Raw genomic sequence first — 272808 nt, 5'->3', positions numbered from 1 at the left:
TCTCTGGAGAACTCTCCCACACCTCTCTGGGCATTTGGAGAAGTTGGTGTCTGTTATTTCTTATCCTGCTGTGGGGAACCTTGATTTGTAGAAAGTTTATAAGATGTTCCTGAGAAAAATAATTATTTCTCTCTCTGATGTTCCCTCCCTCCGAGAATCCCTGTTAAAAGAGACCCCCAGACCCCAAACCCTGGGTCTCTCTTTTGGAATCCTTTGGAATCTTTTGGAATCCTCTGGAATCCTCTGCAATCCTTTGGAATCCTTTGGAATCTTTTGGAATCCTTTGGAATCCTTTGGAATCCTCTGGAATCCTCTGCAATCCTTTGGAATCCTTTGGAATCCTTTGGAATCCTCTGGAGTCCTTTGGAATCCTTTGGAATCCTTTGGAATCTTTTGGAATCCTTTGGAATCCTCTGGAATCCCTTGGAATCCTTTGGAATCTTTTGGAATCCTCTGGAATCCTCTGCAATCCCTTGGAATCCTTTGGAATCCTTTGGAATCCCTGGGAATCCTTTGGAATCCTTTGGAATCCTTTGGAATCCTCTGGAATCCTCTGGAATCCTTTGGAATCTTTTGGAATCCTTTGGAATCCTTTGGAATCCTCTGGAATCCTTTGGAATCTTTTGGAATACTTTGGAATCCTTTGGAATCCTTTGGAATCCCTTGGAATCCTTTGGAATCCTCTGGAATACTTTGGAATCTTTTGGAATCCTTTGGAATCCTTTGGAATCCTCTGGAATCCTCTGGAATCCTTTGGAATCCTCTGGAATCCTTTGGAATCTTTTGGAATCCTTTGGAATCCTCTGGAATCCTTTGGAATCCTCTGGAATCATTTGGAATCTTTTGGAATCCTCTGGAATCCTTTGGAATCTTTTGGAATCCTTTGGAATCCTCTGGAATCCTTTGGAATCTTTTGGAATCCTTTGGAATCTTTTGGAATCCTTTGGATTCCTCTGGAATCCTTTGGAATCCTTTGGAATCCTTTGGAATCCTCTGGAATCCTTTGGAATCCTTTGGATTCCCCTTCACAGGAATAAACTGTGGGATGCAAACCAGGGAGAGAGAGAGTCCCCCCTGGTTTCTTCACTCTATAAACTGGGATTCCTGCAGACAATCAGTGAACCCCACAAACCCCTGCTGGCTCCAAACCCGAGAGAAGAGAAACCTCATCCCTGAGCCAGCCGGGCCACGCTCGAGGAGATCGAGCCAATGGGGGCGGGGGGGTCCCCACGACCCCCCAAACCCCCCCCGGAGCCCCCCGATGTCTCCACGACCCCCAAACCCCCCCAGAGCCCCCCAAACCCCCCCCTGGAGCCCCCCGATGTCCCCACGACCCCCCAAACCCCCCCAGAGCCTCCCAAACCCCCCCCCGGAGCCCCCCGATGTCCCCACGACCCCCCAAACCCCCCTGGAGCCCCCCAATGTCCCCAGACCCCCCAAACCCCCCCCCGGAGCCCCCTGATGTCCCCAGACCCCCCCGATGTCCCCAGATCCCCCCAAACTCCCCCGATGTCCCCAGACCCCCCCAATGTCCCCAGACCCCCCCAGACCCCCCCGATGTCCCCAGACCCCCCAAACCCCGCCAGACCCCCCAGACCCCCCCGATGTCCCCAGCCCCCCCAGCCCCCCGACCCCCCCAGCCCCCCCCGATGTCCCCAGCCCCCCCGATGTCCCCAGACCCCCCAGACCCCCCTGATGTCCCCAGACCCCCCAGACCCCCCAGATCCCCCAATGTCCCCAGACCCCCCCAAACCCCCCCAGCCCCCCTCCGATGTCCCCAAACCCCCCCAGACCCCCCAGACCCCCCCGATGTCCCCAGCCCCCCCCAAACCCCCCCAGCCCCCAGACCCCCCAGCCCCCCCCGATGTCCCCAGACCCCCCAGACCCCCCAGACCCCCCAGGACCCCCCTGATGTCCCCAGCCCCCCCGAGACCCCCCCAGCCCCCCGATGTCCCCAAACCCCCCCAGACCCCCCCAGCCCCCCGATGTCCCCAGACCCCCCAGCCCCCAGCCCCCCCCAGACCCCCCATCCCCCCAGCCCCCCGATGTCCCCAGCCCCCCCGATGTCCCCAGACCCCCCAAACCCCCCCCAATGTCCCCAGACCCCCCCAGCCCCCCCAGCCCCCCCATCCCCCCCAGACCCCCCCAGCCCCCCCAGCCCCCCCAAACCCCCCCAGCCCCCCAGCCCCCCGATGTCCCCAGACCCCCCAGCCCCTCCAGCCCCCCCAGCCCCCCCCATCCCCCCAGCCCCCCGATGTCCCCAGACCCCCCAGCCCCCAGCCCCCCCCAGACCCCCCATCCCCCCAGCCCCCCGATGTCCCCAGCCCCCCCGATGTCCCCAGACCCCCCAAACCCCCCCCAATGTCCCCAGACCCCCCCAGCCCCCCCAGACCCCCCATCCCCCCAGCCCCCCGATGTCCCCAGACCCCCCCAGCCCCCCCAAACCCCCCCAGCCCCCCCAAACCTTGCGGATGAAGGCCTGCCGGACGCTCTTGTCGTCCCAGTGCGCCGAGGGGAAGTCCTGGTTGTCATAGTAGGAGGGGGGCCCGTCCTCGTGGTAGGTGCTGTGCAGGGGGGCTGTGGGGAGGGGAGGGGGGCGCTGGGTATCGGGGGGGGGTCCCAGGAGCCGGGGGGAGTGGGGTTCTGTGCCCCCCAAAGCGGGTTCTGTGCCCCCCAAAGCCGGCCGGAGCAGCTCGGGGCGCTGTCACCCCCTCCCCAGGGGCACGGCAGGGTCACCCCAGCTGCCCCCCAGGAGCCACGGGGGGGGGTCCCTGCTGCCCCCCCCGAGCCCCCCCAATATCTGCACGGCCAAAATGGGGACCCCCCCCCTCCCAGGGAACCCCCCCAGGAGCCACGGGGGGGTCCTGAGCCCCCCCTGAGCCCCCCCTGAGCCCCCCAATATCTGCAGGGTGCCCCCCCCCCCTCCCAGGGAACCCCCCCAGGAGCCACAGGAGGGTCCTGAGCCCCCCCTGAGCCCCCCAATATCTGCAGGGGGACCCCCCCTCCCAGGGAACCCCCCCAGTGCCCCCAGCCAGGGGCTGCCCCCCAGCCCTGAAGCCCCCAGACTCAAACAGGAGCCCGGGGGGGGTGGGGGGTGGTCTGCACCCCCCAATCTGGCAGCCAGGAGGGTCCCACACTCCATCCGGAGCCCCCCAAGGATGGAGCCCCCCCCCAGGATGGAGCCCCTCCCAATGGAGCCCCCCCAGAATTGAACACCCCCACAATGGAGCCCCCCCAGAACTGAACACCCCCACAATGGAGGCCCCCCAGAACGGATCCCCCCCCAGAATGGATCCCCCCCCAATGGAGCCCCCCAGGACAGAGCCCCCCCCCAGAATAGATCCCCCCAGGACAGAGCCCCCCCCCCCCAATGGAGCCCCTCAGGACAGAGCCCCCCCCCAGAATAGATCCCCCCAGGACAGAGCCCCCCCCCAATGGATCCCCCCAGGACAGAGCCCCCCCAGTGAAGCCCCCCAGAATGGATCCCCCCAGGACAGAGCCCCCCCCAGGACAGAGCCCCCCCAGAATGGATCCCCCCAGGACAGAGCCCCCCAGGACAGAGCCCCCCCCCAGTGAAGCCCCCCAGGACAGAGCCCCCCAGGACAGAGCCCCCCCCCAGTGAAGCCCCCCAGGACAGAGCCCCCCCCCAGTGAAGCCCCCCAGGACAGAGCCCCCCCAGGACAGAGCCCCTCCCCAGTGAAGCCCCCCAGGACAGAGCCCCCCCAGAATGGAGCCCCCCAGGACAGAGCCCCCCCAGGACAGAGCCCCCCCCCCAGTGAAGCCCCCCAGGACAGAGCCCCCCCCCCAGTGAAGCCCCCCAGGACAGAGCCCCCCCAGGACAGAGCCCCCCCCCCCAGGACAGAGCCCCTCCCCAGTGAAGCCCCCCAGGACAGAGCCCCCCCAGAATGGACCCCCCCAGGACAGAGCCCCCCCCCCCAGGACAGAGCCCCCCCCCCAGTGAAGCCCCCCCAGGACAGAGCCCCCCCCCCAGTGAAGCCCCCCAGGACAGAGCCCCCCCCCCAGTGAAGCCCCCCGCTGCCGGTACTCACAGTCCTGGTCTCCGGGCACCATGGGCTGGGGCTGGGCGTAGGGGGGCTGCCCGTAGGGCCCCTGGGGGTACGGCCCGGGGGGGGGGTACGGCCCGGGGGGGTACGGCCCGCCCGGGGGGGGGTACGGCCCGCCCGGGGGGGGGTACGGCCCGCCAGGGGGGGGGTACGGCCCCGGCCCCGGCGCGAAGCCCGGCTGGGGGTAGGGGGCAAACTGGGGCTGGGGGTAGGGGGCCACGGGGTAGGGGGGCTGCGGGTAGGCCGGGGGGGCCGTGGGGGGCTGCTGCCCCCCGAAGCCGTCGCTCGTCACCAGGAAACTCTTCTCGTGGGACATGGCGACCCCCGGGCTGCGGCCGCTGTGGGGAGGGGGACACGGCTTAGAGAGGGCACTGTCACCCCCCTGCTGCTGTCACACCCCCACTGCAGCCCCCAGACCCCCCCAGCCACTGTCACCCCCCCCAGTGCAGCCCCCAGACCCACCCTGCACTGTCACCCCCCTGCTGCTGTCACACCCCCAGGGACCCCCCAGTGCAGCCCCCAGACCCCCACAGCCACTGTCACCCCCCCAGTGCAGCCCCCAGACCCACCCAGTGCAGCCCCCAGACCCACCCAGCACTGTCACCCCCCTGCTGATGTCACACCCCCAGGGACCCCCCAGTGCAGCCCCCAGACCCACCCAGTGCAGCCCCCAGACCCACCCTGCACTGTCACCCCCCCAGTGCTGCCCCAGACCCCCCCAGCCACTGTCACCCCCCAGTGCTGCCCCCAGACCCCTACAGCCACTGTCACCCCCCTGCTGCTGTCACACCCCCAGGGACCCCCCAGTGCAGCCCCCAGACCCCTACAGTGCAGCCCCCAGACCCACCCTGCACTGTCACCCCCCCCAGTGCAGCCCCCAGACCCCCACAGCCACTGTCACCCCCCAGTGCTGCCCCCAGACCCACCCAGCACTGTCACCCCCCCCAGTGCAGCCCCCAGACCCCTACAGCCACTGTCACCCCCCTGCTGCTGTCACACCCCCAGGGACCCCCCAGTGCAGCCCCCAGACCCCTACAGTGCAGCCCCCAGACCCACCCTGCACTGTCACCCCCCCCAGTGCAGCCCCCAGACCCCCCAGTGCAGCCCCCAGACCCCCCCAGTGCAGCCCCCAGACCCACCCTGCACTGTCACCCCCCTGCTGCTGTCACACCCCAGGGACGCCCCAGTGCAGCCCCCAGACCCCCCCAGTGCAGCCCCCAGACCCCCCCAGTGCAGCCCCCAGACCCCCCCAGTGCAGCCCCCAGACCCTCATGCCCGTTACCCCCCCACAGCCCCCAGCCTGTCCTCAGCAGCCCCCCAAGGCCGGGGGCTCTGCAGCCCCCGGGCAGCCCCGGGTTGGGGTCCCCTGTCCCGGTTTGGGGTCCCCTGTCCCGGTTTGGGGTCCCCCGTCCCGGTTTGGGGGTCCCTGTCCCGGTTTGGGGTCCCTGTCCCGGTTTGGGGGTCTCTGTCCCGGTTTGGGGTCCCTGTCCCGGTTTGGGGTCCCTGTCCCGGTTTGGGGTCCCCCTGTCCCGGTTTGGGGGTCCCCACCATCGGGGGTCCCCTGTCCCGGTTTGGGGTCCCCTGTCCCAGTTTGTGTTCCCCTGTCCCGGGTTGGGGTCCCCTGTCCCGGTTTGGGGGTCCCTGTCCCGGTTTGGGGGTCTCTGTCCCGGTTTGGGGTCCCCTGTCCCGGTTTGGGGTCCCCACCATCGGGGGTCCCCTGTCCCGGGTTGGGGTCCCTGTCCCGGTTTGGGGTCCCCTGTCCCGGTTTGGGGGTCTCTGTCCCGGTTTGGGGTCCCTGTCCCGGTTTGGGGTCCCCTGTCCCGGTTTGGGGTCCCCTGTCCCGGTTTGGGGTCCCTGTCCCGGTTTGGGGTCCCTGTCCCGGTTTGGGGTCCCCTGTCCCGGGTTGGGGTCCCCACCATCGGGGGTCCCGTCCCGCTCCCCCCGCGGCCGCACAAGATGGCGGCGGCCAGCCCGTTGCCATGGCAACAGCCCCGGGGCCGGGGGCGATGTTTGGGCCGGGGGCTCGGCCTGGGGCCGCTGTTTGGGCCGGGGGTCGCTGTACGGGGCCGGGGGTCGCTGTGAGGGACCGGGGGTCCCTGTACGGGGCCGGGGGCTCGGCCTGGGGTCGCTGTTTGGGCCGGGGGTCGCTGTTTGGGCCGGGGGTCCCTGCACGGGCCTGGGGTCGCCGTTTGGGCCGGGGGTCCCTGTACGGGGCCGGGGGTCCCTGCACGGGCCTGGGGTCGCCGTTTGGGCCGGGGGTCCCTGTACGGGGCCGGGGGTCCCTGTACGGGGCCGGGGGTCGCTGTTTGGGCCGGGGGTCGCTGTGAGGGACCGGGGGTCCCTGTACGGGGCCGGGGGTCCCTGTGAGGGACCGGGGGTCCGTGCACGGGCCTGGGGTCGCCGTTTGGGCCGGGGTCCCTGTTCGGGCCGGGGGTCCCTGTACGGGGCCGGGGGTCGCCGTTTGGGTCGGGGGTCGCTGTTTGGGTCGGGGGTCGCTGTTTGGGCCGGGGGTCCCTGTACGGGGCCGGGGGTCGCCGTTTGGGTCGGGGGTCCCTGTTCGGGCCCGCTCCCCGCCGCGATTCCCGGCAGCGCTGCGGGGGAAGCTCCGGCGCTGCCTCACGGCCCCCTCGGGCCGTCACCGGGAGCAGCGGGGTCCCGCCAGGCCCGGGCCCGGTCCCGCCTCATGGAACCGCCACACGGAACCGGGCCGGCTCCGCCGCAGCCCCAGGGCCGGTCCAGCCTCACGGAACCGGGCCGGCTCCGCCGCCTCACGGAACCGCCTCACGGAACCGGGCCGGCTCCGCCGCCTCACGGACCCGCCTCACGGAACCGGGCCGGCTCCGCCGCCTCACGGACCCGCCTCACGGAACCGGGCCGGCTCCGCCGCAGCCCCGGGGCCGGTCCAGCCTCACGGAACCGGGCCGGCTCCTCCGCAGCCCCGGGCCCGGTCCAGCCTCACGGAACCGGGCCGGCTCCGCCGCAGCCCCGGGGCCGGTCCAGCCTCACGGAACCGGGCCGGCTCCGCCGCCTCACGGACCCGCCTCACGGAACCGGGCCGGCTCCGCCGCAGCCCCGGGGCCGGTCCAGCCTCACGGAACCGGGCCGGCTCCGCCGCCTCACGGACCCGCCTCATGGAACCGGGCCGGCTCCGCCGCAGCCTCGGGGCCGCCCCCGCTGCCCGAGCCCGGTTACAAAACCGAGCGCTGCGGGAGCGGCGGCTGCGCCCTAAGCGGGGACCGCGCACCCGGCGCTGCGGTACCGGTGCGGTACCGGTGCGGTACCGGTGCGGTACCGGCAGCGGAACAGCGGTACCGGTCCGGTACTGCTGTGGCGGCGGAACCGGTGCGGTACCGGTGCGGTACCGGCAGCGGAACAGCGGTACCCGTGCGCTACCGGTGTGATACCGGTGCGGTACCACTGTGACGGCGGTACCGGCGCGGTACCGGTGTGGTACCGGTGCGGTACCGCTGTGGCGGCGGTAGCAGCGCTGTTCCGGTACCGGTGCGGTACCGCCGCTGTTCCGGTACCGCCGCTGTTCCGGTACCGCAGCGGGCCCGGCCCGGCCCACGGGCAGCTCCGGCCGGTGGCGCAGGCACCGCGGCCGCGTGACGGCCCCGGGCGAGCGGCGGAACCGGGGGGGGTTCGGCCCTGCGGGGGCGGCACCGACACCGGGCGGGGGGCGCGCGGAGCGGGGGGAGGCTTTACCGGGGGCACCGGGAGCGTGCGGTACCGGGGACACCCGAACGGGACCGGGGTACCGGGGACACCCGCACGGGACCGGGGTACCGGGGACACCCCGCAGCACAGGGTGGGGGGGGTCCCGGTGTGGGGGTCCCGGTGCGGGGGTCCCGGTGTGGGGGGGTCTCGGTGTGGGGGGGTCCCGGTGTGGGGGTCCCGGTGCGGGGGTCCCAGTGTTGGGGGGTCTCGGTGTGCGGGGGTCTCGGTGTGGGGGGGGGGGGTCCCGGTGCGGGGGGGTCCCGGTGTGGGGGTCCCGGTGTGCGGGGGTCTCTGTGTGGGGGTCCCGGTGTGGGGGTCCCGGTGTGGGGGTCCCGGTGCGGGGGTCCCGGTGCGGGGGGGTCCCGGTGCGGGGGTCCCGGTGCGGGGGTCTCCCGGTGTGCGGGGGTCCCGGTGCGGGGGTCTCCCGGTGCGGGGGTCCCGGTGTGCGGGGGTCTCTGTGCGGGGGTCCCGGTGTGTGGGGGTCCCGGTGCGGGGGTCCCGGTGCGGGGGTCCCGGTGTGCGGGGGTCCCGGTGCGGGGGTCTCCCGGTGCGGGGGTCCCGGTGTGCGGGGGTCTCTGTGTGGGGGTCCCGGTGTGGGGGTCCCGGTGCGGGGGTCCCGGTGCGGGGGGGGTCCCGGTGCGGGGGTCCCGGTGTGGGGGTCCCGGTGTGCGGGGGTCCCGGTATGCGGGGGTCTCCCGGTGTGGGGGTCCCGGTGTGGGGGTCCCGGTGCGGGGGGGTCTCGGTGCGGGGGTCTCCCGGTGCGGGGGTCTCCCGGTGCGGGGGTCTCCCGGTGCGGGGGTCCCGGTATGCGGGGGTCTCCCGGTGCGGGGGTCTCCCGGTGCGGGGGTCCCGGTGTGCGGGGGTCCCGGTGTGCGGGGGTCCCGGTGCGGGGGGGTCTCGGTGTGGGGGGGGGGGTCCCGGTGCGGGGGGGTCCCGGTGTGGGGGTCTCCCGGTGCGGGGGTCCCGGTGCGGGGGTCTCCCGGTGTGGGGGTCTCCCGGTGCGGGTGTCCCGGTGTGCGGGCGGTTCGGGGGGCGCAGGGGAGCCGCAGCCCGGCGTGCGGGGGGCGCAGGGATGCCCACGGGAGGCGCGGCCTTGCGGGGGTGCCGGTGTTCCCGCATCACGGGTTTGCGGGGGTGCCGCCCCCCCCCGCCGGTTCTCTCCGAGCCCCCTAAGCCGCTTTGCTCGGTAAAGCCCCGCCGCGGCCTATTTACGGCACCAGCCAGCCTAATCCCCGAGCGCTGCCTCCTCTGGGGAGGGGGGAGCGGCCGGGAGACCCCCGCCGTGCCCGGGGGGGGGGGGTGCGGGGTCCCGCTCGGCCCCGCCGCCCCCCCACTCCCCCCCGCCCGCACCGAGCCCCGCGCGCTGCGGAATGCGGCAGCGGGAAGCGGCGGAGGGAACCGCGCTCGGCGGCGGCTCCGGGGTTCCCGCACCCCCCGCTCATCCTCCCGCACCTCCCGTGCGAGCCCCGGAGCCCCCCGGGACCCCCCGAGCCCCCCCTGCCCCCGCTCACCGGCCGGGCCGAGCTGCGCGGGTCCGCTCGCTGCGCGGGGGTGGGCGGGGCCTGCAGGGGGCGGGGCTTAGGAGGGGGTGGGGTCAGCCCGTGAGCGCTGCGTATGCCTGCAGGGGGCGGGGCTTAGGGAGGGGGCGTGCCCATCCCACTGAGCACTGCGTAGGCCCCAGGGGGCGGGGTTTAGGGAGGGGGCGTGCCCATCCCACTGAGCACTGCGTAGGCCCCAGGGGGCGGGGTTTAGGGAGGGGGCGTGGCCAGGCGGCTGAGCACTGCGTAGGCCCGTGGGGGGCGGGGCTCGATGGGGGCGGGGCTTTGATGGGGCGGGGCCAGGGTTGTGCAGCACAGCGCCCCCTGGTGGCGGCAGCGCGCGCTCCCTGGGGTGGCCCCGCCGTGTCACGCGTGGGGACAGCCCGGTGTCCCCTGTCCCCCACCCGGTGTCCCCTGTCCCCCCCCCCGGTGTCCCCTGTCCCCCACCCGGTGTCCCCTGTCCCCTCCCCGGTGTCCCCTGTCCCCCACCCCCGGTGTCCCCTGTCCCCTCCCCGGTGTCCCCTGTCCCCACCCCGGTGTCCCCTGTCCCCCCCCTCCGGTGTCCCCTGTCCCCACCCTTGTGTCCCCTGTCCCCCCCCCCAGTGTCCCCTGTCCCCCCCCCGGTGTCCCCTGTCTTCCCCCCCGGTGTCCCTGTCCCCACCCCGGTGTCTCCTGTCCCCCCCCCCGGTGTCCCCTGTCCCCCTCCCCGGTGTCCCCTGCCCCCCCCCAGTGTCCCCTGTCCCCCTCCCCGGTGTCCCCTGTCCCCCCCCCGGTGTCCCCTGTCCCCCCACACAGTGTCCCCTGTCCCCCCCCGGTGTCCCCTGTCCCCACCCGTGGGGCTGGCCCCGTGTCCCCCACCCCCGGTGTCCCCTGTCCCCCCCCGGGGCTGGCCCCGTGTCCCCGTGCCATTCTCGGGGACGATCCCGTGTGCCCCGCTTGTCCCGTCTGGGGTCAGTTTTGTGTCCCCCGGTCACTCGTGGGGCCGCTGGCGCGGGAGGGACGGTCACTTGTCCCGCTGTCACCCGTGGGGCCGGTCCTGTGTCCCCTCCCCGTCCCTCCCCCCGCCCTTCCCCTTCCCGTTTTGGTCCCGTTTCGGTTTCGGTTCCCGGCCGGGGCGGAGCCGTGTCCGGTGCGCGGGGGGTGGGGGGTCCCTGCCGGGGGATTCGGGGGTCCCAAGGGGCGGGGAAAGGTCCGGAGCATGGGGGGGTCCTGCCCCAGGGCTTGGGGGTCCCTCCCGGGGGATTCGGGGGTCCCACCGGGGGGAAGGTCCGGAGCGATCGGGGGGTCCGGCCCCGGGCCGTGGGGGGTCCCACGGGGGGGGGGAAAGGTCCGGGGCCACCGGGGGGTCCCGCCCCGGGGCGATCGGGGGGTCCTGCCCCGGGCCGTGGGGTGGGGTGGGGGGTCCCTGCCGGGGGTGTGGGGATCCCACGGGGGGAAGGTCCGGGGTCACCGGGGGGTCCTGCCCCGGAGCGATCGGAGGGGTCCGGCCCCGGGCCGTGGGGGTCCCTGCCGGGGGTGGGGGGGGGTCCCATGGGGGGGGGAAAGGTCCGGTGTGTGGGGGGAGTCCTGCCCCGGGCCGTGGGGTGGGGTGGGGGGTCCCTGCCGGGGGTCTGGGGGTCCCACGGGGGGTGGAAGGTCCGGAGCGATCGCGGGGTCTGGCCCCAGGGCTTGGGGGTCCCTCCCGGGGGATTCGGGGGTCCCACGAGGGGGGAAGGTCCGGAGCGACCGGGGGGTCCTGCCCCAGGGCTTGGGGGTCCCTCCCGGGGGTGTGGGGGTCCCACGGAGGGGTGGAAGGTCCGGATCGATCGGGGGGTCCTGCCCCGGGCCGTGGGGTGGGGTGGGGGTCCCTCCCGGGGGATTCGGGGGTCCCACGGGGGGTGGAAGGTCCGGAGCGATCGGGGGGTCCTGCCCCGGGGCTTGGGGGTCCCTCCCGGGGGATTCGGGGGTCCCACGGGGGGTGGAAGGTCCGGATCGATCGGGGGGTCCCGCCCCGGGCCGTGGGGTGGGGTGGGGGGTCCCTCCCGGGGACGCAGGGCTGGGGGGGTCCCTTGGTACGGGAAGTGCGGGGGGGGGGGGGGGGCCCTGCCGGGGGGTTTGGGGAGGGGAGTTGGGGTCGCGGGGGGGGGTCCCTGGTCCGGGGGGGGGGGGTAAATTGGGGTTCCACTCCCAAATGCGTGCCCCAGGATGGCGGGGGGGGTGCTGGAGGTGCAGGGGGTCCCCCCCGACGCCCCCGAGGAGCTGCTGGTGCTGTACTTCGAGAGCCGGCGGCGCTCGGGCGGGGGGCCCGTGCAGAGCTGCCAGCGCCTTGGGGCCCTCCTCTTCCTCACCTTCGAGGACCCCCAGGGTAAGCGTGGAGGGAAGGGGGTGGAGTCCCAGTTCCGACTGGGGGCACTGGGATGGGGTTTGGGGGTCTCAGTCCCACTGGGATGGGGTGTGGGGGTCTCAGTCCCACTGGGATGGGGTTTGGGGGTCTCAGTCCCACTGGGATCACTGGGGTGGGGTTTGGGGGGTCCTGGCCCCACTGGGGGCACTGGGGTGGGGTTTGGGGGGTTCCCAGTCCCACTGGGGTGGGGTTTGGGGGTCTCAGTCCCACTGGGATGTGGTTTGGGGGTCTCAGTCCCACTGGGATGGGGTTTGGGGGTCTCAGTCCCACAGGGATGGGGTTTGGGGGTCTCAGTCCCACAGGGATGGGGTGTGGGGGTCTCAGTCCCACAGGGATGGGGTTTGGGGGTCTCAGTCCCACTGGGATCACTGGGGTGGGGTTTGGGGGTCTCAGTCCCACTGGGATGGGGTTTGGGGGTCTCAGTCCCACTGGGATCACTGGGGTGGGGTTTGGGGGGGTCTCAGTCCCACTGGGGTGGGGTTTGGGGGGGTCTCAGTCCCACTGGGAACACTGGGATGGGGTTTGGGGGGTCTCAGTCCCACTGGGAGCACTGGGGTGTGGGGGTCTCAGTCCCACTGGGATCACTGGGGTGGGGTTTGGGGGTCTCAGTCCCACTGGGATGGGGTTTGGGGGTCTCAGTCCCACTGGGATCACTGGGGTGGGGTTTGGGGGTCTCAGTCCCACTGGGATGGGGTGTGGGGGTCTCAGTCCCACTGGGATGGGGTGTGGGGGTCTCAGTCCCACTGGGAGCACTGGGGTGTGGGGGTCTCAGTCCCACTGGGATGGGGTGTGGGGGTCTCAGTCCCACTGGGATGGGGTGTGGGGGTCTCAGTCCCACTGGGGTGGGGTTTGGGGGTCTCAGTCCCACTGGGATCACTGGGGTGGGGTTTGGGGGTCTCAGTCCCACTGGGATGGGGTTTGGGGGTCTCAGTCCCACTGGGGTGGGGTTTGGGGGTCTCAGTCCCACTGGGGTGGGGTTTGGGGGTCTCAGTCCCACTGGGGTGGGGTTTGGGGGTCTCAGTCCCACTGGGATGGGGTTTGGGGGTCTCAGTCCCACAGGGATGGGGTTTGGGGGTCTCAGTCCCACAGGTATGGGGTGTGGGGGTCTCAGTCCCACTGGGGTGGGGTTTGGGGGTCTCAGTCCCACTGGGATCACTGGGATGGGGTTTGGGGGTCTCAGTCCTACTGGGATCACTGGGGTGGGGTGTGGGGGTCTCCGTCCCACTGGGATGGGGTTTGGGGGTCTCAGTCCCACTGGGATCACTGGGGTGGGGTTTGGGGGGGTCTCAGTCCCACTGGGGTGGGGTTTGGGGGGGTCTCAGTCCCACTGGGAACACTGGGATGGGGTTTGGGGGGTCTCAGTCCCACTGGGAGCACTGGGATGGGCTGGGGGGCTTCCCAGTCCCACCGGGATCACTGGGGTGGGGTTTGGGGGTCTCAGTCCCACTGGGGTGGGGTTTGGGGGTCTCAGTCCCACTGGGATGGGGTTTGGGGGGTCCCAGTCCCACTGGGAGCACTGGTGAGCAGTGCTGTACCCCCGGGGGGCACTGGGGGGTCCCCGGTGACCCCCGTTTCCCTCCTCAGATGCTCAGAACGTGCTGGCCCACGGCAGCCACAGGCTGGGGGGGGCCGAGCTGGGGGTGCGCGCAGCCCCCCCCTGGGACCCCCACCACCTGCTGCTGCACTGCCCGCACCCCAGGACGCCCCCCCAGCACCCGAAGTCAGCCCTGGAGACCCTGCTGGGGGTCCCCCGTGGCACCGTCACCCTGTGCCAGTGCTCCGTGCCCGGCTGGCACCCGCTGCGCCTGCGGGACCCCCTCAGCCCCCCAGGTGGGAGCGGGGAGCGCGGGGGGCACCCCAGGGTGGGTGGGGGGCAGAGGTGACGGGGTGGAGCCGCCAGGGGGTTGGGGGGCACTGGGGTGGGGGTACAGGGGTGACAGGGGCAGGCTGCTGAGGGTGGGGGGACAACGGGGCTGGGGGCAGTGAGGGGCAGGGGACACCTGGAGGGGGCACCGGGGTGGCGTTTGGGGGCCGGTGGCACGGGGACGGCGGTGCCAGTGCCCGTTGTGCCGGTGCCGGGTGTGCCAGTGCCGGGTGTGCCAGTGCCGGGTGTGCCAGCGCTGATTGTGCCAGTGCCGGGTGTGCCAGTGCCGGTTGTGCCAGCGCCGGTTGTGCCAGCGCTGGTTGTGCCGTGCCGGCTGTGCCAGCGCCTGTTGTGCCGCAGAGCTGGTTGTGCCAGTGCCGGGTGTGCCAGTGCCGGTTGTGCCAGCGCCGGTTGTGCCAGCGCTGATTGTGCCAGTGCCGGTTGTGCCGGCGCCGGTTGTGCCAGTGCTGGTTGTGCCAGTGCCGGGTGTGCCAGCGCTGGTTGTGCCAGCGCCGGTTGTGCCGGTGCCGGTTGTGCCAGCGCCAGGTGTGCCAGCGCTGATTGTGCCAGTGCCGGTTGTGCCAGTGCCGGTTGTGCCGGTGCCGGTTGTGCCAGCGCCGGTTGTGTCAGTGCCGGTTGTGTCAGTGCCGGTTGTGCCAGTGCCGGTTGTGCCGGTGCCGGTTGTGCCAGTGCTGGTTGTGCCAGCGCCGGGTGTGCCAGTGCCGGTTGTGCCGTGCTGGGTGTGCCAGCACCGGTTGTGCCAGTGCCGGTTGTGCCAGCACCGGTTGTGTCAGCGCCTGTTGTGCCGCAGAGCTGGCCTCAGCGGAGCAGCGTGCGCGGCAGCGGGGGCTGGCGCTGCTGCGGGCACCGCGGAGCCCCTCGGTGCTGGTGCGGGCGGCGGGGCCGGCGCTCGACCGGGACCTGCTCGAGCTCTACTTCGAGAACCGGCGCAGCGGCGGCGGCCGCGTGAGACACGTGCGGCCGCTGCCCGGCGGCCACGGGGCCATCGTCACCTTCCAGGATGCGGCAGGTGAGCCGGGAACCCCCGCCGGTGCCCCGGGAGCGCGGGGAGCCGCTCTGGGCCGCCGGCTGCCCGTCCGTTTGTCCTTCCCCAGCCGCCGAGCGGGTGCTGCGGAGGCAACACCGGCTGCAGGACGCGGTGCTGGAGCTCGCCCCTCACTACCCCTTCCTGGAGCTGCTGCAGGGGAGCACGGACCTGCCCCCGGACACTGTCCCCACGCTGGACAGGGCCGCTGCTCCTCACCCAGAGCTGGTCACGGAGCCCTTGCCGGACGGAGATTGCGCACCGGACACGGCCGTGTCCTTGGACAGAGACCCCGTGGTGTCACACGTGAGCCCCTCACCGGACACGGCCGTGTCCTCGGACAGAGACCCCACGGTGTCACACGTGAGCCCCTCACCGGACACGGCTCCATCCTCGGACAGAGACCCCACGGTGTCGGTCAGAGACCCCACGGTGTCAGACAGAGACCCCACGGTGTCACACGTGAGCCCCTCACCGGACACGGCTCCGTCCTCGGACAGAGACCCCACCGTGGCACACGTGAGCCCCTCACCGGACACGGCCATGTCCTCGGTCAGAGACCCCACGGTGTCAGTCAGAGACCCCACGGTGTCAGTCAGAGACCCCACGGTGTCACACGTGAGCCCCTCACCGGACACGGCCGTCGCAGTCCTGGCGCTGCCGGCAGCACCGACATCGCACCCGGCACCAGGACAGCCGCCAGCCGCCTGCCCCGGCCGGGACCGGGACACGGAGGCGTTCAGGGCCGTGCCGGGCCAGGCCCAGCGCCCGGGGCTGCTCCCAGAAGCAGAAGCAGCACCAGAAGCAGCACCAGCACCGGCAGCAGAACCGGCGGGGCTGCAGCAGGACGAGGCGCTGGTGCCGGCGGAGCCGGGAGCGCTGCGGTTCCTGCAGCAGCAGTACCAGGACGTGCTCGGCAGCGTCCCCGGGGTGACCCTGCTGCCGCTGGACGGGGGAGACGTCTCCGGGCTCCGGGTGAGCGCCGGGCAGGGCTGGGACAGGGGGACGGCAGGGCAGGGCAGGGCAGGACAGGTACAGGTACAGAAAGGTGAGGACAGGGCAGGACAGGTGAGGACAGGTACAGGCAGGTGAGGACAGGTACAGGCAGGTGAGGACAGGTACAGACAGGCGAGGACAGGTACAGACAGGCGAGGACAGGTACAGACAGGCGAGGACAGGTACAAATAGGTGAGGACAGGTAAGAACAGGTACAGGCGGATACAGACAGGTGAGGACAGGTAAGAACAGGTGCAGGTGGGTACAGACAGGTACAGGCGGGTGAGGACAGGTACAGGCGGGTGATGACAGGTACAGACAGGTACAGGCGGGTGAGGAGAGGTACAGGCGGGTGAGGACAGGTACAGACGGGTGACGACAGGTACAAACCGGTGTTGACAGGTACAGGTGGGTACAGACAGGTACAGACAGGTACAGGTGGGTGAGGACAGGTACAGACAGGTACCGATAGGTACCAACAGGTACAGGCAGGGGTGCGGGCAGGGCTCCGTGCCGTGCTCCCACCATCCCGTGCCCATGGCACATCCCGGTGCCAGAGGCCGCCCACGCCGCGGTGCTGCCCACACCTGCCCACACCCGCCCAGGTGAGTGCGCAGGTGCTGAGCCCTTTTCCCGTGCGCCGCCAGGTGAGCGGGGAGCCGGCCCGGTGCCGGGCGGTGGCGGAATTCCTGCAGAGCCTGCTGGACTCGGTGGCCTCGCACCCCACAACGCTGCGCTTCCCCGGCGTCGCCCGCTTCCTGCGGGAGCCGGCCGGGCAGAGCCTGCTGCGGCAGCTGGAGAGCCGCTTCGGCTGCATCATCCAGCTGCACGGGGAGCCCTGGAGCCCTCCGGATCCGCAGGTGAGCCTCGCCGCCGGCGCTCCGGCACCGTGCCGGTGCCCGCTGTGCCGCAGCAGCGCGCCCCATGCCGCCCGTCTGTGCCCGCAGCTGGAGCTGGAGGAGCTGCTGCACCCAGGAAACCACCGGGAGCTCTGCTCGCCCTCCTGGCACCGGGACCTGCCCGAGGACAGCGACACCGCCTATGAGGACACCGGGGATGGCGGCCACAGCGGCTTTCGCACCAGCGCAGGTGAGGGGCAGGTGAGCGGCAGGTGAGGGGCAGGTGAGGGACAGGTGAGCAGCAGGTGAGGGGCAGGCGAGGGGCAGGTGAGCGGCAGGTGAGCGGCAGGTGAGGGGCAGGTGAAGAGCAGGTGAGCGGCAGGTGAGGGGCAGGTGAGGGGCAGGGGAGCGGCAGGTGAGGGGCAGGGGAGGGGGAGGTGAGCGGCAGGTGAGCGGCAGGTGAGGGGCAGGTGAGGGGCAGGTGAGGGGCAGGTGAGCGGCAGGTGAGGGGCAGGTGAGGGGCAGGTGAGGGGCAGGTGAGCGGCAGGTGAGGGGCAGGTGAGCGGCAGGTGAGCGGCAGGTGAGGGTCAGGTGAGCGGCAGGTGAGCGGCAGGTGAGGGACAGGTGAGGGGCAGGTGAGCGGCAGGTGAGGGAAAGGTGAGGGGCAGGCGAGGGGCAGGTGAGGGGCAGGGGAGGGGGAGGTGAGGGGCAGGTGAGGAGCAGGTGAGGGGCAGGTGAGGGAAAGGTGAGCGGCAGGCGAGCGGCAGGTGAGGGGCAGGGGAGGGGCAGGGGAGGGGCAGGTGAGGGGCAGGTGAGGGGCAGGTGAGCAGCAGGTGAGGGGCAGGTGAGCAGCAGGTGAGGGGCAGGTGAGGGGCAGGTGAGCAGCAGGTGAGGGGCAGGTGAGGGGCAGGTGAGCAGCAGGTGAGGGGCAGGTGAGGGGCAGGTGAGGGGCAGGTGAGCGGCAGGTGAGCGGCAGGTGAGCGGCAGGCGAGGGGCAGGTGAGGGGCAGGCGAGGGGCAGGTGAGGGGCAGGTGAGGGGCAGGTGAGCGGCAGGTGAGGGGCAGGGGAGGGGGAGGTGAGGGGCAGGTGAGGGGCAGGTGAGCGGCAGGTGAGCAGCAGGTGAGGGGCAGGTGAGCGGCAGGTGATGGGTAGGTGAGCGACAGGTGAGCGGCAGGTGAGGGGCAGGTGATGGGTAGGTGAGCGACAGGTGAGCGGCAGGTGAGGGGCAGGGGAGCGGCAGGGGAGGGGCAGGTGAGGGGCAGGTGAAGAGCAGGTGAGCGGCAGGTGAGGGGCAGGTGAGTGGCAGGTGAGGGGCAGGCGAGGGGCAGGTGAGTGGCAGGCGAGGGGCAGGTGAGCAGCAGGTGAGGGGCAGGTGAGCGGCAGGTGAGCAGCAGGTGAGGGACAGGTGAGCGGCAGGTGAGCGGCAGGTGAGCGGCAGGGGAGGGGCAGGTGAGGGGCAGGTGAGGGGCAGGTGAGCAGCAGGTGAGGGGCAGGTGAGCGGCAGGTGAGCGGCAGGTGAGGGGCAGGTGAGGGGCAGGTGAGCGGCAGGTGAGGGGCAGGTGAGCAGCAGGTGAGGGGCAGGTGAGCAGCAGGTGAGGGGCAGGTGAGGGGCAGGTGAGCAGCAGGTGAGGGACAGGTGAGCAGCAGGTGAGGGACAGGTGAGCAGCAGGCGAGGGGCAGGTGAGCAGCAGGTGAGGGGCAGGTGAGGGGCAGGTGAGGGGCAGGTGAGCGGCAGGTGAGGCGCAGGTGAGCGGCAGGCGAGGGGCAGGTGAGCGGCAGGTGAGCGGCAGGTGAGGGGCAGGGGAGGGGCAGGTGAGCGGCAGGTGAGGGGCAGGTGAGGGGCAGGGGAGGGGCAGGTGAGGGGCAGGTGAGGGGCAGGTGAGGGGCAGGTGAGCGGCAGGTGAGGGGCAGGTGAGGGGCAGGTGAGGGGCAGGTGAGCGGCAGGTGAGGGGCAGGTGAGGGGCAGGTGAGCGGCAGGTGAGGGGCAGGTGAGGGGCAGGGGAGGGGCAGGTGAGCGGCAGGTGAGCGGCAGGTGAGGGGAAGGTGAGCGGCAGGTGAGGGGCAGGGGAGGGGCAGGCGAGGGGCAGGTGAGCGGCAGGTGAGCGGCAGGCGAGGGGCAGGTGAGCGGTGCCGCAGTGGGGTGAGGGGGCCGTGGGGCCGGGGCTGACACTGCGCTGCTCCCGCAGAGGAGATCAAGGAGGTGCTGGCAGCGCTGCAGCCGCGCGGCCCCGCCGGGCGTGGGGGCCCGAGCCCCGAGCCCGGCACCAGCGGCGAGTGGGACCTGGAGGCCGAGTTCCCCTGCGCGGCCGGCGGGGACGGTGCCAGGGAGCTGCTGTCGGACACGGGCGTGGAGGAGGAGGTGCAGGTGGCCCTGGCCATCCAGTACTCCATGGACCGCACGTGGTGCGAGGAGCAGGAGCTGGCCCGCGCCACCGCTCTGTCCCTGCGCTCCTACAGCCGCGAGCGCGAGCAGGAGCGGGCGGAGGAGGATGCCGGGCTGCTGGCCGCGCTGGAGGCCTCGCTGGAGGAGGCGCTGCGGGCGGCAGACGCGGTGAGGGTGACGGTGTTCGGCTCCTCGGAGCAGGACGCGCGGGCGGTGCGGCGGGAGCTGGAGCGGGCGCTGGCGGCGCGGCTGCGGGCGCGCGAGGTGGCGAGCGAGCGGCTGCGGGCGCTGCCAGCCGCCGGCCGCTGCGCGCTGGCCCTGCTGCGCCGCCGCCACGCCGTGCAGCTCGCCCTGCAAGGTGGCACCGCCACGCTGCGAGGCTTCGCCGACTTTGTGGAGCCTGCGGCGCAGGAGCTCGCGTGGCTGCTGCGGAACGTGCCACCGCCGCGGCACGGTGCCACCAACACCGCCACCGCCGCGCACTGGGTGCGCTGGGACGCGTCTGGCACCGCTGTCCCCTACGGCCCCGAGGCCGCGGCGCAGCTGGAGCAGGCCTGGCTGCGCCAGGAGCGCCGGCTGGATCTGGTGCTGGACGGGAGGCCCTTGACCGTGGATTTGGAGCGCATGGAGGAGTTCGACATCGGCAGCGCCCGCGCCGTGCCCGTGTGCCGCAGCCAGCCCCCGCTGGACAGCACCTTCTGCCTGCTCGGTGAGCCTGGGCGCCGTGGCACCGGCCCTGCCCCTCGCCGCGCCCGCGCTCACCGGGACCGTGTCCGGCAGGGCCGGAGCCGGCCGGGCTGGAGGAGGAGGTACGGCTGATGCCGCTGGCCAAGGACTCGGAGGAGTTCGCCGAGGTGGCGCAGCATTTCTGCGGGACGCTGGAGGAGCTGCAGGGCCAGATCAGCATCGTGCAGGTGGGCGCGGGCGCGCGTCCCCCCCGGCGCGTCCCCGTGGCTCGGCGCTGACGCGGCGGTGCCCGGCAGGTGCAGAAGCTGATCCACCCGCTGCTGTACAAGCAGTACCAGCTGAAGAAGGGCAGCGTCAAGCGGGCCTGCGCCCCCGGCACCGCCGTGGAGCGCGTCCTCTTCCACGGCACCACCAAGGCCTCCAGCCGCGAGATCTGCCTGCACGGCTTCAACCGCAGCTTCTGCGGGAGGAACGGTGAGCGCCGGGCAGCTCTGGGGCGAGCGCGGGGTGGAACGGGGTGGGAACGGGGTGGTGAGATGGGCACAGTGCCCTCTGGGTGGGATCAGGGTGCCAAGGTGGGCACGTTACCATCTGCACAGGAATGGGGCAACCATGGGTGCACGGGAAGGGGGTGGTGAGATGGGCACGGTGCCCTCGGGGTGGGAACGGGGTGCTGAGATGGGCACAGTGCCCTCGGGGTGGGAACGGGGTGCCGAGGTGGGCCCAATGCCATCAACACAGGAAAGGGGTGACCATGGGTACACGGGAAGGGGGTGCCGAGGTGGGCATGGTGCCCTTGGGGTGGGAATGGGGTGCTGAGGTGGGCACGGTGCCCTCGGTGTGTAACGGGGTGCCGATGTGGGCCCGGTGCCCTCGGTGTGTAACGGGGTGCCGATGTGGGCCCGGTGCCCTCGGTGTGTAACAGGGTGCCGAGGTGGGTACGGTGCCCTCGGTGTGTAACGGGGTGCCGATGTGGGCCCGGTGCCCTCGGTGTGTAACAGGGTGCCGAGGTGGGTACGGTGCCCTCGGTGTGTAACGGAGTGCCGATGTGGGCCCAATGCCCTCGGTGTGTAATGGGGTGCCGATGTGGGCACGGTGCAGTCAGTGTGGGAATGGGGTGCCGATGTGGGTACGGTGCCCTCGGTGTGTAACGGGGTGCCGATGTGGGCCCAATGCCCTCGGTGTGTAATGGGGTGCCGATGTGGATACGGTGCCCTCGGTGTGTAACGGGGTGCCGATGTGGGCCCGGTGCCCTCGGTGTGTAACGGGGTGCCGATGTGGGCACAGTGCCCTCAGTGTGGGAATGGGGTGCCGATGTGGGCCCAATGTCCTCGGTGTGTAACGGGGTGCCGATGTGGGTACGGTGCCCTCGGTGTGTAACGGGGTGCCGAAGTGGGCCCGGTGCCCCTGGCACCCCCCCGTGCCCCGGCTGACGCCCACCCCCACAGCCACGCTCTACGGGCTCGGCGTGTACTTCGCGGCGCGCGCGGCCGTCTCGGCGCGGGACCGCTACTCGCCGCCCAGCGCCAGCGGCACCAAGTTCATCTTCATGGCCAAGGTGCTGAGCGGGGAGTTCACGGCCGGGCGAGCGGGGCTGCGGGCGCCCCCGCTGCGGGAGGGCTGCGGCGTCCCCCGGCGCTACCACAGCGTGGTGGATGACCCCCGGCAGCCCGACATCTTCGTCATCTTCAACGACACCCAGGCCTACCCCCAGTACCTCATCACCTGCCGCAGCCGCCACGGGGGTCCCCTCTGAGCCCCCCGGCTTTGAGGACCCCCCCTTTATCCCCCCGGCGCGTCCCGGTGCCGTTGCGGGGGTTTCGGTGTCCGGGGGGCTCTGCCCTCGGGACTCGGGGTGTGGGAGGTTCCTGCCCTGCCCAGGAGCTCGGGGCGGGGGGATCCTCACCTGGGGACGCACCCTGGGCACCCCCGTGCCAGGGTGGGAGGGGGGCAGGAGGACTTGGGGTCACCTGTGTGACACCAGTGAAATTTTAAATGAAACTGGAAATAAAATTGGGAATAAATTGGGAGCTTTTGCGTGGCTGGGATTGAGGAGGGATTGGGGGGTGGGGGAGATGTTCCAGTCCCAAATGGGGTGGGTGGGATTGGTGTGGATGGGGGCCCAGGCCCAGCTGGGAGCACTGGGAGCTGCACACCTGTGTGAGGGTGCTGTGTCCCCGACAGGTGGCTGTGCTGGGCGGTGGCTCTGGGCCACCCCAGGGCTGGACCTGGCCACTCCTGCACCTCTGCCTGTTCCCTGCTCCTCACCTGTTCCCTGCTCCTCACCTGTTCCCTGCTCTTCACCTGTGTCCTGCTCCTCACCTGCATCCTGCTCCTCACCTGTTCCTTGCTCCTCACCTGCATCCTGCTCCTCACCTGTGTCCTGCACCTCTGCCTGTTCCCTGCTCCTCACCTGTTCCCTGCTCCTCACCTGTGTCCTGCTCCTCACCTGTTCCCTGCTCCTCACCTGTGTCCTGCTCCTCACCTGTTCCCTGCTCCTCACCTGTGTCCTGCTCCTCACCTGTGTCCTGCTCCTCACCTGCATCCTGCTCCTCACCTGCTCCTCACCTGTTCCCTGCTCCTCACCTGCTCCTCACCTGCTCCCCGAGCTGTTCCGGGGGTACCCGGGTGCCCCGTGGGTGGGAGCAGAGCCCCCTCCATGGGCAGTGCTGGTGGCGCCGCTGCCCAGCGGGTGGGACCCCAGGAGGGGTGCAGGGGGGGCAGGGAGGGGTGCAGGGGGTCCCCTCCGTGCCCGTGCTGCCCACGGAGCTGCCCCAGGTCACGGGTGGGCGAGCGTGGGGCCGGGGGTCTCGGGGAGCCCCCTGGGGAGCCCCACGGAGCGGGCAGGGCTGTGACCCAGTGGGACCGGGGGTCTTGGGGACCCCTTTGGGGACCCCCTTGGGGACCCATAGAGCGGGCAGGGGTGTGGCCCAATGGGACCGGGGGTCTCGGGGACCCCTTTGGGGACCCCCACGGAGCGGGCAGGGGTGTGGCACCAGCGGGACCGACCCGCGGGCACGGGCGGTGGCGGGGCAGGGTGCGGTGGCACCGGCCCGGCGTGTGCCAGCCCCGCCGCCGTGTGCCAGCCCCGGGATCCGCCCGGCCCCGGGATCCGCCCGGCCCCGGGATCCCTCCCGGCCCCGGGATCCGGCCCGGCCCCGGGATCCGCCCGGCCCCCGGATCCCTCCCGGCCCCGCCGCCGTGTGCCAGCCCCGGGATCCGCCCGGCCCCGGGATCCCTCCTGGCCCCGGGATCCCTCCTGGCCCCGGGATCCCTCCCAGCCCCCGGATCCGCCCGGCCCCCGGATCCCTCCCGGCCCCGGGATCCCTCCCGGCCCCAGGATCCGCCCGGCCCCGCCGCCGTGTGCCAGCCCCGGGATCCGCCCGGCCCCGGGATCCCTCCCGGCCCCGGGATCTCTCCCGGCCCCCGGATCCCTCCCAGCCCCGGGAACCCTCCCAGCCCCCGGATCTCTCCCGGCCCCGGGATCCCTCCCAGCCCCGGGATCCCTCCCAGCCCCGGGATCCCTCCCAGCCCCCGGATCCCTCCCGGCCCCCGGATCCCTCCCAGCCCCGGGATCCCTCCCAGCCCCCGGATCCCTCCCAGCCCCGGGATCCCTCCCAGCCCCGGGATCCCTCCCAGCCCCGTGCCATCCGTCCCAGCCCCGCTCCCCGGAGCGCCGGTGGGAGCCCCACGGAGCGGGGTGCGGCCGGGGGGGTTCTGGCCTCACGCCCACCCCGTGCAGAGGCCGCTGCCCCGCGGGTGCCCCGGGCAGGGAGTGCCCGGCGCTGGCGGTGCCAAGCGTGCCGGACCTTTGTCCCCTGACGCCGAGGGGCCCGCGGGGCCCAGCGCCGCTGAAAAGGGCTCTTTGTCCGGCTCTGCCCGGGGGATTCGCTCCCTGCGCCCGTGCCGGCACCGGCACCGGCACATGACCGCGGCCACAGCGGCTGCGCCAGCACCGGAGCCGCACGGACGGAGCGAGCGGCAGCGCCGGTAGGGCCGGGGCCAGAACGGGCGGGGGTCCGGGAGGGTGACACGGTGGGGACAGGGCGGGGGTCCGGGAGGGTGACACGGTGGGGACAGAATGGGGGGGTCTGGGATGGTGACACGGTGGGGACAGAATGGGGGGGTCTGAGCGGGTGACACGGTGGGGACAGAATGGGGGGGTCTGGGAGGGTGACACGGTGGGGACAGAATGGGGGGGTCTGAGCGGGTGACACGGTGGGGACAGAATAGGGGGGTCTGAGCGGGTGACACGGTGGGGGCAGAGTGGGGGGGTCTGAGCGGGTGACACGGTGGGGACAGAGTGGGGGGGTCTGAGCGGGTGACACGGTGGGGACAGAATGGGGGGGTCCGGGAGGGTGACACGGTGGGGGCAGAGTGGGGGGGTCTGGGAGGGTGACACGGTGGGGACAGAATGGGGGGGTCCGGGAGGGTGACACGGTGGGGGCAGAGTGGGGGGGTCTGAGCGGGTGACACGGTGGGGACAGAGTGGGGGGGTCTGAGCGGGTGACACGGTGGGGACCGGGTGTCCTGTGGAGCCGGGAGGGACCCCCGACCACACGGCGCCGCCCCGGGGTCGGGTCCCGGGGGTCCTCGCTGCTCTCCGCGCCCCGCGGGGTGGCTGCGGCTGTGCTGGGCTTGCCGCGGTCACTTTGGCCCCGATGAGGGGCCGGGGGTCGGGGGTCGGGGGGCAGGGCGAGCGAGTGGATGTGGCGGGGGGCACCGGGGGTCTCTGAAACCCCCGAGACCCCCCCGGTTGCGCATTCCGGTGCCGTGCACACGGGTGATGCTCCGGGCCAGGCCCGATCCCAGGTGTGCCCGCTCCCAGGTGTGCACAGACCCGGGTGTGCACAGACCCCGGTGTGCCCGCTCCCAGGTGTGCACAGACCCGGGTGTGCACAGACCCCGGTGTGCCCGCTCTCAGGTGTGCACAGACCCCGGTGTGCCCGCTCTCAGGTGTGCACAGACCCAGGTGTGCCGCTCCCGGGTGTGCCCGCTCTCAGGTGTGCCCGCTCCCAGGTGTGCACAGACCCAGGTGTGCCCGCTCTCAGGTGTGCCCGCTCTCAGGTGTGCACAGACCCAGGTGTGCCCGCTCCCAGGTGTGCACAGACCCTGGTGTGCCCGCTCCCAGGTGTGCCCGCTCTCAGGTGTGCCCGCTCCCAGGTGTGCCCGCTCCCAGGTGTGCCCGCTCTCAGGTGTGCCGCTCTCAGGTGTGCCCGCTCCCAGGTGTGCACAGACCCTGGTGTGCCCGCTCTCAGGTGTGCCCGCTCCCAGGTGTGCCCGCTCTCAGGTGTGCCCGCTCTCAGGTGTGCCCGCTCCCGGGTGTGCCCGCTCCCAGGTGTGCACAGACCCAGGTGTGCCCGCTCTCAGGTGTGCCCGCTCTCAGGTGTGCCCGCACTCAGGTGTGACCGCTCTCAGGTGTGCCCGCTCTCAGGTGTGCCCGCTCTCAGGTGTGACCGCTCTCAGGTGTGCCCGCTCCCAGGTGTGCCGCTCCCAGGTGTGCCGCTCCCAGGTGTGCCCGCACTCAGGTGTGCACAGACCCAGGTGTGCCCGCTCCCAGGTGTGCACAGACCCTGGTGTGCCCGCTCCCAGGTGTGCCCGCTCTCAGGTGTGCCCGCTCTCAGGCGTGCCCGCTCTCAGGTGTGCCCACTCCCAGGTGTGCCTGCTCTCAGGTGTGCCCGCTCTCAGGTGTGCCGCTCCCAGGTGTGCCCGCTCTCAGGTGTGCCCGCTCTCAGGTGTGCCCGCTCTCAGGTGTGCCCGCTCTCAGGTGTGCCCGCTCTCAGGTGTGCCCGCACTCAGGTGTGCCCGCTCCCAGGTGTGCCCGCTCTCAGGTGTGCCCGCTCTCAGGTGTGCCCGCTCTCAGGTGTGCCCGCTCCCAGGTGTGCCGCTCCCAGGTGTGCACACACGAACTGCGGCTGCACACACGCCTGTTCTCCCTCCAGTTCCTCTTCCTGGCACCAGCTCTGGGTCCCGCTGGCTCCAGTTCCTGTTACCAGTTCCTGTTTCTGTTACCAGTTCCTGTTCTTGGTACCGGCTCTGGGTCCCACTGGCTCCAGTTCCGGGTACCGGGCCCGGTTCCTGGCACCGGTTCCTGTTCCTGTCACCGGCTCTGGTTCCTGTCACCGGCTCCTGTTCCTGGCACCGGTTCCGGTTCCTGACACCGGTTCTGGTTCCTGTCACCGGCTCCTGTTCCTGGCACCGGTTCCGGTTCCTGGCACTGGTTCCTGTTCCTGGCACCGGTTCCTGTTCCCGGTACCGGCTCCTGTTCCTGGCACCGGTTCCTGTTCCCGGTACCGGTTCCTGTTCCTGGCACCGGCTCTGGTTCCTGTCACCGGTTCCGGTTCCTGACACCGGTTCTGGTTCCTGGTACCGGTTCCTGTTCCTGTCACCGGCTCTGGTTCCTGTCACCGGTTCCGGTTCCTGACACCGGTTCTGGTTCCTGTCACCGGCTCCTGTTCCTGGCACCGGTTCCGGTTCCTGGCACTGGTTCCTGTTCCTGGCACCGGTTCCGGTTCCTGGCACCGGCTCCAGTTCCTGGTACCGGTTCCGGTTCCTGGAGCAGCTCTCGGCACCAGCTGCGGGGCCCGGCAGCAGCTCTGGGTGGCAGCACCAGCTCTGGATCAAGGCACCGGTTCCGGTTCCCAGCCGCAGTTCCCGGATCCCGGATCTCCCCACCCGCCCGGGGGGATCTATCCATCCCCGGATCCCAGATCGCCCCACCTGCCCGGGGATCGATCGATCCCTCACTCCCAGATCTCCCCACCTGCCTGGGGGATCGATCGATCCCCGGCTCCCGGATCTCCCCACCTGCCCGGGGGATCCCCAGATCCCGGATCCCAGATCTCCCCACCCACCCGGGGATCGACCGATTCCCGGATCCCGGATCTCCCCACCCGCCCGGAGATCGATCGATCCCCGGATCCCGGATCTCCCCACCCGCCCGGGGGATCCATCGATCCCCGGATCCCAGATCGCCCCACCCACCCGGGGATCGACCGATTCCCGGATCCCGGATCTCCCCACCCGCCCGGAGATCGATCGATCCCCGGATCCCAGATCTCCCCACCCGCCCGGGGGATCGATCGATCCCTCACTCCCGGATCTCCCCACCCGCCCGGGGGATCGATCGATTCCCGGATCCCGGATCTCCCCACCTGCCCGGGGGATCCCCAGATCCCAGATCTCCCCACCCATCCGGGGATCGATCGATCCCCGGATCCCAGATCTCCCCACCCGCCCAGGGGATCGATCGATCCCCGGATCCCGGATCTGCCCACCCGCCCGGGGGATCGATCGATCCCCGGATCCCAGATCTCCCCACCCGCCCGGGGGATCCCTGGATCCCGAATCTCCCCACCTGCCCGGGGGATCGATCGATCCCCGGATCCCAGATCTCCCCACCCGCCCGGGGATCGATCGATTCCCGGATCCCGGATCTCCCCACCCGCCCGGGGGATCGATCGATCCCTCACTCCTGGATCTCCCCACCCGCCCGGGGATCGATCGATCCCTCACTCCCGGATCGCCCCACCCGCCCGGGGGATCCCCGGATCCCGGATCCCAAATCTCCCCACCCGCCCGGGGGATCCCCGGATCCCAGATCGCCCCACCCACCCGGGGATCGACCGATTCCCGGATCCCGGATCTCCCCACCCGCCCGGAGATCGATCGATCCCCGGATCCCAGATCTCCCCACCCGCCCGGGGGATCGATCGATCCCTCACTCCCGGATCTCCCCACCCGCCCGGGGGATCGATCGATTCCCGGATCCCGGATCTCCCCACCTGCCCGGGGGATCCCCAGATCCCAGATCTCCCCACCCATCCGGGGATCGATCGATCCCCGGATCCCAGATCTCCCCACCCGCCCAGGGGATCGATCGATCCCCGGATCCCGGATCTGCCCACCCGCCCGGGGGATCGATCGATCCCCGGATCCCAGATCTCCCCACCCGCCCGGGGGATCCCTGGATCCCGAATCTCCCCACCTGCCCGGGGGATCGATCGATCCCCGGATCCCAGATCTCCCCACCCACCCGGGGATCGATCGATTCCCGGATCCCGGATCTCCCCACCCGCCCGGGGGATCGATCGATCCCTCACTCCTGGATCTCCCCACCCGCCCGGGGATCGATCGATCCCTCACTCCCGGATCGCCCCACCCGCCCGGGGGATCCCCGGATCCCGGATCCCAAATCTCCCCACCCGCCCGGGGGATCCCTGGATCCCGGATCGCCCCACCCACCGGGGGATCGATCGATCCCCGGATCCCGGATCTCCCCACCCGCCCGGGGGATCGATCGATCCCTCACTCCTGGATCTCCCCACCCGCCCGGGGATCGATCGATCCCTCACTCCCGGATCTGCCCACCCCCCCGGGGGATCGATCGATCCCCGGATCCCGGATCTCCCCACCCTGGGGGATCGATCGATCCCCGGATCCCGGATCTCCCCATTGCCGGACCAGATGTTCTGCACCGCTGGCAGCTGGAGCCGCGCTCTGTTCTCCGGCCAGGGGAGGCTGCGGGGGCCGGCAGGGCGTGAGCGCTGGAGCCGTGCCAGGAACCGTGCCAGGAACCGTGCCAGGAACCGTGCCAGGATCTGTGCCAGAGCTGTGCCAGGAACTGTGCCAGGAACCGTGCCAGGAACCGTGCCAGGATCTGTGCCAGAGCTGTGCCAGGAACCGTGCCAGGAACTGAGCCAGGAACCGTGCCAGGATCTGTGCCAGGATCTGTGCCAGGATCTGTGCCAGGAACCGTGCCAGGAACTGTGCCAGAGCTGTGCCAGGATCTGTGCCAGGAACCGTGCCAGGATCCGTGCCAAGATCTGTGCCAGGAACCGTGCCAGGATCTGTGCTAGGATCTGTGCCAGGAACCGTGCCAGGATCTGTGCCAGGATCTGTGCCAGAGCTGTGCCAGGATCTGTGCCAGGAACCGTGCCAGGATCCGTGCCAGGATCTGTGCCAGGAACTGTGCCAGGAACAGTGCCAGGATCCGTGCCAGGGCCGTGCCAGGATCTGTGCCAGGGCTGTGCCAGGAACCGTGCCAGGAACCGTGCCAGAGCTGTGCCAGGATCTGTGCCAGGATCTGTGCCAGGAACCGTGCCAGGAACCGTGCCAGGATCTGTGCCAGGAACTGTGCCAGGAACTGTGCCAGGGCTGTGCCAGGATCTGTGCCAGGAACCGTGCCAGGAACTGTGCCAGGAACCGTGCCAGGAACTGTGCTAGGGCTGTGCCAGGATCTGTGCCAGGATCTGTGCCAGGATCTGTGCCAGGAACCGTGCCAGGATCTGTGCCAGGATCTGTTCCCGGATCTGTCCCGGTTCTGTCCCGGTTCTGTCCCGGTTCTATTCCGGTTCTGTTCCGGTCCTGTCCCGGTTCTGTCCCGATTCTATTCCGGTTCTGTTCCGGTTCTGAGCCGGTTCTGGTCAGGGTTAACCCTCTCCATGCTGGGTGCACTGGGAGCACTGGTGACAGTTAACCCTGTCCATACTGGGTGTACTGGGAGCACTGGGGACAGTTAACCCTGTCCATACTGGGTGTACTGGGAGCACTGGGGACAGTTAACCCTCTCCATGCTGGGTGTACTGGGAGCACTGGTCAGGGTTAACCCTCTCCATGCTGGGTGTACTGGGAGCACTGGTCAGGGTTAACCCTCTCCATGCCGGGTGTACTGGGAGCACTGGGGACAGTTAACCCTCTCCATGCTGGGTGTACTGGGAGCACTGGTCAGGGTTAACCCTCTCCATGCTGGGTGTACTGGGAGCACTGGGGACAGTTAACCCTCTCCATGCTGGATGTACTGGGAGCACTGGTCACGGTTAACCCTTTCCTCCCTGGCGGGGAGCTCCGGCTGCGGGGGGTGGGGCGCTGGGATGAGCCGCCCCCCGGTGCCCGCCCCCCGCCCCGCCCCTGCCGGGAAGCCGGAGCCGGTGCCGGTGCCGGTGCCGGTGCGGGCGGAGCCCCCGGGGCCATTTTCCCCCGGAGCCCCCGCGGTACCGGTGCCGGTGCTCCCCCCCCCGGTCATGCCCCCCCGTCGCGTCTTGGCGGACATCGTGGCGCTCGGTGAGTCCCCCGCGCCTGGGACCCCCGTTACCCCCTGCCCCGTGGAGCCGGGAGCGGCGGGGGGGGCTCGGAGGGTGCTGCGGGGCCGGGGGGGCTGCAGGAACCGGGGGGGCTGCAGGAACCGGGGGGGCTGCAGGAACCGGGGGGCTGCAGGAACCGGGGGGGCTGCAGGAACCGGGGGGGCTGCAGGAACCGGGGGCCTGCAGAAACCGGGGGGGCCGCAGGAGCGGTGGGGGCTGGGGGCTTCGGGAGCCCTCCCCTGGGGGTGCGAGAGCTGTTGGGGGGCTGAGACCCGAGTCTGGGGGTTTGGGGGTCCCCATGGGTGCCCCTGCGTCAGGCCTGGCCTGGAGGGGCTGTGGGGAGGGGGACGTGGGCGATGGAGCCGTGACTCAGGCTTGGCACGGCGCTCTCCCCACGCTCGCCCCCCTTCTCCTGCCCCCCACGCCCCCCGCCCGCTCCCCTCTCCTGCCCCCCCCGCCCGCCCCCCGCCCGCTCCCCGCGCCCACCCCCGCCCGCCGCCCCTCTGCCGGTGGCTCCGCGGTGCCGGCGGCGCCGGGGTCCCGGCGTGCCGGGCGCTGCGGTGTCGGTGCTGCCGGTGGGTCCGGGAGCCCGCCCGGTGATGCCGGGCCCGGTGGCTTTAGCGGGTTCGGAGCTTCTGCAAATGGCGCCGCGGCCGCGGAGAACGCCCGGTGCTGCCGGTTCCTGCGGGAACCAGCCCCGGAGAACGCCCGGTGCTGCCGGTTCCTGCGGGAACCAGCCCCGGAGAACGCCCGGTGCTGCCGGTTCCTGCGGGAACGAGCCGCGGAGAACGCCCGGTGCTGCCGGTTCCTGCGGGAACGAGCCGCGGAGAACGCCCGGTGCTGCCGGTTCCTGCGGGAACCAGCCCCGGGGAACGCCCGGTGCTGCCGGTTCCTGCGGGAACGAGCCGCGGGCAGCGCTGCGGTGGAGCCGGGGCGGGGGCGGCGCCGCGGGGGTCGCGGAGGTGTCGGGATGGCGGGGGCAGGATCACGGAGATGCCGGGAGAGCGGAGGCAGCGGCATGGCGGAGGTGCCGGGATGGCGGGGGCGGGAGGGCGGAGGTGCCGGGATGATGGGGGAGAGCAGGATCACGGAGATACCGGGATGATGATGGGGAAGGCAGGATCACGGAGATACCGGGATCACGGAGATACCGGGATGATGGGGAAGGCAGGATCACGGAGATACCGGGATCACGGAGATACCGGGATGATGGGGGAGGCAGGATCACGGAGGTACCGGGATCACGGAGATACCGGGATCACGGAGATACCGGGATGATGATGGGGAAGGCAGGATCACGGAGATACCGGGATGGCGGGGGCGGGAGGGCGGAGGTGTTGGGATGGAGAGCGCAGGATCACGGAGATACCGGGATGATGATGGGGGATACCGGGATCACGGAGGTACCGGGATGATGGGATAGCGCAGGATCACGGAGGTACCGGGATCACGGAGATACCGGGATGGCGGAGGTGCCGGGATGATGGGAGAGAGCAGGATCACGGAGATACCGGGATGATGGGAGAGAGCAGGATCACGGAGGTACCGGGATCACGGAGGTACCGGGATGATGATGGGATAGCGCAGGATCACGGAGGTACCGGGATCACGGAGGTACCGGGATCGCAGAGTCACCCCCGCCGCTACCGGCGCCATCCGTCCCGCTCCCCCGGGAGCGCTCCCGGAGCCGGGCTGCTGCATCCCCGGCAGCCGCTCTCAGGCCCGGAGCCTCCCGAGCGCTCTCGTCCCCCGGGGCTTCGCTCGGGCCGCTCGGCCCGGCTGCGGCGGCACCGGCGGGCGCTCCCACCGGCGAGCTCCCGGTGCCGGGCCGGCCATGGCCGCGGGGGCCCCGCGGGGATCGCGTCCCTGGCGACACCGCCCTGCTCGGTTCGGCACGGACCCCGCTTCCCCGGGGCTGTCCCGGGGGGTTCCGCCACCTCCGGCGCTCCGTGGTTCTGCCGTGCGCTCTCGGTGTCTGTCCGGTGTCTCCGGCGCCGTCTCTCTGCCGCAGGGGTCGGCGGTGCCGGGGGTCCCTGAAGCGAGAGGGGAGGAGGTGGCGATACCGGGGGTCCCTGGTGCTCCGGTACCGGGGGTCCCTGAAGCGAGAGGGAGGGCAGTGATGATACCGGGGGTCTCTGGTGCTCCGGTACCGGGGGTCCCTGAAGCGAGAGGGGAGGGGTGGCAATACCGGGGGTCCCTGGTGCTCCGGTACCGGGGGTCCCTGAAGCGAGAGGGGAGGGGTGGCAATACCGGGGGTCTCTGGTGCTCCGGTACCGGGGGTCCCTGAAGCGAGAGGGAGGGCAGTGACGATACCGGGGGTCCCTGGTGCTCCGGTACCGGGGGTCCCTGAAGCGAGAGGGGAGGAGGTGGCGATACCGGGGGTCCCTAGCGGGGGTCCCTAGCGTTGGAAGGCGATGGTCCCGGTACCGGGGGTCCCTAGCGTTGGAAGGCGATGGTCCCGGTACCGGGGGTCCCTAGCGTTGGAAGGCGATGGTCCCGGTACCGGGGGTCCCTGACGCCGCCCCTCTGTCGCAGGAGCCGGGGTCTGCGGGCAGCCGGGGGCCGGCGGCGATGGCGGAGGAGAGCTCGAGCGGCAGCAGCGGCTCGCCCGGCGCCGGGGACACGCTGCCCTGGAACCTGGGCAAGCACCAGCGCTCCCAGCGAGCCAAGGCGGCCGCGGGCAACGGGACGGTGCTGGACCCCGCCGAGAGAGCCGTCATCCGCATCGCAGGTACGGCCCGGGGGGCGAGAACGCGGCCGGGGGGTGGGGACGTGACACGGGAGCCGGGACCGGGGGGCTCGGCGAGAGTCGCTCTCCGGGGAGGGGACCGGGATGTGTCCGGGGACCGGGATGTGTCCGGGGGTCTGGATGTGTCCGGGGGTCTGGATGTGTCCGGAGGCCGGGATGTGTCCGGGGGTCTGGATGTGTCCGGAGGCCGGGATGTGTCCGGGGGTCTGGATGTGTCCGGGGGCCGGGATGTGTCCGGGGGTCTGGATGTGTCCGGGGGTCTGGATGTGTCCGGAGGCCGGGATGTGTCCGGGGGTCTGGATGTATCCGGGGGCCGGGATGTGTCCGGGGGTCTGGATGTGTCCGGGGGTCTGGATGTGTCCGGAGGCCGGGATGTGTCCGGGGGTCTGGATGTATCCGGGGGCCGGGATGTGTCCGGGGGTCTGGATGTGTCCGGGGGTCTGGATGTGTCCGGGGGTCTGGATGTGTCCGGAGGCCGGGATGTGTCCGGGGGTCTCGATGTGTCCGGGGGCCGGGATGTGTCCGGGGGCCGGGATGTGTCCGGGGGTCTGGATGTGTCCGGGGGTCTGGATGTGTCCGGGGGCCGGGATGTGTCCGGGGGTCTGGATGTGTCCGGGGGCCGGGATGGGTCCGGGGGTCTGGATGTGTCCGGAGGCCAGGATGTGTCCGGGGTTCGGGATGTGTCCGGGGGCCGGGATGTGTCCGGGGGTCTGGATGTGTCCGGGGGCCGGGATGTGTCCGGAGGCCAGGATGTGTCCGGAGGCCGGGATGTGTCCGGGGGCCGGGATGTGTCCGGGGGTCTGGATGTGTCCGGGGGCCGGGATGTGTCCGGGGGTCTGGATGTGTCCGGGGGTCTGGATGTGTCCGGGGGTCTGGATGTGTCCGGGGACCGGGATGTGTCCGGGGGCCGGGATGTGTCCGGGGGTCTGGATGTGTCCGGGGGTCTGGAACGCGACCCCGGGGGACTCCGCGTGCGCCGGGGGATGGAGGGGTCGGCGGTGTCCGGGGGCGATGCCGTGGGAGTCCCACGTGAGCCGGGGGACCGAGGGGTGACATCGCTCCGGGGGCTGTGCCGGGGTCGGGGCAGTGAAGCTGCCATGGGGGATGCCGAACCGGGCCGGGCCGGGCAGAACCGGGCCGTGCCGAACCGGGCCGGGCCGTGCCGAGCCGGGCCGGGCCTTGCCGAACCGGGCCGGGCCGTGCCGAACCGGGCCAGGCCGGGCCGAACCGGGCCGTGCCTAACCGGGCCGGGCCTTGCCGAACCGGGCCGTGCCGAACCGGGCCGGGCAGAACCGGGCCGTGCCGGGCAGAACCGGGCCTTGCCGAACCGGGCCGTGCCGATCCGGGCCGGGCAGAACCGGGCCGGGCCTTGCCGAACCGGGCCAGGCCGGGTCGAACCGGGCCAGGCCTTGCCGAACCGGGCCGTGCCGAACCGGGCCTTGCCGAACCGGGCCGGGCCGGGCAGAACCGGGCCGTGCCGATCCGGGCCTTGCCGGGCCGGGCCGGGCCGTGCCGCCCCCATCCGGCTTCCAGTGTGTCCCCAAAAAGCGCTCAGCCCGTCCCCCGCAGAGAGCGCTCACACCCCCGGCACAGAACCCTCCCCCCCGGCTATTTCCGTAACCCCTCCCTCCCTCCCTCCCTCCCCGCCCCCTCCCGCCGCTGTCCCCGCTCGCATTTCGGGGCATTGGTGTTTATTTTTAGGGATGACGATGTCCCATCCCATGGGGACGGTGTCCCCCCCGCACCCCCCCCCCAGCTCGCCCACGGCTGGGACTGGGCTCTGGTGGGGGAGGGGGTGTTGGGGGCCGCAGTGGGGTCCCCTCGGTGCCCCCCGGGTGGCGCTGGGACACACAGCTCTAAAAACCCCTCGGTGCTCGTGGGGCTGCTGCGGGAATCCCGGGGGGCGTCCCTGTCCCCCCCAGGCCGGGGGGGACGCGAGGGTCTCTGTGAGGGGGGGGAGGTCAGGCTGAGAACCGGGGGGTCCCTGCGCCAGGCACCCCCCAGCCCATCCCTCATCACCCGAGACCCCAGCCCCACCCCATCCCTCATCACCCGAGCCCCCAGCCCCACACGGTCCCCATCACCCGAGCCCCCCGTCCCTTACCACGCCCCCCTCGCCCCCCTCGCCCCCCTCAGGACACCGTGGGGTCCCCACGGACGGGCCGGCAGTATCGGGGTTCGGCCAGGGCCACTCCCCAGCCCCGTGTGACCCGTCTGGGGGGGCGTGGGGGATTTCCCGTGTGGGGTGTGTGGGGTGTCCGAACCCCACAGGCTGCCGTGGCCGCGGTTCCGTGGCCGTGGTTCGGTGTCCGTGGTTCCGTGTCCGTGGTTCCGTGGGTCGGGGCGGTGTCCGTGGTTCCGTGGGTTCCGTGGGTTCCGTGTCCGTGGTTCGGTGTCCGCGGTTCGGTGTCCGCGGTTCCGTGGGTTCCGTGGGTTCCGTGGGTTCCGTGGGTTCCGTGGGTTCCGTGTCCGCGGTTCCGTGGGTTCCGTGTCCGTGGTTCCGTGGGTTCCGTGGGTCGGGGCGGTGTCCGTGGGTTCGGTGTCCGTGGTTCCGTGGGTTCGGTGTCCGCGGTTCCGTGGGTTCCGTGTCCGTGGTTCCGTGTCCGTGGTTCCGTGGGTTCCGTGTCCGTGGTTCCGTGGTTCCGTGGGTCGGGGCGGTGTCCGGCGGTTCCTTTAAAGGGCTGGCCGGGGGCGCGTCCCGTCCCCTGTCCCGTCCCCTGTCCCGTCCCCGCTCCCGTCCCCGCTCCCGTCCCCGCTCCCGTCCCGTGCCCCTGCCCAGCCGCCGGACCCTCCGGACCCCCCGGACCCCCCGGACCCCCCGGACCCTCCGGACCCCCCGGACCCCCCGGACCCCGGCCCCGCCCTCGCCCCCCAAAACCTCGGTGTGCCGCCATGGCCGCCGCCGGTGCCCCTCCCGCGCCCGAGGAGCAGGACTTCATCCAGGCCTACGAGGACGTGCGGGAGCGCTACAAGGGTACGGGACCCCCGTTCCGGCCGGGGGGCGCGGGGGGCGCGGGGGGCGCGGGGGGCGCGGACGGCGGGGGGGGCGCGGGGAGCGCGGCCGCTCATTCCCATAATTGGGCACGACCGGCACCGCCAGCCCCGGCACGGCCGGGGGGGCCGGGGGGGCCGGGGGGCACGGCCGGCACCGCGGACCCCGCCGAGCCCCCCCGGGAACCCCCCGGGAACCCCCCGGGAACCCCCCCGGAGCCCCCCGGAGCCCCCCGGAGCCCCCCGGGCCGCCGCTCTCAGCGGGGCTCGGTGCCCGGGGAAGGGTGGGGGGCCGTGCCCGCGCCCCCCGGAGCGACCGGCGGGATCGGTGCTGGGGCAGGGGGGTCCCTCCGAGTGCCCCGGGCACAGAGCTGCTGCCGGGGGGCCGGGGGCGGCACGGAGGGGGCACGGGCGGCGGGGGGCGGCGGAGCTCCGGTGGCATCGGTGACACGGGTGGCACGGGTGACACCGGTGGCATCTCGGGCTCCGAGCCGAGATGGGGCGGGGGCCGGTGCTCCCCGCATTGCCCCCGGTGCTCCCCGCGGTGTCCCCGGTACTCTAGCAGTGTCCCCGGTGCTCCCCGCGGTGCCCCCGGTGTTCCCGGCGGTGCCCCCGGTGCTGCCCGCGGTGCCCCCGGTGCTGCCCGCGGTGCCCCCGGTGCTCCCCGCGGTGCCCCCGGTGCTGCCCGCGGTGCCCCCGGTGTTCCCGGCGGTGCCCCCGGTGCTCCCCGCGGTGTCCCCGGTGCTCCCCGCATTGTCCCCGGTGCTCCCCGCGGTGTCCCCGGTGCTCCCCGCATTGCCCCGGTGCTCCCCGCATTGTCCCGGTGCTCCCCGCGGTGTCCCCGGTGCTCCCCGCGGTGTCCCCGGTGCTCCCCGCGGTGCCCCCGGTGCTCCCCGCGGTGCCCCCGGTGCCCGCGCGTGGCCGAGGGCGCCCCGGTGTCGCGGCGCGGGGCCGGCAGCGGCTCGGCCATGTCCTTACATGGGAGCGGGCGCTGCCCGCGGGGGGAGCCCCCCCGGCCCCACACCGGGGGTCCCGGCCCCACACCGGGGGTCCCGGCCGTGGGGGGCTCCTGGCTGCTCCCACCGGAGCGGGACGGCGCTGGCAGGGTGCTGGGGACGGTGCCACCAGCGGCTGTGGCACAGTCCCGGTGTCCCCTGGCTGGGGGCCCCGGTGCGCTCGGTGCCGTCAGGAGCAGCTTGACACGGCCGGGCCTGGCACAGCTCGGCATGGCTGGGCCTGGCACAGCTCGGCACTGCCAGGCCTGGCACAGCTCGGCACCATCCGGGCCTGGCACAGCTCGGCACTGCTGGGCCTGGCACAGCTCGGCACTGCCAGGCCTGGCACAGCTCGGCACTGCCGGGCCTGGCACAGCTCGGCACTGCCAGGCCTGGCACAGCTCGGCACCGTCCGGGCCTGGCACAGCTCGGCACTGCCGGGCCTGGCACAGCTCGGCACCGTCCGGGCCTGGCACAGCTCGGCACTGCCGGGCCTGGCACAGCTCGGTACCATCCGGGCCTGGCACAGCTCAGCACGGCCGGGCCTGGCACAGCTCGGCACCATCCGGGCCTGGCACAGCTCGGCACTGCCGGGCCTGGCACAGCTCGGCACCATCCGGGCCTGGCACAGCTCGGCACCATCCAGGCCTGGCACAGCTCGGCACGGCCAGGCCTGGCACAGCTCGGCACTGCTGGGCCTGGCACAGCTCGGCACTGCCGGGCCTGGCACAGCTCGGCACCATCCGGGCCTGGCACAGCTCGGCACGGCCGGGCCTGGCACAGCTCGGCACCATCCGGTGCCACCAGCGGAGGTGGCAGCGCTTTGGCTGCTGCTGTCCCCTCCCCTGGGCCAGGGCACCGTGGCATGGCCTGGTGCTGGGCGGGTGGCAGCGGTTCAGTGTCACCGTGCTGTCCCACCCCTGGGAGCTGGCAGGGATTGTCACCGTGCTGTCCCACCTGGGTGCTGGCAGGGATTGTCACCGTGCTGTCCCACCCCTGGGTGCTGGCAGCGGTTCAGTGTCACCGTGCTGTCCCACCCCTGGGTGCTGGCAGGGGTTTGGTGTCACCGTGCTGTCCCACCCCTGGGAGCTGGCAGCGGTTCGGTGTCACCTCTGGGTGCTGGCAGGGGTTCATTGTCACCGTGCTGTCCCACCTGAGCGCTGGCAGGGGTTTGGTGTCACCGTGCTGTCCCACCCCTGGGTGCTGGCAGGGGTTTGGTGTCACCTCTGGGTGCTGGCAGGGATTGTCACCGTGCTGTCCCACCTGGGTGCTGGCAGGGATTGTCACCGTGCTGTCCCACCCCTGAGCGCTGGCAGGGGTTTGGTGTCACCGTGCTGTCCCACCCCTGGGTGCTGGCAGGGGTTTGGTGTCACCTCTGGGTGCTGGCAGGGGTTTGGTGTCACCGTGCTGTCCCACCTGGGAGCTGGCAGGGGTTCATTGTCACCGTGCTGTCCCACCTGGGTGCTGGCAGGGATTGTCACCGTGCTGTCCCACCCCTGAGCGCTGGCAGGGGTTTGGTGTCACCGTACTGTCCCACCCCTGGGTGCTGGCAGGGATTGTCACCGTGCTGTCCCACCCCTGGGTGCTGGCAGGGATTGTCACCGTGCTGTCCCACCCCTGGGTGCTGGCAGGGGTTTGGTGTCACCTCTGGGTGCTGGCAGGGATTGTCACCGTGCTGTCCCACCCCTGGGTGCTGGCAGGGGTTTGGTGTCACCGTGCTGTCCCACCCCCGGGAGCTGGCAGGGGTTTGGTGTCACCTCTGGGTGCTGGCAGCGGTTCAGTGTCACAGCGTGGTCCCACCTCTCCAGGTTCCGGAAGGTTCAGTGTCACATTCTGCTGTCACCTCTCCAGGTTCTGGAAGGTTCAGTGCTGTTGGTGCTGGGGCAGGTGTTTGGTGTCACCTGTGTCACCTGTGTCACCTCTCTGGGTGCCAGAGGGTTTGGTGTCACCTGTGTCACCTCTCTGTGTGCCAGAGGGTTTGGTGTCACCTGTGTCACCTCAATGGGTCCCAGAGGGTTTGGTGTCACCTGTGTCACCTCAATGGGTGCCAGAGGGTTTGGTGTCACCTGTTTGGTGTCACCTGTGCCACCTGTGTCACCTCAATGGGTGCCAGAGGGTTTGGTGTCACCTGTGTCACCTCAATGGGTGCCAGAGGGTTTGGTGTCACCTGTGCCACCTCAATGGGTGCCAGAGGGTTTGGTGTCATCTGTGTCACCTGTGCCATGTCTCTGAGTGCCAGAGGGTTTGGTGTCACCTGTGCCACCTCAATGGGTGCCAGAGGGTTTGGTGTCACCTGTGTCACCTCTCTGGGTGCCAGAGGGTTTGGTGTCACCTGTGTCACCTGTGTCACCTGTGCCACCTCTCTGGGTGCCAGAGGGTTTGGTGTCACCTGTGTCACCTCAATGGGTGCCAGAGGGTTTGGTGTCACCTGTGTCACCTCTCTGGGTGCCAGAGGGTTTGGTGTCACCTGTGCCACCTCAATGGGTGCCAGAGGGTTTGGTGTCACCTGTGTCACCTCTCTGGGTGCCAGAGGGTTTGGTGTCACCTGTGTCACCTGTGTCACCTGTGTCACCTCTCTGGGTGCCAGAGGGTTTGGTGTCACCTGTGTCACCTGTGCCACCTCAATGGGTGCCAGAGGGTTTGGTGTCACCTGTGTCACCTCTCTGGGTGCCAGAGGGTTTGGTGTCACCTGTGTCACCTCTGGGTCCCAGAGGGTTTGGTGTCACCTGTGTCACCTGTGCCACCTCTCTGGGTGCCAGAGCGTTTGGTGTCACCTGTGTCACCTCAATGGGTGCCAGAGGGTTTGGTGTCACCTGTGTCACCTGTGCCACCTCTCTGGGTGCCAGGGGGTTTGGTGTCACCTGTGTCACCTGTGTCACCTCAATGGGTGCCAGAGGGTTTGGTGTCACCTGTGCCACCTCAATGGGTGCCAGAGGGTTTGGTGTCACCTGTGTCACCTCTGGGTCCCAGAGGGTTTGGTGTCACCTGTGTCACCTCTCTGGGTGCCAGAGGGTTTGGTGTCACCTGTGTCACCTGTGTCACCTGTGCCACCTCTCTGGGTGCCAGAGGGTTTGGTGTCACCTGTGTCACCTCAATGGGTGCCAGAGGGTTTGGTGTCACCTGTGTCACCTGTGTCACCTCTCTGGGTGCCAGAGGGTTTGGTGTCACCTGTGTCACCTCAATGGGTGCCAGAGGGTTTGGTGTCACCTGTGTCACCTCTCTGGGTGCCAGAGGGTTTGGTGTCACCTGTGTCACCTGTGTCACCTCAATGGGTGCCAGAGGGTTTGGTGTCACCTGTGTCACCTGTGTCACCTGTGTCACCTCTCTGGGTGCCAGAGGGTTTGGTGTCACCTGTGTCACCTGTGCCACCTCAATGGGTGCCAGAGGGTTTGGTGTCACCTGTGTCACCTCTCTGGGTGCCAGAGGGTTTGGTGTCACCTGTGTCACCTCTGGGTCCCAGAGGGTTTGGTGTCACCTGTGTCACCTGTGCCACCTCTCTGGGTGCCAGAGCGTTTGGTGTCACCTGTGTCACCTCAATGGGTGCCAGAGGGTTTGGTGTCACCTGTGTCACCTGTGCCACCTCTCTGGGTGCCAGGGGGTTTGGTGTCACCTGTGTCACCTGTGTCACCTCAATGGGTGCCAGAGGGTTTGGTGTCACCTGTGCCACCTCAATGGGTGCCAGAGGGTTTGGTGTCACCTGTGTCACCTCTCTGGGTGCCAGAGGGTTTGGTGTCACCTGTGCCACCTCAATGGGTGCCAGAGGGTTTGGTGTCACCTGTGCCACCTCAATGGGTGCCAGAGGGTTTGGTGTCACCTGTGTCACCTGTGTCACCTCTCTGGGTGCCAGAGGGTTTGGTGTCACCTGTGCCACCTGTGTCACCTCTCTGAGTGCCAGGGGGTTTGGTGTCACCTGTGTCACCTCTCTGAGTGCCAGAGGGTTTGGTGTCACCTGTGTCACCTGTGCCATGTCTCTGTGTGTGGCACCCAGAGCTCCTGCCACCCCTGCCAGGTGTCGGTGGCTTTGGTGCCGTGGCCCGTGGGGGTGCCCGGTGTCCGGTGCCCGGTGCCCGGTGCCCGGTGTCTGTCTGTCTGTCTGTCTGTCTGGTGCTGATGTCAGGGCTGAGCCAGCACAGCCGGGCAGTGTCACAGGAAGGGTGACAGCGCCGCGGTGGGCACGGAGCCCACGGGAGGCGCTGAGCGCTGCCAGCGCGGCTGGCACGTGCCACCCCCGCGGCTCCGAGCCCGGGGGACACGGCGCCCGCCGTGCCAGGGGCTCTGCCCTGCGTGGGACAGGGGACCAGGAGCTGCTGGTGGCCCTGGCACGGGGCTGGGTGCTGGGGACCCCCGGGTGACACGGGGCACTGTCCTCCCTTAGAGCCACTGGTGTGGCACAGGGCCCGGTGGGCACCGAGGACAGGCTGGGGGACACTGTCCCCTCTGCCACCATCACCACTGTCACTGTCACTGGGCACTGAGGACAGGCTGGGGGACACTGTCCCCTCTGCCACCATCACCACTGTCACTGTCACTGGGCACTGAGGACAGGCTGGGGGACACTGTCCCCTCTGCCACCATCAGTGCTGTCACTGGGCACCGAGGACAGGCTGGGGGACACTGTCCCCTCTGCCACCATCGGCGCTGGCACTGTCACTGGGCACCGAGGACAGGCTGGGGGACACCGTCCCCTCTGCCACCATCAGTGCTGGCACTGTCACTGGGCACCGAGGACAGACTGGGGGACACTGTCCCCTCTGCCACCATCACCACTGGCACTGGGCACCGAGGACAGGCTGGGGGACACTGTCCCCTCTGCCACCATCGGCGCTGGCACTGTCACTGGGCACCGAGGACAGGCTGGGGGACACTGTCCCCTCTGCCACCATCAGCGCTGGCACTGTCACTGGGCACCGAGGACAGGCTGGGGGACACTGTCCCCTCTGCCACCATCACCACTGGCACTGGGCACCGAGGACAGGCTGGGGGACACTGTCCCCTCTGCCACCATCACCGCTGGCACTGGGCACCGAGGACAGGCTGGGGGACACTGTCCCCTCTGCCACCATCACCGCTGGCACTGGGCACCGAGGACAGGCTGGGGGACACTGTCCCCTCTGCCACCATCACCGCTGGCACTGGGCACCGAGGACAGGCTGGGGGACACTGTCCCCTCTGCCGCCATCACCACTGTCACTGGGCACCGAGGACAGGCTGGGGGACACTGTCCCCTCTGCCACCATCAGCGCTGGCACTGTCACTGGGCACCGAGGACAGGCTGGGGGACACTGTCCCCTCTGCCACCATCACCACTGTCACTGGGCACCGAGGACAGGCTGGGGGACACTGTCCCCTCTGCCACCATCAGTGCTGTCACTGGGCACCGAGGACAGGCTGGGGGACACTGTCCCCTCTGCCACCATCAGTGCTGTCACTGGGCACCGAGGACAGGCTGGGGGACACTGTCTCCTCTGCCACCATCACCGCTGGCACTGGGCACCGAGGACAGGCTGGGGGACACTGTCCCCTCTGCCGCCATCACCACTGTCACTGGGCACCGAGGACAGGCTGGGGGACACTGTCCCCTCTGCCACCATCACCACTGTCACTGGGCACCGAGGACAGGCTGGGGGACACTGTCCCCTCTGCCACCATCAGTGCTGTCACTGGGCACCGAGGACAGGCTGGGGGACACTGTCCCCTCTGCCACCATCACCACTGTCACTGTCACTGGGCACCGAGGACAGGCTGGGGGACACTGTCCCCTCTGCCACCATCACCTCTGGCACTGTCACTGGGCACTGAGGACAGGCTGGGGGTCACAGTGTCACTGTGGCTGTGTCACAGCCCTCACAGTGTCCCTGGGGGTCACAGTATCACTGGGGGTCACAGTGTCCCTGGGGGTCACAGTGTCCCGGGGGGTCACAGTGTCACTCTGGCTGTGTCACAGCCCTCACAGTGTCCCTGGGGTTCACAGTGTCACTCTGGCTGTGTCACAGCCCTCACAGTGTCCCTGGGGTTCACAGTGTCACTCTGGCTGTGTCACAGCCCTCACAGTGTCACTGGGGGTCACAGTGTCACTCTGGCTGTGTCACAGCCCTCACAGTGTCCCTGGGGGTCACAGTGTCACTGTGGCCGTGTCACAGCCCCTTCCCAGTGTCCCTGGGGGTCACAGTGTCCCTGGGGGTCACAGTGTCACTGTGGCCGTGTCACAGCCCCTTCCCAGTGTCCCTGGGGGTCACAGTGCCACTGGGGGTCACAGTGTCCCTGGGGGTCACAGTGTCACTGTGGCTGTGTCACAGCCCTCACAGTGTCCCTGGGGGTCACAGTGTCCCTGGGGGTCACAGTGTCACTCTGGCTGTGTCACAGCCCTCACAGTGTCCCTGGGGGTCACGGTGTCACTCTGGCTGTGTCACAGCCCTCACAGTGTCCCTGGGGGTCACAGTGTCCCTGGGGGTCACAGTGTCCCTGTGGCTGTGTCACAGCCCTCACAGTGTCCCTGGGGGTCACAGTGTCCCCGGGGGTCACAGTGTCCCTGTGGCTGTGTCACAGCCCTCACAGTGCCACTGGGGGTCACAGTGTCCCCGGGGGTCACAGTGTCCCCGGGGGTCACAGTGCCACTGTGGCCATGCCACAGCCCCTTCCCAGTGTCCCCAGGAGTGGACAGTGGCCCGGTGGCTCCATTATGGTGACCGTGCCACTGTCCCTCCTGCTATCCCTGCGTTGGGGACTGGCCGGTGTCCGTGCCGGGATCCCTCCTGGTGTCCCTGGCATCGGGGAGTGGCTGCTGGCCACAGTGGCCATGGTGGCCACAGTGCAGTGGCTGTGCTGGAGTCCCTCCTCATGTCCCTGCGGCTTGGAGGCTGGCCAGTGTCCTGAGTGTGGTGGCCAGTGGCTGTGGTGGCTACAGTGTGGTGGCCTCCTGGTCACCCTAGGGCTGGCTGGTGGCCACAGTGTGGTGGCCATGCCACAGTCCCTCCTGGTGTCCCCAGGGCTGGCTGGTGGCCAGGGTGTGGTGGCCATGGCACAGTCCCTCCCGGTGTCCCCAGGGCTGGCCAGTGGCCAGGGTGTGGTGGCCATGCCACAGTTCCTCACAGTGTCCCCAGGGCTGGGCAGTGGCTGCAGTGGCTGGTGGCCATGGCACAGTCCCTCCCGGTGTCCCCAGGGCTGGCCGGTGCCCAGGGTGTGGTGGCCATGGCACAGTCCCTCCCGGTGTCCCCAGGGCTGCCCGGTGGCCAGGGTGTGGTGGCTGTGCTGGGTCCCTCCCGGTGTCCCCAGGGCTGGCCAGTGGCTACAGTGGCTGGTGGCCATGGCACAGTCCCTCCCGGTGTCCCCAGGGCTGGCCGGTGCCCAGGGTGTGGTGGCCATGGCACAGTCCCTCCCGGTGTCCCCAGGGCTGCCCGGTGGCCAGGGTGTGGTGGCTGTGCTGGGTCCCTCCCGGTGTCCCCAGGGCTGGCCAGTGGCTACAGTGGCTGGTGGCCATGGCACAGTCCCTCCCGGTGTCCCCAGGGCTGGCCAGTGGCTGCAGTGGCTGGTGGCCATGGCACAGTCCCTCCCGGTGTCCCCAGGGCTGGCCGGTGGCCAGGGTGTGGTGGCTGTGGTTAAGGTGTGGTGGCAGTGTCAGGCTCCTTCTCAGTGTCCCCAGGGCTCTGGGAGTGGCTGTGGTGTGGTGACCAGTGGCTGCAGTGGCTGGTGGCCATGCTGGTGTCCCCAGGGCTGGCCAGTGGCTACAGTGGCTGGTGGCCATGGCACAGTCCCTGCCGGTGTCCCCAGGGCTGGCCAGTGGCTGCAGTGGCTGGTGGCCATGCCACAGTCCCTCCCGATGGCCGCAGTGTGGTGGCTGTGCTGGGTCCCTCCCGGTGTCCCCAGGGCTGGCCGGTGCCCAGGGTGTGGTGGCTGTGCTGGGTCCCTCCCGGTGTCCCCAGGGCTGGCCGCTGGCCGCGGTGGCCGCAGTGCAGTGGCCATTCCTGGCTGATTTGGGGCCGCTGTGGCCACCCGGAGCTGAGGCTGAGGCTGAGGCCTGGCACCACCGGCTGGCACCGTGCCAGGGGCTCCCCCCACCCCCGGACGGGGTCCCGGTGCCAGCGGGGGCAGCTGGGGGCTCCCCCCACCCCCGGACGGGGGTCCCGGTGCCAGCGGGGGCAGCTGGGGACTCCCCTGCCCCCCTCAGGGACAGACACCCCCCCAGCAGTGCTGGCAGGACTGGGGGACACCGGGGGACTGGGGGACACCGGGGGACTGGGGGACACCGGGGACGGGCCCCAGCCGGGGGGAGCTGGGCTGAGCGAGTTTGGGGGGCTGGACATGTGGGGCTGGGCGTGTGGGGCTGGACATGTGGGGGTGGACATGGGGGGCTGGACATGGGGGGCTGGACATGGGGGGCTGGACATGTGGGGCTGGACATGGGGGGCTGGACATGTGGGGCTGGACATGGGGGGCTGGACATGGGGGCTGGACATGGGGGGCTGGACATGGGGGCTGGACATGGGGGGCTGGACATGTGGGGCTGTACGTGGGGGCTGGACATGTGGGGCTGGACATGGGGGCTGGACATGGGGGGCTGGACATGTGGGGCTGGACATGGGGGGCTGGACATGGGGGGGTGGACATGTGGGGCTGGACATGTGGGGGTGGACATGGGGGCTGGACATGGGGGGCTGGACATGTGGGGGTGGACATGTGGGGCTGGACATGTGGGGGTGGACATGGGGGCTGGACATGGGGGGCTGGACATGGGGGGCTGGACATGGGGGGCTGGACATGGGGGCTGGACATGGGGGGCTGGACATGGGGGGCTGTAAGTGGGGGGCTGTAAGTGGGGGGCTGTAAGTGGGGGGCTGGACATGGGGGGCTGGGCGTGGGGGGCTGGACATGTGGGGCTGGACATGGGGGGCTGTACGTGGGGGGCTGTAAGTGGGGGGCTGTAAGTGGGGGGCTGGACATGGGGGGCTGGGCGTGGGGGGCTGGACATGGGGGGCTGGACATGTGGGGCTGGACATGGGGGCTGGACATGGGGGGCTGGACATGTGGGGCTGGACATGGGGGCTGGACATGGGGGGCTGGACATGGGGGCTGGACATGGGGGGCTGGACATGTGGGGCTGGACATGGGGGGCTGGACATGGGGGGCTGGACATGGGGGGCTGGACATGGGGGCTGGGCATGGGGGGCTGGACATGGGGGGCTGGACATGGGGGGCTGGACATGGGGGCTGGGCATGGGGGGCTGGACATGGGGGGCTGGACATGGGGGGCTGGACATGGGGGGCTGGACATGGGGGCTGGGCATGGGGGGCTGGACATGGGGGGCTGGGCGTGGGGGGCTGGACATGGGGGGCTGGACATGGGGGGCTGTACATGGGGGGCTGGACATGTGGGGCTGTACGTGGGGGGCTGGGCGTGGGGGGCGCTGTGTGTGCCGGTGGGAGGGGGGGGTCTGTGCTGGGGGGGTCCGGGCGCTGGGACCCCCCTGCCGGAGGGGCTGTGCTGCACTTGTGGGGACAGCGGGGCCGTGCTGGGGGGGTCCCCTGGTGTCGTTGCTGGGGAGGGGTCTCTGCTGTCCTGGGGGCCGGTCGCAGGCGCTGCCGGGGGGCGGTGTCGGTGCCGCAGGGGCGGGGGGCTGCGGCGGGGCGGGGCGGGCCGGGGGGGGCGGGCCGGAGCCGCCCCGGGGCTGCGGGACCGGCCGGCGGCGTGCGGGAGCGGCCATGGAGGGGGCGCGGGGCATCCACCACGAGATCGCGTCCCTCAAAGGTACCGGGGGAGGGGGCGCCGGGAGGGGTCCCGGGACCGGGCCCGCGGGGACCGGCAGCGTCCCGGGGCGGTTCCGCGTCCCGGGGAGGGGGGGGCGCGTCCCGGGGAGCTCCAGCCGCACCGCATCCCTCCCGTGCCGCTGTCGCAGCGCCGGCAGGAGGGCGGGGGTCACCGGGGACGCCCCGGCATCGCCCAGAGTGAGCCGGTGTCACCGGGAACCCGGCAGGCATCGCGCTGGCCGTGCCGCGGTACCGAGCCGTGCTGCAGAGCCGGTGCGCTGGGCCGTGAGGAACGGGCCCGGTCACGGGGCTCCCTGTGTCACCGCAGCGGGCACAGAGCCACCGCGGGGCCACCGCAGCGAGCCACCGGGCCGGGCCCGGCCTGGAACGGAGCCCGGAGAGGGTCGGCGTGTACCCGGCGAGAGATGGGATGCGCGCCGGGAACGGCGTGATCGACACCGGGAGCCTCGGGGTGGGGATGGAGCCGGGAGCCTCGGGGTGGGATGGACACCGGGAGCCTCGGGGTGGGGATGGACCCCGGCGGGGGTCGCGATGGACACCGGGAGCCTCGGGGTGGGGATGGACCCCGGCGGGGGTCGCGATGGCCTCGGGGTGGGGATGGACCCCGGCGGGGGTCGCGATGGCCTCGGGGTGGGGATGGACACCGGCGGGGGTCGCGATGGACCCCGGGAGCCTCGGGGTGGGGATGAGATGGATCTCGGGGGTCCGGGGGTGATCCCGGCGAGGTTCGGGATGGGCACCGGCAGGGTCAGCAGCTGTGGCGGTGCCGCAGGCCCCAGCGAGGGGATCCCGGCTCCCGGCGGAGCCCGGGCTCCGGAGGGGCTGATTTACCGTGAGAAGCGTCCCAGCGCCGGGACCCCCGCCGGCACCGGCCTCATTCTGAGCCTCTGGCCGCGGTGCCCTCCGCAAACAGCCGCGGCTTTGTTCCGCCGGGCACGGGGAGCCCCGCCAGACCCCAGCACTGGCACCGGCACCAGGACGGCGGCGCCGGGCCCGTGGCCAGAAGCCGCTGGCACATTTGGGGGGCTGCCCCCTCCCCCCCCGCCCGGCACAGGAGCGGGATCGGGGGGTGCCCCCAGCCCCCCGTGCTGGCAGCCGGTGCTCCCGGCCCCCCCCGAGGTGCGGGGCGGTGAGCGGAGCTGCGGGGCCGGTGCGGGGGGGTTCCTCCCCGGTGGGTGCGGGGCCCTGCCCGGCACGGGGCAGCTGCGGGGCGCTGGCGGCGGCCCCGCTGTCACATCGCGTTGGATCACGGCGGGCGGCGGGCGCTGACGCGGCATTTCCCGGAGGGAGCCGCCGGCGCGGCCGTGACCCCGCTGCGGGCTGGGGGTGCGGGGCCACGGCTGGGGGGGGGGGACGCGCTCCTGCTGCCCCCAGATTCCCTGGAGGTGCCCCCATCGCAGCCATCCACAGCCGCTCCCCATCGTTTCTCATCCCTGCTCCCCTTTGTCCCCCTCCTCGCCCCCCATTACTCCCCCCAGCGCTGCCCCCTCCCACCCCGCTGGGGTTCCGGGGTGCTCTGGGGGTGGAACGTGCCGAGGTGGGGCTGATGCTCTCCCCAGGCGTTCCCTTGGAGGGGGCCTGGGCACCCCAGTGCTCCCAGCTCCCCCGCACCAGCTGTGCCGGGGCCCCGGTCAGTGCTGGAGTAACGGGAGCCCCACTCCGCCACCCCTCTCTGCCCCCAGGGCTGAGGGATGCGGGCCTGGGGAAGTTGTGCAGGTCCTGCTGGGGCCCCCGGGGACGGCAGTGCGTGCACATCAGCCCCGCGGGTTTGGGATCCCCAGGGGTGGGCGCCCCACAGGCAGCAGCCCCCCATGGCTGGGTCACTGCTCCCCACCAGGAAATCCCAGTGAACCCCGCTGTCACTCGCAGCAGCGCCATCGGCAGGGGCGGCGGTGCCGGGGGGTGTCCCTCCATTCCCCCGAGGCTGCCGGGGGGTGTCCCCCCGTTCCCCGAGGCTGCCGGGGGGTGTCCCTCCGTCCCCAAGGTTGCCGGGGGTGTCCCTCCATTCCCCCCAGGCTGCCGGGGGGTGTCCCTCCGTCCCCCCAAGGCTGCCGGGGGGTGTCCCTCCGTTCCCCCCAAGCTACCGGGGGGTGTCCCTCCGTTCCCCGAGGCTGCCGGGGGGTGTCCCTCCATTCCCCCGAGGCTGCCGGGGGGTGTCCCTCCGTTCCCCCCAGGCTGCCAGGGGGTGTCCCTCCATTCCCCCAGGCTGCCGGGGGGTGTCCCTCCGTTCCCCCCAGGCTGCCGGGGGGTGTCCCTCCGTTCCCCGAGGCTGCCGGGGGGTGTCCCTCCGTTCCCCCAGGCTGCCAGGGGGTGTCCCTCCATTCCCCCAGGCTGCCGGGGGGTGTCCCTCCGTTCCCCGAGGCTGCCGGGGGGTGTCCCTCCGTTCCCCCCAGGCTGCCGGGGGGTCTCCCTCCGTTCCCCAAGGCTGCCGGGGGGTGTCCCTCCGTCCCCCCAAGGCTGCCGGGGGGTGTCCCTCCGTTCCCCCCCAAGGCTGCCGGGGGGTGTCCCTCCGTTCCCCCCCAAGGCTGCCGGGGGGTGTCCCTCCGTTCCCCCCAAGCTACCGGGGGGTGTCCCTCCGTTCCCCCAGGCTGCCGGGGGGTGTCCCTCCGTTCCCCCCAGGCTGCCGGGGGGTGTCCCTCCGTTCCCCCCAGGCTGCCGGGGGTGTCCCTCCGTTCCCCGAGGCTGCCGGGGGGTGTCCCTCGGTCCCCCAAGGCTGCCGGGGGGTGTCCCTCCGTCCCCCCCAGGCTGCCGGGGGGCTCCTGCTGCGGCCTTGCAGCATCCCAGTGCCCCGAGCTCCCTGCGCTCGGCCGGGGGTGCTGAGGGAGCCTTGGGGGGCTCCTCCCGTTTTGGGGTCTGTTCCCCCGGCATGAGCAGCCCCCAGCGTGGGGGACACCCTGGCACCCCGCTTGGTCCCAGGGTTGGTCCCAGAGGGGGCGTCCCCGCTGCCGGGGGTCCCGCTGCCGTGCCGGGGGTCCCGCTGCTGTGCCGGGGGTCCCGCTGCCGGGGGCTCTTCCCGCTGCTGTGCCGGGGGTCCCGCTGCCGTGCCGGGGGTCCCACTGCCGTGCCGGGGGTCCCGCTGCCCTGCCGGGGGTCCCGCTGCCCTGCCGGGGGTCCCGCTGCTGTGCCGGGGGCCGTGCTGGGGTCCCCGCCGTGCCGCTGGGGGTTGTTGGGCGGTTCTCGGTGGCGGGGGGCTCGGGGGAGCGGCAGCTGCCGTGTCCCCAGCTGCCGGCCGGCGGGCGTGGTGTGGCACAGCTGTGTCCCGGTGTCACTGGCGGGACTGTGCGGGGTCCCCCCGGGGGTGCCGGGATAAACTGGGCCAGGAGCAGAGCAAATATTGACGTGGCAGGATGTGGCTACCGGGCCCTGCCCGTGCCCATCCACCTGCTCGCCCCCCTGCCCGAGCCCTGCTCGCCCCCCTGCTCGCCCCCCTGCCCGAGCCCTGCCCGCGGCCCCGCGGTGCGCGATGCTCGGGGGAGCGTGGAGGAGCCGTGCCCGGCTCGGGGCCTCCCCGCTCTCGGGGACCCCGTGCTCACGGTCCTCTCCCGAGCTCAGGGACAGCCGCAGGGCTCAGGGTGCCTCCCCAGGCTCGGGGTGCCCCTCCCAAGCCCAGAGACCCCCGCGGCTCAGTGTCCCCCTGGGCTCCGGGATGGCCGCGGCTCGGGGTCCCCTCCAAGCCCAAGGACCCCCCCCGGCTCAGGGTCCCCCCGGGCGCTCCCAGGGGCCGGTCCCGGGGCGGGGGCGGGGCGGGACCCGCGGGGGTTCCCACGCAGGAACCGGCCGGGTGGGTCGGGGCAGGGGGGGAAGGGGGAGGCGGGTCCGGCCGTGCCCCCCCCGGGCGGGAGCCGGGGCCGGGGAGGGGCCGGTGGTGAGTCAGGGCAGGGCCTGGGGCCCCCCCTGACCCCCCCGAGCGGGGGTGGAGCTGCAGCCGCTCCCGCCGTGCCGGCAGCCGGCGCCGCGCCGTGTCGGATCGCGCCGGGACGTGCCGGGCCATACCGGGCTGTACCGGGCTGTACTGGGCTGTACTGGACTGCACTGACCGCGAGCCGGACCGGACCGTACTGGGCTGGGCTGGACCACACTGAGCCGCGTCGGACCGTGCTGGGCTGTACTGGACCGTGCTGGGCTGTACTGGACCGTGCTGAGCTGCTCTGGACCGTGCTGAGCTGCTCTGGACCGTGCTGAGCTGCTCTGGACCGTGCTGAGCTGCTCTGGACCGTGCTGAGCTGCTCTGGGCCGTGCTGGGCTGTGCTGGGCCGTGCTGGGCTGTGCTGGGCCGTGCTGGGCCGTGCTGGGCTGTGCCGTACGGAGCGGTTCTGGACTCTGTTGAGCTGTGCTGGGTGAGCCGTAACCGAGCGGGCCCGTGCCCGGAGCCGTGCCGCCATGGTGGCGGGGATGCTGATGCCGCTGGAGCGGCTCCGCTCCATCCTGGAGCTGCTGTTTCACGAGGGCGTTCTGGTCGGGGAGCGGGACGGCTGCCCCCGGCGCACCCACCCGCAGCTGCCCGGCGTGGCCAACGTGGAGGTCCGGCGTGCCATGGCCTCGCTGCGCTCCCGCGGCCTCGTGCGCCAGACGGCCGCCTGGAGACACCTCTACTGGTACCTGACGGACGCCGGCGTCGCCCACCTGCGCCAGTACCTGCGGCTGCCGCCGGACGTGGTCCCGCGCTCCCTGCAGCGCGTCCCCCGCCCCGCCGCCCCCCGGCCCCGCGCCGCCGCCGCCGCCGCCGCCGCTCCCCAGCGGGCGCGTCCCGCCGCCGGTGACCGGCTGTACCGCAGGAAGGACGAGGGCGTGGGGCACGTGGAGCCCAGCGCCGGCAGAGCAGCGCAGGGGGTGGCCCAGCCGCCCCCCCAGCCCGGCCCGGCCGCAGGTACCGATCAGCGCCCCCGGGCTGCTCCTGGTGCCATCGTGGGTGGGGGGCACTGGAGCCCCTCTGCTCCCAGGGGAGGGCTGGGACAAGTTCTTCATCTCCCCAAGTTCTCCAGCCCCCCAAGTCCTTCATCTCCCCAAGTCCTCCAGCCCCCCAAGTCCTCCAGCCCCCCAAGTCCTCCAGCTCCCCAAGTCCTTCATCTCCCCAAGTCCTCCAGCTCCCCAAGTCCTCCAGCTCCCCAAGTCCTTCATCTCCCCAAGTTCTCCAGCCCCCCAAGTCCTTCAGCCCCCCTGACTGCTCCCCACCTCTTCCTAGCCAAGGGGTTCCTGCAGGTCCCTGCCCTGTCTGGGGGGCTCCTCGTCCTGACCCCACGGGGACCCTCTGGGCTGGAGCGGCCCCTGGGGGATCCCGGGGGCCGGGGTGCACTGAGGTGGCTTCCCGGGGTCCCCGAGAGGCGCTGGGGTGACGGCACCGGGCGTGTGGCGGGCTGGTGCCGCCCTGCCGGGCTCCGCCGCGGTGCCGGGGGGAAGCTGGGCCTGGGGGCTGTGCTGCGGGGGGCTGTGCGGCGGGGGGCTGTGCGGCGGGGGGCTGTGCGGCGGGGGGATGTGCGGCGGGGTGCCCGCGCCCTGGGGAGCGCCGCTTCAGGGGGGCCATGGCGGGGAGGGGGCGCATTCCGTGGGGATTTTGCCCCCCCAGGTCCCCACTGGGCCTAGGGTGGGTCGGACAGACGGCGGCAGCTGGGGCGGGCAGCGCTGGTGGGGAGGGGGCTGCGGCTGCGGGGGGGTCCCCAACCCCGCCTCCCTGGCGACACGCGATCCCGACACACGATCGGCGGCAGCTGGACCCGGCGGGGGTGCGGGGCGCCCCGTGTCCCACCCCCCCGGGCGGGGCAGCTGCGGTGTCGCTCCCAGGCGGCGGCGAGGGCCCCCCCGATCCCCGCGGGCTGTGAGTCAGGCCGTGGCCGTGGGCAGCCGCCTCCGGTCCAAGTTTCCAGCCTGGAGGCGCCGAGCCCGGTCCCTGCCAGCGCCGTGAGTCACCGGCCGCCGGGGGGGCCGGGCCCGCGGCGCTGCTGTCCCGTGGCTGCGGCTGCTCGCGGGCAGCACCCACGTCCCGTGGGGACCGGAGGGGTTGTCCCGAGGCCCGGCCCGGGGGTCGCATCTCGCGCCGGGCTCCGGGGCTGCCGTGGCTGCCCGACCCTCGCGTGGGACGCGTGGGACTGGACCCCGTCCAGTGCTGGTGCCAGCCGATCCGGCTCCAGGCTTTCCCTCCGCCCGCCCCGGCAGCCGCTGCCGGAAAACCCGGCCTGGAATCCCGGCTTGCGGAGACGGGGTCGCGCCGGCGGCCGGGGGTTGCGGGGTCCCCGCGGGGGCGGAGGGGGTCCGGTACCCCCCCCGCGGCCCCACTACCCCCCTGCCCGGGGGGGCGGCGTCCTTCGGCGGCGGGGCCGTGCCGGGGCTCTCACTTCTGATGTCACGGCGGCCCCCGAGGTGACGGCCGGGTGACCCGCCCCGGTGCCGGGGGGTCCGGGGGTCCTGGGGCGCCGCCGCGGTCGCCCCGTCCCGCCCCCGCCCGTGTCATGTTCTAACTCGGGCTCGGTGACGGGCGCCGGTTATTTATATCGGCGCCCGCTCCCTGCCCGCCCCCCCCCAGCCCCCGCCGCCACCGGCGGAGCCGCGCTGCGCCCTCGCTCCGCACCTGTCCGCACCCTGCCCGCACCTGCCCGCACCTGCCTGCCCATGAAGGTCGTACCGGGTGGGTGAGACCGGTGGGGCTGCGGAAAGGACGGGGACGGGGGGGGGGCTGGCGCCGCCGGGGCGCGTTGTCCCAGGATATAAAAAGCCGGGATGAAGGGGACACTCGGGGGGGGGCGCGGGATCGGGGGGGACACGGGGGGGCCCTGCCGGTGTGGCGGGCAGGAGGCGTCTCCACGCCGCGGTTCGGGAGGGGTTAAGGCGGAGCGGGCGCTGCCCCGTGGGGGCGGGCGCTGGTTCGTCCCTGACCCGCCGAGCCCGGCCGGTGCCGAGCCCGTGCCGTGTCCCTCATGGAGGACACCGGGTCCCTGTTCCCGTCGCTGGTGGCGGCGGGACACGCAGCATCCCTCGCCCTGGTGTGGTACTGGCGGCGGCAGCGGGACGAGCCGGGGGGCACCGGTGAGTTGGGCTCCGCTCGGCCCCCCCGCGCCTGGCTCGGCTCGGCTCGGCCCCTCGCCCCGCCCACCCGGGGAGGGGGAGCCACCCGACACCTGCGGCCGCCGGGGCGGGGGTCCCGGGGGGGCTCAGGGGGACCCACCCACCCTGGGGAGGGGGGCGCGGGGAGAGGCGTGCGGCCCTGCGTTCTGGGGGGGCTTCAGCTGCCCTGGGGGAGCATCCCGGCGGGAGTGGTACCCAGGCGGGGGGAGTGATGCTACCCGAGGGTGACTCAGCACCGACAGAGTGTGGCCCCCCCCGTGCCGCCGCCCCCTGCCCACCCCGACGCTTTCACGAGTGGAGGTCCCGGCAGGAGCTCCCTGGCGCCGAGCCGGCTGCCCAAACCCTCCCGCAGCATCCCCGCGCCGAGGCACCGAGGTGCCAAATAGTTCTGGGGGCGGGTATCTGGTGACAGAGGGGGCCGGGGAGCGCCGGGAGGATGCCGGGGGTCCTATGAGACCCCCACCCGCAGCCCCGGCGCGGCCGCAGCCACCACCTGCATCCGAGCTGCCGGGGAGGCCCCGGCCCTCCCCCCGGGCACTTTCCAGGGCGTTGGCTGCGGTTTCCGTCGATCCGTGTGCGGCGCTGGGCACCGTCACGGGGCCGCCGCCGCTCCGGGATGGCCCCGCTCCCGCGGCCGCCGCCGCTCCGGGATGGCCCCGCTCCCGCGGCCGCCGCCGCTCCGGGATGGCCCCGCTCCCGCGGCCGCCGCCGCTCCGGGATGGCCCCGCGGCCGCTGCCGGTGCCGGTGCCAGATAAGGCGGGCAGGGCACCTTGGCCCGGCCGGAGCCCCCGCTGCTCCCGCCCGGGGGGGCCGCTGTCCCTGGCGCCGCTCCGGTCCGAAGGACACCCCCAAGGTCGCACCTGCCGGGGGCCATCATCCCTCAGCGCCGCGACCCCCCCGAGCTGGGAGCTCCCGGGGGGCTCCGGCAGCATCGGCTGCTCCCGGCGGTCCCTTGGGGGCTCCGGGGTGTCCCCCGGTGGTGCCCGTGCCCGGCTGCGCCACTCCGGGCCAGTGCGTTTGGTTTGGAGCGCTGCTCATGAAACCCTCCTGGGGGAAGGGGGGCTGCCCGGTGCCCGCCGTGCGCTCCCGGTGCCCACGGTGGGCTCCCGGTGCCCACGGGTGGGTTTCCCGGTGCCCGCCGTGCGCTCCCGGTGCCCATGAGGGGCTGCCCGGTGCCCGCGGGTGGGTTTCCCGGTGCCCGCGGGTGGGTTTCCCGGTGCCCATGAGGGGCTGCCCGGTGCCCGCCGTGCACTCCCGGTGCCCATGAGGAGCTGCCCGGTGCCCGCGGGTGGGTTTCCCGGTGCCCACGGGTGGGTTTCCCGGTGCCCGCTGTGCGCTCCCGGTGCCCACGGTGGGCTCCCGGTGCCCACGAGTGGGTTTCCCGGTGCCCATGAGGGGCTGCCCGGTGCCCGTGGGTGGGTTTCCCGGTGCCCGCGGGTGGGTTTCCCGGTGCCCGCTGTGCGCTCCCGGTGCCCACGGGTGGGTTTCCCGGTGCCCGCGGGTGGTTTTCCCGGTGCCCGCGGGTGGGTTTCCCGGTGCCCGCGGGTGGGTTTCCCGGTGCCCGTGGGTGGGTTTCCCGGTGCCCACGGGTGGGTTTCCCGGTGCCCGCGGGTGGGTTTCCCGGTGCCCACGGGTGGGTTTCCCGGTGCCCACGGTGGGCTCCCGGTGCCCGTGAGGGGCTGCTCCAGCTGCTGTCGGTGTCACTTGTGGCACAGTGTCAGGGCAGGTGTTCTCGGGGTGCACCACAGCTCAGCCGGAGCTGCATCCCCGTGCCCGCGGGGCTGGGGGACACAGGGCCGGGGGGCACAGGGCCGGTGGGCACAGGGCCGGGGGGCACAGGGCCGGGGGACACAGGGCCGGGGGGCACAGGGCCGGGGGACACAGAGCCGGGGGGCACAGAGCCGGGGGGCACAGAGCTGGGGACACAGGGCCGGGGGGCACAGGGCCGGGGGACAGAGAGCTGGGGGACACAGGGCCGGGGGGCACAGGGCCGGGGGACAGAGAGCTGGGGACACAGGGCCGGGGTGCACAGAGCCGGGGGACAGAGAGCTGGGGGGCACAGAGCCGGTGGGCACAGGGCCGGGGGACACAGGGCTGGGGGCACAGGGCTGGGGACACAGGGCCGGGGGACACAGGGCCGGGGGGCACAGGGCCGGGGGGCACAGGGCCGGGGGGCACAGGGCTGGGGAAGCTCGGGCGGCCGAGGCAGAGCCTGGCAGCCTGCTGGCGGCGCCGGCTGGTTTTGGCAGCAGGATGCCGCTGTTTGTTTGGCCCCGCTCCGGTTTCCAAGGCTGCCAGAGACGTGGCGGCAGTGGGCGGGTGGGGGCCCCAGAGGTTTGGGAAGCCCCCCCCGTGTCCCCCTTTCCGCTGCACTCAGCTTTTCCACCGCGCTGGCGGCTCCGGCTGTGCCAGGCCGGGAGGGTTGCTGGATGCCGCTTCTGGCCGCAGCAGTGACTCACCAGCCTCGAGGGGCCGTGGCTGGCAACCACCGGCATCCCCGGCGCGGCCCCCCCGGCACGGCCTCCGCCCCCCGGCGCTGCCTCTGGCGGCCGTGGGGAAACTCTTCCCGGCACTGTCCCACGTCCTCCGCGGTGCAGCCGTGGGAAGCGTCCTGGATCTGTGGGGAATGTCCCGGATCCATGGGGAATGTCCTGGATCTGTGGGGAGTGTCCTGGATCTGTGGGGAGCGTCCTGGATCTGTGGGGAATGTCCCGGATCCATGGGGAATGTCCTGGATCTGTGGGGAGTGTCCTGGATCCACTGGGAGCGTCCTGGATCTGTGGGGAGTGTCCTGGATCCGTGGGGAGTGTCCTGGATCCGTGGGGAGCGTCCTGGATCTGTGGGGAGTGTCCTGGATCCGTGGGGAGTGTCCTGGATCTGTGGGGAATGTCCCGGATCCATGGGGAGCGTGTGGAGCCGTGGGGAGCGTCCTGGATCCACTGGGAGCGTCCTGGATCTGTGGGGAGTGTCCCAGATCCATGGGGAATGTCCTGGATCTGTGGGGAGTGTCCTGGATCCGTGGGGAGCGTCCTGGATCCGTGGGGAATGTCCCAGATCCATGGGGAATGTCCCAGATCCATGGGAAATGTCCCGGATCCATGGGGAATGTCCCAGATCCATGGGAGCATCCCGGATCCATGGGGAATGTCCCGGATCCATGGGGAATGTCCCAGATCCATGGGAAATGTCCCGGATCCATGGGGAATGTCCCAGATCCATGGGAGCATCCCGGATCCATGGGAAATGTCCCAGATCCATGGGGAATGTCCCGGATCCATGTGAAATGTCCTGGATCCATGGGGAATGTCCCAGATCCATGGGAGCATCCCGGATCCATGGGGAATGTCCCGGATCCATGGGAAATGTCCCGGATCCATGGGGAATGTCCCGGATCCATGGGAAATGTCCCGGATCCATGGGAAATGTCCCGGATCCATGGGGAATGTCCCGGATCCACGGGGAGCGTGTGGATCCGTGGCAGCGTGCGGGAAGCGTGGCGGGCGGGGCAGGCGCACCCCACGGGACGCGTGTCCCGTTCCAGGCTCTGTTCCCCGCTGCTATCGCCGAGGCCCGGCCCGCCCGGCCCGCCCGGCCCCCCCCGGTCCCCCCGGTCCCCCCCGGCCCCCCCCGGCTCCCCCGGCTCCCCCGGCTCCTTATCTCGGCGGCGCAGATGCGGCGCTGCCGCTGCCCTGGGGCAGAGCCGTGGGTCGGCACCGGGCCGGGCCGTGCCGTGCCGTGCCCAGCCCCCACTCCTGCTGACCCGGTTCGCCCTGCCTGCCTCGTGCCGTGCTGGCTTTGAACATCCGAGCCCCCAAGATCCCCCAAAGCCACCCTGAGACCCCCGTGCTCCCCCCAGCAGGGAGGCGCCTTGCTCCAGCAGCCCCCTCAGTAGGCGGGGTGCTGACACGGGCTGGCCTCACAGCACCCCAGTGCCTCGCTGGCCGGGGATCCTGGGCCGTGCCAGGCCGTGCCAGGCTGTGCCATGGCTGTGCTGTGCCAGGCCGTGCCTGGCTGTGCCATAGCTGTGCCATAGCTGGCTGTGCCATGGCTGTGCTGTGCCAGGCCGTGCCTGGCTGTGTCTGGCTGTGCCATAGCTGGCTGTGCCTGGCTGTGCTGTGCCACGGCTGTGCCTGGTTGTGCCATAGCTGTGCCTGGCTGTGCTGTGCCAGGCCGTGCCTGGCTGTGCCTGGTTGTGCCTGGCTGTGCCATAGCTGGCTGTGCCATGGCTGTGCTGTGCTGTGCCAGGCCATGCGTGGCTGTGCCTGGCTGTGCCTGGCTGTGCCATGGCTGTGCCTGGCTGTGCCATAGCTAGCTGGGCCGTGCCATGCCATGCCTGGCTGTGTCTGGCTGTGCTCATGCCGCACTGTGCCATGCTGTGCCATACCGTGCCATGCCTGGCTGTGCCCATGCCGTGCCATGCCGTGCCATGCCTGGCTGTGCCCATGCCGTGCCATGCCGTGCCATGCCTGGCTGTGCCCATGCCATGCCATGCCATGCCGTGCCGCACCACACCATTCCTGCTGGTTCGAGCCCCTCCAGCTGTGTCCAGCTGCCCGCTGCGCTCTGCCCAGAGCCGTGCGGGTCTGGGGGTCCCAGCAGCGTGGCCGGGGTTGGGCTCCCCGCTGGCCGGGAGCAGGAGGAGCCGCGCTGGGTGAGGCCGTGGGCTGGGTGAGTCACCGGCCGCGCTCTGGCCGCGCTCCGGGCACGGATTCCGCCGCACTCCCACCCGGCCGCCGAGCGGGGCGGGGGGCGCCGGGCCGGGCCGGGCCGTGCCATGGGCTTCTCGCTCTGCTGCTGTTGCTGCTGCGGGCCGGGAGAAGGTGAGCGGCGGCCCGGGGGGTCGGGGGGATCGGGATGCCGTGGCACCCCCCAGGACCCCCGTTCCCCTTCCCAGCACGAACAGGTCCGGCCCCGCGTGTGCTGCCGGGCTGCTCCGACCGCGGCCGGGGGCAGCGGGACTCGGCGTTGGGCACAGGGGGTCCCGGCAGCTTGGGGGGCGTCCGTGGGGACCCCCCGGAGAACGCGCTGGGGGCTGCCCTTGGCACAGGGACCCCGGTGGGGACGGGAAGCCGGGAGGAACGGGCGCTGGAGCCAGCGGTTCGTGCGGGGGGACAGGAGCTGTCCCCACCCCGGGGGCTCTGTGTGTGCCGAGGGGCCGGGACGAGGCCGCGGGAGATTTCGGGGTGCCAGGAGTGCAGCGCTGGCTGGTCCAGGGGGCTCCGGGCGGAGGGGCGCGGGTGGGGGGCACAGGGGGCTGCTGCGTGCCGGCTTTGTGGGGTGCAGAGTCCCGGCACGGGGGTCCCGAGTGCCGGAGGGGGTGTCCCGTCCGGAGACCGCCCCGGGGTGCGGGATGGGGTTCCCCCTCGGATCCCTCGGGTTTCCCCGGGTGCTGCGGGCGGTGGCGCAGCCGGAGCCGCCGAGGGGAGGGCGGGGCGGAGCGGGGCGGGTCCCGCCCGTTTCCCCCCCCCGCCCGTCCCGTCCGCCCGGTGCCGCTGCTCGGTCCCGGCCGTGGCTCCGTCGGTCGCTCGGTGGATGGTGGGTCCCGTCCCGTCCCGGCGGCTGGAGCGGCGCGGCCATGTCGAGCCCCGGTGCCGGTGGGGACTGGCTGAGCGGCGGCTCCGGGCCCGAGCGGCGGCGGTACCTGAGCGCCCGGCTCTGCTGCACCGGTGACCGGGGGGGCGCGGGGGAGGGAGCGGGGGGCTGCCGGGGCGGGAGGGGAGCGCGGGGGGGGTTGGCGGTGGGGGCGCGGGAGCGGCGGGACGGGGGGGACCCGGGAGGGCGGGGGGTCACAGGGAAGGGCGGGGTTTGCGCCGTTCCCCCCCCCCCCGAGTGACGCCCCCTCTGTGACCCCACCCCCAGGGCAGGGCTGAGCCGCGCGGAGTTTGGGGCGGGCTCAGCAGGGAGGGGGTGATTGTGTAAATGTGTGCGTGTGTTTGTTTGTGTGTGCCCCTGGGGCTCGCCTGCGAGCGTGTGCGCCAGCGAGCGCTCGGCTGTGCCCAGCCCTGTGTGACTGTGTGTGTCCATGGGCTCGGGTGTGTCCCTGTGTGTGTCCGTGTGTCCGTGTCTGTGTGTGTCTGTGTGTCCATCTGTGTGTGTGTGTCTGTGTCCCGTGTGTGTGTCCCGTGTGTGTGTCCCGTGTGTGTGTCCCGTGTGTGTGTCCGTGTGTCCGTGTCCGTGTGTGTCTGTGTGTCCATCTGTGTGTCCATCTGTGTGTGTGTGTGTCCGTGTGTGTGTGTGTGTGACTGTGTGTGTCCATGGGCTCGGGTGTGTCCCTGTGTGTGTCCGTGTGTCTGTGTGTCCATCTGTGTGTGTGTGTGTCCGTGTGTCTGTGTCTGTGTGTCCATCTGTGTGTCCATCTGTGTGTGTGTGTGTCCGTGTCCGTGTGTGTGTGTCCGTGTGTGTATGTGTGTGTCCGTGTGTCTGTGTCCGTGTGTGTGTCCGTGTGTCTGCGTGTCCTGGTGTCTGTGTGTCCGTCTGTCTGTCTGTGTGTGTGTCTGTCCGTGTGTCCGTCTGTCTGTCTGTGTGTGTGTCTGTGTGTGTGTCTGCTCGTCTGTGCAGGCCGTATGTCCATGTGTCCGTCTGTCTGTCTGTGTGCAAGCCATGTGTCCGTCTGTCTGTCTCTGTGTGTGCAGGCCGTGTGTCCGTCTGTCTGTGTGTCTGTCCATCTGTCTGTTCGTCTGTGCAGGCCGTGTGTCTGTCTGTGTGTGTGTGTCCGTGTGTCTGTCTGTGCAGGCCGTGTGCCCATATGTCCGTCTGTCTGTCTGTGTGCAAGCCATGTGTCCGTCTGTCTGTGTGTGCAGGCTGTGTGTCCGTCTGTCTGTCTGTGTGTGCAGGCCGTGTGTACGTGTGTCTGTCTGTGTGTGTGTGTCTGTCCGTCTGTCTGTCTGTGTGTGCAGGCCGTGTGTCCGTCTGTCTGTCTGTCTGTGTGTGCAGGCCGTGTGTCTGTCTGTCTGTGTGTCTGTCCGTCTGTGTGTGTGTGCAGGCCGTGTGTCCGTGTGTCTGTCTGTCTGTGTGTGCAGGCCGTGTGTCTGTCTGTCTGTGTGTCTGTCCGTCTGTGTGTGTGTGCAGGCCGTGTGTCCGTGTGTCTGTCTGTCTGTGTGTGCAGGCCGTGTGTCTGTCTCAGCTCCCCGTGCCCACCCAGCCTGGCGTGCTCCCCCCGCACCTCAGGGAGCCCCTGCCCTCCGTGCCCTCTGTGCCCGTGTGTCCATGTGTCCGTGTGTCCGTGTGTCCGTGTGTCCGTGTGTCCCTGTGCCCGTGTGCCCCGTGTGCCCATGTGTCCCTGTGCCCGTGTGTCTGTGTGTCCGTGTGTCCCTGTGTCCGTGTGCCCGTGTGTCCGTGTGTCCGTGTGTCTGTGTGTCCCAGTGTCCGTGTGTCCGTGTGTCCCTGTGTCCGTGTGTCCCTGTGCCCGTGTGTCCGTGTGTCCCTGTGCCCGTGTGTCATTGTGTCCGTGTGTCATTGTGTCCGTGTGTCCGTGTGTCCGTGTGTCCCTGTGCCCAGGTGCCCGTGTGTCTGTGTGTCCATGTGTCCCTGTGCCCGTGTGTCCCTGTGCCCGTGTGTCCCTGTGTCCGTGTGTCCCTGTGTCCGTGTGTCCCTGTGCCCGTGTGCCCATGTGTCCCTGTGCCCGTGTGTCCCTGTGCCCCTGTGTCCGTGTGTCCGTGTGTCCCTGTGTCCGTGTGTCCGTGTGTCCGTGTGTCCCTGTGTCCCTGTGTCCGTGTGTCCCTGTGTCCCTGTGCCCGTGTGTCCGTGTGTCCATGTGTCCCTGTGCCCGTGTGTCCCTGTGTCCCTGTGTCCGTGTGTCCGTGTGTCCGTTTGTCCCCGTGCCCGTGTGTCCCTGTGTCCGTGTGTCCCTGTGTCCGTGTGTCCGTGTGTCCGTGTGTCCGTGTGTCCCTGTGCCCATCCTCCCTGCTCAGGTCCCCCTGGTGCTGTCCCTCTCCCCGCTGTTGTCCCCGTGCCCCCGGGCCCTGCCACCCCCCGCTGCCACCCCCCGCTCGCTGCCGGTGCCCGCAGACCCCGGCGCCTCCTGGCGCTCCGGGCACGGGGCTCGAGGTCTCCGTGGTGCTCCCGTGTCCTCGGGCCGGTGCCCGGAGCCCCCCGGGGCTTTGCTGGCCCGTTGTCCCGGCCCGGTGCGTGGCGGTGTCACCCGGCTGTCACCACGGCGCCGGTGCAGCCCCGGTGCCCGCTCCGTGCCTGGCGCAGCGTCCGGGCGGGGGCGGCCCGGCGGCTCCCGGGGGTTCCCTCGGAGCCCCGAGGGTGGGAGACGCCGTGGGAGGGAGCCGGGCCGGCCCGGTGGCGTCGGCACCCGCGGGCGAGGCTGAGGCGCTCCTGCCCGGCCGGCCCGGCTGGCCCGGGAGCCGCCGGAGCCGGGAGCCGCCGGAGCCGGGCGCCGCTGGAGCCGGGAGCTGCCGGAGCCGGGAGCCGCCAGGGCCGGGAACCGGGCGCCGCCTACCCCGGGAGCCGCCGGGGACGGTGCCAGGAGCCGCCCCGGCAGGTCTTCAAAGCGCCCGCTCTGACGCCGCCGCGTCCTCCCGGTCGGTACCTGCCGGTGCCGGAGGTGCCGGGGGTGCCGGTGCTGGGGTGCCGGGGGTGCCGGTGATGGGGGTGCCGGGGGTGCCGGGGGTGCCGGTGCCGGGGGTGCCGGGGGTGCCGGGGGTGCCGGGGGTGCCGGTGCTGGGGGTGCGATTCCGCCCCTCACCCCGGAGCCATCCCAGGCTCTCAGAACCCTCCGGCCCCGGCTCGGAACGTCGGGAGCGGTTCGGCCCGTGCGAGCGAGGTGCCAGACCACAGCGGTGCCACCCTTGTCACCGCCCTGGCAGTGTCACCTCCGTGTCCTTCCCTCGTCCGGTGGCACCTTCGGCCGTGTGGCGGTAGCCGCGGCCCCGGGGAGTCCCTGCCTCCCCCGACGTGCGTCAGCAGGGCTCCCACCGCGCTCCGGGCGCCAGATGTGCGTGTGCCAGATGCGCGTGTGCCAGATGTGCGTGTGCCAGATGCGCCTGTGCCAGATGCGCCTGTGCCAGATGCGCTCTCGGCGGAAAAATGTGCGTGCCGGGGCCGGGGCCGGGCCGGTGCCGCCCGCATTCCGCGGCGGCCGCGCTGGCTCTGTCCCAGCGGGCATCGGCCCGGCCGCGGCTGCCGCTCCCTGAGGGGCCCCCGCAGGCGCGGAGAGTCGCGGGTGGGTGCCGGGGCGGCTGTCGCGGGTGGGCGGGGGCCGGCGGGGCTCCCAGCGGCGCGCTTGGACCGTGAGTCACGGCAGGACGCGGCGCGGCCCCGCGGCCTTGGACTCCGCACTGAGGACGGGCACTGCCCGCCGCACGGCGGGTGTTGGGGTGCGGGCACGGATATTGGGGTGCGGGCACGGGTATTGGGGTGCAGACTCGAGTGTTGGGGTGAGGGCACGGATATTGGGGTGCGGGCACGGATATTGGGGTTCAGACTCGAGTGTTGGGGTGCGGGCACGGATATTGGGGTGCGGGCACGGATATTGGGGTGCAGACTCGAGTGTTGGGGTGAGGGCACGGATATTGGGATGCGGACACGGATATTGGGGTGCAAACATGGATGTTGGGGTGCGGGCACAGACATTGGGGTGCGGGCACGGATATTGGGGTGCAGACTCGAGTGTTGGGGTGCGGGCACGGATACTGGGGTGCGGACACGGATATTGGGGTGCAAACATGGATGTTGGGGTGCGGACAGGGGTGTTGGGGTGCGGACACGGATATTGGGGTGCAGACTCGAGTGTTGGGGTGCAGACAGGAGCGTTGGGGTGCAGACATGGATGTTAGAATGCAGGCTCGGATTTTGGGGCGCAGACTCAGGCATTGGGGTGCAGACAGGGGCGTTGGGGTGCAGGATGAGTGCCTTAGGGCACTGACGCGTGTGTTGGGGTGCAGACTCAGATGTTGGGGTGCAGAGCGAGGTGCTGGGGTGCAGACTCGGATTTTGGGGTGCAGACAGGGGCGTTGGGGTGCAGGATGAGTGCCTTAGGGCACTGACGCGTGTGTTGGGGTGCAGACTCAGATGTTGGGGTGCAGAGCGAGGTGCTGGGGTGTTGGCGATGCCAGGCTGGCAGCGCTCCGAGCACCCGCAGCTGCGCTTTCCCCAGCAGCTGCCGGGGGTGACGTGGGTGGCGTTGGTGACGTGGGTGCTGCTGCCATGGGCAGGACTGCCCGCTCCCTGTCACCCCAGGGGCTGTGCCAGCCCCCCCGGGGGTCCCCAGCCCCGAGTGCCCCTCGGGGGGATGTTCCAGGGGGATGCAGCACCCAGGGGGGCACAACCCCGGAATTCACCCCGTTGCCACCCTCTGGGGGAGGGCGGTGGGAGATGAATCCCTGGGAATTCCGTGGATTCCTGCAGCGCTGCCGGTGCTCGATTCGAGAGCCCGTGGGTGCTGTGGGGCACAGGGTGGGGTGTGGAGAGCTCTGCTGGGGTGCTCGTCCGGAGCGGAGCTGCTGGTGGGGCTGGGGCGTGCATGGGGACCCCCGGCGGAGTCTGTGGGGCTCGGACCCCCCTCCCGGGGATCCTGCAGCCCGGGGGGTTCTGACCTGAACCCCCCGAGAGGGGCCCTGGGGGTCTGAGCCCCTCAGATGTGCGAGCTGGGGCTGGTGACGCTGGGGGTTTGAGCCCCAGCTGGGGGGAGCAGGGGTCCTACAGCTCCAGGGCATTGCTGGGGGCTCTGGGGCGGTCCCTGGGCTGCGGGACCGGGTGGTGCCAAAACAGGCACTGAAGGTTCTGGGGACCCTCTGTGAGGGGCAAGGAGGGTCTTGACCTGGAAACCTGGGGGAGCTGAGCCTGTGGAGCTTGGAGAGCTGGTGGTCCTGAGGTGTGGTGACTGGGGGTCCGACAGCCCCAGGCTGTGGGTCCCACCCTCCCCGGACCCGTGGGCCTGAGGCGTGGGGCGGGGTCCGGCCGCCCCGGGTGAGGGGTGAGGGGTTTCTGAGCACCCCCATCTTCAGGAACGAGGGTCCCGCTCCCCGCGCTTGCAGATCCGGGGGTCCCCGCGTGTGGGGCTGGGGCTGCCGGCTCCTCGTGGAGTGCCCCGCGGCTGGTCCGTGCCTCCGTGTCCCGTGCCGCCTGCAGGCGCAGGGAGGGAAGGGTTAAAGCTGGGGAGTTTCCTGTGGGCAGGGTCGGGGCGTGGGGCGTGGGGCGGGGGGAGAGAGCCCCGTCTCCTCCCCGGGCCGCCCCACTCGCGGCGGGACCGGCGGCGGAGCGGGAGGGGAGAGCGGCGGTGTCGGGCTCAGCATGTCCCGGCCGCGGCGCAGCTCGGACGAGGCTCCGGCCCGAACGGGCTCCGAGGACAACCTGTACCTGGCCGTGCTGCGGGCGGCCGAGGGCCGCAAAGGTACGGCCCGGGGGGGCCTGGGAGGGGCCGCCCCACCGCCGCATCCCCCACCCGGGGCGGTGTCCCCAGGGCAGGCCGTGGGGCAGACCCCCAGAGCAGGGCGGGGTCCCCGGGGGACACCCCGGTGCTGGCTCCGTGTCCCCCAGGGCAGGCCGTGGGGCAGACCCCCAGAGCGGGGCGGGGTCCCCGGGGGACACCCCGGTGCTGGCTCCGTGTCCCCCAGGGCAGGCCGTGGGGCAGACCCCCAGAGCGGGGCGGGGTCCCCGGGGGACACCCCGGTGCTGGCTCCGTGTCCCCCAGGGCAGGCCGTGGGGCAGACCCCCAGAGCGGGGCGGGGTCCCCGGGGGACACCCCGGTGCTGGCTCCGTGTCCCCCAGGGCAGGCCGTGGGGCAGACCCCCAGAGCGGGGCGGGGTCCCCGGGGGACACCCCGGTGCTGGCTCCGTGTCCCCCGGGCAGGCCGTGGGGCAGCCCCCCGCAGCAGAGCGGAGTGCCTGGGGCACAGCCCCATGCCGGGGCGGTGTCCCCAGGTTGGTGTCCCCAGGGCGGGCTGGGGCTCCGACCCCCGCGCCGGGGAGATTTCTCGGGCCGGGCTGTGGGGCAGACCCCCGCGCTGGGGCGGGCTGTGGGGCAGACCCCCGCGCTGGGGCGGGCTGTGGGGCAGACCCCCGCGCTGGGGCGGGCTGTGGGGCGGGCTGTGGGGCAGACCCCCGCGCTGGGCCGGACGGCAGCAGACCCCTCGCCGCCGCCCAGCTCCATCCCCGGTGCCCGCGGTGGTTTCCTGCCACGCCCTGCCCGGCAGCCCCGGCCGCTCCGGTCCTTGTGCCTTCCCCGCGGGGCGGGCGCCGCGCTGGGGACCCCGGGGGTGTCAGAGCCGTGGGCGCGGCTGCCGGGGTCCGCTGTGGGTGCCCCCCGCTCGGGTGCCCCACATTTCCTTCCTCCCTCCCTTCCTCCCTCCCTTCCTTCCTCCCGGCCCGGCCCGGCCCGGCCCGGCGCGGCCCGGCCCGGCTGAGCGGCACCGCGGGGCGGACGGGGCTGCGTCCCCGGGGAGCCTCGGCTGTGGGCGCTGGGTGCCGCGTGGGCAGATCCCGGCACGCTCCGCCAGGGCAAGACCCGGCACGCAGCGCCCGACTCGCCACGGCGAGGGCAGGGGGGGCCCTGTGGCTGCCGCGGCACCGCTGGCATCGCCCCACGCGTGTGGGGTGTCGCTTCTGGCCTCCGAGCCCTCCCGGGCACTGGGGGTGGCTCTGGGGACCTGGGGGACGGCAGAACGGGTGCTGGCGGCGGGGCGCCGGGGGTTGGCGGGGTGCGGGGCAGAGGGTGCCGGTAGCGGGTGCCGTGGCGGGTGGATCCTGTGGGATCCCGGGTTCCCATCCCGATGTGTCATCGTTCCCATGCCATCCCCTAATGACAGGGCAGCGGGCAGGGAGCGCCGTGACTCACTGCAGCCCTGCTTGGCCCTGTGCCCACAGAGGAGGCTGTCCCGGGGGTGTCCTGGAGTGTCCCCAGACGCTGCGTGGGCTCGCCTCCATCCTGTACGTGTCCCACCAGGGCCCTGCCTGTGGGGCTGGAGCTGTGCCGGGGTGGTGCCAGGACAGACACCCCATGGCCTGTGTGCCACGGCCACCCCTCTCAGCCAGCGCCCACTGAGCCCAGGGCACTGCTGGGGCTCCTCACGGCACTGCCGGAGCGCTCAGGTGGGCACCTCCTGCCCTGAGCCGTCACAGGGGATATTCTGAGCCGAAAGGAATTCCACAAGGATCGCCAAGTCCAACTCTTAATTTGTCCGTACCGGGGTTGAACCTTCAACCTCGGTGCTATTAGCACCGTGCTCTGGCCAACTGATCTAATCTCGCTGCTGGGTGTTGAGGCGCTGCTGGGTGCTGGTGGGTGCTGGCACGCAGGGGCCGGTCCCCGTTAGCTGTTTCCTTTCCCCACACCCCGTGACTCACCGTGCTTCCCCAGAGCGGTTGGCTCATCATTTCCTGCGCCAGCCGTGCCCTGCGGTGCCACCGGCGGGGCCTGGTTTTTGCCGTGCCACCATCCCGCTGCCGCTGGCTCACCTGTCCTTCTCCTCTCTTGCAGATGAGCGAGATCGTGTCCAGAAGAAAACCTTCACCAAATGGGTCAACAAGCACCTTATCAAGGTACAGGCACCGCCAGTCCTCGGGCACCGCAGCCCCAGCAGTCCCCAGCAGTCCCCAGCAGTGCCCAGCAGTCCCCAGAAGTGCCCAGCAGTGCCCAGCAGTGCCCAGCAGTCCCTGGGCACCCACTGGCCAGTGGGCACCGCAGCCCCAGCAGTCCCTGGGCACCCCCAGTCCAGCAGGCACCGCTGCCCCAGCAGTGCCCAGCAGTCCCCAGCAGTGCCCAGCAGTGCCCAGCAGTCCCCAGCAGTGCCCAGCAGTCCCCAGCAGTGCCCAGCAGTCCCCAGCAGTCCCCAGCAGTGCCCAGCAGAGCCCAGCCGTCCCCAGCAGAGCCCAGCCGTCCCCAGCAGTCCCCAGCAGTCCCGAGCAGTGCCCAGCAGTCCCCAGCAGTCCCTGGGCACCCCCAGTCCAGCGGGCACCGCTGCCCCAGCAGTCCCTGGGCACCCACTGGCCAGTGGGCACCGCAGCCCCAGCAGTGCCCAGCCGTCCCAGGCCCCAAATCACCGCCAGCCTCAGCCCCGTGTGCTGGAACGGCCAAGGACGTGGCACTGGAGGGTCCCTGGTGCCAGCACCGCTGCCACACCCTGGTCGAGGCCCCTCAGCTGCCTCCGTGGTGGGGGTCTGCCCTCCCGGTGGGATCTGCCCTCCTGCTGCCCTCCCACCTATGCCATGGGAACGGTGCCCCTGGCACCTGGGGATGTGTCCTGTGCCTTGAGGCCCCCAGTCCCGTCCCACTCCTGCCAGTCCCCATTCCCAGGCAGCGTGCTGGCACGGGCAGAGCCCCACCGTGGCACCTGGCACACGCTGGGACACGGCCCAGCCCCGCCAGCGTGTGTCACATGTCCCTGAGCCCGCAGTGCCATCGCGGTGCCACCACACTTTGCCCCTCCTGGCTCCCCCCTCTGCTCTCTCCTAACCGCTCTCTTCTCTCTGCCCTGCGCAGCACTGGCGACCAGAGGTAGGTCCTTCCTCTCTCTCTGTCCCACTGCGCTCTTCCTCCCTGCACACCCCCTTCCCCTGCCCGGGGACGGACCCCTGCGGCTGCCGCTGTGCTGGGGGGGGGGTCTCACCCCTCCGTGGTGGGTGGGGGGCTCTGACCCCTTCCCGTGGGTCTCTGTGCATGCCAGAGCGATGCTGGAGCGATGCTGGAGCCGTCCTGGCACGGGGGGGAGCTGCCGTGTGTGTGTGTGGGGCCGTGGCACCGGGGACACCGTGGGGCTGTGTGTGAGCGCCCGTGCCCGGCTGTCCCCGGCCCCGCTGACACCCTAGCCGTCCCCACAGGCGCAGCGCCACGTCAACGACCTGTACGAGGACCTGCGGGACGGGCACAACCTCATCTCGCTGCTGGAGGTGCTGTCGGGTGACACGCTGGTAAGGTGCCGCGCCGCGCCCCGCTCCCCGCCACGCGCCGGCTCCTCTCCGCCGGCCTTCCTTGTCCTCATCCTCGCCCTCGCTGCCTGCCTCTGTTCCCTCTCTTCCTGCTTGGCCGTCGGTCTGTCCCGGTGACCCCGGAGTGCCCGCGCCCCCCGCCCCCGCCTCTAACCTCTCTTTGCTTTGGTGCCCTCTCTGCTTCCTGGCGCCGGCCCCCGGCCCACCGCCGCCTTTGCCTCCTCTTCCTCCTTCCTCTCTCTGCTCCTCTCCGCTCGGCTCGGCCGGGGCAGCCCCGGGAGCGCGACGTCCTGCGGACCTTGCGGTTGGTGAGTGGTTCTGCCGTCAGCTCTTGGCATGGCCCCGCACGGCGACCGGCGCTGTGGCACCGGCACGGAGCGGTGCCGAGCATGTCCCAGGACTCTCTGCATGCCGTGTGCCATCCGTGTGCCATCCGTGTGCCATCCATGTGCCGTGTGCCATGAGCCATGAGCCCTGTGCCGTGTGCCATGAGCCATGTGCCATGAGCCCTGTGCCGTGTGCCATGAGCCCTGTGCCGTGTGCCATGAGCCCTGTGCTGTGTGCCATGAGCCGTGTGCCATGAGCCATGAGCCGTGTGCCGTGTGCCATGAGCCCTGTGCCGTGTGCCATGAGCCATGTGCCGTGTGCCATGAGCCATGTGCCGTGTGCCATGAGCCATGTGCCATGTGCCATGAGCCATGTGCCATGAGCCCTGTGCCATGTGCCATGAGCCGTGTGCCATGAGCCCTGTGCCGTGTGCCATGAGCCATGTGCCATGTGCCATGAGCCCTGTGCCACCCGTGTGCCATGAGCCCTGTGCCGTGTGCCATGAGCCATGTGCCATGAGCCCTGTGCCATGAGCCCTGTGCCATGAGTCCTGTGCCATGTGCCCTGCCCGTCCCAGTGCCGTCCCGGTGCCCTGGCTGCATGCTCTGCCTGTCCTGGTGCCCCCTGATGCCGAGAGCTGTGGGGGTGGGTTTCCCTGGGCCGGGGCTCAGTGGCAGCAGCGAGAGAGGAGTCTCCTTCCACGAGCAGCATCGCTGGGAGCGATCCCACCGTGCTGGGCCTCGGCAGGCTGGAGCTGGACTGTGGCTCCCAGCACCACTGCAGGATGTGCTGCCGGCTCTGCGGGGTGGCTGGCAAGGGGTGGCACGTGGCCACCAACTCCCTGGGACTCGCAATAGGGCTGGCCCTGGCCCCGCGTGGCTGCGGGTCTGTGCTGGCCGCTTTCTGTGGGACAGGAGTGGCCCTGGTCTGTTCTGAGCAGTACCAGGGGTTGATGGAGTCCCCAGCTCTCCTGGCAGCCAAATCTGGGCTCAGCTGGTGGAATGTGGGCATTGCCGTGGGGCAGGAACGTGTGGGGGTCTGGGCAGGACCCAGGGGACCCTGGCTGGGACCCACAAGTTTGGGGGACTCACCCAGCTTGGCAATTCCTGGTCGTGCTGAGGGGACACGGAGCGTGCTGGGGACCTGCATGGCGAGGGACACATGGCGTGGCCATGATGGTGGCCACGCGTGGTGCATCGGCACCGGGGCCGGTCCCGGTCCTGGCGGGCAGCGGCTGCCGTGCCCACCCTCGGCTCCCCTCGGGACGGTGCCGGTGTCGGGTGCGGCGTGGGAACAGCCTGTGCCGGCGGGGGGAGCGCGGGGAGCGTCCCCACCCCTGCGGGGACAAAGTGCGAGGGCGGGTGCCATCGGCATGTGCTGGGAGGGGCCGGGCAGAGCCGGGGTGACAGCCGGGGTGACAGCCCGGTGCGGTGGCATCACGGCCGGGCCATGCGGGGGGCTGCGGTGGCCGGACGAGGCAGGGCCCGCACTCACCGCCCTCCTCTCCCCCAGCCCCGGGAGAAGGGCCGGATGCGCTTCCACAAGCTGCAGAATGTCCAGATTGCCCTCAACTACCTGAAGCACCGGCAGGTGAGGATGGATGGGGTGGGAGCCCCGGCGTGCCAGGAGCCCTGGGCTGTGCCGCGCTGCCCCAGCCCTGAGCCGCGCTGCCCCAGCCCTGAGCCGCGCGCGTCCTGTGCTGCAGGTGAAGCTGGTGAACATCCGCAACGATGACATCGCCGACGGCAACCCCAAGCTGACGCTGGGGCTCATCTGGACCATCATCCTCCACTTCCAGGTGAGCCCGGCGGGGAGGGACTGGGCGGAGGTGCCCAGGGGCCAGGGTGCCGTGGGGCCGGGGGTCTCCCCGGGCCGGTCTGGTCCCCTCCAGTGGGGCAGGAGCGGTGTCACTGCCCTGCAGCGAGGGTCGCCGTGCCGGTGCCGGTTTCCACAGTAACGGCCGTGTCCTGGCAGATCTCAGACATCCAGGTGACGGGGCAGTCGGAGGACATGACAGCCAAGGAGAAGCTGCTGCTCTGGTCACAGCGGATGGTGGAGGATTACCAGGGCCTCCGCTGTGACAACTTCACCACCAGCTGGCGGGACGGGCGCCTCTTCAATGCCATCATTCACCGGCACAGGTGGGTGTCGTGGTGGTACCGTGTGTCCGTGGGCAGCCGTGTGCTCACCGGGGCTGCCGTGCCCATCCCTGCTCACCGGGGCTGCCGTGCCAATCCCGCTCACCGGGGCTGCTGTGCTGATTGATCCCTGCTCACCGGGGCAGCCGTGCTGATCCCTGCTCACCGGGGCAGCCGTGCTGATCCCTGCTCACCGGGGAGCCGTGCCCATCCCTGCTCACCGGGGCTGCCGTGCCCATCCCTGCTCACCGGGGCAGCCATGCCCATCCCTGCTCACCGGGGCAGCCGTGCCCATCGCTGCTCACTGGGGCTGCCGTGCTGATTGATCCCTGCTCACCGGGGCAGCTGTGCCAATCCCGCTCACCAGGGCTACCGTTCCCATCCCTGCTCACCGGGGCTGCCGTGCTGATCCCTGCTCACCGGGGCTGCCGTGCTGATCCCCGCTCACCGGGGCTGCCGTGCCAATCCCTGCTCACCGGGGCAGCTGTGCCAATCCTGCTCACCGGGGCAGCCGTGCTGATCCCCACTCACCGGGGCTGCCGTGCCAATCCCGCTCACCGGGGCTGCCGTGCTGATCCCCGCTCACCGGGGCTGCCGTGCTGATCCCCGCTCACCGGGGCTGCCATGCTGATTGATCCCCGCTCACCGGGGCTGCCGTGCCCATCCCCGCTCACCGGGGCTGCTGTGCCCATCCCCGCTCACCGGGGCAGCTGTGCCGATCCCCTCGTGCTCCTGACGAGTCCCGGCCCATCGGCCGTGCCGGCAGAGCCGTGCCCGCCGCTGGCGTGCCGGGGCGGTGGCAGGCAGGTCCCCACGGGTCCTGCTGGGACTGCCGCGTGCTTTTGGGGAGAGCAAATATGCGCGGGCGGGTGCCAGACGGGGGGAGATGTCACAGCCGCGCCGTGCTCCGCTCCAAGGCGCTGCCACGCTGAGCTCGGTCCCAGCACGGAGCTCCAAGGGGTCCCAAGGTGTCAGCCCCACAGGGGATGGGGGTGTCAGCCCCACAGGGGACAATGGTGTCAGCCCCACAGGGGATGGGGGTGTCAGCCCCACAGGGGACAATGGTGTCAGCCCCACAGGGGACTGGGGTGTCAGCCCCACAGCGTGTCAGCCCCACAGGGGACTGGGGTGTCAGTCCCACAGGGTGTCAGCCCCACAAGGGATTGGGGTGTCAGCCCCACAGGGGACTGGGGTGTCAGCTCCACAGCGTGTCAGCCCCACAGGGGACTGGGGTGTCAGCCCCACAGCGTGTCAGCCCCACAGGGGATTGGGGTGTCAGCCCCACAGGGGACTGGGGTGTCAGCCCCACAGGGGACTGGGGTGTCAGCCCCACAAGGGACTGGGGTGTCAGCCCCACAGGGGATTGGGGTGTCAGCCCCACAGGGGACTGTGGTGTCAACCCCACAGGGGATTGGGGTGTCAGCCCCACAGCGTGTCAGCCCCACAGGAGATTGTGGTGTCAGTCCCACCGAGGATTGTGGTGTCAGCCCCACAGGGGACAATGGTGTCAGCCCCATGCATGGTTGGGGTGTCAGCCCCACAGGGGATTGGGGTGTCAGCCCCACAGGGTGTCAGCCCCATGCAGGGTTGAGGTTTCAGTCCCATGCAGGTTTGGGGTGTCAGCCCCATGCAGGGTTGGGGTGCCCTGTTCACAGGACATGGGGGCTCTGGCTGTGCCAGGGTTCCCACTGGGGACTGTGTGTACCCCCAGCTCCTCCTGTCCCAGTGCTGCCTCTGGGGGTCTCCCCTGCTGTGGGGTGTGGGGTGGCTGGGCAGGAGTCCAGGCAGAGGAGGCAGCCATGGCGGCCCCAGGAAGGGGGGGAACCTGCTCTCCTCGGGGTTTTGGGGTCCCCACAGCCCCGCTGACCCCTCCTGTCCCCCTCCCCACAGGCCAATGCTGATCGACATGAGCCGGGTGTACCGCCAGAGCAACCTGGAGAACCTGGACCAGGCCTTCACCGTGGCCGAGCGGGACCTGGGGGTGACGCGGCTGCTGGACCCCGAAGGTACGGGCTGGGGTCACCCGTGGGGTCCCTCTGCGGACCCCTCCCCAGTGCAGGGTCCCCCAGCTGACCCCGCTCCCTCCCCGCAGACGTGGACGTGGCGCAGCCGGACGAGAAGTCCATCATCACCTACGTGTCCTCCCTGTACGACGCCATGCCGCGCGTGCCCGAGGTGCAGGACGGCGTCAAGGCCAACGTGAGTTGGGGCGCCGGGGGTGACCGCTGCCGCCGCCCCCGCGGTGCCACCCCCAGCCCCACGCGTGTCCCCTCCCCAGGAGCTGCAGCTGCGCTGGCAGGAGTACTACGAGGTGGTGACGGGGCTGCTGCAGTGGAGCCGGCAGCACTCGGCGCTCTTCGAGGAGCGTCGCCTCCCTGCCAGCTACGAGGAGATCGAGGTGAGGCCGCCGGCACCTGGGGTCTCACCTCGGTCTCACCCCTGGGCTTGGGCTGAGGACAGGAGCAGTGCTGCTGGCCTGGCACGGGGACGGGCACAGGGACAGGCACGGTGCTGCCACAGCCATGACCAACCTCGGGAGCCGCTGGTAGCCGGGGCAGCGTGGGGCAGAGTCCCAGCTGGCCCCACTGTGGGTGGCTCATGCCCAGTGAGGGGTGGCTCATGCCCAGTGAGGGGTGCTAGCCAGCCTGTGGCCCCTCTGTTGGTGGCTCATGCCCAATGAGGGGTGGCTCATGCCCAGTGAGGGGTGCTAGCCAGCCTGTGGCCCCACTGTGGGTGTCTCATGCCCAGTGAGGGGTGGCTCATGCCCAGTGAGGGGTGCCAGCCAGCCTGTGGCCCCACTGTGGGTGTCTCATGCCCACTGTGGGTGGCTCATGCCCACTGAGGGGTGCCAGCCAGCCTGTGACCCCACTGTGGGTGGCTTATGCCCATTGAGGGGTGCTAGCCAGCCTGTGACCCCACCATGGGTGTCTCATGCCCACTGAGGGGTGCCAGCTGGCCTGTGGCCCCACTGTGGGTGTCTCATGCCCACTGAGGGGTGCCAGCCAGCCTGTGGCCCCACCGTGGGTTTCTCATGCCCACTGAGGGGTGCTAGCCAGCCTGTGGCCCCTCTGTCGGTGGCTCATGCCCAATGAGGGGTGGCTCATGCCCACTGAGGGGTGTCAGCCGGCCTGTGGCCCCTCTGTTGGTGGCTCATGCCCACTGAGGGGTGTCAGCCAGCCTGTGGCCCCACTGTGGGTGTCTCATGCCCAGTGAGGGGTGTCAGCCGGCCAGTGGCCACCCTGTGGGTGTCTCATGCCCAGCGTGGCAGCCTCCCCGGCAGCCCAGGGCCAGCCGTGCCGTGCCGTGCCGTGCCGTGCCGTGCCGTGCCGTGCCGTGGGTCACCGTGAGAGCCGGGTGCGGCTGTGGCACCGAGCCCCTGCCGGTGCCGGCGTGGGGTCTGCGGGGTTTGGGGGCTCAGAGCCGTGACGGAGCCGGGTGCCCCACGGGGGGGCCCCTCTGACTCAGCCTCCCTGGCCGTGCCGTGAGTCACCGCTGGCAGAGTCCAGCGCGGCCGCTTCCTTCCCCCCGGCCCTGCACGCGTGGAAAACGGGGCGGGGGAGGGCGGATACGTGGGGAGGGGGCAGCAGCGGCTGGGGGTCCCCGCTCAGCTGTGCCCCCCTCCCCGGGCAGATCCTCTGGCGCCAGTTCCTCAAGTTCAAGGAGACGGAGCTGCCGGCTCGGGAGGCCGACAAGAACCGCTCCAAAGCCATCTTCCAGGCGCTGGAGGTACCGAGGGCTGGGGTCCCGAGGGATGAGGGTCCGGGGTGTTTGGGATCTCCAGGGGTGGGGGGTCTGAGCAGCCAGGGGGCTCGAGAAACTGGGGGTGTGTCCCAAAGGGATGATAGTCCTGCGGGGCTGGGGGCTTCGGGGGGCTCTGGGTGGGTCCCAGGAGGATGATGGGGGCTGTGGGATGTCGGGGGTTTTGGGGGGCTCTGGGTGGGTCCCAGAGGGATGATGGGGGGCTGTGGGATGTCAGGGGTTTTGGGGGGCTCTGGGTGGGTCCCAGAGGGATGATGGGGGGCTGTGGGATGTCGGGGGTGCTGGGGGGCTCTGGGTGGGTCCCAGGAGGATGATGGGGGGCTGTGGGATGTCGGGGGTTTTGGGGGGCTCTGGGTGGGTCCCAGGAGGATGATGGTCCCCGGGTGCCGGGGGTCTTGGGGGGCTCTGGGTGGGTCCCAGGAGGATGATGGGGGGCTGTGGGATGCCGGGGGTTTTGGGGGGCTCTGGGTGGGTCCCAGGAGGATGATGGGAGCTGTGGGATGTCGGGGGTACTGGGGGGCTCTAGGTGGGTCCCAGGAGGATGATGGATGGTCCTGGGGGCTGTGGGATGCCGGGGGTTTTGGGGGGCTCTGGGTGGGTCCCAGGAGGATGATGGGGAGCTGTGGGATGTCGGGGGTACTGGGGGGCTCTAGGTGGGTCCCAGGAGGATGATGGGGGGCTGTGGGATGCCGGGGGTCTTGGGGGGCTCTGGGTGGGTCCCAGGAGGATGATGGGGGGCTGTGGGATGCCGGGGGTTTTGGGGGGCTCTGGGTGGGTCCCAGAGGGATGATGGATGGTCCTGGGGGCTGTGGGATGCCGGGGGTTTTGGGGGGCTCTGGGTGGGTCCCAGGAGGATGATGGGGGGCTGTGGGATGCCGGGGGTTTTGGGGGGCTCTGGGTGGGTCCCAGGAGGATGATGGGGGGCTGTGGGATGTCGGGGGTACTGGGGGGCTCTGGGTGGGTCCCAGAGGGATGATGGTCCCCGGGTGTCGGGGGTCTTGGGGGGCTCTGGGTGGGTCCCAGGAGGATGATGGGGGGCTGTGGGATGTCGAGGGTTTTGGGGGGCTCTGGTTGGGTCCCAGGAGGATGATGGGGGGCTGTGGGATGTCGGGGGTACTGGGGGGCTCTGGGTGGGTCCCAGGAGGATGATGGATGGTCCTGGGGGCTGTGGGATGTCGGGGGTTTTGGGGGGCTCTGGGTGGGTCCCAGGAGGATGATGGTCCCCGGGTGCCGGGGGTCCCACGGCAGTGCCCAGCACGCCCCTTTTGAGGCAGGGTGTGACATTTGGGGTGTGCAGGGCGCGGTGCAGTCGGGGCAGCTGAAGGTGCCCCCCGGGTACCACCCCCTGGACGTGGAGAAGGAGTGGGGGCGGCTGCACGTGGCTGTGCTGGAGCGGGAGAAGCTGCTGCGGGCAGAATTCGAGAGGCGAGTGAGGGGGGCCGGGGGGGCGGGCAGGGCTGAGCTGGCACCCACACCCCCCTGCCGCTGCCAAACCGCGGGGCTGGGCCGGGGTGGGGTGTCCCGGCCCCCCCGAGGGGGAACCACAGGGCTGTGAGTCACCGATCCTGCTGGGAAACCTCTGCGGCCGCCGGCCGGGAGCGCCGCACGGCAGGACAGGGATGGGGACAGGGGGTGGGATGGGGATTTGGGATGGGGATTTGGGATGGGGATTTGGGATTTGGGACAGGGATGGGGATGGGGGGTGGGACGGGGATTTGGGATGGGGATTGGGATGGGGGGGATTGGGATGGGGACAGGGGGGTGGGATGGGGATTGGGATAGGGATTGGGATGGGGATTGGGATGGGGATTTGGGATGGGGACAGGGGGGTGGGATGGGGATTGGGATGGGGATTGGGATGGGGGGGATTGGGATGGGGATTGGGATGGGGATTGGGATGGGGATTTGGGATGGGGATTGGGATGGGGATTGGGATGGGGACAGGGGGTGGGATGGGGATTGGGATGGGGATTGGGATGGGGGGGATTTGGGATGGGGATTGGGATGGGGATTGGGATGGGGGGGATTTGGGATGGGGATTGGGATGGGGATTGGGATGGGGACAGGGGGGTGGGATGGGGATTGGGATGGGGATTGGGATGGGGATTGGGATGGGGACAGCATCGGGGACACGGGGGTGGGACAGGGCCAGGGGGTGGGATGGGGATTGGGATGCGGGTTTGGGATGGGGACAGGATCAGGGACACGGGGGTTGGACGGGGATTGGGATGGGGACAGCATCGGGGACAGGGGACATGGGGGTGGGACAGGGCCAGGGGGTGGGATGGGGATTTGGGATGGGGATTGGGATGGGGACAGGATTGGGGACAGGGGACACAGGGGTGGGATGGGGATTGGGATGGGGGTTTGGGATGGGGATTTGGATGGGGGCAGGATGGGGGACAGGGGACAGGGGGGTGGCACAGGATCGGGGACAGGGGACACGGGGGTGGGACAGGGCCAGGGGGTGGGATGGGGATTTGGGATGGGGATTTGGACTGGGGGCAGGATCAGGGACACGGGGGTGGGACAGGGATTGGGATGGGGACAGCATCGGGGACACGGGGGTGGGACGGGGATTGGGATGGGGACAGAATTGGGGACAGGGGACACGGGGGTGGGACAGGGCCAGGGGGTGGGATGGGGATTTGGGTGGGGATTTGGACTGGGGGCAGGATTGGGGACAGGGGACACGGGGGTGGGACAGGGCCAGGGGGTGGGATGGGGATTTGGGATGGGGACAGCATCGGGGACAGGGGACACGGGGGTGGGATGGGGATTGGGATGGGGATTTGGGATGGGGATTGGGATGGGGACAGCATCGGGGACAGGGGACATGGGGGTGGGACAGGGCCAGGGGGTGGGATGGGGATTTGGGTGGGGATTTGGATGGGGTGGAGGGCATTGGGAACAGAAATGGGATGAGGAGCAGGATGGGGACTGAAATGGGATGGGACGTGGGGGATTGGGATTGAGGTTGAAAGTTGGGTGAGGGCCAGGATGGGAAAAACAAGATGGGGACGGGGGGGATTGGGACGAGGAGCAGGACAGGGAGCAGGCTGCAGCACGGGACAGGAGCCATGCATGGCCAGGACAGCTGTCCCCTCCCTGCGCTGAGCACGTCCCCCTGCGTGTCCCCGCAGGCTGGAGCGGCTGCAGCGTGTGGTCACCAAGCTGCAGATGGAGTCGGGGCTCTGTGAGGAGCAGCTGAACCAGGCGGACGCTCTGCTGCAGGCAGTGAGTGCCGGTGCCGCCGGGGCCCGCTGGGACCGTGCCCGTGGCCGTGGCCTCACTGTCCCTCCTGCGCAGGACGTGCGGCTGCTGGCGGCCGGGAAGGCGCCGCAGAAGGCGGCAGAGGTGGAGCGGGACCTGGACAAGGCGGACGCGATGATCCGGCTGCTCTTCAACGACGTCCAGAGCCTCAAGGACGGGCGGCACCCGCAGGGCGAGCAGATGTACCGTCGGTACGGGCCTGTCCCCGTGGCCCTGTGTCCCCAGAGCCCGCCTGTCCTCCTTGTCCGTCCTTCTGTGCCCCTAAAAGCCCTCCATTGCCCCCCAAAGCCCTTCACGTGTCCTCTGTCCCCCATGTCCCCTGTGCCCCCAAAGCTCTGCAAAGCCTCCTGTGACCCCTGAGTCCCCTGTTCTCCCCAAGCCCCCCATACTCTCTGTGGCCTTTGAGCCCCCAAAAGCCCCCTGTGACCCCTGTACACCCCAAAGCTCCTCGTGTCCCCAAAGCCTCCCATGTCCCCAAAGCTCCTCGTGTCCCCAAAACTCCTCGTGTCCCCAAACCCCCCCTGTTCACTGTACCCCATTGCAGCCCCTGTACACCCCAAAGCTCCTCGTGTCCCCAAAGCTCCTTGTGTCCCCAAAGCTCCTCGTGTCCCCAAAGCTCCTCATGTCCCCAAAGCCTCCCACATCCCAAGCCCCCCATTCGCTGTTCCCCGTCATAACCCCTGTACACCCCAAAGCTTCTCATGTCCCCAAACCCCCCCTGTTCACTGTACCCCATTGCAGCCCCTTTACACCCCAAAGCTCCTCGTGTCCCCAGAGCTCCTCGTGTCCCCGAAGCCTCCCACGTCCCCAAACCCCCCATTCGTTGTTCCCCGTCGTAACCCCTTTACCCCCCAAAGCTCCTCATGTCCCCGAAGCCTCCCACGTCCCCAAACCCCCCATTCGCTGTTCCCCATTGCATCCCCTTCACCCCCCAAAGCTCCTCGTGTCCCCGAAGTCCCCAAGCCCCCACTGACGCCTCCCCCCCGCAGCGTGTACCACCTGCACGAGCGCCTGGTGTCCATCCGCACCGAGTACAACCTGCGGCTCAAGTCGGGGGCGCCGGTGACAGCGGTGACAGCCGTGTCGGTGACATCGGCGCAGCGGCGGCCGGAGCCGGACGAGGCCCCGCTGCGGTACCTGCAGGAGCTGCTGGCCTGGGTGGAGGAGAACCAGCGGCGCGTGGCCACAGCCGAGTGGGGCGTGGACCTGCCCACCGTGGAGACCCACCTGGGCGCCCACCGCGGGCTGCACCGCGCCATCGAGGAGTTCCGCGCCAAGGTGGAGCGGGCACGGGCCGATGAGGTGAGACCCCCGGTGCTGGGGACCCCCTGGTCCTGGGGGTGATGAGGTGAGACCCTGCAGGGTCCCGGGGGTCCTCTGGGGCTGTTCCCACTCTGCTTCAAGGGGTCCCCCCCCAGTGCTGTCCCCTCCCCTGCTGCTGAGCATTTCCTGTGGGGCTGCTTTCGGCTGTGCCTCAGGGTCCCTGAAGCACCGCGGCCGCCCCTCTTTCTGCTCCTGGGGGTCCCCAAAGCCCTCTGGGCCCACCCACCTCTGCTCCTGGGGGTCCCCAAAGCCCCCCGGGCTCACCCACCTCTGCTCCTGGGGGTCCCCAAAGCCCCCCGGGCTCACCCACCTCTGCTCCTGGGGGTCTCCAAAGCCCCCCGGGCTCACCCACTTCCGCTCCTGGGGGTCTCCAAAGCCCCCCGGGCTCACCCATTTCTGCTCCTGGGGGTCCCCAAAGCCCCCCGGGCTCACCCACCTCTGCTCCTGGGGGTCCCCAAAGCCGCCCGGGCCCACCCACCTCTGCTCCTGGGGGTCCCCAAAGCCCCCCGGGCTCACCCACTTCTGCTCCTGGGGGTTCCCAAAGCCCCCTGGGCTCACCCATTTCTGCTCCTGGGGGTCCCCAAAGCCCCCCGGGCTCACCCACCTCTGCTCCTGGGGGTCTCCAAAGCCCCCCGGGCTCACCCACTTCTGCTCCTGGGGGTCCCCAAAGCCCCCCGGGCTCACCCACCTCTGCTCCTGGGGGTCCCCAAAGCCGCCCGGGCCCACCCACCTCTGCTCCTGGGGGTCCCCAAAGCCCCCCGGGCTCACCCACCTCTGCTCCTGGGGGTCCCCAAAGCCCCCCGGGCTCACCCACCTCTGCTCCTGGGGGTCCCCAAAGCCCCCCGGGCTCACCCATTTCTGCTCCTGGGGGTCCCCAAAGCCACCCGGGCTCACCCATTTCTGCTCCTGGGGGTCCCCAAAGCCCCCCGGGCTCACCCACCTCTGCTCCTGGGGGTCCCCAAAGACCCCCGGGCTCACCCACCTCTGCTCCTGGGGGTCCCCAAAGCCCCCCGGGCTCACCCACCTCTGCTCCTGGGGGTCCCCAAAGCCCCCCGGGCTCACCCACCTCTGCTCCTGGGGGTCCCCAAAGCCCCCTCTGGGGTCTGGGGTGCCCAGGGAGGGTGGGGGGCACCGTGCCCTGAGGGCCCCCGCAGCCCCTGCCCCCCGGTGTGACCCCTCCCCGCATGGCGGGGTGCGGGGGGCAGCTGGGGCGGGGGGCTGGCACTGACGCTGTGTCCCCCAGAGCCAGCTGTCCCCCGGCCCCAGCGGCGCCTACCGGGAGTGCCTGGGCAAGCTGGAGCTGCAGTACGCCAAGCTGCTGGTGAGGGCTGCAGCGGGGCTGCAGCGGGGCTGCAGTGGGGCTGCAGTGAGGCTGCAGTGGGGCTGCAGTGGGGGCTGCAGTGGGGGCTGCAGTGGGGCTGCAGTGGGGGTGCAGTGAGGGCTGCAGTGAGGGCTGCAGTGGGGGCTGCAGTGGGGCTGCAGTGGGGGGTGCAGTGGGGGCTGCAGTGGGGCTGCAGTGGGGGGTGCAGTGAGGCTGCAGTGAGGGCTGCAGTGGGGCTGCAGTGGGGGCTGCAGTGGGGGCTGCAGTGGGGGCTGCAGTGAGGGGTGCAGTGGGGGCTGCAGGAGGAGGAAGGGGAGATGTGTGGAGGATGCAGGACACAGGAGGAAGTGAGGAAGAGGAGGAAGGGGAGATGTGTGGAGGATGAAGGACACAGGAGGAAGTGAGGAGGGGGAGGAAGGGGAGATGTGTGGAGGATGAAGGACACGGAGGGCTGTGGGGAGGAGGAGGAGGAAGGGGAGATGTGTGGAGGATGAAGGACACAGGAGGAGGTGAGGAGGAGGAGGAAGGGGAGATGTGTGGAGGATGAAGGACACAGGAGAAAGTGAGGAGGAGGAGGAAGGGGAGATGTGTGGAGGATGCAGGACACGGAGGGGAGGTGAGGAGGAGGAGGAAGGGGAGATGTGTGGAGGATGAAGGACACAGGAGGAAGTGAGGAGGAGGAGGAAGGGGAGATGTGTGGAGGATGAAGGACACAGGAGGAGGTGAGGAGGAGGAGGAAGGGGAGATGTGTGGAGGATGAAGGACACAGGAGGAAGTGAGGAGGAGGAGGAAGGGGAGATGTGTGGAGGATGAAGGACACAGGAGGAAGTGAGGAGGAGGAGGAAGGGGAGATGTGTGGAGGATGCAGGACACGGGGGGCAGTGGGGAGGAGGAGGAAGGGGAGATGTGTGGAGGATGAAGGACGCAGGAGAAAGTGAGGAGGAGGAGGAAGGGGAGATGTGTGGAGGATGAAGGACACAGGAGGAAGTGAGGAGGAGGAGGAAGGGGAGATGTGTGGAGGATGCAGGACACGGGGGGCAGTGGGGAGGAGGAGGAAGGGGAGATGTGTGGAGGATGAAGGACGCAGGAGAAAGTGAGGAGGAGGAGGAAGGGGAGATGTGTGGAGGATGAAGGACGCAGGAGAAAGTGAGGAGGAGGAGGAAGGGGAGATGTGTGGAGGATGAAGGACATGGAGGGGAGGTGAGGAGGAGGAGGAAGGGGAGATGTGTGGAGGATGAAGGACACAGGAGGAAGTGAGGAGGAGGAGGAAGGGGAGATGTGTGGAGGATGAAGGACACAGGAGGAAGTGAGGAGGAGGAGGAAGGGGAGATGTGTGGAGGATGAAGGACACAGGAGGAAGTGAGGAGGAGGAGGAAGGGGAGATGTGTGGAGGATGAAGGACACAGGAGGAGGTGAGGAGGAGGAGGAAGGGGAGATGTGTGGAGGATGAAGGACACAGGAGGAAGTGAGGAGGAGGAGGAAGGGGAGATGTGTGGAGGATGAAGGACACAGGAGGAGGTGAGGAGGAGGAGGAAGGGGAGATGTGTGGAGGATGAAGGACACAGGAGGAGGTGAGGAGGAGGAGGAAGGGGAGATGTGTGGAGGATGCAGGACACGGGGGGCAGTGGGGAGGAGGAGGAAGGGGAGATGTGTGGAGGATGAAGGACACAGGAGGAAGTGAGGAGGAGGAGGAAGGGGAGATGTGTGGAGGATGAAGGGCACAGGAGAAAGTGAGGAGGAGGAGGAAGGGGAGATGTGTGGAGGATGAAGGACACAGGAGGAAGTGAGGAGGAGGAAGGGGAGATGTGTGGAGGATGCAGGACACGGAGGGCTGTGGGGAGGAGGAGGAGGAAGGGGAGGTGTGTGGAGGATGAAGGACACAGGAGGAGGTGAGGAGGAGGAGGAAGGGGAGATGTGTGGAGGATGAAGGACACAGGAGGAAGTGAGGAGGAGGAAGGGGGGACAGAGGGAGTGGAGGGGCAGCTCGGTGGCGATGAGCGTGCGGGGTGTGGCCGTGCAGGGCCAGGACACAGCTGCCACCCCCCTGTGCCTCCCCAGAACTCCTCCAAGTCCCGGCTGCGGCACCTGGAGAGCCTCCACGGCTTCGTCAGCGGCGCCACCAAAGAGCTGCTGTGGCTGAGCGAGCGCGAGGAGGAGGAGGTGGCCTTCGACTGGAGCCACAACAACCCCGCCATGGCTGCCAAGAAGGAGAGTTACTCGGTACGGAGATGGACACGGGGGTGGACACGGGGATGGACACGGGGATGGACACGGGGATGGACGTGGGGGTGGACACGGGGATGGACACGGGGGTGGACACGGGGATGGACACGGGGATGGACACGGGGATGGACACGGGGGTGGACATGGGGGTGGACGTGGGGGTGGACACAGGGATGGACACGGGGGTGGGTGTGGACATGGACACGGGGGTGGACACGGGGATGGACACGGGGGTGGGTGTGGACATGGACACGGGGATGGACACGGGGATGGACGCAGGGATGGACGCGGGGGTAGACATGGGGGTGGACACAGGGATGGACGCGGGGGTAGACATGGGGGTGGACGCGGGGATGGACGCGGGGGTGGACACGGGGATGGACACGGGGATGGACACGGGGGTGGACGCGGGGGTGGACACGGGGGTGGACGCAGGGGTGGACGCGGGGGTGGACATGGGGGTGGACACGGGGATGGACACGGGGGTGGACGCGGGGGTGGACGCGGGGGTGGACACGGGGGTGGACGCGGGGATGGACACGGGGATGGGTGTGGACACGGGGGTGGACACGGGGGTGGACACGGGGGTGGACACAGGGATGGGCACAGAAATGAGCACAGACAGGAGCCCAGGGATGGACACGGACGTGGACACAGGGATGGGTGTGGACATGGACACGGGAGTGGACACGGGGATGGACATGAGGATGGACATGGGAATGGGCACAGACACGGGCACAGGGATGGGAGTGGACACGGACACAGAGATGGGCATGGCCGTGGCGTGGCCACGCACGTGGGCACACAGGCATGGAGAACAGCTGCTCCAGGTGCACACAGCCACAGACACACACCTGCGTGCCATCCCCACACATGGACACGCACACGGCTGTGCACACCTGTGAGCTCTGACCCCGCCCCACCTGTGCACACCTGTGAGCTCTGACTCCTCCTCACCCTGGCTGTGCACACCTGTGAGCTCTGACCCCTCCTCACCCTGGCTGTGCACACCTGTGAGCTCTGACCCCACCTCACCCCCACTGTGCACACCTGTGAGCTCTGACCCCTCCTCACCTGTGCACACCTGTGAGCTCTGACCCCTGCTCACCCCCACTGTGCACACCTGTGAGCTCTGCCCCCGCCCCACCTGTGCACACCTGTGAGCTCTGCCCCCGCCCCACCTGTGCACACCTGTGAGCTCTGACCCCTCCTCACCCTGGCTGTGCACACCTGTGAGCCCTGACCCCGCCCCACCTGTGCACACCTGTGAGCTCTGACCCCTCCTCACCCCCACTGTGCACACCTGTGAGCTCTGACCCCTCCTTACCCTGGCTGTGCACACCTGTGAGCTCTGACCCCACCCCAGCTGTGCACACCTGTGAGCTCTGACCCCTCCTCACCTGTGCACACCTGTGAGCTCTGACCCCTCCTCACCTGTGCACACCTGTGAGCCCTGACCCCTCCTCACCCTGGCTGTGCACACCTGTGAGCTCTGACCCCTCCTCACCCCCACTGTGCACACCTGTGAGCCCTGCCCCCACCCCAGCTGTGCACACCTGTGAGCTCTGACCCCGCCCCACCTGTGCACACCTGTGAGCTCTGACCCCTCCTCACCCCCACTGTGCACACCTGTGAGCTCTGCCCCCGCCCCAGCTGTGCACACCTGTGAGCTCTGCCCCCGCCCCAGCTGTGCACACCTGTGAGCTCTGCCCCCGCCCCAGCTGTGCACACCTGTGAGCTCTGCCCCCGCCCCACCTGTGCACACCTGTGAGCTCTGACCCCTCCTCACCTGTGCACACCTGTGAGCTCTGCCCCCGCCCCACCTGTGCACACCTGTGAGCTCTGCCCCCGCCCCACCTGTGCACACCTGTGAGCCCTGCCCCCGCCCCGCCTGTGCACACCTGTGAGCTCTGCCCCCGCCCCACCTGTGCACACCTGTGAGCTCTGCCCCCGCCCCACCTGTGCACACCTGTGAGCTCTGCCCCCGCCCCACCTGTGCACACCTGTGAGCCCTGACCCCGCCCCGCCTGTGCACACCTGTGAGCTCTGCCCCCGCCCCACCTGTGCACACCTGTGAGCTCTGCCCCCGCCCCAGGCGCTGATGCGGGAGCTGGAGCTGCGGGAGCGGCGGATCCAGGAGCTGCGGACCTCGGGGGAGCGGCTGCTGCGGGAGGAGCACCCCGGGGCGCAGACGCTGGAGGTGGGCGTGGGGCTGGGGGCAGGTGGGGGGCACGCGGGAGGCTGGGGGGCAGCAGGGACTGGGGGGTCTGGGAGGGTGTGGGGAATCCAGAGGGAGCCTGGGGGTCTCAGCCATCTTGGGAACCGGAGGGGCTGGGAGAATCTGAGGGGCACCTTGGGGCCCTGGTGGGCTGGGGAGGGCGTTCAGGAGGGTCTGGGCACTGGGGGTCACTGGTGGGGCGCAGTGGGCACTGGGGGTCACTGGTGAGGAGTGCAGTGGGCACTGGGGGTCACTGGTGGGGCGCAGTGGGCACTGGGGGTCACTGGTGGGGCACAGTGGGCACTGGGGGTCACTGGTGGGGCACAGTGGGCACTGGGGGCCACTGGGGGTCACTGATGAGGTGCAGTGGGCACTGGGGGTCACTGGTGAGGTGCAGTGGACACTGGGGGTCACTGGTGGGGCACAGTGGGCACTGGGGGTCACTGGGGGGTCACTGGTGGGGCGCAGTGGGCACTGGGGGTCACTGGGGGTCACTGATGAGGTGCAGTGGACACTGGGGGTCACTGGTGGGGCGCAGTGGGCACTGGGGGTCACTGGGGGGTCACTGATGAGGTGCAGTGGACACTGGGGGTCACTGGTGGGGCACAGTGGACACTGGGGGTCACTGGTGGGGCACAGTGGGCACTGGGGGTCACTGGGGGTCACTGGTGGGGTGCAGTGGGCACTGGGGGTCACTGCTGTGGCTGCCTGTCGAGGTGCAGGTGAGGGTGCAGGTGAGGTGTGGGTGCAGGTCAGGTGAGGGTGCAGGTGAGGGTGCAGGTCAGGTGTGGGTGCAGGTGAGGTGAGGGTGCAGATGAGGTGTGGGTGCAGGTGAGGTGTGGGTGCAGGTCAGGTGAGGGTGCAGGTGAGGGTGCAGGTGAGGTGTGGGTGCAGGTGAGGGTGCAGGTGTGGGTGCAGATGAGGTGTGGGTGCAGGTGAGGTGAGGGTGCAGGTCAGGTGAGGGTGCAGGTGAGGGTGCAGATGAGGGTGCAGATGAGGTGTGGATACAGGTGTGAGTTCAGGTCAGGTGAGGGAGCGGGTGTGGGCACCTGTGCCAGCGCAGTGCCCTTGGTGCCAGCCCCGGTGTCCCCCCAATGTCCCCCCGATGTCCCCCCGATGTCCCCCCGATGTCCCCCCGATGTCCCCCCGTCCCCCCAGGCGTTCCTGGCAGCGCTGCAGACCCAGTGGAGCTGGATGCTCCAGCTCTGCTGCTGCATCGAGACCCACCTGAAGGAGAACACCAACTACTTCCAGGTACGGGGGCGCCAGGGAGGGGCTGGGAGGGAGGGAGGGAGGGAGGGAGGGAGGGAGGGAGGGAGGGAGGGAGGGAGGGAGGGAGGGAGGGAGGGTGAGACCCCAGAGCTGACCCCTGGCCCCCAGTTCTTCGCCGAGGTGCGGGAGGCCGAGGAGCTGCTGCGAAAGACGGAGGAGACGATGCGGCGCAAGTTCAGCTGCGACCGCGGCACCACGGCCACACGCCTGGAGGACCTGCTGCAGGACCTCGCGGTGAGGGCACCCCCACACCCCCAGGAAGACCCCCAGACCCCGAGGGGACCCCCGCAGTGACCCCCAGACCCCGGGGACCGTCCCAAGATCTCCAGGGTGACCGTGACCTTGTAGCGCGGACACGTGGGAGCCCAGGGGGGCTGCCCGAGTGGACCCCCCCAGACCTGCAGGGTGACACCTCCAGGGTGACCCCAGACCCGTGACAACCCCAGGCTGACCCCCAGATCTGCAGGGTGACACCTCCAGGGTGACCCCAGACCTGCAGGGTGACACCTCCAGGGTGACCCCAGACCCGTGACAACCCCAGGCTGACCCCCCCTGCAGGGTGACACCTCCAGGGTGACCCCAGTCCAGTGACAACCCCAGGCTGACCCCCAGATCTGCAGGGTGACGCCTCCAGGGTGACCCCAGACCCATGGCAACCCCAGGCTGACCCCCCCCTGCAGGGTGACACCTCTAGGGTGACCCCAGACCTGCAGGGTGACACCTCCAGGGTGACCCCAGACCCGTGACAACCCCAGGCTGACCCCCAGATCTGCAGGGTGACACCTCCAGGGTGACCCCAGACCCATGACAACCCCAGGCTGACCCCCCGTGCAGGGTGACACCTCCAGGGTGACCCCAGACCTGCAGGGTGACACCTCTAGGGTGACCCCAGACCCGTGACAACCCCAGGCTGACCCCCAGATCTGCAGGGTGACACCTCCAGGGTGACCCCAGACCCATGACAACCCCAGGCTGACCCCCCGTGCAGGGTGACACCTCCAGGGTGACCCCAGACCTGTGACAACCCCGGGCTGACCCCCCTGCAGGGTGACACCTCCAGGGTGACCCCAGCCCCTGGCAGCTCTGAGGTGTCAGCCCCCTGCAGCCCCAGGATGACCCCCAAAATCAGAGTCCCACAGCAGCCCCTCACCCCAGCACGTCCACTGCTGCAACAGACCGGGGTGACCTCCCCCCGCCTCATATTTACTGACCCCTCCCCAAACTCCTGGGACCTCCCCCCCCTCCAAAAATCCCAAGAGCTCCTGATATTTCTGAGCTCTCTCAAGAAAACTGCTACCTCCCTAAAATTCTGATGCCCCTCACACCGTGGGACACCCCCAAATGCTGAGGTGCCCCCAACCTGCCCCCACAGGAGCAGAAGGAGCAGCTGGCCGAGTTGGGGGCGCAGCTGGGGGGTCTCTCCCGCCGTGCCAGGACCATCGTGCAGCTGAAGCCGCGCAGCCCCGCGACGCCCCTGCCGGGCCGGCCCCCCATCCAGGCCGTCTGCGACTACAAGCAGATGGAGGTGAGGGGGGACACGCGGCTCAGATCAGGGTTGGTTCCCCTGGGGAGGCCGTGGGGGGATGTGGGGCAATGTGGGGAGACGTGGTGGGTCTGATGCTGCCCCAGCCCCATGGGGGGGACACAGGAGGGACCCCCCTCTGCTCTGACACCACCCTGGGGGACAAGGGGACACATGGGGGGATCTCCCACCCTTCTCTCACACAGCCCCAGCCCCAGGGGGGGACACAAGGGGCCCCCCACCCAGACTGAGACCACCCCAGACCCGTAGGGGAGTATGGGGCGACACTGGGGAACGCGGGAGAGGCACAGATGGGCACGAGGCACCCCCCCTGACCCCCTGCCCCGCAGGTGACGGTGCACAAGAACGACACCTGTGCCCTGCTGAACCACGCGCAGCCGCAGCAGTGGCGGGTGCTGAGCGCCGGCGGCAGCGAGGCCGTCGTCCCCTCGGTCTGCTTCCTCCTGCCGCCCCCCAACAAGGAGGCTCTGGACGCCGTGCACAGGTGGGGACGGTGACCCTGCGCCCCACCGGGGCTCCCCCGTGTCCCTGCTCTGACTCCACGTCCCCACAGGCTGGAGACCACCCACCAGCAGCTGCTGGGGCTGTGGCAGCAGCTGCACCAGGACCTGCGCAGCCTCCGCGCCTGGCAGTACCTGACCCGGGACATCCAGCAGATCCAGTCCTGGACGCACGTCACGGTGAGTTCCTGGGGGTCCCGGCGTGGCACAGGGGTCCCGGGGGTCCCAACGGGGGCTGACGTGGCCGTGTCCCCCCCCAGTTCCGCACGCTGCCGGCCGAGGAGGTGCGTCAGGTGCTGTGCAGCCTGGAGAACCACTACCAGGAGTTCCTGCGGGACAGCCAGGACGCCCAGAGCTTCCAGCCCGACGACCGGCTGCAGGTGGAGCGCGACTACAACGCCTGCACTCACAAATACGAGCTGCTGCTGCGTAGCCAGGAGAAAGGTGTGCGTCCCCTCTCTGCCTTCTCTGAAGAGTGGGTGTCCCCAGGGTGTCCCCAGGGTGTCCCCAGGTGCTGAGCATCCGCAGGTCCCCCGTGGTGTCCGGGGGTATCGCCGTGGTGCTGAGCTGTCCCAGTCTTCCTGCTCCTCACGCTGGTTCCAGGGGTGTCCCGGGGTGCTGAGTCATCCCTGCGTCCCCCCTCCCTGCCGTGGGTCCCCATGTTGTCCCCAGGGATTCCAAGGGTGTCATTCCCGTGTCCCCTCTCCCTGCTGTGGGTGCCCCAGGTGTGCCCAGGGTCATGCTGGTGTCACTGTGTGTCCCCATGTTGTCCCCAGGGATTCCAAGGGTGTCATTCCCGTGTCCCCTCTCCCTGCTGTGGGTGCCCCGGGTGTGCCCAGGGTGCTGAGCCATGCTGGTGTCCCTGAAGTGTCCCTGAAGTGTCCCTGCGGTGTCCCCATGGTGTCCCCATGGTGTCCCCGCGGTGTCCCCGTGGTGTCCCCGCGGTGTCCCCGCGGTGTCCCCGCGGTGTCCCCGCGGTGTCCCCATGGTGTCCCCATGGTGTCCCCGTGGTGTCCCTGTGGTGTCCCCGCGGTGTCCCCGTGGTGTCCCTGCAGTGTCCCCGCGGTGTCCCCGCGGTGTCCCCATGGTGTCCCCGTGGTGTCCCTGCGGTGTCCCCGCGGTGTCCCCGCGGTGTCCCCGCGGTGTCCCTGTGGTGTCCCTGTGGTGTCCCCGTGGTGTCCCTGTGGTGTCCCTGCGGTGTCCCCGTGGTGTCCCCGCGGTGTCCCCGCGGTGTCCCGGCGGTGTCCCCATGGTGTCCCCATGGTGTCCCTGCAGTGTCCCCGCGGTGTCCCCATGGTGTCCCCGTGGTGTCCCTGTGGTGTCCCCGCGGTGTCCCCGCGGTGTCCCCGTGGTGTCCCCGTGGTGTCCCTGTGGTGTCCCTGTGGTGTCCCCGTGGTGTCCCCGCGGTGTCCCCGCGGTGTCCCCATGGTGTCCCCGCGGTGTCCCCGGGCACTGAGCCGTCCCCGTGTCCCCGCAGGAGAGCAGGACGAGTCTCTGTGCAAGAGCTACATCTCGCAGCTGAAGGACATCCGGCTGCAGCTGGAGAGCTGCGAGAGCCGCACCGTGCATCGCCTGCGCCTGCCCCTGGAGGCCGACGCCCTGCGCGAGTGCGCCCAGCGCCAGGCTGAGCAGCAGGTGCGTGACACCTGTGCGGCGTGCCCGTCACAGGGCCAGCACGGGCCTGGGGCAGTGGTTTGGGTTGGAAAAGCCCTCAGAGCCCATGGAGTCCCCCCTGCCCCCCAGCACTGCCAGGGCCACCCCTAACCCTGTCCCCAAGTGCCGCATCCACACGGCTGCAGAACCTCCGCAGGGGTGGCACTCCAGCCCTGGCCTGGGCAGCTGCACCAGGGCTGGACAGCCCTGTCCAGGAGGAGCTTTCCCAAGATCCCTCCTGAACCTGCCCTGTCCACCTGCACCGAGGGGCTGCAGAGCCTTCCCCTGCCCCGCTCCTCCTGGGCTTTCGGTCGCGGGTCGTTCCTGACCTGCAGCCAGCAAGGGCTGAGGGACTCCTTCCCTGCAGCAAACACACCTGGAGCTGGAGGGCATCCAGAAGAACCTGGCCAAAGTCAGCGAGAAGACGGAGCAGGTGCTGGCGCAGCCGGAGCAGGCGGGCTCAGCCCCAGTGCTGCGCTCCGAGCTGGAGGTCACCCTGCGGAAGATGGAGCAGGTGTACAGCCTCTCCAGCATCTACCTGGAGAAGTGAGTGAGCCCTGGCACCGTCACAAAGAGGCTCCTCAGTGCCTGGGCAGCTGGGAGGCCGTGGGGAGTCTGGGGAGAGCCAGCATGCCATTCCCTTTCTTTTCCTTCCCTTTTCTTCCTCGTTTCTCTTTTCCCTTTTTTCCTCCCCCTTTTCCTTCCCTTTTCTCTTCTTTCTCCTGTTTCTCTCTTCCCTTTTATCCCTTCTCCCCTTTTCATTCCCTTTTCTCTTCTTCCTCTTGTTTTGCTTTTCCTTTTTTTCCTTTTCTCATTTTCTTTCTCTTTTCTCTTCTTCCTCTTGTTTTGCTTTTCCTTTTTTTCCTCTTCTCATTTTCTTTCTCTTTTCTCTTCTTCCTCTTGTTTCTCTTTTCCCCTTTTTTTCCCTTCCCCTTTTCCTTCCCTTTTCTCTTCTTCCTCTTGTTTCTCTTTTCTCTTCTTCCTTTTGTTTCTATTTTCCCTTTTTTTTCCCTTTCACTTTTCCTTCCCTTTTCTCTTCTTCCTCGTTTCGCTTTTCCCTTTTTTCCCTTTCCCCCTTTTCTTTCTCTTTTCTTCCTTTTGTTCCTTTTTTCCCTTTTTCCCTTTTCCCCTTTTCTTTCCCTTTTCTCTTCCTTTTGTTTCTCTTTTCCCCTTTTTTTCCCTTCCCCTTTTCCTTCCCTTTTCTCTTCTTCCTCTTGTTTCTCTTTTCCCTTTTTTCCCTTCCCTTTTTCTTTCTCTTTTCTCTTCTTCCTTTTGTTTCGCTTTTCCCTTTTCTTTCCCTTCCCCTTTTCCTTCCCTCCTGGGTCTGTGGTGCTGCCCTTGCTGAGCTGTCCCGCTCCCATCCTGATCCTGGCTAATCCGTCCTGATCCTGTCCCATCCTGCTCCTCCTCATCCCATCCCATTCCTGCTCCTGCTGATCCCGTCCCATCCTGCTGATCCCGTCCCATTCCTGCTCCTGCTGATCCCGTCCCATTCCTGCTGATCCCGTCCCATTCCTGCTGATCCCGTCCCATTCCTGCTGATCCCATCCCATCCTGCTCCTGCTGATCCCGTCCCATTCCTGCTGATCCCATCCCATCCTGCTCCTGCTGATCCCGTCCCATTCCTGCTCCTGCTGATCCCGTCCCATTCCTGCTGATCCCATCCCATCCTGCTCCTGCTGATCCCGTCCCATCCTGCTGATCCCGTCCCATCCTGCTGATCCCGTCCCATTCCTGCTCCTGCTGATCCCGTCCCATTCCTGCTGATCCCGTCCCATCCTGCTCCTGCTGATCCCGTCCCATTCCTGCTCCTGCTGATCCCGTCCCATCCTGCTGATCCCGTCCCATCCTGCTGATCCCGTCCCATTCCTGCTCCTGCTGATCCCATCCCATTCCTGCTGCTCCCGTCCCATTCCTGCTCCTGCTGATCCCGTCCCATCCTGCTGATCCCATCCCATTCCTGCTGATCCCATCCCATCCTGCTGATCCCGTCCCATTCCTGCTGATCCCGTCCCATCCTGCTGATCCCGTCCCATTCCTGCTCCTGCTGATCCCGTCCCATTCCTGCTCCTGCTGATCCCGTCCCATTCCTGCTGATCCCGTCCCATTCCTGCTCCTGCTGATCCCGTCCCATTCCTGCTCCTGCTGATCCCGTCCCATTCCTGCTGATCCCGTCCCATCCTGCTGATCCCATCCCATTCCTGCTCCTGCTGATCCCGTCCCATCCTGCTCCTGCTGATCCCGTCCCATCCTGCTCCTGCTGATCCCGTCCCATCCTGCTGATCCCGTCCCATCCTGCTCCTGCTGCTCCCGTCCCATTCCTGCTGATCCCATCCCATTCCTGCTCCTGCTGATCCCATCCCATTCCTGCTGATCCCGTCCCATTCCTGCTGATCCCGTCCCATTCCTGCTCCTGCTGATCCCGTCCCATCCTGCTGATCCCATCCCATCCTGCTCCTGCTGATCCCGTCCCATTCCTGCTCCTGCTGATCCCGTCCCATCCTGCTGATCCCGTCCCATCCTGCTCCTGCTGATCCCGTCCCATCCTGCTCCTGCTGATCCCGTCCCATTCCTGCTGATCCCGTCCCATTCCTGCTGATCCCATCCCATCCTGCTCCTGCTGATCCCGTCCCATTCCTGCTGATCCCGTCCCATTCCTGCTGCTCCCGTCCCATTCCTGCTGATCCCATCCCATTCCTGCTCCTGCTGATCCCGTCCCATCCTGCTCCTGCTGATCCCGTCCCATTCCTGCTGATCCCGTCCCATTCCTGCTCCTGCTGATCCCGTCCCATTCCTGCTCCTGCTGATCCCGTCCCATCCTGCTGATCCCATCCCATTCCTGCTGCTCCCGTCCCATTCCTGCTCCTGCTGATCCCATCCCATTCCTGCTCCTGCTGATCCCATCCCATCCTGCTGATCCCGTCCCATTCCTGCTCCTGCTGATCCCGTCCCGTTCCTGCTGATCCCGTCCCATCCTGCTCCTGCTGATCCCATCCCATCCTGCTCCTGCTGATCCCGTCCCATTCCTGCTGCTCCCGTCCCATTCCTGCTCCTGCTGATCCCGTCCCGTTCCTGCTGATCCCGTCCCATTCCTGCTCCTGCTGATCCCGTCCCATTCCTGCTGATCCCATCCCATTCCTGCTCCTGCTGATCCCGTCCCGTTCCTGCTGATCCCGTCCCATTCCTGCTCCTGCTGATCCCGTCCCATTCCTGCTGATCCCGTCCCATTCCTGCTCCTGCTGATCCCGTCCCGTTCCTGCTGATCCCGTCCCATCCTGCTCCTGCTGATCCCATCCCATCCTGCTCCTGCTGATCCCGTCCCATTCCTGCTGCTCCCGTCCCATTCCTGCTCCTGCTGATCCCGTCCCGTTCCTGCTGATCCCGTCCCATTCCTGCTCCTGCTGATCCCGTCCCATTCCTGCTGATCCCATCCCATTCCTGCTCCTGCTGATCCCATCCCATCCTGCTCCTGCTGATCCCATCCCATCCTGCTCCTGCTGATCCCGTCCCATCCTGCTGATCCCATCCCATTCCTGCTCCTGCTGATCCCATCCCATCCTGCTGATCCCGTCCCATCCTGCTCCTGCTGATCCCGTCCCATCCTGCTGATCCCGTCCCATTCCTGCTCCTGCTGATCCCGTCCCATCCTGCTGATCCCATCCCATCCTGCTCCTGCTGATCCCATCCCATCCTGCTCCTGCTGATCCCGTCCCATTCCTGCTCCTGCTGATCCCGTCCCATTCCTGCTGATCCCGTCCCATTCCTGCTCCTGCTGATCCCGTCCCATCCTGCTCCTGCTGATCCCATCCCATCCTGCTCCTGCTGATCCCGTCCCATCCTGCTGATCCCATCCCATCCTGCTCCTGCTGCTCCCGTCCCATTCCTGCTGATCCCATCCCATTCCTGCTCCTGCTGATCCCATCCCATTCCTGCTGATCCCGTCCCATTCCTGCTGATCCCGTCCCATTCCTGCTCCTGCTGATCCCGTCCCATCCTGCTGATCCCATCCCATCCTGCTCCTGCTGATCCCATCCCATCCTGCTCCTGCTGATCCCGTCCCATTCCTGCTCCTGCTGATCCCGTCCCATCCTGCTGATCCCGTCCCATCCTGCTCCTGCTGATCCCGTCCCATCCTGCTCCTGCTGATCCCGTCCCATTCCTGCTGATCCCGTCCCATTCCTGCTGATCCCATCCCATCCTGCTCCTGCTGATCCCGTCCCATTCCTGCTGATCCCGTCCCATTCCTGCTGCTCCCGTCCCATTCCTGCTGATCCCATCCCATTCCTGCTCCTGCTGATCCCGTCCCATCCTGCTCCTGCTGATCCCGTCCCATTCCTGCTGATCCCGTCCCATTCCTGCTCCTGCTGATCCCGTCCCATTCCTGCTCCTGCTGATCCCGTCCCATCCTGCTGATCCCATCCCATTCCTGCTGCTCCCGTCCCATTCCTGCTCCTGCTGATCCCATCCCATTCCTGCTCCTGCTGATCCCATCCCATCCTGCTGATCCCATCCCATTCCTGCTGATCCCGTCCCATTCCTGCTGATCCCATCCCATTCCTGCTCCTGCTGATCCCGTCCCGTTCCTGCTGATCCCGTCCCATTCCTGCTCCTGCTGATCCCGTCCCATTCCTGCTGATCCCGTCCCATTCCTGCTCCTGCTGATCCCGTCCCGTTCCTGCTGATCCCGTCCCATCCTGCTCCTGCTGATCCCATCCCATCCTGCTCCTGCTGATCCCGTCCCATTCCTGCTGCTCCCGTCCCATTCCTGCTCCTGCTGATCCCGTCCCGTTCCTGCTGATCCCGTCCCATTCCTGCTCCTGCTGATCCCGTCCCATTCCTGCTGATCCCATCCCATTCCTGCTCCTGCTGATCCCATCCCATCCTGCTCCTGCTGATCCCATCCCATCCTGCTCCTGCTGATCCCGTCCCATCCTGCTGATCCCATCCCATTCCTGCTCCTGCTGATCCCATCCCATCCTGCTGATCCCGTCCCATCCTGCTCCTGCTGATCCCGTCCCATCCTGCTGATCCCGTCCCATTCCTGCTCCTGCTGATCCCGTCCCATCCTGCTGATCCCATCCCATCCTGCTCCTGCTGATCCCATCCCATCCTGCTCCTGCTGATCCCGTCCCATTCCTGCTCCTGCTGATCCCATCCCATTCCTGCTCCTGCTGATCCCATCCCATCCTGCTGATCCCGTCCCGTTCCTGCTGATCCCATCCCATCCTGCTGATCCCGTCCCATTCCTGCTCCTGCTGATCCCGTCCCATTCCTGCTGATCCCGTCCCATTCTTGCTGATCCCGTCCCATTCCTGCTGCTCCCGTCCCATTCCTGCTGATCCCGTCCCATCCTGCTGATCCCGTCCCATTCCTGCTGATCCCGTCCCATTCCTGCTGATCCCATCCCATTCTGCTCCTGCTGATCCCGTCCCATTCCTGCTGATCCCATCCCATTCCTGCTGATCCCATCCCATTCCTGCTGATCCCGTCGCTGTGCCGCAGGCTGAAGACCATCGGGCTGGTGATCCGGAGCACGCAGGGGGCAGAGGAGCTGCTCCGCAAGTACGAGGAGCAGCTGAAGGACGTGCAGGCTGTGCCAGCTGACCTGGCTGAGCTGGAGGCCAGCAAGGCTGAGCTGAAGGTGCCGGGGGCTCTGGGGGTGCCGCGGGGAGCCGGGGGGTGGCTGGGGACACCGTGTGACCCTGACCGGTGTCTGTCTGCCGCAGCGGCTGCGGGCGCAGGCCGAGGGCCACCAGCCCTTCTTCAGCACGCTGGAGACCGACCTCGGCAAGGCCAAGGACGTCAACGAGCGGATGGTCCGCGGCCACAGCGAGCGGGACGTGGACCTGGAGCGGTACCGGGAGCGCGTGCAGCAGCTGCTGGAGCGCTGGCAGGCCGTGCTGGGCCAGGCTGACCTGCGCCAGCGCGAGCTGGACCAGCTGGGCCGCCAGCTGCGCTACTACCGGCAGAGCTGCGACGCGCTGCGCCAGTGGATCCGCGACGCCCGGCAGCGCCAGGAGGCCATCCAGGCCGTGCCCATCACCGACAGCCAGGCCGTGCGCGAGCAGCTGCTGCAGGAGAAGGTAGTGCTGGCAAGGGGGAGCTCCAGCAGGGCGAGGGGTGGGCCTGGCCATCCCCAGTGGGGCAAGGGGTGCTCCAGGGCATTCCCCAGCAGCACGAGGGGTTTCCCGTGGCTGTGGCATGGCAAGGGGTTCACCCGGCCGTCCCCAGCAGAGTGCAGGGTGCCCCTGCCCATCTCTGCCTGCGGCAGAGTGAGGGGAGTGCCCGGCTGTCTCCAGTCCTGGCATGCTGACTGCTGCTCTTGGGTGGCTGCAGGAGGGTGGGGACCATCCCTGGCCGTGGCACGTGGAGGGTGCCCTCAGCCATCCCCAGTGGGACGGGGGGTATCCTTCACCATTTTTGGCTGCAGCAGAGGGAGGGGTACTCCTGGCCATTCCCAGCCATGCCAGGGCACGTGGTGCTCCTGCCCATTCCCAGCCATGCCAGGGCACGTGGTGCTCCTGCCCATTCCCAGCCATGCCAGGGCACGTGGTGCTCCTGGCCATTCCCAGCCATGCCAGGGCACGTGGTGCTCCTGGCCATTCCCAGCCGTGGTGGGGCACGTGGTGCTCCTGGCCATTCCCAGCCGTGGTGGGGCACGTGGTGCTCCTGGCCATTCCCAGCCATGCCAGGGCACGTGGTGCTCCTGCCCATTCCCAGCCATGCCAGGGCACGTGGTGCTCCTGGCCATTCCCAGCCATGGCACGGCACGTGGTGCTCCTGGCCATTCCCAGCCATGGCACGGCACGTGGTGCTCCTGGCCATTCCCAGCCATGGCACGGCACGTGGTGCTCCTGGCCATTCCCAGCCGTGGTGGGGCACGTGGTGCTCCTGGCCATTCCCAGCCATGGCATGGCACGTGGTGCTCCTGGCCATTCCCAGCCACGGCACGGCACGTGGTGCTCCTGGCCATTCCCAGCCATGGCACGGCACGTGGTGCTCCTGGCCATTCCCAGCCGTGGCACGGCACGTGGTGCTCCTGGCCATTCCCAGCCGTGGTGGGGCACGTGGTGCTCCTGGCCATTCCCAGCCATGGCATGGCACGTGGTGCTCCTGGCCATTCCCAGCCATGGCACGGCACGTGGTGCTCCTGGCCATTCCCAGCCGTGGTGGGGCACGTGGTGCTCCTGGCCATTCCAGCCATGGCACGGCACGTGGTGCTCCTGGCCATTCCCAGCCATGGCAGGGCACGTGGTGCTCCTGGCCATTCCAGCCGTGGTGGGGCACGTGGTGCTCCTGGCCATTCCCAGCCATGCCAGGGCACGTGGTGCTCCTGGCCATTCCCAGCCATGCCAGGGCACGTGGTGCTCCTGGCCATTCCAGCCGTGGTGGGGCACGTGGTGCTCCTGGCCATTCCCAGCCATGCCAGGGCACGTGGTGCTCCTGCCCATTCCCAGCCATGCCAGGGCACGTGGTGCTCCTGGCCATTCCCAGCCATGCCAGGGCACGTGGTGCTCCTGGCCATTCCCAGCCGTGGTGGGGCACGTGGTGCTCCTGGCCATTCCCAGCCGTGGTGGGGCACGTGGTGCTCCTGGCCATTCCCAGCCATGGCAGGGCACGTGGTGCTCCTGGCCATTCCCAGCCATGGCAGGGCATGCTCCTGGCCATCCCTGGGGTGAGGTGTGCTCTGGGGTGGCCGTGGGGTGCCTGGGCTCACCCCCACATGTCTCCCCAGAAACTGCTGGAGGAGTGTGAGCAGCACAAGGAGAAGGTGGAGGAGTGCCAGCGCTACGCCAAGCAATACATCGACGCCATCAAGGTGTGCCCACTGCCTGGGGGGCTGAGGGGGCAGCACAGTGGGTGTGGGGTGCAGGGGTGGGCTCACAGCACCGTGGCTCGTCCCAGGTCACAGAGCTTTGATCACTCTCCTCACCAGGACTATGAGCTGCAGCTGGTGAGCTTCAAGGCGCAGGTGGAGCCGGTGGCATCGCCGGCCAAGAAGCCCAAAGTGCAGTCAGCATCTGACAGCATCATCCAGGAGGTGAGGGGGGGGTCTCGCTGCCCCTGGCCTGGGATGTCCTGCAGCTCCTGGGGCGTGGCTGCTCACTGCAGGGGTGGACTTGGGGGTGTGGCGCGTGGTTTTGCCTCCGTGCAGCCCCATCATTGCTGGGGTACCGGCGGGCCGCGGGCGAGCTCCCGTCTCTCCCACTGACCCACTGTCCCCACAGTACGTGGACCTGCGGACGCAGTACAGTGAGCTGACCACGCTCACCACCCAGTACATCAAGTTCATCACCGAGACCCTGCGGCGGCTGGAGGACGAGGAGGTAGGGAGCGGTGCAGGGTGGCATGGCCGGCTCTATAACCGAAAGGAATGCACTTCAGGGGGTCTCTGGTCCCATCACTAACGCCAGCCCACGGCCATGACTCCGGCCCTCTCACTGACCGTGGCTCATGGCCTGACTCTGGCCCCACCACTAACGCCAGCCCATGGCTGTGGCTGCAGCCCCATCACTAACAGTGGCCCATGGCTGTGGCTCCAGCCCCATCACTAACACTGGCCATGACTCTGGCCCTCTCAGTAACACTGGCCATGACTCTGGCCCTCTCAGTAACACTGGCCCACAGCCCCGAGCTCCTGCTCCCTGCTGGGCTCCTGGGAGCGAGGCTGCTGGCTCTGCGTACAGCGGGTCTCCGGGCCAAGCTGGCTCTGGGCACCGGGGCTCTGGGCACCGGGGCTCTGGTGTGACTGGTGGTAGGAGGCACTTCCCAGATACACGTCGTGCAGTCAGCACCTGCCTGCGCATGCTGCTGTGCCGGGCGCTGGCCCGCGGGGTCTGGCGCGGGGTAACCTCTCTAACTCTTGGTTTCTGCCCTTGGAGCCGCTTTGCCAGTGCTTTTTCTTGGGGAATATTTGTGTTGGTGGGGATCTAATGGAGGGTAAAAAACCAGGATGACTCTGGCAGCCGTGCACCAGGTACTCACTCTGCGCATGCCTTCTCCCCGCGGCACCCTCCGCCTCCCCCACGGCTCACCGCCCTCTCCTCGCCCTCCTCTACATCTGCGCCGGGACCAGGGGTCCGCTGTGGGTCTGGCTCCCCTGCATGCGCTGCCCGCCCCGCCGAGCGCGCGGCTGCCTCGCTCACGGTGCATGTGGTGCGCGTGCCGCGGCACGGCCCCGAGCCAGGCGCCAGCTGCGTTGGCCCTTTGGCAGAGCCCGCTCTGGGCTGTCTGGAGAGGGCTGGGACGGGTTTGAACCAGCTGAACTGCTCTCTCCTGTTGAGGCTTTCCCGGCAGGGAAGGCTCTGCCGGCACCGCCCTCGCACCGCTCCCCTCTGTTCTGCTCCCGGTGCTCCGGCCGTCTCTCTCGTTTCCCCACGGCAGGGGCTGTGTGTGCCAGCCCCCTCGCAGGGGCAGCCACGGTGGTGATGTGCACGCTGCTCGCATCGTCTTCATCGCTTGGGCTCCGCTCGCTCTCTGTCCCTTCTCTCTGGAACGTGGCTTCCCGTGCTGCTGTCTGGCTCCTGTTGCCTGTCTGGCTGTGCTGTCGTGTGTCCCCTGTCGTGCCACACATCTTCTGGAAGCTGGCGTCACCGGCTCGTGCGGTGGCCCGGGGGCCGAAGCCATTCCACGCACATCTGCCATCCCTCCGCTGTCTCGGCAGTGCGTGGCTGGGCCAGCATCGAATCCATGGCGCGATCGCATCCCTTGTGATTTGTCTCTCTCTCCCCTCTCTGTCCCCTGCACCCTCTTTCCCCTCCAGAAAGCCGCCGAGAAGCTGAAAGAGGAGGAGAGGAAGCGGCTGGCGGAGGTGGAGGCGCAGCTGGAGAAGCAGCGGCAGCTGGCCGAGGCCCACGCCAAAGCCAAGGCACAGGCGGAGGCGGAGGCGCGGGAGCTGCAGCTCCGCATGCAGGAGGAGGTCACCCGGCGGGAGGTGGTGGCCGTGGATGCCGAGCAGCAGAAGCAGAACATCCAGCAGGAGCTGATGCAGCTGCGGCAGAACTCGGACCACCAGATCAAGTCCAAGGTGAAGCTGATCGAGGAGGCCGAGTACAACCGCAAGAAAGTGGAGGAGGAGATCCGCCTCATCCGCCTGCAGCTGGAGAGCACCGAGAAGCAGCGGGAGAGCGCGGAGACGGAGCTGCAGGAGCTGCGGGCACGTGCCGAAGAGGCCGAGCGGCAGAAGCGGCAGGCACAGGAGGAAGCCGAGCGCCTGCGCCGGCAGGTGAAGGAGGAGAGCCAGAAGAAGCGGGAGGCGGAGGAGGAGCTGAAGCGCAAGGTGCAAGCCGAGCGTGAAGCGGCGCGGGAGAAGCAGAAGGCAGTGGCGGACCTGGAGCAGCTGCGGCTGCAGGCGGAGGAGGCTGAGCGACGCATGCGGCAGGCAGAGGCTGAGAAGGACCGGCAGATCCAGGTGGCCCAGGAGGTGGCCCAGCGCAGCGCTGAGGCCGAGCTGCAGAGCAAGAGGCTTTCTTTCGCCGAGAAGACAGCGCAGCTGGAGCTGTCGCTGCAGCAGGAGCATGACGTGGTAGCCCAGCTGCAGGAGGAGGCTGAGCGGCTGAAGAGGCAGCAGCTGGAGGCCGAGCACTCGCGGGAGGAGGCTGAGAAGGAGCTGGAGCGCTGGCGGCAGAAGGCCAACGAGGCGCTGCGCCTGCGGTTGCAGGCCGAAGAGGTGGCCCACAAGAAGTCGCTGGCACAGGAGGAGGCCGAGAAGCAGAAGGAGGATGCAGAGCGCGAGGCCCGCAAGCGCGCCAAGGCAGAGGAGGCCGCCCTGCGGCAGAAGGAGCTCGCGGAGGAAGAGCTGGAAAAGCAGCGGGAGCTGGCAGAGGGCACGGCCCAGCAGAAGCTGGTGGCCGAGCAGGAGCTGATCCGGCTGAAGGCGGAGATGGAGAACGGGGAGCAGCAGCGCCTGCTCCTGGAGGAAGAGCTCTCACGGCTGAAGGGGGAGGTAAACGAGGCCATCCAGAGGAGGAAAGAGCTGGAGGAGGAACTGGCCAAGCTGCGGGCAGAAATGGAGGTCCTGCTGGAGAGCAAGGCCAAGACGGAGGAGGAATCGCGCTCCAGCAGTGAGAAGTCCAAGCAGCGGCTGGAGGCGGAGGCCAACAAGCTGCGGGAGCTGGCCGAGGAGGCCGCCCGCCTGCGCGCCCTCTCCGAGGAGGCCAAGCGGCAGCGGCAGCTGGCAGAGGATGAGGCCAGCCGGCAACGGGCCGAGGCCGAGCGCATCTTGAAGGAGAAGCTGGCGGCCATCAACGAGGCCTCACGGCTGAAGGCAGAGGCGGAGATCGCGCTGAAGGAGAAGGAGGCCGAGAACGAGCGGCTGCGGCGGCTGGCGGAGGATGAGGCCTACCAGCGCAAGCTGCTGGAGGAGCAGGCGGCCCAACACAAGCAGGACATTGAGGAGAAGATTGCCCTGCTGAAGCGCTCCTCGGAGAGCGAGCTGGAGAGGCAGAAGGGGCTCGTGGAGGATACGCTGCGGCAGCGGCGGCAGGTGGAGGAGGAGATCCGTGCCCTCAAAGCCAGCTTCGAGAAGGCCTCAGCTGGCAAGAGCGAGCTGGAGCGGGAGCTGAACCGCATCCGTGGGGAGGCGGAGGAGGTGCAGCGCAGCCGGGAGCAGGCAGAGCGGGAGGCTGAGCGGCAGCGGGCGCTGGCGCTGGAGGAGGAGGGCCGGCGGCGCGAGGCCGAAGAGAAGGTGCAGGCCATCCTGGCGGCCGAGGAGGAGGCCGGGCGGCAGCGGCGGCTGGCCCTGGAGGAGGTGGAGCGGCTGCGGGCCATGGTGGAGGAGGCGCGGCGACAGAAGGAACTGGCGGAGAAGGAGTCAGAGCGGCAGATCCAGCTGGCACGGGAGGCGGCGCAGAAGCGGATTGCGGCGGAGGAGAAGGCGCACCTGGCTGCCGTGCAGCAGAAGGAGCAGGAGCTGCTGCAGACGCGCCAGCAGGAGCAGAGCCTCCTGGACCGGCTGCGCGAGGAGGCCGAGCGGGCCCGGCGGGCGGCTGAGGAGGCCGAGTTTGCCCGTGGCAAGGCCGAGCAGGACGCCAGCTTGTCCCGGCAGCGCGTGGAGGAGGCTGAGCGGCTGAAGCAGCGGGCAGAGGAGGAGGCGCAGGCCAAGGCACAGGCACAGGCGGATGCGGAGAAGCTGCGCAAGGAGGCCGAGCTGGAGGCCGCGAAACGGGCGCAGGCAGAGCAGGCGGCCCTGCGGCAGAAGCAACTGGCCGATGCCGAGATGGAGAAGCACAAGAAGTTTGCTGAGCAGACGCTACGGCAGAAGGCACAGGTGGAGCAGGAGCTGACCAAGGTGAAGTTGCAGCTGGATGAGACAGACCACCAGAAGGGCATCCTGGACGAGGAGCTGCAGCGGCTGAAGGAGGAGGTGACGGACGCCGTCCGGCAGAAGGCCCAAGTGGAGGAGGAGCTCTTCAAGGTCCGGGTGCAGATGGAGGAGCTGGCCAAGCTGAAAAGCCGCATTGAGGAGGAGAACAAGGCGCTGATCCTCAAGGACAAGGACAACACGCAGAAGTTCCTGGCGGAGGAGGCAGAGAAGATGAAGCAGGTGGCAGAGGAGGTGGCCCGGCTGAGCGTGGAGGCGCAGGAGGCCGCCCGCATGCGGCAGCTGGCTGAGGACGACCTGGCGCAGCAGCGGGCGCTGGCGGAGAAGATGTTGAAGGAGAAGATGCAGGCGGTGCAGGAGGCCACGCGGCTGCGGGCTGAGGCTGAAATGCTGCAGAAGCAGAAGGATCTGGCGCAGGAACACGCCAAGAAGCTGCAGGAGGACAAGGAGCAAATGCAGCAGCGCCTGGCTGAGGAGACCGAAGGCTTCCAGAAGACACTGGAGGCCGAGCGCCGGCGGCAGCTGGACATCACAGCTGAGGCTGAGCGCCTCAAGCTGCAAGTGGCCGAGATGAGCATGGCCCAGGCCAAGGCTGAGGAGGAAGCCAAGCGGTTCAAGAAGCAGGCGGAGGAGATCAGTGAGAGGCTGCATGAGACGGAGCTGGCCACACAGGAGAAGATGACGATGGTGCACACCCTGGAGATCCAGCGGCACCAGAGCGATGAGGACGCAGAAAAGCTGCGGAGGGCCATCGCTGACCTGGAGAAGGAGAAGGAGAAGCTGAAGCAGGAGGCAGCGCTGCTGCAGCAGAAGGCAGAGGAGGTACTGGGCTGTGGGTCTCCCGTAGTGGTGGCGGTACACAGGGAGGCTGTCCCTCTTCCCAGCCAGCCCACACCATCCCTGGGCAGGTGCCCGAGGACTGTCACTGGGGATGGTGGGGCAGGATCCCCTGTGCAGGTCAGGGATGCGCGTAGAGTTGGGGGCAGTGGAACAAACCCCTCAGGCAGCGTCGGAGCAGGACCCCGAACCCCTGGAGCTGTGGAGGTGGGATCCCCATCGCCTGGGCCGGCTCTTCCACCCCGTGGCGTGTCCTGCCGTGTTCTTCTCTGTGCCCGGCTCCCAGCCTTAGTGTCGGGGCTTCCCTTGTGTCCTTCCCCTGCTCATCCTGCCCCATGCTGTGTGTGGCTCCCTAACCCGGCTCTGCTCCTTAACTCCTACCTGTTGTAGGGAGTGTGTGGGTGACTCTGTGCCTCCCCTGCCTCCCGTCCCCCTGCCTCAAACCACCCTCAGTCCCCCACTGCCTTCCTGGGTGTCTGACCACGCTGTTCTCTCTCCCACCCCAGATGCAGGTGGCCCAGCAGGCTCAGCTCCGTCAGGAGACGCAGCTCCTGCAGCAGAGCTTCCTGACGGAGAAAGATGCCCTGCTGCAGAAGGAGAAGTTCATTGAGGAGGAGAAAGCAAAGCTGGAGAAGCTCTTTAAGGATGAGGTGAACAAAGCCCAGAACCTGAAGGCAGAGCAGGAGCGGCAGCAGCAGGAGATGGAGCAGGAGAAGCAGCAGTTGAAAGCTATGTTAGATGAAGCTAAGAAGCATCAGAAGGAAGCTGAGGAAAACGTCAGGCACAAGCAGGAGGAGCTACAGCAGCTGGAGAGGCAGCGACAGCAGCAGGAGAAGCTTCTGGAAGAAGAGAACAAGAAGCTGAGGGAGAGGCTCGAGCAGATGCAGGAGGAGTACAAGGCTGCCCTGGCCCAGCGACGGGAGATCATGATCCAGACAGATGACCTGCCTGGGGAGGTGGTTACCACAACGCAGCTGCTGGACATCAAGGCTGTGCCCAATGGCCGGGATGCAGTGGATGGCTTAGCCCAGAATGGGGAGCCGGAGTTCGCCTTTGACGGCATCAGGCAGAAGGTGTCGGCAGAGAAGCTGGCTGATGCTGGCATTCTGAGCAGGGAGAGCTTGGACAAGTTGGCGAAGGGAGTTGTGAGTGTGGGCGAGCTCTCTCAGAGGGAGGATGTCAAGAAGTACCTGCAGGGCAAGAGCAGCATTGCTGGTTTGCTGATCAAACCCTCCAACCAGAAGATGAGCATCTACGAAGCCATGAAGAAGAAGCTGCTGAGCCCAGGCACAGCCCTGGTGCTCCTGGAGGCACAGGCCGCTTCTGGCTTCATCATTGACCCCGTGCGGAACGCGAGGCTCTCGGTGAACGAGGCGGTGCGGGAGGGAGTGATCGGGCCAGAGCTGCACAACAAGATGCTGTCGGCCGAGCGGGCCGTCACCGGCTATAAGGATCCGTACACAGGTGACAAGATCTCCCTGTTCCAGGCCATGCAGAAGGATCTCATTGTCAGGGATCACGGCATCCGCCTGCTCGAGGCCCAGATCGCCACCGGCGGCATCATCGATCCTGTCAACAGCCACCGCCTGCCCGTGGAAGCCGCCTACAAGCGCGGCTACTTCGATGAGGAGATGAATCAGGTCCTGTCTGACCCCACTGACGACACCAAGGGCTTCTTCGACCCCAACACTCAGGAGAACCTCACCTACCTGCAGCTCATGGAGCGGTGCGTGACTGACCCGGACACGGGGCTGTGCCTCCTGCCCCTCACCGACCAAGCAGCCAAAGCTGGAGAGCTGGTCTATACTGACAAGGAAGCCAAGGATGTCTTCAAGAAGGCCACAGTGACAGCACCGTTTGGCAAGTTCCAAGGGAAGACGATGACCATCTGGGAGCTCATCAACTCTGAATACTTCACTGAGGACCAAAGGCGGGACCTGATCCAGCAGTACAGGACTGGCAAGATCACGGTGGAGAAGATCATCAAGATCGTCATCACGGTTGTGGAGGAAAGTGAGAAAAAGAGCCAGATGTGCTTTGAGGGCCTGCGGGGCCCCGTGCCCGCTGCCGAGCTGCTCGAGAGCAAGATCATCAACAAGGACCTCTACAACCAGCTGCACCAGGGCAAGAAGTCCATAAAGGATGTGGCAGAGATGGAGTCCGTACGGCAGTACCTGAAGGGCACGGATGCCATCGCTGGTGTCCTGGTGGAGTCTACGGGCCAGAAGCTCACCTTCTACGAGGCCCTGAAGAGGAACTTGCTGAAGCCAGAAGTTGCCCTGTCCCTGCTGGAGGCACAAGCTGCCACCGGCTACATCATCGACCCTGTGGGTAACAAGCTCTTCTCTGTGGACGAGGCGGTGAAGGCTGAGGTGGTGGGGCCAGAGTTCCACGAGAAGCTGCTGTCGGCAGAGAAGGCAGTGACTGGCTACAAGGATCCCTACACAGGTCAGACGGTTTCCCTCTACCAAGCGCTCCAGAAGGGCCTCATCCCCAGCGACACTGGGCTCCGGCTGCTGGACGTCCAGCTTGCCACCGGTGGCATCATCGACCCCGTCAACAGCCACCGGCTCCCGCTTGAGGTCGCCTACAAGCGCGGCTACTTTGACGCGGAGATAAACAAGGCTCTGTCTGAGCTCCGAGACGATGCCAGGGCTTTCTACTGTCCCAACACCCAGGAACACCTCACCTACGCCCAGCTGCAGAAGAGCTGCCACCGCGACAAGCAGACCGGCCTGTGTCTGCTGCCCCTGTCCGACAAGGCGATCCAGTCGCAGCAGGAGGAGGTCTACACCGACAGCCAGGCCAAGGAGTGCTTCGACAAAGCAACCATAGAGGTCCCGGTGGGCAGCATGAAGGGCCAGACAATGACCATCTGGGAGTTGATCCACTCCGAATACTTCACAGAGGAGCACAGGCGGGAGCTGCTCCGACAGTACAAGACTGGCAAAGTGACAATCGAGAAGATCATCAAGATTGTGATCACCATCATCGAGGAGGCAGAGACCAAAAAGCAGGAGAAACTGACATTCAGCGGTCTGCGTGCACCGGTGCCAGCCAGCGAGCTGCTGGAGTCCCGCATCATCAGCAAAACCCAGTACGAGCAGCTGAAGGAAGGCAAGAAATCAGTGAAGGACCTCTCTGAGACAGACGCGGTGAGGAGATTCCTGCACGGCAGTGACTGCATTGCCGGTGTCTATGTGGAAGCCACCAAGGAGAAGCTGAACATCTACGAGGCCATGAAGAGGAACCTGCTGAGGCCCAGCACTGCCGTGGTCCTCCTGGAGGCCCAGGCAGCCACTGGGTTCTTGATTGACCCTGTGAAGAACCGTAAGCTGTACGTCAACGAGGCGGTGAAGGCTGGCATCGTCGGGCCTGAGCTGCACGAGAAGCTGCTGTCGGCTGAGAAGGCTGTCACGGGGTACAAGGATCCCTACTCGGGCGATACCATCTCCCTGTTCCAGGCCATGAAGAAAGGGCTTATTGTCAAGGAACACGGCATCCGCCTGCTGGAGGCCCAGATCGCCACCGGCGGCATCATCGACCCCGTGCACAGCCACCGCCTGCCCGTGGAGGTGGCCTACAAGCGTGGCTACTTCGACGAGGAGATGAACCGGACCCTCTCCGACCCCACCGACGACACCAAGGGCTTCTTCGACCCCAACACTCAGGAGAACCTGACGTACCTGCAGCTGAAGGAGAGGTGCATCGAGGACCCCGAGACGGGGCTATACCTGCTGCCTCTGCGGGAGCCTGAGAAACCAAAAGTGGTGGAAACCACTCACATGTACACAGAAGCGGAGACACGGAAGGTGTTTGAGGAGACACAGGTGGACATCCCTGTGGGCAGCCGGGCAGGCTCCTCCATGTCGCTGTGGGAGATCATGCACTCGGACCTGCTCCCTGAGGAGCAGCGTAAACATCTCATGGAGGAGTTCCAGTCGGGCCGCGTGTCCAAGGAGCGCATGATCATCATTATCATCGAGATCATCGAGAAGACTGAGATCATCCGGCAGCAGAACCTCACATCCTATGACTACGTCCGGCGCCGCATCACAGCCGAGGACCTCTACGAGGCCAAGATTATCTCACAGGACATCTACAACCTGCTGAAACAAGGCTCCAAAACCTTCCGGGAGCTCCTGGACGTGGAGACTGTCTGGAAGTACCTTTACGGGTCGGGCTGCGTGGCTGGCATCTACATCCCCTCCTCCAAGCAGACACTCAGTGTCTACCAGGCGCTGAAGAAGGGGCTGATTAACCCCGAAGTGGCCCGCTCCCTCCTGGAGGCCCAGGCAGCCACCGGCTTCATTATTGACCCCACGAAGAATGAAATGCTGACTGTGGATGAGGCAGTGAGGAAGGGCGTGGTGGGGCCAGAGATCCACGACCGGCTCCTGTCTGCTGAGAGGGCTGTGACCGGCTACAGAGACCCATACAGCGAACAGAAGATTTCCCTCTTCCAGGCCATGAAGAAAGATCTCATTCCCAGCGAAGAGGCCCTCAAGCTCCTGGACGCCCAGATCGCCACCGGCGGCGTAATTGACCCTCACTTGGGCTTCCACCTGCCCCTGGAGGTGGCCTACCAGCGGGGCTTCATCAACAGGGAGACGTACGACATGCTGTCGGAGCCCAGCGAGGTGCGCAGCTACGTGGACCCCTCCACAGACGAGAAGCTCAGCTATACCCAGCTGCTGAAGCGGTGCCGGAAGGACGAGAACTCCAGGCTCCTCCTGCTCCCGCTCTGCGACACACGGAAGCTCACCTTCCGGGGGCTGCGGAAACAGATCACCGTGGAGGAGCTGGTCCTCTCGCAGGTGATGGATGAGGCCACAGCCCAGCGCCTCCAGGAGGGTCTCACCTCTGTTGAGGAGGTCTCTAAGAACCTGAAGAAGTTCCTGGAGGGCACCAGCTGCATCGCTGGCGTCTTTGTGGACTCCACAAAGGAGCGTCTGTCCATCTACCAGGCCATGAAGAAGGGGATCATCCGGCCCGGCACTGCCTTCGAGCTCCTGGAGGCGCAGGCGGCCACGGGCTACGTGATTGACCCCATCAAGGGCCTCAAGCTGACAGTGGAGGAAGCTGTGCGCATGGGCATTGTGGGCCCCGAGTTCAAGGACAAGCTGCTCTCCGCTGAGAGGGCCGTCACTGGCTACCGGGACCCCTACACCGGAAAGCTCATCTCCCTCTTCCAGGCTATGAAGAAGGGTCTGATCCTGAAGGACCACGGGATCCGCTTGCTGGAGGCACAGATCGCCACGGGAGGCATCATTGACCCTGAGGAGAGCCACCGCCTGCCCGTGGAGGTGGCCTACAAGCGGGGCCTCTTCGATGAGGAGATGAACGAGATCCTGCTGGACCCCAGTGACGACACCAAGGGCTTCTTCGACCCCAACACAGAGGAGAACCTCACCTACCTGCAGCTCATGGAGCGGTGCATCACAGACCCAGAGACTGGCCTCTGCCTCCTGCCTCTGAAGGAGAAAAAGCGGGAGAGGAAGACCTCCTCCAAGTCCTCCGTCCGCAAGCGCCGGGTGGTGATCGTTGACCCGGAGACGGGCAAGGAGATGTCCGTGTACGAAGCTTATCGCAAGGGCCTCATAGACCACCAGACTTACCTGGAGCTGTCAGAGCAGGAGTGCGAGTGGGAGGAGATCACCACCTCCTCCTCTGATGGCGTGGTGAAGTCAATGATCATCGACAGGCGCTCGGGCCGCCAGTATGACATCGATGATGCCATTGGCAAGGGTCTGATTGACCAGTCAGCCCTGGACCAGTACCGCTCGGGCACCCTCTCCATCACCGAGTTTGCTGACATGCTCTCTGGCAACATGGGTGGCTTCCGGTCACGGTCGTCCTCAGTTGGATCCTCCTCCTCCTACACCGTCAGCCCAGCCCTGTCACGGACCCAGATCTCCATGTGGACTGACCCAACCGAAGAGACTGGGCCAGTGGCAGGCATCCTGGACACGGACACTCTGGAGAAGGTGTCCATCACCGAGGCGATGCGCCGCAACCTGGTGGACAACATCACAGGGCAGCGGCTGCTGGAAGCCCAGGCCTGCACCGGGGGCATCATCGACCCCAACACTGGTGACAAATGCACCGTCGCTGACGCGGTCACCAAGGGCCTGGTGGACAAGATCATGGTGGACCGCATCAACCTGGCGCAGAAGGCCTTCTACGGCTTTGAGGACCCGCGGACCAAGACAAAGATGTCGGCGGCGCAGGCACTGAAGAAGGGCTGGCTGTACTACGAGGCCGGGCAGCGGTTCCTGGAGGTGCAGTACTTGACAGGGGGCCTGATCGAGCCCGATGCCCCGGGCCGCGTCTCCCTGGACGAGGCGCTGCAGAAGGGCACCATTGACGCGAGGACTGCCCAGAAGCTGCGGGATGTCAACACCTATTCCAAGTACCTCACCTGCCCCAAGACCAAGCTCAAGATCTCCTACAAGGACGCCATGGACCGGAGTATGATCGAGGATGGGACCGGCCTGCGGCTGCTGGAGGCTTCCTCCCAATCCAGCAAGGGCTACTACAGTCCCTACAACATCAGCAGCGCCGGCTCCACCTCCGGCTCGCGCTCGGGCTCTCGCACCGGCTCCCGCTCAGGCTCCCGGCGTGGCAGTTTCGACGCCACCGGCTCCGGCTTCTCCATGACCTTCTCTTCCTCCTCCTACTCCTCCTCGAGTTTCGGGCGCAGATACGCGGGGGGCACCCAGGGCGCCGTGGAGGTGGCTGCCCTTGCCCTCGCCCTGGCCTCATCCAGAAGCTGTGGGTGGGAGGCGAGCAGGGAGAGCTCCGGGGCGTGTGAGCCCCTGCTCCACGTGGCCTGAGACCTGCCAGCCCCCCGAGGCGCTGCCTCACCCGCTCCGCATGTGGCAACGCTGCTGGCTAATCACTAGTATTTTTTTTTTAATTTTGAACCTCCACTCTTCTCCCAAAGCAGTGCCTCAAGTTTAACCAAAAAGACAAGACTAATAAATTAATATATGAGAATGTGCTGACAGTGTTTGTATATTAAGAGACAAGAGACAACACACACTACCCTCCCCACCCTGTGCCCCAGGAGCCGGACACTGTTCCTGCTCCTGGCTGCGCCAATCCCGCCGCTGCTCGCACACGGCGCAGCCGAGCCGGACACCAGGAAAACAGTTCCCTGTTTGGATCTAACCACTTAGCACTCTTTTGTAATTAACCTGCCGGCTTCAGCCCCTGCACCCCAAAGGAGGAGACTGCCTTGGCCCCGTGGTGCACCCCACCGCAGCTGATGTGCCAGAGGAGGACATTGCAGGCTCCTCGGCACTGGACAGCCAGACACACCACACCAGCCCTGAAGCTGCTGCCTGGACCCCTTCCACATGTCCTCACTGCAGCGAGGAGGGGGCTCTGCACCCCAGCCCCCGAGCTGCCCCATCTCCCTGCCTTGGCCTCCCGGCACGTCCCCACCACCACGCCGCGGAACCGGTGCCCCAACCGTAAGTGCCGCGCTGGCGCTGCCCGGTGCTTCCGCGCCACGCGGGGGGACCTGCCTCCGCTCGCCGCTTCGCCCGCCGAGGGGCTTCGCTGCGTGCCTGCCTCCGCCAGCCCACCCGCTCACCCGGGACGCGCCTGCCGCGGTCTGTCTGTCTGTCTCTCCGTGTATCTGGGAAGTGCTTCTGCTCGAGGTCGATTTCCTCACACTCACGTGGCTCCATCACCTGTTGGCAGGTGTCTGCCAGAGCCCGTGCCCCAGCCTGGCTCTGCGCAGCTCCTGCACGCAGACCCCCCCAGAGCCGTGGGGGTTTTCCTGGCCCTCACAAAGGCTGTGAGGGCCGTGGGACTCCTGCAGCACAGGGTGGGCCACGGGGTGCTGTAGCAGCCTGACACACATTCTTGTTAGAAATAGGCAGATTTCTGTAAAACCGGCCTCCTTCTCCTCCTTCGCGGTAATTCCATGGCCCTGGCTCCCCCTGTGCCGGCGCTAACGCGCTCTCTCTCTGGCAGACGTCTTTTTCCAGTCCCAACAAAGACCTCCCAGTGCCGCTGGGCGAGCTCCTGAGCTGGGTCTCCGACATCAGCAGGTCGTGGATGGGCTCGAGGGAGGCGGCAGCTGCTCGGCCGTGCTCACCAGCACAGGTAACACCGCCCTCCCCGCTCTGTCCCGGTCCCACAGAAGGTGCGCGGCACTGACGGCCGGGCTCGGTGCCTTCATTTCATGGATTGTTCTCCCCGTCTCATCCCATCTTTTCTGTTCGCTTTGTTGTAGTGTGGCTGGATGTCCATACCACCTCCCCTCATCGCCGCCGTGGAGCCCGTCCCCCGCCCTGAGGCCGGTGGGACCGCGCCTGAGGACACAGGGACCTTCTCCCTCACCCTTTGCACTTGCCAGAGTCCCCGGCCAGAGACTGGGGCCACAGTGCCCGAGCAGCCAATGGCCCGAGAAACACCCACAGGGTCACCACAGGGCCCCCACTCGCCCCACACAGTCCCTCCTCCCCAGGGATGGCCTCGTGGTGTGGTGTCGGGCTCACTGCGGATCTCCAAAACATCTCCTCCTTCCCACCTGCTCTCATCTGCCTCCTGTAAATCCAGTCATGTTACCCTCCGCCTCTGGTGTCATTATTGCTCTCATTACCCCGTTTGGCTTTGCATGAGGTGCCTCTGTGCGCAGCTCCAGGACAGTCCTCGCTCCCGGGGCCCCCCGCACCCCGACCATCACTCACCGGGACAGGGGGGCTCCATCGATGACACAATCACATCTCTTTTTGGGGACAAAACACTAAACTTGTACATACCACGAAGTGTCTGTAAAAGAGCAGTGTGGACCCAGGGCTCCCCTGCAAGGGCAGTAAAGGAGAATCCTCTGAAACCAGCCGGCAGCTCTGCGTGATCTGTTCGCCCCCTGGCCTTGCCACCGTGGCCGTGGGCTCCCGTTGCCTCCTGCAGCTTCAGGCCATGGGCTGCCACAGGTGGTGGTGAAGTGTGCTGGGGTGCCAAGGCCTGACCAACACCTGCTGCAGGTGCTGCACCTGAGCGCTGGGCCTGGGGGGACCCGTGGTGCTGCCAGGGTCAGAGCAGGGCCACAGGGTTGTCCCCAGAGCTGCCCCGTGCTGGCGGCACAGCTGACACTGCTGGGAGTCATTGTGGGTGCAGCACCGGGCCAGTGGACCCCTGGTTTTGGGGAGTGGGTGCTGCTGCTGCTGCTGTGGGGGCTTCTGAGCATCGCTTGTACGAGGACAGACTTGTCCCTTCATCAGTGGGGCTGGGCGGGGGCACTGTCCTCCATGGTCCTGTTCCCATGTGTGCTGCTGCCACTGCCGGCCCGGGGCCATGCCGGCCGCTGCCATGGGCACTGCCCGGTGTGGGCTGAGCCGTGGGCACTGCCCGGTGTGGGCTGAGCCGTGGGCACTGCCCGGTGTGGGCTGAGCCATGGGCACTGCCTGGTGTGGGCTGAGCCATGGCCACTGCCCGCTGTGGGCTGCACTGCCCAGTGTGGGCTGCACCGTGGGCACTGCCCGGTGTGGGCTGAGCCGTGGGCACTGCCCGATGTGGGCTGAGCCATGGGCACTGCCTGGTGTGGGCTGCACCGTGGGCACTGCCCGCTGTGGGCTGCACTGCCCGGTGTGGGCTGAGCCGTGGCCACTGCCCCCTGTGGGCTGAGCCGTGGCCACTGCCCGGTGTGGGCTGAGCCATGGGCACTGCCCAGTGTGGGCTGAGCCGTGGCCACTGCCCGCTGTGGGCTGAGCCGTGGCCACTGCCCGGTGTGGGCTGAGCCATGGGCACTGCCTGGTGTGGGCTGCACCGTGGGCACTGCCCAGCGTGGGCTGAGCCATGGGCTCTCCCTTTCTGGGCAGCGAGGGGCTGTTGTGGGTGGATGGCAGCAGTTGCTGAGGGGCTGAGGGGGGTTCAGGATGGGTTCAGGGGTTCAGGATGGGTTCGGGGTTCAGCCTGGCACCCACTGCTAGGGCAGCAGCATGCAGAAGGGAAGGCCTGGCAAACCTGGAGACATCAGTGCAGCCACTGGCACCGGAGGCTCAAGGGGTCTGTCCAGCGCAGTGAGACTGGAACCCCTGCACAGCCGGGACTCCCTGAGCAGAAAGGTCCCAGCAGTGCTGGGAGCCCCAGGCGCTGTGCCAGGAGCTGCCAGGACCTTGTGGGACCCCGGCAGTGTCCAGGGGCTGGTGGGGTCTCAAGCGTGCCGGGACCTGCCAAGCATGTCAGCAGCGCCGGGTGGGGCAGCCGGGCTGGCCGGGACAGATGGCGGTGCCTGGGTAGGACGTTAATTGCATTGTCCATCAGCAATTAACCGCAGCGTCCGTCTGTCCCCACCAGCAGCGGGATGTGGCCGTTAGGCGCAGCCGGGCCAGGGGGACCCGGGGGGGGTGGCAGGCTGCTGCAGCCATTGGGGGGCTCAGGAGAGGTCCCAGAGCAGCAAGATGCTCCGCCAGGGTGACACAAGATGCTCCCCCAGGTGACACAAGCTGCTTGGGGCCCCACCCCACCTCACTGGCCCCCCAGATATTTCCTTGTGTCCCCCAGATGTTCCCTGCTCCCCCGGATATTCCTTGTTTACCCTCCAGCTTCCTCACTCCTCCCCAGCCCCAGTAACCTCTCCTAAAGCTCACGGGGCCACCAAGAGCCCTCTGACCCATGACCCAGTCCCTTGTCATGGGCTGGTAGCCCCTCGCACCCCCTCCCCAACACTGGTGGGGTCCAGCTCTGTTTCCTGGTGAGAAACGCCCCTGCTCCCAGGCCCAGCCACAGGACTCACATCCATGTGCCAGGGGGGACCCTATTCCCCACTCCCCTTCGGCCCCTGGGACCCTGCCTGCTGTGCCCGGGGCCCTGGCATCCCCCCGCGGTGTCTGGCAAAGGGGCGAGGGAGGGTGGGCAGGGGGATGCCCTGAGGTCCAGGCTGACTGCTCCTGGCGTGAGCCGGCCTCTTCCCGCAGTGTCCCTTGTCCACGGACACCCTTCATCATCTTGTGTTGCTCCACATCACCCTCCCGCCCCACTGATACCCCCTGTCCTTCAGCACCGTGAGTGACCGGGCCAGACTCATTACCAGCAGAACTCCATGATTTCCCCATTTTCATGCCCTGCATGTCATGCTGCCCTGCTGCTGCGGAGGCTGGAGCTAACCCTCCCCACCCCCGCGGCTTAACCCACCCCTCAGCGTTGCGGGATCCCACATGAGGCAGCGAGAGCCCAGCGCCCTGGCGGGGTCCCTCGCTCCCCTGGAGGGGTGAGCGGCAGCACCGCCCCGTCCTGGCTGTGCTCCGTGGCGTGGGAGCCGTGGCCGCTGTGCCAGGCGTGGCTCGGTCCTGCTGGCACGGAGCAGCCGCCAGCTCCCTGTGCCCACCGCCCCGGGCGCTGCTGGCTCGGCCCCCGCCGCGCCGGGAACGCTCTGTACCGCCGCTCCACAAAGACGGGCCGGCCTCTCCCACGCCCCCCCCTCGCTGGGGAGCCCAACCTCCTCACGGCCAGGGACCCCGAGACCCCCCCGGCCCTGCCGCTGCGGCTCGGAGCCCGGCCAAGGGCGGCTGTGCCGAGAGAAGCGCCGCGCTCCCTGCCCGGCCGGGGCTCTGTTGGCCGGAGCGGTGAATCCCCCCCCGGCCACGGCTCGGGCTGCGGGGCTGCGAGCGGGGATGGAGCAGCCGCCAGGTCCTGCCGGGCACCCGCAGCCCCCAGAGCTCAGGGCCAGGCGGTGGCGGTGCTGCCGTGCGGGCAGCGCGGTGCGGGGACCCTCAGCCTCCCGGAGCGGCACCGCGGAGCTGCTGTCAGGCAGCTCCGGGGCTGTTTGCTCCGGCTGTCACGTCCCCGGGGCAGCCCGCGGTGGCCGGTGCCCCAGCCGGAGCTGGGGGTTGCTCTGAGCCGCTCCCCGCGGTGTGCCGGGGCAGGCGGCGGCCGTGGGACCCGCACAGAGCCGCTGCTGCACCCAGCGCGTCCCAGCGCCCGTCTGGGGCTCGCTGCTTCTCCTGATCTCGGGTCTCTGGGCACGTCCCGGCTGGAGCAGCAGCGCTGGCAGCCTGTGTGGGACAGGCTGGCAGCGATCGGCGGAGCTCCATCCCCTGCCCCAGCCCCACAGCCCAGGCTGAGCTTGAGCTGAGCTTGAGATGAGTTTGAGCTGAGTTTGAGCTGAGTTTGACCTGAGTCTGAGCTGAGTTTGAGCTGAGTTTGAGCTGAGTTTGAGCTGAATTTGAGCCGAGTTTGAGCTGAGTTTCAGCTGAGCTTGAGCTGAGTTTGACCTGAGTCTGAGCTGAGTTTGAGCTGAGCTTGAGCCGAGTTTGAGCTGAGCTTGAGCTGAGTTTGAGCTGAGTTTGAGCTGAGCTTGAGCTGAGCTTGAGCTGAGTTTGAGCTGAGTTTCAGCTGAGCTTGAGCTGAGCTTGAGCTGAGCTTGAGCTGAGTCTGAGCTGAGCTTGAGCTGAGTCTGAGCTGAGTTTGAGCTGAGTTTGAGCTGAGCTTGAGCTGAGTTTGAGCCGAGCTTGAGCTGAGTTTGAGCTGAGCTTGAGCTGAGTTTAAGCTGAGCTTGAGCTGAGTCTGAGCTGAGTTTGAGCTGAGTTTGAGCTGAGTTTGAGCCGAGTTTGAGCCGAGTTTGAGACGAGTTTGAGCCGAGTTTGAGAAGAGTTTGAGCTGAGTTTGAGCCGAGTTTGAGCTGAGTTTGAGCTGAGTTTGAGCTGGAAGAGCGTTTCCCAGTGCAGGCGCTGTTACCGTCTGCCCACCCGCGGTAGCTTCCTCCACCTGCCTGGTTCCCTGTGCCCAGCCTCTGGCAGCAGGGTGACACTGCAGTCCTGCCCTGGGATCAGGGCTCGCCGTGGGGCACAGGGCCAGGGACCAGCGGTGTGGGGCACGAGGGCTGTGGGACCACCTGTGACTGCACCGGAGCTGCCACAACCCCGCGAGCCTCGGTGGCCACAGCTGTGCCATCCTGGACGCTGGCCTGGCCCTGGGCAGGAGGAAGCAAGGCGCTGCTGGTGGCTTTTCCAGCTGGTGGGTGGCCCTGGTGCCAGTGCTGGGGCAGGTGGCCACGCTGAGGGTGGGGCCCTGCTGATGGCATCGTGGCAGCAGTGTCTGCCGTGAGCGCACGTCCCCAGGTGTCTCTGACAGGACTGAGCCCTCCTGGCACTCCAAACACGGAACTGCTGCGGCACCTGCACCCAGCACCTGCCTGGTGCCTCTTCCCCTCATCCAGGGAATTCACAGCTGCTCCTGGTGGGGTTCCTGAGCAGACCCTGGCTGAGGTTCCTTCTGCAGCAGACGTACCCCAGGCACTCCCTGGTGCTGCAGCTCCTGCTCAGCTGCCTTATGTCACCTTCCCCGGGTCCATCACGGCAGCAGTGCCTCGTCATTCCTGCACCACGGGGGTTTTATCTCCTCTTTATCCAGCCCACATTCCCCGGCTCTTTCCCCTGGTACAACATCTTGGAGATGTGCTCGTGTCTTTAGGTCTTGGGCCCGTCATCAGCTTTGTGGCACCGCTGTGGCAGTGCCCATTTCCCTCACGGGATGCGCAGTGCTGTTTCCCCCTCCTTGCGCTCAGCCAGGTGATCTGGCTTAATTAATCACCAGGCTTAGCGACCAGTTAATTGCAGGGCTCCTGTGGGAGCAGGATCACCCTCAGCCTTTGGGTGCAGGTTTGGTGTGATCCCTCCTGCCAGTCCCGCTCTCCACCGGGGCACCGAGTAACTGCTGCTGCCTGTTCATGTCCCGTGTCCAGGCCATTGCTGGTTTGTAGATCTTGGTGTTTCCCTGGCATCTTCTCCCATGTGCTGAGGCGAAGTGGCTGCTCTTGCAGCACCTGGGGAGGATCTGGTGTGAGACATCATTGCTCCATGCCACTGCAGGGGGTTTTCCATGGGTCAGTTTGTTGTTGGTCATTTTTTGCTGGGGGTCAGTTTGCCACGGCTTGGTTTGGGCTCAGCCAGGGGCTGGAGCGTGGCTCTGCAGTGCACAGAGCGGGTGTAGGGACACCAGGGACCGAGAGGCAGCAGGGTGAGATCTGGGAGAAATCCCAGCTGAAAAAGGCTGAGGAATTGGGGTGTCCCACAGGAATGCAGAGGAGCCGGAGCCAAGCCAAAAGCCGCAGGTCCTGGTGATGGCCGGAGCACAGGACAGATGTGGGGGATCCTGGCCAGGGGAGCTCTGTCCCTGGGGAGACACAGGGACACATTCCTCCACACCGGAATGCCAGGGGCGAGGCTGTCCCCTGCCCCTGTGCCAGGTGCGGTGTCCCGTTCCCACCGTCCCTCTGCTCTACTTGCAGATGCCCCGCGCTGCAGGAGACCCTGGGCTGCCCGGGGACAGCGTGGAGGGGTCGCCATGGGACAGGGAGGAGATGGAGAGGTACGGGCACCGCCAGACGCGCCGTGCCGGGAGCGCCGGGTGTGCCGGGCACCCTCATGGGGAGCTGCTGAACCCTACACCGTTCAGGGGTCTGGGCCAGCTCTGGGGTGGGGAGGGCGAGGGTTGGCTGTGGGAGGGAGTGAGCACAGGTGTGAGCACAGGTGTGAGCACAGGTGTGAGCACAGGTGTGAGCGCAGCCGTGAGCACAGGTGTGAGCACAGGTGTGAGCACAGGTGTGAGCACAGGTGTGAGCTCAGCCGTGAGCACAGGTGTGAGCACAGGTGTGAGCACAGCCGTGAGCACAGGTGTGAGCATAGCCATGAGCACAGCCGTGAGCACAGCCGTGAGCACAGCCGTGAGCACAGGTGTGAGCACAGGTGTGAGCACAGGTGTGAGCACAGGTGTGAGCACAGGTGTGAGCGCAGGTGTGAGCACAGCCGTGAGCACAGCCGTGAGCACAGGTGTGAGCACAGGTGTGAGCGCAGGTGTGAGTGCAGCCGTGAGCACAGCCGTGAGCACAGGTGTGAGCACAGGTGTGAGCGCAGGTGTGAGCGCAGGTGTGAGCACAGCCGTGAGCACGGCCGTGAGCACAGCCGTGAGCACAGGTGTGAGCACAGGTGTGAGCGCAGGTGTGAGCGCAGCCGTGAGCACAGCCGTGAGCACAGGTGTGAGCACAGGTGTGAGCGCAGGTGTGAGCACAGGTGTGAGCGCAGCCATGAGCACAGGTGTGAGCGCAGGTGTGAGCACAGGTGTGAGCGCAGCCGTGAGCACAGGTGTGAGCGCAGGTGTGAGCACAGGTGTGAGCACAGCCGTGAGCACAGGTGTGAGCACAGGTGTGAGCATAACCATGAGCACAGCCGTGAGCACAGGTGTGAGCACAGGTGTGAGCACAGGTGTGAGCGCAGCCGTGAGCACAGGTGTGAGCACAGGTGTGAGCACAGCTGTGAGCACAGGTGTGAGCACAGGTGTGAGCGCAGCCATGAGCACAGGTGTGAGCACAGGTGTGAGCACAGGTGTGAGCACAGGTGTGAGCACAGGTGTGAGCGCAGGTGTGAGCACAGGTGTGAGTGCAGCCGTGAGCACAGCCATGAGCACAGCCGTGAGCACAGCTGTGAGCGCAGGTGTGCGCGCAGGTGTGAGCACAGCTGTGAGCACAGGTGTGAGCACAGGTGTGGCTGTGACGCGCTCGGTACAGGTGGGCAGCAAACCTGGAGCTGGCGGGGGACAGAGGCCGTGTCCCCCACAGCCTGGTGTGTCTCTGCTCTCTCCCCAGAGCCCGTCTGCGGTCAGAGCAGAGACTGGAGGTGCAAGAGCAGCTGCTTGCCCTGCGGCACTGGCTGGACGCCGTGGAGAAGCGGCTGCTGGTGCTGCCAGAGCCCGGCACGGCCCTGCAGGTAACGTCTGGCCCTGGCTTGTGACTGAGCCTGCAGAGCCTGGCAGGACCAGCCCACGACTGCACCGAGGCTGGTGAGGGCTTGGTCCTCGGAAGGGAGGAAGGCATCCGGCCTCAGCTGTCTGGGAGACCCTTCAGCACAGCCCTGCAACCATCCGCTGCCAGGTGTGCGGCCTGCGGCTGCTGCTCCCCAGCCCGACAGCGCTGCTGGCTCGGAGCCCCGCGGAACTCGTGGTGTCACTGCCTTGGAGCCCTGCTGACCACAGGGCCACCACCCGCACCAGCTTCGGCCACAGCTCATGGCGCTGCTGCCTGGGCACGGAGAGAGCGGCCGAACAACAGGGGTGTGCGGCTGTGCCAGGGGTGTGCGGCTGTGCCAGGGGTGTGCGGCTGTGTGAGGGGAGTGCGGCTGTGCCAGGGGTGTGCGGCTGTGCCAGGGGTGTGCAGCTGTGCCAGGGGTGTGCGGCTGTGCGAGGGGTGTGCGGCTGTGCCAGGGGTGTGCGGCTGTGCCACGGGTGTGCGGCTGTGCCAGGGGTGTGCGGCTGTGCCAGGGGTGTGCGGCTGTGCGAGGGGTGTGCGGCTGTGCCAGGGGTGTGCGGCTGTGCCAGGGGTGTGCGGCTGTGCGATGGGTGTGCGGCTGTGCCAGGGGTGTGCGGCTGTGCCAGGGGTGTGCGGCTGTGCGAGGGGAGTGCGGCTGTGTGAGGGGTGTGCGGCTGTGTGAGGGGTGTGCAGCTGTGCCAGGGGTGTGCGGCTGTGCCAGGGGTGTGCAGCTGTGCCAGGGGGGTGCGGCTGTGCCAGGGGTGTGCTGTTGTGCCAGGGGTGTGCGGCTGTGTGAGGGGTGTGCGGCTGTGTGAGGGGTGTGCGGCTGTGTGAGGGGTGTGCGGCTGTGCCAGGGGTGTGCGGTTGTGCCAGGGGTGTGCGGCTGTGCCAGGGGTGTGCGGCTGTGCGAGGGGTGTGCGGCTGTGTGAGGGGTGTGCGGCTGTGCCAGGGGAGTGCGGCTGTGCCAGGGGTGTGCGGCTGTGCCAGGGGTGTGCGGCTGTGCGATGGGTGTGCGGCTGTGTGAGGGGTGTGCGGCTGTGCCAGGGGTGTGCGGCTGTGCCAGGGGTGTGCGGCTGTGTGAGGGGTGTGCGGCTGTGCCAGGGGAGTGCGGCTGTGCCAGGGGTGTGCGGCTGTGCCAGGGGTGTGCGGCTGTGTGAGGGGTGTGCGGTTGTGCCAGGGGTGTGCGGCTGTGTGAGGGGTGTGCGGCTGTGCCAGGGGTGTGCGGCTGTGCCAGGGGTGTGCGGCTGTGTGAGGGGTGTGCGGCTGTGCCAGGGGTGTGCGGCTGTGTGAGGGGTGTGCGGCTGTGCCAGGGGAGTGCGGCTGTGCCAGGGGAGTGCGGCTGTGCCAGGGGTGTGCGGCTGTGCCAGGGGTGTGCGGCTGTGCCAGGGGTGTGCGGTTGTGCCAGGGGTGTGCGGCTGTGTGAGGGGTGTGCGGCTGTGTGAGGGGTGTGCGGCTGTGTGAGGGGTGTGCAGCTGTGCCAGGGGTGTGCGGCTGTGCCAGGGGTGTGCAGCTGTGCCAGGGGGGTGCGGCTGTGCCAGGGGTGTGCGGCTGTGCCAGGGGTGTGCGGCTGTGTGAGGGGTGTGCGGCTGTGCGAGGGGTGTGCGGCTGTGTGAGGGGTGTGCGGCTGTGCCAGGGGAGTGCGGCTGTGCCAGGGGTGTGCGGTTGTGCCAGGGGTGTGCGGCTGTGTGAGGGGTGTGCGGCTGTGCGAGGGGTGTGCGGCTGTGTGAGGGGTGTGCGGCTGTGCGAGGGGTGTGCGGCTGTGCCAGGGGTGTGCGGCTGTGCCAGGGGTGTGCGGCTGTGTGAGGGGTGTGCGGCTGTGTGAGGGGTGTGCGGCTGTGCGAGGGGTGTGCGGCTGTGCCAGGGGTGTGCGGCTGTGCGAGGGGTGTGCGGCTGTGTGAGGGGTGTGCAGCTGTGCCAGGGGAGTGCGGCTGTGTGAGGGGTGTGCGGCTGTGCGATGGGTGTGCGGCTGTGCCAGGGGGGTGCGGCTGTGCCAGGGGTGTGCGGCTGTGTGAGGGGTGTGCGGCTGTGCCAGGGGTGTGCGGCTGTGCCAGGGGTGTGTGGCTGTGTGAGGGGAGTGCGGCTGTGCCAGGGGTGTGCGGCTGTGCCAGGGGAGTGCGGCTGTGCCAGGGGAGTGCGGCTGTGCCAGGGGTGTGCGGCTGTGCCAGGGGAGTGCGGCTGTGCCAGGGGAGTGCGGCTGTGCCAGGGGTGTGCGGCTGTGCCAGGGGTGTGCTGCTGTGCCGGGGTGTGCGGCTGTGCCAGGGGTGTGCGGCTGTGCCAGGGGTGTGCGGCTGTGCGAGGGGAGTGCGGCTGTGCCAGGGGAGTGCGGCTGTGCCAGGGGTGTGCGGCTGTGCCAGGGGAGTGCGGCTGTGCCAGGGGAGTGCGGCTGTGCCAGGGGTGTGCGGCTGTGCCAGGGGAGTGCGGCTGTGCCAGGGGAGTGCGGCTGTGCCAGGGGTGTGCGGCTGTGCCAGGGGTGTGCTGCTGTGCCGGGGTGTGCGGCTGTGCCAGGGGTGTGCGGCTGTGTGAGGGGTGTGCGGGAGTGCGAGGGGTGTGCGGCTGTGCCTGGGGTGTGCGGCTGTGCCAGGGGTGTGCGGCTGTGTGAGGGGTGTGCGGCTGTGCCAGGGGTGTGCGGCTGTGCCAGGGGTGTGTGGCTGTGCCAGGGGTGTGCGGCTGTGCCAGGGGTGTGCGGCTGTGCCAGGGGAGTGCGGCTGTGCGAGGGGAGTGCGGCTGTGCCAGGGGTGTGCGGCTGTGCCAGGGGTGTGCGGCTGTGTGAGGGGTGTGTGGCTGTGTGAGGGGTGTGCGGCTGTGCCAGGGGTGTGCGGCTGTGCCAGGGGTGTGCGGCTGTGTGAGGGGTGTGCGGCTGTGTAAGGGGTGTGCGGCTGTGCCAGGGGTGTGCGGCTGTGCCAGGGGAGTGCGGCTGTGCCAGGCTGTGTGGCTGTGCCAGGGGGGTACAGCCAGGCACAGGGGGTGTGGAACCCAGCACACGAGGTGTACAGAGGACACAGGGAGTGTTTGGCTGTACACATGGAGTGTTCAGCCGGGCACAGGGGGTGTTAGGCTGTACATGGAGTGTACAGCCAGGCCCAGAGGGTGTACAGCCAGGCCCAGGGTGTACAGAGGGCACAGGGGGTGTCCAGCCGGGCACACGGGGTGTCCAGCCGGGCACACGGGGTGTCCAGCCCATCACACGGGGTGTCCAGCCCATCACACGGGGTGTCCAGCTGGGCACACGGGGTGTCCAGCCGGGCACATGGGGTGTCCAGCCGGGCACACGGGGTGTCCAGCCCATCACACGGGGTGTCCAGCCCATCACACGGGGTGTCCAGCTGGGCACACGGGGTGTCCAGCCGGGCACATGGGGTGTCCAGCTGGGCACACGGGGTGTCCAGCCATGCACATGGGGTGTCCAGCAGGGCACATGGGGTGTCCAGCCCATCACACGGGGTGTCCAGCTGGGCACACAGGGTGTCCAGCCGGGCACATGGGGTGTCCAGCCCATCACACGGGGTGTCCAGCCCATCACACGGGGTGTCCAGCCCATCACACAGGGTGTCCAGCCGGGCACACGGGGTGTCCAGCCCATCACACGAGGTGTCCAGCCCATCACACGGGGTGTCCAGCCCATCACACGGGGTGTCCAGCTGGGCACACAGGGTGTCCAGCCGGGCACATGGGGTGTCCAGCCCATCACACGGGGTGTCCAGCCCATCACACGGGGTGTCCAGCCCATCACACGGGGTGTCCTGCCCATCACATGGGGTGTCCAGCCCATCACACGGGGTGTCCAGCCGGGCACACGGGGTGTCCAGCCCATCACATGGGGTGTCCAGCCCATCACATGGGGTGTCCAGCCGGGCACACGGGGTGTCCAGCCCATCACATGGGGTGTCCAGCTGGGCACACGGGGTGTCCAGCCCATCACATGGGGTGTCCAGCCCATCACACGGGGTGTCCAGCCCATCACATGGGGTGTCCAGCTGGTCACACGGGGTGTGCCCGTGCCAGGCCAGGACGGGTGTGTGCCCACGCCCTGGCTGTGCAGCCAGTGCTGCTGTGCCCCCCGGGCAGGCGCGGAGCCGCGGCGGGAGCGGTGCAGTGGGGGCTGCCGGCAGCCCCCTCCTCGCCGCCCCGTGCGCAGCCCCTCGCCGGCTCCTTTTGTTCCAGGCCTGGCCGGCACACGGGCTCCCTCGGCACACATGACGGCACAAACTGAATGGGCCATTCATCCCGGCCCCGGCACAGACAAAGCCGAGGCCGCACAGAAACCCACCCGGCTCCCGGGATCTGAGGCTGTGGATTCCAGCCGACCGCTCCCGCCCGGTGCCCCGCGCCGGGCTCCCCTGCCCGGGGCGCCCGTGCCACCCCGAGCCCGGTACCTGGGGCTGCGGAGCGTGCCGGGCGAGCTGCCGGCGGGCGCGGGGGACCGAGGTGGCGAGTGGCTCTGATGAAAGAGCTGGATCCTCACCCCCTGGCCCAGCTTCTGCCTGGCAGGTCGCGGCTGGGCTCTGTGGGTGCTGTGGGGTGCCTGGAGTGCCGCGGGGCTCAGACCCGTGCTGGGTGCCGAGCACTCGGTGCCAGCGGTGGAAAGCTCCAGAGGCGTGCGGGGAGGAGGATGCAGAGCTGCTGCAGGACGGTGTGGAGCCACCGAGGCCCTGGCAGATGCTAATTCCCGGCAGCGTCTCTGGCAGCAGACAAAGCCCCCGGCCCCGCCGCCCGCCGCTCCCAGGAGACCCCAGGGAGCCCCATCCATCAGCGTGGCCGACGCGCCTGCAGCGGCCCCCCGGCTCCCGGGGCCCAGCAAGGGGCACCCATGCGGCTCTGTGGGGCAGGACCCCCGTCCTGGGGGGGCTCTCAGGATCAGGTGGGGATGGGGCTCACACCACGGGCAGGAGCAGCCCCCGGCTGGGCACCTCCGGCCGCCCCCTGCTCCCTCCAGCACCCAGGGCGGCAGCGAGGGGGGTCTGGAGACCCAGGCCCGCAGCACCCTGGCTCTCAGGGTGGGCTTCAATTTAGCATCTTAACAGCCCGGCCCGGCCCCCCCAGCCCAGCCCTGCTCCACTGAGCCCCCCCGGGCCCCTGGCTGAGGGGCCCCCGCACCCAAAGGGCCCCCGGGAACGGCGCCAAGCCCCTCAGTGACCACCGCATCCACTGCCTGGGGGGCCAGAGCCAGGGCGGGGGTGCAAGCCCCGAGCTGGAGGGGCTTTGGGGCTGTGAACCGTGGGGCTGTGACACCGTGGAGCTGTGCTGTCCTGGGGCTCACTGTAAGGCAGCAGAGCCTGGGCTGGTACCGGTGCAGGTGTCGGTGCTGGTGTCGGTGCTGGTGTCGGTGCAGGTGCAGGGGCAGCAGCAGGTGCCGGTGGGAGCACGGAGCAGCTGCCGGTGTCGGTGCCGGTGTCGGCACAGGTGCCGGTGCCAGTGCGGGGCGCGGGCTGTCGCCCCCCCGGGCGGCGCGGGGCGGGCGGTGGGCCGGCGCCGCCCCTCCCCCGCGGGATGGCTGCGGGGCCCCGGGGGTTTCCCCGGTAACGGCGGCGATCGGCTCCCGGAGGGTTAACGGGGGCGGCGGTGTGTCCGGGGTCAGACCAGCCGAGCCGGGCCGGTGCCGGTGCCAGGGTCTCCGCCCGGTGCCCCCCGCGCTCCCCCCGTGCCGCGGGCGCGGCGCACAAAGGCGGCGGGGCCGGGGCGGCGGTAACGGGGACCGAGTCTCCCCCCGCTGCCTCCGCCCCGCTCCCCCGCACAGGCCGGGCCCCCCCGGAACGGTAACGGCGGCGGCGGCGCCCCCGGGCCGGCCCCATGGACGCCCGAAGTCGCCGAGGGGTGAGTGCGGGGCGGGGGCTCCGCGCGGGGCCGGGACCGCGCTGTGCGCGGGGCCGGGCGGGGTCCGTGTCCCGCAGCCCCCCCGGGGCGGGCGGCGCGGTTCGGGGTCTCCCCGGGTCACCCACCCAGCCGTGCAGCCCCGCGGGACCCCGACAGGCGGGGGGCGCGGTGGGGTGGGAGCGCCCACGGCGCTGCGCGTGTGGGGACCCTCCGTGGATGCGTGTGCGGGGACGCGCACGAGGCGCGCTCCCGCTGCTCGGCCGAGCCGGGGGGCTCGCGGTACGGTCCCCACGGCAGGGGCACGGCCGCGGTGGGGGCGGGTGGGTGCCCCACGCGTGTGCGGGGCCGTTTCACGTCACGGCTGATACAGGTGTGGGGGTCCTGTCGCTGATCCCCCCCCCCAGCAGGGGTGCGAGCGGGGGCTGCGAGCGGGGGGTCCGCCTGTCGGGGGGTCCGCCTGTCGGGGGGTCCGCCTGTCGGGGGGTCCGCCTGTCGGGGGGTCCGCCTGTCGGGGGGTGTGTGCGCACGGCTGGGAGCGAGCGTGCGGTGTGTGCGTGTGCGGGGTGCGTGTGCGTGTTTGCACACGTGTGTTTGTGTGTACACACGTGCGCAGGGGCGTGTGCCCGGGGCCGTGCCGGAGGCCCGGGGGTGAGGCCGGGGCCGGGGGCAGCAGCGCTGCGGCTGCGGCGGGGGGGCTGCCGGGGGAGGGTCCTGCCGGGTCACGCCGGGATTTATGGCTGCGGCAGGGCTTGCGGGCTGGGGTGGCCACCTGCCCGTCCCCTGCCCGCCCCCCGCTTGGTGCCCCCGCCGCCCCCAGCCCCCCGTCCCCCCGGGCAGATGCTCCGCTCTCCCGGCTCCCCGTTAATCCAACGGCACAAGGCGGTGCCGGGCGGGAGCATCTGCCTCTCCCCAGTGCCTGGCGCTGCCGCCACTGCCGCGTCTTCTGCCCAGACGCGTGGGACAGGCACCCGGGCACTGCCGGGGGGTCCCTCGGGGTCCCCTCCCTCCGCCAGGCCCCGGTGACGGCCAGTGTCCCATCTCCCTGTCCCGGTACCCGGGGCTTTGCCAGTCCTTTGCTGGGGGGCCGGGACCCCCAGCGCCCGGGTGCGAGGTCAGGGTTAGGGTCAGCGCAGTGAGGAGTGAGGGGCCCAGCCGAGCCCCGCGGTGGTCCCGGTAACGCGCATCCCCTGCCTCATTGCAGGCCGGGATTTGAGGCGGGGGCCCGGCGCCCGCGCCATGGGGAACTCGGTGAGTCGGCCCAGCTGCCTGGGCGAGAAGAGCCGGCGGCCGGAGGAGCTCCTGCGGGAGCCGGGGCTGGACGCGGGGCAGCCATCCGCTGCAGGCGGCACGGAGGCCTGGCCGGGGCTGCTGGAGAAGGCGCCGGTGCCGGTGGAGAATGGCTGGAGCCCGGTGCCCGCTGCCATCCGGAGCCGGCCGGGCAGCCCGGTGCTGAGGCGCAGCCAGTCCGAGGTGGCGGTGCAGAACGGGGGTGCGGCTGGAGTTGCGGTGAGGGGGCAGGTGGGGGGCGCAGCCTGGACCCCCCCCCGAGCCAGCGTTCCCCGCAGCACCTGGTCCTGGAAACCCGTCACCACCCGGGAGGTGACAGAGGTGACGGAGGTGACCGAGACCATCGTGACGGAGATCGTGGAGGTGACCGAGTACCCGGCGGGTGAGAAGGGTGGCGAGCCCGTGGTCACCCGGACGGTCACCGTGCTGACGGAGTGCGTGGGGGAGCTCACTGCTGCTGCCTGCGCCGGACACACGGATGGCGCTGAGGTGACCGACGGACAGAGATCCTTGCTGGGAGGACGCTGTGCCAAACCCCGGGCCGCAGGGCTGCCCTCCAGCTCGGTGTTCTCCACAGCGAGTCTCGACCTTCACGGGCCTTGGCCAGGGCTCGTGTGGAGTCACTGTCTGTGGCCCGCTGTGGGCTGGGCCAGTGGCACCCCTGGTGCCGGGCACCCAGCCTGGCGCTGTGGGACAGGGAGCTCCCCTCCCTCAGCTTGGGCTGCTGGGGGTCTGGAGTGATCCAAACGGCTCGGGGTGGGCGGCCTCTGCTTTGGGGAGCCCTGTGACGGGTGCCAGGCGGGACCCCGGGGGCTGGACGTGCTCCCGGTGTCACCTCGGGGAGGGGGCACGGTGTGGGGGCTGCTGGCCAGCCCCATGGCTGCACGGGCGGCTCAGCCACCTCTCCCCACAGGTGTCCTCACGGGCTGTCCCCGTCCCGGAGGAGGCGGCGGACCGGGGCCAGGAGACGCTGGAGCGGCTGCTGGCCTGGGTGGCCGACATGGAGGAGCTGGTGAGCAACCAGAAGCCGCCGTCGGCGGAGGCGAAGGTGGTGAAGGCGCAGCTGGAGGAGCAGAAGGTCAGCAGGGCCGGCCGGCGGGTCCTGCCCACGCGTGCCCTGGCCGGGATTAGGGGCCCGGGGTTGGAGCGGCCGTGCCGAGGTGGGAGGGGTGCACGGGAGCCCCCGGCACAGCGCGGTGTCCCCGCAGCTCCTGAAGCGCCTGCTGGAGGAACGGAGGCCGCGCGTGGAGCTCGTCCTGCAGGACAGACTGACGGCACAGGGCTCTGGCACCGCCGCGCCCGAGGGCAGCGCCGGCCGCCTCAGCCTCGGCGAGAGGTGGGACAAGCTGATGCAGGAGGCTGAAGCCAGGTGGGTCAGGGCCAAGCCCTCATCACTGCACCGGCCTCCCCGGCCCGCTGGCACAGGCTCTGCCCGCTGTGACACCCCGGTGTCCCCGTGCTCTGCCCCACCGGCCCTGGGGCACCGCCGTGGGGGGAGCGTCCCCATGGCTGCACAGGAGGGTCCGGGGCTGCAGGGACAGTCCCTCGCACGGGCTGTCCCCACGGGTCCCGCTGTGGGGACACCGGCCCGGCCGTGTCCCTCACGTCAGGGCAGCACCTGCTGTGGGGACAGGGGGCTTTGCTGGCTGGGACCTCGGGCCGGGGGCTGCCCGCTCACCCAGCCCTCCCGGCACAGGCACGGCTGCCTGGAGCGGATCCTGCCCGCAGCCCAGGGCTTCCAGGAGGCCGTAGACGCCTTCCAGGAGTGGCTCGGTGCCACAGAGCGGCAGCTGGCCCAGCTCTGGCGTGCTGACGGCTGCGTCGGCCGCGTGCAGGACGCCCACCAGCAGACCCAGGTGGGCACAGGGTGGGCGCGGGGTGGGCGCAGGGCGGACACGGGCACCTGTCTCATCACTGGTCACTGCTGCAGGCCCTCTGTGAGGAGATCCGCGGGCGGCTGGGAGAGCTGGACGGTGCCCTGGAGAGCGGGCAGCGGGTCCTGGAGATGGTGACAGGCGAGTGGCGATGGCTGGGAGTGGTGGCCACAGGGTCAGGACCGTGGGACTGGGGATGGGATGAGCACAGACAGCGGCAGCCGAGGCCAGCAAGGGGACCCCCGGGCACTGGGGGTCCCTGGGGCGTGCTGCTCCCCACCGGGAGCCGTGGTGTGGTGTGAGGGGGCAGACAGCGCCCCATGGGATGCAGAGGGGCCAGGACAGAGCCTGTGGGTCAGGGCCATGGGGGGACAGGGCTCAGAGGTGGCAGCTGGGGAGGTGAACCTTGCTGGCCGTGGGATGAGAGGCCAGAGCTGGGTCTGGGAGGAGCAGGGGTGGGAGAGGGGAAAGGTCAGGACAGAGTGATCATCACATCAGTGGTTGGAAGCTCTCAGTGTGGCCAGTTCCATGCCCAGGGGTGCCGGTGCGGTGGCCCTGATGCCGGTGTCACACTGCCACAGGGGAGGAGGCCCAGCTGACGCAGGAGAAGATGGAATCGCTGAGGATGAGGTATCTCATCGTGGGCCAGAGCAGTGCTGACACCGCACACCGGCTGGGGCAGACACTGGAGGCCTCGTCTCGCCTGGGCACGGCCCCTGAGGACCTGGCACTGTGGCTGAGCCGCATGGAGAAGGAGCTGGGCGAGCAGGAGGGCCAGCAGGATGGCCAGGAGCCCTCAGTCACTGCCAGTGACAGGGAGAAGGTGTGGGACACTGGGCTCCCCGAGCCCCTCACCATTGCCAGCATCGCTGTCTGCAGGGGGAGTTGGGTCTGGATGGGACGTGCTGGGTTGTGGCACAGCCCCGTGCGATGCGCTGGGCATCCGTGACCGAAGCAGCTGTCCCGGTGCATTCACACCCTCCCTGGCTGAGGTGTTGTCCCTCTGCTGCAGTTTGAGCAGGTCCTGGAGTCCCAGCTCAGCCGTGTGGCTGGGCTGGGCGAGCGACTGGAGGAGATCGGCCGCGTGCAGCTGGATGCTGAGGCTCTGCGCTCGCAGCTCTCCGAGCAGAAGGTGGGTCTGCAGCAGTGCCCAGGGGTGCCGGGGGCACCGCCTTGCTGTCCCCATCCCGCCGGCTCCTGCCGGGACCCGGCACCCACCTGCGGCTCCGTTGCAGCTGCTCTCCGCCGAGATCCTGCACTGCCGGGGCCTGGTTGAGCGTCTGCTGGGCTTCTCGGAGCCGCTGCTGCGCTGCTGCCCCGAGCCCCTGCGGCAGCGCCTTCAGGTGAGCCGGGAGGGCGCCGGGGAGACGCGGCCAGCGCCCAGGGACGGCTGTGCCCCGTGTCCCCGGCCACGCCGTGACCTCTATCTCCTCAGCCGTCCGTGCAGGCGCTGCGGGAGCGCACGGAGCAGCTCTCCCTGCGCAGCGGCGCCTGTGCCGTGCAGCTGGAGCACGCCCAGTCCCTGCTCGCACAGTTCTCCGAGGCCCTCGAGGAGCTGCTGCCCTGGCTGGAGGAGACGCAGGCTCTGGGCGTGCAGCTCTCCCCCAACGCCATCAGCTACGAGGCCTTCAAGGAGCAGCAGGCGCTGCTGCAGGTGCGGGCAGGGCAGGGGCAAAAGGGACAAAAGGGACTCGCTCGGCCGCCCCCAGGCTGGGAGAGGTGACGGGACGGGGGAGGCATCGCCGTGGGCACCATGGGGCTGGAGCGAACAGGAGTCCTGTGGGGGCAGCACCCAGCACACGTCCCTGTGGGGCACAGCCCGAGGGGCAGCACCCGTGGGGCACATCCCGTGGGGCACATCCCGTGGGGCTCATCCCTGTGGGGCACATCCCATGGGGTCCAGCCCGTGGGGCACATCCCTGTGGGGCACATCCCATGGGGCACAGCCCGTGGGGCACATCCCATGGGGCACAGCCCGTGGGGCACAGCCCGTGGGGCACATCCCATGGGGCACATCCTGTGGGGCACACCCGTGGGGCACATCCTGTGGGGCACATCCCTGCAGGGCACATCCCATGGGGCACACCTGTGGGGCACATCCCATGGGGCACATCCCATGGGGCACACCCGTGGGGCACAGCCCTGCAGGGCACATCCTGTGGGGCACATCCCGTGGGGCACAGCCCGTGGGGCTCATCCCATAGGGCACATCCCATGGGGCTCATCCCTGTGGGGCACATCCCATGGGGCACATCCCGTGGCGCACATCCCGTTGGGCACAGCCCATGGGGCACAGCCCGTGGGGCACAGCTCGTGGGGCACATCCCATGGGGCACACCTGTGGGGCACACCCGTGGGGCACATCCCGTGGGGCACATCCCGTGGGGCACAGCCCATGGGGCACAGCCCATGGCACACAGCCCTTCCCCACGCGCCCCACGGCTCTTCCTCGCCGCCAGAGCCTGCGGGAGGCCATCGCCGAGCACCGGCCGCTGGTGGGGAAGCTGCAGCGCGTGTCGGCGCAGCTGCTGGAGCTGAGCCCCGAGCAGGGAGCCCCGTTCCAGCGGCGCTGGCAGGAGCTGGAGGAGCAGTACGGCCACATCCGCGAGCGTGTGCGCCAGGCAGCGGCTCTGCTGGAGGATGCCCTGCCGCGATACAGCCAGGTACGGGGCTGGCACGGCCCCCGGGAGAGGTGAGGGGACGGGGGAGGCATCGCCGTGGGCACCATGGGGCTGGAACGAACAGGAGTCCTGTGGGAGCAGCACCCAGCACACGTCCCTGTGGGGCACAGCCCGTGGGGCACAGCCCTGTGGGGCACATCCCATGGGGCACAGCTCTGCAGGGCACAGCCCTGTGGGGCACAGCTCTGTGGGGCACATCCTCTGGGGCACATCCTGTGGGGCACAGCTCTGTGGGGCACATCCCGTGGGGCACATCCCGTAGGGCACATCCTCTGGGGCACAGCCCGTGGGGCACATCCCTGTGGGGCACATCCCATGGGGCACATCCCTGTGGGGCACATCCCATGGGGCACATCCCGTGGGGCACAGCCCTGCAGGGCACATCCCATGGGGCACATCCCGTGGGGCACACCCGTGGGGCACATCCCATGGGGCACATCCCTGTGGGGCACAGCCCGTGGGGCACATCCCGTTGGGCACATCCCGTGGGGCACATCCCGTGGGGCACATCCCTGTGGGGCACATCCCTGTGGGGCACATCCCGTGGGGCACATCCCTGTGGGGCACATCCCGTGGGGCACATCCCGGTGGGCACATCCCCTGGGGCTCATCCCATGGGGCACAGCCCTGTGGGGCACACCCGTGGGGCACACCCGTGGGGCACATCCCGTGGGGCACAGTCGGTCCCCAGGGCCCCACATTGGAGTCCCCGGGCTGCTCCCCAGCTGTCGGAGCGCATGGATCTGCTGCTGGAGTGCCTGGAGCGGCTGCAGAGCCGGCTGCAGAGCCAGCCCCCTGTCCGCGGCGACGCGGCCCACCTGCGCGAGCAGATCCGGGAGAACAGCCTGGCCCTGGGCGAGCTGGAGAAGCTCGGGGTGGCCCTGGAGGGCATCCGGGCGCAGGGCGAGGAGCTGCTGGCCACCATGCAGGCGGTCAGCTCCGACGCCGCCGCCAGAGGTACCGGAGCGGAGGGGTGGGCACGGCCCGGCCGGCAGGCGATCCGTGTCGCGGTCGGGGCTGCGTGCGGGGGCTCGGCACCCCGGTCCCTGACCCGCTGCGCCCCGCAGGGATCCAGGAGCGCACGGCACAGCTGCTGGCACAGTGGGGCTGCCTGCGCGGCCGCTGCCAGGAGCGGGAGCGCTGGCTGCGGGAGCTGCTGGCGCTGGCCGAGCGCTTCTGGCACGGCCTGTCTGAGCTGGCCGTGGCGCTCAGTGACACCCAGCAGCTGGTGCTGGGGCTGGAGGAGGCCGGTGGCGAGCCCGAGGCCATCCGCACGCGGCTGCGCACCATGCAGGTAGGGCTGGGCGGGGGGCTCAGTGGGCAGCCCCCGGCGAGGGCAGCCCTGAGCGCCGCGCCCCGCGCAGGCACTGCGGGAGGAGATCGACGCGCTGCAGGGTGAGCTGGACACGCTGGGCAGCCTGGGCGTGGAGCTGATGGCCTCCTGCGGGGACCCCGACAAGCCCGACGTCACCAAGAGCCTGGACGATGTGAGTGTCCTCGGCTTCAGAGAGGGGCAGGGCCCTGGCGGGCTGTGGATGCTGCTTTGTGGGGCTGGCGTGTCCCCGACCCCCGGCAGCGCCGCGGACCCCCGCACCCCAGAGCCCCCCTCGGTGCCGCTGACCCCCACGCAGCTCCACTGACCCTGTGCCCGGGCACTGACCCCCACCCAGCTCCACTGACCCTGTGCCCAGGCACTGACCCCCACGCAGCTCCACTGACCCTGTGCCCAGGCACTGACCCCCACGCAGCTCCACTGACCCTGTGCCCAGGCACTGACCCCCACGCAGCTCCACTGACCCTGTGCCCAGGCACTGACCCCCACGCAGCTCCACTGACCCTGTGCCCGGGCACTGACCCCCACGCAGCTCCACTGACCCTGTGCCCGGGCACTGACCCCCACGCAGCTCCAATGACCCTGTGCCCGGGCACTGACCCCCACGCAGCTCCAATGACCCTGTGCCCGGGCACTGACCCCCACGCAGCTCCAATGACCCTGTGCCCGGGCACTCCGTGGGGGCTCTGGTCCCCAGGCCTGGATGTCCGTGCGCTGGCACCCCTATGCCCTGGCCACCTCCCTGACACTGCTGACCCCCACACCCTGTCCCCCTGTGCCCCTGGGGCACTGCTGACCTCTGACCCCCACGCCCTGTCCCATCGGGTCACTGATGACCCCTGACCCCCACGCCCTGTCCCCCCGGGGCATTGCTGACCCCTGACCCCCACGCCCTGTCCCCCTGGGTCACTGCTGACCCCTGACCCCCACACCCTGCGCCCCCTGGTCACTGCTGACCCCTGACCCCCACACCCTGTCCCCCTGTGTCCCTGCTGACCCCTGACCCCCACACCCTGTGTCCCTGTGTCCCTGCTGACCGCTGACCCCCACACCCTGTCCCCCTGTGTCCCTGCTGACCCCTGACCCCCACACCCTGTCCCCCTGTGCCCCTGTGTCCCTGCTGACCCCTGACCCCCACACCCTGTCCCCCTGTGCCCCTGTGTCCCTGCTGACCCCTGACCCCCACGCCCTGTCCCCCTGGGTCACTACTGACCCCTGACCCCCACACCCTGTCCCCCTGTGCCCCTGTGTCCCTGCTGATCCCTGACCCCCACACCCTGTGTCCCTGCTGACCCCTGACCCCCACGCCCTGTGTCCCTGTGTCCCTGCTGACCCCTGACCCCCACGCCCTGTCCCCCTGTGCCCCTGTGTCCCTGCTGACCCCTGACCCCCACGCCCTGTCCCCCTGGGTCACTACTGACCCCTGACCCCCACGCCCTGTCCCCCTGTGTCCCCCTGCCCTGCTGTGGCACCACTGACCCCCGTGCCCGGCCGCAGCTCTACTCCTCCTGGCACGGCCTGAGCCGGGTGTGGACGGAGCGGAACGGGCGCCTCGAGGAGCAGCTCCAGGCCGCCCTCAGCTACCAGGACACCATGCAGGTGGGCTGCCCTCAGGCAGGGAGGGGGCTGAGTCACCCTCCTGTCCCCACTCAGGTGTGTGAGGGACCCTGGGGCCACCATGGGGTGCCCCCAATGCCCGTTTTCCCTATGCCAGCGGCTGCTGGAGTGGCTGGACGCAGCCGAGCTGCGCATCGCCGAGGAGTTCCTGGTCGGCGGGGACCTGGACATGGTGCAGCAGCAGCTGGCGGAGCTCAAGGTGCCACCCTGGCCACGCGGGGCCGTGGGGGCCGGGAGGGCACGGGTGGGATGGGGGGATGGCAGGTGGGACAGTGGCGGTGCCCCAGCGGCGGGCGCTCGGTAGCCAAGTCCTGCCTGGGGTAGCCAAATCCTGTCCCCCACAAGTCCCTGAGGTGGCCGGGCACCCCCGCAGGAGCAGCCCCGGTGCCTGTGCTGTGCCGTGGGGTGCCGGGGGTCAGACAGACCCTGCCCCGCTGTGTGGGGCCGGGTCACCGAGCAGTGCCACCCCCCAGGAGTTCAAGCGGGAGCTCTACCAGTGCAAGGTGGATGTGGAGAGCCTGCGGCACCAGGGGGGCTCGGGGCAGGGGGACCCCCCGGCCACCCTCAGCGACTTCCGCCAGCGCTGGGACCACCTGGAGGAGGAGATCGTCAGCCGACAGGTGGGGAGGGGGCACGGGGGGCTCGGGGCAGGGCTGGCAGGACAGGTGGGGTGCCAGGAATGGGCTGGGTGGGCACGTGGGTGTGTGGTGCTGGGTCAGCGGGGGTGGCTGCAAATGGGCACTGGGTGGGTGCCCAGGGCTGGATGGGCTCTGGGTGGGCAATGGGTGAGTGCCCAGGGCCGGGTGGGCACTGGGTGGGCACTGGGGGGGTGCTGGGTGGGTGCCCAGGGCTGGGTGGGCACTGGGTGGGCACTGGGTGGGTGCTGGGTGGGCACTGGGTGGGCACTGGGTGAGTGCCCAGGGTCAGGTGGGCACTGGGTGGGCACTGGGTGGGCACTGGGTGAGTGCCCAGGGCCGGGTGGGCACTGGGTGGGCACTGGGGGTTGCTGGGTGGGTGCCCAGGGTCGGGTGGGCACTGGGTGGGCACTGGGTGGGCAATGGGTGGGCAATGGGTGAGTGCCAAGGGTCAGGTGGGCATTGGGTGGGCACTGGGTGGGCAATGGGTGGGTGTCCAGGGCTGGGTGGGCACTGGGTGGGTGCTGGATGGGTGCCCAGGGCTGGGTGGGCACTGGGTGGGCGCCCAGGGTCAGGTGGGCACTGGGGGGGTGCTGGGTGGGTGTCCAGGGTCAGGTGGGCACTGGGGGGGTGCTGGGTGGGCACTGGGTGGGTGTCCAGGGTCAGGTGGGCACTGGGTGGGCACTGGGTGGGCACTGGGTGGGCGCTGGGCGCTCTGTGGGTGCCCAGGGCTGGGTGGGCACTGGGTGGGCACTGGGTGGGTACTGGGTGGGCGCTCTGTGGGTGCCCAGGGCTGGGTGGGCACTGGGTGGGCACTGGGTGGGTACTGGGTGGGCGCTCTGTGGGTGCCCAGGGCTGGGTGGGCACTGGGGATTGCTGGGTGGGTGCCCAGGGTCAGGTGGGCACTGGGTGGGTGTCCAGGGCTGGGTGGGCACTGGGGATTGCTGGGTGGGTGCCCAGGGTCAGGTGGGCACTGGGTGGGCACTGGGTGGGTGTCCAGGGCTGGGTGGGCACTGGGTGGGCACTGGGTGGGCGCTGGGCGCTCTGTGGGTGCCCAGGGCCGGGGCTGCCCTTGCTTCCCCCGACATCGCGGCTCCCTCCTGGCAGCACCAGCTGGAGGCAGCGCTGCTGGGGCTGGGGCAGTTCCAGCACCAGCTGGCCGAGCTGCTGCAGTGGCTGAGCAGCACCGGGGAGCAGCTGCGCGGCCCCGCACCCCTGCGCCCCGACCTGCAGAGCTGCGAGATCGAGCTGGCCAAGCACAAGGTGAGGCTGCACAGGGGCCCGAGGGACGTGTGGCCACAGTCACAATACCGGGGTGTGCGTCCTGGGCGTCCTGGCCGCGGTGGCACCCCAAGGGTGGGGGTCCTGGCCGCGGTGGCACCCCAGGGTGGGTGTCCTGATGGTGGTGTCACCCCAGGGTGGTCTCCTGGCCGTGGTGGCACCCCAGGGTGGGGGTCCCGGCCCCAGTGGCAGCCCCAGGGTGGGGGTCCTGGCTGTGGTGTCACCTCAGGGTGGTCTCCTGGCCACGGTGTCACTTCAGGGTGGTCTCCTGGCCGTGGTGGCAGCCCAGGGTGGGTGTGCTGGCCGCGGTGGCAGCCCAGGGTGGTCTCCTGGCCGCGGTGGCACCCCAGGGTGGGTGTGCTGGCCGCGGTGGCACCCCAGGGTGGGTGTGCTGGCCACAGGGCGCTGCCCGGCCCCTCCTCGGCTGCTGCGTTAGCAGGGCTGGGCAGGCTGCGGCGCGGGGCCGCGTCCCCTCCCGCGGTGACAGCACGGAAGGAATGAGCTGTCTCCCAGCCCCTTGCCCGGGCACGCTCCTGACGTGCCTGGAGCAGGCGAGGCTGCGAGGCTCGGGCTGTCCCCGCGCCTCGGGGGCCGTGCAAGGGGTCCCTGTCCCCTCTGCGCCCGGCCCGGCCACCGCGCTGCCCCGAATGCCCCGCACCCTGCTGAGATCAGCGGCCCTGAGCGCGGCCTGGGGGCACCCGTGGGTGCCGTCCCTGCCCGGTGTGACCCCTCAGCCAGTCCCCAGGGCCGCGGTGACAGCGGTGCTGCCTCGGGGCTTCGCTCTGTGCAGAGGGACGTGGGGTGACCCCGGCGCTCCGTCCCCAGGTGCTGCGGACAGACGTGATGTCCCACGCGCGCACGGTGCAGTCGGTGACCGAGGCGGGGCAGGGGCTGCTGCTCTCCAGCCTGGGGGAGAGCGTGGAGGGGCTGCAGCGCAGCCTCCAGCAGCTGGGGCAGCGCTGGGACCTGGTGCGCAGCGAGACCGAGAGCCGGCAGCTGGAGCTGGAGAACAACCTGAGCCAGGTACGGCCGCGGGCCCGCGGCGCTGCCGGGCGGAGGGGCCGGCGCTGAGCCTCGCCTCGCCCCCAGGTGCAGGACATCACCCTGGAGATCACCGAGCTGCTGCAGTGGCTGGAGCAGGTGGAGCTGCAGCTCTTCTGCTCCAAGCCGGCCTGGGGCCACCCGGATGCCACCAAAGAGAAGCTCAACGCGCACCTGGTGAGAAGCAGCGCCAGCCGGCCGCAGGGCCGGCCCCTGGCGTCTGTGGGGCGGATGTGTGCCCCAGATCCACCCCTCTGCACGCTGCTGGGCCAGGATCCTTCCCTCTGCCTCCTCTTCCCAACCGGGCATAGCCTGGTACCCCTCCCTCAGCCACTCCAGCTCCGTAAGACCAGAGCAGGAGCCATCCTTGCCCTTGTCCCTTGCCCTGAACCTGTTCTTGTCCCCATCCACATCCCTGTCTTCATCCCTTCTCCCTGTTCACTATGGCTGTCTCCCTTGTCCCCATCCCTGTCCCCATCCCTGTCCTCTGTCTTCTTTATCTGACCCCTCCACATTCCCATCCCCATCCCTGTTCCCATCCCTGTCCCCATCCCTGTTCCCATCTCTGTTCCCATCCCCCTGTCCCCATCCCTGTCCCCGTCTACTTTACCTGACCCCTCCACATCCCCATCCCTGTTCCCATCCTTGTTTCCATCCCCATCCCCGTCCCCGTTCCCGTTCCCATCCCCGTTCCCATCCCCATCCCCATCCCCGTTCCCATCCCCGTTCCCGTCCCCGTCCCCGTTCCCATCCCCGTTCCCATCCCCGTTCCCATCCCCGTTCCCATCCCCATCCCTGTTCCCATCCCCGTTCCCATCCCCGTTCCCGTCCCCGTCCCCGTTCCCATCCCTGTTCCCATCCCTGTTCCCATCCCCGTTCCCATCCCCATCCCTGTTCCCATCCCCGTTCCCATCCCCGTTCCCGTCCCCGTCCCCGTTCCCATCCCCATCCCCATCCCCGTTCCCATCCCCATCCCCATCCCCGTTCCATCCCCGTTCCCATCCCCATCCTTGTTCCCATCTCCATCCCATCCCCGTTCCCATCCCTGTTCCCATCCCCGTTCCCATCCCCGTTCCCATCCCCATCCCCGTTCCCATCCCCGTTCCCGTTCCCATCCTCATCCCTGTTCCCATCCCCGTTCCCATTCCCGTTCCCGTCCCCGTTCCCATCCCCATCTCCGTTCCCATCCCCGTTCCCATCCCCATCCCCATCCCCGTTCCCATCCCCGTTCCCATCCCCGTTCCCATCCCCGTTCCCATCCCCGTTCCCGTCCCCGTTCCCGTCCCCGTTCCCATCCCTGTACCTGTCCCTGCCTTGCCATGCCCGTCCCTGTCCGTTTCCTGGCCGTGCCGCCCGTGCCGGTCCTGAGGGCGGTCCCGCGGCGGGCGCTGTCCCGGCAGGAGCTGTGCCGGGAGCTGGAGGCGCGGGCCGTGTCCTACCGGGGGCTGCGGGAGCGGCTGCAGCGGCTGCTGGACTCGTGCCGCGCGGGCCGGCCCTGCAGCACCGAGCACAGCCTGCGGCTCCTGGAGCAGAAGTGGGAGAGCGTCCAGGCCGAGGCCCAGGAGAGGAAGGTGCGCGGGGTGCGGGGCTGGGACCCCCGGGGGGCTCACGCTGACCGCAGCAGGTCAGGAGCGGCGGGATCCCACCTCCACCGGTGCCTGCCCCTGCCCGCAGGAGCGCCTGGCCGAGGGGCTGACCGTCACCACCGAGTTCCACGGCTCCGCGCAGGAGCTGCTGCGCTGGGTGGCCCACGCCGAGGAGCTGCTGGGGTCCCCCGCGCCCCCCAGCTTCGTCCTGGACACCGTCACCGCCCAGATCCAGGAGCACAAGGCAAGAGCGCTCGGGGCCGGTTCGTGGAGCTGGGTCTGCCCGAGGGCACCTGCGTGGCCCCTGCAGGGATCTGCAGCAAGTGGGATGTCCAGTGCTCCGTGCCCAGCCCAGCGTGTGCCTGGTGCTCCGTGTCCTGTCCTGGCTGTGTCCGGGGGCTCCATGTCCTGTCCTGTCCTGGCTGTGTCCAGTGCTCCATGTCCTGTCCTGGCTGTGTCCAGTGCTCCATGTCCTGTCCTGGCTGTGTCCAGTGCTCCATGTCCTGTCCTGTCCTGTCCTGGCTGTGTCCAGTGCTCCATGTCCTGTCCTGGCTGTGTCCAGTGCTCCGTGTCCTGTCCTGTCCTGGCTGTGTCCGGGAGCTCCATGTCCTGTCCTGGCTGTGTCCAGTGCTCCATGTCCTGTCCTGTCCTGTCCTGGCTGTGTCCAGTGCTCCATGTCCTGTCCTGGCTGTGTCCAGTGCTCCATGTCCTGTCCTGTCCTGGCTGTGTCCGGGGGCTCCATGTCCTGTCCTGTCCATTCCTGGCTGTGTCCAGTGCTCCGTGTCCTGTCCTGGCTGTGTCCAGTGCTCCATGTCCTGTCCTGGCTGTGTCCAGTGCTCCGTGTCCTGTCCTGTCCTGGCTGTGTCCAGTGCTCCATGTCCTGTCCTGTCCTGGGCTGTGTCCAGTGCTCCATGTCCTGTCCTGTCCTGTCCTGGCTGTGTCCAGTGCTCCATGTCCTGTCCTGGCACGGGCTGTGTCCAGTGCTCCGTGTCCTGTCCTGTCCTGGGCTGTGTCCAGTGCTCCATGTCCTGTCCTGTCCTGTCCTGGCTGTGTCCAGTGCTCCATGTCCTGTCCTGGCTGTGTCCAGTGCTCCATGTCCTGTCCTGTCCTGGCTGTGTCCAGTGCTCCATGTCCTGTCCTGGCTGTGTCCAGTGCTCCGTGTCCTGTCCTGTCCTGTCCTGGCTGTGTCCAGTGCTCCATGTCCTGTCCTGGCTGTGTCCGGGGGCTCCATGTCCTGTCCTGGCACGGGCTGTGTCCAGTGCTCCATGTCCTGTCCTGTCCTGGCTGTGTCCAGTGCTCCATGTCCTGTCCTGTCCTGGGCTGTGTCCAGTGCTCCATGTCCTGTCCTGTCCTGTCCTGGCTGTGTCCAGTGCTCCATGTCCTGTCCTGGCACGGGCTGTGTCCAGTGCTCCATGTCCTGTCCTGTCCTGTCCTGGCTGTGTCCAGTGCTCCATGTCCTGTCCTGGCTGTGTCCAGTGCTCCATGTCCTGTCCTGTCCTGGCTGTGTCCAGTGCTCCATGTCCTGTCCTGTCCTGGCTGTGTCCAGTGCTCCATGCCCTGTCCTGGCTGTGTCCAGTGCTCCATGTCCTGTCCTGGGCTGTGTCCAGTGCTCCATGTCCTGTCCTGGCTGTGTCCAGTGCTCCATGTCCTGTCCTGGGCTGTGTCCAGTGCTCCATGTCCTGTCCTGGCTGTGTCCTGGTGGCTCCATGTCCTGTCCTGGCTGTGTCCAGTGCTCCATGTCCTGTCCTGTCCTGTCCTGGCTGTGTCCAGTGCTCCATGTCCTGTCCTGTCCTGGCTGTGTCCAGTGCTCCATGTCCTGTCCTGTCCTGTCCTGGCTGTGTCCAGTGCTCCATGTCCTGTCCTGTCCTTGCCCTGGCTGTGTCCAGTGCTCCATGTCCTGTCCTGTCCTGTCCTGGCTGTGTCCAGTGCTCCGTGTCCTGTCCTGTTCTGTCCTGGCTGTGTCCAGTGCTCCATGTCCTGTCCTGTCCTGGCTGTGTCCAATGCTCCATGTCCTGTCCTGTCCTGGCTGTGTCCAGTGCTCCATGTCCTGTCCTGGCACGGGCTGTGTCCGGTGCTCCATGTCCTGTCCTGGCTGTGTCCAGTGCTCCATGTCCTGTCCTGGCTGTGTCCAGTGCTCCATGTCCTGTCCTGGCTGTGTCCAGTGCTCCATGTCCTGTCCTGTCCTGGCTGTGTCCAGTGCTCCATGTCCTGTCCTGGCACGGGCTGTGTCCGGTGCTCCATGTCCTGTCCTGGCTGTGTCCAGTGCTCCATGTCCTGTCCTGGCTGTGTCCAGTGCTCCATGTCCTGTCCTGGCTGTGTCCAGTGCTCCATGTCCTGTCCTGGCTGTGTCCAGTGCTCCATGTCCTGTCCTGTCCTGGGCTGTGTCCAGTGCTCCATGTCCTGTCCTGGCTGTGTCCGGGGGCTCCTCACCTGCCCCAGGACCACCCGCACTCAGCTGCCCCTGCCCGCAGGCCCTGGTGAAGGAGGCGAATGTCCACGGGGAGAAGCTGGGCAGCCTGGAGGCCGTGGCCGCTCGCCTGAAGGATTTCAGTCGGAAGCAGGACGGGGCCGTCATCCAGAACCTGGTGCTGGCGGCCCGGGAGCGGCTGGGCAAGGTCCTGCAGCGGGCGGCCGAGCGGGGGGCGATGCTGGAGGAGGCCCGAAAACGCAGCAAGCAGGTACCGGGACACAGCCCGGCCGCTCCCATGGGCTGGGGAGGGGGCTCTGCCCCTTGCTTTGCTTTGGACACGGGCCTGGAGGGACAGGAGAGCGGGGAATGGCTTCCCACTGCCAGAGGACACGGCTGGATGGGATCCTGGGAAGAAATTCTTCCCTGTGAGGGCGGTTTCCCCGAAAAGCTGAGTCTGCCCCATCCTCAGACGTGTCCAGGACGAGGTTGGATGGGGTTTGGAGCTCTCTGCTCTAGTGGAAGCTGTCCCTGGCCATGGCAGGCGGGTGGAACTGAGGGGCTTTAAGGTCCTTCCAACCCAAAGCAGCCCAGGACTCGATTCCCTGCCGTGGGTCCTGCCAGCAGGGAGGGACCGCAGGGCTCCAGCGCTGTCACCGTCCTGTCCTGGCCCTGGGGCTCCCTGGCTCCTGTTCGGGTCGCCCCAGATCCGCTTTGCCCCTGCGTCCCCCCTCAGCCCCCTCAGCCCCCTCAGCCCCCCCAGCCCCCACAGCCCCCACAGCCCCCTCAGCCCCACAGCCCCCTCAGCCCCCAGAGAGCCCCCACAGCCCCCTCAGCCCCCACAGCCCCCTCAGCCCCACAGCCCCCACAGCCCCCACAGCCCCCTCAGCCCCCACAGCCCCCACAGCCCCCACAGCCCCCTCAGCCCCCACAGCCCCCACAGCCCCCACAGCCCCCACAGCCCCCGCAGCCCCACAGCCCCCTCAGCCCCACAGCCCCCTCAGCCCCTCAGCCCCCTCAGCCCCCTCAGCCCCCACAGCCCCCACAGCCCCCGCAGCCCCACAGCCCCCTCAGCCCCACAGCCCCCTCAGCCCCCTCAGCCCCTCAGCCCCACAGCCCCACAGAGCCCCCACAGCCCCCTCAGCCCCCACAGCCCCTCAGCCCCACAGCCCCCACAGCCCCACAGCCCCTCAGCCCCCACAGCCCCCACAGCCCCCTCAGCCCCCACAGCCCCCTCAGCCCCCTCAGCCCCCACAGCCCCCTCAGCCCCCTCAGCCCCACAGCCCCCACAGCCCCACAGCCCCCTCAGCCCCCTCAGCCCCACAGCCCCCTCAGCCCCACAGCCCCCTCAGCCCCCTCAGCCCCTCAGCCCCACAGCCCCACAGAGCCCCCACAGCCCCCACAGCCCCCACAGCCCCCTCAGCCCCACAGCCCCCTCAGCCCCCTCAGCCCCACAGCCCCCACAGCCCCCACAGCCCCCACAGCCCCCTCAGCCCCCTCAGCCCCACAGCCCCCTCAGCCCCACAGCCCCACAGAGCCCCCACAGCCCCCACAGCCCCCACAGCCCCCTCAGCCCCACAGCCCCCTCAGCCCCCTCAGCCCCCTCAGCCCCCTCAGCCCCACAGCCCCCACAGCCCCCACAGCCCCCACAGCCCCCACAGCCCCCTCAGCCCCACAGCCCCCACAGCCCCCTCAGCCCCACAGCCCCACAGCCCCCACAGCCCCCTCAGCCCCACAGCCCTCCCCTCTCCCCTCCACCGCAGTTCAGCGAGTCCCGGCGGCTGCTCCTGGACTGGATGGACGAGGTGGAGCAGAGCCTGGAGGTGCCGCAGGACGCTGCCACCAGCCAGGAGGAGATCAAGTGCCAGCTGGCTGAGCACAAGGTGGGGCTGCCCCGCTCCCTGGCACACGGGAGGGTCCGGGCGGTGCAGAACCGGGGTTCTGGGGGCTGCCGAGGGGGGGATCCCCAGCTCCCGGGGGGGACACCCAGCACCAGAGAGGCTGGACAACACCCCAGGGCCATCCTGTAGAGTTGGGACACCTTGGGGGTGTCGTTCCGATTGGGAACGGCTTTAAAGAACGACACTGACTCTCAAGGGAGTCACAACAGGAGAATTCTTTAGTTTATTGCTTCAGCTCTGTCTTATAGACAGATACGTGGAAAGTACAGAAAGGAAACTCTTATTGGTTAACAAAGTACTACATCACCATCATTGGTCAGGGTGGCCCATCACCCCCCCTGGCCTTCTCCTGCAAGAGAAAACAAGACTGCAAAACAACACCTGCAAGGCTGTTTAGTATCTCTGAGAATTGTTTTAATTCCTTCTCATGAATTTCTCAGGCTAGCCCTCAGTCAGGCCTGAGAGCTATGTGGCCTGTAATAACTACAGGCACTCTGATTCAGATTTAGCATCCATAGTGGGGGAGTGCTGGGTGTTGGAATCCCAAGTGGCCCAGGGGTCTTGGGGGAGGAGGGAGTCTCCCCCCGCCCCGGCTGGGGGACCCAACACCCACCTGTGGGGTGCGGGGTCCCCTGCAGGCGTTCCAGAAGGTGCTGCGGGCAAAGCGTCCGGTGTACGAGGCGACGCTGCGGAGCGGGCGGGCACTGCGGGAGGGGGCCCGGCTCCCCCAGGACCTGCAGCCGCTGGAGGAGCTGCTGGGGGAGCTGAAGGAGCGCTGGGACGCGCTGTGCAGCCACGCCGCAGAGAGGTGGGAACGGGGCGAGAGGGATGGGATGGGATCCATGGGATGGGATCCATGGGATGGGATCCATGAGATGGGATGGGATGGGATCCATGGGATGGGATGGGATCCATGGGATGGGATGGGATGGGATGGGATGGGATGGGATGGGATGGGATGGGATGGGATCCATGGGATGGGATGGGATGGGATGGGATCCATGGGATGGGATGGGGATGGGATGGGATGGGATGGGATGGGATGGGATGGGATGGGATGGGATCCATGGGATGGGATGGGATCCATGGGATCCATGGGATGGGATGGGATGGGATGGGATGGGATGGGATGGGATGGGATGGGATGGGATGGGATGGGATGGGATGGGATCCATGGGATGGGATGGGATGGGATGGGATGGGATGGGATCCATGGGATGGGATGGGATGGGATGGGATGGGATGGGATGGGATGGGATGGGATTGGATGGGATGGGATGGGATGGGATGGGATGGGATGGGATGGGATTGGATGGGATGGGATGGGATGGGATGGGATCCATGGGATGGGATGGGATCCATGGGATCCATGGGATGGGATGGGATGGGATGGGATGGGATGGGATGGGATCCATGGGATGGGATGGGATCCATGGGATCCATGGGATGGGATGGGATGGGATGGGATGGGATGGGATCCATGGGATGGGATGGGATGGGATGGGATGGGATGGGATGGGATGGGATGGGATCCATGGGATGGGATGGGATGGGATGGGATGGGATGGGATGGGATGGGATGGGATGGGATGGGATGGGATGGGATGGGATCCATGGGATGGGATGGGATGGGATGGGATGGGATGGGATGGGATGGGATGGGATCAGTGGGATGGGATGGGATGGGATGGGATGGGATGGGATGGGGAAGGGACAGAGAAGGGGTTGGGATGGGAATAGGGATGGGAATAGGGATGGAAATGGGGATGGGATGGCATCAGCTGCTCTCTGCTCGCTGTGTGAGCCCCAGGCAGGCACAAGGAACTGCTCTTCCTCCCTGAGCATCCTGCTCCAGGAGCTCATTCCCAGCATTGCTGGGTTCTGCCTTGGGGTGCAGCTGGGCCCCATCCCCGTCCATAAAGACACTGCCAGGACCTGTCCCTGTCCATAATGGCACTGCCAGGACCTGTCCCTGTCCCTGTGGGCACTGCCAGGACCTGTCCCAGTCCATAATGCCACTGCTAGGACCTGTCCTAGTCCATAAAGACACTGCCAGGACCTGTCCCTGTCCATAACGGCACTACCAGGTCCTGTCCCAGTCCATAATGCCACTGCCAGGACCTGTCCCTGTCCATAACGGCACTGCCAGGACCTGTCCCTGTCCATAATAACGCTGCCAGGACCTGTCCCTGTCCCTGAGGGCGCTGCCAGGACCTGTCCCCGTCCCTGAGGGCACTGCCAGGACCAGTCCCCGTCCCTGAGGGCGCTGCCAGGACCTGTCCCCGTCCCTGTGGGCACTGCCAGGACCTGTCCCTGTCCCTGTGGGCACTGCCAGGACCTGTCCCTGTCCATAATAACGCTGCCAGGACCTGTCTCTGTCCCTGAGGGCACTGCCAGGACCTGTCCCTGTCCCTGAGGGCACTGCCAGGACCTGTCCCCGTCCCTGAGGGCACTGCCAGGACCTGTCCCCGTCCCTGAGGGCGCTGCCAGGACCTGTCCCCGTCCCTGTGGGCACTGCCAGGACCTGTCCCTGTCCCTGTGGGCACTGCCAGGACCTGTCCCTGTCCATAATAACGCTGCCAGGACCTGTCCCCGTCCCTGTGGGCACTGCCAGGACCTGTCCCCGTCCCTGTGGGCACTGCCAGGACCTGTCCCTGTCCATAATAACGCTGCCAGGACCTGTCCCCGTCCCTGTGGGCGCTGCCAGGACCTGTCCCCGTCCCTGAGGGCACTGCCAGGACCTGTCCCCGTCCCTGAGGGCACTGCCAGGACCTGTCCCTGTCCCTGAGGGCACTGCCAGGACCTGTCCCTGTCCCTGAGGGCACTGCCAGGACCTGTCCCCGTCCCTGAGGGCACTGCCAGGACCTGTCCCCGTCCCTGAGGGCGCTGCCAGGACCTGTCCCCGTCCCTGTGGGCACTGCCAGGACCTGTCCCTGTCCCTGTGGGCACTGCCAGGACCTGTCCCTGTCCATAATAACGCTGCCAGGACCTGTCCCCGTCCCTGTGGGCACTGCCAGGACCTGTCCCCGTCCCTGTGGGCACTGCCAGGACCTGTCCCTGTCCATAATAACGCTGCCAGGACCTGTCCCCGTCCCTGTGGGCGCTGCCAGGACCTGTCCCCGTCCCTGAGGGCACTGCCAGGACCTGTCCCCGTCCCTGTGGGCACTGCCAGGACCTGTCCCTGTCTGTTATGGCACTGCCAGGACCTGTCCCTGTCCCTGTGGGCGCTGCCAGGACCTGTCCCTGTCCATAACGGCACTGCCAGGACCTGTCCCAGTCCATAATGCCACTGCCAGGACCTGTCCCTGTCCATAATAACGCTGCCAGGACCTGTCCCCGTCCCTGCGGACACTGCAGCTCTGCGGGGCGGCTCCATGGGGTGCCCCCCAGCAGCCGGGTGCCCCCGCAGCATGTCCCGTGCCCCCGGCAGGCAGCACAAGCTGGAGGAGAACCTGCTCTTCTCGGGGAAGTTCACGGACGCGCTGCAGGCGCTGATGGACTGGCTGTACCGCGCCGAGCCGCAGCTCAGCGAGGACGCGCCCGTCGGGGGCGACCGCGACCTGGTCGGGGACCTCATGGACAAGCACAAGGTGAGTGGCCCCGGGGCGAGAGGGGACCCAGGAGCGCCGGGCTGAGCCCGGCCTCCCTCTGGGCCAGGAGCGGAGCCGGGCACAGGACGGGCACTGCCCGCTGCCTCCAGCTTGGCTTGAGCCCGGCTTGAGCCCGGCTTGTGCCCAGATTGAGCAGTTTGAGCCCAGATTGAGCCCGGCTTGAGCCCAGCTTGAACAGTTTGTGCCCGGCTTGAGCCCAGATTGAGCCCAGCTTGAGCCCGGTTTGAGCCCAGCTTGTGCCCAGATTGAGCCCGGCTTGAGCAGCTTGTGCCCGGCTTGAGCCCAGATTGAGCCCGGTTTGTGCCCGGCTTGAGCCCAGATTGAGCCCGGCTTGTGCCCGGCTTGAGCCCAGATTGAGCCCAGTTTGAGCCCGGCCTGTGCCCAGATTGAGCCCGGTTTGTGCCCAGATTGAGCCCGGTTTGTACCCGGTTTGAGCCCAGATTGAGCCTGGCTTGTGCCCGGCTTGAGCCCAGATTGAGCCCAGCTTGTGCCCAGTTTGAGCCCGGCTTGTGCCCAGTTTGAGCCCAGCTTGTGCCCAGTTTGTGCCCAGATTGAGCCCGGCTTGAGCCCAGATTGAGCCCGGCTTGAGCCCAGCTTGTACCCAGCTTCAGCCCGGCTTGAGCTCAGCTCGAGCCCCTCGCCCTGTGTCAGCGCTGGGGGGCCCCACGTACCCCAGAGCTGTGAGGTTTTGGGGTTCAGCAGAGCCCTGTGCCCGGTCCTGTGAAGGTTTGGGGTTCAGGAGAGCCCCGTGCCGACTCCTGTGAGGTTTTGGGGTGCAGGAGAGCCCCGTGCCTGTTCCTGTGAGGGTTTGGGGTTCAGGGGAGCCCTGTGCCCGGTCCTGTGAGGTTTTGGGGTTCAGGAGAGCCCCGTGCCGACTCCTGTGAGGTTTTGGGGTGCAGGAGAGCCCTGTGCCCGCTGCTGTGAGGGTTTGGGGTTCAGCAGAGCCCTGTGCCCACTCCTGTGAAGGTTTGGGGTTCAGAGGAGCCCTGTGCCCACTCCTGTGAGGTTTTGGGGTTCAGGAGAGCCCCGTGCCGACTCCTGTGAGGGTTTGGGGTTCAGGAGAGCCCTATGCCCACTCCTGTGAGGTTTTGGGGTTCAGCAGAGCCCTGTGCCCGCTCCTGTGAGGGTTTGGGGTGCACAGGAACCCTGTGCCCATTGCTGTGAGGGTTTGGGGTTCAGGAGAGCCCTATGCCCACTCCTGTGAAGGTTTGGGGTTCAGGAGAGCCCCGTGCCGACTCCTGTGAGGTTTTGGGGTGCAGGAGAGCCCTGTGCCCGCTGCTGTGAGGGTTTGGGGGGCACAAGAGCCCTCTGCCTGTTCCTGTGAGGGTTTGGGGTTCAGGGGAGCCCTGTGCCTGTTCCTGTGAGGTTTTGGGGTTCAGCAGAGTTCCGTGCCTGCTCCTGTGAGGTTTTGGGGTTCAGCAGAGTTCCGTGCCCGCTCCTGTGAGGGTTTGGGGTTCAGGTGAGACCCTGTGCCCGCTCCTGTGAGGTTTTGGGGTTCAGCAGAGTTCCGTGCCCGCTCCTGTGAGGGTTTGGGGTGCAGGAGAGCCCTGTGCCCGCTCCGGTGAAGGTTTGGGGTTCAGAGGAGCCAGGTCCTGTGAGGTTTTGGGGTTCAGGGGAGCCCCATGCCTGTTCCTGTGAGGTTTTGGGGTTCAGCAGAGCCCCGTGCCCGCCCCTGTGAGGTTTTGGGGTTCAGCAGAGCTCCGTGCCCGCTCCTGTGAGGGTTTGGGGTGCAGGAGAGCCCTGTGCCTGTTCCTGTGAGGTTTTGGGGTGCACAGGAACCCTGTGCCCGGTCCTGTGAGGTTTGGGGGTTCAGGAGAGCCCTGTGCCTGTTCCTGTGAGGATTTGGGGTGCACAGGAACCCTGTGCCTGTTCCTGTGAGGTTTTGGGGTTCAGGGGAGCCCCGTGCCCGCTGCTGTGAGGGTTTGGGGTTCAGCAGAGCCCTGTGCCTGTTCCTGTGAGGTTTTGGGGTTCAGCAGAGCCCTGTGCCTGTTCCTGTGAGGTTTTGGGGTTCAGGAGAGCCCTGTGCCTGTTCCTGTGAGGGTTTGGGGTTCAGCAGAGCTCCGTGCCCGCTCCTGTGAGGGTTTGGGGTTCAGGGGAGCCCTGTGCCTGTTCCTGTGAGGTTTTGGGGTTCAGCAGAGCTCCGTGCCTGCTCCTGTGAGGTTTTGGGGGTTCAGGGGAGCCCTGTGCCTGTTCCTGTGAGGGTTTTGGGGGTTCAGCAGAGCTCCGTGCCCACTCCTGTGAGGTTTTGGGGTTCAGGGGAGCCCTGCACAGCAGTGGGGTTCAGGTGAGACCCTGTGCCTGTTCCTGTGAGGGTTTGGGGTTCAGCAGAGCTCCGTGCCCGCTCCTGTGAGGTTTTGGGGTTCAGCAGAGCCCTGTGCCCGCTCCTGTGAGGGTTTGGGGTTCAGGGGAGCCCTGTGCCTGTTCCTGTGATGTTTTGGGGTTCAGCAGAGTTCCGTGCCCGCTCCTGTGAGGTTTTGGGGTTCGGGGGAGCCCTGCACAGCAGTGGGGTTCAGGTGAGACCCTGTGCCTGTTCCTGTGAGGGTTTTGGGGGTTCAGCAGAGCTCCGTGCCCGCTCCTGTGAGGGTTTGGGGTTCAGGGGAGCCCTGCACAGCAGTGGGGTTCAGGTGAGACCCTGTCCCACGCCCTGCCCTCCCTCCAGGTGTTCCAGAAGGAGCTGGGCAAACGCGCCAGCTGCATCAAGACGCTGAAGCGCTCGGTGCGGGACCTGACGCGCGGCAGCAGCAGCGTGGACTCGCAGTGGCTGCAGCGGCAGGTGGAGGAGCTCAGCACCCGCTGGGACCTGGTTTGCAAACTCTCCCTGTCCAAGCAGGCCCGGCTGGAGGCGGCGCTGCGGCAGGTGAGGGCGGGGGGCAGCGGGGACCCCGGCTGGGGGGGCTGGGGCAGCAGGGGGACCCCAGCTGGGGGCTGGGGGCAGCAGGGGGACCCCGCCTGGGGGGGCTGGGGGGCAGCAGGGGGACAGCAGGGGAACCCCTCCTGGGGGCGGGGGGCAGCGGGGACCCCACCTTGGGGCTGGGGGGCAGCAGGGGGACCCCTCCTGGGGCTGGGGGCAGCGGGGGAACCCCGCCTGGGGGCTGGGGGCAGCAGGGGGACAGCAGGGGAACCTCCCCTGGAGGCAGGGGGGCAGCAGGGGGACCCCGCCTTGGGGCTGGGGGCAGCAGGGGGACCCCACCTGGGGGCTGGGGGCAGCAGGGGGACCCCCCCCCGGGGGACTGCGGCCGAGTGGGAAGGCTGAGATGGCTGTGGGGGTGTGGAGTGCTTGGGTGGCCGTGGGGTGTGTGGGTGGCCTTGTTCTGGGGGTGTCCAGGTGAGGGATGGCCGGGATCTGGGGGTGTCCAGGTGAGGGATGGCCGGGATCTGGGGGTGTCCAGGTGAGGGATGGCCGGGATCTGGGGGTGTCCTGGTGGGGAATGGCCGTGCTTGGGGTTACCCAGGTGAGGGATGGCCGTGCTCTGGGTGTGTCCAGGTGGGGGAAAGCTGTGATTTGGGGGTGTCCGTGCTCTGGGGGTGTCCAGGTGGGGGAAAGCCGTGATTTGGGGGTGTCCGTGCTCTGGGGGTGTCCAGGTGGGGGAAAGCTGTGATTTGGGGGTGTCCGTACTCTGGGGGTGTCCAGGTGGGTATGGCCGTGCTCTGGGGGTTGCTCTGTGGGGTGCTCAGGTGGGTGGCTGTGCGTTTGGGGGTGTTCTGGGCTCCGTGGGTGGTGTGGGGGCCGTGCCTTTTGGGGTTGTCTGTGGGGTGCCTGGGCTCGGTGTGTGGCGCTGCGTGAGGTTCTGTGCCACGGCCAGGTGCCAGGCCGGCTGCTGCTACAGGTGTGAACGTGCACAGAACACCTGGGGCAGGGGGCTGGGCAGCACAGGGAGGTCCTGGAGGCTCAGAAGAAACTGTGTCCATGTGCAGAGCTGGCTGGTGGCGTCCCCTCGATCCCAGCGAGGGCTTGGAGCGAGGAGGGCAGCAGCTCTCCCCCAGCTGCCAGCGCCTGCGCCGGGGGCTTGTCCACCCAGCAGTGCAGGGCTCGGGGTGTGCCCGGGGGATTCGGGGGGCTCAGGGGCTGCGAGCTGGGCACTGAGCGGGTCCCCGCTGTCGTGGCAGGCGGAGGAGTTCCACACCCTGGTGCACTCCTTCCTGGGGCGCCTGACCGAGTCGGAGAAGACCCTCAAGTACGGAGTCTTCCCCGAGGAGGAGGCGGCCGTGCAGGAGTGCCAGGCCCAGCTGCAGGTGAGTGCCAGTCCCCACCTGTCCCCACCTGTCCCCACCTGTCCCCACCTGTCCCCACCACCCTCACCAGTCCCCACCTGTCCCCATTACCCCCACCAGTCCCCATCAGTCAACTCCAGCCCCCACCAGTCCCCGCCAGTCCCCACCAGTCCCCACCTGTCCCCACCACCCCCACCAGTTCCCACCTGTCCCCACCTGTCCCCACCTGTCCCCACCTGTCCCCACCTGTCCCCACCAATCCCCTCCAGTCCCCACCACCTCCACCAGTCCCCACCAGTCAACTCCAGCCCCCTCCAGCCCCCACCAGTCCCCACCAGCCCCCACCTGTCCCCTCCAGCCCCCACCAGTCCCCTCCAGCCCCCGCCCGTCCCCACCTGTCCCCACCAGCCCCCACCACCCCCACCACCTCCACCAGTCCCCACCAGTCCCCACCAGTCCCCTCCAGCCCCCACCAGTCCCCACCAGTCCCCACCAGCCCCCACCAGTCCCCACCAGCCCCCACCAGTCCCCACCAGCCCCCACCAGCCCCCACCTGTCCCCACCTGTCCCCGCCTCAGATCGGCTCCAGCTTTGCCCAGGACCTCCATCACTGGGGTCAGCCGGCCCCAGGCAGCCCCTGCTGGGCTGTGGGATCCCCACAGAAGGGCACGGGATGTTGGGTGCCACCACTGAGAGATGGGGGATGTTGAGTCCCACCACACCAAGAACACGGGGTTTGGGGCTCCAAATGCCCTGAGGTGGCACCCCCACCCCAATCCAGCGACCCCTGTGCTGCGGGGGGGTCTGGAGGGCTGAGACCTGACAGTACCGTGGTCCATGTCCCCCCAGGAGCTGATGCAGTCCCTGCAGTGCCAGCAGCTGGAGCTGGAGTGCATCACCTCGCTGGGGGAGGAGATCCTCACCACCTGCCATCCCGACTCCGTCATCACCATCAAATCCTGGGTCACGGTCGCCAAGAGCCGCTTCCAGGAGGTGAGACAGGTGCCCTGTTCCCATCCCTGCCCGGGGGAGCAGAGTGGCACCCACACCAGGGGAAAGCAGGGCCCCAAAGCTGTCCCACCGCCCCAAACCTGTCCCACCACCCCACACATCTCCCACCGCCCCACACATCTCCCCCCACCAGGGACTGCCTGCTGCAGCCCCCCGGCCAGTGCATTGCAGGGATCTGGGGGTGCTCAGCCCCAGAGGGTCTTGGCCTTGCCAGTGTCACTCCTTGCTCCCCCATCCTGTGGCCTCTTGGGGTCACCTGGGGCCTCCGCAGCCCCCTTGGACAGTGGTGGCTCCTGTGCCATGGCAGCCACCACGCAGCTGAGGCAAGGAAACCTCAGCAGGGTCCTAGAGACCCTCACACCCAGACCATGCTCCCACAGTGGCCCAGAGCCGCCCTGGGTTGTGGATTTGCAGGTAAGAGGCTCCTGGCACTCCTGGGACTGGTCTGGCAAGTTCAGCCGATCCCACACAAAGCCCTCATTGAGCAGAGACCTGCAGGATCTGCTCTAGATCTGCCCTGGGTGCCACACACCCCAAAACGGGAGAGCAGCTGCCATGTCCGCTCAACACAGACCTGGGGACCCTCAGCACGTGGGGGGCAGCACCCCCAGCCCTGTCCCAGCTGCCCTGGAGGAGCCTGGTCCTGCCCCACGTCCCTGCCCCACAGTCCTGGTGGGCTGGGGGCTCCCCACGTCCCTGCCCCACAGTCCTGGTGGGCTGGGGGCTCCCCACGTCCCTGGTGGGCTGGGCGTTCCCCACATCCCTGCCCCACGTCCCTGGTGGGCTGGGGGCTCCCCACGTCCCTGCCCCACAGTCCTGGTGGGCTGGGGGCCCCCCACGTCCCTGCCCTGTGGTCCTGGTGGGCTGGGGGCTCCCCACGTCCCTGGTGGGCTGGGGGCTCCCCACGTCCCTGCCCCACAGTCCTGGTGGGCTGGGGGCCCCCCACGTCCCTGCCCTGTGGTCCTGGTGGGCTGGGGGCTCCCCACGTCCCTGGTGGGCTGGGGGCTCCCCACGTCCCTGCCCCACAGTCCTGGTGGGCTGGGGGCCCCCCACGTCCCTGCCCTGTGGTCCTGGTGGGCTGGGGGCTCCCCACGTCCCTGGTGGGCTGGGGGCTCCCCACATCCCTGCCCCACAGTCCTGGTGGGCTGGGGGCTCCCCACATCCCTGCCCCACAGTCCTGGTGGGCTGGGGGCTCCCCGTGTCCCTGCCCCGCGGTCCTGGTGGGCTGGGGGCTCCCCACAGTCGCCAGGGCTGCTGCCGGGGGTCCGTGAGCCTGTCCCGTGGCCGGAGTGGCCGCGGCTCCCGGTGATGTTCCCCGGGTGATGTTCTCCGGGTGCTGTTCTCCCGGTGCTGTTCTCCGGGTGCTGTTCTCCCGGTGCTGTTCTCCCGGTGATGTTCTCCCGGTGCTGTTCTCCGGGTGATGTTCTCCCGGTGCTGTTCTCCGGGTGCTGTTCCCCGGGTGATGTTCTCCCGGTGATGTTCTCCCGGTGATGTTCTCCCGGTGATGTTCCCCGGGTGATGTTCTCCGGGTGCTGTTCTCCCGGTGCTGTTCCCCGGGTGCTGTTCTCCCGGTGCTGTTCCCCGGGTGCTGTTCTCCCGGTGCTGTTCTCCGGGTGATGTTCTCCCGGTGCTGTTCTCCGGGTGCTGTTCCCCGGGTGATGTTCTCCCGGTGATGTTCTCCCGGTGATGTTCTCCCGGTGATGTTCTCCGGGTGATGTTCTCCCGGTGCTGTTCTCCCGGTGATGTTCTCCCGGTGATGTTCCCCGGGTGATGTTCTCCGGGTGCTGTTCTCCCGGTGCTGTTCCCCGGGTGCTGTTCTCCCGGTGATGTTCCCCGGGTGCTGTTCTCCCGGTGCTGTTCTCCCGGTGCTGTTCTCCCGGTGCTGTTCCCCGTGGCACCTGCCCCAGCCGGGAGACCTCGGGGTGGGCAGCGGGGCGCGCGTGTTGCCCCGAGCCGCAGCGGCCCCGGCTGCCCCGCAGGTGCTGGGCTGGGCGCAGCAGCAGGGCGAGCGGCTGCGGGCGCAGGCGGCAGCGCTGGCGGCCGAGCGGGAGGAGACGGCGCAGCTGCTGGACTGGATCACGGCGGCCGAGGAGGCGCTGGGGCTGCGGGACCAGGAGCCGCTGCCGGAGGAGGTGGAGCAGCTGGAGGAGCTCAGTGCCCAGCACGCGGTGAGGGAGCCCAAACCCGGCTCTGCCTGGGGATCCTCACGCACCCAGCCCTGGCCCGAGCGAGGGCTTTGGGGAGCGCTGGGCTGGGCTCCTGGTGGTGCTGCTCGATTTTGCATCGTGCGGTCCGAGCCCAGCACGTCCACACAGCACAGACCTGGGGACCCTCAACACGTGGGGGGCAGCTCCCCCAGCCCTGTCCCGGCTGCCCTGGAGGAGCCTGGTCGCACTGCTGGCTCGGGAGGGCCCAGGGAGGGGGGCACTGAGGGGGGGTCTGCGGAGCACGGGGGGGCTGTGCCGGCGAGCGCTCAGCGCCTCGCGTTCATGGGCAGGTGTTCATGGAGGAGCTGAACCGCAAGCAGCCTGACGTGGAGAAGGTCACCAAGAGCTGCAAGCGGAAGCTGGAGGTGGATCTGGGCCCCCCGGCCAGCCGCCGACTGGCCACACGTAAGGACCCCCCATCACCGCCCCCGGCACCCCCCGGGCCCCGGCCGCCCCCTCACCCCGCTCTCCGCAGGTCGCCGCAGCAGCGGGAAGGCGCAGGGCGCGGCGGCGGTGCCGCTCGGGGGGCTGGAGCCCCAGACCCCCCTGATGGCCCAGCTCCTGCACCGCTGGCAGCAGCTCTGGCTGCTGGCCCTGGACCGGCAGTACCGGCTGGAGACGGCCCTGCAGCGCCTGCGGGAGGTACGGGCAGCCCGGGGGTCCCACTGCCCCGGGGGTCCCACTGCCCCGGGGGTCCCACTGCCCCGGGGGTCCTGAGTACTTCCTCTCCTGCCCATGGGACCCCCAGGTCAGATGCAGAATGGGGTCAGCAGTCCCAGCCCCTGTCCCTGCAGCTGGGGGTCCCAGCACACCCCATGGGTGCACCTCGACATCCCAGGCTCGGGGGTCCTGGGCAGAGACCCCCCACCATTGCCAGGGCTGGGAGCGGCAGTGGGCACAGCGTGGTCAGCCGGGCTGAGGGGGGGCATGGGGGGTCCCGGTGTTGTGTTAATCCTTGTGTGCCCCCCGAGCTGAGGGGGCCATGGGGGTCCCGGTGTTGTGTTAATCCGTGTGTGTGCCCCCCGAGCTGAGGGGTCCCGGTGTTGTGTTAATCCCTGTGTGTGCCCCCCGGAGCTGAGGGGGGCATGGGGGGTCCCGGTGTTGTGTTAATCCGTGTGTGTGCCCCCCGAGCTGAGGGGGCCATGGGGGTCCCGGTGTTGTGTTAATCCGTGTGTGTGCCCCCCGAGCTGAGGGGTCCCGGTGTTGTGTTAATCCCTGTGTGTGCCCCCCGGAGCTGAGGGGGGCATGGGGGGTCCCGGTGTTGTGTTAATCCGTGTGTGTGCCCCCCGAGCTGAGGGGGCCATGGGGGTCCCGGTGTTGTGTTAATCCGTGTGTGTGCCCCCCGAGCTGAGGGGTCCCGGTGTTGTGTTAATCCGTGTGTGCCCCCCGAGCTGAGGGGAGGATGGGGGTCCCGGTGTTGTGTTAATCCCCGTGTACCCCCCCGAGCTGAGGGGGGCATGGGGGTCCCGGTGTTGTGTTAATCCCTGTGTGTGCCCCCCGGAGCTGAGGGGAGAATGGGGGTCCCGGTGTTGTGTTAATCCCCGTGTGTGCCCCCCCAAACTGAGGGGAGGATGGGGGTCCCGCGGTTGTGTTAATCCCCGTGTGTGCCCCCCCGAGCTGAGGGGAGGATGGGGGTCCCGGTGTTGTGTTAATCCCTGTGTGTGCCCCCCGAGCTGAGGGGAGGATGGGGGTCCCGGTGTTGTGTTAATCCCCGTGTTTGCCCCCCGAGCTGAGGGGTCCCGGTGTTGTGTTAATCCCCGTGTTTGCCCCCCGAGCTGAGGGGGCCATGGGGGTCCCGCGGTTGTGTTAATCCCCGTGTGTGCCCCCCCGAGCTGGAGGAGTTCGCGCACTTTGACTTCGGGGTCTGGAGGAAGCGCTACATGCAGTGGATCAGCCAGATGAAGTCCCGCGTCCTGGACGTTTTCCGCGGCATCGACAGGGACCAGGACGGGCGCATCAGCCAGCGGGAATTCATCGAGAGCGTCCTTGCCTCCAGTGGGTGCCGGGGGGGGCTGGAGGAGGCTGAGGGGGCTGGCACTGGGGGGCTGAGGGTCCCCGTCCCCCCACAGAGTTCCCCACCAACGTCCTGGAGATGAATGCCGTGGCCACCATCTTCGACATGAACGGCGACGGCTTCATCGACTACTACGAGTTCGTCAGTGCCCTGCACCCCAACCGCGACCCGCTGCGCCGCTCCGCCGACGCCGACCAGATCCAGGACGAGGTGCGGGGCTGGGCAGCGGCGGGGGGCGGCTGGGAGGGTGGGGGTCCCGCCTGGGGCTGAGCTGAGCGTCCCCCGCAGGTGAACAGGCAGGTGGCCCAGTGCAACTGCGCCAAGCGCTTCCAGGTGGAGCAGATCAGCGCCAACAGGTACCGGGTAAGCGCCAGCCCGGGGCTCCGGCCCGCTCCGACAGCCGCGCACAGCCTGCCCCGTGCGGGGCCCGTGGGCCGGGGCAGGGAGGGGACGCATCCCCGTGCCCTCGGGAGCCCTGGCCCGTGTGGGAGGGCAGGGCAGGGCTGGGGGGGCCGCAGGGAGGGGCAGGTCCGGGTGCTGCCGCCTGCTCTGGCAGCGCTTCCCGATGCCCGGCCCAAGCCCCAGCGTCCCTTCCCCTGCAGTTCGGGGAGTCCCAGCAGCTGCGGATGGTGCGGATCCTGCGCAGCACCCTCATGGTGCGGGTGGGTGGGGGCTGGATCGCCCTGGACGAGTTCCTGGTGAAGAACGACCCCTGCAGAGGTGGGTGCGGGGGTCCCACACTGCGGGGCCGTGCGGGTCACTGGGGGGCACGGCTTACCTCGCTCCTCAGGGTCTCGCACTGCTGCGACCCCATCGCTCGCCCCCTCACCGCCTCCGCTGTCCCCAGTGAAGGGAAGGACCAACCTGAAGATCAACGAGAAGTACCTGTCCTCAGACGTCTTCGGAGCCGCCGCCAGCCGGTGTGCAGGGAACCAGTCGGCCGCCTCCTCCAAAGTGCTGTCCCCGAGCCGCTCCAACTCCAGCCTCAGCCTCTACAGCAGCGCCTCGGCCCCCAGCAGCCCCCTGGCCAGGAAGGTAAGGGCCGCGAAGCCCCCTAGAAGTCCCGACCCCCCCCAAGCCCTGTGCCCGGGCACTGAGTCTCTCCCTCCGCAGTCGGTGCTGCGGAGGACGCGCTCGGGGGATCGGTGTCCGCGCTCCCGGGGCTCGGGACTGCCCGACGGAGCCGAGCTGCAGTTCAGTGCGGCTGAGGAGAGCCTGGCCGTGGCCCCCCCAGGTGAGCACCGGGCCCCTGCGGGCTTCCTGCCCTCCCCGTGGGGCTGGGGGGCGCAGGGGAGCCGGGATGTGCCCCCGGCCCTCGGAGCGCTGGGGCCGGGAGAGCTCCCCGCTCCAGCCCCCCGTGCCCTCGCAGAGCCGCCCGAAGGGTCCTCTCCGGAGCGCTGCAGCCCCTGCCGCTGACCCCCGCGCCCGCCCTGCGCCCAGCACCCCCGGCCGGCCCCACTCAGGACCCTCCTCCGCCAGGCTGGAGGACGGCGAAGCCGCGGCCGCGCCCCCCGCGGGTCTCCGGCCCGGCGCTGCGGCCCCCCGAGCGGGGCTGAGCTGTCTGTCCGTCTCCGATCCCGCCGGGGCCCGCTCCAGAGGATATGCAACTATCTCCCGACACACAGCGAGCCCCCTCCCCGGGCTCTGCTCTCCCGCCCCACGGCTCCAGCGGCCAGCGCGGGGGGTTCTGAGCCCCGGGGCCCCGCTCCGAGTGCCCGGGGCTGTGGGACCAGCCGGGCACCCCCCGCCGGACCCTGCCCTCCTCCCGTGCCGTCAGCTCAGGGCGGCTGCGGTACCCCCGGCATCCGGCGTCTCTGACGGGGGTCCCCACGCCGCCTCCCGTGCCCCGGCGGGAGCCGGCCGGGCTCGGTAACCGGGCACCGGGACCCCTGGCCGGACCGAGCCCCGTTTCTGGTGCTAACCCTCACCCCTCGGCCTTCGGTGTGCGCGCACGGGCCCCCGGCTCCGGCCGCCCCCTGCCACGGGCGGGGGTCCCTGGCGCCCGCGCTCCGTCCAGCGGCGGGCGGCGGGACCCCCGCCCTGCTGCCGCATGCTCGTGTCACCCCGCTAACCGGCCAGCAGTAGAGCTGAATGTAACCCGGGCCCACCGCCGCCACAATAAACTGTAGTGAGGTTCCTTTTTCTATCAGCACCCGGTCTGTCCGTCCGTCTGTCTGCTCGGGGAGGGGCCCCGCTCCACCCATCCGCCTGCCCGCCCCTCTGCCGAAGCAGGGCTCCATCGGTCTGTCTGTCTGTCTGTCTGTCTGCTCGGGGCAGGAGGCTGCACTCTGACTTGTGTGCTCACCCCAATGTCAGGATGGGGAGCTGCGGTCTGTCCGTCTGTCTGTGTCCTCAGGATGTCTGTCAGTCTGTCCATCTGCTCAGAACAAGGGGCTGCAGTCTGTCTGTCTGTCTGCTCAGGACAAGGGCTGCAGTCTGTCCGTCTGTCTGTGTGCTCAGGACAAGGGCTGCAGTCTGTCTGTCTGTGTGCTCAGGACAAGGGGCTGCAGTCTGTCTGTCTGTCTGTCTGCTCAGGACAAGGGCTGCAGTCTGTCAGTCTGTCCATCTGCTCAGGATGAGGGGCTGCAGTCTGTCTGTCTATCTGTCTGTCTGTGTGCTCAGGACAAGGGCTGCAGTCTGTCAGTCTGTCCATCTGCTCAGGACGAGGGGAGCTGCGGTCTGTCTGTCTGTCTGTGTCCTCAGGATGTCTGTCAGTCTGTCCATCTGCTCAGAACAAGGGGCTGCAGTCTGTCTGTCTGTCTGTCTGCTCAGGACAAGGGCTGCAGTCTGTCCGTCTGTCTGTGTGCTCAGGACAAGGGGCTGCAGTCTGTCTGTCTGTCTGTCTGCTCAGGACAAGGGCTGCAGTCTGTCCGTCTGTTTGTGTGCTCAGGACGAGGGGCTGCAGTCTGTCCGTCTGTCTGTGTGCTCAGGACAAGGGCTGCAGTCTGTCTGTCTGTCTGTCTGTCTGTGTGCTCAGGACAAGGGCTGCAGTCTGTCAGTCTGTCCATCTGCTCAGGACGAGGGGCTGCAGTCTGTCTGTCTGTCTGTCTGTGTGTGTGCTCAGGACGAGGGGCTGCAGTCTGTCCGTCTGTCCATCTGTCTGTGTGCTCAGGACGAGGGGCTGCAGTCTGTCAGTCTGTCCATCTGTCTGTGTGCTCAGGACAAGCACACAGACAGTCTGTCCGTCTGTCCGTCCCCTCACCGCTCTCGGGGCAGGGGTGTCACCCACCACAGCAGGTGCCACCAGCGCGGTGGCTCGCGGTGGCCGGGCACAGCCGGGTGTGCCCCAGCCGGTGCCACCGGCAGAGCCGCCCGGCGCCGGAGCCGCGGCTGGCGAGCCCCGGGCGCTGCAGCGGTGCCAGCGGGCACGGCGCCGCAGCTCCTCCTTGCCGTGCCATCGCTGCCCTGCCCAGCACCGGCGCCCACGGTGGCAGCAGGGGGACGGGCCAGGCCCCGCTCCCTGGCTGCTCTCTGGACACGGCCCGAGGGCAGCGGGGATGTCCAGCACGGTCCTGGCAGCTGTGCATCCATCACCTGCCCGCCCTGACAGGGAAGGGACGGGGGGTTGGAGGCACTGACCGTGTCCCCACTGCAAGAGCCGGAGCGCACCTTGAGCATGGAGACTCCTCAGGCATTGCAGCACCACGACCCTTGCCTGGCACCCTGGGGGCGTCCCAGACCCCGCACACGAGGGCTGGGGCTGTTCTCTTTGGTCCCCCACCGGCCCTGCCTGGCTGTCCCCTCCCAGTCCCGGCCCTCTCGGTCACCTGGCCACGTCCTCATGGCTTCCAGTTCTGCTTTTGCACTGTTTCACCCTAAAACCTTCTCTCCACTCATTTCTTTCCTGAATAAGCACAGAGCCAAAGGGTCCAGGACTGGAACTGTGCCTGTGCTGGGCACATCCCTTTGCTGGAGGAGCCCCACGAATGCCCTGGCACAGAGCAGGACCCCTTGCCCAGGGCACTGCCGCAGCCCCCCAGGAGCCGGGCTGAGCCCCCGGCTCTCGGTGCCACATCTGCCAACACATCCCAGGACGTTCCCGCAGCGCTGCGGGCGCGGCTGGAACCGCCGGAGTTGCGTTGCACATTCCTGTGCCTCTGGAAATCTCACCCACCACTCCCAGCCGGGGCAACGTGCCTGGCACCACCGGCACCACCGGCACCGCGGCTTGTGTCAGCCGCATCCTGAGCCCCAGGCAACGGCGCTGGCTTGGGAGGAGAAGACAACAGGCACGGCGTGGCTGGGCCCACACCAAAGTGTTTTGTGTTTTCACTGCAGCCCCTGCAGGGCTGGCACCGATGCAATGGACAGACACAGGAATGGGCACACGGGAACCTCACCCACGGGAACTTCACCGTCCTCAGGGAGATGAGGTGGGGAGCAGGGGAGCCCTGGGAGAGCCCCCGTGGCTCTCTGTGGCTGCTGGCCGCAGCGTGTGCTGAGTCTGAGGGATCGCAGTGCCAGGGTGACAGCTGGAGTGGGTGGCAGCAGTGGGGAGAGGGGCTGGAGACCATCAGCCCCAGCTGGGACCATCGTGGCCGGGTGGGACCATCATGGCCAGGTGAGACCATCATGGCCAGGTGGGACCAGCAGCCCCAGGTGAGACCATCATGGCCAGGTGGGAGCAGCAGCCCCAGGTGGGACCATCATGGCCAGGTGGGACCAGCAGCCCCGGGTGGGACCATCATGGCCGGGTGCTCAGCCGTGAGCCCCTGAGCCAGCCCCGAGTCCCACAGCCCCACTCATGGGTCGGAGCTGCTGTCCTGGAGCTGGCTGACCCCTCCATGGGGAGCCAGGGGCAGGTGCTGCCCTGCTGCCCAACTGCCCCAGCACTCACCCTGGCTGGGGGAACCCTGGGAGGGGGACATGGCCTGCCAGACATTTGTCCCATCCCACGCATCCCACTCAGCTGGAGCTCCTCGCTTCCTCCCACCCAGCGGAGCCTGGGTGCACCGTGGGGCCGTGCCCCGGGGCTGGGGACTGGCAAAGGGGAGAGCACTCGGGTCCCCCCAGACACCTCCTATCCTCTGGGGCGTGAAGAGAACCGGTGCCAGGGCAGCTCTCCCAGCCCCGGGAAGCACAGCCCAGCTTGTGCCGCTCCGTCCTGGCTTTCCTGCCTCAGCACAGCCGTGTCCCAGGCTGCTCCATCTCCCACCCGCAGGCACCGGGCTCTCCTGCCTGCCCCTTGCACCCACGTCCCGGGCCAAGCCTTTGCCCAGCACCTCGGTGTGGTGCGGCTGGGGAAGGGACAAGAGCCACAGCCTGGAGCCCCCCATCCTGCCCCACGGAGAGCAGCAGCCAGGCCCAGGGCTGGGACACCGGCGGGGCTGGAGGTAGTGGCACGCTGGCAGCCGAGGCTGGCAGGGCTGGAGGCCTCGGTGCAGCGTGGGCTGGCGCTGGTGGCAGCTCTGGTCCAGCTCTGGGACCAGCCCAGCACGTGCTGAGTGTGCCGAGCCATTTGCACGGCCAATGTGTGTGAGCACCTGGGCTCACCTGTGTGTGAGCACCTGAGCTCACCTGTGCGTGAGCACCTGAGGCTCACCTGTGCGTGAGCACCTGGGCTCACCTGTGTGTGAGCACCTGAGGCTCACCTGTGCGTGAGCACCTGAGCTCACCTGTGCGTGAGCACCTGGGCTCACCTGTGCGTGAGCACCTGAGCTCACCTGTGCGTGAGCACCTGAGGCTCACCTGTGCGTGAGCACCTGGGCTCACCTGTGCGTGAGCACCTGAGCTCACCTGTGTGTGAGCACCTGGGCTCACCTGTGCGTGAGCACCTGAGCTCACCTGTGTGTGAGCACCTGGGCTCACCTGTGTGTGAGCACCTGAGCTCACCTGTGTGTGAGCACCTGGGCTCACCTGTGCGTGAGCACCTGGGCTCACCTGTGTGTGAGCACCTGAGCTCACCTGTGCGTGAGCACCTGAGCTCACCTGTGTGTGAGCACCTGGGCTCACCTGTGCGTGAGCACCTGGGCTCACCTGTGCGTGAGGCTGCGGGCACGGGTCCCGGGCAGCAGAGCCCCAGCGGGCACCTCCCAGCGCTGAGCTCAGCGTCTGACCCCAGCCCCGGTGACGGCTCCGCTCCTGCTCTGCCCCGGCCCCTCCCCAGCATCCGCCCCGGAGGATGGCGAGTGTGGCTACTGACAGCCGGCCCGGCCTCCCCGTGCTGCTCCACCGCTGCCACCAGCAGCACACTGAGCCCCCCCCCCGCCGGGGCCTTTGGGCTGTCCGTGAGGCTGGACTGACAGACGGACACGGCACAGGGCTGTCTGTGAGGCTGGACTGACAGACGGACACGGCACAGGGCTGTCCGTGAGGCTGGACTGACAGCAGCTGGGACAGACGGACACGGCACAGGGCTGTCCGTGAGGCTGGACTGACAGCAGCTGGGACAGACGGACACGGCACAGGGCTGTCCGTGAGGCTGGACTGACAGCAGCTGGGACAGACGGACACGGCACAGGGCTGTCCGTGAGGCTGGACTGACAGCAGCTGGGACAGACGGACACGGCACAGGGCTGTCCGTGAGGCTGGACTGACAGACGGACACGGCACAGGGCTGTCCGTGAGGCTGGACTGACAGACGAACACGGCGCAGGGCTGTCCGTGAGGCTGGACTGACAGCAGCTGGGACAGACGGACACGGCGCAGGGCACTGGGGCTGCACTGGGTGGGATGTGCCTGTGTGTGGGAGCCCGGCCAGTGGCAGCAGTTGGTGCTGGCTGCTGCTGGGACCCCTCCCTGGCTCTGCCGGCTCAGCCCAAGCTCCGGCCGCTCCTGTCGGGCCCCAGCGGCCGGGCACGGCCACTCTGCCAGCGCCCCCGTGACACCCGGCCTGGGTGGCCACCAAGCCACCCGCGTGGGGTTTCTGCTGCAGGACAACTCCTCCAGCACAGAGTGACCTGTCCAGCTCCTCTGGACTCCCCTTCCCCACGGCACGGCCCCACAGCTGGGCTGGCACTGCAGGGGTGGCACCCAGGCTCCGGGAGCCGCAGCTGCCCACGGGCAGGGGAGAGGAGTCCAGGCTGCTCGCTCCTCATCCTTGTCGGCAGCTGAGGAGCTTTGATGAAGCCGCGCGTGCTTTGGTTGGATTTGTCCAAATGGCAGCTGCTCATTACGGCTAATTAACACCACAGCCCCTTCCCATCCCGCGGGCAGCAACAGCCGCCCTGCACTGGCAGGGCTCGGCACGGCCCAGTATGGCCCAGAACAGCCCAGAACAGCCCAGAACAGCCCAGAACAGTGCACTGGGTCCGGTGTGCCCAGCCGTGCTGCCCTGACAGGGAGCTGAGACCTCTCCTGGCTGTCCCTGCAGAAGAAGGGGCCATGCCCCCATCGGCCAGGCCCATCTGTCCGGTCACTGGCCACCGTGTCCATCCATGCCTGGTGCCGCTGCAGCCCTGGGGCTCTCTGAACTTCCAGGGTGGGTCACAGGGCCTCAGGGAAGCTGCAGAGAGGTTCTGCTGGCCCCCACCCTGCTGGAGGATGAGCAGGTCAGCGCCTCGGCAGCAGGAAGTTCTGTGGTGCCGGCGCCGAGCCCTCTGGTGTCGCCGAACACTCATCTCTGTTTGCCGAGGGATTAAGGCTCCTCAGCCTTAATCCACCTCAGCCAACGCCTGGGCAGCCGTCAGAAGCTTGTGCCGGTTTCTGGGACGCAGCTGCCTCTCCGTGAGCCACAGGAGCAGGGATGGGTTTGGTGGCAGCCACCGCCCCACCAGGGAGGATGCAGCCCCTGCCCCTCTCACCGGCCCTGCTCAGACATCGCCCCACGAGTCAGGGCATTGTGCCAGCCAGCGCCTCTCTTGGTTCTCTGGGTGCCCCAGGTGACCCTGCCCAGGTTCCTCTGCCCTTCTGGACCACCAGCTTGGCCCTGCCCAGGTTCCTCTGCCCTTCTGGACCACCAGCTTGGCCCTGCCCAGGTTCCTCTGCCCTTCTGGACCACCAGCTTGGCCCTGCCCAGGTTTCTCTGCCCTTCTGGACCACCAGCTTGGCCCTGCCCAAGCAGCAGGCACGGGGGACCACCCTGCCCAGGCGTTTGGCAGCGCCATTCCAATGGGAATGCCCTTCCACCTGGGCTGCACCACCAGGACTGCCTGCACCCACAGCAGGCACCAGGGCTTTGTGCCCACTGGCCCGTGGCGCGCCGCATCGTGGGCTCAGCCCCGTGCCTGGATACCGGCACCTGTCCAGACAACACACTCCCACACACCATAAACATCTTGCCCAAGTGCCGCATCCCTCCCGCAGCACCTCGCCCTGCAGGGTGGCGGGGAGGAGGCTGTGGCACGACCCCCCTGCCCCGGTGGCCCCAAAGGCCTCTTTGCCCTGTGTGGTACCCGCTGCTCTTGCAGGGCCCAGGTACCTGTGGCACTGGGGAGAGAGCTCAAGGTGCCCGGGGGGGAGCAGGCGCTGGCTGCAGGGTCTGGAGAGAGGGTGTGGAGCTGGTGACGGAAACAGGGCAGGGGTGTTTGGGTGACTCAAGCAGCAACGGGATGGTTTGGGCATGTTTTGGGCAATTCAGGCTTCATGCACATCCAGGGGCGTGGGCAAGACTGGGGGGAGCAGCGAAGGGTCCCCCTCTCTACCCCAGCTGCCGTGGTGCCAGGGTTAGCCCTGCACCTGCAGCCCGGGGTCCGACCACTGCAGAGAGACACCGGGGCCCTGCTGGATGTGGGGAGGGCTTGGGGGGTGATGGAGAGAAGGATGAGGAGCTGCTGGGGACGAAGGCAGTGCTGACCCCAGGCGGGAAGGTCTCTGCCCTTCGCCCTCACCTCCTCTGCGGAGGGCACAGCCCACGGGGACAGGGCCACCTCCTGCAGCACAGCCACCTGGGGACCAGGGAACCCCTGCAAGGAGGGACCCCAGCTCCCGGAGGGAGCCGTGGGGAGGGCTGGCCCGCGAGTTTCTGCAAGGGCTGGGCCGTTGTGTCATCCCCAGGGGCGGGGAAGGGCCAGGTTTTAAAGGTGCGCTGGTCGCGGGCAGGAAGCAGCGGAGAGCTCCGGGCACCTGCCAGGGCAGCCCGTTGTGCGAGCGCCGTGCGCAGGTAGGAGAGCTCGGGCGGAGCGCAGCTGGCCGGGCACTCCGGCCGTGCCGGGAGCTGCAGGCGACAGGAGCGCACTCGCGATCCCCGGTATGGCAGGAATGCGGCAGCGCTCCCGGTGCCGGGGTGGGACCGCGGGCGTAGGGCAGCAGCCGCTCGGGGCTGGGGCACCCCCGGCCGTGCCGGGGCGGTGGGAGGATGGCGGTCCCTGAGCCCGGCACGTCCCAGGAGCAGGACAGGAAGGCACGGCCGCCCGGGCAGGATGGCTCCCGGGAAGAGCCGGTGATGCCTCCGATGGCACGGGCGGGCTCGGCTGAGGAAGGGGCGGGCGGTGGGACAGGGCAGGCGGAGGACTGGCAGCACCCTCGCCCAACACCCGCTGAGGTGGGTCCACGGTGCGGTGGGGTTGTCCCCGTGGACAGGGTGCGACTCCATCCTACAGCAGCCCCCTTCGGGCACCGGGCAGGACCCCGGCACTGCGGGCCCTGGGGCGGCCGGGCAGGCAGCACTGCCTGGGAAGGGGTGCTGAGCTGCCCCCAGCCCGCTCAGAGCAGGGCCCCCCAAAGCGCGCCCCAGCTGCTCTCCCTGTTCCCGTCACCCTCCGTCACTGCCCCAGAAAACTTCCCTACTGCTCTCCCTCCCCAAAACAGCGCCGGCCTCAGCCTGTCCCACGAGACACCACCCTGCAGACGCTCCCCGGCCCCGCCAAGCTCCCACCCCCAGCCCCAGCCTCTCCCAGCTCTCTGCAGTCCCTGTCCCAGCAGACACACAACTCCTCCGCCACCCTCTCCCGACACCGTGTCCCGCACCCTGCCAGTAAAACCAGTCCTTTCTGCCGGGCGCTCCCTGGGGCCCCCGGCAGCCGCTCCCTCCGCAGCCGGTGCCGCTCTCCGGGCGCTCCCTGCGGGTGCAGACGTGCGGATTGTCCCGCGGGCCGCGGGGCAGCGGCGCCGCCGAGTGTGCGGGGAATGGCCCCGTGCGGGGGCTCCCGTGGCTGAGTGGGGGCTCCCGTGGCTGAGTGGGGGTTCCCGTGGCTGAGTGGGGGTTCCCGTGGCTGAGTGGGGGCTCCCGTGGGTGGCCGTGGCTGTGCCGGGGCTCCCGTGGCTGAGTGGGGGTTCCCGTGGCTGAGTGGGGGTTCCCGTGGCTGTGCCGGGGCTCCCGTGGGTGGCCGTGGTTGTGCCGGGGTGACCGTGGGTGGCCGTGGCTGTGCCGGGGCTCCCGTGGGTCCCCGTGGCTGTGCGGTGCCGTGGCTGTGCCGGGGCCCCCGTGGCTGTGCCGGGGCCCCCGTGGCTGAGTGGGGGTTCCCGTGGCTGAGTGGGGGTTCCCGTGGCTGTGCCGGGGCTCCCGTGGGTGGCCGTGGTTGTGCCGGGGTGACCGTGGGTGGCCGTGGCTGTGCCGGGGCTCCCGTGGGTCCCCGTGGCTGTGCCGGGGTGACCATGGGTGGCCGTGGCTATGCGGGGACTCCCGTGGCTGTGCCGGGGCTCCCGTGGGTGGCCGTGGCTGTGCGGGGCCGTGGCTGTGCCAGGGCTCCCGTGGGTGGCCGTGGCTGTGCCAGGGTGACCGTGGGTGGCCGTGGCTGTGCCAGGGCTCCCGTGGGTGGCAGTGGCTGTGCCAAGGGTTCCCGTGGCTGCGCCGGGGCTCCCGTGGGTGGCCGTGGCTGTGCCAGGGTGACCGTGGCTGTGCCAGGGCTCCCGTGGGTGGCAGTGGCTGTGCCGGGGCTCCCGTGGGTGGCTGTGGCTGTGCCGGGGTTCCCGTGGCTGTGCCGGGGCTCCCGTGGGTGGCCGTGGCTGTGCCAGGGTGACCGTGGGTGGCCGTGGCTGTGCCGGGGCTCCCGGGGGTTCCCGTGGCTGTGCCGGGGTGACCATGGGTGGCCGTGGCTGTGCCAGGGTGACCGTGGGTGGCCGTGGCTGTGCCGGGGTTCCCGTGGCTGTGCCGGGGCTCCCGTGGGTGGCCGTGGCTGTGCGGGGCCGTGGCTCACACCGCTGCCAGCGCCTTCCCTGACGCAGCCGGGAGCGAAAGCCGCGGAGCAGCGGCTGCGGCTGCCAGGGAGCGCTGCCCGCGTCGGGGAGAGACCGTGGCCCCGGGGAGGGTGGCAGGTGCCAACACCTCTGCCAGGAATCTTCCTGCCTTCGTCGGCAAAGTCGGTTACTCAAAGTTTCCGATGAGGCTGACGCCTTCTGAGGAAAGGGAGTGGAGCCCTTTCCCTGCTGCACGCCCACCTCCTACCCCCGCCCGGGGAGGGGAGGGGGGCAACACCTCGACCCTTTGAGTCCTCAGCCGCCCAGGCTTTCAAACTTCCACATTTATGGGCCGGATTCCATTTGCACTCCGGTGCCGGCGGCCAGTTCGGTTTTGGGAACGTGTGGGGACCTGCCTGGGGCCGTCCGGACACGGGAACCACACCGGCGCTGGTGTCCGCGGCCGTCTCTGGGACATGCAGGGACCTGCCTGGGGCTCTCCAGACACCGGAGCCACACCGGAGCCACACCGGAGCCACACCGGAGCCACACCGGAGCCGCACCGGAGCCACACCGGAGCCGCACCGGAGCCACACCGGAGCCGCACCGGAGCCACACCGGAGCCACACCGGAGCCACACCGGAGCCACACCGGCGCTGCCACCGCTGCCGTGGCCGCGTCACGGCCGGGCTGAGCCCGGCTCCTCCCGAGGGCAGCACGGCCGGTGCCTCCAGCCCGGCATCTCTGCCAGGAACGGGCTGCGGGGCCGGCAGCGGCTTTCCCGGCCGCAGGAGCGGGGCGGACTGAGCTGCTGGCAGGTGCCGCCAGCCCCGCAGGTGTTTCGCATGTGCATGGCCCAGGATGCACGCGTGGGCAGCAGCTGTGGGCCCGTGGGGCACAGGAGGCAGCGGAGCCCCTCGCTGCCGGCCCAGAGCGCAGGACGGAGCAGCTGTCCCGGCTCTCAGGCAGCAGCTGGACCCCCCTTCCCCCGGGCAGGGACCCCCGAGTCCCCCTCCCCTCTCCCAGTCCTTCCCGGGGGCGGGCGCAGCCCCGGGGCCTCCCGCCCGTCCGCAGCTCCTGGCACGGGAGCGATCCTGATCCTGCGAACACAAACAGCTCTGCCTGGGCAGATCCGAGCCGCGCTGACATCACCGGGTGGAGGGAGCCGGCTCCTGCCGAGACCTTTCCCCGGGCCGGGCAGCGAGCCCGGGGCACGGCTGGGACAGGGGAGCAAGAGAAAGGAAAAGCTGCTGGCGTGGCCGGGGGGCACGGAACGAGCTAGAGGGACACGAGCGGAGGAAGCCGGGTGCGCGGAGCCCCGCTGGAGAGGCGGCTCCCGGGGTGGGCACAGCACCCACCGGCACCGGCAGGCTGCTGCCCGCTGCCAGCGCTTGTTCGCACGCGTGGAGCCGGGGAGGAGCCGGGTCTGTGAGCTCTGGGCAACGAGACACAGCCGCTCCGCACTGTCCCCCCTCGATGTGACCCCTGCGGGAGGCTCGGTGTGGCACCGGCTCTCCCTGGCGTTCTGCGTGCTGGATACCTCGAGGCAGCCGAGCCCAGAGATCCCGGTGGGCAGCACCGTGCCCCCCCTGCCCGGCTGCAGGAGCTTGGGCTGGGGCATCTCCTGGGTCCTCTTGGCGCTTGGCCCGTGCCTCGCCCGCCCCTGAGGGCCAGTGCAAGCCCTGACAGACCCCGCTCGCCCCGGGGCTGGCGCTCTGCCCTCGGGGATGGAGCTCACGAGGGAACGAGCCACCGGAGCTGCCCCTCGCTGCTGAAGCCCCCCGCTGCAGGAGGAGCTGCAGCGCTGCGGGAGGAGCTGCAGCGCTGCAGGAGCGGGGCGCTGGCACAGGCGCTGCCGGGGCTGCGGGCAGGGAGGCTCCGCTGCCCGGGGGCACTGGCTGACCGCAGCTCCCGGAGCCCGGCACGCCCGTGCTCGATGGTGAGCACCCTCCAGCCTCCCGGTGCTCACGGCCCGGTGCCGCGGCTGTGGCGGGTCCAAGTTATCGGGATCCAGTTTTTAGAGTTATTAGGAATGCCTCTGCCTGATCGAGGTGCAAACCAGACCATATGCCAAAGTCAATAGTGTGAGTTTTATTTGACGGTAAACATGCGAGAGAGAGGGAGAAAGAAATAGAAAATAGGTGGGTGGACAGAAAGCGAGTGACAGAGACGAGAATAAAGAAAATATCACCATTCGTGGATCCAAACCATTGATCCCCTCTCCAGCTGATCTTCTTGGTGGTGAAGGTCCCCCTGGGAAGCAGAATCCCATGGGTTTGTATACACTCAGGCCAGGGAGGAAATCCCCCTGGGATTGCCGTGGTCTCTTAAACAGACTCTGGATTTGTCACGTGCAGTCCTGTGGTGCGTCAGGAATGACTCTGGGGGTCTCTGATGGGTGAAGGCACCTCCTCAGCTGCCCCTCACATAAATGTCCCGTGGATGTGGCCTTCCCAGGGCTCCCACAGCCAGTTTGGGTAAGGGGAGAGCGGTTCACCGCCCCTGAGCGGAGATTACAACACACCGAAACTTCCTCCACCCACCTGGGCTGAGGGGGAAATCTGTGCAAAGCTGCTCCCAGCAGATGGGTCTGTGGGCTATGGCCAAAGCAAGCCAGAGATGATTCTTAGCACGGCTGCTGGGTTTGGCCCGCATACTTTTCCTTGTTTACTTGTTTACTTCTCCCCTGAAGAATGGGTTTCCCTTTATCTAATCTCAGAAGCTTGAGTTTCAGTCCAAAGTTCCATTCCTTAGGGAGGGGTGGGCTTCAATGGGCAAAATTTTATGTCAGTGTTTGAGGCATTAACTATTTCAGTCTCTGACACAAGTGCATCCTGCAGCTTTGCCAGCAGGAGGGCAGGTGTGGATCAGGTGCAATCTCACCCTGAGGTAGCCCTGGCTCTTTTCCTGGTGGCCACTGCTCACTGGGATGGGGCCTCTGCCTTCCTTGGACAGGGTGAGAAGGGGGAACGGTGGAAGGACAGGGGGGCTCGTGCAGCAGCCCTGTGGGAGCACATGGACCTGCGTGCCAGCAACCCGAGAATCACAAAATCACAGAATGGTTTGGCTGGAAAGGGACCTTAAAGCCCATCCAGTCCCACCCTGTGCCATGAGCAGGGACACCTTCCACTGTCCCAGGCTGCTCCAGCCCCAGTGTCCAACCTGGCCTGGAAAACTTCCAGGGATCCAGGGACAGCCCCAGCTGCTCTGGGCACCCTGTGCCAGGGCCTGCCCACCCTGCCAGGGAACAATTCCTGCCCAAGATCCCATCCAGCCCTGCCCTCTGCCACTGGGAGCCATTCCCTGGCTCCTGTCCCTCCAGGCCTTGTCCCCAGTCCCTCTGCAGCTCTCCTGGAGCCCCTTCAGGCCCTGCAAGGGCTCTGAGCTCTCCCCAGAGCTTCTCTTCTCCAGGTGAGCACCCCCAGCTCTCCCAGCCTGGCTCCAGAGGGGCTCCAGCCCTGGAGCAGCTCCGGGGCCTCCTCTGGGCTCTCTCCAGCAGCTCCAGGTCCTTGTGCTGCTGTTCCCCAGGGCTGGGGCAGCTCTGCAGGTGGGGTCTCAGCTGGGCACAGGGGCAGAATCCCCCTCCCCTGCTGCCCACGCTGGGGGATCAGCCCAGGGCACAGGGGGTTTGGGAGTTCCTGTGCACTTGGGCAGGGCACCTGGAGCTTCTCATCCACCACTCCTTGAGTTTGGCCGGATCCCTCAGGCTGGCACATCAGGTTTGGACATGCTCAGCCTTTGGCTGTCGCTTCCTCCTGCCTGAGAATATTTATGTATGATTTCCCCGTATTTGACATGCAAACCACGAAGAAGTTGATTTCTCACTGAGCTTTCCCTCTCTATCCTCTCTCTCCAGAGTCCTGAGCGCTGTGGAAGGCGTGCAGCAGGAGGATGGAGAGCAAGCCGGCAGTGAATGGCCACGCTGTTCCCAGCTCTCCCGGGGAAGACGTGTCAGGGACAAACCGCTTGTGCCAGGACACGATGCTGTGCAAACAGCAAAAAGCAGCTGGCAGGGACGTGGCGGGTCTGGAGGCTCCCAGGGAGCCCCCGGAGACAGCTGGCAGCATTGCAGGCGTCTACGTAGAGGCTTCAAAGAGGATAATGAGCTTTTATGAGGCCACCAGAGAGCATCTGCTGAGCCTGGATTCGGCTCTCTGCCTCCTCGAGGCCCAGGCAGCCACGGGCTCCATCTCCGACCCGCTGAGGAGCCGCCGTGTCCCCGTGGCAGAAGCCGTGCGGACCGGGCTGGTGGGGCTGGAGCTGAAGGAGAGGCTGCTGTCGGCAGACAGAGCTGCCACTGGCTTTGTGGACCCCTACACAGAAGAGAAAATCTCCCTCTACCAGGCCATCCAGAAGGAGCTGGTGGGGAGGGAGCAGGGCATTCGCCTGCTCCAGGCCCAGATGGCAACTGGAGGCGTCATCGACCCAGCCAGCGGCGGCCGGCTGCCGGCAGATGTGGCCTGTGAGAGGGGATATCTGGATGAAGAGATGAGCCAGCTCGGCTCTGACCCCAGCCACGAGGACAGCAGAGTGTTCCTTGACCCCAGCACTATGGAGAAGGTCACTTACTCAGAGCTGAGGAAGAGGTGTGTTGTGGATCCAGCCTCGGGCTTCCTCCTCTTGCCGCTGCAGATCACATTCCCAGGGCTGGGAGGGAGGGTGAGCAGCAGGGACCTGATGGACTCCGGCATCATCAGCTCCGATGTGTTCCGAGGCCTCGAGGAGGGAAGAGTCTCTGCCCAGGAGGTGGCAGAGAATGACATTGTTCAGCACTTCCTGCGCGGGACGAGGAGCGTGGCTGGTGTTGTGCTGCCCTCCGGGGAGCAGAAAAGCCTTTACCAGGCACTGAGGGAGCATCTCCTCGTGCCCGGGGCTGCTCTCATGCTCCTGCAAGTCCAGGCCTCCACCGGTAGCCTGACAGACCCCCTGAAGAACAAAAGCTACTCAGTGGATGAGGCTGTCAGGGTCGGTCTCATCGGCCCAGAGCTCTATGAGAAACTGTCTTCAGCTGAGAAATCCATCACTGGATACAGGGACCCCTCCACCGGAGAAATGCTCTCCCTGTTCCAAGCCATCAGGAAGGGCTTTGTTCCCAGGGATCATGGCCTTTGCCTTCTGGAGGCTCAGGTGGCCACGGGGGGTGTCATCGCTCCGGGCAGGCACCTCCGTGTCCCCATGGAGACAGCCTGCGAGTGGGGGTACCTGGACGAGGCCACCGCACAGCTCCTCTCCAGCCCTCCTGACGACGTCAAGGGGTTCTTCCACCCTGGCTCCAAGGAGAAGCTGAGCTACGCAGAGCTGCTCCAGCGCTGCGTCACCGATCCCAGCACAGGGCTCCTGCTGCTGCCGCTCGGAGGGGACGGCAGTGAAGGATCCCAGGGAACACTCGGCTTCCTTGACCACAGGACCCAGACAGCTCTGGAAAACACACAGGTACCCATCGCTGTCGGGAAATTCAAGGGCAAGTCGGTGTCTCTCTGGAAACTTCTCTTCTCTGACTACATCCAGGGCGAGCAAAGAGCTTTGCTCGCTCGGCAGCTCCTGGCAGGAACGCTCTCCCTTCAAGGACTGGGAGAGGCCATCAGAGCCGCCGTTGAGGAAAAGGCTGCCACTGCCAACGTCACCTTCACGGGCCTGAGGGAGCAGGTGACGGCTGACCAGCTCCTGAGCTCAGAAATTATCAACAAAGACTTGTTTAAAAAACTCAAGGAGGGAGAAACATCGGCCAAAGAAGTCACCAGCCTGGACACTGTCAGGAAGTACCTGCAGGGCACGGGAAGCATCGGTGGGCTGCTGCTCCCCGACTCCCAGGAGAAGATCAGCATCTACCAGGCAAAGCGGAAGGGACTTCTGAGGCCAGGAACGTCCCTGATCCTCCTGGAGGCACAGGCTGCCACGGGGTTTGTCATTGACCCCGCTGCCAACAAGAGGTATTCCGTGGATGAGGCTTTACGAGCGAACGTCATTGGCCCAGACGTTTACGACAAGCTGCTGGCTGCGGAGAAATCTGTCACTGGCTACAGAGATCCGTACACAGGTGACAAAATCTCCCTCTTCCAGGCCATGCAGAAGGAGCTGATCGTCAGGGACCACGGCATCCGCCTGCTGGAGGCTCAGATCGCCACGGGTGGCATCATCGACCCCGTGCACAGCCACCGCATCCCCGTGGAGGTGGCCTACAAGCGTGGCTACTTCGACAAGAAGATGAATTTGATCCTCTCTGACCCCGGCGATGACACCAAGGGCTTCTTCGACCCAAACACCCACGAGAACCTGACGTACCTGCAGCTGAAGGAGAAATGCATCACCGAGCCCTCCACCGGGCTCTGCCTGCTCCCCCTGAACAGCAGGAAGCGGCAGTTCATCGATGAGGCCACCAGGCAGGTGTTCAGGAGCTCCTGGCTGCCCGTCAGGTTCGGGCGCTTACGGGGGGAGAAGGTCTCCGTGTGGGACCTGCTGAACTCCGAGTACTTCAGCGAGGGGAGGCGCCGGGAGATTTTCAACCACTTCCAGCTGAGGAAGCTCAGCCTGGAGCAAATCCGACTCATGTTGGAGGAGGAAATGAAGAAATGGGCCCCCATCAAGTTCCCAGCCATGAGAGGCAATGTCAGCGCTTATCACCTGATGGAAACCGGCGTCATCGACAGGGCCCTGTTTGAGCAGGTGCTGGAGGGATCCGTCACCCCAGAACAAGTCCTGCGCATGGACTCCGTCAGGAAGTACCTCTACGGCTCGGGCAGCATTGGCGGGATTGTGCTCCAGCCATCCAACCAGAGAATGAGCATTTATGAGGCCATGAAGCAGAACATCGTGGTGCCAGGAGTAGCCCTGCCCCTGCTGGAGGCCCAGGCTGCCACAGGCTTCATTATTGACCCTGTGAACAACCAGAAGCTCCGCGTGGATGAGGCCGTCAAGGAGGGAGTCATCGGGCCAGACGTCCACGAGAAGCTGCAGCACGCGGAAGGGGCCGTGACGGGCTACAAGGACCCTTTCACGGGCAAGAAGATCCCCCTTTTCCAGGCGATGAAGAAGGGCCTGATCGCGGACAAGCAGGCCATGCAGCTCATGGAGGTGCAGATGGCCACGGGAGGCATCATCGACCCGACGTGTGGCCACTACATCCCCCTCGAGTCGGCCCAGCAGCGGGGCTGCCTGGATGAGGACACAAGCAAGGCCCTTTCCAAGCCCAGCGATGACCACAGAGTCTTCTGCCTCCCGGACAGCAAAGAGAGCGTGACCTACGCTGAGCTCATCCAGCACTGCCAGAAGGACGACGTCTCCGGCTTCCACTTGCTGCCTCTGGCACAAACAGCTGCTCCTGCCTACACCGACGAGCAAATCCAACGGATTTTCAAGGAAACCATGGTGAAGGAGAAAGGAGTCTCCCTCTGGGAGCTCATGCACTCAGGGTACTTCACCCAGGAGCAGAGGAGAGACTTCATGGAGAGGTTCCGGTCAGAGGAGCTGTCGCTGGAGCAGCTGGTTGCTCTTGTGATCAGGCTGGTGGGGGAGATGGAGATGAAAGCCAGGACCCAGATCTCCCTGGAAGGCCTGAGGGGCAGTGTCCCTGTGGTCTGGCTGCTGGACACCGGCATCATTTCTCAGAAGACGTTTGAAGAACTGGCTCAGGGCGTAAGAACTCCTGAAGAAGTGGCTGCAATGGAGAGTGTAAAGAGGTACTTGAAGGGCACAGGCAGCATTGCTGGGGTCTTCATAGAGGAATCCAAACAAAAGATGAGCTTCTATGATGCCATGAAAAACAATCTCCTCCTCCCTGGGGCTGCTCTGAGGCTGCTGGAGGCTCAGGCAGCCACAGGATACCTGACTGACCCTGCAACAAAGCGGAGGCTCAGCGTGAGGGACGCCGTGAGAGCGGCTGTGGTTGGAGAAGAGCTTACAGAAAAACTCCTTCTGGCCGAGAGGGCGGTGACGGGCTACACAGACCCCTACACCGGGAGCTCCATCTCCCTGTGCCAAGCGCTCAGGAAAGAGCTCATCCCCCTGGCAGAGGCCGTGCCCTTGCTGGAGGCCCAGCTGGCCACGGGAGGGGTCATTGATCCCATCCACCACCTCCACCTGCCGCTCCAGGCTGCCTGCAGCCATGGCTTCTATGACGAGGACCTCAACCAAACCCTGTCTCAGCTGGATGACAGCACCAAGGTCTTTTTTGACCCAAACACCAAGGAGAACGTGACCTACCAGCAGCTGAAGGACCGGTGCATTCGTGAGGCTGAGTCGGGTCTGTGGCTCCTCCCTCTGTCAGAAAACGCAATGTTCTGTGTGGATGAGCAGACCATGAAGGTGCTGAAATCTGTGACCGTTTGTGTCAACGTGGGGCGGTTCAAAGGACAGACTGTGTCTGTCTGGGACCTCCTCAACTCCGAATACTTCTCTGACAGCCAGAGAAGAGAGCTGGTGCAGAAGTACAAAGATGAGAAGGCTGAAGTGCTACAGGAAATCACAACGATTATCACCACAATCATCCAAGAGACTGAGGCACAAGGCAAGAAGTTCGCATTCAAAGGCCTGCGGAAAAGAGTCTCCGCCAGTGACCTCTTCCAGTCCCAACTGATAGACAAAAAAACCCTCGATGAGCTCAACCAGGGGAAGAAAACTGTCAAAGAAGTCACTGAAATGGAGTCTGTCCGCAGGTACCTGGAGGGCAGCAATTTCATAGCAGGGGTCCTTATCCAGCCAAGCAACGAGAAGATGAGCATCTACCAGGCCATGTGGAAGGGCATCCTGAGGCCAGGGACCGCCCTGGTGCTGCTGGAGGCACAGGCGGCCACCGGATACATCATCGACCCTGAGAAAAACAAGAAGTTCTCAGTGGAAGAAGCGTTAGAGGTGGGTCTGATTGGGGGGGAGATTTTTGAAAAGCTGCTCTCTGCGGAGAGAGCCGTGACAGGCTACACTGACCCCTACACCAAAGCCCCGATGTCCCTGTTTGAAGCCATGAACCAAGGGCTGATTGTGAAGAGCCACGGCATCCGCTTGCTGGAGGCTCAGATCGCCACCGGCGGCATCATCGACCCCGTGCACAGCCACCGTGTCCCCGTGGAGGTGGCCTACAAGCGTGGCTACTTCAACCAGGAGATGAACCAGATCCTCTCTGACCCCAGTGATGACACCAAGGGCTTCTTCGACCCCAACACCCACGAGAACCTGACATATATGCAGCTCCTGGAGAGATGTGTCCAAGACCCAGAGACTGGGTTGTACATGCTGCAAGTTGTAAAGGAGGGAGGAAAGTACTTTTACATTGATGAGTCCACGAAACAGGCTTTGCGCTCAAAGCCCCTTCAGGTGAAAGTTGGAAAGTTTAAGGACCAAACCGTTTCTGTCTGGGAAGTCCTCTGCTCTCACTACATCTCAGAGCAGAAAAGGAAAGAGCTGGTGATGCAGTACAAAAGCAAAACCCTAATGCTGGAAGACCTGATATCCCTCATCTTAAAAATCATCGAGGACACAGAGCGAAGAGGAGAAGCCCTCAAGGTCAAAGGACTGCGGGGGGAGGTGTCGGTATCAGAATTGTTCAACTCTGAGATAATTGACAAGAAAACTCTGGATCAGCTGCAGGATGGGAGTCTCACGCTTGCCAGCCTCACAAAGAGGGACACCATCCAAAGGTACCTGGACGGCACTGGGTGCATAGCTGGGGTTCTCCTCCCACTGAGGAAAGAGATGATGAGCATCTACCAGGCGCTGAAGAAAGGCCTCCTCACAGAGCAATGTGCACTGGGGCTGCTGGAGGCACAGGCGGCCACCGGCTTCCTCCTGGACCCCAGGAACAACCAGAAGCTCTCGGTGGACGAGGCCATCTCGTCCGGGCTGGTGGGCAGCGAGCTGCGTGAGCAGCTGCTGTCGGCAGAGAAAGCCGTGACGGGATACACAGATCCTCAAACTGGAGGTAAAATATCTCTCTTCCAGGCTGTAAGACAGAAGGTAATAGTCAGAGATCACGGCATCCGCCTGCTCGAGGCCCAGCTTGCCACTGGTGGCATCATTGACCCCTGGCATGGCCACCGCCTGCCCGTGGAGGTGGCCTACAAGCGCGGACACCTGGACGAGGACATGTTCCTCCTGCTCTCAGATCCAGATCACGGCAGCAAAGGCTTTATAGATCCAAACACTCACGAGAAGATCAGTTACAGCCAGCTCCTGCAGAGGTGTGCCAAGGACAGGGAGAGCGGCCTGTACCTGCTGCAGGTCCTGGAAAAGGAGGGCGACTATTTCTACATTGATGAGCAAACCAAAAACGCCCTGCTGTGTACAAAGGTCCAGATGACTGTGGGAAAATACAAGGGACAGGTGTTATCGCTGTGGGAACTTCTCTGCTCCGAGTACATCACTGAGGAGAAAAGAAAAGAGCTGGTGAAAAAATACAAAGCGGAATCCCAACACATCGTGCAAGGAATCATTGAGACAATACTGAAGATCATTAGAGAAAAAGAAGAGGACAGAAGTGATGTGTGGTTCCAGGGAATCCGACAGCAAATTACAGCATCAGAACTGCTCAGTGCAAAAATAATTACAGAGGAAACAATAGAAAAACTCCATAAAGGAAAAGAGACGGCACAAGAAATAGCACAAACAGAGAGTGTGAGGAGGTACCTTGAGGGAACTGGGAGCATCGCCGGCGTGCTGGTGCCCTGCAAGGCCGAGCCTGGCAAGGTGGAGAAGATGAGCATCTACCAGGCCATGTGGAAGGGCATCCTGAGGCAGGGCACGGCGCTGGTGCTGCTGGAGGCACAGGCGGCCACCGGCTTCATCATCGACCCAGTCAAGAACCAGAAGCTGTCGGTGGACGAGGCCGTGTCCTCTGGGCTGGTGGGCAGCGAGCTGAAAAACAAACTACTCAGTGCCGAGAGAGCAGTGACAGGCTACACCCACCCCTACACGGGACAAAAGATGTCCCTCTTCCAGGCCATGAAGCAGGAGCTGATCGTCAGGGACCACGGCATCCGCCTGCTGGAGGCCCAGATCGCCACGGGCGGCATCATCGACCCCGTGCACAGCCACCGCCTGCCCGTGGAGGTGGCCTACAAGCGTGGCTACTTTGACCAGGAGATGAACCAGATCCTCTCCGACCCCGGCGATGACACCAAGGGCTTCTTCGACCCCAACACCCACGAGAACCTGACGTACCTGCAGCTGCTGCGCCGCTGCGTGCCCGACCCGGACACGGGGCTGCTGATGCTGCAGCTGATGGACAAGGGCTCCGTGCTCTACCAGCTGACCGAGGATGCCCGCAAAGCCCTGCAGGCCGCGCGCACCACGCTGGCTGTGGGGCTCTTCCAGGGCCAGAGCGTCACCCTCTGGGAGCTCCTCTTCTCCCGCTACGTCCCCGACCACCGGCGCCAGGACCTCCTGCGCCGCTACAAGGCGGGGACGGTCACCATTGCGGAGATGATCGACCTCCTCACGGCCATTGTCACCAGGGCTGAGGCCCAGGGCCACAGCGCCGAGGTGGCCCCCAAGTCCCCAGAAAGGGAGGTCCTGCCCCAGCCCAGCCAGAACGGCAGTGCCTCAAACTCCCAGAAGGAACGGGACCAGGAGCGGGAGCTGGAGCGGTCCCTCAAGTCCCACACCGTCGAGGTGTCGGCAGGCGGATTCCACGGCAGGAAGGTGTCCCTGTGGGAGCTCCTCTTCTCCAAGTTTGTGTCAGAGGCGAAGCGAGGGGAGCTGCTGGGCCAGGTGCGGGCTGGGAGCCTGGCGCTGGCCGAGCTGGCCACGCTCCTCACCCGCCTGGTGGAGGAGGCGGCGCAGCGCAGCAGCAGCGTGAAATTCACGGGCCTCAGGAGGCAGGTGAGCGCCTCGGACCTGCTGGACTCGGGCATCATCGACACGGGCACGCTGGCCGACCTGGTGCAGGGCACCAGGACGGTGCAGGAGGTGACGCAAATGACCTCGGTCAAGCGCTACCTGGACGGCACGGGCGTCATCGCCGGCGTGCTGGTGCCCTGCAAGGCCGAGCCTGGCAAGGTGGAGAAGATGAGCATCTACCAGGCCATGTGGAAGGGCATCCTGAGGCAGGGCACGGCGCTGGTGCTGCTGGAGGCACAGGCGGCCACCGGCTTCCTCGTCGACCCAGTCAAGAACCAGAAGCTGTCGGTGGACGAGGCCGTGTCCTCTGGGCTGGTGGGCAGCGAGCTGCACGAGAAGCTGCTGTCGGCCGAGCGGGCCGTGACGGGCTACTCTGACCCCTACACGGGCGACAAAATCTCCCTCTTCCAGGCCATGAAGAAGGAGCTGATCGTCCGGGACCACGGCATCCGCCTGCTGGAGGCCCAGATCGCCACGGGCGGCATCATCGACCCCGTGCACAGCCACCGCCTGCCCGTGGAGGTGGCCTACAAGCGCGGCTACTTTGACCAGGAGATGAACCAGATCCTCTCCGACCCCGGCGACGACACCAAGGGCTTCTTCGACCCCAACACCCACGAGAACCTGACGTACCTGCAGCTGCTGCGCCGCTGCGTGCCCGACCCGGACACGGGGCTGCTGATGCTGCAGCTGATGGACAAGGGCTCCGTGCTCTACCAGCTGACCGAGGATGCCCGCAAAGCCCTGCAGGCCGCCCGCACCACGCTGGCTGTGGGGCTCTTCCAGGGCCAGAGCGTCACCCTCTGGGAGCTCCTCTTCTCCCGCTACGTCCCCGACCACCGGCGCCAGGACCTCCTGCGCCGCTACAAGGCGGGGACGGTCACCATTGCGGAGATGATCGACCTCCTCACGGCCATTGTCACCAGGGCTGAGGCCCAGGGCCACAGCGCCGAGGTGGCCCCCAAGTCCCCAGAAAGGGAGGTCCTGCCCCAGCCCAGCCAGAACGGCAGTGCCTCAAACTCCCAGAAGGAACGGGAGCAGGAGCGGGACCAGAAACGGGACCAGGAGCGGGAGCTGGAGCGGTCCCTCAAGTCCCACACCGTCGAGGTGTCGGCAGGCGGCTTCCACGGCAGGAAGGTGTCCCTGTGGGAGCTCCTCTTCTCCAAGTTTGTGTCGGAGGCGAAGCGAGGGGAGCTGCTGGGCCAGGTGCGGGCCGGGAGCCTGGCGCTGGCCAAGCTGGCCACGCTCCTCACCCGCCTGGTGGAGGAGGCGGCGCAGCGCAGCAGCAGCGTGAAATTCACGGGCCTCAGGAGGCAGGTGAGCGCCTCGGACCTGCTGGACTCGGGCATCATCGACACGGGCACGCTGGCCGACCTGGTGCAGGGCACCAGGACGGTGCAGGAGGTGACGCAAATGACCTCGGTCAAGCGCTACCTGGACGGCACGGGCGTCATCGCCGGCGTGCTGGTGCCCTGCAAGGCCGAGCCTGGCAAGGTGGAGAAGATGAGCATCTACCAGGCCATGTGGAAGGGCATCCTGAGGCAGGGCACGGCGCTGGTGCTGCTGGAGGCACAGGCGGCCACCGGCTTCCTCGTCGACCCAGTCAAGAACCAGAAGCTGTCGGTGGACGAGGCCGTGTCCTCTGGGCTGGTGGGCAGCGAGCTGCACGAGAAGCTGCTGTCGGCCGAGCGGGCCGTGACGGGCTACTCTGACCCCTACACGGGCGACAAAATCTCCCTCTTCCAGGCCATGAAGAAGGAGCTGATCGTCAGGGACCACGGCATCCGCCTGCTGGAGGCCCAGATCGCCACGGGCGGCATCATCGACCCCGTGCACAGCCACCGCCTGCCCGTGGAGGTGGCCTACAAGCGTGGCTACTTTGACCAGGAGATGAACCAGATCCTCTCTGACCCCGGCGACGACACCAAGGGCTTCTTCGACCCCAACACCCACGAGAACCTGACGTACCTGCAGCTGCTGCGCCGCTGCGTGCCCGACCCGGACACGGGGCTGCTGATGCTGCAGCTGATGGACAAGGGCTCCGTGCTCTACCAGCTGACCGAGGATGCCCGCAAAGCCCTGCAGGCCGCCCGCACCACGCTGGCTGTGGGGCTCTTCCAGGGCCAGAGCGTCACCCTCTGGGAGCTCCTCTTCTCCCGCTACGTCCCCGACCACCGGCGCCAGGACCTCCTGCGCCGCTACAAGGCGGGGACGGTCACCATTGCGGAGATGATCGACCTCCTCACGGCCATTGTCACCAGGGCTGAGGCTCAGGGCCACAGCACGGAGGTGGCCCCCAAGTCCCCAGAAAGGGAGGTCCTGCCCCAGCCCAGCCAGAACGGCAGTGCCTCAAACTCCCAGAAGGAACGGGAGCAGGAGCGGGAACAGAAACGGGAGCAGGAGCGGGAGCTGGAGCGGTCCCTCAAGTCCCACACCGTCGAGGTGTCGGCAGGCGGCTTCCACGGCAGGAAGGTGTCCCTGTGGGAGCTCCTCTTCTCCAAGTTTGTGTCAGAGGCTAAGCGAGGGGAGCTGCTGGGCCAGGTGCGGGCCGGGAGCCTGGCGCTGGCCGAGCTGGCCACGCTCCTCACCCGCCTGGTGGAGGAGGCGGCGCAGCGCAGCAGCAGCGTGAAATTCACGGGCCTCAGGAGGCAGGTGAGCGCCTCGGACCTGCTGGACTCGGGCATCATCGACACGGGCACGCTGGCCGACCTGGTGCAGGGCACCAGGACGGTGCAGGAGGTGACGCAAATGACCTCGGTCAAGCGCTACCTGGACGGCACGGGCGTCATCGCCGGCGTGCTGGTGCCCTGCAAGGCCGAGCCTGGCAAGGTGGAGAAGATGAGCATCTACCAGGCCATGTGGAAGGGCATCCTGAGGCAGGGCACGGCGCTGGTGCTGCTGGAGGCACAGGCGGCCACCGGCTTCCTCGTCGACCCAGTCAAGAACCAGAAGCTGTCGGTGGACGAGGCCGTGTCCTCTGGGCTGGTGGGCAGCGAGCTGCACGAGAAGCTGCTGTCGGCCGAGCGGGCCGTGACGGGCTACTCTGACCCCTACACGGGCGACAAAATCTCCCTCTTCCAGGCCATGAAGAAGGAGCTGATCGTCAGGGACCACGGCATCCGCCTGCTGGAGGCTCAGATCGCCACCGGCGGCATCATCGACCCCGTGCACAGCCACCGCCTGCCCGTGGAGGTGGCCTACAAGCGTGGCTACTTTGACCAGGAGATGAACCAGATCCTCTCTGACCCCACCGACGACACCAAGGGCTTCTTCGACCCCAACACCCACGAGAACCTGACGTACTTGCAGCTGCTGCGCCGCTGCGTGCCTGACCCGGACACGGGGCTTTATTTCCTTAATATTTTTAGAAAATAGTTATAAAACCTTTTGATTTTTTTCCTTGCGGAAGAATGTTGCTATTGTGAATATTTCTTTTCCTGCTGGTGTTTGTCTTTCTTTTTCTAAATTTTTTTACCATTTATGATCCCGGTGAAGGAATTTCCTTCGTGATCTCTTTTCTTTACCACCACCCACCCACATCAGATGTAGCTTTGAAGTGCCTCCCCCCCAAGCAGTGTTATTGCATTGCGTTGTGCTTCTTTCTTTGGTTGCCTTTCAGGAACAGCAGAACCAGCCTGGGTTATCTCAGGCCATTTTGGTGAAGTGTGTCATCCTCATTTTCCTCACACAGGTTTAAGTGCAGGTCTTTGTTCCATATGGGTGTTGCTGTGGGTGGTATTTTTATTCTCTGCCTCTCTTTTCTTGCCTGTGCCAGATATCCTCAGTAGCTTTGAGGAGGGTATTTGGGTTGCGGCTTTTCAAGCTAGGACAGCGTGGAGAGCAGATTTCCGCATGGGCAGGACGCCCGGCCTGCGCTGTGTGTCACTGGCACTGGTGGGACACATCATCTGTGTTTGCTCTCCGTGCCTCAGCCCGTCCTGCTTTTCCGGGAGTGTTTGGAGTACAAAGAGCCTCAGCCCAGAGCGGTCTGGTTTCTTGCTGTGCTTTCCCTCCCTCCTCGCAGCCTCCGTGGGGATGGATCCCCACAAGAGCTGAGAGCGGACACAGCTGTGCCGTATTTTAGTCTGTCCATCCACAGTGGAGCCTCCGCTCCCTCCTGCTCCTTTTGCCCTCCTGTGTCCCGAGCTGGCTCAGCCCACGTGCAGCGCTCCCGCGGCGGAACAGCCCTGCAGCCACTCTTCCGTGCAGCTCAGGGATAAATAATTCTACCGCTGTTTAATGGAAGGAAACTTACCCTCCTTAAATGTGCTGCCTTGGGCTGTTTGCCTTAATTAACCTGCTAATGTCCTGGAAAATGGACTTTTGGCCACAGCTTGTACAGCTGGTGCCTGGGAACGAGTGTAGGGGAGCTGTGGGACACCTCGCCGTGACCTGCTGTGGAGCCCAGAGAATTGCACGGGCTCAGAAAGGGACGGGACAAATGAATGGGAGAGAAGTCACAGAATCATGGGACAGTTTGGATGGGAAGGGGCCTTCTTGTCCCACCCCCTGCCATGGGCAGGGACACCTCCCAATAGACCAGGCTGTTCCAAGCTCCATCCAACCTGGCCTTGGACACTTCTGGGGATCCAGGGGCAGCCACAGCTGCTCTGGGCACCTGTGCCAGGGCCTGCCCACCCTCACAGGGAACAATTCCTTCCAATATCTGATCTACACCTACATTCTTCCAATCTGAAGCCATTCCACCTCACGCTGTCACTCCAGGCCTTTGTCCCAAGTCCCTCTCCAGCTCCCTCGTAGCTCCCTGTAGTTACTGGAAAGCCACAATAATGTCTCCCAGGAGTCTTCTCATCCTGGAAATCCAATCCTCCCTTCCACAGAGGCCATCAGGAACAGCCTGTGTTGGGTCACCGGCCTGCATCGGTAACGCCCGACTGTGCCGGTGCCAGCGCGGTGCCCCCGTGGCTGCTGCACTGTGGCACAACTTGGGACACTCAAGGACCTCAAGGACACTCAAGGACCAGGGTGGCACAAGCCACCCTGGGCTCTGGCAGAACCCAGAGCGGGCGGGAGCTGAGCAGAGGCCCCCAGGATATTAAACACTGGCCACAGACGGAGGGCCAGCCCCTGCCTGGGGACCTTGTCCTCCCTCCCTCCCTCCCTCCCTCCCTCCCTCCCTCCCTCCCTCCCTCCCTCCCTCCCTCCCTCCCTCCCTCCCTCCCTCCCTCCCTCCCTCCCTCCCTCCCTCCCTCCCTCCCTCCCTCCCCTCCCTCCCCTCCCTCCCCTCCCTCCCTCCCTCCCCTCCCTCCCTCCCTCCCTCCCTCCCCACCTTCTGCCCATGGAATCGTTTGGGTTAGGACCACGGGATCCAAACGCTCCCCCAGCACAAGCAAGGCAGTTTCTAGCCCATGTCCCCTGATGTCACATCCACGTGTTTATTGAGCTCTTCCAGGGATGGGGACTCCACCACTGCCAGGGCAGCTGGGCCAGGGCTGGGCAGCCCTTTCCAGGAGGAATTTTCCAAATATCCCTCCTAAACCTGCCCTGGCCCAGCCTGAGGCCGTTCCCTCTCCTCCTGTCCCTGTTCCCTGGGAGCAGAGCCTGATCCCCCTGGCTGTCCCCTCCTGCCAGGGACTTGTGCAGAGCCAGAAATTCCCCCTGAGCCTCCTTTGCTCCAGGCTGAGCTTTCCCAGCTCCCTCAGCAATTCTCCAGCCCCTTCCCAGCTCCCTCAGGAATTCTCCAGCCCCTTCCCAGCTCCCTCAGCCCCTCCTGGGGCTCCAGCCCCTTCCCAGCTCCATTCCCATCTCTGGCTGGGGAGATGAGGACTGGGGCATCTCTGAGGGATGGGCTGATGGAGCTGGCCAGCCCTGAGGAGACACAGCTGAGAGGGGACCTGTGCAATGGAGGGAGGTGTCAAACCGGGCTTTGCTCTGTGGTGCCAACCACTGGGACATGAGGCAATGGCAGGGACTGACGCCCAGCAAGCTCCACCTGAAGATGAGGAAGAACTTTGTTCCTGTGCAGTGACGGGGCACTGGAACCGAGACCAGAGAGGGTGTGGAGTGTCCCTCTCCAGAGATATTCCAACGCCCTCTGGACACGATCTGTGCCGAGTGGTCTGTGATGACCCTTCCTGAGGACCTCCACTATGGGTCCTTCCAGCCTGAGCCATCCTGGGATTCTGTGAGTCTGGGATTTTGTAACCCCACGCAATCCAACCCACAGCGCCTCTGTGCCCACAGTCACATTTGAGGATCAGCTGCTGGCAAAGCTGAAAGTGGAAAACACAAGAACCGAAGGCTGAGCTGAGGTGGGGACTCAGCTCCCCCCTCCCTGCGGCCCAAAGCTGACCTGCTGGGGAAGCTCTGGGTCCCTTCTGGAATACCCTGTGCCCCAGCTCTCCACAGCACAGCAAACCCCACGTTCCAGAGCACCTCCCGGATCCCTGGGTATTGGGAAGAGATTCCTCCCCGTGAGGGTGGGCAGGCCCTGGCACAGGTACCCAGAGCAGCTGTGGCTGCCCCTGGATCCCTGGCAGTGCCCAAGGCCAGGCTGAATGGGGCTTGGGGCAACCTGGGATAGCAGAAAATGTCCCTGCCCTCGGCACTGTAGGTTGGAACTGGATGTTCTTTGAATTCCCTTCCCACCCAACCATTCCACGATCCCATGACTCCTTCACTCCTGGCAGAGGCACATCTGCCTTTGCTCTGTGTGCAGTCCCCTGGGCACATTTTGGGAGTGCTTGGCCAAGCACCACGATCTGCCACAATTGGCACAGGTCTGCAGGTCCCCAGAGGCCACATCTGCTCTGGCCACAGTGGCCACGCGTGTGGCACTGTCCTGCTGAAGGTGCTGGTGGCCGGACATCCCACGGGCTGAGCAGGCTCAGCTGGGGAGCACAGGCTCAGCCACCCCAGGCAGAGCAGCCACGTCACAGGGGGCAGTTACCAAGTGATGGTCTCTGGGGCACAGATCACCTGTCACCTGCGTCCTGGGAGTGGGGATGGGGATGGTCTCTGGGGCACAGATCACCTGTCACCTGCGTCCTGGGAGTGGGGATGGTCTCTGGGGCACAGATCACCTGTCACCTGCGTCCTGGGAGTGGGGATGGTCTCTGGGGCACAGATCACCTGTCACCTGCGTCCTGGGAGTGGGGATGGTCTCTGGGGCACAGATCACCTGTCACCTGCGTCCTGGGAGTGGGGATGGTGATGGTCTCTGGGGCACAGATCACCTGTCACCTGCGTCCTGGGAGTGGGGATGGCGCAGATGGCTGACCCTGACCCTCAGAGAATGGCAGTGGAGCTCCATCTTTGGCCAGCTGGGCAAAAGGGCAGAGCCCACCAGCCCCAGTTAGATCTGCACGCCCTCCAGCACCCGAGGAGAGCTCTGGAGATGCTCCACAGCTGTGGCTGTGGGAGGTTCAGGGGCTTGGGGTGCCCTGGGAGCAGGCTCTGACCAAGCAGAGCTCTGTCCACACCTGTGCCCTGTCCCAATGTGCCTCGGGGGACAACAGGAGTGTGGCTGGAGGCAACCTGGGCCAGATCTTGAACGTGATCCTTCCCCTGGCTGTGCTCCAGAGCTGCCGAGGGAAACTCGGCTCCCAGGAAGCCAAATGATAAAGAAGTTCCCTGGGAAAGGCGCGGGAAGCAGCTGCCGCTGTGGCGCACCCCTGGCACCACCCCAGTGACCCTGACACCATCCCTGCAGCCCTGCACCACCCCAGCACCCCCAGATTACCTCCCTCCCTGACTCTGCCACAGGCCAGGTGCCCCGAACATCAGGAAAAGCCCGGCGGATCCGTTTTTCTCAGGAATCATGAGTCAGAGAGAGGATACTCGATAGTCCCTTTCCCACAGAGATCATATTTGTGCAATCCCTCCCAGCCAGAATAAAGAGCATTTTTGTTTGTGGCCGTGTCTGCCCGTGCCCGTCCCCTGGGCGCGGGGATGGGCTGGCTCCTTGTGGCTTTTGAAAGGGAACATTTTTGTAATTCTTTCCTCCGGAGGCGCCTGCCCCGCGCGGGGCGGCCGGCTGGGAAGAGGCGGAGCAGGGGCGGCGGCCGGGGGTACCTGCGGGCAGGTGACAGCAGCGGCGCGGGGGGTCCCGCCCTGCCCAGGGTCCCGCCCTGCCCAGGGTCCCATCCCGCTCAGGGTCCCACATTTCCGAGGCTCCCACATTTCCGAGGCTCCCACATTTCCGAGGGTTTCACATTTCCGAGGGTCCCACATTTCCGAGGGTCTCACAATTCCGAGGGTCTCACACTTCCGAGGCTCCCACATTTCAGAGGCTCCCACATTTCTGAGGGTCTCACAATTCCGAGGGTCTCGCCCTGCCCAGGGTCTCACATTTCCGAGGGTTTCACATTTCCGAGGGTCCCACATTTCCGAGGGTCTCACACTTCTGAGGGTCTCATGTTTCCGAGGGTCTCACATTTCCCAGGGTCCCACATTTCCGAGGCTCCCACATTTCAGAGGCTCCCACATTTCAGAGGCTCCCACACCCCTCGGGTCCAGCTCTGGCCTTCCTGGCCCCCGCAGCCCCGCAGGTCCCGAGTCCCTCCGGGCATCCCGGGACCCCTCGGCGGCTCCGGGCCCCGGGAAGCGCCGGGAACGCCGGAGCTCCGCGGCTCGGGCCAGGCACTGATCTCTCTGGTTCCCGGTGTCCCCCGTGCGACAGAGCGAACTCTGGCTGAGCCCTGCGCTCCTCGTGTCCCTGATCCCCTGGGACCGATGCCTTAAACCGGCTGATTTCTGCCCAGACAAGGGAAAGCGCTGGGCAGAAGCAGATCCGCTGAGAAAGGATTCCTTCTGATAAGGCACCGCTGACTCGGCTCCTCCAGCACGAGGAGCAGGGACAAACAGCACCACGGCATTAGGCGAGGTCAGAAACCTCCCCCTCTCCCCTCTCCTCTCCTCTCCTCTCCTCTCCTCTCCTCTCCTCTCCTCTCCTCTCCTCTCCTCTCCTCTCCTCTCCTCTCCTCTCCTCTCCTCTCCTCTCCTCTCCTCTCCTCTCCTCTCCTCTCCTCTCCTCTCCTCTCCTCTCCTCTCCTCTCTCCTCTCCTCTCCTCTCCTCTCCTCTCCTCTCCTCTCCTCTCCTCTCCTCTCCTCTCCTCCCCTCTCCTCCCCTCCCCTCCCCTCCCCTCCCCTCCCCTCCCCTCCCCTCCCCTCCCCTCCCCTCCCCTCCCCTCCCCTCCCCTCCCCTCCCCTCCCCTCCCCTCCCCTCCCCTCCCCTCCCCTCCCCTCCCCTCCCCTCCCCTCCCCTCCCCTCCCCTCCCCTCCCCTCCCCTCCCCTCCCCTCCCCTCCCCTCCCCTCCCCTCCCCTCCCCTCCCCTCCCCTCCCCTCCCCTCCCCTCCCCTCCCCTCCCCTCCCCTCCCCTCCCCTCCCCTCCCCTCCCTTCCCTTCCTTCCCTTCCCTTCCCTTCCCTTCCCTTCCCTTCCCTTCCCTTCCCTTCCCTTCCCTTCCCTTCCCTTCCCTTCCCTTCCCTTCCCTTCCCTTCCCTTCCCTTCCCTTCCCTTCCCTTCCCTTCCCTTCCCTTCCCTTCCCTTCCCTCCCTTCCCTTCCCTTCCCTTCCCTTCCCTTCCCTTCCCTTCCCTTCCCTTCCCTTCCCTTCCCTTCCCTTCCCTTCCCTTCCCTTCCCTTCCCTTCCTTCCCTTCCCTTCCCTTCCCTTCCCTTCCCTTCCCTTCCCTTCCCTTCCCTTCCCTTCCCTTCCCTTCCCTTCCCTTCCCTTCCCTTCCCTTCCCTTCCCTTCCCTCCCCTTCCCTCCCCTCCCCTCCCCTCCCCTCCCCTCCCCTCCCCTCCCCTCCCCTCCCCTCCCCTTCCCTCCCCTTCCCTTCCCTTCCCGCACCTTCCCTTCCCGCACCTTCCCTTCCCGCACCTTCCCGCACCTTCCCGCACCTTCCCGCACCTTCCCGCACCTTCCCTTCCCTTCCCTTCCCTTCCCTTCCCTTCCCTTCCCTTCCCTTCCCTTCCCTTCCCTTCCCTTCCCTTCCCTTCCCTTCCCTTCCCTTCCCTTCCCTTCTTTTCATTTTTCTTTATCTCTTTTTCCTAATATATTTTCTTAATCAATATATTTAGACTTCTACATTTTTATAGACAATATTGAAAATGGCCACATCCTTCCTTTCCACTCAAAGGACTTGGAGCAATCAGATAGTTTTAAAATAACCCTGGTCATGTACACGGGTGTCACTGCGTGTCATTTCACTCTGATGCACTCGCAGGGGTGGATTAATGAGATTAATCGCAAGGATTAATGAGAACTCAGCCTGTGCACAGATGTTTCCAGGGGCTGCCATCCCCACCTCAGGCACGGGCTCTGAGCATCACTCTCCACAGGAAACCGTCCTCGGCAGCCACAGGCCCGGGGGCTGAGGGACCAGCGCTCCCAGGAGCAGCTGGAAGGGAGCCGGGAGCGGTGTCAGCACTTGAGCTCTGCCACCGGAGCTTTCCCAAATCAATCACCCAAGGAAAACACTCCCCAGACACCCCAGTGCTGAAACATCCTTGGGAAAGGCATCTCCCAGCCCTCTGATGTGGTTCTGCTCCAGCCAAGCCTCCCACACCTTCCGGCAGGTGAGGCCGCGGGGCTGGGGATGCCCGAGCCCTGGCGTGTCCGTGCCAGGCTTCCCGCTGTGAAAAACGAGGTTCACATAGCTTTTATAGAATTTAAACGTTTAATAAAGAAAACAATTAGGAGAAAAAAATAAAGTATACAGATATGGCCAGGTGTCTCTGCATTCAGCCAAGAGAGCACACCTCACTAACAAAGGATTGCCCCTTAAAAACAGAACCCTACTACATATCCATAAATTCTCACACATATCCATAAATTCTTACACATATCCATAAATTCTCACACACATCCATAAATTCTCACACATATCCATAAATTCTCATACATATTCAGACATTCTTCTTAGGATCTTTGGTGTTCTTCTGTTTAGTTTTCTCTTGCCCCCTTCCCAATAGATCAATCTTCTTGGTGCCATCGAGATTTACATTCTCTGATACCAGAAATGCAATAAATTCCTCCCCCCAGAGTTCTGGGCACTGCTATCTTCATCTGGATAAGAGAGTTCACAAATGCAGGAGTTCTCCAGCTATTTTTTTTTTTTTCTCAGTCTTTGGGTTATACAAACAAAAGCAGTTTTTATTTTAATACTATGCCATACCCTAACATATACACATTATACAACTATTTCTAAATTTCATCAATAACAGAAATAAAGAAAACTATATTAATACAACAAAATTTCCCATTCTTATACACATAACATTCATTTTAATATTTGCAAAAAGCCAACAATATAAAATGTATCTGTAACACCGGGAAGCTGCAGGACCAGCAAGTGCGGGGCGTCCTGGGGGTCTGCGCCCCTCTCTGTGCCCGTGGAGCTGAAGGGGATCCACACCATCCACCCACGGACAGATCTGCAGGGATCCACACCATCCACCCATCCACCGATGGATCTGCAGGGATCCACACCATCCACCCATGGACAGACCTGCAGGGATCCACATCATCCACCCACGGACAGATCTGTGGGGATCCACACCACCCACCCACCCACCCACGGACAGATCTGTGTGGATCCATCCACCCACCCACGGACAGACCTGCAGGGATCCACACCATCCACCCACGGACAGACCTGCAGGGATCCACACCATCCACCCATGGACAGATCTGCAGGGATCCACACCATCCACCCACCCACAGACAGACCTGCAGGGATCCACACCATCCACCCACGGACAGATCTGCAGGGATCCACACCACCCACCCACGGACAGATCTGTGGGGATCCACACCATCCACCCACGGACAGATCTGCAGGGATCCACACCATCCACCCACGGACAGACCTGCAGGGATCCACACCATCCACCCACGGACAGACCTGCAGGGATCCACACCACCCACCCACCCACCGATGGATCTGCAGGGATCCACACCATCCACCCACGGACAGATCTGCAGGGATCCACACCATCCATCCACCCACCCACGGACAGATCTGCAGGGATCCACACCATCCATCCACCCACGGACAGACCTGCAGGGATCCACACCATCCACCCACCCACCCACGGACAGACCTGCAGGGATCCACACCATCCACCCACGGACAGATCTGTGGGGATCCACACCATCCACCCACAGACAGATCTGTGGGGATCCACACCATCCACCCACGGACAGACCTGCAGGGATCCACACCATCCATCCACCCACCCACGGACAGACCTGCAGGGATCCACACCATCCACCCACGGACAGATCTGTGGGGATCCACACCATCCACCCACCCACCGATGGATCTGCACAGCCTGGCCGGGCACCCCTGCACCTGCAGGAGGCCTCCAGGGTTCGGTCCGGACTGGGAGCAGCGGGAGGAGCAGCTTCCCCGTGGGGTGGGCAGCTGCTAGCCCGTCCTCCTGCAGCTATTTCCACAATTAATTAATTAGTCCAGGATTAATCCCTCACTCCTCTGGGAAGGGCCTGGTTGGTTCTGCCCTGAAGAGGGGATGTTCTTGGAGGAGCACCAGCATTTCCAGGTGTCACGGCTCTGTCAGAGGCTCTGCTGCCTGTGAGGGAGGTGAGGCTCAGAGCGGCTCCCTGCGGGTGATGCTGGCTGTCCCGGGCAGCCAGGGGACAGCAGGTCCATGTGGCTGCTCTGGGGACACATCCCACACACGCAGGTGGTCAGAGGAGCCGTGCCCCGGGCTCTGGAGAGGGTGGCAGTGTGTTCTGCACAGCTGGAACGGGACCAGCTCCGCAGGACGCGTCCTGTGCGGGGAGATAAACCACAGCCCGTCTGGCAGGGGCAAAGAAACCTCCCGGGAAGCTGCCAAATGCTGGCACTTCATCTAAACGAGCTGTGCCAGCTCCAGAGAGGGCTCCAGGGCCGCTGGCACACTTTGGAGGAGTTTCCTGCATGGCCGTGGCCATGCCCAAGGAGAAGGGGGCACCAATGTGGAGTAACTCGGTGATGCTGCTCCCTCCGGGCCCGGGCTGTGCACGGAGCCTGGGCTGAGCTGGGCTGAGCTGAGCGAACAGAGAGGTGGGATCCTTCTGCCAGCAAGGCCGGGTGACCCCTGCACCCCTCGTACTCTCTCCTGCTAAGGATGCAGCCCAGGAGGAAGCATTGCTGCAGCCCAGCCAGGATGGCTGAAATCACAAAATCACCGTGGAATCGCAGACTGGTTTGGGCTGAACTGTCCCCAAAGCTCCAGTCCCATCCCTTCCATGGGCAGGGACACCTCCCACTACCCCAGGCTGCTCCGAGCCCAGTCCAGCCTGGCCTTGGACAGTTCCAGGGATCCAAGGGCAGCCACAGCTCCTCTGGGCAACCTGTGCCAGGGCCAAACCACCCTCACAGGGAAGGATTTCTTCCCAATACCTCCTCTAAATAAATCCCCCCTTTTTCAGTTAAAAACTGTCCCCCCCTTGTCCCGTCACTCTCAGTCCATGATAAGAGAAATGCAATTAGTGAAGTTCCAGTTCTGCTGCAGTTCCCAAGCTCAGCATCCGGAAGGCTGAGAGCAGATGTCGGGCAGGGAAGGGCTTCAGGGCAGGGAGCGAAGCCACCGGTGTTGCCATTTGATTCAATAAACTGTATTATTAAGATAGTAGCAAACGTTAATAGTTAGCATTAGTTGACATTAGTAGTAGTCATGCTAAGGCTTGGTAGGCCGCATGTAACCTGCAGATGAGCTGTATAGCAGATATTGCAATGTAAGCAGTGTAACTAGGAGATAGTCTAAGGAATGCCCCTTTTGGCAAAACTTAAAGGTCAAAGAGATAATCGTACCAAGTAGCGAAAGAAAGTAAGAAATTGTGATGATGAAGAAATCATGTAGAAAACATATAAAAACCCTGTAATTTTTCTGTGAAAGGGGGCTCTGTCTTTGGACGCTAGTCCACAGGCTCCCGGGCCCTCAATAAAGCACCGCATAAACGACTTCGGTTGTTTGTGTTTTCTCTGGATCGGGCAACAGTTTTCTGGCAACCGTGGCAGGACTCCGAAGGTGGCCGGGGCGGTTCGCGTTCTGATCCACTCCACGCCGGCACCGAGTGATTCTCGGGGAGTCATCGGTTCGTGCCCGACCCCCGCACCTGCCGGACGACTGCGAGAGGTAAGCCCGAAGGTGCTTTATTTTCTGGTTCTGGTTTGGGTGCCTGCTCACAAGACGAGGCGGCGATCCTCGCAGGGTTGGGCTAAGACGTCTGGGTGGTCTGGTCTAGGCGCCGGCTGTCAGACGCGGCGAAAGCTGCACAGGTCCGCCACTTGCCCCTCGCGGCGTCGAGAAGTGGCAAGTTGGATTGGTCTGGTATTTATTCTATTTATTCTTGTTGTGTGAGTGTGTGGTATGATTGATTCTGTTGGACTGTCGATATTGATTGTGGTTATTATTGTTTTGTATATTGCTGCATATTGGTTGTTGCAATCGGTTACCGAGTTTTTGTACAGCTGTAAGTAAGGTTCAAAATGCCATTCAAGGTGCTTAAGTCTATGGTTCAGTCTAATAAAGGTATCCCAGAAAATACCCCGCTGGGATGTTTACTGAAGAGGTGGAAAAGTGAAGGGTTTTTCCAGGAGATGAGTCAGGATAAAATGATTGATTATTGTAATCATTGGTGGCCCGAATATAAGCGAGAAGGGCCGTCATGGCCAAAGAATGGTACTGTGGATTATGACACCATAAATTCATTAATGCATTATCTGGAGGAAAATGAAAAATGGGATGAAATACAGTATTTAGACTTGTTTCATTTACTGCGTCGTAAAAAGGAATGGCAAACTGAATGTGGAATAATGGTGCTGGAAATGAAAGAATCTGAGTGCGGGGGTTGTAAAAAGAAATCTAAATGTGTTCAGTGTTTAGCCTTAAACTCCCGGCCAGAAGAAGATTTGTCTTTAATGGTGTCACCAGGCACGCCTTCTGCTTCACCCCTTCCTGCCGTTCCACCCCTCCCCTCTGCCTCACTCCATCCCTCGTTGTATCCACCGTTAGCTGAAAGCAGTACTGAGGAGGAGGATGAGGATGAAGAGGAGGAGGCGACAAACATAACAGTGGTACCAAGGAATGCTAAAAAGGTTGCTGTGCGTCTTCCAATCCGTCCCCCTACTTCTGCCCAAAATCAGCGAAACACTCCGCTCGCGGCACGAACTAGACAGGGACGTAAAAATCATGGGGACCCCCAGCTTATCGACCCTTTAAGGGAAGCTATGGGACCCCAAAGGGACAAAGTGCTTGTGAAAGTACCCTTCTCCCCAGGAGATTTGTTGATTTGGAAGCAGTCAGCAGGTAATTACTGTGAGAACCCTGAAAGAGTGGCACGGGTGGTTAAGATAATTATTAGGACCCAGAACCCAGACTGGAATGACATGCAGGTTTTATTAGATATCTTAATGAATTCCACTGAGAAAAGGATGGTGTTGCGGGCAATGAAAGAGCGTGCTCGGGAAATGATTAGACTGCACCTAGCTGGGGGAACTGTGAATGACTTGGTTCCGAGTGATGATCCGGGATGGGACCCGAACAAGACTGAAGGAATGGAATCTATCAGGAAGTACCAGGAGTTGTTAGTAGAAGGAATCAGGACTGGGATGCCTAAAACACAAAATTGGTCAAAAATGTATTCAAATTGGTCAAAATTGTATTCAGTCAGGCAGGATAAGAACGAATCTCCTTCGGCGTTTTTAGAACAACTTAAGGAAACTGCTAGATGCTTCACTGATTTAGAGATCGACAGTGAAGCAGGAAAATTGCAGCTTGCTTTAATCTTTTTAGGTCAGACACAGGAAGATATACATAGAAAACTGCAGAAATTAGAAGGACATGATACTCGGGATTTGGATAAAATGCTGGAAGTGGCTTGGAAAGTTTATAATAACAGAGAAAAAGAAACGGCCAGGAAACAGCAGGCGAATATATCAGCTATGATGCAGCAAGCTGGTAACGGAGGAGGAAGCAGAGGTGGTTTTGGGCGCGGTCGTGGCTTTGGACGTGGCAGGGCAGGATTCCAGAATGTTAAATTTGGAGGACGGGGAATGGCCCCTCCTGGTCCCCAGCAAGGAGGGATTGCTCCCAATCAATGCGCGTTCTGTCGTCAGATAGGACACTGGAAGAATGAGTGCCCAGTGAAAGCTGGACTGGGAGGAATGCCAGTGAATGGACCAACAGGTTACCCCATGAATCCAGAAGGTGGCAACCAAGCATTAGTATTGGGGAATTATCAGAATCAGAGCTGACTAGAACAGGACTTGAAGGTCAGGATTGATATTGATGGGAAAGAACAAGAGTTTATCGTGGATACGGGGGCAACGCATTCAGTTTTAAACAAAAGGTTAGGACCTATTAACGATACTACCATACAGGTAGTAGGGGCAATGGGACAATTAGAAGAAAGACCCTTTTTACAACCATTAAATTTGAGATTTGGAGGAAAAGAATTAGACCATCGGTTTTTGTACATGCCTAATTGCCCCAAGCCATTGCTTGGCAGAGATTTGTTGTCATCATTAAATGTCAAAATTATATTCAAAAATGGGAGAGTAAAATTAGAGGTTCTGGGAGAAGAAATTGCTAAACTGTTTGTAATAAAAGAAATTGATTCCTCTCCTATTCCTATTGAAGTAGATCAAGCTGTAGTACCTTGGGTATGGGAGACGGGGAACCCAGGAAAATCAAAAGCTGCTCAGCCAGTGGTAGTAGAATTAAAAGAAGGAGCTCAGGCAGTGAGAATAAGACAATACCCAATTAAATTAGAAGCTAAACAGGGCGTTGCTCCTTTGATAACTCAGTTTTTAGCACAAGGAATTTTGCAGGAATGTGAATCAGACTTTAACACTCCTATTTTTCCAGTTAGAAACTTACCAAATGGTAAGTATCGATTAGTGCAGGATTTAAGGGCAATTAATAATATTGTTAAAGACATTCACCCAGTGGTTGCCAATCCGTATACTCTATTAACATCTGTGTCGGAAAAATTTAAATGGCTCTCTGTTATTGATTTGAAAGATGCTTTCTTCTGCATCCCTCTGGCATTGGAAAGCAGGAAATATTTGCATTTGAATGGGAGAGTCCTGATACTGGAAGAAAGAGACAGCTCACCTGGTCTCGATTGCCACAAGGTTTCAAAAACAGTCCTACAATATTTGGAAATCAATTGGCAAAAGAATTAGAAGAGTGGAAGACTGCTGAGGTAAGAGAGTTACCTTTCTCTTATGTTATTCTCCAGTAGTGGATGATATCTTTTTGGCAACAGCAGAAAAAGAAATGTGTCTGAAATTGACTATTGCTCTGCTGAATATGCTGGGCCAGGCTGGCTACCAAGTGTCAAAAGAAAAAGCACAGCTAATAAAAGAAAGTGTAATATATTTGGGATGTGAAATCACCCAAGGCCAGAGACGGTTGGGAGTCAATCGAGTGGAAGCTATTTGTGCTATTCCCCTTCCCAGGAACCATCAAGAACTAAGGTCTTTTCTGGGAATGGTGGGGTGGTGCAGGCTGTGGATTCTGAATTTTGGACTTCTAGCTAAACCATTACATGAAGCTCTGAAAGAACCGCAGTTGAGCTGGAATCGACAGAGGAAAAAGGCCTTTGAAGACTTGAAACAGGCATTGAGGGAAGCTCCGGCATCAGGCCTTCCAGATTTAAACAAAGACTTTCAGTTATATGTGAATGAGAGACAGAAATTGGCACTGGGAGTGCTGGCTCAGAGACTTGGTTCATGGAAACGCCCGGTAGGGTATTTCTCGAAACAACTAGATACAGTAAGTGCGGGTTGGCCATCATGCTTGCAGGCAGTTACGGCCACAGTGATCCTCATCCAGGAAGCCAGGAAACTGACTTTGGGAAGGAAAATAGAGGTATTTGTGCCTCACATGGTACTGGCAGTCTTGGAACAAAAGGGGGGTCGCTGGCTTTCATCCAGCAGGATGCTGCAATACCAAGCAATTCTGAGAGAGCAGGATGATGTGGATCTAAAGATGACTAATCATGTTAACCCAGCAGAATTTCTCCGCAGTGAGCAGGAAGAAGGAGAATGACTGCATGGAGGTGATTGAACAAGTGTATGCCAGCCGAATGGATTTGAAAGATGTTCCAATGGAAAATCCAGATTGGGAGCTGTTTACCGACGGGTCCAGCTTTGAAGAAAATGGCACCAGGTATGCGGGATATGCAGCAGTAACAGTTACCACTACAGTGGAAGCAAAGGCCTTGGTCCCTGGAACATCAGCTCAGCGAGCTGAGATCATTGGACTCACTAGAGCCCTAATGTTAAGTTCCAGAAAGAAAGTGAATATATGGACTGATTATAAATATGCTTTTGGGGTGGTGCACGTTCATGGCGCCTTGTGGAAAGAACGAGGGTTATTGAACTCTCAAGGAACTACTATCAAATATAGAGCTGAAATTCTAGCCTTGCTAGATGCAGTACACCAACCTGAAAAAGTTGCAATAATGCATGTGAGAGGCCACCAGAAGGAAGAAGGAAAAATATATCAAGGAAACAAACTGGCTAATGTCACAGTACAAGAAGTGGCCAGAGAAGTGTGGACCCAAATGGCCCTGATACCCACTAAGGTGAGTCCTGTAACTCCACATTTGATTCAGGAACCGAAGTATTCCCCGGATGATGAAAAACTAGCATCACTGCTGAAAGCACAAAAGAATGCAACTGGATGGTATGTAACAGCTATGGGGCAAGTTGTAGTTCCCACCCGAATTATGAGAGCCATCTTAGAGACTGAACATAATAAATGCCATTGGGGAGCAGAGGCATTGGTAAAATTTCTAAAAAGAGAAGTAATTTCTAACCAGATGTTAACATTGGCAAAACAGGTGAATGCCATGTGTCCAACTTGTTTGAAGAATAACCCAATAGTTAGGAAACAGATTCAGCTGGGGAAATTACAAGTGGGACCAGAACCAGGAGATTACTGGCAAGTAGATTTTTCAGAATTACCGAAGGCACAAAACTTTAAGTATCTTTTAGTGTATGTATGCACTTTTTCAGGATGGCCTGAAGCCTTTCCTTGTCGAACCAATCAGGCAAAGGAAGTAGTCAAAACGCTGTTGAAGGAAATTTTTCCAAGATTTGGGGTACCGTTAGGACTGTCATCAGATAGAGGCCCACACTTTACAGCAGGAATAGTGCAAGAGGTGGCCAGGATGTTAGACATATCTTGGGACTTACACACCCCTTGGCGACCTCAATCGAGTGGTCAAGTAGAGCGGATGAATCAAACAATTAAGGGACAAATTAAGAAAATTTGCCAAGAGGCAAAAATACAGTGGCCATAGGCACTGCCATTAGCATTGCTCAGAATCAGAATCAAACCCAGGGAGTGAGTGGGAGTTAGTCCATATGAAATTCTATATGGAAAACCATACCATGCTAATGTGTTGAAAGGAGATTTGCACATGCAGGGTGATCAGACAATATTTGGTTACATCATGTCACTAAACAAAACTCTTAGAGTACTACTTAAGTGGAGATGTGAATGTAGGAAATTTAATCATACAATTACAGGAAAAGCATCCACATTGAACAGAAACGGTGGAATCAGAAGGGCTGTAAGTTGTAAAGATACTACTATTAAAAGTCCAGGAAATTTAGTTTGGGTAATGGGACATGGACAATGGACTACGCATATTCCTATAGATGGGCCTGTGACACAAATCACTCTAGGAGTCCCAACCCTCTGCCCCCTGTGGAAACAATCAGAAATAAAATCTAATCGAAAGAAAAGAGAAGTGGATGAATTCACTGAACTAGAAAATGAATGGCACGAACCTGATGGTGGAGTTAAATTTGGGTGGGCTTTAGAATCACTATTTGCACCTGTAGCCTCCTACAGGAACAGAGAAATGCTGTACAAATTGCTAGGGCAAACCGAGAGATTAGCAGCAGCCACTAAGAAAGGATTTAGAGATATGAATTTGCAATTACAAGCTACATCCCGAATGACTTTACAGAACAGGATGGCACTGGACGTGTTATTGTTAAAAGAGCATGGTGTGTGTCAGTATCTAAGAAGGAAAATTGACCATTGCTGCATCCATATTCCAAATATGACCATTGAAATAGAAAAAGATATTTCTCAATTGGAAACGATTGGATCCAAAACAAAAGAAATTGAAAAAGAAGCACAACATAATTGGATCGGAGCGATATTTGAGTCTTTAGGACTTCAGGTTTCTGGATGGGTTTCGTCAGTAATACAGTACATTCTGTTGTTTGCAGTTTTGTTATTAATCATTTGGTTAGCGTATAAGTGTGTTTTAGGAAACATTGAAATTATTGAATTGAAAATATTGAATTATTGAAAAGGAAACAAAACGTACCAGAAGAGTAATGAAAGCCTTGGCAAGAACCAACAAGATACGCCGACCTCCTCCGAAGTATGAAGATGTCATTGGGCAAGAAAATCCAGCATTTGAAAGAACCAACGATAACTAAGAGTTGAGCATTCTTGCAGAAGATTGAAGAATGCTCAAAAGGGGGGAATTGTTGCCATTTGATTCAATAAACTGTATTATAAAGATAGTAGCAAGCGTTAATAGTTAGCATTAGTTGACATTAGTAGTAGTTATGCTAAGGCTTGGTAGGCCGCATGTAACCTGCAGATGAACTGTATAGCAGATATTGCAATGTAAGCAGTGTAACTAGGAGATAGTCTAAGGAATGCACCTTATGGCAAAACTTAAAGGTCAAAGAGATAATCGTACCAAGTAGTGAAAGAAAGTAAGAAATTGTGATGATGAAGAAATCATGTAGAAAACATATAAAAACCCTGTAATTTTTCTGTGAAAGGGGGCTCTGTCTTTGGACGCTAGTCCACAGGCTCCCGGGCCCTCAATAAAGCACCGCATAAACGACTTCGGTTGTTTGTGTTTTCTTTGGATCGGGCAACACCGGGACCGGGTCCTGCATCCACCTCTCCCCCGAGGACAGGGACCTCCTGGCCAGGTGTGTTCCCTGGAGCCAAACCCCGCCGTGAGTCAGAGCCAAAAGCTCTCGGCGTGCTGATCAGCCAGTCTGGCGAGCGCCCACGCCAGCAGGAATGTGCTCCCGGAGCAGGACACCCAGGAAAGGCAGGGCCGGGGCCGCAGCCCCTCCCGCACACGGGGCACCGAGTCACCCACGGCCACGCGGGACACGGTCACACGCCGGGCTGTGACACACAGTGTCCCCACTCACGGGTGTCCGGGCTCCCAGGGAATCACCCCAGAGCCCTGCAGGATCCCGCAGAGCCCCGCAGGGCTCCGGGCACGGGGGGTCCCAGGGAGCCCACGCAGTCACACCGAGGCACAGACACATGTGTGTGTGGCACAGACACCTGTGCAGGCTGACGGGAGCACGGCCACTGTCACCAGTGTTCCCACGCACACCCGTGGCCAGCGCTGTCCCGTCTCTGTCAGCCCAGGCATGGCCACAGGGACCGGCTTGCTCTCTGTCCCGGCCGGGGGACAGGGACAGCTGCAGGATGCTGGCTGCAGCTCCCAGACACAGATCCAGCAATCCCAGGTCCGTGGAGACCCCCGTGGCAGCCGGGAGCGTGGGCAGCTGAGCTGTCCAGGAGCAGCTGAGCTGTCAGAGAAAGCGGAGTCCAGAAGCCTCACGGAAAGAAAGGTGTCCCACGTCTTGTCCTTGGGCTGCTGCCGGCCCCCAGCCCCCGCCAGCCGGGGGTCCTGTGCTCAGTCCGGGTCCGGCTCCCAGCTCTGCTCCCGTGTGTCAGCACAGGGCAGCGCCTCCCTGCCGGCCCCAGGGGCGGGGGAGGGAAGGGTTTAAATTGGGCACTTGCCTCCTCTGCTCACCTGGCTGCGAGTCGGCGGCAGGAGGAGGAGGAAGAGGAGGAGGAAGAGGAGGAGAAGCGGAGCCTGCCGGCGATCCAGCCGCTCTGGATACACGTCCAGGAGGTAGGACAGAGCCCACCTGGGGGTCACCGAGGCCACCACAGGGAACCTGCGCGGGAAGCGGGGACCTCACCTCAATCCCAAACTCCAGCGCGGGGAAGGGATGGCTGCTGAAACTCCGGGCACCGGAGAGCAGGAGCTCTCCAGGCAGAACTTAGTCCTTCTTGGGAAGGGACAAAGTGACCGAGCAGCAGCAGCCCCGACCGGAGCTGCTGCTCTGTGGGATGTTTTGTGTCGCTTCAGCCGAACCGGGATGCGGGAGGGAAACAGCCGGAGCTGCGGGACCCGCCGGACCCCGCCGGACCCCGCCGGACCCCGCCGGACCCCGGGGCTGGAGCGGTGGGGTCGGAGCGGTGGGGATCGCTGGGATCCAGGGAATGGAGCGATGGGGCCGGAGCGGTGGGGCCGGAGCGGTGGGGCCGGAGCGATGGGGCTGGAGCGATGGGGCCGGAGCGGTGGGGCCGGAGCGGTGGGGCCGGAGCGGTGGGGCCGGAGCGATGGGGATCGCTGGGATCCAGGGAATGGGGCGATGGGGCCGGAGCGATGGGGATCGCTGGGATCCAGGGGATGGAGCGGTGGGGATCGCTGGGATCCAGGGGATGGAGCGATGGGGCCGGAGCGATGGGGATCGCTGGGATCCAGGGAATGGAGCAGTGGGGATCTCTGGGATCCAGGGGCCGGAGGGACTGGTGGGATTTCCCTCCCCGGGGCGCGGGCAGGCCTGGGGACCCCCGCCCTGTGGGGCCACCTCGGCTCGCTCCGGCTGGAAAACCGCTTCCACTGGAGCCTCCTGGGCTGGGCTGCCGCAACAGCTCGCAGAGCCAGCCAGCCCCTGCCCCGGGAGCTGCAGCCCAGCCCCGGCATCAGGAGGCTGATTAGAGAGCAGCTAATGACAGGCTGCAGCTGACTTTGCAGCGCAGGGTGTTCACACGACATCCGTGTCCTACAAAGGTGTCGCCGGCTCCAGGGTGTGACACCGCGCTCCGGGACCCAGCGCCGCCCCAGCAGGCAGCACACCCAGCCCGGCACCTCCCGGCTGCATCCTCGGGGTCGGGCGGGGGGGAGAGGAGGTGCTGCCAGGGGCTGCAGGCACAAGGTGGGACAGAGCCACGGGCAGGGTCCCCGCAGAGCGAGGGCTGGGACTGCCGGGGTAAATCTCTGCCCCATCGTGGTGCAGCTGCCCCAGCATCCATCCAATGTTTAAATGGATCAAAAGCAATGACTCAGAGACTTTCTGACTGTTAAGTAAACAGTCGGAGACTTAAGCTGTGACCCTGATAGTGAGCTAAACGTGTCATTAATGTCAGTCAGCACAGTTTACGGGAGATGGGTGTTCCCAAAGAGATGCTTTGGGTTTCGATTCTGCTGTTTTCACAAGACCGTGGCCTCATCACTGCACAATGCTGCAGATGCTGAAAGTTTGTTTACAAGGCTTCCCAAGGGGACCAGGTGACAACGTGAGACATCCTGGGAGTGGGTGGCATCCCTGCCTGTGGCAGGGGTTGGAACGAGATGAGTTTGAAGGTCTCTTCCCACCCAAACTATCCTGGGATTCCATGATGCATCTGTGACTCCTACATTCAATAATACGGAGTTTTGCAGGACGGGGTTTGGGGTCTCTGCCCACCCAGAGGCCTTAGAACAAGCAGAGACTCAGAGACCCCAGAGACCCACCCCAGCTGCAGCAGCAGCAGCAGCACAGCCGGGGGAAAGGCCTCTCTCAGCTGAGACCCACTGCTGCCCCCGGATCTGAACAGCCACTCCTCCATCCCTGAGGCTATTCCCGTGTCCCACGGACTGCCAGGGTGGTGTGGGACCAGGAGATCCACACTGACAGCCGTGTGCTGGGCTCTGCCTGTCACCCTGTGTCCCACCACGCTCACGGCCAGCCTGTGACCAGCACAGGGCGATGCTCTCACGAGGGCAGGGAATTACTGCAGCACCAGCCAGCACCTCTCTGAGGCTGTGCCATCATGCCAGGAAGCCACTGCTGTCTCTTGGCATGAGCTGAGCTTGGGAAGAGACCAGCAGGGAAATGTGGCTGTCCCAGGGCAGCTCCAGGGGCAGGGAGCGATGCCTTGAGAGGCTCCCTGGAACAGAGGCTGGACAGTGCTGAAGGAATAAAGCAGGTATTTGATAAAAAGGCCTTGGGCAGTACCAGAGCTGGCTGTGGCTCTGCCCAAGATGCACAGTGGGTCACAGGTTTTCACACTTTTATAAGTTTTGGTGCATTTACATGTCGGGGTTAATTGTCCAGTTACAGCTGGAAGTCCCATCCTCCCAGTAACTGCCCCCAGTCCACTGCTGTTTGTACTTTTGGGGGCCTGAGTCTGTGACGGTGACCTTGGTTCTTGGGCTGCAAAAGGATTGTTTTGTCTGACTGAACTATGAGGAGAACTCGCTAACACTCTGTGAAGTTCAGAGTTACATCCTGATGCAGCAGAGAATCTGAAAATTACAAAAGCTGAAACTTGAGGTGTCAGGAGCTCCGGTCCCAGTGGCATCAGCCCAAAAGTGGTGGTTGTGTCACCCAGGAACAGAAGAGGAAAGTGGTTGAGGCCACAGGCTGGAGGCAGTGTCAGGCTCTGAGAGAGCAGGTGGGGAGCTGCAGGGTGTCCATGCTGCTGGGATGATGCTCCTTTTTATGGTGCTGTCACTCACCTGGGATGTGCCCTCGGAGCTCTCTGGCCAGCCCAGCTGCACCCTGGCCCTAGGATTGCTCTGAGGGAGCAGCAAAGCCCCAGAGGCCACTCCCTGCTTCTCCCCGGGCTCCTGTGGTCACCTCCAGGGAGAGGCTTCCCCCACACCCACTGTGAAAACCACACACGGACTTGTGTCTGACCACAGGCTCTGTTTGTTTCTGCCTCCCCAGCCACTCTCTGTGCCCCACAGGAGCAGGATTCCTCCCAGAGATGATGCAGAAGACGAGTGGATGTTCCCAGAACAAGTCGAGCAGCACAGGGAGTGACCCTGCTGCAGGTGAACACAGAGAGATGGGTGGGGGTGGGAGTAACTTCATCGCTGGAGTCTTCATCCAGACCAAGAACAAGAAGTTGAGCATCTACGAAGCCATGATGAGGGGGCTGCTGACCCCGGGCACGGCGCTGGTGCTGCTGGAGGCGCAGGCGGCTTCGGGGCTGCTCACGGACCCCGTGAGGAACGAGCAGCTCTCGGTGAAAGAGGCGCTGGCTCAGGGACTCATCGGCCGGGACTTCTACGAGAAGCTGCTCTCAGCAGAGGGAGCAGTGACAGGGTACACAGAGCCCTACACAGGACACAGGATCTCCCTGTTCCAGGCCATGAAGCAGGAATTCATCGTCAGGGAACACGCCATCCGCCTGCTCCAGGCCCAGATGGCCACGGGCGGCATCATCGACCCCGTGCACGGCCACCGTGTCCCCGTGGAGGTGGCCTACAAGCGTGGCTACTTCGACCAGGAGATGAGCCAGTTCCTTTCTAACCCCGAGAATCAAACAAGAACTTGCTTCGACCCCAACACCCACGAGAACCTGACGTACCTGCAGCTGCTGCGCCGCTGCGTGCCCGACCCGGACACGGGGCTGCTGATGCTGCAGCTGATGGACAAGGGCTCCGTGCTCTACCAGCTGACCGAGGATGCCCGCAAAGCCCTGCAGGCCGCCCGCACCACGCTGGCTGTGGGGCTCTTCCAGGGCCAGAGCGTCACCCTCTGGGAGCTCCTCTTCTCCCGCTACGTCCCCGACCACCAGAGAGAGGAGCTGCTGAGGAAATACAAGGCGGGGACAGTGACCATCCTGCAGATGATGACCATCCTCACCGCCACCATCACCGGGGCAGAAAGGGAGAACGGGGCTCTGGGCTCAGCCAAAGCCAACGAGAAGGTGAAGGCGTCACCCCCAGCTCAGGACACGCAGGCCCAGGAGCAACAGCTGAGAAAGTCCTTGAAGTCCGCAACCGTCCGTGTCACTGCTGGGGAGTTCCGCGGGCAGAACGTTTCCGTGCTGGACCTGCTCTTTTCCAGATACGTCCCTCAGGGGAAGCGGCAGGAGCTGCTGGAGCTGTACAGGGCAGGGATACTGACCACGGAGCAGGTGGCCACTGTGGTCACCACCATCGTGGACCGAACAGAAGCTGCAAACGCCGCGCTCGTGGCAAATGCCAGGAGCCCACACAGGGCAGCAGCAGCGGAGGATGGAGAGGATTGTTCAGCACTCCTGGATGATGCCTTGAAGTCCACCACCATCAATGTGCTGGCTGGGGAGCTGCAGGGAAAGCAGGTGTCCCTGTGGGACCTGCTCTTCTCCGACTGTATCCCCGAGGAGAAGAGGCAGGAGCTGCTGGAGCTGTACCATGAACGGTTATTAACTCTGGAGCAGATGACAACTGTTGTCACCACTCTCATTAGGAAAAAAGAATCTGCAGGCAGGAAATTCCACATTACAGTCAAGGGTTCCAACAAGGACCCTGTGACAGCAGCAGGAGGAGAGGGTGACAACACCCCCAGAGAAGAGCCATGGGAAACAACCTTGAAAACCACAACGGTTGACATCGAGGCTGGGGAGTTTCGGGGCCACAGGGTCTCGCTGTGGGACCTGCTCCACTCCCGGTACATCCCTGAGGAGAACAGGAAGGAGGTCCTGGAGCTCTACGAGGCAGGGGAGCTGAGCCTGGAGCAGGTGAAGACCATTGCCACCACCATTGTGACCAGAGCAGCAGCAGCGAGGGCAGAGCCAGAGGCAGAGCCAGTGGCCACCGAGGCTGAACCCTCCTCCCTGCACGGGGACAGGGCCTGGGAGGAGACCCTGAAGGCCACCACAGCCGAGGTGTCCGTGGGGGAGTTCCAGGGCAGGCAGACGTCCCTGTGGGACCTGCTCTTCTCCCACTACATCCCCGAGGAGAAGAGGCAGGAGCTGCTGGAGCTGTACCGTGGGGGGACATTGGCCTTGGAGCAGATGACAACTGCTGTCACCACTCTCATTAAGAAAAAAGAATCTGCAGGCAGGAAATTCCACATTACAGTCAAGGGTTCCAACAAGGACCCTGTGACAGCAGCAGGAGGAGAGGGTGACAACACCCCCAGAGAAGAGCCATGGGAAACAACCTTGAAAACCACAATGGTTGACATCGAGGCTGGGGAGTTTCGGGGCCACAGGGTCTCGCTGTGGGACCTGCTCCACTCCCGGTACATCCCTGAGGAGAACAGGAAGGAGGTCCTGGAGCTCTACGAGGCAGGGGAGCTGAGCCTGGAGCAGGTGAAGACCATTGCCACCACCATTGTGACCAGAGCAGCAGCAGCGAGGGCAGAGCCAGAGGCAGAGCCAGTGGCCACCGAGGCTGAACCCTCCTCCCTGCACGGGGACAGGGCCTGGGAGGAGACCCTGAAGGCCACCACAGCCGAGGTGTCCGTGGGGGAGTTCCAGGGCAGGCAGACCTCCCTGTGGGACCTGCTCTTCTCCCACTACATCCCTGAGGAGAAGAGGCAGGAGCTGCTGGAGCTGTACCGTGGGGGGACATTGGCCTTGGAGCAGATGACAACTGCTGTCACCACTCTCATTAAGAAAAAAGAATCTGCAGGCAGGAAATTCCACATTACAGTCAAGGGTTCCAACAAGGACCCTGTGACAGCAGCAGCAGGAGAGGGTGACGACACCCCCAGAGAAGAGCCATGGGAAACAACCTTGAAAACCACAATGGTTGACATCGAGGCTGGGGAGTTTCAGGGCCACAGGGTCTCGCTGTGGGACCTGCTCCACTCCCGGTACATCCCCGAGGAGAACAGGAAGGAGGTCCTGGAGCTCTACGAGGCAGGGGAGCTGACCCTGGAGCAGGTGAAGACCATTGCCACCACCATCGTGACCAGAGCAGCAGCAGCGAGGGCAGAGCCAGAGGCACCTGTGAATGGCCCCAGGGTAGAGCCAGTGGCCACCGAGGCTGAACCCACCCCCTTGCACGGGGACAGGGCCTGGGAGGAGACCCTGAAGGCCACCACAGCCGAGGTGTCCGTGGGGGAGTTCCAGGGCAGACAGACGTCCCTGTGGGACCTGCTCTTCTCCCACTACATCCCCGAGGAGAAGAGGCAGGAGCTGCTGGAGCTGTACCGTGGGGGGACACTGCCCATCCAGGAGCTGCTGAGCACCACCAGCAGCCTCGCCAGTGACAGCCTCGAGAAGCACTTCAGGGCCCTTCCAGCACACACCATGGATCTTCTGCGCTCGGAGGGCTCCTACATCACGTTTGACCCGTCCCAGGAGCGCAGGGTGTCGGTGTGGGAGCTCCTGTCCTCCAAGCAGGTCTCCGAGTACAGGCGGGAGGCGTGTCTCGACACCTACCCCTCGGGAGGGCTGACGGTGAACAGGATCACCATCACCACCACCATCACCACCGGCCCCCGGCTCGACAAGAGCCACCCCCGGCACCACTAACGCCGACCCCGGCAGAGGAGGGTCCTGGGCACCTGTGGGACTTTGCTCTTCGCGTCCCTCCGTGTGTCACGGCGGTGACAAAGCCATGTGTGGAGGGGGTGGGCGCTTGGTTAAACTCCTGCTGGCTCAACTCTGACTGTGTTGGGATTTCTTTGGCCCGGCAGAGCTTTCCCAGAGGGGCTCTGGGGGTGTCCAGGAGCCCTGGGACAGCACGGTGCAGGGGCACTGAGTGAGGACAGGGACATGTGGAGCCAGCACCCAGCTCAGGTGGGCTGCAGACTGCCCTGAGGGGGAGCAGGCAGAGACCCCAGGGCGGGGGCTGTGGGCAGCAACACCCGGCCCCAGGGGAGCCACAGAGGGACAGACACCTCCTGTCCAGGACAGCCGGGACCCTGAGGCACAGCAGGGGCAGTGGTGACCTGTGGGACACTGGGACCTGACCTGTCCCTCAGCTCTGCTGCAGAACGGGGTCCCTGGGCTGGAGGATGGGGCTGCAAGCGCCCCTGGGCTGCTGGAGCTCGTGGCACATGAGCACCGAAAGAGAGGGACACTGGAGCCAGGGCTGTGACCTCTGTGACAGTGAGAGGTGACCAGGGGCACCCACGGGAACAGCAGTGCCTGGGGCACGAGGGCACTGCCCACAGGGCATGGGGTGCTGCCCCGCAGAGGGAACGGAGAGACTGGAAATTCCTCAGAAGGGAGCAGGGAAAAGGATGAGCTGAGCTGTTTATTGCCCCATCTCATTATCCCACCCCACTGTCCCATCCCATCTCATTGTCCTACCCTATTGTCCCACCCCATTGTCCCACCCCACTGTCCCATCCCATCCCTTTGTCCCACCCCACTGTCCCATCCCATTGTCCCATCCCATCTCATTGTCCTACCCCATTGTCCCACCCCACTGTCCCATCCCTTTGTCCCACCCCACTGTCCCACCCCACTGTCCCATCCCATCCCTTTGTCCCACCCCACTGTCCCGCTCTGTGAGGTCTCAGAGAAGCGCAGGAACAATGAAGTGCAGGAACGATGAAGCACAGGAATGATGAGGCACAGGAATGATGAAGTGCAGGAACGATGAAGTGCAGGAACGATGAAGCTCAGGAACGATGAAGCTCAGGAACGATGAAGCGCAGGAACGATGAAGCACAGGAACGATGAAGCACAGGAACGATGAAGCGCAGGAACGATGAAGCGCAGGAACGATGAAGCGCAGGAATGATGAAGCACAGGAATGATGAAGCACAGGAATGATGAAGCACAGGAATGCTGAGGCACAGGGAAGGAGAGGGAGGATGACTGGACTGCTGGGATGGGAAATGCAGCCGTGTGCTCCGTGTCTTCTCAAGCCCTAGGATTGTCGCGGGTCATTGCCGATCCAGCACGAGGCCAGGAGAGGCCCTGGCAGGAATTCTGCCCACCCGGGGTGGCCGGGCTGGGGAGCTCCCCGTGCGGGGTGTCCCGGGAGCTAAAAGCTCCAGTGGGCTCACAAAGCGCTCGGAGTAAGCCATGGAGGAGAACCCATCAGGGCTACCAAACGAGGAGACAGGGCTGTTTCGGTGGCTCCCAGAGCCACCAGCACCGTGGGGACCCTGGCGCGGTGCTGCCGTGCCCTTTTCCCCGCAGTGCCGCAGCCAGCGGCCGGTGACACCGCAGCGCTCCGTGTCGCTGCTCCTGGCACGGCCGGGGCACCAGCCCGTGCCGCTGGCACCGGGACACGCCGAGGGCTGGGCTGGGGTCTGCGGGGACGGAGGACAGCATGGTGGGGAAGGGGCTGCGGGGACCCGGGGGCAGATCCAGCCTGCCCGGGGAGCCGAGCCGGGCGGCTCCGGATGGCTCCAGGGACTCGGCTTGCACTCCCACAGGAAGCGCTGGCTTTCCAAAAACGCAGCTGAAAGAAAACAGGAGGTTGTGCGAGGGGAGAGCTGAATACATTTGCATGGCTAAGAGCTCGTTGCATAACGGGACGGACCGGAGCGGTCTCGGGACGCTGCCGGGGGCACGGGGGAAGGGAAGGCTCGGACAGGGTCCCCCATCCCTGCGGGAATGTCGCACCACAGCGGATGCTCCGGGAAGCGCCTCGGTCTTGTGGGAGAAGAGGGGGGACAGAAAAAGCTCCAGGACGGGATCTGAGCTGCTGGGGAAGGAACAGGAAAGCAGCAGATGCCTCGCTGTGCCCACGGGAGTGCCCGCAGCGGCTTTCCCTGCAGCGTGAGCACAGAACCGTGCGCTCCTGGAGCGGTTTGGTGGGAAGGGACATTGAAGCTCATCCTCTTCCACCCCCTGCCATGGGCAGCGACACCTCCCACTACCCCAGGCTGCTCCGAGCCCCGTCCAGCCTGGCCTTGGGCACTGCCAGGGATCCAGGGGCAGCCACAGCTTCTCTGAGCAGCCTCTGCCATGGCCTCACCACGCTCACGGGGAAGAGTTCCATACTGATACCCAATCTAAATCTACTCTCCTTCAGCACAAAGCCGTCCTGCCCTGTCCCCTGTCACTGCCTGCTCTTGTGCAAAGTCCCTCTGCAGGGACCCATTGGGGCCACAGAGCTCTGCAGCGGTGCCCTGGAGGGTGGAACGTGGTGCCAGCCTGGCCCGTGACCCCCCTGGAACCCCCAGCCCACCCAGACACAGCCAAGGGGGCCGGCAGGGCGCTCCCAGGCCAGCTCTGCCCTTCCTTTTCCAGCAGCCACAAACGTTCTCTGGGTGTCCAGCCCGGTCTCCTCACGTGCCAATCCCTCCATCAGCCGGAGCAGACCCACTCCTGGCCCCGTCTGTCCCTGATAAGGCTGCCCTGGGCAATTTTATCTCCCAGCACATCTGTCCTGCCAGAGCTGCTCCTGCTCTGCGTTCCTCCCTCAGTTGTGTCTGCCCCTTTTCCACGGTGAATCCAGGGGTTTGGGGCATGGCTGGAGCTCAGGCTGCACACAGAGCCCTTCCTGGCCCCTGGCACCTTCTGCCCCTCTGGAAACACCTCCTGGGGCAGCTGAGAACACTCCAGGGCCTCATTACCTGAAGCCCCATCCCTGCTGAGGCTGCTGAAGCCACACAGGCCTTTTCCTCTTAATCACATCCATGCCATAACAGCGTAACTGTTTGTTCAGTGACTGCGGGGCATGACTGTGCATTCGGGCCCCTTCCTGACGGTCCCATGACTGCTCCTTCAGCCTCAAAGTCACCTGTGCCAGCCCTCTGCACCACCCAGCTCAGCTCACTCACCCTACCTTTGTTTATTTATTTATTTATTCTTTATACCCTTTGTTTATTGGCAAGGCTGTTGATAAAAATACAGAATGGATCTGACTGTGAGAGCCCGCAGTCTCCCCTTCCAGCACACCCCAGTGTGACCCTGAGGCCGACAGGGCACGTGTCCCTGTGTCCCTGTGTCCCTGTGCAGCAGCCAGGCTGTCACAGGGACAGAAATTTCCTTTTTGGCTTCTGGCACTGGGATCTGCTGGGGAGTGCAAACTGTCCTGGTTTGTCCCAACAGCACAAAGGGGGTTCAGCAATGGAGCCCTGGGGTCTGCAGCACCTTTTCCCCAGCTCGAGGTCACACCTGACACCAGCTCTGTTACGTTTCTCTCCATGAAAGGTTTGACCTGGCAGATAAAAAGGGAACAAACCAGAGTGTTATGATGAACCTTATCCTATTTTCCACTGAACTGGTTCCATGTCTTTGTCGTTATCAAAGCTGAGAAAGATGTTAAAGGTTGTTGGGACAGGGAACTCCCCAGCTGTGATGTGACAGCCCAAACTCCTCTCTCTGTGACAGCCAAGAGAGGTCCTGCAGCCCAAAGTCCTCAGGCTGGGCTCATGATGTCCTTCCTGCTCGTCCTCCCCGGATGGGAGAGGTTGTGCCAAGTGTGGCAGGGACTGTGCCCTGCTCAGCTCCCCAGGACCTGCCCGTCCTGTGTCCCCTCAGGGGGAGCGGGACAGGGCCCTCGGCCAGCTCTGCCTGGGGACGGGCTCCTCCGGGGGTCCTGGGGAGCAGTGGGGTCACAGAGGGCCAGGGCTGAAGGAGCCAGCAGAGATTTCAAAGTGAAACCACAGTCTGAAGAAGAAGGGAATGCCCTCTCAGCCAAACACAGGATCCAGGGCAGGGACATTCCCATGGGATCAGGGTCTCAGCTGTGCCCATCCCCACCAAGAGCTCCACCAGCCCAGCTGCCACCCCTGGGAGAGGGGCCAGGAGTCAGGAGACCCTGAGCAGGGCCTTGTGGAGCAGCAGTGAATCCCCTGGGAGCTGCTGAGGGCTCCAGTGGCAGCAGGGGCTGACACAAACCAGGTGTCCCCTGTGCGTGACCAGCTCCAGACAACGGGCAAAGTGTGACAGCTGTGCCCAAAACCCCACCAGCCTGCTCCAAAATCAATCCCTCTGCCCAAAACCCCACCAGCCTGCTCCAAAATCAATCCCTCTGCCCAAAACCCCACCAGCCTGCTCCAAAATCAATCCCTCTGCCCAAAACCCCACCAGCCTGCTCCAAAATCAATCCCTCTGCCCAAAACCCCACCAGCCTGCTCCAAAATCAATCCCTCTGCCCAAAACCCCACCAGCCTGCTCCAAAATCAATCCCTCTGCCCAAAACCCCACCAGCCTGCTCCAAAATCAATCCTTCTGCTCCAAAATCAATCCCTCTGCTCCAGAATCAATCCCTCTAATCCAAAATCAATCCCCCTGCTCCCAAATCAATCCCTCTGTTCCAAAACCCAACCAGCCTGTTCCAAAATCAATCCTTCTAATCCAAAATCAATCCCTCTAATCCAAACCCCAACCAGCCTGCTCCAAAATCAATCCTTCTGCTCCCAAATCAATCCCTCTGCTCCAAAATCAATCCTTCTGCCCAAAACCCAACCAGCCTGCTCCCAAATCAATCCCTCTGTTCCAAAATAAATCCCTCTAATCCAAAATCAATCCCTCTGCTCCAGAACCCAACCAGCCTGCTCCCAAATCAATCCCTCTGCTCCCAAATCAATCCCCCTGCTCCCAAACCAATCCCCCTGCTCCAGAACCCATCCAGCCTGCTCCCAACCACAGCTGTCCTCCAACACACAGCTCTGGTGGGAGCAGCTGCTGAGAGCGCTCTCAGGGCCCCGACCCCCCCTCCCTTTGTTATCTCTGCCCTCAGAACCACAGAATGATGGAATTGCTGAGGTTGGAAAAGCGCTGTGAGCCCACTCCTGCCGTCCCCAGCACGGCCAAGGGCAGCCCTGACTCCTGTCCCCAAGTGCCACATCCCCGGGGACTCGCCCCGGCTGTGCCAGGGCTTCACTGCCCTCTCCAGGGATTTCCCTGAGCTCTGCCCTGTCCCGGGGTCTGTGGCTGCGCCCTCCCCTCACCCCCTGCCCATCCTGTGCCTCCCCCTGCTGCTGTCCCCTGCCCGGGGATGTCCCCTCCAGGTCCCGAGCCCTCCCCAGGGGTTTGTGGCTACCCCGCTGTCAGCCCTGGCCAGCTCCAGCCCACGGGCTCATCCAAGGCTCCGTGGTCAGCCTCAGCTCCTGGCACAGCTGGCTCCCTCCCCGCTGCTGGAAGCGCTTCGGGAAGAGCTGGAGAGGAGTTTCCTGGCCAGCAGGAGCAGGGGCAGGGCCGGGAGGAACAGAAGGAGCCGCTCCAGAGGCTGCAGCCCCTCTCCCGGCTCTCGGGCTCGCCCCGTGCCCGGGGATGTTTCCAGCAGCGATGGCTGCAGTGGGAACAGCTCCAGAACACTGCCCTGCCTGCTCCAGTCTGCCAGGACCTCTCTGACCCCGCGTCCTGGGGGTCCTGCTGGCCTGCACCCCTTTAATCCACACACCTGAACTACCTGTACCCCAGTAATGCACACACCTGAGTTACCTGTACCCCACTAATGCACACACCTGAACTACCTGTACCCCACTAATGGACACACCTGAACTACCTGCACCCCCAATGCACACACCTGAGTTACCTGCACCCCCTAATCCACACACCTGAACTACCCGAACCCCCTGATCCACACACCTGAGCTCCCTGCTGGCACCTGCGGGGCCCACAGCTGCGCACTGTGGATGTGTGCAGTGGTGCTGTTGCAGGTGAGGAGCTGCAGGGCAGGCTGAGGCCACACTGGTGACGGTGACACACCGGGTCCCACGGTGACACACCGGTGGCGGTGACACACCGTGTCCCGCGGTGACACACCGGTGGCGGTGACACACAGGGTCCCACGGTGACACACCGGTGGCAGTGACACACCGTGTCCCGCGGTGACACACCGGTGGCGGTGACACACCGGGTCCCGCGGTGACACACCGGTGGCGGTGACACACAGGGTCCCACGGTGACACACAGGGTCCCGCGGTGACACACCGGTGGCGGTGACACACCGGGTCCCACGGTGACACACCGGGTCCCGCGGTGACACACCAGTCACAGTGACACACTGGTGGCGGTGACACACTGGGTCCCGCGGTGACACACCGGGTCCCGCGGTGACACACCAGTCACAGTGACACACCGGTGGCGGTGACACACCGTGTCCCGTGGTGACACACTGGTGGCGGTGACACACCAGGTCCCACGGTGACACACCAGGTCCCGTGGTGACACACTGGTGGCAGTGACACACCGGTGGCGGTGACACACAGGGTCCTGCGGTGACACACCGGTGGCGGTGACACACCAGGTCCCGCGGTGACACACCGTGTCCCACGGTGACACTCCGGTCACAGTGACACACTGGTGGCGGTGACACGCCAGTGGCGGTGACACACCGGTCACAGTGACACACTGGTGGCGGTGACACACCGGGTCCCACGGTGACACACCGGTCACAGTGACACACTGGTGGCGGTGACACACCGGGTCCCGCGGTGACACACTGGTCACAGTGACACACCAGGTCCCGCGGTGACACACCGGGTCCCGCGGTGACACACCGGTCACAGTGACACACTGGTGGCGGTGACACGCCAGTGGTGGTGACACACCGGTCACAGTGACACACTGGTGGCAGTGACACACCGGGTCCCGCGGTGACACACCGGTCACAGTGACACACTGGTGGCGGTGACACACCGGTGGCGGTGTCACACCGGTCACGGGGACACACTGGTGGCGGTGACACACTGGTCACAGTGACACACCAGGTCCCGCGGTGACACACCGGGTCCCGCAGTGACACACCGGTCACAGTGACACACTGGTGGCAGTGACACACCGGTGGCGGTGACACACCAGGTCCCTGGTGTCGTGCGTGGCCGCGCTGGCTCTCAGGAGCAGCAGGAAGATGTTTGCCAGATCCACGGAGCCGGTTTGGCACCCAAACCTCGACACAGCGCGAGCTGTGCAATAACACAATATCACCACAGCCCGTCCACCCCGCGTGGATAAAAACAGACCCACGCCAAGAGGGGAAGGGAGGCAGGAGCTGCTGAGCCCCGGTACCCCCGGCCCCAGGGGAGCAGCACGGGGGCTGTGCTGGGGCTGCCCTGCTCCTCGGGGGGTGATGGTGACACTGCACAGTGCCGGGCCCTTCCCCGAGCCCCAGGGCCTGCACAGCTTCCAGAAAGGGATAAAAACAAACTGACCTGAGAGGGGCCCCACGCTTCTGTCAGCTCACGCTTGGAGCAGGTTCCGGGGGATCCATACCTGGGACCTGCACTGAATAACGCACGGAGCTCCAGGCTGGCTGCAGATCCATGGGGGATACCATACCATACCCACAGCCCCCCACCCTGGGAAGCAGCTTCAGAGCCCCTGCACCCGCCAGCCCTGCCAGGCTCAGCAGCACCCTGGGGTCTGCAGGTCCTGGTCCAAGCCCCGGCCCCGGAGGGAGCCGTGCCCAGGGCACTGGGGACAGGGGTGACAGGAGCCCCAGGGCACTGGGGACAGGGGTGACAGGAGCCCCCGGGCACTGGGGACAGGGGTGACAGGAGCCCCCGGGCACTGGGGACAGGGGTGACAGGAGCCCCCGGGCACTGGGGACAGGGGTGACAAGAGCCCCAGGGCACTGGGGACAGGGGTGACAAGAGCCCCAGGGCACTGGGGACAGGGGTGACAAGAGCCCCAGGGCACTGGGGACAGGGGTGACAGGAGCCCCCGGGCACTGGGGACAGGGGTGACAGGAGCCCCTGGGCACTGGGGACAGGGGTGACAAGAGCCCCAGGGCACTGGGGACAGGGGTGACAGGAGCCCCCGGGCACTGGGGACAGGGGTGACAAGAGCCCCAGGGCACTGGGGACAGGGGTGACAGGAGCCCCAGGGCACTGGGGACAGGGGTGACAGGAGCCCCTGGGCACTGGGGACAGGGGTGACAAGAGCCCCAGGGCACTGGGGACAGGGGTGACAGGAGCCCCCGGGCACTGGGGACAGGGGTGACAGGAGCCCCAGGACATTGGGGACAGGGGTGACAGGAGCCCCAGGGCACTGGGGACAGGGGTGACAGGAGCCCCAGGGCACTGGGGACAGGGGTGACAAGAGCCCCAGGACATTGGGGACAGGGGTGACAGGAGCCCCAGGGCACTGGGGACAGGGGTGACAGGAGCCCCAGCTGCACCTGCCCAGGGCGCTGGGGACAGAACTCACCCCCAGCAGCAATCCTGCCTGCCTGGCCTCCCACACACCACAGTCCTGGATGGAAACCAAAACCTGAGCCTTTAGACCCATAATCTGACTGCTGAGATCCCCAGAGTGCTCAGCCAGGAGCTCTGGCCTGCTCCTGTGCTCAGGGCAGCCAGGAAGGAGCTGGGGAAGGACAGGCTGATGGCAGCACAGCCAGGGGAGCTCCCCTGCCAGCAGCAATTCCTCCTGGAGCCCTGATGCCAGAGGCATCGGACCCTCCCAAGGTTCCTGACCCAGCTGTGGCAGGAGAAGGTGACACTGAGCAGAGGGACAGCCTGAGAGGGGCTGGCAGAGGGAAAGGGCAGAGTCTGGGACAAAAGGTCTCTGCAGCTGCCCCACAGCAGGGGATTCCCAATGGAAATGGCCTGGTAGGGGCTGGTGGAGGAAATGCAGGCAGCTCCTGGGCATGAGAATCATGGAATCGTTTGGGTTGGAAAAGCTCCCTGAGCCCATCAGGCCAAACTCTTCCCCAGCACAGCCAAGGCCACCACTGACCGTGTCCCCAAGTGCCACCTTCACACGGCTGTTAAACCCCTCCAGGGATGGGGACCCCACCTCTTCCCTGGGCCGCTGTGCCAGGGCTGGACAGCCCTTTCCAGGAAGGAATATTCCTAGTATTCCACTTAAACCTCCCCTGACACAGCTTGAGGCCATTTCCCCTTGTCCTGTTCCTGTTCCCTGGGGGCAGAGCCCGAGCCCCACCTGGCTGCCCCCTCCTGGCAGGGATCTCCTGGGAGTGAGAAGGTCTCACCCCCTCCGAGCCTCCTTTTCTCCAGGGTGAGCACCCCCAGCCCCTCCTGGGGCTCCAGACCTTTCCCAGCTCCATTCCTGTCTCTGGATATGCTCAGCCCTTCAATGTCCTTCTTTTCATGAGGGAGAGGCACAAAACTGCCCCAGGGCTGGAGGTGCCTCAGCAGTGCCAGCTCGGGCAGTTATTGCCCTGGGCACGTAGCCACAGTAGCCACGCTGTGGCTGGAACAAGCCAGGGGCTGTTGCCCACCTGGACACTCTGGCAGGGTTGTGGAGAGCCCAGCTCCAGGCAGGCAGAGCCTGGGGCTCTGGGTGTGGGTGTGGAGCATCCTCTGGGTCCCAAATCCTCTGGGTCCCACATCCTCTGTGTCCCACATCCTCAGCAGCAGTCACGGGCAGAGGTCAAGCACAGGCCCCCTGCACTTCCCGGCCCCTGCTCCCCCTGAGAATTCCCAGCTGGAACCCTGGGAGCAGTCAGGGGCAGGTAGATGCTGCAGGAGGTCACACATGAGAGTGTGGAGGCCACCAGGATGGAACCTGTTTCTCCTGTCTCTGGTGATCTGATGGCTGGGACAGCCAGAGGAGGAAGGACCGTGTGACCCCTGCCTGGAAAGGAACAGCAGGACAGGTATGGCTGCTGTGCATCCTCCAGCAAAAACAGGTCCATGGATGGGACACTGAGGATGAGGAGGTGACGCTGTCTGGACAGGGGTGATGGGTAACACAGGAGATGGTCACTGCTGAGGGAACACCACTGCCCCTGCTCCCGTCCCAGGAAGCTGAGGGTTCCCACAGCAGGAATGCTGCGCTCAGAGTGACCAGCCTTGAACAAGGAGATCCAGGGCAGCCCCAGGGGGATTGATGTGCCCCAAAGGACTTGAAGGACTCCTGTAGGAGCTGCTGGGCCGGGCCAGGCCAGGGACACGGGAATCTCCAGCCGTGGATGTGTCCTGCATGAGGGTGACAACACGTGGGAGATCCACGGGAACCTCAGGACCAAACGCTTCCCCCCACGAAGCTGGAAGTGGCTCCCCAGCTCAGACCCTGTGTCCCTGCATCCCTGCACCCCACTGCCAGCAGGCAAAGCACAAGGAGCCGAGCACGGGCCAAGCTGTGTTTCATCAGCTGCAGCTCCTGGCAATCCACAGCACGGAGCCTCTGGAGCCAGGAGCTGCATCTGCGTCTCTGGTTAATAGCCCTCAATCAATTTTTCTCCCACAAATTTGCCTAATGGCTTTTAAAATCCCTTTAAAATCTACTTGGGCTGCTGCAAACACCCTGTGGCAACGAATTCCGCTGTGTATCACACTGAACACTCACCCCCAGGAACAGTAAAAGATTTCCCTCCTCTGTGAATTCCACAGCTCCATCGGGATTCCCGTGTGGAATGTCGCGCCTGGAGCGAGCAGGCAGGACAGAAGTGCTCTGCTGGGACACCCCAGTGAGCGAGAAGGGATCTGGAGAAGGCAGGTGAGGTGTGCAAGGGTGAGGAGCCTCTCCCCGTGCCCCACAGCTCAGCTGTTCTCCCAGCTCAGGGACTGCTCTTGTGTGAAAGCTTGTCCACACCTCTGCCACTCCTCCCTGTGCCACCAGAGCCAGCGCTGTAGCCAAACCACCCAGAAGCTCCAGTGGCATCAGCAAACTCTGCCAACCCATTGTTCATCGCTTTTTGGGGGGAGCTGGAGGCGATGAAAGGCAGCTCCACAGAGAATCACAGACAGGGGATGGTCACAGGGGAACCGGAGCCAGCCGAGCTGGGAAGTGGTCACGGAAGTGCTACAGGGGCTGTGAAGATGCGGCAGATGGGAAAGGTGCCTGGGTGTGGTGCGTGGCTTGTGTTTGGTTGCAACATTTTTATTCCTTGTCCTTGAGCGTATTCGCAGACTTCGCTGTGATAAGAGCCAGGGGTTGACTTCCCTTCCAGCCGTGTCTGGCAGGTAGGGGACAAGGTCACCCCCGTGGGAGCTCCTGGCACCTGGCACAGAGCACAGCGGGGCAGGATGGGTGATGGGAGGTGGCCCGGGCGGGGATGGTGGGGGGACCTTTGCCAGGGCCAGCTCGGGGCCACACTGACAGCGGGGACTCACCCAGGGGGGCTCAGGCATGGGGCCACCACAGGGCCCTGTCAGTGCCCACGGCGGTGCCACAGGGCTGTTCCTGGGGGCACCCTTTACCCTGGTACCACCGTCAGAGCAGCCCAGCTGGTGGCCCAGCAGGACCTGGTGGTGGCCCACACCAGGAAACAGCTCCTGCTCCCTTCTCCTCTGCCGGGGTGTTGTGGGCCATACCTGGTGTGCACGTCCTTTGTCACCTCGCCCAGAGCCACCCTGGCCGTGCCCCTCTCGGTTAACCACGGCGGCCAGAGCAGCCACAGGCTGGAGGAGGAGGACGTGCCAAAGCCAGCCAGGCGCCAGTACCGTACGGAAGAAGGGTGGGACAAGGAATGGTCGGGCTAAAAGTAACTGGAGACGGCCAGAAAAAGAAAAAAGAAAAAAAAAAAAAACAAACACAAAAAACCCAACAAAAAAACCCCCAACCATCTAACGAGCCAGAGACTAGAATGAAAACATCTGTTTTCAGATCTTTCGGGGTGCCCAGGGCCCGGCGAGGGGGTCCCGCAGAGGTGCAGCCCCCGGCACTCGCGGGGGGCTGTGGCTGCTCGGGAAGATGCCGCGGTGGTCCTGGCACGTCCAGGGAGGGCTGCGGGGAGCGGGCAGGACGGAGCCCCCCGAGATGGGGCTGGAGGGGGCACGGCCGGGGGGAGGCTGGGCAAGGCAGCTCCGCTGGGATGGGACGGGCCCGGGGCTCCGAGGGGTGGGACAAGCCCCGGGGCCCCTGGCGGGGGCAAGCGGCGGGTGCGGGGCCCGGGGGGTTGGACACGGACCCTGCACGGCCCCGGGGCGGGTGGAGCCCGGCGGCGCATCCCGGTACGGGGGGTGCGGGGTTGTTAGGGGTACGGGGGTGCTGGGGGTGCGGGGGGTGCCGAGGGGTACCGGGGGGTGTCGGGGGGTGCGGGGGGTGCCGGGGGTGCCGGAGCCCCTCCCGGCGGGGCGGGGCGTGCGCGGCCGCACGTCCGGAGCGGGGCGGGACGAGCCCGGGCCGGCCCCGCGCGGCACCGGCAGAGCGCGGTGGGGCTCGGGGCGGTGCGGAGCCGTGCGGTGCCGCTGCGATCGGCCCGGCTCGGCTCGGCCCGGCTCCGCTCCGTTTCGCTCCCTTCGGCTCGGTTCCGTTCGCTTCGCTTCGGCGCGCATCAGCTCGGCTGGACGTGGTTCAGAGCGGATCGGGTCGGAGCGGATCGGGTCGGATCGAAGCGGATCGGGTCGGATCGAAGCGGATCGGGTCGGACTAGAGCTCGGCACAGCTGAGCTCGGCACAGCCCCGCAGGTTTGGGCACAGCCCGCAGGGCGCGCTTGGCGGCGGGGATGGCGGTGCCGGAGCCGGACGCGCGGCTGGCGCAGGAGAAGGAGGAGGAGAGCGAGGAGGAGAGCGAGGTGCTGGAGGAGAGTCCCTGCGGCCGCTGGCAGAAGCGCCGCGAGCAGGTGGGAGCCGGGCGCGGCGGGATGGGAATGCCGGAGGGCGGCCATGGGAATGCGGGCAGGGGGACGCCGGGAGATGGGATGTGGATGCCGGGGAATCGGGATGGAGCCGCCGCCGCCGGGCCCTGCGGGGCTCCGGGCTCTGCGGGGCGCCCAGCGCGACCCTTCGCCCTTCGCGGCGGCCGGAGCTCCCGCAGGTGCCCAGGGCATGGAGGGGACCGCGGCTGGAGGGCGATGCAGGGAGCGGTTCCGCGGGGAGAGAGTCCCCGGAGAGCCCGGTGCGGGGAGCCCCGGAGAGCCCGGTGCGGGGAGCCCGGTGCGGGGAGCGAGTCCCCGGAGAGCCCGGTGCGGGGAGCCCGGTGCGGGGAGCCCGGTGTGGGGAGCCCGGTGCGGAGAGCCGGGAGCCCGGTGTGGGGAGCCCCGGGGAGCCCGGTGTGGGGAGCCCGGTGCGGGCAGCGAGTCCCCGGAGAGCCCGGTGTGGGGAGCTCAGTGTGGGGAGCTCGGTGTGGGGAGCCCGGTGTGGGGAGCCCGGTGCGGGGAGCCCGGTGCGGGGAACCCGGTGCGGAGAGCCCCGGAGAGCCCGGTGTGGGGAGCCCGGTGCGGGGAGCCCGGTGTGGGGAGCCCGGTGCGGAGAGCCCGGTGTGAGGAGCCCGGTGTGGGGAGCCCGGTGTGGGGAGCCCGGTGCGGGGAGCCCGGTGCGGGGAGCCCGGTGCGGGAAGCCCGGTGCGGGAAGCCCGGTGCGGGGAGCCCCGGGGAGCCCGGTGCGGGGAACCCCGGGGAGCCAGGCTCGCCATGCCACAGCGCTTGGTGTGCCGGTGCGGAAAGCCAGGCTCGCCTTGTCTCGGTGCGGGCTGTGCCGGTGCGGGAGCCTGTGCGGGGACCGGGCTCACCGTGCCCGTGTGCGGGGACCGGGATCACCGTGCCCGTGTGCGGGGAGCCGATCTCACCGTGCCCCGGTGTGCGGGGAGCCGATCTCACCGTGCCCCGGTGTGCGGGGACCGGGCTCACCGTGCCCCGGTGTGCGGGGACCGGGATCACCGTGCCCCGGTGTGCGGGGACCGGGCTCACCGTGCCCCGGTGTGCGGGGACCGGGATCACCGTGCCCCGGTGTGCGGGGACCGGGCTCACCGTGCCCCGGTGTGCGGGGACCGGGATCACCGTGCCCCGGTGTGCGGGGAGCCGATCTCACCGTGCCCCGGTGTGCGGGGAGCCGATCTCACCGTGCCCCTGCTGGTTCGGGAGTCTCACCGTGCCCTGCTCGGGGGCGTCTGGAGCAGCGGGTCGGGCTCATCGTGTCCCGGTGCAGGGTGCCAGGAGCCGGAGCCCGGGCTCGTTGTGCCCCGTTGGGAGGGCCCGGGAGCGGGGTTCGCCGTGCCCCGGGGTGGGAAGCCCAGGTGTGGAGAGCCGGGCCGTGCCCCGGGGCTCAGTCCCGGGCCCGTCCCAAGGGCAGGGCTCCGATGCCCGTGGGACCAGCCGTGCTGCGGCTGCCGGGGGCTCCTGGAGGGTTTTGCTGCTCTGGATCCCTGAGCTGTGCCCGGTGACAGCGACACGGGTCGCAGAAAGGTGACCCCGGGGCTCTGGCCCGGAGCTCCTGCGGGAGCGGGGTCAATGTTGGGGTGTCGGGGCTGCCCTCACAGGGCACCCCCAGCGCTGGAGAGCCGGTTCCTCCCCTCCAGAGAACGGGGTTAGTTCACTTCAGCTCATCTTCCTGTGCCAGAGCGCAGCATCAGGACTGTCTCCCCCAAAATGGGGCTGGAGTCACCCCGTGTCTGTCAGGGCGCCCAGGAACAGGGAGCAGAGCCGGAGGCTGAATCCTGACGGAGGGAGAGACGCCACAGGCGCTGCCGGAGCCTGAAGGGGAAAAGGCCCATCCAAGGCCAAATGTTTATGTGGCCCTTATCTCTCCCCTCTCCCGGTGAGGAACCCGGCCCCTGCCTTCAGCTCTGCCTGCGGCTGCATCTCCCAGTCTGAATTCCCGGCTCTGCTGAGATCTTGATAACCTGCTCCTGACTGATACCGTGCCCCTGGCTGATCATCTGCTCCTGCCAGGCCGTCAGCACCTGCCCTTCTGTCCCTCGGTGCTTCCACACATCCCCTTCCCCCAGTCCTGCTCCCTCCCCCTCTCTGGAAGGTTCGTGCCCCACACTAGACCTGACCCTGACCCTCATGGAGAGGGGGACATTGAGGAGCTGGAGCATTTCCGGACAGGAATGGAGCTGGGAAGGGGCTGGAGCCCCAGGAGGGGCTGAGGGAGCTGGGAAGGGGCTCAGCCTGGAGCAAAGGGGGCTCAGGGGGCCCTTGTGGCTCTGCACAAGTCCCTGGCAGGAGGGGACAGCCGGGGGGTCGGGCTCTGCCTCCAGGGAGCAGGGACAGGAGGAGAGAGGGTTGGTTCTCTTTCTCAGGCTGGGCCAGGGGAGATTTAGGTGGGAGATTTGGAAAATTCCTTCCGTCTGTTCTGGCCAAACAGCAATGTTTAGTCATGAGGATTTCAATGCTAATTTTGTGCAGGAGCTTTCTGGAGCCTGAATCTGGCCCAGGGGGTTCATTCTCCTGTGCAGGGCTGGGGGAAGTGGAAACCCTTCGGTGCCATCTCCACGCGAGCGCTCTGGGTCACCGTCCCTGTGCCGTGCGCTCCCTCCACAGGGATTTTCTAGCTGGAGCAGTGGGAAGGGTGGGATGGCCTTTCCAAGGGCAGGACAGCTGTTCCAGGAGAGCCGGAGCAGCAGGAAGGCTCCTTGATTGCCAAGTGGAGGAAGTTTTGTGGAGGAGCTGTGTTTGTGCGAATTCACAGATGCTTCATGACGTGCAGGAAGGAGCCGGGCGCTGGCGATCCGCTCTCCTCTGCCCTCAGCACTCCTGGCATCTGTGCCCGCAGGGAGCTTCCCTCACTCCCCTGAAGGTTGATTGTAATTATTTCTTTCCCTAAAGTGGTTTTGTCAGGAGTCAGGCCCTGTGTGGGACCTGCAGAGCTGTGCCCGGTCTCTGGTTTGGAGAGCAGGGCCAGCAGGGTGGCGGAGCTGGGAGCCCGGAATGCTGATGGAGCACAGGCAGCTCTCCTGCCTGGCCCGGGGTGCTCAGCAGCGGCTCAGCCTGCAGAAAAGGAGGCTCAGGAGGGACCTTCTCACTCGTCACAGCTCCCTGACAGGAGGGGGCAGCCAGCGGGGGCTCTGCTCCCAGGGAACAGGGACAGGGACAAACTGCCTCGAGGTGTGCCAGGGGAGCTTTAGGTGGGATATTGGGAAAATTCCTCCTGGAAAGGGCTGCAGGGCAGTGGAGGAACCGCACCCTGGGGGAGATTTAACATCCCTGTGGGTGTGGTGCCTGGGGACATGGGCTAGTGGTGGCCTTGGCAGCGCTGGGGATGCACTGAGGGGGCTCAGAGGCTTTTCCAGCCCAAACCATCCCGTGCTTCCATGGTTCTGTAGACTGAAAGGCACTGCGAGATGTTAGGGTGAATTAATGATGTGGACACAAGGACTGCACCTTGTTTTCACACCCAGGGCTGTGCTGGGCCTGCCCTGCCCCCCGGGAATAATCTCCCTTCCCAGCCTCCTCGGCCTATTTATGATCCCTTATTCCTCAGGGTGTGGAGGGTGCCACGAGCAGTTCAGGGAACAGAAGCAGTTCAGGGAACAGAAGCAGTTCAGGGAATAGAAGCAGTTCAGGGAACAGAAGCACTCGGACAAGGCGTGAGGAGCAGCAGCTCCGTGGCCCTGCAGTGTCACAGTCCCAGCCCTGCCCTGCCCCTCTCAGAGCTCTCCTGTTGTTTGTGAACTTCTGCTGGCACAGAATTTTCCACGTGGGAACACCGGGGCTCTTTCAGCCTTGCTTTGATGACCTCATTTGCTTTTCCCACCCACCCAGGGGAGTATGAGCAGAAGGGAGAAGAAACTTGGTTTTCTGCTTTTGTGGAAAGTTTTGCACCTTTGCTGTGGGTGAGCCCCAGCACCCGGTGCTGGGATCAATCTGGTTTATCCCTGCTGGTTTGCGTTCCCAAACCCTCAGTCTGCCCAGAAAGGGGGGCTGTGACCTGCAGGGATTTGCTGCTCACGAGTGCTGGTCCCACCACGTTCATCTGTCACATTTCCTGGCTTCAGGTTGTGATTTCCACATGCTCCTCCTCACCTCTCCCACCCGTCCTGCCCATTGTGCTCCCTGGGGAATGCTGTGCTCTGGGTTCCTGAAGGCCTTCCCTTGGGATGAGAGTGGTGAGTGCTGGGGCAGAGCTCAGCTCCAGTTCAAGGATGGAACTTTGGAGCTGTTCCTATAATTTATTCCTCTAAGCCACCCTGGAGCTGTCCCTTGCTCGTAATTCTGCTGCTGCTCCCAATGTGGGATTTGCTTTAGAGCACCCTGGGAGTTCAGTGAGGGAAGGGATGGGGCATCCAGAGGGACCTGGACAGGCTGGGGAGGTGGGACAAAGCTGAACCTTGTGCTCAGGCTCCAGCACAAACACAGGATGGGGGCTCTGCCTGGAGGAATCCTTGGGGAGAAGGACCTGGGGGTGCTGGGAAAGGCTGGACATGCCCAGGCCACGTGCCCTGGGCTGATCCCCCAGCGTGGCCAGCAGGGGAGGGGGATTCTGCCCCTGTGCCCAGCTGAGACCCCACCTGCAGAGCTGCCCCAGCCCTGGGGAACAGCAGCACAAGGAGCTGGAGCTGCTGGAGAGAGCCCAGAGGAGGCCCCGGAGCTGCTCCAGGGCTGGAGCCCCTCTGGAGCCAGGCTGGGAGAGCTGGGGGTGCTCACCTGGAGAAGAGAAGCTCTGGGGAGAGCTCAGAGCCCCTTGCAGGGCCTGAAGGGGCTCCAGGAGAGCTGGAGAGGGACAGGGGACAAGGCACGGAGGGACAGGACACAGGGAATGGCTCTCAGTGCCAGAGGGCAGGGCTGGATGGGATCTTGGGCAGGAATTGTTCCCTGGGAGGGTGGGCAGGCCCCGGCACAGGTGCCCAGAGCAGCTGGGGCTGCCCCTGGATCCCTGGAAGTTTTCCAGGCCAGGTTGGACACTGGGGCTGGAGCAGCCTGGGACAGTGGGAGGTGTCCCTGCCCATGGCACAGGGTGGGACTGGGGATCTTGTAGATCCCTTCCCACCCACACCATCCTGGGATTCTACAACTCCAACCATGAGCTTTAACTCACCCAGCAGGATGAAAGAAGGGAAAGAGGGAAACAACGGTAGAAATGCAGAGAAGAAGTGCTGAAGCAGCATTTAAGGAAAATAAAATGATGTTAAAAAATCAGCAAGAGGGGGAGGCTTTGGGGTGTTGCTGTAGGTTCCCACAGATCAGAAAATGAAAACAAAACATGGAAAAACAGTGTAAGCGCTGGAATCCCGTGAGGTGCAGGGGGTTCCCATTTTTAGGCATTAATGAGGTTTGCAGTTGGCAGCGGGATCGCCGGTTCCGTGGTGGATGATTTGGGAAGGCTCCAACTATGCAATATCTGCCACAGGGTTATTTTTAAAAGCCGCTTTGTTGCCAGCCATCCCCAGGGATCCGGGCTCGGAGCGTGCGGAGCTGTGAGGAGCTTTTCCAGCGCAGGGGGATCAGCTGGAGGACTTGGCTCCTTCCTTTCCTGCCATCTCTTTTGTTCCTGCCTCTTTCTGCTTCTTTTGTTTGCCGCGGGTGAACTTTGCAGGGTGAGCTTGGGGTGACTCTGCCGAGCTCAGCTGATCTCTGAACTTCCAAGACTTTTGGGTTAATATCCGAGAATTTTGGCCGATATCCAAGTCTTTAGGGTTAATAGACAAAAATTTAGGGCTAATACCCAGCACTTTAGGACAGTGAAGGGTTCACCCTGGCTGTGCTCTGAGCAGGGGTTTTGGGGCACCCCAGGGGCTTCTAGACAAGGATAAACCGAAAGGAAATTGAATTCCAGTGGAAAACTCAGCAGCAGATAAATGTTGCTGGAAGCAGACAGTGGAGTTCTGTCCCCAGCACGTGCTCCAGGGGTCTGGCAAGGAACAAACCTTGGCTGTGCCAGATTTAGAGTCCTCCCCATCACCCTCCAAGCTGGTGTGGGCGGAGCGGGCCTGTTCTGGATGGTGCCTCGGGGCTGCTCTCCCCGTGCCACGTTCTCCATTTCACGGAGCTTTTAATCCTTCGGGATCTTACCCGGCCACAACAATCCCGTGCCTTGTTCTTGCTGCTGGGGAGGGGGCTGACGTCAGCCTGCGGTGAGGCTTCAGTGCAGGAACTTGTGGTTTTTCATGCAGGAACACGCTCCTTTATCCCCATCCATATTCTGCAAGGAATGCCTGGCTGCAGCTCCTTTATCCCCATCCATATTCTGCAAGGAATTCCTGGCTGCAGCTCCCTTATCCCATCCTTTCCTGCACAGGAATTCCTGGCTGCAGCTCCTTTATCCCCATCCATATTCTGCAAGGAATGCCTGGCTGCAGCTCCGTTATCCCATCCTTTCCTGCACGGGAATTCCCGGCTGCAGCTCCTTTATCCCATCCTTCCCTCCATGGGAATTCCTGGCTGCAGCTCCTTTATCCCTCCATGGGAATTCCTGGCTGCAGCTCCTTTATCCCTCCATGGGAATTCCTGGCTGCAGCTCCTTTATCCCTCCATGGGAATTCCTGGCTGCAGCTCCTTTATCCCATCCCTGTGCTCCATGGGAATTCCTGGCTGCAGCTCCCTGCCTGCTCCAAGGCAGTGCCCGTGTCCTGACTCCTCGGTTTCCCAAACGGATGCGGCTCCTCAGCTCCCGGACCGTTCCTCTGTGCTCCCCCCACCCGAAGTGTTACAATTCCTGGCACTTGCCATGTTTTTTTCCCTTTCCTGTCTTTATCCAAGCTTTTTTGGCTCTTTCCCTCACTTTCCCAAGGGGATGGTGTTGTTTGCAGTGCCCAGACGTTGCAGCCGAGTCCTGCAGGCTGGAGCCCCCTCTGTGCCCCTCGGCTCCTTCCTGCTTTTCGTCTGCTGTAACCGGAGGCCTTTGGCAGTCCCGGAGGGTTTTGTGTTTCTCTGCTGGGGCTGGGGGTGTCCCGGGCAGTGTTACAGGACGGATGAAGCTGCTGGAATGCTGTGGGTGAGCTCTGCACTGAGGGCTGGATGGCAAACGCGTGGCTGAGCTTCCTGCAGGGATGACAGGCTGGTCACCCAGGGTTTCATTGGCTTTCCTGGAGCTGCTTTGCTGCGGCTCAGCCGGTTAGCAGGGCGAAAACACGGGAATCAGACCCCATTCCTCTGAGCTGGGCTGATTCCTGCTGGTCTCTGCTCCTGCCTGGCCCACCGAGGCTGCTGCTGCTGCTGCTTCCCGCTGGGCTGGGGTGCTCATCCAGCAGAGCCTGCTGTGTCCTGGCTGAGCATGCAAAGGGGCCCTGGGCCTTGGTCCCTGGCTCGGACTGGTGGGCACTGGTGGGCACTGGTGGGCACTGGTGCAGTGGGATGGGTCATGGCATGGCCTAGGATGGGGTACAGCATTCCCATGGGGTGGGGCACAGCATTCCCATGGGATGGGGCACAGCATTCCCATGGGATGGAGTACACGATGCGCAGGGATGGGGTACAGCATTCCCATGGGATGGGGCACAGCATTCCCATGGGATGGGGCACAGCATTCCCATGGGATGGGGCACAGCATTCCCATGGGATGGGGTACACGATGCGCAGGGATGGGGCACAGCATTCCCATGGGATGGGGTACAACATTCCCATAGGATGGGGCACAGCATTCCCATGGGATGGAGTACACGATGCGCAGGGATGTGGTACATTCCCATGGGATGGGGTACAACATTCCCATGGGATGGGGCACAACATTCCCATGGGATGGGGCACAGCATTCCCATGGGATGGGGCACAACATTCCCATGGGGTGGGGTACACAATGCGCAGGGATGGGGTACAGGATTCCCATGGGATGGGGTACAACATTCCCATGGGATGGGGCACAGCATTCTCATGGGATGTGGTGCATTCCCATGGGATGGGGCACAGCATTCCCATGGGATGGGGTACAGCATTCCCATGGGATGGGGCACACAATGCCCAGGGATGGAGCACCACCTGTGCATCCTTTCCTTGGGCATCTGCTGCTCCCACCTTCTGCCCCAACCCCTCTGGGCTCCACTCGCCCAGTGCAGGCTGGCACTGGGATCCTCTCCCTGAACTCCTGGATCCTGCAGAGTCCCAGCCCTGTTTCCTGGGAGAGGGTGCTGGGCTGGGCTGACCCCAGGTTTGTGTCCCCTCCCGGGGCCATGCAGGGCCTGGGGGTAAAGCAAACATTGCTCCAGGCTCTGGCTGCAGGTGTGTGCAGGGAACGGCTTCTCCCAGGAAACAACAGTCCTGGTACTGCCCCATGCAGGATCTCTCCTGGCTCTGGTCTGGGCAGTGGAAAAATACTCCTCTGTCCCTTTCCTGCAGCAGTGGCCCGAGAACAGGGATCACAGTGTTTGCTCGGGCAGCTGCTGGGCAGGAGGGAAGGGCACCCGTGGGCATGGAGGGAAGCTGAGGCTTCCAGCCCTCCCACCCTTGGGTAGGGGCACCCTCCAGCAGCGTTCCCGAGGAGCCCTGCTCAAGGTCCTGCTGGGAGAGGCAGGATCCCTGTCTGCTGGGATTACACATGGAGCCGTGCTGCTGGGGCTGCCAAGCAGGAATCTCCTGGGAATGCACAGTGGCTTCCCAGTGCCAGAGAGCAGCGTTAGATATTGGGATGGGATGGGATATTGGGAAGGAATTCCACCCCCCGTGAGGATGGTGAGGAGTTGCAATGGAACTCCCCGAGAAGCTGTGGCTGTCCCATCCCTGGAAGTGTCCAAGGCCAGGCTGGCTGGGGCTTGGAGCAGTGGGACAGTGGGAGATGTCCATGGCAGGGGGTGAAATGAGGTGAGCTTTAAGGTCCCTCCCCACAGCATCCTGGACTTTGATGATTCTGTGGCAGGGAGAGTTCCTGAAAAGGGCTGGGTGCCGTGGGTGCCCCTCCTGCCCCGGGTGGGGCAGCTCTGCCACTGCCCATCCCGCTGGGTTGTCCCTGACTCAGTTTCCCTGCCTGCTCTCCCAGGCCCAGAGCACAGCCATGCACTGGAGTGGTTTTTCTGGTTGACTGAGCAGCCCTGCTGCCTTCTGCCCCAGCTCTGCTCCTTCCTCGATGCTCCAGGATGGAACTGGTCTCCAGTACCTGTCGAGCACCACGGCTGTGCCAGTGGCAGAGCTCACCCTGTGCCTCCCCACCCTCAGCTGGGGCTCCTCAGCCAGTCGGGCTCAGGTCTGAGTTAGTGCTGAGCTCATGGGTTTGTGACAGACAGGATCAAATGCTTCACTGGAATCAAAATCTTTTCCATCTCGTGCGTTCCCTTCACCTGCTCGTTATGTAACAGGATCGCACGGACAGAACAGGTTTGTCTGGCGCCGCGGATTCCTTGGCAGAGCCGCAGGGCTGAGCTGCTCTGCCGTGGGCCCGTGGGTGTCCCCAGCCCAGCCCTGAGTGCTCCTGCCTTGGGACAGCCACTGCCAGCGGAGGGACGGGCGGATCTGGCATTGCTTGGGGCTGCTGCTGTTGCAGTCCCCTCGCCGGGGCCAGAGGCACTGCAGGTGGCCCTCCAGGTGTTGAATGGGACCCCAGAGCAGGAGCTGGGAGCTGGGAGCGGAGCCTGGGAGCCTGGAACGTGTTCCCTGCTCTGAGAAGGGGTGACAGCCCCTTTCCCAGGTCACAGCAAGGGCACAGGGGGTCGGTGACCCCTCACCTGCCACAGGCTCTGCCTGTGCTGCCGCTCCCCGTCCCTGAACCCTGGGGACCTGCAGGACACAGCTCAGGTGTCCCCGACTGGGGCCTCAGCTAATTATTTTCCTTTCCCATGTTTTCTGAAATGATTTCTGTGTTGCAACAGCCACCCCTGCCCTGCCTGGCTGGGGGATGGGGGGCACAGCCTTGGTCAGGGCCAGGGGACACGAGGTTTGGGGGGGCTTGAGTGGCCCAGTGCCAGCAGCCCCCGCAGGGGCTCCCCCCTTCCCTGCTGCCCACGGGGTGTCCCCGTGCCCGCCACTCCCTGTTCCCACGTCCCACCGGGACATGGCCCTCCCTGTCACCCAGATCCGGGACCCTGGGGTGGAGCGGCCAGGCTGGGATTTACTCTGCAGAGATTTTCCAGGCACCCCGTGTTCGCTGCTCAGCCCCGTGGGCCCGCAAATCCCACCCGTGCCCAGCATCAAATGTCGTGGTGGCACAAAGGAGGGGAATAATCGGTGCACGCAGTGAGTGGAGAATCATGGGATGGTTTGGGTGGGAAGGGACCTCACAGCCCCCCCGGCGTGGGAGCAGAAACTCCTCTCCCCGTTATTGCCAGCCCCATCCCCCAGCTGCTCTCCCAGGCCCCGGAGCTGCTTCCCTGAGCCCGTTCCCGTGCCTGTCTCAGCCCTCGCTGACGAGAAAAGCTCAGAAGGGAGCGATTGATGGGAAGCTGCAACCTGATCTTTGGTAAACCTGCCCTGCCCCGTCCCCAGCGGGCGCTCCGGGCGCCGGCCAAGCGCGCTCCGGCAGCCGAGGCGCTCCCGGCCTGGCCAGCGCTGGAGCGGCGCCGGAGCTGAGTGGTGCTCACTGAGCAGCGAGGATAAACCACGGGGGATAAACCACGGGGGATAAACCACCGGGGATAAACCACAGGGGATAAACCACAGGGGATAAACCATGGGGGATAAACCACCAGGGATAAACCACGGGGGATAAACCATGGGGGATAAACCACCAGGGATAAACCACAGGGGATAAACCACAGGGGATAAACCACGGGGGATAAACCACCAGGGATAAACCACGGGGGATAAACCATGGGGGATAAACCACCAGGGATAAACCATGGGGGATAAACCACAGGGGATAAACCACAGGGGATAAACCATGGGGGATAAACCACGGGGGATAAACCACGGGGGATAAACCATGGGGGATAAACCACGGGGGAAAAAACACGGGGGATAAACCACGGGGGATAAACCATGGGGGATAAACCACGGGGGATAAACCATGGGGGATAAACCACAGGGGATAAACCACGGGGCATAAACCATGGGGGATAAACCACCAGGGATAAACCACAGGGGATAAACCACGGGGGATAAACCACGGGGGAAAAAACACGGGGGATAAACCACGGGGGATAAACCATGGGGGATAAACCACGGGGGATAAACCACAGGGGATAAACCATGGGGGATAAACCACGGGGGATAAACCACCAGGGGATAAACCATGGGGGATAAACCATGGGTGATAAATCACGGGGGATAAACCACGGGGGATAAACCATGGGGGTTAAACCACGGGAGATAAATCACCAGGGATAAACCATGGGGGATAAATCACCAGGGATAAACCACAGGGAATAAATCACCAGGGATAAACCACAGGGAATAAATCACCAGGGATAAACCATGGGGGATAAATCACCAGAGATAAACCACTGAGGAAAAACCAGGAAGGATAAACCACGGGGGATAAATCACCAGGGATAAACCACTGAGGAAAAACCAGGAAGGATAAACCACGGGGGATAAATCACCAGGGATAAACCACTGAGGAAAAACCAGGAAGGATAAACCACGGGGGACAAAGCACAAGGAATAAACCGCCAGGCATAAACCACTGGGGATAAACCACAAGGGATAAACCACCAGGCATGAACCATGGGGGACAAAGCACAAGGGGTAAACCATGGAGACCTGCACCACTGCCTTTTGTCCCAGTCAGGCTGTGTGGAAAGTGCCGCATTTATTTATTTATGGAGGCCAGGCCAGAGCTCAGAGTGGGAGCAGCTGGTGGGGATCAGCTTTGTTCTCACTCAGCACAAGACGGAGCACGTTCTTGTCCGCACGGAGCGGGGAAGGTTCCTCCCCATCACGTTCCAGAGCCTCCTGGATCCCGGCAGATCCAGTGTCTGAGCCCTGAGCACCGGGATGCCCCTGGGGCTCAGAAAGCAGCTAGTTTGGAGCTGGGAGGGACCCCCTGGGCTCCTCCTGTGTGTCAGCAGGACGAGATGGGCTTTAAGGTCCCTCCAACCCAAAGCAGTCTGTGATTCCCACTCTGGCTGTGTGTGCACTGGGATCACTGTCATTTCTGGAAGGGCTGTGGCCGAGTCCCTCGCCGTCCGTGCTGGGCTTTGTGCGGAGCACGCGGAGCCTGTGCCGGGCAGAACAAGGAACAGAGGTGCTTTGTGTGGCTGCAGCAGGAATGGGGCCAAGAACTGCCTGGGCGTGCCCTGCTCATGAGCTGGGGGTGCTGAGCACCCACGGCTGCCCCGAGCACCGCAGGGACCAGCCCCAGGAGCAGGATGAGCCCCAGACCCAGCACTGGGACCGGCCCCAGCAGTGGGATGAGCCCCGAGATGAACAGCAAGATGAACCCCAGCAGTGGGACTAGCTCCAGCATCAGGACAAGCCCTGGCAGCCAGGATGAGCCCTGAGCCCCAACCCCAGCATCAGCACACCACAGACCTGCCCCAGGAGCAGCAGAAAAATCCCCCTTTTCTTCTGGCAGATGGGATGGGGGCAGATGGGATGGGGGCAGATGGGATGGGGGCAGGTGCAGTGGGGGCAGTGTGCCCCTGCTCGGGTTGACAGGGCATGACAGGGGCACGGCCCCAGGCCTGGAGTGCCCCAGCCCCACAGGAAGGGGCAGGAGCAGGGGGGCCTGCAGTGCCACTCCCACAGGGATGCTTTGGGGTGGGCAGTGGGTTGGGATGCAGCGGGTCAGGATGCAGTGGGTCAGGATGCAGCAGGTCAGGATGCAGCGGGTCAGGATGCAACAGGCACCACTGCTGGGAGGCAAGAGCCCTGTCCTGGGGTGGGGGTCTGAGCCAGGTGCCTTGGAGGTTTTGCCTGGGCTGGAGATGGGTCCTGGTGGTCATGGCTGGTCTGGAGACCGGGAAGGTCCATGCAGGATGTCACCTGCAGAGGTGACACCTGTGGAGCTGTTCCACACGGGGTCCTGGGATAGGGATCTGTGGCCACTGGGGATGGGAAGTGCTTGGACAGATCCTGGGACTGCACCCAGGCTCCTCAGGATGTTCAGAGATGATGTGGTGGCTTTGGTTTGTCCAGACCTTCTGATTTTCCCTGGACAGTGTAGGTGTGGGTGGCTCCAGAGGCAGAGGGGCCAGCTCAGGACCTGCTCCCTCAGGCTGGTTCTCCTGCTCCCTCCTGGCCCAGAGCTCCCACAGGACCGGCACCAGCTGGAGATTTGTTCCACGCTCCAGGTCCCAGCCAGAGCCTCTTCCGTGGCCACCCCACGAACCTTATTTCCAAAAAAGCTTTGTTTGTAAGAGAGTGCCATGTTGCCATGGCAGGGAGTGTTGTAAGAGCATGGAGACTGCTCTTCCTGGGCAGGAATCGTGTTTCAGGCTGGTTTATTTATTATTTGTTATTTATTTATCTGTGCTTTTACTCTGGGAAGTGTCAGTGTCAATCATTCTGGAAGCCTTCACTGCTGCTCCAGTGACACAGAGATGATTGTGCAACAAAGCTGTAGCCACAATGCACCTCCCAAGGCCGTGGGGTCATGTGGGCAGAAACTCTCATCATTCCCAGAAATGGTTGGAGGTGGCTCTGTGGATAAACCAGCCAGGTTGGCCAGTAAGGCCTGGCTGATCAGGCCAGGATGTTCCTGTGCCAAAGAGAAAAGAAAATGGATTTTTTTGGTGAGTTGCCTGTGCAGCAATCCCTCAAGCCTGCCCTTTCCCCAGGTGAACCAGGGGAACATGCCCGGCATCCAGAGCACCTTCCTGGCCATGGACACGGAGGAGGGTGTGGAGGTGGTGTGGAACGAGCTGCTCTTCACCGACAAGAAGGCCTTCAAAGCACACGAGGTGAGACCCTGAGAGCCCCCCACACCTTCCTGGGTGGGGTACAGCCTGGCAGGATGGGCTCCTGCCCTCTGGCACTGGGTCCTCCTTGGCTTCTCCCTCAAAGGCAGGTCCTTTGGACCTCAGACCAGTGTCCCTGTGACACCCCCAGCTCTGGGGGTGCCCTGCCACATCCCAGCACCTTCTGCATGCCAGGACCTTCCACCTCACCTGTCCTGGCCCATTCCAGGACCTCACCTCTGCTCTGTGTGCCCCCAGGAGAAGATCAAGACCATGTTTGAGCAGCTGGTGCTGGTGGATCACCCCAACATTGTGAAGCTCCACAAGTACTGGCTGGATGTGAAGGACTCAAAGGCACGGGTAGGGGCCAGGGGGCACCAGGGGGTCCCAGCTCTGCTCCTCAGCCTCCTTTCCCCATGAGGGGCTGGGCTGGGGGGAGCTGACCCCCTGTCCCCTGCCAGGTCATCTTCATCACAGAGTACGTGTCCTCAGGGAGCCTCAAGCAGTTCCTGAAGAAAACCAAGAAGAACCACAAGGCCATGAATGCCCGGGTGAGTCCTGGGAGCACGACAGGGGTCCCAGCTGGAGCGGGTGGCTCTGTGTCCCCATCCCAGGGAGGGTCTCTGGGATCTTACAGGGCAGAGCAGGTGGGAGTTGCTGTTCCCAGGGTCACATGGGGACCCTGCTGGACCCCAGGAGAGCCCCAGCTGGATCCCACTGGCCCCAAGGTGGGAGTGGCTGCAGTGGGTGGCACTGCCCCAGGTGTCACCACTCTTGGTGTGCTGCCCCTGCCCAGGGCTGGCACCTGGGGACAAGGGACCAGCATCACCTGCAAAGCCACTGCCCAGGGCTGTGAGGGACCTGTGGGATGATCCAGAGCCACCCCTACCATGGGCAGGGCCACCTTCCACTATCCCAGGCTGCTCCAAGCCCTGTCCAACCCGGCCTTGGGCACTGCCAGGGGTGGGGCAGCCACAGCTTCTCTGGGCAACCTGTGCCAGGACTTCCCCACCCTCCCAGGGAAGGGTTTCTTCCCAATATCCCATCCATCCCTGTCCTCTGGCAGCCACTCCATCCCTCCTCCAGAGTCCCTCCCAGCTCTCCTGCAGCCCTGAGCCATTTGCTGCAGTCATTGGAACAGGGGACAGGGACAGGACTGTGGGACAGTGTGGGACACACCCCAGAGCCCCAGCCGGGGGATGTTCCTGGAGGACATTCCTGCGGGATGTCCCTGTCACTGGGGATGGCAGGGAAGGACCCCGAGCCTCGGCAGGGCACAGGGGATGTCCCCAGTGCTGGGGATGTCATTAAAGGACCCTGAGCCTCGGCAGGGCACAGGGGATGTCCCTGTCACTGGGGATGTCATTAAAGGACCCCGAGCCTCGGCAGGGCACAGGGGATGTCCTTGTCACTGGGGATGGCAGGGAAGGACCCCGAGCCTCGGCAGGGCACAGGGGATGTCCCCAGTGCTGGGGATGTCATTAAAGGTCCCTGAGCCTTGGCAGGGCACAGGGGATGTCCCTGTCACTGGGGATGTCATTAAAGGACCCTGAGCCTCGGCAGGGCACAGGGGATGTCCCTGTCACTGGGGATGTCATTAAAGGACCCTGAGCCTCGGCAGGGCACAGGGGATGTCCCTGTCACTGGGGATGGCAGGGAAGGACCCTGAGCCTCGGCAGGGCACAGGGGATGTCCCTGTCACTGGGGATGTCATTAAAGGACCCTGAGCCTTGGCAGGGCACAGGGGATGTCCCTGTCACTGGGGATGTCATTAAAGGACCCTGAGCCTTGGCAGGGCACAGGGGATGTCCCTTGTCCTACAGAAGGCTGGGATGGGAAGCCCTGGCCTGGCCGTGGGTGCCAGCGTGTCCTGGCTGCTGCAGTTGTGTCCCTGCTCTGTCCCTGCCCTAGGCCTGGAAGCGCTGGTGCACCCAAATCCTCTCGGCTCTCAGGTGAGGCTCCCCCGGCTCCCTGCCTTGCCCCGCGGGGCCCCAGGGGTGAGGGCTGTGTTCAGGACACCTCTGTGCCCCCCCAGCTTCCTGCACTCCTGTGAGCCCCCCATCATCCACGGCAACCTCACCAGCGACACCATCTTCATCCAGCACAACGGGCTCATCAAGATCGGCTCCGGTGGGGCAGCGCCGGCCCCACCCCAGGGGTCCGGGGGGGCCTGGGGGGTCTGAGGGGGCCAGAGAGGTTCAAGGGGGTCTGAGGGATCCAGAGGGGTCTGAGGGGGCCAGAGGGGTTCAAGGGGGTCTCAGTGACCTGAGGGGTCCACAGGGGTCTGAGGGATCCAGAGGGATCTGAGGGCTCTGAGGAGGTCACAGGGGGTCCAAGGGGGTTTGGGGGGTCCAAGGGGTTCAAGACAGTCCAAGTGGGCCAGAGGGATCTAAGGAATCCAAGGGGACCTGGGGGGTCCAAGGGGGTTGGCAGGAGGAAGGGGGCAGGGGTCCTATGGGGTGTGTGGCGGGTCTGAGCCAGGCAGGACCCCGAGAACTGTGGGGTCCCTTTTTGGGGTGCCAACCTTGGTGTTACTCGTTCTTCTTGCTCTCTCCTGCCTTCCCAAACCCGCGGCTCCGTCCGGCGCTGCCTGGCAGTTTGGCACCGGGTGTTTGCCAACGGTGAGTGACCCCTGCCCTGGGGACCCCCCTGCGAGCCCTGAGCCCCCCAGAGGGGCACCCCAGGGGAGGATCCTGGGCTCTGTGGGGAGGCAGCACCTTCATCCCTTCAGGAATTGCTGCTCCTGGGTGGGAGCAGAGGGGTCTCCTGGGATGGGAGGTGGCTGGGGGTGGGCAGGGGCACACACATGAGGATCCTCCCCCATCCCTCACCCCCACAGATGGGCACACTCAGATCCCCCATCCCTTATCCCCCCATAGATGGACGCACTCACACCCCCCCCGGGTGGGTGCACTCACACCCCTCACCCCTCAGCCCCCCCCGGGTGGGCACACTCTCACCCCCCATCCCCTCAGCCCCCCCCGGGTGGGTGCACTCTCACCCCCCATCCCCTCAGCCCCCCCAGACCCTCTCCCATGTCTCCCCAGCGCTCCCGGACGATCTCCGCAGCCCCATCAGGATCGAGCGGGAGGAGCTGCGGAACCTTCACTTCTTCCCTCCGGAATACGGCCGTGAGTGGGGCTGGGGGGACACGGGGCTGTGCGGGGTGGGGGTCTCCAGGGGGGGCTCTGTCCTGACGTGTCCCGCTCCCTGTTCCAGAGAAGGCGGACGGGACGGCCGTGGACATCTTCTCCTTTGGGATGTGCGCGCTGGAGGTGCGGAGCGGGGCGGAGCCCTGGGAATCGTGGGACCCTGTCCCCTGGCCGGGGGTGTCCCTGTCCTGGGGTGTCCCTGGCCGGGGGTGTCCCTGGTCGGGGGTGTCCCCTGTCTGGGGCTGTCCCCTGTCTGGGGGTGGCCCCTGTCCGGGGGTGTCCCCTGGCCGGGGGTGTCCCTGGCCGGGGGTGTCCCTGTCCTGAGGCGTCCCCTGTCCTGGGGTGTCCCCTGTCTGGGGGTGGCCCCTGTCCGGGGGTGTCCCTGTCCTGGGGTATCCCTTGTCCTGAGGTGTCCCCTGTCCAGAGGTGTCCCCTGGCCGGGGGTGTCCCCTGGCCGGGGGTGTCCCCTGTCTGGGGGTGGCCCCTGTCCTGGGGTATCCCTTGTCCTGAGGTGTCCCCTGTCTGGGGGTGTCCCCTGCCCGGGGGTGTCCCTGTCCTGAGGTGTCCCCTGTCCTGGGGTGTTCCTTGTCCCCGCCCTGTCCTGAGGTGTCCCCTGTCCTGGGGTGTCCCTTGTCCCTGCCCTGTCCTGGGGTGTCCCCTGTCCGGGGGTGTCCCTAGTGAAGCCCCCATGGACTGGCCGTGCTTCCCCTCCCAGATGGCCGTGCTGGAGATCCAGACCAACGGGGACACGCGGGTCTCGGAGGAGGCCATCGCACGGGCCCGGCATTCCCTGGATGATCCCAACATGCGGGTGAGTGTAGCTGGAGGAGCCTGCTGGGAGTAAATCCCTGTCCTGCATCCCTCCTGGGTGTAAATCCCTGTCCTGCATCCCTCCTGGGTGTAAATCCCTGTCCTGCATCCCTCCTGGGTGTAAATCCCTGTCCTGCATCCCTCCTGGTTGTAAATCCCGTCCCTCATCCCTCCTGGGTGTAAATCCCTGTCCTGCATCCCTCCTGGGTGTAAATCCCATCCTGCATCCCTCCTGGGTGTAAATCCCATCCCTCATCCCTCCTGGGTGTAAATCCCTGTCCTGCATCCCTCCTGGGTGTAAATCCCACCCTACATCCCTCCTGGGTGTAAATCCCTGTCCTGCATCCCTCCTGGGTGTAAATCCCACCCTGCATCCCTCCTGGGTGTAAATCCCATCCCTCATCCCTCCTGGGTGTAAATCCCTGTCCTGCATCCCTCCTGGGTGTAAATCCCACCCTGCATCCCTCCTGGGTGTAAATCCCACCCTGCATCCCTCCTGGGTGTAAATCCCTGTCCTGCATCCCTCCTGGGTGTAAATCCCATCCTGCATCCCTCCTGGGTGTAAATCCCTGTCCTGCATCCCTCCTGGGAGTAAATCCCTGTCCTGCATCCCTCCTGGGTGTAAATCCCATCCTGCCAGTTCCCAGGAGGTGCAGAAGGGGTCTGGCCCTGTGCCACGGGTCTCCTCGTTGTCCCTCACACCTGTGGTGTCCTGGGTACCTGTGCCCCCTTCCCAAGCTCCATCTCACTCCTCAGCTGCCCCAGCTCCATGTTGCCTGGGGCCCAGGTGGATCCAGGGAACAGAGAAGAAGCTTCCCCATAAATACTTGGGAACGAGGTTTTATAAGGAGACAGGACAGTCTGGAGAGCAGTTGGGATTTGGGCTCAGCCAGAGGAGCAGCTGGAACCTTTGATCCCCCTCCATCCACCCTGAGCCACTCACCCCCCCCTTCCTCTTCCTCTTCCTGTGGCAGTCTCCAAAACATCCCATGATGAGTTTGTACATTCCCCAGATTCTCTTGTTTGATCACAGAGTTTCTCGAGGCATCCCACAGTAAATCCTGCCCTCAGATCCCACAGTTCCCATGTCTCAGGAGAACCAGGGAGTCTCCTCTGGAGCATCCAGGAGTGCTTGGAGTCACGCCCGAGGGTCTCTGGGGCAGGTGGTTCTGAGGGTCCCAGTCTGGGGGAGCCCACCTGGCACCCCTGGGATCATTTTTGGATAGATCCCAGATATCCTGGCCCATCCCCTGTCAGCAGCAGGGCAGGGGCTGGAGGAGCAGTGGCAGATCTGGCTCCTCTGCTCTCAGGGAGCAGGAACAGGCAGATCCCTTGGATTCTGCTGCTCATCCTGCCCCTTCCCCACTCCCAGCACCACATTCCTGCTCTCGGGGCTGATCCTGGTTCTGCCCCTTCTCCTGCAGCCTTTGCTGGGCTCACACCTGGGATGGGGCCAGTGGGGACCCCCTTCCCTCTCTGCCCACCGGAATTCTGCTGCAGCTCCCTGTCCTGGGGCTCCTGCTGCAGAAAGAGCCCTTGGATCTGTGTCCTGGGAAATTGTATCAAAAACAGCGAGCCCAGGCCTAGGGCAGCGAGCCCTGTGCTGGCACTGCTGCGACACCGCCAGCCCTGGGGCAGCTTTGAGGTCCCCAGGTAAGGACATGTGAGGTGCTGGAATGTGTCCAGGGAAGGAAATGCAGCTGGGGAAAGGTCTGGAGCAGCTGGGGGAGCTGGGAAGGGCTCAGCCTGGAGCAGAGGAGGCTCAGGGGGAATTTCTGGCTCTGCCAGGACAGGACAGGGACAGGAGGAGAGGGAATGGCCTCGGGCTGGGCCAGGGAGACTCAGGCTGGACATCAGCAGGAATTTGTTCCTGGAAAGGGCAGTCAGGGATTGGAAGTGCCCAGGGAGGTTTGGAGTGCCCATCCCCGGAGCTGCCCAAGGAGTGACTCGGACACTGAGTGCTTTGGGCTGGTGACAAGGTGGGGATCGGGCACAGGGTGGACTCTGGGAGCTCCTTTCAGCCTCAGTGATTCCATGATTCTGTGGCTGTGTGAAATGCTCCTGTGAGAGCAGCAGGGGATTGTCCTGCTCTGCTCCAGCTCGTGCCCCTGCTCTGATCCCAGGAGTTCATCCTGTCCTGCCTGACCCTGAACCCGGACAAGCGCCCGACCGCCAACAACCTCCTCTTCCACCGGGTGCTCTTCGAGGTGCATTCCCTGAAGCTGCTGGCAGCCCATTGCTTCATCAACCACCAGTGTGAGTGCCTGGGACCACCCGGACCCCCAAACTCATCTTCTCCCAAGGAGCCAGGCTGGGAGAGCTGGGAATGTTCACCCTGGAGCGGAGAAGGGTCCAAGCAGACCTTAGAGCCCCTTGCAGTGCCTGAAGGGGCTCCAGAGGAGCTGCAGAGCTCTTTGCACTAGGGATACAGTGACAAGGCAAGGGGCAATGGTTTCCCCCTGCCAGAGGACAGGGTTAGAGGGATTTGGGGAAGGAATTCCTGGCTGTGAGGGTGGTGAGGCCCTGGCACAGGGTGCCCAGAGAAGCTGTGGCTGCCCCATCCCTGGCAGTGTTCCAGGCCAAATTGGATGGGGTTTGGAGCAACCTGGGATAGGGGAAGGTGTCCCTGCCCCTGGCAGGGGGTGGGACTGGATGGGATTTAAGGTCCCTCCCACACAAAACACCCAGTGATTCCATGTGCAGAGCCTGGGCAGGGAGGCAGGGACTCCCAGCCCCGCCCTGGAGCAGGGGCTGCAGGACCCACACCCCCCCTGTGCCTCTGCCCCAGATCTGATGCCAGAGAACGTGGTGGAGGAGAAAATCAAGGAGCTGGACCTGAACATGGTGATGGCCGAGATCCGCAGGGAGGGTCGGCCTGGGGCGCAGTGGAGGTGAGGATGGGGGAGATTCCATAGGATCCAGCCTGGAGATCCCAGTGCCGTGGGAAGCAGCCCTTCACTCCCTGAACCCTCCCATCCTGTTCCCTGCCCAGGTACTCGGAGGTTTCCTTCCTTGAGCTCGACAAGTTCCTGGAGGACGTCAGGTGTGTTGGAGCTCCCAGCTCTGCCTGGGCTCCCCGGGAGCACGCGGAGTGTCGGTGCTGTCCCCAGCTGTGCTCGGAGCTGTCCCCAGCTGTGCTCAGAGCTGTCCCCAGCTGTGCTCGATGCTGCCTCCAGCTGTGCTCAGAGCTGTCCCCAGCTGTGCTCGGTGCTGTCCCCAGCTGTGCTCAGAGCTGTCCCCAGCTGTGCTCAGAGCTGTCCCCAGCTGTGCTCAGAGCTGTCCCCAGCTGTGCTCGGTGCTGTCCCCAGCTGTGCTCAGAGCTGTCCCCAGCTGTGCTCAGAGCTGTCCCCAGCTGTGCTCAGAGCTGTCCCCAGCTGTGCTCGGTGCTGTCCCCAGCTGTGCTCAGAGCTGTCCCCAGCTGTGCACGGAGCTGTCCCCAGCTGTGCTCGGAGCTGTCCCCAGCTGTGCTCAGAGCTGTCCCCAGCTGTGCTCGGTGCTGCCTCCAGCTGTGCTCAGAGCTGTCCCCAGCTGTGCTCAGAGCTGTCCCCAGCTGTGCTCGGAGCTGTCCCCAGCTGTGCTCGGTGCTGTCCCCAGCTGTGCTCGGAGCCCATCCCTGCTCCTTCCAGAGCCAGCTCTGCTGGGCCCAGGGGCTGGAATCAGCTCTTTGTCCTCCCTCCGTGTCTGTGCCAGGAATGGGATTTACCCCCTGATGAACTTCGCTGTCTCCAGACCCCACGCCCTCCCCCGCGCCCTCTCCCAGCCCCAGGAGGATCCTCAGAAAGCCAAGACTCCCACCCCAGAGCCCTTTGATGTGGAGACCAGAAAGGTAAGGCCAGCTCCAGGTGGGGACAGCTCCTGCAGTCTCCATCCCTGCTGCAGGGACACCTCTCCTGTTGGCCCAGGTGAGAGCTGGGAGAGGAATCACGGGCTGTCAGGAGGAATTCCAAAGCCCAGAGGGGCCGTGTCCAGGCTGATGCCGAGTTGGGCTTTTCCAGGTGGTGCAGATGCAGTGCAACATGGAGCTGAACGAGGACAAGAGCCAGTGGCACGTGAGTACCTGGATCCCAACCCGCTCCCGGCGCTGGGAGAGACCTGCTCCCTGCACATCCACTGGGAAATGGGACTGGGAAATCACACCAGGAAATCTGACAGGAAAATGGCCAAGGGAAATCTGCCTGGGGTATCACAGCAGGAAATGATACCGGGAAGTCAGACTGGGAAAGGCCTCAGCCCGTTTCCATGGTACCCAAAGAACTCACTCCTGTCCTGTACAGAATTCTCTCACTGTCCTGTCCTGTACAGTGAGAGAATTCCCAAAAAGTCACAAACTCCCCTGGCCTGTGGGACACACATCTGGAGTCTCTGGATGTCCCTGGTGTTTCCAGACACTCTTGGACTCCTGTTTTTTCTGGCCCAGAACTTACAGGGACCTGGAATTGCTCCAGGGCACCAGCACTGCCCCAGAGCTCCCCCATCCCTGCACTGCCCCAGAGCTCCCCTATCCCAGCAGAGCCCCAGAGCTCCCCTATCCCATCACTGCCCCAGAGCTCCCCCATCCCTGCCCTGCCCCAGAGCTCCCCCATCCCTGCCCTGCCCCAGAGCTCCCCTATCCCTGCCCTGCCCCAGAGCTCCCCCATCCCTGCCCTGCCCCAGAGCTCCCCCATCCCTGCCCTGCCCCAGAGCTCCCCCATCCCTGCACTGCCCCAGAGCTCCCCCATCCCTGCACTGCCCCAGAGCTCCCCTATCCCTGCACTGCCCCAGAGCTCCCCCATCCCCAGAGCTCCCCCATCCCTGCCCTGCCCCAGAGCTCCCCTATCCCTGCCCTGCCCCAGAGCTCCCCCATCCCTGCACTGCCCCAGAGCTCCCCTATCCCAGCAGAGCCCCAGAGCTCCCCTATCCCATCACTGCCCCAGAGCTCCCCCATCCCTGCCCTGCCCCAGAGCTCCCCCTTCCCTGCACTGCCCCAGAGCTCCCCTATCCCTGCCCTGCCCCAGAGCTCCCCCATCCCTGCCCTGCCCCAGAGCTCCCCCATCCCTGCCCTGCCCCAGAGCTCCCCCATCCCTGCCCTGCCCCAGAGCTCCCCTATCCCAGCAGAGCCCCAGAGCTCCTCTATCCCTGCACTGCCCCAGAGCTCCCCTATCCCAGCAGAGCCCCAGAGCTCCCCTATCCCATCACTGCCCCAGAGCTCCCCCATCCCTGCCCTGCCCCAGAGCTCCCCTATCCCAGCAGAGCCCCAGAGCTCCCCCATCCCTGCCCTGCCCCAGAGCTCCCCCATCCCTGCACTGCCCCAGAGCTCCCCCATCCCTGCCCTGCCCCAGAGCTCCCCCTTCCCTGCACTGCCCCAGAGCTCCCCTATCCCTGCCCTGCCCCAGAGCTCCCCCATCCCTGCACTGCCCCAGAGCTCCCCTATCCCAGCAGAGCCCCAGAGCTCCCCCATCCCAGCACTGCCCCAGAGCTCCCCCATCCCAGCACTGCCCCAGAGCTCCCCTATCCCTGCACTGCCCCAGAGCTCCCCCATCCCTGCCCTGCCCCAGAGCTCCCCCTTCCCTGCCCAGCACCTGCCGGTGCCTTTGGAGGGGTTGGGATGAGCAGACTCTCTCCTGTCTCCACAGCTCACGCTCCTGCTCATCCTGGAGGACAAACTGCACCGCCAGCTCAGCTATGACCTGCTGCCCAGTATGTTCCCACAGGGAATGCTGGGTGTGGATGCTGGGGAATCCTGTGGCCCTGTCGGGATGAGGCTCTGTTGGACACAGAATGTGCCAGCTTCCCAGCCAGCTCCCCTACCTTTCCCTTTTCTTCTTTCCCTCTCCTCCTCCTTTTTCCTTTCCTTTCCCTTCATTTCCTTTCCTTCCCTCTTTTTCCTTTTCCCATTCTTTTCCCTTTTCCCATTCTTTCTCCTTTTCCCATTCTTTCTCCTTTTCCCTTTTCCCATTCTTTTCCCTTTCCCCATTCTTTTTCCTTTTCCTTTTTCCCATTCTTTTTTCTTTTCCCTTTTCCCTTTCCCCATTCTCTCTCCTTTTCCCTTTTTGTCCCAGCCCTTGCCCAGCTGGGCCCTGTGCTGGTGTGCACCACACTGCCCATAGGGTGCAGTTGGCAGGCAGTGATCCAGCGGTCATTCCAGAGCTGCATTCCCAGCAGGACCCACAGTGGGCAGTTCCCGTGGTCCCAGTGGAGCTCCAGCCTCATTCCCAGCACTTTTCCAGAGGAAAGGTGGATCCTTCTTGGAGGGGCCTGGGAAAGGTGCAGCTCCAGCTCCTTTCCAGAATATCAGGAGCCCCTGTAGGCCACGCAGCCCCAGGGCTCCCTCACAGCCAGGATTCCCTCAGAAAGCTGGGAATGGTGCCTGGGGGCTGCTCCTTCCCCAGCCCCTCGCGGGCTCTGCCACAGGCGCTGTCCTGGGGCGTTCCCTGCTGAGCCAAGCTGCTGTTGTTACTTTGTCCCCTGCCCCTCTGTTGTCCCTGTGCACCCCGCAGCGGCCAGGGAGGCAGAACAGCTGCCAAAGGAGACCCTAAAAACGAGGCTCTTCCCCTTTGCTGAGATGGCAGTCACAGTTTTATTTCTTGGAATCCTTTGGGGTGAAGTTGCAGGAGGGAAAGAGGAAGAGGCATCAATAAGCACCCCTTTTTGAGGACAGGGGAAGGGGTGTGGGGGATTCACACAACCAATAAGGGGAAATGGGGAGAAGAAGATAAGAGAAAGAACTTACAAGTCTACATTTTTGGGGGTACAGTCTTTGGCTCATATCATTTTTCCTAACTGCATTACAACACCAAACAAAGCCTTTCCAAGTGCACATTGTCCAGAGCTGTGTTCTGGGAGCTTTGGGAACCTTGTTCCACCTCCCTGCCCCATTTTCCCAACTCTCCCAGGTACAGGAGCTCCCTGAGCTGTCTCCATGTTCACGTTCTCCTGCTCCTTGTCTCTGCAGCTGATAACTCCAAGGATTTGGCCACGGAGCTGGTGCATTACGGATTCATCCACGAGGTGAGTCCCTGCTGTGGCTGAGTCTGGAGCCCCTGGAGCTCCTCACAGGCAGGGCGTGGATCTCTGTTCCCTCCGGACTCTGCTGCAGGAGCTGTTCCGAGGGGAGCTGCCCCTCGTGGCACACTTTAATTAGCTGCACCTTAAATAATTCTGAGTGGGAGAACCAGGAGAGCACCCAGGGGAGGAGGCTGGTTCCTTACTTAAGGAATCACAGAATAATTAATTTGGGAAAAGACCTTATTGAGTCCAGCCTGTGAGCAAACATGGGAGGTCACCCTGTGACATCCCCAGGTGCCACATCCACGTGTTTATTGAGCTCTTCCAGGGATGGGGACTCCACCACTGCCAGGGCAGCTGGGCCAGGGCTGGGCAGCCCTTTCCAGGAGGAATTTTCCAAATATCCCTCCTAAACCTGCCCTGGCCCAGCCTGAGGCCGTTCCCTCTCCTCCTGTCCCTGTTCCCTGGGAGCAGAGCCTGATCCCCCTGGCTGTCCCCTCCTGCCAGGGACTTGTGCAGAGCCAGAAATTCCCTCTGAGCCTCCTTTGCTTCAGGCTGAGCCCCTTCCCAGCTCCCTCAGCAATTCTCCAGCCCCTTCCCAGCTCCCTCAGCAATTCTCCAGCCCCTTCCCAGCTCCCTCAGGAATTCTCCAGCCCCTTCCCAGCTCCCTCAGGAATTCTCCAGCCCCTTCCCCAGCTCCATTCCCTCCCCTGGACACGCTCCAGCCCCTCCAAGTCCTGTACCAGGGGAGCCCAACCCTGCAGCAGGACTGGGGCAGGCCAGCACAGGAAGGGCTCGGGACTGGGACTGAGGGAGGCTGGAGGTGTCTGGGCCAGCCCAGCAAAGGGAGCTGTTGGCATGTCTGCATTTCAGGACGACTGTGAAAAGCTGGCCACGTTCCTGGAGAGTGCCTTCCACAAGCACCGCTCCCAAGCCCTGTGAGCTGGGGACCCACCGCAGCCCCCGTTCCCAGGGGATCGAGGTGCCGGACTGGAGGATCCCAAAGGGCTCCTGACCCACCAGACTGCAGCAGGACTCAGCTGGCCGGGCCTTGGGCCCACGGGGATTTGCCCAATCCGTGCTCTGGGAAGGCAACAGCTGATGGAGGACTCTGCAAACACCAGGAATTGCATCCCGGGACGTTGGGACTCGAGTTCTGGTGCCTGCTTCCAGTGGGAGGTGTGGGGGAGTGGGCAGCAACCCCCAGCAGCCCCTTCCCAGTGGGGTTTGTGGAGCTGCTGCAGGAACCCCAACAGGATCCGTTTCCCTCTGGGAACGATCGGCTTTTCTCGCTGCGGGTCCCAAAGCTATTTTTTTCCTCTTTGCCATCTGGAATGGTCCTTGCTGAGGGGAGGGGAGGGGAGGAGCAGGCTTGGAGAGCCCCGGTGTAGCTTCCCATCTGCCACATTCCACTCTCCATCCTGAATTTCTCCAGGTTTAATGTCTCCACTGTGCTGCCTGTGCTCAGAATCCTCACGATGAGCTGGGACTGTGTGAGCTGGACATGATATGTCTTGAGAAGAAATTCCAGAAATCATGACCCACCACCTGGATCCACACATGGATCAGCAGGAATCTCATTGATGCTCCACAGAATCCTTCTCATTTCCCAGTTCCTCCTACAGCCTTCCAAAATCTCTCAGCATCTTCAAGAGAAAGCCCTGGTGCCTCTTCCTCCCATTCCTCCTGCGCTGACTGGAGTGTCAGTCCCAGCCTGGAGATGGGAGAATTGCCACCACCACCAGCCCAGTGCTGCCCTTTGCCAGGGACACTTCGTTGAGGTGGAGAAAAGTGCAAACAGGAATTGTCTCTGTCCAAGAGCCGTGCGGGGCTGCTCTCACTGTGCCAGGGAAAACTGGCTCTGATATCCTGCTCTGTGCTGTGCCAGGGGAAACTGGCTCTGATATCCTGCTCTGTGCTGTGCCAGGGAAAACTGGCTCTGATATCCTGCTCTGTGCTGTGCCAGTGCTGCTCCTGCTGCTCCACTGTGCTAGGGAAAACTGGCTCTGATATCCTGCTCTGTGCTGTGCCAGGGGAAACTGGCTCTGATATCCTGCTCTGTGCTGTGCCAGTGCTGCTCCTGCTGCTCCACTGTGCTAGGGAAAACTGGCTCTGATATCCTGTTCTGTGCTGCTTCACTGTGCCAGGGAAAACTGCCTTTGGCATCCTGCTCTGTGCTGTGCTGGTGCTGCTCCTGCTGTGCCATAGGAGACTGGCTCTGATATCCTGCTCTGTGCTGCCAGGGTTTGTGCCAGTTCTCCTCCTGCTGCTCCTACCACGCCAGGGAAAACTGGCTCTGATATCCTGCTCTGTGCTGTGCCAGGGAAAACTGGCTCTGATATCCTGCTCTGTGCTGTGCTGGTGCTGCTCCTGCTGTGCTGGGGGAATTCAGCTCTGGCTCTGTGCTGGTGATCTGCACCACGCCAGTGTTCTGTGCCTGTTCTCTGTGCTGGTGCTGCTCCCGCTGTGCCAGAGGAATCCGGCTCTGGCTCCTGCCCTGTGCTGTGCCAGTGCTCTGTGCTGTGCTGCTCCTGCTGTGCCAGGGAAAACCCCTCTGGCATCCTGCTCTGTGCTGGTGCTGCTCCTGCTGCGCTGGTGCTGCTCCTGCTGCGCTGGTGCTGCTCCTGCTGCTCAGACTCTGCTGGGGGAATCGGGTTCTGGTGCTGTCCTGGTGATCTGCACCACGCTGCTGTTCCTTGCCACTGCTCCGTGCCAGTGCTGCTCCTGCTGGGCAGGCAGATCTGCCTCTGGCATCCTGCTGGTGTTCTGTGCTGGTGCTGCTCCTGCTGGTGTTCTGTGCTGGTTCTGCTCCTGCTGGGCAGGCACATCTGTCTCTGGCATCCTGCTGGTGTTCTGTGCTGCTGCTGCTCCCGCTGTGCCGTGGGAAGCTGCCTCTGGCATCCTGCTCCGTGCTGCTCAGTGCTGGTGTTCTGTGCCAGTGCTGCTCCTGCTGCTTCTGGTGTGCTGGGGAAAACTGGCTCTGTCATCCTGCTCTGTGCTGCTGCTGTGCTGTGGGAATGCAGCTCTGGCATCCTGCTCTGTGCTGCTGCTGCTGCTGCGCTGTGGGAATGCAGCTCTGGCATCCTGCTCTGTGCTGCTGCTGCTGCTGTGCTATGGGAATGCAGCTCTGGCATCCTGCTCTGTGCTGCTGCTGCTGCTGTGCTATGGGAATGCAGCTCTGGCATCCTGCTCTGTGCTGCTGCTGCTGCTGCGCTGTGGGAATGCAGCTCTGGCATCCTGCTCTGTGCTGCTGCTGCTCAGGCTGCACTGGGGAAATCCAGCTCTGTGCCGTCCTGGTGATCTGCACCAGGCTGGTGCTCCATGCTGCTGCTGCTGCTGCTGCTGCTGCTGTGCTGCTGCTGCTCCTGCTGTGCTGCTGCTGCTCCTGCTGTGCTGTGGGAAGCTGCCTCTGGCCTCCTGCTTCATGCTGATGTTCCAGTCCCTGCTGGAGCTCTGTGTGCTACCACCTGCCCTGCACTGCTCGTGCCTCATGGCGTCGCTCCAGCTGCTGCATCCCAGCAGGATTTTATCCACACTCAGCCAGCTCGGGCTGCATTCCTGGCCCAGGCTGCATTCCTGGCCCAGGCTGCATCCCCAGCTGTGCTGCATCCCCAGCAGTGCTGCTGCATCCCCAGCAGTGCTGCTGCATCCCCAGCCTGTGCTGCTGCATCCCCAGCCTGTGCTGCTGCATCCCCAGCTGTGCTGCTGCATCCCCAGCGTGTGCTGCTGCATCCCCAGCGTGTGCTGCTGCATCCCCAGCTGTGCCAATGTTCCAAGCTGACACATCAATAAAGCAGCCGGTCCCACTGCAGGGCTCTGCACAAACTGCTCGTGATTCCTTGCTCCGGTGTAAGGAGGGATTCAGGGGACACCTCAGAGCTGCAGATTCCCAATCCCTCCGGAGCACACCTGCCCCAGACATCCCAGCACATCCCAGCCCCTCCCTGGCACTCCCTCAGTGCAGCCCTCCCACAAATCCATGGATTTTACAGGATCTCACACAGCTGCTCTGACCCTGGAATTCCCTGCCCTTGGTGAACACCAGAGGCCCAAACTCCCAAAATCCTTTATAAAACCTGGGGGCTCTGTGAACTCCTTGGAGCTTTTCCTGACTCCTGTCAATATTCCATGGTGGGAATTGGAGATCCTGGTGTCTGTTCTGCCCCAGCCGTGCTGGCTGTGACAGCAGCCGTGTCCTGTGAGGCTGCTGCTCCCTGGGGCAGAGCTCACACCTGGGGAGGGACAACTGGGGACATCTGGGGCCACCCCAGAGCTGCACTTCCATCCCTGGGCACAGGGATGCAGAACCCCAGCACGGCTGGGTGGGAAGGGACCTTCAACATCTCCCAGTGCCACGGCAGGGACGCCCTTCACGGGACCAGGCTGCTCCAAACCCGGTCTGGATCATTTCCAGGGATCCAGGGGCAGCCCCAGCTGCTCTGGGCAGCTGTGCCAGGGCCTGCCCACCCTGCCAGGGAAGGGTTTCCTCCCAATATCCCAATTATCCCTGGCCTCTGGCAGCCATTCCCCCTTGTTCTGTCCCTCCCAGTTCTCCTGGAGCCCGTTCAGGCCCTGGTGAGGATCTGTGGTGCTCCCGGGATGTTTCCATTTCCAATGAACGTTCCCAGCTCTCCTGGAGCCTGTTTGGGCCCTGGCAGGGGCTCTGAGGCACCCCAGGGATGTTTCCATTTCCAATGAACGTTCCCAGCTCTCCCAGCCCGGCTCCGTTCCCGCTGCCGGGGTGTGGCCTTGGCTCCGCGCTGAAATTTGGACACCAGGGACCGGGGACCCTCGAACGGCAGCGAGAGAAGGGACAGAGGAAAGGGGACAGGGACAGCGGAATGGGGACAGGGACAGGGGAAAGGGAAAGGGGACAGGGGAGTGGGGACAGGGACAGGGGAATGGGGACAGGGACAGCGGAGTGGGGACAGGGACAGCGGAATGGACACAGGGACAGGGGAAAGGGGACAGGGACAGCGGAGTGGGGACAGAGGAATGGACACAAGGACAGCGGAGTGGGGGCAGGGACATTTCCCTGCGGTTCCCAGCAGACAGGCCCGGTCCCTCCCGTGACATTTCCAGCACCTCCCGCTGCCCACGGCCGGTATCGCGGGCTTTCCGCGGCTCTTCCCCCCGCCTGTGGCCAAGGATCACCCGGTACTAATCGTATTTAGCACGTTTTATTCCGTTTTAGCTGGTTTTACCGCGGTTTCATGCACTTCAGCCGGTTTGAGCTCGTTTTCTTAGCTAGAAACGTCCCCGTGGTACCGGAACTTTGGACCTTCCCGAGGCGCCGGGCATTGCCGGCCCAGCACCATCCCCGGGGCGCTGAGGGTCGCAGCAGCCGAGCCGGAGCCCAGCTTCCCCCCGTCCCCGGGCTCACGCCATACCACACCTCACCCCTTCGGCACTGACAGCACCCGGCCGGCGCCATCTTGGCAAGCGCTCTGGTCACATGACACCCCCCGAGTTCTCGCGATACTTTTTCTCGTGAGGGCCTCCCACCCCCTGTTTCCCGCGCGCGCGCCGCGGAGCTCTCGCGAGAGCCGCGTGCTGTAGACGGGAAGGACAAGATGGCGGCGACAACGACGATGGCGCTGGTGAGGGGGCGATGGGCGGCGGGACCGGGCCGGGCCGGCTCCTCGCGGGGCGGGAGACAGCGGTTGCCGCCAAGGGGGTCCGCCCGGGCCCGCGGGGTGGGGTGGCGGCTCTGAGGGGACGGCGCCGCTTCTCGCCGGTTCTCCTCCGTTTCTGGGCTCCCGTCCCGGCCTCCTCCCTCTGGGGAAGGAATCGGTCTCCCCCCGCTCGGTCCTGAGCTCCGAGCCCGCCGGGTCTCAGCTCCCGCCCGTCCCGCTGCCAGGGACCGCACAGCTGGCTGTGCTTGGGCCGGCGCTTCTAAATCCATTGGTTTAAAAGCTCCTTCCTGCGCTCCCGTTCCTAAACGCGCCTGCATTGCGTTTATGGGAGTTCTTTGTGGGCTCTGGGACATTTTTAGAGCTTTCCTGGCTGCGGCTGTGAGCGAACAGGGAATTTCCTGGGGCTGGAGCGTGAGCAGAGCAGGGAATGGGCCGTTCTTGGCTCGCTGGGAATTGTGTGAAATGGAAATCGGGAATAGCCGGGGACTCGTGGGCTCCTCTCGTGGATCCCCACATCTCATGGAATTCTGGGCTGGAGCTGCAGTCACACTGGCGCAGCAGGAATTTATTGTTGCGTTTGCTTCTTGTTTCCCCATCGTCGTTTTCATGGAAAGTGTGGGATTTCTCTGAGGAATAGCTCTGATTCCAGAGTAGCTCGGCTCTAAAGGGCTGCTGCTGATCCCAGAAGGAATCGAGTACCCTGGAATTTCTTTTGTGAATTTGCAGGTGTTGGTCCTCCCATTTGGGAGTAAATAAAAATAACTCTGGCTTTGTTTCCTGCCTCATCTTTCCTTAATCCATCGGAGAGTTTCCCAGGTTAATGCTGGGAAGGGAAGGGGCAGGTCTTGCTTTGTGAGGCTACCTGTGATTCCAGAGGGGATGGGAAGTAAACAGCTGGCCTAAGAATTCCCATTTGTCCTGTGGACACACCTGCACAGGGATCCCCAGGTGTGGGGAATGTCCCTGGACACACCTGCACAGGGGTCCCCAGGTGTGAGGGATCCCCAGGTGTGGGGGATCTCTCTGGACACACCTGCACAGGGGTCCCCAGGTGTGGGGGATCTCTCTGGACACACCTGCACAGGGGTCCCCAGGTGTGGGGAATCTCTCTGGACACACCTGCACAGGGATCCCCAGGTGTGGGGGATCCCTTGGACACACCTGCACAGGGATCCCCAGGTGTGGGGGATCTCTCTGGACACACCTGCACAGGGGTCCCCAGGTGTGGGGGATCTCTCTGGACACACCTGCACAGGGGTCCCCAGGTGTGAGGGATCCCCAGGTGTGGGGAATGTCTGTGGACACACCTGCACAGGGGTCCCCAGGTGTGAGGGGTCCCCAGGTGTGGGGAATCTCTCTGGACACACCTGCACAGGGGTCCCCAGGTGTGAGGGATCCCCAGGTGTGGGGAATCTCTCTGGACACACCTGCACAGGGATCCCCAGGTGTGAGGGATCCCCAGGTGTGGGGAATGTCTCTGGACACACCTGCACAGGGCTCCCCAGGTGTGGGGAATGTCTCTGGACACACCTGCACAGGGGTCCCCAGGTGTGGGGGAGCTCTGTGGACAGGCACACCCTCGCAGGGTGGTAGGACAAGAGGAAACGGCTCAAGCTGTGCAGGAGAGGGTCAGGTTGGACTTCAGGAGGAATTCCTTTGGGCAAAGGGTGCTCAGGGCTTGGCAGGGGCTGCCCAGGGATGTTTGGAGTCGCCATCCCTGGAGGTGTCCGAGGAAGGCCTGGGTGTGACACTCAGGGCTCTGGGCTGGGGACAGGTGGTAGGGTGGAGCTGGTGATATTGAAGGTGATTTCCAAGCTCAGTGATTCCATGATGCCAGGAGCAGTGGGAACCACCCAAAGGCAGGTGTGTGGCTGCCTGTCAGATGTAAAAACCAGCTCTGGTGTTTCTGGGCTCCATTTTCCCAGCCCCGAGCAGCTGATGAATTTCCCCGGGAGGCTGGGGAGGACCTGTGGAAGTCCACTCTGTTCCCTCCTTCCTTCTGACCCAGAGGATTTGGAGAACAGCTGCTGTGATGTTTGCACCAGATCATCCTTCCTGGGCTGCTGTGCTGTGAGACAGAGCAGGGCCCAGGGGATGTGCATGGAATTCTCAGGGATTCTCTGGGTTCCTGGGTGGTACCTTGTTGTTAGTTTTGGCTCTGGGATCACCTGTTGAGGCTGATCCAGGCGTGGGTGCCTTGCTAAAGCAATCTCGGCAGTCTGGGACATTGGGTGGCACTGTGTCAGTGCTTGATTGTGCTCCCAGTTCAGTGTTCCCCTCATTTCTCGGGCTGGGACCTTCCCACATCCCTTGGGTGTTGTTCCTGTGCTTTCTTCCTGACTCCTGGCAGTCTTCAGGCTCCCTGCACCCCTGGGAATGAGCACAATGTTCCAGGCACCTAACCCAGTGTCATTTGGAAGAGTAAAACCTCTGTAGGGGCATTTTGGAGCATTCCCTGTCACTGTCAGCCCTCATGCCCTCACATCAACTCCTCTGCTGGTGCCCGACTTCCTTCTGCATTCCTGAATCCCAGCTGGGTTGGGTGGGTGGTCCTGCCCTGCTGGAAGGTGTGATCTCCACTGGGGACTTCAGTGACAGCAGCTGTATCAGCCACAGTTCCATTCCCTTGGCTGAGCTGTGCAGTTTGGCAAAAGTCATTTGGAGCCTGAAAGGGTCAGTCATGGAATCAAAGCCTGCTTTGGAATGGCAGCAGTCTTAAATCTCATCCAGTTCCACCCTCTGCCCTGTCCTTGGGAGCATTCAAGACCAGGCTGAACGGAGCTTGGAGCAGCCTGGGGTAGGGGAAGGTGTCCTGCTCATGGAGGGGTGGGACTGGATGAACTCTAAAACCCCTTCCCACCCAAACTATTCCATGGTTCTGCATCATTGGCCACATCTGCAGCTGTGGGAGCCATTTGCTCACAAAGTGCTGCAGAAAGAGCCCATTTTGGGAGGTTTTGCTTTCTGCCAGTCTCTGGGAACATGTCTGGGAAGTAGTGGAGAAGCTTTGGATGTGCCCAATGCTCTGGATTCTGCATGTGCCAGCAGTAACAGCCAGCACTGCTGTTCCCAGTTGGGAAGGAGCATTCCATGGGGTGTGGGAAAGGAGTTGCTGAAGCCATTGAGTACTAAAGGTTACCATGCCCCCAGGGGTTTCCAGAGTTCCAGTGGAATCCTCAAGAACTTAAGATGGAAAATAGGGACAAACACTGAAATGTGGTTGTATCCACCAGGAAGGGCCCTCCCTGGACACTCAGCTGTTGTAGAGGAATTTCTTGCTGGAAAGGGTGGTAAGGCCATTGGAAGGGGCTGCTGCTTGAGGTTTGAAGTCCCTGTCCTTGGAGGTGTCCGAGGAACGACTGGACGTGGCACTCAGTGCTTTGATGTGGTGCTGAGGTGGGGATCAGTCACAGCTTGGACTCTGTGACCTTGGCATCTTTTCCATCCTCTGTGATCCTGGGATTCTGTGCTGCTCAGGCTGTTGCCCCTGGTGGGCTCTCAGGGGATGCTCTTCCAGCCTCTCTGCTGAGTTCCTGTTCACCCTGCCAAGGAGGAGGAGCAGGGATGGAGCCAAATGCCCTGGCCATGTGCTTCATCCTTCCTTTTTGCACTTCTGTCTCCTGGGATCTCCGTGTGATTTGCTGCTTGTGGTTCCCAAATAAATGTGATTCTGTCTTTTTCGTGACTTTATACTTCAGAGTTCTCAGCCCTGTAACAAATTTCCAGGAATGTTTCTGAAATCTTGGCATTCAAACCCCCTAAAAGGGTCCAGCCATGCTCAGATGTTGGAATAGCAGCAGGAATCTGGTTCCCATTTATTTTGTTCCAGAGAAGCTCCTGTTCTGCTTCTTCCACCAGCTTTTCTCGAGTTTTTCTCCCACTTTCCTCGCTTCCTTCTGGCTTTTATGGGATGTGGGAATAAGGTTTCAGGCAAGGAACTGGAGCACAAAGCGCTCAGGTGCTGTTGTCTGGTGCCAGGGAACTGAGCTGAGCCTGTTGCTGGGACCAGCGTTATCCTGAGGTGCCTGGAAAGAGGAAAGCAGCAGCCTGGGCTCTCTGAGGGTGGAGGTTGGGCTGGGTTTGCACAGTGTGCTGCTTTCCAGGGATTCCGGAGTGACAGGGTGCTGATGTTCCTTGGGGAATGTTCCATGGTGAGGGAACCTCAGGAATTCCTGTTGGAGTCATTCAGTGGTCAGCAAAGATCACCCCTGGATCTGTAGGTACTTCCCAGAGGGATGTGTGGTGGCAGAGAGCCTGGAGCCAGCAGTGCCTGGGTGCTCCTGGGCACTGCTGGGTCCTTTCAGTCTCAGCTTTGCTCTCTGTGCTGGAGCTGGGATGTTCCAGAGCAGTTTTTAGAAGCTGTGCCTGCTAATTTGCTCATATATGTAAATTATATTAAACTCAGCCATGCAATGGGCTGGGTTTGGAACCATCACAACAGATTGGGCTCCTGACTTTTTTGTTTTGAATAGTTACAATCAGCAGCCCTGCACTTTGTTCTTCTCCTCCCACATCTCAGAGCTCCTAAATTGGAATAATCGAGTTTTTAAAGCTGGAGGAGATGGGAGCAGCACTGGGAAAAGGGTTTGTGGACTTTGAAACTGGCTGGGGAGAGCTCTGGGCCTGAGTGTCCAATGGCAGAGATGTGGGAAGGGACAGCTGGTGACAAACAGGGCTTCAGCCAGGTGGGAAAGGACAAGAAGGACTTTTAAAATTCATTTATTGGATGTTCCACAATCAAAATGAGTCCTGGAGATGAGGGAGCCTTCTTTTATAAACAGATCAGCATTTCTGGATTGTGTGTGTAGCTGGGTGGAGATGACATCTGGGGACATGGTCACTACTGGCCTTGGCAGTGCTGGGGACAGTTGGACTCGGTGGCCTGTGAGGGTTTTTCCAGTCTCAGCAGTTCCCTGATTCCATATGGCTTTGCTGATCTCGTTTTCAGCCTGGCTGTGGCCTGTGCAGTCATGGCTTTGTGCACTGGAGTTTGCCAGTTTGCAGCTCCAGCCACCTCTGCTCCTCTGTCAGCTCCTGTTGGTGCCCTGCTGTTCCCCTCATCCTTCTGTTCCTTGTGTTCCACTCCAGCCGTGGACTGCTGAAGGGACCAGGGAAACAACTGCAGCTCTGGATTCTGTCCAGACACCTGGAGAACGGGCTTTGTTGTTGGGAGGCTTTGTTTTCTGTCTGCTCCATGTTCACTGATCCTGGGAAATGCTCACAGGGAACTGGAGACAGCTCAAAACCAGGAGTCTTATTCTTGCTGTAAAATAAGAGTCAGATTGTTGAGGATCCTAGAATGCTGGAATGGTTGGGGTGGGAAGGGAAGCTGTGGCCCCATCCCTGGAAGTGTCTGTGGCCAGGCTGGATGGATTAGAGCAATCTGGGATAGTGGAAGGTGTCCCTGCCCGTGGCAGGGGGTGGAATGGAATGAGATTTAAAGTCCCTCCAACCCAAACCATTCCCTGATTCTGTGACAATCCAGGAGAAGCTTTGCTTTTGGTAAAGAAAAAGCTTCCAGTCTTGGTCCCTGCTCAGAACAGAGGTTTTTCCATGCTGCTTTTACTCGGAGCAAAGACTTCCCACAGGAGCGTGTCCCGCCGAACGCGTGCCCAGGACCACAGGCTGGGGTTTGTCCCTGCTTTTGGGTGGTTGATGGGAAATGAGGAGTTGAGAGAAGGAACCAGCTGTGTTTTGATGGATGGTGCTACCAGAACCCACATGAACACCAAAGGCAGGGTCACATCCTGCTGCTGGGGGCTGGGCTGGAATCACAGTCCCAGCAGTGCCATCCCTGGGTTGCTGAATTCCTGGGATCAGTCGTGGTCCCAGCAGTGGGATCACTGTGCTGGAGTCAGTCATGTCCCCAGCAGTGGGATCCATGGTTGGAGCAGTGGGATCACTGTGCTGGAGTCCCAATCCCAGCAGTGGGATTACTGTGCTGGAGTCCCAGTCCTAGCAGTGGGATCCATGGTTGGAGCAGTGGGATCACCTTGCTGGAGTCTGTCATGGTCCCAGCAGACAATCCATGGTTCCAGCAGTGGGATTGCTGTGCTGGAATCCTAGTTTCAGAAAGCTGGAGTGGGACTTCAGACAAGGGCTTGGAGTGACAGGACAAGGGGAATGGCTTCCCACTGCCACAGGGCAGGGTTAGATGGGATATTGGCCAGAAATCCTTCCCTAAGAGGCTGGTGAGGCCCTGGCAGAGGTTGCCCAGAGAAGCTGTGGCTGCGTCATCCCTGGAAGTGTTTCAGGCCAGATTGGACAGGGCTTGGAGCAGCCTGGGATTGTGGAAGGTGTCTCTGCCAATAGCAGGGGGTGGGACTGTGTGAGCTTTAAGGTCCCTCCAGGGCATTCTGTGATTTGTGAAAGTTTCAGAGAAGGTTTTAAAATGAGAACTTGAAAAAGCTGAGTCAACAGAGCTGGGAGGGAGAAGTGGGAGGAGAACATTGATGGGGACATTAAACAGTGGCTCTTTTATGGGAATGGAGATGATGTGAGCAAGGATTGGGGATTATCTGATTGTTCACAGAAAATGTGGTTGGAGAACTCTGCCCAACACATCCCTTGGTTTGTACAATTGCTGGGATGGCTCTTGCTGCAGGGAATTGTGGGAATATGGACTGGTTTTTCTGACATACAGCTGGGTTTGGGAAGGGTTTTTAGGCAACTGTCATGTTCTGACATGAAGTGCTTTGGTTTCCTGGGAGAGAAGAAACAGGTCACTCCCATGAGAACAGTTTTCCCTGAGCATTTTCTGTTTCCTTAGGGTACAGAGTCCATTAAGATGGAAAATGGGCAAAGCACGGCAGCAAAGCTGGGGCTGCCCCCTCTCACCCCAGAGCAGCAGGAAGCTCTCCAGAAAGTGAGTAAAACTGCTGGGAATTTGCTATTTTTGGGGGGTGGTATTGTTTGTGTTCTTAGTGGGCCTCTGTCCCTGGTGGGTTCCAAAGGGAACTCCCCACCGGATTTCTGGGATCACAGCCATGCTGGAGGGTCCCACAGTCACATACGGGCCCAGGAATGACTTGGTTTGGTTTAGAGTTCATGAACACTTTTGGGAGCATGATGGGGAATTGCTGTTGGGGTGGGTGAGAGCGGGTTTAATTTAAAAAGTAAATTAGTTCAGAAAAGTGGCATCCTGAGTCAGATGGGAATTCTGAGCTAGGCTGTGGGTGCCAGAAAGTCACTGAGGAACAGCCACTGCTCCACGAGGACTGAACTTGGGGTCTGCTGCAGCTGGCCTGTCACTGTGCACACCAGAACACATCCCAGAATATCGCTGTCCTCGGGATGACAGGGATAGAGAGCTCTGTCCTCGGGAGGCTCCATGTGGATGTGCCTGTGCTGTCACAGCTGTCCCCCTGTGTGTGCTGCTTGGCTCCCAGCCTCGTTCCCTCTGGCTTCTCTGGAGCCGAGGGATGCAAATCCCCTTGTCCATTTCCAGGTTTCTGAAGCACACACCTCAATTCCCTGGGTTAGATCCTCCCATTCCCTGGCAGCTCCCAAGCACAGCCATGGAGACCAGGTGCCCAAGGGGTGGCTGAGTGTGTGTCCCAGGAGCGTGCACAGGCGTGGGGATGAGGTTTGCCTTGGCACACAGCCTCTGTGCCGGCACCGCTGGAATCTCTGGCTTTGCCAGATTTGGAGAGGACAGAGAAACCCCAAAGGAGCCTCGTGTGTGCAGGCAGAGCCTGAGGTGAACTGGGGCATTTAGGGAGCAGAGCTAGGGAAGAGCTGGTGTGTTTTGGGAGCAGATCCAGAGCAGGATCTCTGAGAGGGGAGAGCCCAGCCCAGGGATGGCCATGGGGAGGTGGAGCCCCTTCCCTGCTGTAGCACCTGTCTGTGCAGACGCTCTCTGAGAGGAGAGGACTGAAGGAGGCCGTGCCCCGCCCTGGGCCCTGCAGGTAAGGGGCTGTGGTGGGATGTGAGGGCGGAAGAAGGGGATGCCGAGCTCCCAGTGCATGCTGCTTTCCCGCGCTGCCCCTCATGACATCCTGCTGTGTCCCAGGGCCTCGAGGTGCCGGGGAGCTGTGGGCAGTGCTGTGGTGCTTAAGAGATGGAGACCAGAAGGTTCTGGGAGCTGTGGTGCAGAGCCAGGCATCGTTCCCTGCCCCATCGTATTGTCCTGCCCCTACAGCCCCTGTTTTCCTTCCAGGCCAAGAAGTACGCGATGGAGCAGAGCATCAAGAGCGTGCTGGTGAAACAAACCATCGCCCACCAGCAGCAGCAGCTCACCAACCTCCAGGTGAGACCCCCCTCCGAGCCGCTCCCTCTGCCTCGTGCTCCCCCCGACACGGTGGAGTTCTCAGGGCCCTCGGAACCAGAGCACAGCCCTGAGCCTGCAGCTCACCTAGGCACCCTGACTGACCTCACAAATTGCCTGCAGATCTCTTTTGTTCCAAGAGGAAATGGTTAAAAATTCCCGTCCTGTTGGATGTCCCTTCTTGAGATACAAGAAGCCAGAGACTTTGCCGTGGGTTTTGCTTCTGAGCCATGTTTAAGGTGGTGAAGGCAGAAGGGATCCTGGGAACAGTGTCCTGTCACCATCTCCTCTGCCTGAGGGAGGGTGCCTGTGTCCCCATGTCCTGGTGCTGCCCCATTTCCCTCCCCTGCACCCAGGTGCTCTCAATTTTGGAGAAGTTCTGTTGGCTGTTCCTGCTTGTACTGGAATGCCCATACTGGGAGAACCCTTAACTGGGGTTTCACCTCCTCTCCTTCAGAGGTTTCTGGAACACGTCTCACTGCATTCACTCCAAGTCAGGAAGCCCAAAGCAAGGGCTTTGCCTGAGGAATCCCTGTGGATGTGCTCTCCCTGCCCGGCAGCTGAGGCCGTTTGGGGCTGTGCCTGGTTCTGAGGGTCTGCTCTAGATGAGGGGCTCCTTTTAAATGCTGGGGGTGAATCAACGACAGTGGTTGCAGAGGTTACTATTGCCTTGAGTCCCCCCTGGGATCCCACCCTGCTTCCCAAGGCAGCGGCAGCAGCACAACCCCACCCTGGCCTGGTGGGACCGGACTCGGCAGGGTCCTGGCGCCGGACAGCCCTGGGGACCAGGCAGTGAGGGCCGAGGAAGGAGAGGCCTCTCCGCAGGTGCCCCTGTGCCGCCGCTCTGCTTGAGTTTGTACAAACAGCCGTAGTATGCTCAGCTCCAACAGACTGAACTCTGTCTTTACTGTCTTTCAGATGGCAGCAGTGACAATGGGCTTTGGAGATCCTCTCTCACCTTTACAATCGGTCAATAGACATATTCACTTCTTCTGGGGCACTTGTCTTAGTCAGGGCCTAGCGTGGGGACGTTCGTAGTGGTGCCAATGCTCTTGTCCGCGCCCAGCACAGCCCTCCCACATCCCCACCTGTACTGGACACGCCCAGGAGCAGAGCGAGGTGTCACTGCCCCGAGAAGACCCCAGGCTGTGCAGTCTGCGGGGACACTGCCACTCGGGGGCAAAGACAGCTTTAGATTTCCACCAGTTCTGAACACACCCGTGAAATTGTGGGAGCTGCATTTCTAGGGATGCTACAGTTCTGAGGTCCCGACCTAAAACTAACGGCCAAGGTAACTCACCAAGGGGCGATTTCTTGTGGAACGACCTCCCAGCAGCCAGAGCCGGCCGGTGCTGGGGAGGGCCGGGGTGCCGGAGGTTGGCAGAACATGGTGTAGCCCAGGCTCAGACTCTCTTTACTGTGCATGGTCCAGACCAGGGCAGTATGGCACGTTCCAAGTGCAGCAGGAGCAGGATGGAAGGGACAGAACCGCTGGACTGATCAGAGAACATGTGAGACCCTTTGTGCCTGTTCTAATCAGAGGCCACAAAGGGCTGAATGACCTGGCATGATCCATCCTCTACTTTTCCCTAGACGTATTGGACAAAGTGTCCAATGACTTTTCTCTGCACCCAAAGGTTCATTTGTAAATTTGTTTGCACATTTGCAAATACCTCTCCATCTTGCTGGAGTGTGAGATTTGTGCCTGGTGTAAAACACAGATGGAGGTTTGAACTCCAAGAAGAAGGGCACTGAAGTGAAAGTGAAACCCCCAGTCTCCCTCCTTTGATGATGGATGATGTGTCAGTGGGGAGCCAGAGTGGGTGTTCTGGGGCAGGGGTAAGTGTGGAGTGGAGTGGAGCAGAACAGCCATCCTGGTGTGCATCTGGCAGAGATGGTGTTGGAGCCCTCATGCCCAGGAACTCCCCCATCCCTGGAGCTGCTGCCTGACAGTGCAACTCCAGCAATTTGGCCTAAATTGGTTTTGGCTCATTCTCCCCAGCTGGGCACAGCTGAGTTGGTGGCACAGGAAAGTTTTAATGACTTATGACCCCCAGGGCACTGGGCTGTGACCCCTTTTCCTCAGCCATTCCTCCCTCAGGAGTCACAGGCAGACCCAGCCCAGGAGCAGGAGCCTGGTACAGTTCAGAGCAGTCAGGATATCCAATTCTTGGCACATGCTTCGCCCCAGAGCCCATTCAGAATGCACAAAGTGCAAACAGCCCCCATCCAGCACTTTTCCTGTTGCCAAGGTTCCCTGATTCCTTTGTGGAGGCAGCACAGCCCGAGCTCCCTGAGCTCTCGGGTGTCAGGGCTCGAGTTACAGCTTCCCATGGGCTCAGTCCTCCCTCCAGGTGTCACAGTATAAAATTCCCACATCCCTTCACCATCCCCTGGTTATTACTGATGCTCGTGGTGGGGGTTGTGCATCACCTGCTTTGATTACAAGAGCACCCCAAGGTGGGGTTTTGGCCTGTCCTTAAAATTACCTGCCAAATCCCTTTAGAGCAGCATGGCACAGCTGCAGGTGGGGGCTGCTGCCTGGCTCAGGCTTCAGGTGCTTTTCCATGTGACAGGAGGAGAAAGAGGCACAGGGGACAGCGAAATCAGCCTGGGGGCTGCTGAGAGCAGTGAGATGTCCAGGCAGGAGGCCCTGATGCTGACCTGTGCTGAGCTCAGGTGCCCAGGACACATCCCCCACCTGGATGCTCCTGTTGGTGACCCACAGACACCCGGAGTCAGCACAGCCCCTCTCAGCTCTGCCTTCTGCAGGTCTAAAATCCCAGGGTCATTAAGGCTGCAAAAGACCTCCAAGGTCATCGAGTCCAACCTGTGCCTGGTCCCCACATGATCACCAGTCCAGAGCACTGAGTGCCATGGACACCTCCAGGGATGGGGACTCCACACCTCCCTGGGCAGCCTCTTCCAATGCCTTACCACCCTTTCCAGGAAGGAATTCTGCTGTCTGGAAGTCCTGAGTCCTCCTCACTCCCCCACCTCTCCTTTAGAGTTCTGTGGCAGGGCAAGGTGGGGATTTCCTCCTGCAGAGGCTCCTCGGGAGAGGTGCCTCCCTGGGACACCCAGGGTGACGCTGGTGGTGGTTCTGACCCCAGATATGCTTCAGACTGAGGGGATTTCCTGCACCAAAGCTGGGAATGTGCTGGAGCACCTGGGAGACCACCCAGACACAGTCCTGCATGTGTACGTGCCATAGTCCTGCTGGTCACAGCCTGCAGAGTAAAGAGAGCCATGGCCCAGCCGTGCCGGGAAATCCTTGAGCCAGGCAAGGGGCAAGCTGGATGTCACCACAGGAGCAGCAGTTGGGGCTGGATGTCACCACAGGAGCAGCAGTTGGGGCTGGATGTCACCTCAGGAGCAGCAGTTGGGGCTGGATGTCACCTCAGGAGCTGCAGTTGGGGCTGGATGTCACCACAGGGGCAGCAGATGGGGTTTAATGTCACCACAGGGGCAGCAGATGGGGTTTAATGTCACCACAGGGGCAGCAGATGGGATTTAATGTCACCACAGGGGCAGCAGATGGGGTTTAATGTCACCTCAGGGGCAGAGTCTGGGGTGAGAGCTGTCCCTGTCCGCAGTGTCCTGTATGGAATGGCAGGATTTAAACCCTCCCAGGTTGTCTCCTCCTGTGGCCAGTGGCAGTCCTGGACAGGTGCAGGAGGGAGCAGGAGTCCCTCGGGTACAGGCTGCGCCCATGCTGCTGTGCCTGTCACAGATGAGCTCTCCCTCCTTTTGGGCTGCAGCACCCCCAGGAAGAGTTCCTGTGCTCATTAGGGCAAAAATCAGCCTTGAGAAGGCCCTGAGTGCTTTCCCTCTGCCCCAGGGGTCCCCAGGCATGGCAGAACTCCTCATTATAGCACCCCAAAAATCATCTCCTGAAGGTCCTGGTTGCAGCCCCTCTGTCCTGGGGGTGCTGGGGAGGGAAGGGGGTATTCAGAGCTCCCTGCTGTGGTGCTGGGCAGGGCCAGAGGCATCACCTGCTGCTGCTGCTGCTGCTGCATGTGCTCCGCACCAGCCTCTTCCTGCCCCAGGTGTGTCCCACCTGCCCCAAAGCCATCCCCTCACATGCAGGCAGTGACTCCTCCAGAGCCCCGTGGGGTGGCCACGTCCCTCAGCAGCTCTAGAGCTGCTCTGGGCTGACAGACACGAAGGACACACTGTGCTCTGCTTTTGGGATCCCTCCTGTAAGGAATGGTTGGATTTGTCTTGAAAACAGGTTTCCAGGCAGACTTAGGATGCAGTAGCAGAAACCCTCAGTGCAGCAGCCGTGTGTTGGGGCTGCACCAGTACAGCCAGTGCCGCCAGGCAGGGATGAGTACTGGCACCACACGCTTCTCAGGAGTCCCACTGGGCCATGGAAGTGTTTGGCTTTGCTGTTGAGCTGTGGAAGTGGTGCCCAGTACTGGATCTCGGACTGCCGGGGAGGGGGGAGGCTCTGGTGCCAGAGGGAGCGGGGGGAGGTTCCCAGTTCCAGACCCTTTGCTGCCGGGAGGACGGGGCGGGGGCGGGAGTGCCGATGGATCTCTGCTGTTGGGGGGAGCGGGAGGGATTCTCCCAGTGCCCAGAGCTGAGCCCTTTGCTGCCTGGAGGGGGAAGCTGCCCTAGAGCGAAGGGATTCCCTCCTCCTGCAGGTGTGGCTGGAGATGAGATCAGGCTGGGGGAGACCCGGCCGGAGGGGCCGAGAGGCGTCTGCCCCAGGACGAGCCGGACTTTATCCGGGAGTGAACCGGATGGATCCGCTCCAGCGCCCTGTGCAGCGAGCAGGGAAATCCTTCTGATCCAGGCTGTGCCAGAGCTGCCGCCGGGGGTGGCTCCCGGGAGGGAAGCAGGAGGGGGAGGAGGCCCCAGTGGCCACGGCCAGCCCGGCACTGACCAGCCAGTCCTTGTCTCGCTACAGATGGCGGCTCAGAGGCAGCGGGCACTCGCCATCATGTGCCGGGTCTACGTGGGCTCCATCTACTACGAGCTGGGGGAGGACACCATCCGCCAGGCCTTCGCCCCCTTCGGGCCCATCAAGAGCATCGACATGTCCTGGGACTCGGTCACCATGAAGCACAAGGTGGGATGGGACTGCCAGCCCGCTGGGGGTTCCCTGCCTGTGGCACGGGGTGGAACTGGATGAGCTTTCAGGTCCTCTCCCACCCAAACCGTTGTGGGATTGGCTGTATCTGGCAAAGAGCTGTCTTGGGAAGGGATGGAATTCTTTGGGGGCACTGCTGATTCCCCAGTGATGAAGCATTTTGGGGTCTTCTGCAAGGACATTTCTTTCAGCCGTGTGTCCTGAACACTAAATAACCAGCTTTGCAGGATTCTGGATGAGATATTGGGAAGGAATCCTTCCCTGAGAGGGTGAGGAGCCCCTGGCACAGGTTGCACAGAGAATCTGTGGCTGCCCCATCCCTGTAAGTGTCCAAGCTCAGGCTGGATGGGGCTTGGAGCCTGATCTAGTGGAAGGTGTGAAACTGGACGGGCTCTGAGGTCCCTACAACCCAAACTTTTCCGTGATTCTGTAATTCCCAACCCTCAAGGAACATCCTTCTCTCTTCAAGGCTTTCCAGATGCAGTCATGAGAGGAAAGGACCTCTATCCCTATGAAGAACAGGCTCCTTTTAGCACTGGGGGTGAAGGTTTGCAGCTCCCTGATCTCCTTAGGGCAGGATTCTGGTGATGGGAGCCAGGGTGTCTGGGGTGAAGTGCATGGAATCAGAATCCTTGAGGTTGGAAAAGAGTGCCCAGAGCACTGAGTGCCACATTCAGTCATTCCTTGGACATCTCCAGGGATGGGGACTCTGCACCTCCCTGGGCAGCCCCTTCCAATGCCTGACCACCCTTTCCATTAAGAAATTCCCGCTGATGTCCAACCTGAAGCTCTGCTGGAAGTGCTGACAAGGTAGCACCTCTTAGTTAGGTGGGGTTTTGCTGCAGTCCCAGAGGCTCCAGAATGAGATGCCCTTGGGGGGAACCTCTGCAAGCCATTCTCTGCCAATAAAATGCTTCTCGAAGGAATCTTCTTGGGCCACGAGCAGGAATCAGTGTGTTGGGAATCAATTCCACCTGTAGGCATTTGAGGATCCATGGGAAACCTTGGCTGCATTAGATTGGAGTGATTGACAGGTGTCTCCTGCCATCCCAGGGCTTTGCCTTTGTGGAATACGAGGTTCCTGAAGCTGCCCAGCTGGCCCTGGAGCAGATGAATTCTGTCATGCTGGGGGGAAGGAACATTAAGGTGAGTAAGTAACGTGCCTGCTCTGGTAATTCCTGCTTCTCTTTTCCTGTCAATAACGGTTTCATGCCTGGAAATGCTCCCCACAGCACTGTGATGGGGGAGGAACCTAAAGACTGTTCCCTGATGGACCTTGATGTCCAGCATGGAGCACACGGTGGCTCTGGGCCCCTCCTCTCCGAGGAGAAACCCTCAGCCTGCGAGTCCCACCTGAAATTGGCTCCAGGGACTCAGCTCAGGTTTCCCCACCCACACATGGAATTCTCTTGAGGAAAAAGCAAAGGTGATTCTTTATATCTTCTGTGGTGCCTCTGACACGCTTTGAGTGTGTGCAGAGTCCCATGGCCCAGGGGGTTTAGGAGCCCCTGAAGGAAAGGGGTCAGCTGTGATTTGCTTACAGAATCCTCAGTCCCTGGAAGTTGGTGTTTGGCAGGTCAGGGGAGGTAAATGGGAGGGGTACAGGGAGGAGGGAGCAGAGCCCAGCAGCCCAGTAGTGCAGGCTGTTCCTGTTCCCTCTGCTGATGAGGGATGGTTCTCTGGGGTGTGCTGTGGTTTGCACAGGCAGGGAGGGACCAGGTGCTGCCCTGCTCCATGGACCATCCATATCACAGAATGGAACTGTTCACATGGGAAACTCCTCCCAGCTCATCCGAGTCCAGTCTGTGACCCATCCCCACCCTGTCACCCAGCCCTGAGCTGGCACTCAGAGCACTGAGTGCCACATCCAGACATTCCTTTGACATCTCCAGAGATGGGAACTCCAGCACCCCCTTGGGCAGCCCCTTCCAAGGCCTGACCACCCTTTCTTTGATGAAATTCCTCCTGATGTCCAGCCTGAACCTCCCCTGGCACGGCTCAAGGCCGTTTCCTCTTGTCTCTTGGTCTTTGGGAGCAGAGCCCGGCCTCCCCGGCTATCCCCTCCTGTCAGGGAGCTGTGCAGAGCCAGAAGGGTTCCCCAGAGCCTCCTCCAGGCTGAGCCCCTTTCCCAGCTCCCTCAGCCCTCAACTCCCGGTACTCCAGGCCCTTCCCAACTCCATTCCCATCCCTGTCCCTGCAGGTGGGGAGGCCCAGTAACATTGGGCAGGCTCAGCCCATCATTGACCAGCTGGCAGAGGAGGCTCGGGCCTTCAACCGCATCTACGTGGCCTCTGTGCACCAGGACCTGTCGGACGATGACATCAAGAGCGTCTTCGAAGCCTTTGGGAAGATCAAATCCTGCACCTTGGCCAGGGACCCCACGACAGGGAAGCACAAAGGCTACGGCTTCATTGGTACAGCCGGCTGGAACCGGGGCAGGGCAGGGGGGGAGTGTCCTCTGCTCTTGGGGGTGGCTTTGGGGCTGGGTTTTCCACCCTGGCGAAGGAATTTCCTTAAGTGGTAGGAATACCTTTGGAGCAGGTCAGGGCTGGATTTAGAAATAAAATTGATAGTGGCTGTGAGGGGGGTGAGCCCTGGCACCGAGTGCCCAGAGCAGCTCTGGCTGCCCCATCCTTGGCAGTGTCCAAAGCCAGGTGGAACAGGCTTGGAGAAACCTGGGCTACTGGAAGGTGGCCCTGCCCAGGGAAGGGGGCAGGGGGTGGAACTGGATGGTCTTTAAGGTGCTTTCCCACCCAAACCATTCCATAATTCCATGACTGAACTACAAAAAGCTCATTTGTGAATGATCTCTTCCTGCAGAGTACGAGAAGGCGCAGTCCTCCCAGGACGCTGTCTCCTCCATGAACCTCTTTGACCTGGGGGGTCAGTACCTGCGGGTGGGCAAGGCTGTGACACCCCCAATGCCACTCCTGACCCCAGCCACACCTGGGGGGCTCCCACCTGCAGCTGCTGTCGCTGCTGCTGCTGCCACCGCCAAGATCACGGCTCAGGTGAGACAGGGACGGCTCAGGTGAGACACAGGAATGGCTCAGGGGGGCACAGGGGCAGCTCAGAGCACAGCTCAGGTGAGACACAGGGATGGAACAGGGACAGCTCTGGGCACAACAGCTCAGGTGAGACACAGGAATGGCTCAGGGGGGCACAGGGACAGCTCAGAGCACAGCACAGGTGAGACACAGGGACAGCTCAGAGCACAGCACAGGTGAGACACAGGGACAGCTCTGGGTACAGCACAGGTGAGACACAGGGACAGCACGGAGCACTGCACAGGTTGCCCAGAGCAGCTGTGGCTGCCCCATCCCTGGAAGTTTCCAAGGCCAGGTTGGATGGGGCTTGGAGCAGCCTGGGATAGTGGAAGGTGTCCCTGCCCATGGCAGGGGTGGGATTGGGTGAGCTTTAAGGTCCCTTCCAACCCAAACCATTGCAGGATGCCATGATTCCAGTTCATACTCTGTCCCAGGATTTCACACATGGAAGCTTGTCCCTGGCATCTGGGGAATCTGAGACACCAGATTTTGGAATGATCTGGCACAGCTGATGAGAGTTTTATTTCAAGAACTGGTGGGGAAGGGTGGAGAGAATTCCTAGTGAGGAAATCAAACCAGCAATGAGGGAAAAATGGTTGCAGGAGAGGCTGAAAGGAAGCAGGGAAGGACGTGGAAATGGAGAGAGGGATGAGGGCAGGAGCAATTGTGTGAGCAGCACTGTGGCTGAAGCTCCCACCTGTAGCAGGGTGGAACAGGCCTGGAATGACTTTAGGCTGTGGGAAACAGGGAAGGGCAGTGATGGGTTGCATATTGATACAGACCTTGAGTTCTCTGGTTTAGTTTTCCTGAAGTACCAGGATCTCCTGGGTGGGAGATTCCCATGGCTGTGCCCCCATCCCTGCCTTGGGCAGCAGGATCCCCCCATGGCACTGTAGCACACGGAGAAAGAAAATTCCAGCACTGTTGTGGTTTGGGGTTTTCTTGGGCAGGAGTTGCTGGCCAGCGCAGCCCCTGGTGCTGCTGCAGCAGAGCTGAGGCTCTGGAAGGCTTTTTGGGGAATGTTTCCCTGAATCAAAGGTGGAGGCAGCAGTGGGAGGAGCTGCCCCTCATGTGGAACTCACAGGTCCCCAGGAAAGATTCCACAGGTCTGGAAACCTCTGCAGTCAAGGGAGGGAGGAAGTTGAGCCGTGGCTGGAATTACTTGGATCAAAATCACTTTGGGAAAGAATATGGACTGTGCTGAAGTGAATGGTAGAGATGTGATACAGACATGGATAAATCCTGCTGTTATGTCAAGAAACTGCAGCATCTGTTCCTGTGAGGAGAGTGGCTCTAAAGACAGAGGAGTAAGGGTCACCCCTGTCTACCAGAGGTAGGAAAAGTCAGACTTGAAAGGAAGTGAGAGAATCAAAAGTATTGGGAGAAGTTTTTTAGCCATCTCAGTGAGAAGTGGGAGCAGCTGGTGACCACTGTTGCCAGAAATTCCAGTGGTTTTGTTCCAGCACTTTCCCATTGCCCTTCATTAGGAGCTTCATCTCCAGTGGTAACAGGAGAGGCCTTGTGGGCTCTGGGAGCAGATGATGGGATGGGCTGGATTCCAGAGTTTGGGCATTTGTGTAGAGGAGAGTTGGGATATGGCAGCAGCTTTGTCACAGCTCCTGGAACATGTGGGAGGGACAAAACCTGAGGATCTTCTGCTCTGCTACATCAAGGATTACAGGAGCCCTGAGAATACAGGGAGGAGAAGGATGTGAGCAGTTGAATCAGGACTACAATGTTGCCTGGAGAGCAACAACAACCAAAAACATTGGGATTGCAGGGTGTGTTTTAGGCACATAGTTTTCAGTGTTTCCATGGCATGGGAGTGCTCATTGTTCAGCTGGATGTTCCTCCTGAATGTTATTGGAATTCTGGGATCTGGAGTCAGGGTGTTTATTGGGGTTTGAGTTCCAGGAGGTTTGTCTTCCAGGGTGCTTCAGTTGTTGTTTCCCTGCTGGGCTGGGTGACGCCTTGACTTTCCCCAGCAGCACTGGGAGCTGCTGGGAATGGGAATATCTGGGATTTCCCAGGTGTAGGACAGCTGGGCCTGGCTGGATGCTCTGCAGGAAGAGTCCCTGGAGCAGGGGTGACCCAGGGTTTTCCGTGTGTCCCGCAGGAAGCCGTGGCAGGAGCCGCAGTGCTGGGCACGCTGGCGACACCAGGGCTTGTGTCCCCTGCCCTGACCTTGGCCCAGCCCCTGGGGGCTCTGCCCCAGGCCGTGATGGCTGCACAGGCCCCCGGTGTCATCACAGGTGGGTCCCCTCCTGCTGGCACCTGTGTGTCCTCTTCCTTCTGTCACGTGCTCTTGTTACCTGTGTGCTTCTCTTCCTGTCACCTGCATGTCTGTGCCCTCCTCCTGTCACCCATGTGTGCTCTTCCCTTGTCAGTTCTGTGGGTCCCCTTGCTCCTGTCACCTGCTCTGCCTCGTTATCCTCGTCCCTTTTCCACAGGGCTCAGTGCCTGGGTCCACTCGGAACAGGAATCCTGCTGCTGGCCCTGCCTGGCCAAGAACTTGAGTGTTCATGGATTAATTTTGCTGTCCAATAGATGGGACAGGCCATGGGTTCCCAGCAGGAACTCCTGGCATGGGGGAAAGCTGGGTAATCACACTGGGTGTCGCTGACCATCCTCTGTCCCTGTGCTCTCCAGGTGTGACCCCTGCCCGGCCGCCCATCCCAGTGACCATCCCGCAGGTGGGGGTCGTGAACCCCATCCTGGCCAGCCCCCCGGCCCTGGGGCTGGTGGAGGTCAAGAAGGAGAAGGAGGAGGAGGAGGTGTTCCAGGAGTCGGAGCGGCCGGAGATGCTGAGCGAGCAGGAGCACATGAGCATTTCCGGCAGCAGCGCCCGACACATGGTCATGCAGAAGCTGCTCCGCAAGCAGGAGGTGAGGCCGGGCGGGCGACACACGTGGCCCAAGTGGCTCTGCAGGAGCACCCACAGTACCTCTGAGCTCTGCTCTTCAGGACTGGGCCTGCAATGCCAGTGGCCTCCTGCTGCCACAGGGCAGGGCTAGTTCCCTGTCAGGGTGGGCAGGCCCTGGCACAGGTGCCCAGAGGAGCTGTTGCTGCTCCATCCCTGGAAGTGGCCAAGGCTGGACAGGGTTTGGAGCAACCTGGGATAGTGGAAGGTGTCCCTGCCATGGCAGGGGATGGAACTGGATGGGCTTTTAGTCCCTCCATCCCAAACCATCCTGGCATTCCGTGATCTTGCCTGGGTCCCTTGGAGGACTTGGAGCAGGCCCTGGTGAGGTGTCTCTGACTGAACCCTGTCCCTGGTGTCACTAAATCAAACCCTGGTGGCCTTTGGGCTGGAAAGGTGGGACTGGCACAGTCCAGGCCAATCTGTCCCAAGTACCAAGTTTACCTTTTCTCCACAACATTCCACAGTGGGGTGAGTCCTGTCCAGAACCCCAGAGGAGCCCCAGTCTGGGTGATAAGGTGGGCACTGGTCACAGGTTGGACTCAATGGTCTTAGAGGTCTTTTCCCACCTGAATTAATTCTGTGAAACCCTGAGGTGTTTCTCTACATAATCCAAATCGTGGGATTGCAATGAGGAGGACAAGAATGAGGGACAGAAAAAGAACATTAAACAGAGCAATGGATTTTTGTGGGGCCTGTTGGAGGAGACTTCATAATCTTGCCTGGGCATGTCCAGTTTGTTCCTTTGATGGAGTTTCCTGACAGATTTCCTGAGCTTTGACAGGGAATCTGCAATATTTCTTCCCCATTTGCTAACAGGGACCATGCTGGCAGCATTTCCTAAGGAATGAGGGGTTCCCTCCACTTTCCAAGGGTGCCTGAAGTTAAACACACCTTTGAGCTTCTGTCCCAGCAGCCACAACCTCTGTCCCAAAGATTCAGTCTGTGGGACAGCCTGGCTCAGGAGAAGCTTAGCAGAGCTAAATAGTTTATTTGAGGTTCAAAAATATTTAAAACGCAAAAAAACCAAAACTTGTCTTTTTTAATAAAATGCTCCATCCCAGTCAGTTTGGAATTCTGAGCTTCCAAGTGCCCTTGATTTGGGCTGTGAGGAACAGCCACAGGACACGTGTTCACATGGAGCCTGGAATGGGATGGGGCAGAGTCTGGAATGCCCCAGGTGTGCCAGGGCCAGGTGCACGGAACAGCCTGCCCAGAGGGGCAGTGGAGTTTCCATCCTTGAAAGTAGCCAAGGCCACCTGGACGTGGCCCTGGAGCTCAGGCCAGGTGACTTCCAGCTGTCCCTTCCGATCTGAGATCCCAAGGGGCTGTCACAGAGGGCCTGGGGGCAGGTGTGTGACCTACCTGTGTGTCCTGCTGGGAGCACCCAGAACACCTGGGGAAGCCTTCAGCTTTACTGGGAGGGGGAGGAAAGGAAAATAAAGATAATTGTGATGGAATTGAGGGACTGCTGAGGAAAAGCCAAACATTACCTGGATGGCAGCAGCACAAGGAAAATAAGAGCGGTGCCCAAGGCTCATTGTGCTTCCAAGGTGTATCCCAGGAAAGCCCAGGGGATGGCAGACAGCATTCCCAACCCAGGGGAGTTCTGATCCAGGGAATCCCTCACAGCCAGCAGCAAACAGACCTGGAAACTCAGTAATTACCCTGAGAACCTGAGCCCTCAGCCCCAGGGAGCGGTTGGGGTGCTCGGGTGTGTCCTGTGCGTGTCTCCAGGCGTTAATTCCCCCATCCCTTCCCTGCAGTCCACGGTGATGGTGCTGCGGAACATGGTGGATCCCAAGGACATCGACGACGACCTGGAGGGAGAAGTGACGGAAGAGTGCGGGAAGTTCGGGGCTGTCAACAGGGTCATCATCTACCAGGAGAAGCAGGGGGAGGAGGAGGATGCCGAGATCATCGTCAAGATCTTTGTGGAATTCTCCATGGCCTCAGAGACTCACAAGGCCATCCAGGCGCTCAACGGGCGCTGGTTCGCGGGCAGGAAGGTGGTGGCCGAGGTCTACGACCAGGAGAGGTTTGACAACAGTGACCTCTCAGCATGAACTGCATCCCATGGCTGGGCTTGGATCTGGGGAATGGGCCCAGCTCTGATCCCAGAGCCTGGATCTGGGGCATGGGCCCAACTCTGATCCCAGGACTTGGCCAAGCTTGGATCCTGGGAATCAGCCCAGCTGTGATCCCAGTGCTCATCCACACTCCAAGGAATCAGCCCAACTTTGTTCCAAGGAATTGGCCAAGTTCTACTCCAGGGACCAGCCCTGCCCCCTCTCTCCCAGGATTTTTGTAGCTGTGTGTAAAGGACATTCCAGGACATTCCAGGGTGGGGACAGGGATCTGGTGTCTGGGGAGTTGAGATAAAAACACAAAGAAAGCTGGTGTCACTTGTGTGTGTGTGTGACAGGGCTGCCACCTGAAGAGGTGCTGTGGGTGCCCTGCCCAGCCCCGAGCTCCCTGCAGCCACACTCGGCTCAGGACCCTGTCCCATCTCTGGGGCAGGAGCAGCAGTTTCCCTCCAGGATGGGACCCAGGGGGTTGGGATGATCCCAAAGTATCCAAGGGGATACTTTGGGATCAGGGGGGTCACCCTTGGGGGCTCCTCTCCTGGCAGAGGGAGGAACTGGTGGTGCTGGGAGGGAGCACTGGTCAGAGCAACCGAGCTGAGCCTGTGCTCTGGAATTCCACACAACTGGGATCCAGCAGAAGTGTGGAGGAAAACTTTTTACTTAAAAAAAACAAAATCCAGACAGAATGATCTCAAAGAAACTGCAGCAGGGAATTCTGAGCCGAGTCTCCCTCTGGTGGGGGTTGCTGCCAGGCTTGGGGGTGTCCTGCAGCAGAGCCTGGGAAGCTCAGCCAGGACTGGAATGGATCAACCTGGAGCAGAGCCAGGATACTGAGTTTCTGCAGCTGGGATCCTGGGGGGCTGTGGCAGCTGGGATTTTGTAATGCAAGGGAATTTGGATGCCAGGATGCTGTGCCTGCAGCAGCTGGGATTTGGGGATGTTGGGGTGCTGGGGGTCTAGGGGAGCTGGGATTTGGGGATGCTGGGATTTGGGGATGCAGGGATTTGGTGAGGCTGTGCCTGCAGCAGCTGGGATTTGGGGATGAAGGGATTTGGGGATGCTGGGATCTGGTGAGGCTGTGCCTGCAGCAGCTGTGGTTCTGTCTTTGGCAACCCTGAGCTCTCAGGAGTGGCTGCACAAAGCACTGAGCAGCTCTGTCTGGGGGCACCTATCACAGGAGGCTCTGGTGTTTAGGGAAAACATCCCAAAAAGGCAGGGGCAAGCACGGGACCTTCCTTGAGCGCTGGAGCTCGGGGCTGAGCGTGGCCAGGGCCAGGCTGGGTGGGGCTCTCGGCCACTGTGTCCCTGCCCGTTGCAGGGCACTGGACCAGCCCAGCCCACCCCGCAGTCTGAGTCCAGCTGTGCCAATCCCTGAAGGAAGCAGCACTGGGGGGGAGGGAGAGGCCCAGAGGCTGCTCAGGAGGGGTCTCCACATCTGGGCTCCGCAGCCGAGGGATCACAGACTCCAGCTCTGTACAGGAGGAGGGGTCTGAGACTCCAGATCTTCTCAGCCCAGGGCCTCCGTGGGCCGGGAGGTTCTGCTGTGGAGCAGGAGCAGCTGCAGTGGAGGCTGGAGAGGCACTGAACCCCTGAGCCTGGTGCCAGCAGGACAGGATCAGCTCCAGGCTTTTGAGCTGGATGATTTCTGGGGAAAAGAATGCTCAGGAGCTCCTGCTGTTCTGCTGAGGATTGCTGCCCTGAAAAATCAGGCTGCAGGTCTCACCTCCAATGGATACAGGTGCTTGAGAAAGCTCAGTCAGGCATTCTGTGATCACAGGAGGCTGAACTGGCCTGAAACTGGTTCCAGTCCATTCCTTTAGCTGACACTCCTGTTTCCCACCACCCTTCCCACCATGGAAACATTTTTTCCCAACTCTCTTTGATGTGAATAATTGATCACCATCTGAAATCCTTCATCTGGACACCCCATCAGAGTATTGTTCCTGCTTGGTAGATGAGCAGGAAGAGCCCAAATCGGGAGGAACAGTCTGAAGCAAAGCAGCTGCACAAGGAGATTGCTGTGTGTCTCACTG

General features: G+C 65.1%; 7 protein-coding genes and 1 long non-coding RNA gene across 41 annotated transcripts in view; 7 read left to right on the top strand and 1 right to left on the bottom strand.

Annotated features, from left to right (window-relative positions):
* Positions 1–4395, bottom strand: part of GRINA (glutamate ionotropic receptor NMDA type subunit associated protein 1) — a 10051-nt gene extending 5656 nt beyond the window's left edge. Inside the window, exons 1-2 of the mRNA XM_086875676.1 lie at positions 4050–4395; positions 2465–2577 (exon numbers count right to left, since the gene is read on the bottom strand). Of these exons, the coding sequence (XP_086731802.1) occupies positions 2465–2577; positions 4050–4380 (444 nt within the window). The 5' untranslated portion in view covers positions 4381–4395. The remainder of the gene's footprint in view (positions 1–2464; positions 2578–4049) is intronic.
* A 6007-nt stretch (positions 4396–10402) lies between these two features.
* On the top strand, positions 10403–21546 carry PARP10 (poly(ADP-ribose) polymerase family member 10). Of its 3 annotated transcripts, none has more exons than XM_086875645.1 (11): positions 10403–10448; positions 11503–11663; positions 13287–13532; positions 14378–14596; positions 14682–15586; positions 16255–16467; positions 16555–16696; positions 18633–19538; positions 19610–19743; positions 19849–19990; positions 20965–21546. In XM_086875645.1, exons 2-11 carry the CDS (start codon positions 11504–11506, stop codon positions 21270–21272), a joined length of 3375 nt encoding a protein of 1124 aa, XP_086731771.1. In that variant the 5' UTR covers positions 10403–10448; position 11503; the 3' UTR covers positions 21273–21546. The 3 variants fall into 3 exon arrangements, with proteins under 3 accessions (XP_086731771.1, XP_086731764.1, XP_086731768.1); XM_086875638.1 differs by having other exon boundaries at positions 19813–19990; XM_086875642.1 differs by lacking the exon at positions 10403–10448 and having other exon boundaries at positions 11471–11663; positions 19813–19990.
* Positions 21547–29451: 7905 nt separating this feature from the next.
* PLEC (plectin) lies at positions 29452–156500 on the top strand. 25 transcript variants are annotated; one of them, XM_086875582.1, is made up of 72 exons: positions 35138–35321; positions 66575–66636; positions 67577–67591; positions 67915–68004; positions 68295–68330; positions 69862–69939; positions 70055–70147; positions 70324–70490; positions 72378–72493; positions 72580–72686; positions 72766–72885; positions 74118–74213; positions 75544–75671; positions 77390–77483; positions 77556–77710; positions 78509–78821; positions 80086–80163; positions 82222–82383; positions 84482–84586; positions 85763–85858; positions 85985–86110; positions 87249–87401; positions 87749–87903; positions 87973–88099; positions 88180–88363; positions 89397–89554; positions 89940–90118; positions 95075–95213; positions 95299–95655; positions 97308–97391; positions 97509–97613; positions 97801–97899; positions 110718–110849; positions 116977–117056; positions 118330–118450; positions 126500–126664; positions 126795–126955; positions 127283–127442; positions 127517–127601; positions 128042–128283; positions 128473–128592; positions 128696–128803; positions 128896–129114; positions 129920–130123; positions 130867–131098; positions 131209–131435; positions 131506–131628; positions 132972–133073; positions 133189–133290; positions 133565–133711; positions 134834–134989; positions 135833–136030; positions 136097–136225; positions 137449–137619; positions 137723–137878; positions 140106–140312; positions 141805–141924; positions 142581–142750; positions 145373–145532; positions 148213–148410; positions 149661–149786; positions 150615–150758; positions 152756–152944; positions 153274–153388; positions 153459–153625; positions 154816–154978; positions 155053–155207; positions 155286–155360; positions 155600–155717; positions 155845–156032; positions 156111–156231; positions 156367–156500. In XM_086875582.1, the coding sequence occupies exons 1-72, from the start codon at positions 35240–35242 to the stop codon at positions 156411–156413; spliced, it is 10062 nt and encodes a 3353-aa protein (XP_086731708.1). In that variant the 5' UTR covers positions 35138–35239; the 3' UTR covers positions 156414–156500. The 25 variants fall into 25 exon arrangements, with proteins under 25 accessions (XP_086731552.1, XP_086731561.1, XP_086731577.1 ...); XM_086875588.1 differs by lacking the exons at positions 35138–35321; positions 66575–66636; positions 67577–67591; ... (30 more) ...; positions 116977–117056; positions 118330–118450 and adding exons at positions 121899–124299; positions 125501–126075; XM_086875583.1 differs by lacking the exons at positions 35138–35321; positions 66575–66636; positions 67577–67591; ... (30 more) ...; positions 116977–117056; positions 118330–118450 and adding an exon at positions 125148–126075.
* A 7475-nt stretch (positions 156501–163975) lies between these two features.
* Positions 163976–181222, top strand: EPPK1 (epiplakin 1). Of its 2 annotated transcripts, none has more exons than XM_086875592.1 (2): positions 163976–164037; positions 169849–181222. In XM_086875592.1, the coding sequence occupies exon 2, from the start codon at positions 169884–169886 to the stop codon at positions 181191–181193; it is 11310 nt and encodes a 3769-aa protein (XP_086731718.1). In that variant the 5' UTR covers positions 163976–164037; positions 169849–169883; the 3' UTR covers positions 181194–181222. The 2 variants fall into 2 exon arrangements, with proteins under 2 accessions (XP_086731718.1, XP_086731723.1); XM_086875597.1 differs by having other exon boundaries at positions 163982–164124.
* A 10460-nt stretch (positions 181223–191682) lies between these two features.
* Positions 191683–198681, top strand: LOC147655216 (uncharacterized). Its single transcript, XR_015281262.1, has 2 exons — positions 191683–191923; positions 193583–198681. It is a non-coding gene; the product is annotated as an uncharacterized LOC147655216 (long non-coding RNA).
* A 942-nt stretch (positions 198682–199623) lies between these two features.
* Positions 199624–206119, top strand: LOC111924040 (epiplakin-like). The gene is made up of 2 exons (XM_086875631.1): positions 199624–199721; positions 202591–206119. The coding sequence occupies exon 2, from the start codon at positions 202631–202633 to the stop codon at positions 206117–206119; it is 3489 nt and encodes a 1162-aa protein (XP_086731757.1). The 5' UTR covers positions 199624–199721; positions 202591–202630.
* Positions 206120–218521: 12402 nt separating this feature from the next.
* On the top strand, positions 218522–247546 carry NRBP2 (nuclear receptor binding protein 2). Of its 5 annotated transcripts, XR_015282578.1 has the most exons (20): positions 218537–218979; positions 232656–232778; positions 233034–233135; positions 233237–233326; positions 234687–234727; positions 234811–234905; positions 235373–235396; positions 235823–235906; positions 235995–236050; positions 236643–236738; positions 238861–238993; positions 239526–239628; positions 239730–239780; positions 240428–240563; positions 240733–240786; positions 240890–240979; positions 242350–242413; positions 243669–243724; positions 244595–245686; positions 245794–247546. XR_015282578.1 is itself a non-coding variant. In XM_086875216.1 (19 exons), the coding sequence occupies exons 1-19, from the start codon at positions 218863–218865 to the stop codon at positions 244661–244663; spliced, it is 1584 nt and encodes a 527-aa protein (XP_086731342.1). In that variant the 5' UTR covers positions 218537–218862; the 3' UTR covers positions 244664–247546. The 5 variants fall into 5 exon arrangements, 2 of the variants coding, with proteins under 2 accessions (XP_086731349.1, XP_086731342.1); XR_015282591.1 differs by lacking the exon at positions 240890–240979; XM_086875216.1 differs by having other exon boundaries at positions 244595–247546.
* A 1452-nt stretch (positions 247547–248998) lies between these two features.
* PUF60 (poly(U) binding splicing factor 60) lies at positions 248999–271083 on the top strand. 3 transcript variants are annotated; one of them, XM_086875228.1, is made up of 11 exons: positions 249148–249321; positions 256127–256222; positions 257516–257605; positions 258542–258592; positions 262539–262700; positions 263775–263867; positions 264922–265135; positions 265542–265732; positions 267885–268020; positions 268418–268653; positions 270455–271083. In XM_086875228.1, exons 1-11 carry the CDS (start codon positions 249295–249297, stop codon positions 270752–270754), a joined length of 1596 nt encoding a protein of 531 aa, XP_086731354.1. In that variant the 5' UTR covers positions 249148–249294; the 3' UTR covers positions 270755–271083. The 3 variants fall into 3 exon arrangements, with proteins under 3 accessions (XP_086731362.1, XP_086731354.1, XP_086731371.1); XM_086875245.1 differs by having other exon boundaries at positions 249252–249321; positions 258542–258914; XM_086875236.1 differs by lacking the exon at positions 258542–258592 and having other exon boundaries at positions 248999–249321.
* Positions 271084–272808: the final 1725 nt, after the last annotated feature.

Source organism: Cyanistes caeruleus, chromosome 1 (assembly GCF_971803275.1).
Source record: "Cyanistes caeruleus chromosome 1, bCyaCae1.hap1.1, whole genome shotgun sequence".
Taxonomy (NCBI): Eukaryota; Metazoa; Chordata; class Aves; order Passeriformes; family Paridae; genus Cyanistes; species Cyanistes caeruleus.
The sequence above is the reverse complement of the archived record's forward strand: the minus strand, read 5'-3'. Positions and strand labels throughout refer to the sequence as shown.

Bases quoted from the DNA above. Each gene is read 5' to 3' on its own strand.
- PARP10 (XM_086875638.1), top strand. From the start codon at position 11,504: ATGGCGGGGGGGGTGCTGGAGGTGCAGGGGGTCCCCCCCGACGCCCCC. The intron at 11,664-13,286 runs GTAAGCGTGGAG...TTCCCTCCTCAG, and splicing joins CACCTTCGAGGACCCCCAGG to ATGCTCAGAACGTGCTGGCC. The intron at 16,697-18,632 runs GTGAGGGGCAGG...CTGCTCCCGCAG, and splicing joins CGGCTTTCGCACCAGCGCAG to AGGAGATCAAGGAGGTGCTG.
- PLEC (XM_086875402.1), top strand. From the start codon at position 50,476: ATGGTGGCGGGGATGCTGATGCCGCTGGAGCGGCTCCGCTCCATCCTG. The intron at 78,822-80,085 runs GTGAGACCCCCG...TGTGTCCCCCAG, and splicing joins AGCGGGCACGGGCCGATGAG to AGCCAGCTGTCCCCCGGCCC. The intron at 90,119-95,074 runs GTGAGTGAGCCC...GCTGTGCCGCAG, and splicing joins TCCAGCATCTACCTGGAGAA to GCTGAAGACCATCGGGCTGG.
- EPPK1 (XM_086875592.1), top strand. From the start codon at position 169,884: ATGGAGAGCAAGCCGGCAGTGAATGGCCACGCTGTTCCCAGCTCTCCC.
- LOC111924040 (XM_086875631.1), top strand. From the start codon at position 202,631: ATGATGCAGAAGACGAGTGGATGTTCCCAGAACAAGTCGAGCAGCACA.
- NRBP2 (XM_086875216.1), top strand. From the start codon at position 218,863: ATGGCGGTGCCGGAGCCGGACGCGCGGCTGGCGCAGGAGAAGGAGGAG. The intron at 242,414-243,668 runs GTATGTTCCCAC...TTGTCTCTGCAG, and splicing joins CAGCTATGACCTGCTGCCCA to CTGATAACTCCAAGGATTTG. The intron at 243,725-244,594 runs GTGAGTCCCTGC...TCTGCATTTCAG, and splicing joins ATTACGGATTCATCCACGAG to GACGACTGTGAAAAGCTGGC.
- PUF60 (XM_086875228.1), top strand. From the start codon at position 249,295: ATGGCGGCGACAACGACGATGGCGCTG. The intron at 258,593-262,538 runs GTCAATAGACAT...GTCTCGCTACAG, and splicing joins CTCTCTCACCTTTACAATCG to ATGGCGGCTCAGAGGCAGCG. The intron at 263,868-264,921 runs GTGAGTAAGTAA...CTGTCCCTGCAG, and splicing joins TGGGGGGAAGGAACATTAAG to GTGGGGAGGCCCAGTAACAT.